The following is a 236,863-nucleotide window of genomic DNA, read 5'->3' on the forward strand; positions in this document are numbered from 1 at the left end:
TTCCTTTCTTTCTTTCTTTCTTCCTTTCTTTCTTCCTTTCTCTCTCCCTCTCCGTCCCTCCCTCCCTCCCTCCCTCCCTCCCTCCCTCTCTCTCTCTCTCTCTCTCTCTCTCTCTCTCTCTCTCTCTCTCTCTCTTTCTTTCTTTCTTTACCAGGGATTGAAACTGGGGCATTTAACCACTGAGCAACATCCTCAACCCTTCTTATTTTTTATTTTGAAACAGATTCTCACTAAGTTGCTTTGGGTCTTGCTAATTTGCTGAGGCTGGCTTTGAACTTCTCATCCTCCGGCATCAGCCTCCCGAGTCGCTGGGATTACAGGCGAATGCCACCGTGTCTGGCTTCTGAAGACTTGCTTCATGGGGTCTTTCCCATAGATGCTCATCTCTTGGAGCTGATGGGAAACCTTCTGATTAACAGGTTTCATTTTAGAAGGAAAAACAACAGAGAGCTGTGGCTGTTCCCCTTACCCCCACCATCTTGAAAGTCATCCCTCTGTGGTACAAAGGGAGCAGAAAGGGCTGAGGCTATCCTGGGCCTCAGAGGTCTCTCCACAGAGGAACCAGGGAGCAGGAAACCCAGGTGTGGTTAGAAACTCTACTTCTGTGGCCACACAGGACCTTGTCATCCCTAAGAATTGTTGGCCTATGACCCGAATGAACATAGAGTCCGGTTCTTCCCGTCTTCCCTCTTGTCCATCCTCTCCTTGGGCTTCCCTCCTTCTCCATCCAACATAGAACCCATGACTCATCACTTCAATCGCCCTGTTGTCCAATGGCTTAGTATTTCTCGTGTTCCTGACCCTGTTAACCCCCAACTCTGACTTTTTCAGGCCTGGACTAAGCACCCCAATCCCCCAGAGCCATCTATGTAACCCCACAGCCCTGGTGCTGCCTCAAACGCACCAGCCCTTGGGGCTGCCTGGAATTCTCCCTCTCCATTGGCAGTTCCTTCTTTTATTCTTCTTAGTGGCCTTTCCAGTCCTTCCCTGTTTCCCACAAAGCCCCCTGGTTATCACCTTTCCACCCACTCCCAAGAGATAGCTTTCCTTCCTACTTATGAGCTAAAAACCAGATGCTATAGGCAGGAGTTTCCTCCGCTTCCTGTCTTCCACCTATGAATGACTCTGCATCCCGCCTCTGCCCCCACACCCAGCTTATCTCCAGGAAGAAAAGACCCTCTTCCTGCTCCAGAGTAACGCCACCCCCTGAACCTCTTTGGGCCCCGTCCCAGTCATTCTTTTATTCCCCACTTGGTTCTGCTCATTCTGGCTCTAGAGAGCCTCTGTCTTCCCAGCCCCAAATGCACTGATCTTGCCAATGACCCCAAGTAACCTTCTGTGTTGCTGTTGTTTTTTGTTTTGTTTTGTCTTCCTGGTGCTGGAGATCAAACCCAGGGCCTCACACATACTAGACAAACACATATCCACTGAACTACACCTGAGCCCTAACTTTCTGATTTCCAAGAAATTCTATACTTTCTAGACCCTTTCTGACTTGACACCTCTGAGACATGTGTTGCTGTTGACTCCTCTCTCCTCCAATCTCTTCTCCCTTTGCTTTGGTGACAACACTCTTACTTGGGTTTTTATTACTTTTCTGGTTCCTCTTAAAAACCTCTATCTGGCCACCCTGGAAATGGTATTGGAGTTCCCCGGGGGTTACAAGGGCCTATACTTGCCCCTATGGCTCCTGGGTTTACCTCTTGGGAGCCTTTAATGATCTACCAACTTGCCAGTCTTTCTCTGATAGAGGTGGTGTGACAAGTCTACCTGGGCCCTGCTGCAGATGGCTTTATCTCTATCCTGTGTTCTCTACACACCCAGTACTTCCTGAGTGCTTGGTGATCAGTGATTAATAGCACAGCCTGTGGCACTGGATTCCTAACCTTTGTTAGACGTACAAGAGGATCGACTATCTTTTTTTTTTTAAATTTATTTTTATTGTACACAAATGGGGTACACACTATTTCTCTGTTTGTACATGAAGTAAAAGCATACCATTTGTGTAGTCATACTTTTACATAGGATAATAGTGTTTGATTCATTCTGTTATTTTTTCCTCCCCCCCCACCCCTCTTTTCCCTCTATACAGTTCCTCTTTCCTCCATTCTTGCCTCCTTCCCACCCCCCACTATGTGTCATCATCCACTGATCAGGGAGATCATTTGCCCTTTGGATTTTTGAGATTGGCTTATCTCACTTAGCACGATATTCTCCAGTTTCATCCATTTGCCTGCAAATGCCATAATTTTATTATTCTTTATGGCTGAGTAATATTCCACTGTGTGTGTGTGTGTGTGTGTGTGTGTGTGTGTGTGTGTATGCCACAGTTTCTTTATCCATTCATCAACTGAAGGCATCTAGGTTGGTTCCACAATCTGACTATCGTGAATTGAGCAGCTATGAACATTGATGTGGCTGTATCTCTGTAGTATGCTGATTTTAAGTCCTTTGGGTATAGGCCAAGGAGTGGGATAGCTGGGTCAAATGGTGGTTCCATTCCAAGTTTTCTAAGGAATCTCCACACTGCTTTCCAGAGTGGGCTGCACTAATTTGAATCCCCACCAGCAATGTATGAGTGTACCTTTTTCCCCATATCCTCGCCAACACCTTTTGTTGCTTGTGTTCTTGATAATCGCCATTCTAATTGGGGTGAGATGGAATCTTAGGGTGGTTTTGATTTGCACTTCTCTTATTACTAGAGATGTTGAACATTTTTTCATATATCTGTTGATTGTAGATCTTCTGTGAAGTGTCTGTTCTTTTTTTTTTTTTTGTATTTCTTAACCATTTCTCCCTCTGAAAGTGCAATGCAGTATCAAAAATGGAATTAAAGATGATAGAGTACTTTTTGTTTTGAGATTCAGGAGACAAATATACCTTGAAATGTCATAATTGGAAATAATTCAAGTATACCAAAACCCACAAAGGTTTAATGGATAGCTGAAGCTGGACTGAGAAAGCTGGGTGAGGCTGGGAGAAGCCGGAGTCATAACTTGGGTGTGGATATCTATGATTTAAGATCCTAGGTCTAGGGATATAGCTTAGTGGTAGAGTGCTTGCCTAGCATGTATGCAGCCCTGGGTTTAATCCCTAGCATGAGAAGGAGGAGAAGGAGGAGGAGGAGGAAGAGGAGGAAGAGGAGGAGGAAGAGCAGGAGGAGGAGAAGGAAAAATCCTATTGTCACTAGAAAATATCAGTTCAATTTGTACATGCTATGCACATAGAGCAGCTATTTGGGGGACAGAGTAAGGAAACTTGCTTGATATCAGAATTTAACATCATTACCCTTGACCTGTGTTAGAGGTCACTACAATGAGTCACAGACACCAAGCCCTAAAATCACTCTTTTCCTTTGTATGTTCAAAGTACCTGCACATATGCTTCTTGATTTATGATGGAGTTATAATAACCCCATCATTATTGGAAAACATGTAAGTCAAAAATGCATTTAATACACCTAGCCTACTGATCATCATAGCTTAGCTCTATATTGTAGAGTACTGGCCAATTCCTGTCAAGGTCATGTGGCTCATGGGAGCTGCGGCTCACTGCCAAGGCCCAGCATCGAGAGAGCATCCTACTACACATTTCTTCTCTGAGAAAAGATAAAAATTCAAAGGGTAGCTTCTACTGAATGTTGGTCGTGCCATCATAAAGTAAAAAAATAATCACTAGGTACAGTGGCACATGCCTGTAATCCCAGTGGCCCGGGAGGCTGAAGCAGGAGGATTGCAAGTTCAAAGCTAGTCTCAGCAATTTAGCGAGGCCCTAAGCCACTCAGCAAAGCCCTGTCTCAAAAAATAAAAAGGGCTAGAGATATGGCTCAGTAGTGTGTGTCCCTGGGTTCAATACCTGGAACCAAATAAATAAATAGAAATCATACATCGAACCATCGTAAGTTGGAGGCCATCTGTATAGTCATATATGTTCTTCAGTTAATTTGATTTTCATGCCAGCCCAAGGAGACAGAATTTATTGTTCCTATTTTATAGATAAGCAATCTGAGACTCAACAAGATTTAATTATATGCCTTGGTCAAATCAAGGTCAAGCTGATGGTAAGTTAAGAGCAATGGAACTTCAACTCCAAGGTTGTTCTATATTATATACAGACAAAATACAGATTAGTGATCTTTTGCTTTTTGAAGTTATTCATCCTATTTCTGGCAGCAAGAAGGCATTTTGGCAGGCACTGTTAGGAAGGACCTGGTCCTTAGGGCCAGGAATGCTGGTTCTTCCTTTAACTAGCCCTGCTATTTGGACATATCACCAATTCTCTGTGAGCTTCAGTTTCTGCATCTGTAAAATGGAGAAAATAGCAATCATACCTACCACATAGGGTTACTGTAAGGTTTCAGTGAATTAATATGTACACAGGAGTTGGCACAGGATCTAAAGCAGCGTAACCTCTTAATAAATAGGAAGTCTTAATATTTTGTTACTGTATGTTCATTTATTTTTTTTTAAAGCATCCAAATTCCTCACTTTTCAAAAGGGAGGGCTCCTTCTTGGTGTTCATGCTGTATTTTTTTAACCCTTTGTTTGAGGTCATGTCAACTATGTGTTATTAATCTAAAATCTGTGTAAGGCTGGATATGGGCAAGGAGGGAGGTGGGCACTCTGAGGGACACATTGTCAGCTTCCAAGGGCCCTTGAAGGGGTCAAGTTACCACCTTTTGAGTTGCTGGTTTGGAGATGTGGCCCAAAAGAGCTTCAAGCTGTAGCTCCATTGATAACTGCCCTTGCTGTACATTTCCAGGTATCCACAACTGGAGTCCTCTCTTATCAGGACAAGAATTCATTTTCTTTTGGGAAGGCCAAGGGAGGCAAGTGATGATCTCAGTCAGTGATGTCTGTAACCTGGAGACTCAACCCTGACAAGGTGGATTGACCTGGTATGCAGGCATCCCTATCACATACAGAGTTCACAAGATATTGTAGCAAAAAGGGTTGTATGGAGGCCACTCCAAGAGCTGGTAATCTGTGTGGGAAGGGGCTGACCTCAAGTCCAGGATAGTGAGGTGTCTAGGACACTGGAACAGGGAAAGGAATGTGGCCTGGTGCGTGGGCAGGGCTTGATGGTTTGGAATGAGGCATTAAAGGGATAGGGCATCCTCCCCGGGTTATGACTGGGCCTAGAGATGAGAATGAGCAAGGGTGTGTTTTCCTTAACAATATTTACACATTATCTCACTAGTCAGAGAACAAGGCTGACTTCCTTAAGTTCCAGGCTTTGACCTTGCCCTTCCCTCTCCCAGGATTTGAAGCTTTTGGCTTTTGCTTCCAGATACAGTGCTGTTCTAAATTTGGTTCTTGGCAAGACCCATTTAGGGAACCATTCTAAGTTTCCCAGTAGGTGACCTCTAGCTGTATTAGCAAGTTCCCCAACCATATTACTAATTTTGAGGATAAAAAGAAGCTTGGCTTTATTTTTGGTAGTTGAATTTAGATTTCATGACTATGATAGACTTGAAATATGCACCTGAATGTGGTCCTTGGAGCAACCTCATCAGAATCACTGAGGGGAGGTGATGGAAAAATGAATGCATATTTTCCCCAGGTCCACCCAGACACAGTGAATTAAAGATTCTGGGGCAGGATTTAGGGATCTGCATGTTAAATTCCTCTCAGATGCTGATACTAATGTTTGGGATCCACTGTCAAAGGATGAAATGTGGATAAGGAAGGAGAACTCTCCAAGTATGCCAGTGTGGTATGCCAACCCTTCCTGCTACTTCAGGATCTCAAGTGATAAACACAAAATGGGCTGGATCGCCAGCCCAAAAAGTTCATTCTTCTTCTTTCTTTTTTGGGGGGGTGGAGTGGGGGAGATCCTGGGGGTTGAACCCAAGGGTGTTTTACCACTGAACTACATCCCCAGTTCCTTTTACTTTTTATTTTGGGACAGGGTCTCAGTAAGGATCTTGCTAAATTGCTGAGGCAGGTCTTAAACTTGCAATCCTCCTGCTTCAGCCTCCCAGATCGTTGAGATTACAAGTATGTGACATAGGAAGCTCATTCCAAGTGAGAATTTATCTCCAGAATTTACTTTTCCTCTCCTGGCCTCAGACATTGCCTCTCTAAAATGAGTAGTTTATACCAGATGAGTTCTAAGCTCTTAAACCCAGCCACAAATCAGGTATAGAGGTGCACATCAGTAATCCCAGCAACTCTGGAGACGAGGCAGGATAGCAAGTTCAAGGCCAGTCTTGATATCTTAGTGAGACCCTGTCTCAAAATTTTAAAAAGGGGATGGGTATGTAGTTCAGTGGTTAAAATGCCCATGGGTTCAATCCCCAGTTCAAAAACTAACCAACCAAACAACTAACAACAGATTCCGTTTGGAATTAGATGTTGTGGACAGGTAGGGAGGCTGGGAATTTGCCTTTTAAAGCCAATTTCTGGACGGGGACAGATGTGCCCGGCGAACTTCGAAAACCCAAATTCGAATGAATTTGCTTAGCTAGACATAGTTGATTCTCGGAGCCTCAGTTTCCCTCCGTCAGAGGCATTTGTTGCTAGGCAGCCGAAAGACGAAATTTAGAAGTGCAAAGAACTGGGGAAAGAGCAGGAGAGAGAGGCTCACTCGGGACTCTTTCAGGTAACATCCCACACCCGGGGACCTCTGGCCGCCACCCCTTCCTCGGGTCCAGAGGGCAGCGGCCCCTTTAACAGCCCGGACGAATCGCCCGCCCATTTCCGTGGCCGCTCCTCGGCGCGCGGTAGGGGATGGATTCGTCGGGCCTAGCGCGCGGCTTGCTCCGCCCGCGCCGCCCTCTGGTTGGCGGCAGAGGCGGCGGGCGCGGGGCGGGTCCGCCGGCGGGGCGGGGCGGCCGGTGCCCGGGGGCGGGCGGGCTGCAGGACGGCGGCTGGAGAGCCGGAGAGCGAGCCGGAGCCCGAGCCGCGGCGGCCGCGGAGCACGGGCGCCGGCGCAGTACCATGAGGCAGCCAGCGGATCCGGGGTGAGCGCGCCCGGGCCCGGGTGGGGCGGCGGAGGGAGCGCCCCGAGGAGAAGGCCTGGGCTGGTGCCGGCCTGACCCGCAGGTCCGAGGTGCCGGCCGGGTCTGGCGGCCGTTGGCGCGGCGGGGCACGAGGTCTGCGGTCCCGCCCCGCTGTCACGGCCCGGGTATGGACCCGGACGCCGGCCAGGAGAACCTTCCTCCTTCGGGGCCGTGCCGAGCAGTTTGGGCTTGACCCTGGGCGGAGGTGCCGGCCGGCTGTCCCCAGCCTGTCGTCCCGGGGCGCCGGGCCGAAGCCGGCAGGAAAGCAGTATCCACACCACATTGAAGGAGAAGGCTTGCACTTTTATGAATGGGGCCCCGGGTTCTTGCCGCCCCCCTCGCCCACGTCACGAAATGCTTGTTAGTCGAGGGACCTCAGTTACTTTTACGTGAATCTGTTAGAGGTTGTCTGCGTCTCGCTCGTTTTTCCTCCAACTCCGGGAAAACGCCAGTGGTGGTTGCTGTGGGTGACCGTGGGGTGGTTTGTGTGCTGTAGAAGGGGGCGGCGGCGCGCCGAAGCCCGAGGGATCGGAAGGTTAACAAGTGACATTGGGCTGAGGCCTAATGCCAGCTGCCCTGCCGGGAGCGCGGGGTTGACGGTGGCGGCCGCTGCCTGCTGGCTGCTGAGCCCAGACTCCAAACGCTGGGACCGGGAGTGGGAATGGAACAGTCCGCTCCATTGCACCACACGCTGCCCAGAGCGCTCACCGCGCTGGAGTTGGTGCAAGGGAGTTTTTCCCCATTGAAAACGGTATTTAGAAAACTTAGCCTCTCACCGAGTTGATGGTTACTTAAATCCTCGGTTGTTATGGTTACAGGGCATCAAATATAAGGGCAAAGTCTGTTTCCACTCTCCCTCTTTCTCCAAAGCTATGGAGTACTCTGTCACTACGTTTCATACACGCTGCACAGAGAGGATGCACCCTTTTTAGAGTTGAAGGAAAAGCGTGGGCTCCCTGAGGGCACCGGTTGTACCGTTTGGAGTCCCAGCGTATTGACACTGTCAGTGCCCTGCACATGAGTTGAAAGGAATGAGCCTTTTACATGTTTTTGATGATTTTTCACGCAAGGAGCATTCATTTCGGGATCCAGGTGGATTAAGGTGGAGAGATACAGTGAACGAGTTTTATATGGACAACATTAAGGAAAAATGGAGGGACAACTAATTTGCGAGTTTGGGAATTTGGTGACACAGAAAACTTATCCCATGTTGGTAGAGTGAAACTGCCATTTCTATTAGGTCTCACCCAACTGGTGAAAGGATTTTACTTCTCTTTTAGATTTTTCCAGAAACTGGTAGTATGGAAAACAAGCCTCTCAAGGTGATGAAGCTGGAATCAGGTTTTTGTGAGTGAGCCCCTCTGGGAGTGTCAGTGAAGACATGGAGAGGGAATGTGGAGGGCTCCGAGGACTAACTTGTTTGTGCATTTATCTCCAGGAAAAGGTGCGGGGCCTGAGAGGAAGGAGATTAACAAACTGATTCAGATCAGAACATGAGTAATCAAGTCCACTGACAAGGAATCCACTGATTGGACAGATGAGGAGGAATGAACAGTTGAGGAGCCAGGTGTTGAAAGTTTGAGGAACAAGTAGAATGTCACTGTTTAAGATCAGAAATACAGCATATGCCAAGCATATTGTTTATTATTAGAGATTATGAGTGCTTCTGAAGAAGAAGCAGAAGAGATGAGGCTTTTAGATAGAATAAATGTGTAGGATGTTTTAGAGTTTAAAAAAAAGTTGCCTAGGGGCTGAGTTTGTGACTCAGTGGTAGAGCACTTGTCTGGCACATGTGAGACACTGGGTTGGATCCTCAGCACCACATAAAAATAAATAGTTATAAAAATATATTTAAAAATATGAAAAAATGTTGCCTACAGTTGAAATATCCAACTAATTTTTATTGAGTCTGTGGTGTATAAGAAACTGCTAGGCATTACAAATATGAAGGAGGAAAAAAGGGGGAAGAATTTGTTTTTACATGCTGTATGATTGGTCTTCCCTTCAAATCAAAAGCTGTTTTCTGAGGATTTTCTGAAGCCCTTGAGGATAGAGAAGGAGAAATGCACAGAATATTATTTAATGTAAAAACAAAACAAAGTAATAAGGCAATTCTTCTCAATGTAGATTACTTTGGTATTAAACAGAATCTTCAAAGACCAGTTTTGTGTGTCAGGCTAGGTATAAAACTATTTGTCTTCATGTCTGCTGACTGGTGTCTTCATGCTAAGCACCTGTTGTTTTTAATCCCTTTTGCCTATCATTTCACTTATTCGGAAGTTGCAAAGTGCATTTAAAGAAACCGGCCCTTTCTTCCATGTAGTTCTAGTTAATTTCTTTGCCTCAGTCTTCCTCGGGGTCTTCTGTCTTCTGTTCATCTTCGTTATCTCTTGAGTGTCCCCTTTGGCAGTTATTGTGGTTACAGGGAATGTTCTTTGATTCTGACCCAAAGCTGAGGTGACTAGCACTAAAAAGAAGGCATTGTCAGGTTTTAGCTCTGCCAGGTACCATGTCCTGCCATTTGTCTGTATCCGCTCCATCCTGCACCAGCCTCTGAGGGTGGCAGTGATGGCCTCTCTTTAGAGAAGAGGAAACTGAGGCTCAAAGTGATTCAGTAACTTTCAAGGGTGATAGACTGACTGATGCAGAGCAGGAATTTCTGTCTAGGACTTTCTGATTCCTATGGTGCTTTTCCATTGACCATGTTTCTTTTCCTGAGAGAGGAATAGAGTTCATGAGGAGTAATCTAGCATAGAGTCTGCTTGAGCAGTCATATGAACTGTCAGGTTCAGAGACGTTCGGAGGACTGCCAGTTAATGTGTTTCTGTGCTGTGGTGGAGACAAGATAGTAGCTTGTGTCCTGTTTCTCTGCCAGGTGCAGTTTTGGGTATTCTATGCCATTAAGAAATACAGGTTTACTACTGTGAAAAGGTGGCTAAGCTTACAGGGTCTGAATCCCAGTTCTTCTACTTACCCTTCTGTGACCTTGGTAAGTCGCTTTCTCTGTATCTCAGTTTATTTATCTGTAAAGTGGGACAATATTCACATTTTAACAATGATAGTACAGTGCAATTTGTACTCTTTTTTAACATTTCTAAAAAACCCCTAAAACATATAACCATCTTAGAGTTGTAGTGGGCAGTGTCTTCATTTTTTGGTGTGAAAACTAATGGTGTATCTTACAGTCAGTGGTTTTAGATTAGATGGACTAGGGAGTACTTTATTTATAGGTAGTTGTGAGGTTTGAATGAGGTCACTCATGTCCTTGGCATACAGTGAGTACCCAGTAGCAGTTGATGCTGTCAGATGACAGAATGAATGGTTAACTGATAGGTGGCTCTTGGGTGAAGCTGCAGAGACTCCCAAAAGCTTTGCCACTCAGAGCGCAGGCAGTACCCCATGATCTGGGGCTGCAGGAACAGTTTCCAGATTGCCTGGAGCTCTGCCCTTTGGCTGACTTGTCCCTTGACTTGGCATTAACTTCAGGAGCTAACAAGCCATGGACAGACAACTCCCTTTGTCCTGCCTATTCATTAAGGTCTTTGTCAACTTTAAATCCCAAGTTAAAAATAAAAACTGGTATAAAAGGATGGGGAACCTAAACTAATTTGAGTATTCTTATGTGTGAGTTTTAAAGTTGCTCAAGGTTATATACAAGATTCAGTGTTGCTCCTTCTCAAACTCTTTTATAGTGCTTAATTACAAAGCATGAAGTGTTCATGAGACACTTAATGAGAAGGAAGCTAGGAGATCTGACAGTGCAGAAGTCCTTGCCTGGCATTGATGGAGGTAAACAGTGTGCTGGATGTGGGGCCAAGAGGCCTGGTGATTGTCCTGGTGATTTCATCTGTTATCCCAGGTTCCTGGCCACATCACTTTACCACTCTTGGCTTTATAGGATCTCTCTTCCCAAATGAGGATTCATTCTTAGGTACCCGCTTCTAACACAATCTCATAGATTATATGAGTATATGAATTATAGGCTCTGAGATATTAAATGACTGAAAGGAAATTTAGGACTTTCGAAGTCTCGGTTGGATGCTTGTGATAGTGCTTTGCAAAGCAGAAGACAGCAAGCAGATAAGAGCAGTTTGGTTAGCTGAACTTCAGGGAGAATTGCTGTGTGCCTGCAACTATTCTTTTAAACCTCACAACACCTTAAGTAATAGATACTGTTGTGAATTCTAAAATGGGGAAACTGAGGTTTAGAGAGGTTAAATAACATGGCCAAGATCACTGAAAGTTCAAGGGCTTATAGCTGGGATTAGAATGCAGGCTTCTGTTGGCTCCCATTTGATTTCTGTGGTTGCTTCAAGTGGGTCCTGCCTCATTTTGGAGTCCTCTCAAGCCATGCACCCTGGGAGCTTTCCCAGGTTAAAAATAAGATTCCCCTGCTTTGAAATCACAGATTCCTGCCTATTATTTCATACTAACAACTATTTAAATTCTGAGTTCTCCTTCAGGATGTCTGTGAAAACTGGGGGAACTTTGTTAAACCTAAAGAATAACTCCTGTGGGAATTTCAGGGGACTTAAGTCCTTGAAGGGAGAGGTTTTTCTTTGGTGAACAAAAGCCATTCCACGGTCACTGTGAGCATAAATGGGACTATTGAGGGAAAATCTTACCTTTCTGTATGGAAGCTCACAGGATGGGAAACCTGGGTGGGCTTTGAAATGGCTAGGTAACCTTTGCCTGTTGGATTTGCCTGGAATATTGGCTCTAAGGTTTTCCCCTAAGAAGATTATAGGAGCTAAGACATTGAGGGCCTCCCCAGCTTATTCTAACAGCTGAGACTGGCACAGGGGTAAGAGGCACTGTCTTCAGTCATAAGCTTATTTAAGATTTGAGATCAAAACCCACCCTTTGAATTGAGCCTGAAAATACCTTTCAGAATCACAGTTTGCATTTTGTAAGTTTCCTTTCTCTTTTGCTATTTAAAGCCGACATAAGCTGGCTTGTTCTCTTATCCAATTTTCAGTCCTTTCCTAAACCTAATGCTGTCTTTTAAGCAGTATTCCTGAAGATGGTGTATTTATCTTTTGGGGCTAGTAGAGAACTTAAAATTTTTTCTTCTAAAAGGACTTACTGAACAATGGTTGTCAGTCACTCACCAAGCATTTGAGTGTCTCCTGGGGCCAACAAGCACTGTGCTTGGCTTTGGGAATCTGACAGATAGCAAAACAGATGTGGCCCCTGCCTGCACTTGGCACCTTATCTAGTCTAGACAATAAACAAGTCAACAGAGCTCTGTGTGCACCATATATATGACATTGTAGGGAGTGTAAAATCTTCCTCTGAAGAAGAAGAACAGGGCACTGAGAAAAGGGAAAGGGAAGGCGCCCGCAGCTAGAAGTGTTGGGAAGTCTTGCAGTAGAGGGAGCAACTGCAGGGATGGGGCAGAGAGGGGAGAATGGGAGAGGGCAGTGCAGCGGGGGGTGGGGCAGGGGCCCAGGAGCTGGTCACCACTGGAGGGTCCTTGGGAAGTTTCTTAACCTCTTGTGTCTCAATTTGCTACTCCCAAGTGACTGTGAAAGAACCCTAAGAGTAGTACCTGATATGACAGATAGGGCTATGAGTGAGGATCTGACTCTCAGGACAGTGGGGAACTTGACCTGGAGTGAGTGAGCATCTCATCAGAGTGTGGAGTAACCACAGGGCTGACGGGAGCAGGAGGGAGCAGGAGGACAGCGTGCAGGTCTCTCGCAGGCCCTCTAGGCAGCCTGGTATTGGGCTTTCTGCGGTGCACCTGCTCCTGGGGAGAGCTTGCACCTCCTGTAGGAGCCTCTGCAGCCAGTGTGGCGTTCAGGTTGGAGTCAGGTGGACTAGAAGCTATTGTCTTCTGCTCCTGCCTACAGTTGTCGGCTTTAGTGTTTGGAAGGTGGATTTTTAGCCTTTTTTTCTGTTAAGAGGAATCTGTTAAGAGGAGTCAGAGGCCAGTGGCCTTATTATTAGGTGATCAGATGGGACAACTCTTGACTTGTGTACAATACCTGCCTGAGATCCATCTCTCACAAGATTTGATGTGGTGTTTCCACATTCAGAGGAATAGCTACTCTGGGATTATGTATGGGAGATTATAAAGCAGGCCGGTCTTTGGTTCTTTGCTCTGACTTGAGATATTCAGTAGAAGAGTATTCAAATTTATAATTATCTTGCAAAGTATTTATTAAACCTGGTCAAATTTGTATATAGTTGAATTAGTTTTAAGTATTTTATTCTTGAAAATAAAAAAAAATGAAAGTAAAAATACTATAATGGATCCCATGCATCTATCACTCACTTTTAATAATTATCAACACTTTCCTACTCCTGCAGATAGCTTCACACTGAAGCATTTTGGTGGATTTTTTGTCATAGTATAGAGATGTCTTTGGACTGAAAAACCATATGGTAAAAATGATCATGGAGGAAAAAAAAGTCCTGCATCCTGTATAATTATAAGACTGTGTTAGGTAGTTGATATTCAGAATCTGAAATGAGCATTTCTTGGAAGTGTCTTATAGACTTACTTTTGTAAAGTAGGCATAAAAAATTAAGAGCACTCTCAAGATGATCAGTCAGTGTGTTTACTACATATTAACTGTAGTGGACAGTGTGTAAGGTACATTTACAAAAATAAGAGAGTCTGTGTCTATAGTGGCTTATAAAATTATAGCCCCCTTCTTACCAAAGTCACAGGTTATTTTCAGATGGATTTTACAAAGCCCAAACTATGAAATTATTTTAGTGGTATGTATTAAAGTAAAATATATAACATTCACTTATAAAAGCAAAGAAGACACAAGTAAATAATGTTGAGGGTCTCTGTATTTTAAATTTTTGTTTTCATTTTTTTAAAGGAGAAATTCAAACCAAACATGCAAAGAATCCAGTAGCAGTGCCCCTGTGGGCCTTTGCCCAACAGACCTTTCTATAACGTTGGTGTTCTAGATTGGTGCTCTCTAACATGGTACCACTTGCCACATGCCACTGTTGAACATTTGAAAGATAGTAGTTCTACTAAGAAATCAAAGCTTTAGCTTTATCTAATTTTAATTTAAATAGCTCCATATTGCCAGTGCAGCCCCAGTGTTTAAAATCACCAGTCTTGATGCTAGGATAGAATCCAGCACAAACTAATTTGGGCAACAAATGAAAAAGTACAGTAGTTCCCAAGCTCAGAACATCTTAGAGAAAAGGAGTTTGATTTTGTGGTAGACAGAAAAACTGCCTGGTGGGGAGCTGCAGGTCTCAATGACTCAGAGAGGTTAGATTTGGTGCTGTGGTGGCTGGGTACAGTATCTATGAACTGAGGAGCAAATGGTAAGTACTTGCTGCCTGTTCATTGCTCAGTGTCTCTAAGAGGTAGAAAGGAGTGAGTGAAGTGGCTCAGCTGAAGCTTCAGGAGTAGGACTACCCCCTTGGAAGTTAGGTCCCCTGCCAAGAGGATTTAGAGGCTGCTCTAGGGCAGCACCCAGGGGCTTGGAGGTGACAGGTGCAGAGGGCACAGGCTTTCGTGGTCACCTCTTTATCCCCAGCGCATAGTAGATGCTTGATAAATAGGTGTTTAGAATGGATGACAGTTAAAAGAAGTAGGAAGAAAGACTTTAGATTTATCTAGAAATTTTGGATAACAGGTGCTATGAGAAGTGTCCTAGTGAGTTACAGACTTTGCACAGCTGTGCTTTCTCCTAGGGGTGGTTAACATTTCTCCTCACTGCAGACACAAGCTGGACGTCCCTCCCCCTTGCTCTTACTCATTCCTTTGCCAAATGCTGTAGATCTTTACATTGTAAACATCTCTTGATTGGTTCTCTTCTCTCTGGCTTCCCTGCCATCACTCTAGTTCAGACAACAAACAATCTTTTTGCTTGGCAAACTGCAGCAGCCCCTCACTGACCTGCCTGTATCTCTTCCTCCTTTTTAATCTACTCACCATGTTCAGGCAGAGTGGTCTGTAAAAAATTCCCAACATAATCTTGTTACATCCTCATTCAAACCCCGCAAAGTCTTCTTGTTGCTCCTGGGTTAAGATCCACATTCTGAACGGGTGGATCCAGCCCTCCTGCCTTCTTCAACCTGGCTCTCTCTCTCTCCTGGCTTATTACACTCCAGGCACACTGGCCACCTTTGCCCCCATCCCCAGCTGGGAGGGAGCTAGACCTTTCAGGAACTGAACCCTGTGCTTGAAATGGCGCCATCCCCTAACTCACCCTCCTTTTCTCTTCTTACCCTTTGCAGCAACTGATAGTTTGTTATGTGTATCGTTTAGTAGACTCCTGCTTTTCTCCTTCCTCCAGGAGGACTGGCCCATTTTACTCATCATTATGTATCTAGGACCTAGCAGTATCTCCCGTCGCCTGTGCTTTCAAAACATTTGTTGGTGAATGAATGAGTGTGTGCAAGTGTGCTAGAAAACAAGGAGAAACTTAACTTAGGAATTTTTTTTTAAACTTGGGTTTATTGGAGAGGTCGAGTACTTTTTAGAGTAGAATAACCCAGGAGGGGAAGTGGGAAGTAGGAAGAGTCCACAGAGATCCATCATTGAGCTATCCAGTGATTTGGAGGAAGCACCTTATGAAAACGGGTCCGAGGAAACATTTTCTACACCTTTCTCCTAGACATTTAAAAGACATTTGCTTGCCTTGGTGAAAGGATGAAATATGAGGGTGGCCTTCTTATCTGGATGGACTTTCTGTACCCAGCCTTAGGAGCCATCTTTCTCTCAAGCATGGGCTCTAATTTGAGACCTCAAGGTCAAGATTGCAGTCTGTATGGTCAGGGTCAGGATGTAGTTGTCTTCCTAGCAGACGGGGTCTGTACTGCTCATATTTGTACCTCTTTCCTGCCTCTTATCCATCTCCCTTGCTCCCAGCAGCAAACCAGAGTGCTTCACCTGTGGGTGTTTGACAAGCATTTGATTGTAGCCCCGGGTATACTAAAAAATTATACCAGATAGACTCTAAAAAGGGCTGCAGGGGCCAGGGCCTGTAGCTCAGTGCTAGAATGCTTGCCTAGCATGGGTGAGGCGCTGGGCTCAATCCTCAGCACCACATCAAAATAAATAAATAAAGGTATTGTGTCCATCTACAACTAAAACAATAAAAAGGCAGGACGGTGCTCCAGGCAGTAGTAGTGGTGAATTCTTGTTGTACCTCCGGGGACAAGAGGCCTTCTGTTATTGGGACACAGTCCCTGCTGGAGAGAAGGGGCAGCCATGTTTAGCACTGGCACTACAGATAGGGGGACTTGCTGTCTTCCTCAGGCCCACTTCCAAATTAGCTGGGAGCCTTCCAGTACCCACAGATCCACTGCCATGCGGTAGTGAGACAGGAGAAATGATCTTCTCTGGAACTTTGAAGTTATGAATAGGAAATTGAAGGACTCTGGCAAAGATGGTGGATAAATTTCTCTGACAGCTTTTGCGATTGTGACTCTGAAAGAGAAAGTTAGGATGAGATGTCACTAGCTGGTTTCCTAGATAGTGTCCTTTTTAAAGGGAGCGGTTGGTTCCCCAGACCAGAGCCTCTGATAATCAGACAAGATCTGGGTAAGGTATTTTCTGGGAGTCTTGCAAGTCTGGTTATGAGGACTTCAAGCTTTATATTAAGGAGACAGAATTGAAAAGTGTACAGGAAAATTCAGATAACAAGGAGATAGGTATGGCTTAGCAACTGGCTTGGCATCAAAGGGGTGACCAGGAAGGAACTCTCTAGTGGAAACTGGCACTGAAGGTGGTTAAGAACACCCCTGAGTGGGGGGGCTCTGATATCTATAAACTTATGCCTGAGAGTGAGCAGCTCAGTCCACCTAGTGCTGGGGACCTTGGAGTATACCGAGGAAGGTATGATGAGGGTCGGGGGTAGTTAGCAGTGCAGGTAGAGCCAAGAAGTATGGGTACCATGGCCCCCAAAGAAAACCCTCTGAGGGATCACTCTGTACCCTCATCATGGAACCTAATGGAAAACATTGCCATTATGATGGAAAGGAAGGTAAAGGAAAGCAGGTGTTGGCCTTGTAGGACTCAGTCTGCCAGGCCAAGGCAAGTGTTCTTTTCCATAGGTAGATTTTAAAACGGACCCTCTGGCAGGTGAAGTCTACCATGAAGATTTTTGTATTTTAGGTGAATTCTATTACAGATGACCATGTGATGACTTCTAACCCTATCTTGCTGCTAATTTGGCCTCTGAGAGGTAGAGGGAAGTGTGTGTGTGTGGGGGGGGGGGGGGGGGGGTTTGGACTTGATGCCAAATAGGGAAAAGCCATTTGACAAAATAGATGAGGTTAAAGCCATCAGAGGGCCAAGGGAGCCTGTGACTGCAACACATACAGACTTGGCTCTGCCACTGAAGTCATTGGGCTGAACATTTCCTACCCTGTACTTGTTTCCTTTGATTAAAATGATGGAACTCCTACTTTTCTAAATTGGAACAGGAGCCATCTTGATGTCCTCAGATGCTTTTTAGAGATGACCTCTTGAATATTACTGGTCCACAATAGTGACTATAGACAGCTTTTTCTTTGGTGCTGGGGATGGAACCCAGGGACTCACACATGCTAATTGTGTGCTCTGTCGCTGAGCTACACCCGACCCCACCAATGACTAAACTGTTGTGTGTCTCCTTGACATCCCTACAGATTTCAGAGCAGAAACTCCAGTACTTGCTTTATGAAGCCTGGAGGGAGCTGTCCCCAGGGAAAGTTGAGCTGCTGCTCTGGCTAAGTTCAGAGGTGAGATTGAAGTGGAAAATAAGTCAGAGAAGTAGAAAGCCCGTGGGAAAGGAGTTGCTTTTGTTTTAATTTCCCAGGGCAAGCTAAAGCCTGTGGGGACAGGATGAGTGGTATTCGATCCTGAAGGCTTAGGTTAATGGTAAAGCAGGAACATTAATTTTCTTTTTTTAGGCTAAACCTTCCAACAGAAATGACTATTGATCATGCTCTGAGCCAGAGACTAAACCCAGTTGGTTGACTTAGCTTTTGTCTAAAGACTTGACTGTGATTGAGAGGCGTGTTCATGGGAGGCTTAATAGCCCGAAATGCATTTTATTTCAGATCTGATTTGTAGTCCCAAAGTCTAAGGGAAGGTGGGGTGGGGAAGCAGCACATCTTGAGCTTCCAAGTTAGGTGATAGAATTGTTTTGGCAGCAAGCATATCAAGTCCAGGACCCAGAATGTCCTGTGGTGGGTGGTCAAGGGGCCCTTCTAAAGTATTGTATGAATTTATAGTGCCAGAATGTTAGTCTCAAAAAATAAAATTTGAAAACATATTTAATGTGTTTTTTTTTTTTTTTTTAAACCACAGTTTTGAAGTAGTCTTCCAGAAATTGCAGCTATGACTGTTTCTAAAACCTCACTCTGCTGTGGCCTGATAAGCAGTTTAGCTGCCTTGTGGTATCTCCAGAGTTGACCCCTTAGCTTTAGTTCCGTCTCCCAGGATGCCCACCCTACTCTTCTGGGCTCTCTCCCCCAGTGCTGCAGTGGGGCTCTGGCCTGGCACCCCGTACTGCTGAGTGAGCACACAGCTGGCCGCCCTGTTGATTGGTTAATGTTGAGCGAGATGGTGCTTTATGGCAAGCTAAGGGAAAAGAGGGTAGTTTTTGGCCATGTTTTTTTTTTTCTTGGGATATCGTTTATACAAATGCTTGAGTTGGTATTTTGAGAATGGAAAGTTTTAGTTTCCTAATCTTACAAAAATAAGCAGTAAGTCAGGGGCAGCTTCATGGGTCAACTCTTTAGTTTTTCTTCCTGCCTGTTAGTATAGGGTACATGTCAGCATCACAGGCATGTGTGACACAAGTGCTGAAGGAGGGAAGGGCCCTGCCAGAGTAGTGGGAAGTCCAGAAGTGGCTTCAGAACCCTCATCTAACCACTGGAGTGGGTTCAAGCCAAATTCTTTGAAGCCTGATGAAGAACTGATAAGGTAGAGCAGCTCCTCATAGTTAATGTCGGTTGGTTATCCAGCAGTCCCTTGAGAATTCAGCAAACTACGCTGCTCAGAAGAGTGTGCTTGGGGACTGTGACTGGGCAAGTTCAGATGCTTGCTGTGGGAGTCAGCCTTCTGTGAATCTTTAAAATGAGGTCCATATGCACCTTGCTGTTCTTTTTAGGGAAGGTCTTTGAAGAATCTTAAGTATTTTAACCCCTTGAAAAGAATTAAACATAATTTTAAATTATAAAATAGTTAATTAAATTCTTTTCTTCCAAATTAATAGCTTATAAGTCAGTGTGCCAGTTTTCTCTCCCTCTCTTCCTCTCTTTTTTAACTTAAGTTCTTAAGTATGTTTTGGAATTTTGTTTTCAATTTTTTGGTTAGTTCTTGAATATCTACAAAGTAACCAACTATTTTTCCCCTGTGGTCTAGGTTCCAGGGATAAAATAACTGGTAAAATTTTGAGAGGCCCTAGAAGATAGCATCTTCTTGGGGCGGAACTTTTGTTCTCCCTGTCTCTTTTGTCCTTCCCAAACTCCCCAGGACCACACACCAGCCATCCAGAGTGATAAAATCAAAATTGTAACCCTCTTACTCTAAACTTTAATCTGGAGTTTTATCCTTGGGGAGGGAAAAGGGAAGTCTGTCTCTTGGAAAATGGATTGAGAAATCTCATGGATGTTGTGTGTGCATTTGTGTTGAGGTCTTTGATGTTCGTCAGGCTTTCAAGTAGCCCTCAGCCAAGACAGGTTAAGGAAACCCTCTGTCTCACACCTCCTGTCCAGGCAGCTCTGTAGCCAGCTTTTGAGAATGGAGGGACCACTTCCCAGGAGGCAGTGAATCTGGAGCATAGGTAAGGTCAGTGAGCACAATACAGGTTCCTCATGGTGTGGCTTCCCCACTGCTCTTCCAGGTTGTCTTTGTACCCTGAGACTCTGTTCCCTCCCTGCAAGCCATCTCCCTCTCAGATCCTTGAAACCTTTGTAGAGGGAACACTGGATGAACTTGTTCTCCTAACCAGGCACCCAGGGCCGTAGGATGTTTTCTCCCTCCTGGTTTCCTGCCCCTGGACTTCTCACAAGGCCCTTCTTCATTTTTCTTGAATTTATCTCTTATTCCTCCTCCACCTTCTTGCTGTTTCTCCTTCTCCCCCTTCTTCCTCCTTCCGCCTGTCCCTTCCTGGAATACCTTGGGGCTTCAGCCTGCCCCTCTGAGCCGAAGTCTGGCCATTTGCTGTGGCAGCCTGTGACCAGTCGGGAGCACACAGCTGCCATCATTGCTGGTCACTCACTCCTTCCTTTCCTCATTAACCTGGTGTGTGTCCTGTGATGGGGAGCTCTGCTCATGGGAGTATGGTTCTTGTTTATATTCCTTTTTCCAATTTTGCCACAGGTAGGAGAGAGAGAAGTTGTTGCTTTCAGAAAGAGCTCCCTCAACCCCGACAGGGGCAGCTCAATATGTAAGACAAGGCTGGTAGTTAATGACATTGCAGGATTTTTTTTTTTTTTTTTTTTTTTTTGGATGCTGGGGATCAACCTAGGGGCTTTTGCTTGTTAGGCAAATGCTCTACCTCTGAACTATGCCCCCTAGCCACAGAAATTTAAATTATAGTCAAGGTATTTACCTTCTGCCTTTGGCCCTTCAGGCTTCTTCCCATCTCTTCCTTCTCCCCCAGTGCTGCAGGAAGTCAGGGAGCTGGCTTCCTAGGGGTTTTGGAGGAGGGGCTCTTTATCTAATCGCTTCTGAGGATTTCCTAGGCTGTTGCCAGCACTCACCTTCACACAAAGGTGGGCATGTGATCCTGGACACTCTGCTGAAGAAACTGGATCTCTTCACTGATGGAGCCATCCCATGAGCTGGTAATGCAAGCTGTTGGTAATTACACAAAACCTACTGTGAAATTCATCTAAGATTAATGAAGTGTCAGCACTGTGGACTTTAAATACAGAGGGAGTCAGGGCTTGGCCTCCAGTCCCGGGAGGAGACAATTTCTTGCTGCAGTCTGTAAGCCTTGCTTTGCGTCCTGTCGTCCTGTGGCTGCCTTTCCTCTCTGGTCCAGTTGGTTCACATTCCTGTGATACAGACCCACTTTAATAAGAAGTTACCAAAATGTGCAGCATATTACAAAGTCAGATGCTCAGGATTATTCATCCCATGAATACAAAAGAGTGAAAGCTCCAGTATTTTTGTGGTACTGAGGATTGTACCCAGGGCACTCTACCAAACAGAACCAATCCTAGCTCTTTTTATTGTATTTTGACACAGGGCCTCACCACATTGCCCAGGTTGTGGCCCCCAACTTTCAATCCTCTTGCATCAGCCTCCTGATTACTGGTGATTAGAGGTATGCACCACTGCACCCAGCCAGTGATTTTTTTGTTTGTTTGTTTGTATTGTCTTATTTTTTTGAGATAGGTTTTCCTCACGTTGTCCAGGCTGGCTTCAAATACCTGGGCTCCAGCAGCTCTCCTGCCTCAGCCTTCTGAGTAGCTTCATTTGTGTTCCACAACATCTAGCTGGTTCATTGTATTGAAAAGAAAACAATAAAACTTGGAAGAAAACTTAGTGATGAAAACCAACTACATGACTAATAATATATCTGCTTGTCTTGTCTTCGATTTTCTTTAAAGGGGAATTGTTCAGTACTTCAATTATATGTATATCAGCATTTGAAGATATCTAGATCTCTGTTCACATGTGCCATGATAATGGTTGAGGTATTTTGAGGCTAAAATCTTAAGTGCCTTGGTGACCTGGACTTTATAGGCGTACCATTCCTTGATTTAATAGGAAGGATCTCTGCTCTGTATGAGCTTTTATGTGACTTGAAAAGGAACTAACTATTCCATTTAAATAGATTTCAATTAGGATAATGGGCTTGAGACAGTTCACAATGGTACATTTTCTCGACTCTTAAGATAGAATTGTCAAATTATAGCAAATAGAGTTAGAAATTATTTTGCAATTTTCTCAGCAGATTGTAATTTCTCCTTCTGTACATCTAGTCATTCTGGAAATAATAGTGTAAAGGTACCTTTTTCTAAAACTGAATATTTTCCAAATAGAAGGATAACTTTTGGTTTGGAGGAAATGGAGGAAAAAGATTGTCACCCAGGAGAATAAGCAAAAAGCACTCATTTTCAGCCTCTCGTTTATTGTACTTTGGTCACATTTTTGAAGAGAGGCCCAGAATTGCCACATGTGTGGAAAAAAAATATTGGTAACTGGGTAGACTTGGAATGAAAGTGAGATTTTCAGAGTAAGAAGGTCACTTTCTTCTGTGACTTATAGAAATGGAGGCGTGATCACAGCAGGCCAGCAGCCAGGGTTGGTGGCAGTGAAGAGTTCCGGTAGTCTGTATATTTCAGTTTTTCTTTTTTTGTTGTTTTATTTTTTAGTACCAGAGATTGAACCCAGGGATGCTTAACCACTGATCTACATCCCCAGCCCTTTTTTATTTTTATTTTTAAATTTTGAGACAAGGTCTCACTAAGTTGCTTTGGGTCTTGATAATTTGCTGAGGCTGGCTTTGAATTTGCGATCCTCTTGCCTCAGCTTCCCAAATCGCTGGTATTACAGGCATGAGCCACTGTGCCTGGCTAGATATTTAAATGTTCATGTTTGAAAAATCACAGAGAACAAGGATTTGTTAAAACAAAAATAAAAAGTGAAAATTTTAAACTGGGAATGTTCATGTATATTCTTATAGGATGTTAAATTTTTTAAAAATATCTGGAACCTGATTGTTAATGGACCCAGGGAACAATGATTGAAAGGTTACATTTTGAAGTTGAAACACTAGTTGAAAAAAAAAAAAAAAAAAAAAAAAACTTGCCTACGAGGAAAGTTTCTGTGGCGATGTGGCGATGTGTCCTGCATTTTGAGTGATATACTAAAACAGTGAAGACTGCATTAATTTTGATCTCTCTTGGGAAGCTGGATAAAATGATGTATCTCTGAGAAGAAAAAGTTGCAGTGGAAAATGTCACCATTCAAGAATGCAAAACAAATTCAAAAATCAACATTGTAAGTGAAGACTTACAGACTTGCTATCTTGGTTTCTGGGGCTGGGACCATGAGGTCCAGCAGACAATGGTGAGCACCCACAAAAGGACTGTGGGAGCTGCTACTTTATAAGAGTTTTTCCTGGGAAATAGATTTTGACTCCAATTAGTTTCCAACTTGTTAGAACCCTTGCTCATCACAGGCAGCTGTGAAACACTTGGGTTTCTTGAAATAATTCAATGGATAAAGTTCTGCCACCCTTTAAAAGAATGTTTTAGCTTCTTTTGGGACACTGACCCCATGAGGGCTGATGAGACTGTTGGAAAGGGAGTTTCCTGATAGTAAAGACGTGTTTTGATTGGAGAATCAAAGCATTCCCTTGAGAATGTAACTTGTGACTTCTTGGGCAGTCAGATGGAGCAGGGATGGAACCTGTCAGCCAGGCCTCATTTTGAGAGAGCTGTTCAGTGACAGGAGTGTTTTCTGAAGGTGCAGCTCCCCACCCACCTGGGGAGCTGGGGCTATTTCCTGTAAGGGTCTTTTCGAAGAAGGTGTTTTTGTTTAAGGGTAGTTTTAATATGTGTGTTTGGAAAAGCAATACTAACTCTGCTTTTATTTCCCTGGTTATTCTTATGCTTTTTCCCCTGTAGAGTAGAAAGACTAATTACAGCCTTTGACCTTGTGGGTATTTAAAGTCTGAAATTAATTTGTTAGATGAATTGCTTTTTATGTGAGTTATGAAGGAGGCATTGCATTAGTTATGAAGGAGGCTTGTTTGTTATGCATAACACGAGTTCCAGAATCTTCTGTTTGAGAATAAAATACATGTTTTCAGGAAGGTGTCTTGTGAAAACTGCACATACTAGATTTACGTCTTTTTTTTTCTGGTCCTTTGCTACACTCCCCTTGGGCCTCTCAGGGGCAGGGAGGGTTGATTCCGGTGCACAGGCAGGTCATGGAGCCACAGGTCTAGAGTCCAAACTCTCTGGGGAGTAGCAGCTCTTTGAACCCCTGGTAGGTGGTAGCCTGCTGAGAAGGCTTTATTTATCTGATAAGTTACTACTGCTTGGTAAGTTCCTCTCTTTTTTCAGAAGGATCCCTTTTCTTTGATACAGTAGCTGGATTGGAATTTCAGTTTCCTGAAAGAAATGTATTTTCCTAGGACAAACATTATACACTGGTTCTGTGCCTCATCTGCAGTCCCCAACTAGGTATTCTTGTGTTTCTGGAGACTACCAAGTAGATCTGGGGTTTAAGTTATACCTCACTTTCTCTTGGCCCCTGTGTCATGTCAGACACAGGGCCTGGGGACAGGGTGAGGGATTGCAGCTGTTGGCCTGAAGCTACTTTCCTTCTGAATGTCGTTTTAAAGCACCAAATCCCCAAAATTTTAACCAGTCTCTTATGAAGCAGTGAATTCTGCCAGTGGTGCTGACTCTGTTGGAAAAGCATTTTTCATACATGTGACCTGTTAATCAGCCCCACAGTTATTCCCATTATCCCATAGGCCCAGGGCACATTAATAACCAGTATTTGTAGGGCTCCATGTCACTGCAGCATATCAAGCATTTGCTTATATTTTAACACTGCAAAATTGACAGGTCTTTGGATATCTTCCTGTAATCCCCCAGCACCTATTGTTATTGTCACCTTTCTTGCCCCTTTGAAGACCAGGAAACTGACATTAAACCTGTCAAGGAAGGAAGGGGACTGTGCCTCCAAAGAGGAGCCCGCACTGGAGGCTTTTGTAGAACTCCTTTCATGCCCACACAGATGCCCTGTGGTAGACGTTACTTTTCTAGTTTTGCAGATGAGAAACTGAAACTCAGAAAGATTAGGTAACTTGCCTGAGGTCACACAGCTGGTGATGGCACAGGATATATCTGAGTTGGAAATGTGTACTCTTTCCCCAGTACTAGGCCACCTGTCTGACCTGCCTAAGGCCACATGGTCCTTGCTTCCTTCTTCCCTTTGTGATTCCTGCCTTTACCCTCCTGCCACCTCAATCACCTTGCCCTGTGTCTGAGCTAGGGCAGGCTGGGCTGTGGGTGGGCAGTGACAGGTTGAGAAGCACTATTATTACAGGTACCTTTAACAGTGCAAAATCAGTGTGCCACTAGTTGGTGCCCCCTCCACCCCCATTTATCAAGATTTCATTTACATGGTCCCCTATTTCTGTGTAGTGCTTGCACCTGCCATCTGTAAGGATGGTAGAAAGTTTCCTGTTACCATACACACAATCCCTGATTACAGTATAACTAAACTTTGTAAAACCTGGTGGGGGTGACCATATGTCTAACTAGGGGAAACTCTTTAGAAGTTGAAGCAGAATTGAATTGGCAAAAACAGCTTTTCAAAAATTAGGATTATCTTGAAACTAAGAACAAATATTTGCAGGTGATAACAAAAAAACTTTTCAAAATAAACATCCCAACATTTGCCCTCCAAAGCAGAGGAAATAGCCAGAGTGAGCATGCACCCCCGCACCTCCCACCAGATCGCATGCAATAACCCCTCAGTCATTCTTCATTGCTCTTGGGACAAAGACCAGATCCTCATCGTTGCCTTCAAGGACTGGCAAGACCTGGTCCTGCCCCTCTCCAGACACAGGTCCTTGCTGATGTGGTTCCCTCTTGTGGAATGCGCACACTACCACCATTGGTGAGCCAATTCCGACTCCTTAAGATTTCAGCCCATTTCCACGTGAGGCTGAGGGAGCCTTCCAGGACAGATACACAAACTGAGTGGAACTGATGTGGTTTCTTGGAGCTTGTCTTGTTTCTTTCTGACTCTGACATTAATTATTTGATCCTCTCCCTCCACCTCTCTCTAAGTCCCCCCGAGGGCAGGTGGGGCAGGTGAGGCAGGATATATATGACAAGTGCTGAATGTTAAAGCCTTGCTTCCACTCTCAGAGCTTCAGCTCCATGTGTCCAACTGAAAGGTTTGGCTGACATTAAAATGTTTGTACAAACAGACCTGTAGCAGTGAATACATTGTGAAATTAAGAGAGCCTTAGATCTATAATCAACTCCAAATGCTTGTTTTATGTACATAATAAATTGAGGGGAAAAGAAGAGTTTGTTTTTAACTAGTTATTTTTGAAATTAATTCCTGTATGGTGGGAGTGCCTGGAGCCATTTAGATTAACATTTCATGAAGTACTTTACATAGGGAAAAATCTGTGGTGGCAGCTGCCTTAGAGAACCAGGGCAAGAGGGAAGACTGACTCATGAATAGTCACTAATCATGGTGGTCTGAAGGAACACTCGCTACCTGGGGAACCTGGTGGGGAGCCTCATCTGAGGTTGCCTCTCACAGTGTCCCAGTAAAGCCCCAGGCTAATGTTACCAACTCCCCTAAGGATGGAAATGTGTTCCCATAATCCAAAAAAGGGTGTGTGGGAGATTTATGATGTAATATATGCAGCGAATTAGAGGGGCAGGATAGAGTAGGTAGTAGGGAGGGCAGTTTGTTTTTGCTGTAAACTCTGGTTTCTATGAAAGTCTTTGAAATGTGGTGCATATCTTCACTAGGCTGCTGTTTGCCCCAGACAGGTTTTGAGGGGCCATGACAATAGAGTCTACAGTGTGAATCACTGCAACTTTTGTTTTTGGCATCTTTGATGCTTTCTTGAGTTTTCTTTAGACTCAAGTTCTCCCGAATTTTGATGCTCGCACTGGGTACATAGGGTAGCCTTCATCTGAAGTGATGTGCCCCCTAACTGTTGAGTGGATGGAACTCTTTCTTGGAGCACAGAATACCTGTAGAAAGTTTCTGTTGGTTCCAGACTGATTCGTCAATGGAAGTAGCTGAATGAGACAGTGTAGCACAGTGGCTAAGAACATAGCCTCGGAGCGTGAGCCCTAGCCCTGTGTCGTAGCTTCGATACCTTGGTAAGTTGCCTGCACCACTTTAGGTCTTTCCTCATCTGTAAAATGTGAAGTTGATGGTAGTTCCACAACTCACAGAGTTGTGGGGCTTCTGTGAGATGGTGTTGGGATAGCACTCAGGGGCTGGCCCTTTAGTTCAGTCAGAACTGTGCTGGACTTGGACATGTGAAGTGGCCTGTGGCCCTCTTCTCTGTACACTGATCCAAGCTGCCTCGGTTGGCAAGGTCATGTGCTGCTCAAGACATAACTGGTGTCCTTCACAGCAATTAAAATGGCAGTCATGAAGTTTTTGGGAAAATAAAATAAAAACCTGTACTTTCTGAAGAAAAAAGCCATCCTACATCTTTATTTAAATAGAGTAACTGCCAAATCGATAGGGTCTTTTGAGAACAAATGGCGTTATTTTTTGGTGGTACATTTTACTCCATCTTAAAGATCTGAGGGGAGAGGGCAGTAGTGGCTAGTTGTCACCTTCCTGTTCTGTCGTTGCCATTGCATCTGAAGCAATGTAGGTTAGATTGTAGGAACCAGGCGTAACTGGTGCTGTGCCTACACTCCACAGTTTGTAAAATGCTGTCCCATTTATTCTTTCTCCCAAGGGTCGGAGGGGAGGGGTTTTGCCATCGTGGCTGTCATTTGACAGATCAGAAAATTCAGACCCAGAGAGGCTGTTCTGGGGGCAGCTCTTTTCAGTTAGCCTCCACTGTTGGCTCTACCAATGGAGGATGATCTGAGTGTTGAGGTGTCTGAATTGTATTTAATGGGCTTCTAATTGCACATGGTTGGCCAGGAAGCTCCCCGCCTGTTTGGTGTTTTGCTTTGGCAGACAGCACTCACTGAGGACCCTCATAAACTATAAGAAAATGGCCCAGCGACACTCAGCACTAATCATCTGGAAAGGGCAGGATACTGCTGTTAGGCAGTTATTGGACCTGTGAACAGAAAAACATCAAGATCACAATTTTACAGCGTTCATTTCTTTGAAATGTCATCTAGAGCCCCAATCCAGCCATTGGGTTTATAGCACCTCCAGAATTAGATCCGACAGTTTGGTTCCATGCTGTGTACTCATATTTCTAGTTATGAAATGCTTGTGCTTATTTTCTCTGATCTGCCAAGGAGCAGCTTTTTCTTGTTCTTTTATGCATCAAGGTTTCTTTTGCATTCCACTTGCATTTCTTCTTTACTCCTTATTTCTGCCTTCCTCCTTGCAGTTGGCCTTTGAGACGGCAGTGAAACAGACCTACAGGGACTGGCCCTGGCTCGGATCACCTCTGTACCTGGGGTGTGGTTTGGGGGCTGGCACTAGGCCCCAGGAGATGAGGCCATAACTCAAAAGACAAACTGTATAGACAAGTACAACCAAAATGAGGAGCAAGACACGCACGGTCTGTGCCCTATGCCAGTGGTAGAAACTGCCCACTTCTGATTCCTCATTTAAAATACCTGAAGTGGTTGAATGATTGACCTTGAGGGAGGTGTGCCTTCCAGGGCAATATCCTGTCATGAAGTAGTCACCTCTGAAGTGGTGTCTTTGAGGGTGAGTGCAGACTGGATTAACCAGGAATAGTTGGTACTGAACCTCCTACTGAATTCCTGGATTCCATCATTTCTTCCTGTGTATGCATATTTGTGTTTTAAGTAGATATAATGTGTACCTGATACTCTGTGTAGTTTTTTTAAATATATTTTTTTAGTTGTAGATGAACATAATGCCTTTTATTTTTTATTTTTTTATGTGGTGCTGAGTATCGAACCCAGGGCCTCATGTGTGCTAGGTGAACACTCTACCAGTAAGCCACAACCCCAGCCGTCTGTGTAGTTTTTGACTGGTGAGTCTCAATTCCAGGGCAGTCACTGGGGCATGGGTGTGTGTTTTTGGGAGAGTGTGGTGGTTCACACACCACAGGTTTTGATTACTTGAGATTTTTTTTTCAAATCATGTGACTTTTAGTTCCCATTCCTCAATTATGACAAGCCCTGAACTGGGGAGAGATGGTTGGATCACCTGTGTACTAAAATGTTTCCTAGGATTTTTTGGTATACCTCTTCTTTGCCCAATCCCAAAATGCATCTGAACTTTGAGAACCACAATTAAGATAGTAACAATTGAGCTGGGCATGGTGACACATGCCTGTAATCCCAGCAACTCCGGAGATTGAGGCAGGAGGAAGTTCAAAGCCTCAGCAACTTAGTGACACCCTAAGCAACTTAGAAACTTAGAGAGACCCTGTCTCAAAATAAAAAGGGTTGTGGATGTGGCTCAATGGTTAAACACCCCTGGGTTCAAAACCCCCAAAAAAAAAAAAAAAAAAAGAAGAAGAAGAAGAACAAAGAAAAGGGAAAGAAAGTAACGATTAAGAATGATCAATCAGGGCTGGGGATATAGCTCAGTTGGTAGAGTGCTTGCCTCGTAGGCACAAGGCCCTGGGTTCAAACCCCAGCACAAAAAAAAAAAAAAAAAGAAAAAAGATCAATCAAGCTGGATGCGTTGGCACACACCTGTAATCCTGGTGGATTGGAGACTGAGGTAGGAGGATTGCAAATTCAAAGCCAGCCTCAGCAACTTAGCAAGGCCCCAGGTAATTTAGCAAGAGTTTGTCTCAAAATAAAAATACTGGAAGTGGGGATGTGGCTTAGAGGTTAAGTGCCCCTGGGCTCAGTCCCCAGTACCTGCAGTCTGCTACATGGAGCTGACCTAAGCATCTGCAAAGGAACCCATGTGGGCCAAGGGACCATTTTTAGCCTTTTCAGAAGGCTTATACCTTTACTTAAGATTAAGGACACAGAAGTTACCCAAACCATCAACTTTCCTTGCTTCCTTTTGGAATTGCAACTATGATTTCATGCTGATTCCAAGTAATGATTGGCTGCAGATGACATAATCAGAATTTCTGAGACAGGATTGGTCTAACTCTAGACATTGTTACTGGAGCTGGCATCAGGTCTCACTCCACCCACTGAATGTGGTCACTACCTTTAGAATGAAATTGACCTTGAATGTGAGTGCCCTTGACTATCAAAATTAAGTAACTGGTTGTTTCTTGCTTGCTTAGCTGTGCTTATCACACCTGTGCACTGATTTGATTTCATAATGTTATGAACCCTTTATAAATATGGATTGTTGTTTAAAATTTGAACCAGTATTGAAATAGAAAAATAATAGTGGATTAATTAATTTCTGTTAAATATTGTCAGAGTCTTACAAAATATGTGGTCAACAAGGGGAGGGGACAGAAAAAGAAGTTGGCGTGATCACAGTGCCCTCCTTTACAGAATGATCCTTTTAAACAACTTTGCACTAAAAGCAAAGATAACTGTTACACAGAGAAACACCAACTATTTCTGTTCGGTCTTTTTAGCCTCCCTGTGGTCCTATTGATTGTGCAGAGTTGTGTTCTGTGTAAACACATCATCCCAAGTTCTGCTTTTTTATTGTGTATTACAACATATGGACTTTTCCATGTTTCTACATTGTCCTTTTGTTTGTCATTCTTAATGATCACAGCTGCCTGAGCTAAACCTAAAGTCAGACAGGGCAGCCTAGTTCTGGTGGTTAGGGAAGACTGGAGACAATCTGTCTGTTTTATCCTTGATTACATGCCGTGAGTCCACAGGACAAGCTGGCATGGATAAAAATGATGTGCTTGGGCCTGCTGCGGATGCCAATAATAATAATTGCTTACATCTGTTAAGTGTTGTTTCCTAATTCTCCTGGCGGCCCCTATAAAGTAGGCACTATTATCTCCATTTTATGTAGGAGGAAAAAGGCTTTGGGCAAAAACTTGTCCAAGGTTACATGCTAATAAATGAGCTGGGAGCTGAAACTGGCTTGTTTAATTTCAGAGTTTAAGTTGTTGTTGTTTTTTTTTTCCCCAGTACTGGTGATTGGACCAGGACCTTGTAATGCTAGGCAAGCATGCTACCACTGAGCTATATCTCCTGTAGCCCCTCCTTTTTTTTAATTTTTATTTTTTATTTTGAGACAGGGTCTTGCTAAGTTGCTGAGGCTGACCTCCAGCCTGTGATCCTCTTGCCTCAGCCTCCTGAATAACTGGGTATTTATAGGCATGTGTTACCACAGCCAGCTAGAACCTGAATTCTTAACTAGGTATTCTGTGCAGTGGTGTTGCACTTCACATCAGAAATCTAAGCACCTTTTACCTTAATCTTCACAACAAATACATCTGTTAGTATGTCTTAAAGTTATAGAAGCTTAATACTTAAAACAAGGTAGAGTAAATGCTGCAGTAAGCAGGAGCCCCAGAGAATATCCCCCCTGCAGGGGGTTAGTTGGTCTTGCCAGGGGCAGAGAACTGTGAATGGCTGGCCTACATTCAATCTTTCCTTCCCTTCCATCCTCTAGCCTGCCTCCATGTTTCTCATACTTAAGTGTACACAACAGTGACTTCACAGGGTCGCCTGAAGCACCTATATGGTACCTCGTGGGAGACTTAAGAGATTCTTAGGGGGCTGGGGTTCTGGCTCAGTGGTAGAGACTTTCCTAGCATGCGTGAGGCCCTGGGTTCCATCCCCAGTACCACATAAAAATAAAATAAAGGTATTGTGTCCACCTACAACTAAAAAAATATTTAAAAAAGAGGATCTCAGGGATAATTTTGGCTATAGGTAGCTTGCTTTTTCCCTTACCTTGCAACCTAAGCCCCGCTGCGGAGGGACCACCTGGTTCCATACATGCTAACTAGAAGCTATCCGTGTGCTCTGTTCACTGTAGACAAATCTGATGTTTTCCCGTGTGCTCTCTGATGCCTGATCATCAGCCTGATGATGGTGATGCTAGAAGTCATTGATGGTTCCTTGTGACTGTGTTTGGATCTTCAGCTATTCCCAGGACAATTCTTGTGCACAGGGACTTTGTGACCACAGTTCTGCATGGTGTGGGCCTCTGTGTCTGGGGGCAGCATAGGCAGTTCTTCTGTACTTTTCCAGAGTCTGTTGAATGAGCATATTTCACATATGACTCAAAGCAGACTCATGTCCTTGGGCTGTGTTGGAAACAGAGTTCAGACTTCAAGAAGGATCTGGCTTACCCACTGGATCTTCAGCTTCCTACCCAGAATTCTTTTTCTGGCATCTGAACTAAAGACATTTGGAGAATAAGGAAGAGTGTACTAGAGATGACCATTTGAGTCAGAGGTCTTTGTGACTGGAAGAGCAGCGGTTCTCTGATTGATGAGTGTGAATTAATGGGAGGTGAGGTTTGGATGGGCAGGAAGGAAGGGCAGATGGGTACATTGAGTTTAGAATCAGGCCTGATTGGAGCTGGGTAGGTCTGTGTGTGGTTGGGGGGTGGAGAGAAATGAATGGAGCAATTCCTAAGAGGATGACCACAGTGATAGGTATGTATAGTTGGAATGGGAGACGGATGGCAACTCCTACTATCTTTCCAGTGAGTTAGAGTCAAGGACTTATGTTTACATGGAGGAAGGAGGGAGAAAAATCGGAGGCCTGGATGAGAGACACAGCCCAGAATCACACCAGTGAGGAATCTAGGAAATCAATGAGACAATTAAGGAATTTCCTGGAAACAGCAAGGGTAGGGTTGAACTACATGAACCAGGACTGGAATAGTCTGCATACTGTCAGGGGTGAGACCTTGCCATACCTTCTTAGCTGGCTGGAGATCATGGCCTTGGGGGTGACTCAGGCCCAGGACGGAGACTAGGGATATTTTGAGGGGCAGCAGACAGCACTGCTGATGACTTACAGTGATACTCAGGGGTGGCTTGGTCTGAAAGTAGCTCTTTAAAATGAGGCCAGCCTTTATCTTACCTTGCTCTCCTCCTCATTTTTAAAAAGAGGCTGGCAGAAGAGGAGGCAGTTTGCTTTTTGTGAGAGGGCATTAGGGGCTTACCTGGGTACTGTGGGAGAAGTGAGGATAGTGGAAACAGGGAGGTGGGGTAGTTTGAATCCAGGAGAGGATGAAGTTTGGTGTTTGTGCTCGGATTGATGCTTGTGCAGAGTAGGAATGGCTGGGGTGCTGGGGAATAGAGCCTGGTGAGAGTTCTGCCTGTGTCATAGCCATAGCAGGGGTAGCTGGTGCGGGAGGGATGCAGATGCTTGAGGAGGCCAGATTGATGCCTGTTCTTGTGCCTCTGCACATGCAAGTGCTGATTATCTGCATCTCTTTCCTGGTAGACTTAGCAACTCTACCTATGACCAGAGAATGGAAGGGATGTTTCTGTAGCTGGACCAAACAAGTCAAGCCTCGAAGGTCTAGAAGTATTTGTTAATGTGAGGTGAGCTGTTTGAATATTATTCGAAAAATATTTTGGCTTAATTGCCTTAGGAACATTAGTCAGCTGAACTGCACCCTGGTTTCCTTTGCTTGACTTTAACAGTTGCCAAAATTTTCTCTTGGGAAAAATGGAAAAGCAGAACTCATAAGTGTTCTATTCTGATAGAATTTAGAGCCTTCTGGAAAATTCTCTGAAGACAATGGAGGCGGATTCCCTGAGTGTAGAGCTCAGGGAAGTGGTACACCCCTGGCTGTCATTTCAGGGGCTTTGTCCTCCTTGGCACTCCCGCCTCTGCTGCCCATGGCCTTACTGGTATGTCTTTTCAGTGACTGACGCTATCACTAACTGCACAGTTGTCAGAATCTCACACAGGGCAGAGCTGTGGCTTCATCACTAGGCTGCCCGCAGCCCCATCCAGGATTGAGGATGAGGAATGCCCCTGATGGGGCCCACAGGCAAGCAGTTCTTCTCAGAGGAACCAACAGGAGGCCACTGGCCAGGGCAGGGCTGTGCCTCTGCCAGGAACACAGTAGCTCCTGACCTCACCTCTCCCATGCGGCCTGTGTTTCTCGCCTCCTTCCTTTCTCATGCTTCATCCTCCACTTGGAATGCGCTCTCTGCCCTGCCTCTGCTGGCCAGCTTGTAAGGTCCACGAGGGCGAAGCCTAGCCGTATCTCCCTGCTCCGCCCATCGCTTTCTTTTTCTCTCCACCACTTTCCCTACACACACACACATCCTCAAACCCAGTTTTTTTAAAAAATTATCTTCTTGGGTCTCAGATTCCGATCTATAAATGGAATTCTGATGTAAGATTATACTTAGCAGATTTTACTGCCTTATATCAAAGTTAAGTCTGATGATACTTATAAAAGCTAGTGTTTCAGTCTGAAAAATAAGCTGTTTCTTTGCCTTTTTGTTCTCAAAGAGTTATCTCATTTTATGAAGAATTAATCTGAAATACTTCTCTCATATGGAGAAACTGAATGAACAATAGATAATAATGGAATTCAGATACATAAACTAGGCTTTCTCGCTTACTAATGATTTAGGAGGAGAAAATCCAAATACTTAACTGTTTGTTGTAACTAGAAAATACAGAGAAATAATCATACCAGTTTTTCCATGCCCAGAAATAATCATTCCAGTTTTTGACCCATGCCCAGAAAACAGAGCAATACATGTTTTACATTTATTTTAATGTTGTTTAAAAAGATTTCAAAGACAGCTTTTATGCTAGTGGGATGACAGGCTTCCTCAGGAAGCTCTAAAACCCAGAAGCTATAAAGAAAGAAAGAGTGAGGGTTTTAGTACCTCATAATATAAAACTGAATATTAAAAACAAACATAAAATTGAAAGACAGGTCAGAGATGGGGGAAATACAATACAGTAGACAAAGTGTTAGCCATTCCTGATACATAAGGTGGGTAATGAAAGCCCTTGGGCAGGAAATATGAAGGGCCAGGAACGGAAGAGACAGGTGGGTGGGTTGTGATACGGAGTGACTATAAATCAGCAAGTGAGATACCTTTTCCTCAGCTGCTGGGTCAGTAGACATTTAAAATGAGTTCAACCTTGAGGACTCGAGGTGGACATTCTGTATGGTGTCAGTAGGAGTGCAGTTGTTAAATTGAACCAATTGGCAAGACTGGTTCAAAATTTTAAGTGCGTGTCCCCTTTGACCCAGCAGCTCTGCCTCTGTTCAGCTTCTAAAAAGGCCTGCTGCCCATAGACTCACTCATAAGCACAAAACCCATAGAGAGGCTTTTCTGGGCAATATTGTTTCTAATGGTGGAAATTAGAAAAAACCCGAAGTTCTATCAGTAAAGGAATGTTAAGTTGTCTATGTAGTAAAATGTACATCTGTATTATGTAGAGAAAGTGTATATGCATGTGTCCATCAGTCTGTCTAGACCATAAGAAGTCCAAGAAGCAGTAAGTGAAAACAAAGAGCAAAGTAGTTGTGTGTGCTCTCATTCAAGAGTAGAAGCAGGGACAATGCTGAGCATGTCTATTTTTAAATGCAAATAAAATGTCTGGAAGGATATTGTTTAAATTGTAGATTTCCCAGAGAGGAGGAGAATTTCACTTTTCCCCTACCTCTATTTTGAAGTTTTTCAAATGAGTTTCAAATTGTTATCATTACTATTTTGTAATTGAAATTTTCAAAATGCCGTTCAATCTGCTGTTTTATTTCTAGAAGCATTTTCTGAAGAAATCATCAGGGGCAGGCAAAGGTTGTGTATAGCCTCATGCACAGCATTGTAGCATTATTTGTAATAAAAATATTCAAAGTATCCTGTGTTGAAATGACTACATTATGGAATATTCCTGCTATACAGCTATTAAAATAACATGAAAGAATCTTTATGGACTTGAGGAAATGCTTACAAGAGCAGTTAACGTTTAGGGACTATTTGCTCTTATTTCAGGTGCCAGCACTTTGAACAAGAATATTTGGCAGAAGACTTGAATGTAGGAGTTCTTCAAATTAAGAATTGTGTAGAGAGCACAATTCTACTTGTATTGATGCTTTTGAACTCCTGTTTCCTCAGGGATGTGGTACTTTTCCTCTTGGTGGTTAGAAGACCCAGCAGTGCAGGAAGGGGGTGATACTAGTTTACTATTAGTGGTATAAGCCTTGTGTGGTGTGTGGTGGTCATGTCCCTTCTGGGTGGGAGACCTTGACTGTGGTCTCCAAACCTAATAACTAACAGGAAAGCAGTTGTGTGTTCCTAACAAGTAAGGTCTAAGTGCCTTGGAGGATTGTCTGTGCTCAAAGTAGCATCTTATCTTTTCCTTTTTCTTTTCTTTAAATGAAACTAAGGTTAGAACGAGTTCATTATCTACAATGTCAATATTGATTTTGTTTGTAAGGTGGAATATTAACAGATTAGAATGACTGCTGGTGATTCTTAGCTGCTTCATTGACTTTAAATGAGTTAAGGGATAGCTATAAAGATGTGCTTGAGATTTTTAGGTTAAATCAGATCTTCCTACCATGGTTGGTTTTGACCAGATTCAGTTTCCTGTGCAGCATCAAGGCAGAAAAATACAGTCTTACGGTCTCCCTTCTCCCCTTTTTATAAAAGCAACTCCTACAAAAAAATGCACAGGTTAAGAGGTGTGAAGATATCCCCTGCAGTAGAAGGCAACTTGCCTTTTTCTCTCTACCAAGAGAAGTTTTCAAATGAAGACTATTGACTGACACAGGCCAAGCTGTGATACTTACTGTGATGGTACTTAGACATCAAGTGTCTAAATGCAAGCTTGCTCAGAGGAAGCACATATCTAACAAGCTGAATTTTTGTTTTAAGTTTTTTTGTGTGTGAGTGGTTGTCGATGACCCTTTATTTTATTCATTTATATGTGGTGCTGAGAATTGAACCCAGTGCCTCACACATGCCAGGCAACCACTCTACCACTAAGCTGCAACCCCAGCCCAAACAAGCTGAATTTTATAAAACAGATGGTTTTAATAGTGACCTTGAAGGAGTAGGGATGCTCCTGAGAGATGAGATGTATTCCAAAGTAGGCTTGTCTCTAACATGTGTTAGGGTCCTCTCCATATCTGGAAGCTAGTTCCATTTTCAATCAGTATGGCTTTCTTCCTTTCCTGCCTTAATCTAGCATATGAATTAGAAAGAAACAGTAGTTATAATAGCCCCACTAGTATTTGTCTAGCCTAGTGTGGGGGACCCGAGCATGTGTGTTGGTGATAACAGAGTGGCCTGGAAGTAACCATCTTTTTACGGCCCTGGTGGTAGGACTCTAGGATTGTACTGTTTCAAATATAGCTGGAGGTAGGAAGAGCAGTTATTGTTAGAAAATTAGACCAAAAATAAAAAGATAAAACAAAAACCAGATTCAGAGAGCTTATTATTTCTGAATTGATGAATGCCAACATGTAGTCTTGGAATTAATTGTTGACTTGTTTTCCTGGCTTAATTAATGATGATAATCTTTTTTAGCCAGACATAGTAGCACATGCCTGTAATCCCAAGGATTTGGGAGTCTGAGGTAGGAGGGTTGTAAATGCAAGGCCAGCCTGGGCTACTAGCAAAATCCTGTCTCAAAAATAAAAGTCTGGGGTTATAGCTTAGAGGTAGAGCATGCATGAGGTGTAAGCCCTGTGTGGTGGTGGTCAGGATCCTACTGGGTGAGAGGCCTTGACTGTGGGTCTCCAAACCTAATAACTAATGGGAAAGGAGTTGTGAGTTTCTAATAAGCAAGATCTAAGTGCCTTGGAGGATTGCCTATGTAAAAAGTCGAGTTTTTTTTTTTTTTCTCTAAATGAAATTAAGGTTAGAGTTAGTTCATTATCTACAATATCAATATTTGTCTAGCCTGTGTGAGGCCCTGGGTTCAATTTCCAGTAATACCATCCCCCCCCCCAAAAAATTTAAAAATTAAAAAAAAAATTACTAGGGTAAAAATTTTTTTAAGCAGTATTAGAGATTGAACCTAAGGGTGCCTCTACCACTGAGTTGCACCCCCAGTCCTTTTTGTTTATTTTGAGACGGCCTCAATAAGTTGCTGAGGTTGGCCTAGAACTTGCCTTCCTCCTGCCTCAGCCTCTCAGGTCCCTGGGATTATACCCACATGCCACCACACCCAGCTGATACTGACCCTTTTAGAACAGCAAAAACCCTTTTTGGGTGACTAGAAATTAAATCAGTTTTATGGGTACTCTGGTTAGGCAGAAGCCATTGGTTTGTTTCTTATTTGTTTACTGGGGAGAATAGAATCCTATGTAAATTCTGCAGCAAAAAACCCTTATTTTGCTTTCTCAGTGTTAGAGAACTTCTTTATAGGGATAGTAACTTTTAGTGGAGAATTTAGGTGAATACTTTAGGAAAGACCATCAATAGAATGATTGGAGACATTCTGCTTTCTAGAAACAGACTGGCTAAGGCTAAGGTTCAGAGTACATTTGATTCTTAAATTTTTTTTTTTTTTTTTGCAGTACTGGGGATCGAACTCAGGGCCTTGTGCTTGGGAGGCGAGCACTCTACCAGCTGAGCTATCTCCCCAGTCCTTTAAATAGTTTTTTTTTAAATTTGCTCTTTGCTTTCACCTAAAGGATGGGAGCATAAATACATTTGTATCTGTTATCTTAGAACAACCACACCGAAGTGTAACTGAAGAACAATGTGAGGGTTTTTATTTTTTATTTTATTTTATTTTTTGTACTGGGGTTTGGACTGAGGGGTACATTACTACTGGAGCACATCCTCAGCCCTTTCTTTTTTTAGATAGGATCTCCTTTGAGCTTGCGATTCCCCTGCCTAGCCTCCTGAGTTGGTGGGAATTTAAATGGAATTGTTAGTTGGCATAATAAGTAGTTCAAAGTATTAAGTTATTTCAGTGTGAAGTTTAAAAGATGAGATTTTAAAAATTATACACATTACAATTTAAAATACACATTTTACCATCGTGACCATTTGTAAGTGTACAGTTTAGTAGTGTTAAGTATATTCACATTTTGTGCAATCTCCAGAATTTCTTCATTTTATAAAACTGAAACTCTGTATCCATAAAAACAACTCCCCATTTCCTTTTCTCCCAGCCTCTGGTAATGACCACCATTCTGCTTTCTGTTTCTGTGACTTTGACTATTATAGATGCCTCATCTAAGCAGAATCATACAGTATTTATCTTTTTATTACTAGCTTATTTCACTTCACATAAGTGTCCTCAAGGTTCATCCATGTTGGAACACATGATAGGATTTCCTTCCTTTTTAAGGTTGAATAATATTCCATTGTGTGTATATGCCACCTTTTGTTCATGCATTCATCTGTCCCTAGAGACTTTTGTTGCTTCCACCTCTTGGCTATTGTGAAAGATGCTGCTCTGAACATGGGTGTGCAGAAAATCTCTTTAAGATTCTGCCTTCAGTTCCTTGAGGTATATACCCAGAGGTGGGATTGCAGGATCATGAGGCAATTCTACTTTAGCTTTTTAAGTAACTTCATACTAGGTTTTCCATAGTAGTTAGACCAGATCTCACCAACAGTACACAAGGATTCTATTTCTTTACATCCTTGCCAACACTTCTATTCTTTTTTAATTATAGCCATCCTCATGGGTGTAAGGTGGTAATCTCATTGTGGTTTTAATTAGCATTTCCTGAATTAGTGATGTTGAGCATCTTTCCACATATTCATTGGCTATTTGCATCTCTTCCTCAGAGAAATGTCTATTAAAATTCTTTGCCCATTTTAAAAATCAGGTTATTTGTTGTTGTTGTTGAATTGGAAAAGTTCTATATATATTCTGGATATTAACCCCTTATCAGATACATAATTTTGGGGTGTTCTCTTCTATCCTGTAAGCTACCTTTTTACACTGTTGTGTCCCTAGACATATGTGCTTTAAATTTTTAAAAATTCATTTTTATTGTAAACAAATGGGATATATCTTGTTTCTCTGTTTGTACATGAAGTAGAGGCACACTGTTTTTGTAATCATACATTTACCTAGGGTAATGGTTTTGATTCATTCTGTTATTTTTTCATGCTTCAAATTTTGATGTAGACCATTTTATCTATTTTTACTTTTGCTATCTGTTCGTTTGGTGTCATATCCAAAAAATCATTGCCAAATCCAGTATCATAAAGCTTTTTTCCCCTAAGTTTTATAGTCTCAAGTCTATGTTTAGGTCTTTGATTCATTTTGAGTTATTTTTGTTATGTAATTCAACTTCATTCTTTTACTTGAGGAGTGAACTTTGATCCTGGAAAATAAACCAAATGTTTTTTCTGCTTGTTTTCTGTCTCCTTTGGACCTTTTTCTACCTCTTACTCGCCCGTATTTACTTTAGAGAGTAGTACAAGGCTTTCCTTCCTATTACAAAGGGAATGAGGCCCAAGATCCCTATTAATGGGGAAAGCTGACAGTATTTTCAAGTAGTTGGGACAGTGGCAAAGTTCACAGCAACACTAAATCTCCTCTTTAATAATGTAGTCTTATCACCTAATGGAGAAAGATTAACACCTAACTCAGACTATCTTGCGTACCTCCCTGTATACTGTTCCTGTTGCTCCTGGAACAAATTATCACCCATTTAGTGACTTAAAAACAGCACAAATTCATTCTCATAACCCCAGAGGTTAGAAGTCTTGAAATGAAGATGTTGCCAGGCCTCCATTTATTCCACTGGGGTGGGGAATCTGTCTGTGCAAGAAATAGATTGTTCAACTTCTAGAGGCCACCAGCATTCCTCGGCTCTGCCTTCTCCTCACATCACTCTGACCCCTGCTTGTTTCACATCTTCTTTTCTGGCTTTTCTGCCTCCCCTTCCCGTTTTTTTTTTTTTTTTTTTTTCCTCTCCTCGTGGTGCTGGGGATTGAACCCAGGGCCTTGTGCTTGCAAGGCAAGCACTCTACCAACTGAGCTCTCTCCCCAGCCCTCCCCTTCCCTTTTTTAAGGACCCTTGTGATTACGTTGAACCCACTCGGATAGTTCAGGGGGATTCTTCCCATCTCTAGATACTTATTCACATTCACAAAATCCCTTTTGCCATGTGAGGTAATATATTCACAGGGTTGAGGGATTAGGTTGCAACTATATTTGAGGTGTGTGTGGCGGGGGGCGGTATTATTCTACCTGCCTGTCTTTGCACATCTCATTGGTTAGAGACTCAGGCAATCTGGATTCTTAAACCCAGGGGTGCTTAACCACTGAGCCACATGCCTAACCCTTTTTTATGTTTTTTTGTAGAGACAAGGTCTCACTGAGTTGCTTAGCGCCTCACTTTTTGCTAAGGCTGGCTTTGAACTCTCTATCCTCTTGCCTCAGCCTCCTGAGCTGCTGAAATTACAGGCGGGCGCCACTGTGCCCAGCCAGTCTGGCTTTTTCCTCGTGTTTTCCACTCCCCTCCAGTCTTCCTCTGGACCATTGTGCTTCTTTTCCATCTGTTCCTTTCTTTCTAGTCCCACATCCAGCCCTTTAGGTTAGGTATTTCTGACCTCATTTTGGTCTGCTGTTGAGTGTATCTGCTTACCTGTAATTCTCTGTGCAGATATTTTGAGCTCATCTTGAAGCACACTTGCTAGTTGGTCTGTCTGATAATTCGGTTATCTGAAGTCTTTTGTCCCCCACCATCTTTATTTCTGCTGGTCCTCAGGCTTGTTTCCTTGTCAGCCTGGTACCTTTGGTTCTGTTATTTGCATATGAGCCAGTATTTGTAGGAATAACCTCTGAGGCCCTAGGCAAGACTACCTTTCTGGGAAGATGACTTCTAGTTCCTTCTGCCAGACCCTGTCCTGGTCCAAGACCACCTCAAAGGAGGTTCATTTCCAAGGACCAATGGCGGTAAGGGGGACCCAATCTACATGAGGATTGGTTTCTTTGGGTTCACCAGTTATAAGCTGATATAGCCCTTTGAGGTTTCTGCTCTGTTTGGGAGTCTCCAGTTAGTGCTCCACCTCAGCCAGCCCTGGACTTTGGAGGTTATTAAAGTAAAAGTACCATATTGCCAGGATTGACCAGCTGATGCTTTGAAGGCAAAATCTTATCTCTCTTGTTCTTATTTTCCTTAGTTTCTACCTGGTTATTCCTTGCTCAGTTGCCAAAGCTTCAGAGCTTTTCAGAGGATTTAAAAACATTTGTTGTATCATTGTTGTTTCAGTACAATGGTGGGCCTGATAATGGAGCCCGACTCCCAGCCATCAGAGCCTGGCCTGTTTTTCCATGTTGACTTTGCCGCCTGCATCCCTTCTGGGCCTAGGCAAGATTAATCTTTAGCAACCACTATGATCACATCAGACTTTTGCTTACACACATCTCTGGCAGGAAATCGTCCCTAGGGGAGCATAGTGACAACATGTGCTATAGATTGTTCCCTCACCAGACTCAGAGGTCAGTGTTAAACTCCAAGGTGTTTTCTGGTGGCTTTGGAAAAAGACATGTTGGGAAGGAAATTGCCTCCTGTTCCTGAGGGTTGAAAAGGTTATCTCTTTTTTGAGTTCAGACATAATCGAGTTTGGTAGCAGAGGGCAGAGTCTCATCATTTTTTATGGTGCTAGATTGTCAGATGGATAATGAGGCCCTTCATTTTTCAGTGCAGCTGGTCACATGCTACTGGTTGAGAACCGAGTCTTTAGCTCGTGGGGGAGCCATCCATGACTGATCTTGGAGAGCGGGTACCACGACCAGGACAAGCAGGAATAAGGAGTGTGTGTGACATGCTTGAGGAAGCAGCTTGCTATGTGGGCAGGACATCCAGGAAGCCCCGTGTGCAGTGTCTTCCCACTGTAGTCAGTGCCATGCCCTTGGAGAAACCACATTATCTTCTGGGGCATTGGCCACGGACTCTTTCCTCTTGGCCTTGTTGTCCTGTGGGACTGACTGCGAGGAGGGCTGACTCTATTGGCCCTGGCAGCCAGCCGTTGGGAGCATAGAGGGGAGGAGACCATCTGAGGGGTTGAGTTCTAGTCACTCAGTGATCCAGTGATTTTGGTCCTAGAATCAGCCTCATTTTGCAGATGAGTAAACAGAGGTCCAGAGATTTTCATGTATTTAGATTTAGTAGTGATGCTCTGGCCTCATGTGGCTGATTTTAGTAAAAAACTAGGAAAGTGGAGTCAGACTTTGGTCAGTGTGAACCTCTGAAGCTGCAGCTCAAAGCCAGGAGAGATAGTAGGGACCATGGTGAGCTAAACTGCCTGCCCTCATCTGGCCTCCTGGGGCCCAACTCAGACCCTGTTGCCAGGCACAGACCTTGAGACTGGTTAGAGATCTGGCAGGTCAGGACACCCACCCCTGACTATGTGGGGGAGGGGGTTAGGTAAGTAGGCCCCTGGTGACCCCTGCACAAAAAATTACAGCCTTCTGTGCCAGCCTTTCCCCTGGGGCCTTGCCTGGCTGCTGAGACCACAGGCTCCTGGATGTATTGCTATTTTCACCCTGTGACCTTGGGCTGGGCCTAACTTTGGCCTTGATTCCCAGGTCACCCACCCTCAAATTGCAGATGGGCCTCTTTGCTCTTGCCATGCTTCCCAGTGACCAGCTCACACCCTTCAGCCTCAAAATCATGTGCTTTGCACTTGACAGAGTAGCCTTCACTTGGCAGCCGATGTCTGCCTGAAGCAGCCTCAGAATGGAGCCTTCCACGTCGTCCTTTATGTTATTAAAGCAATTTACTGGGAATTATCAAGTGCCAAACTTTCTTTTTGTATTACCTCTATAATTTTCTCTTAAAATTACCCTTGTAAAATTAGGTGACAGTTAGATGAAAACTGTGTTGCTCCTGGTATTGTTCTTCTTTGCAAGCCTTCGAAGAAGGATCGTCCTGGACCTGAGGCTGTTTTCCTAGCTGCCCCCAGTTCCTCCATTTAAATGGCTTCATCTTGTTGAAGGCGATTGCTCTATTTTCCTGAATTCGACAAGCAGAGGACAGCCAGAGGGTCAGGAGTGAACTTGTGTAAAAGTTGACTGGAAAGTTCTTGTGAAGTAATTTCTCTCAAGTATTTGATACTAAAAAGGTATAGTTCCAGGGCTGGGCATATAGCTCAATTGGTAGAGTGCTTGAAGCACAAGGTCCTGGGTTCAATCCCCAACACTGCAAAAGAAAAAAAAGGTTAAAAAAGGTATAGTTTCAGATGTGTCCATGTTGTGACTGCTCTAGCCCTGTGTTCTTGTCCTTGCCAGAGAGTTTCCACACTCCAGTGATCCAGGGTCATTGTTTCCCACCTCTGCGGCAGATTTCTTGTCCGTGTATTGTATTGGGTTGTATGCTGTCAGCATAAACATCTTCATTTCCAAATGAAGCCTCTCTCATACCCGTGGTCCCCTCCTGACCTCCAGCATCCACCCTCTGTCCTGAACAGACCCTGCTGGCTGACCACACCTATATTCATCATCTTCATGCCCTTGTCCCTTCCTTCAACTTAATTATGCCCATTCTGCCATCACTCATCAGTTTAGAAGTCTGAGGGAGTGTCTTACCTCCCTTACACATTGTCTTGCCCTCCTCAGAACTCCTGAAGTCTGCCCTGGGTCTTAGCTCTTTTTGATAGTGTCTCTGCCCAGGTTGTGGTGTTAATTTTCATCTTGAGAGGCTTGATAAGATGTGTGGTGCTCAGTTAATGGACCATGTGTTACTTAGCTTTCTGTTGCTGTGACAAAATACCTGAGAAAATCAAATTAGAGGAGAAAAGATTTATTTTGGCCCCCGGTTTCAGAGGTCTCAATCCATGGTCCCTAGGCTCTTCTGTCTGTGAGCCTGTGGTAAGGCAGAACATTATGGTGGGGAGCACGTGGTGTAGTAAATCTGTCACTTCATGGCAGCCAAGAAGCAAAGAGAATACTTGCTTTTATAGCAGAGCCCCTCCCCTCAACCCCATTAAGCTTTGAGTCCATAAGTGGATTAATCCATTCATGAAGTTAAATCTCTTGTGATCCAATCATTTCCCAAAAGCCCTGCCTCTGCTGTGCTGGGGACTAAGCCTTCAACACATGAGCTTTTGTGGGATATTTAAGGTCCAAACTGTATAGGCTGTAAGTGAGTAAGGAGAGATATAATGAACCAGATGTCCTGAGGTGGTTTAGTGTCTTTTTTGCTGCCCAACTCTCCAAGGGTCTCTCTGCAACTAACTGCTTAGCTCCAAAAGGGCAGAGAGCCTGGCGAATGTGTCTCTTGCTGCAGTCCTTAATAAAGTTCTGGATTGGTGATAGGCTCTAGCATCAATATGTCATTTTCTTGCCATTTGAATGACAGATTCAGTTTAAAATAGATGTTTGCTTTATCCTGAAGCCTCAGAACATGGTCATGTCTTCATAGTGGCCAAAGTTACCCTGGTTGAGTGGTGCCTGTCATTTGGAGGATAAAGGAGCCAATCATGGTGATTAGTTTACAGATTTCCACTTGGATACTTTGCCACTTATCTGCAATGGCAAGATTGACAGTGTTGGTATACACAAGCCAAATAATTGTTAGCATTACTGTGAAAATTGTAGGGGAAGCAATACCCATTCTGGGCTAGCACTTTACAGCCAGAAGGCCACTGGTGAAGTGTTTGTTCCAAGCTCATTAAAATCACCAGGATGCTGCCTTTGATCCTCTTGGTCTTCTGAATACTGGTAACGTCTATTATTCCGGTATTTCAAGCCTTGTAGTAGAGAATTGCTGATAGAAATGAGCCAGCTAAAAGGGAGGAAACAGTTATTCAGATGTTGTGAAGTAAGACAGACTATATGGCATTTATAACTGTGGTGTGGTTTGCTTATAAAAGAGAATGCCTAACTAGAATTAATCTAGTGAAAATTAAACCATTTACCTGCTGAAATGAAAAAACAGTAGACATCTGCCAAATAAAAGAATGATCATCATTTAAACTGAGCTTCATCTGGGCTCCTGTCTACAAATGGCAGTGTCTCCGTGGAGAGAGCACTCTGACTTCTGTTTTTCTCACTGTTTTCACAGAGCCTGAGTCCTAGTGAAGCCGGCAATGACAAGTCTGAATGGTCGCCATGCCGAGAAAACCATTGACATGCCAAAACCATCAGCCCCCAAAGTGCACGTGCAGAGGTCCGTGTCCCGAGACACCATCGCCATTCACTTCTCGGCATCCGGGGAGGAGGAGGAGGAAGAGGAGGAGGAGTTCCGGGAGTACCTCGAAGAGGGGCTGGATGACCAAAGCATTGTAACCGGGCTTGAAGCCAAGGAGGACCTCTATCTTGAACCCTTAGGTGGTCATGACCCCGTGGGCCTTGCCACCTCACCCGTCCTGGCAGATGCACTGTCTGGGTCCCAGGCCCCTGCCATTTTGCCTGTCTCGGAGAACACTGTAAAGCTGTTGGAGTCCCCTGCTCCGACAGTGCAAGTATTAAGTACAGTGCCATTGGCTCTCTCCCCAGGGTCATCTTCTTCAGGGCCCTTAGCTAGCTCTCCCAGTGTGTCGTCCCTTTCTGAGCAGAAAACCAGTTCTTCCTCCCCTTTGTCCTCTCCTTCCAAGTCTCCTGTCCTCTCATCCAGTGCCTCATCCTCCACCCTCTCCAGCACAAAACCCTTCATGAGCCTGGTGAAGTCCCTGTCGACCGAGGTAGAGCCAAAAGAATCCCCACACCCCCCAAGGCACAGGCACTTGATGAAGACATTAGTCAAGTCTCTGTCCACGGACACATCCAGGCAGGAGTCAGATACCGTGTCCTATAAGCCCCCTGACTCCAAGCTGAACTTACACCTGTTTAAGCAGTTCACACAGCCGCGAAACACAGGTGGAGATTCCAAAACTGCACCTTCTTCCCCGCTGACTTCTCCTTCTGATACTCGCTCCTTTTTTAAAGTGCCCGAAATGGAGGCGAAAATCGAAGACACTAAACGACGCCTTTCAGAAGTCATATACGAGCCTTTTCAGCTCCTTAGTAAAATCATAGGGGAAGAAAGTGGCAGCCATAGGCCCAAAGCCTTATCTTCAAGTGCTTCAGAACTCTCCAATCTGTCCAGCTTGAATGGGCACTTGGAAAGCAATAACAACTACAGCATCAAGGAGGAGGAGTGCGACTCTGAGGGGGACGGTTACAGCAGTGACTCCAACGTCCCCAGGAGCGACCCCCCAAAGGCCTCTGAAGAGCCTGCTAGAGAGGCAGAGCTGCGAGTTTCCCAGGCGAGCAGTCTGAAGGATTTGGGCCTGAAGACAAGCTCGCTAGTTCTTGAGAAATGTTCCTTGTCTGCTTTAGTGAGCAAAGAAGACGAAGAGTTCTGTGAACTGTATACCGAGGACTTCGACTTGGAAACAGAGGGCGAGGGGAGGGCCGATAAGCCCCCAGATGTTACTCTCAAGCCAGAGGTGCTCGCAGATGGTGGGGTAGCTCCAGACAGCGAAGACGAGGCGGACTTGGCCACGCAGCATCCGGAGTTGCCCGTGAAGACGCTGGCCTTCTTTATAATGTGTGTCTATGCGTACCTCATCCTCCCCCTCCCCTACTACATGAGCGGCCTCTTTCTGGGAATTGGCCTTGGATTCATGACTGCAGTTTGCATGATCTGGTTTTTTACACCACCAAGTGCTCATAAATGTCACAAGTCACATAAACATCTGCAACACTGGCACACAAGCTCTCTGGACATCAAAGAACCTGAAATATTGAAGGTAAGCCTCTTGTGAGCCGCCAGCAGGTACGCGCCTGCTCTCACTCTCAGCTTTCCTTCATAGCAAACCGCTCTGTTCTGGCTCATTGTTAAAGATTTTTGCCCAAGCAGTGTTTCAAGACTTGGAGGGACTTTCCATTCTCCAGACAGCCAGGATGCTCATTCTGGCTCAAGTTTTGTTGATTTACCAGGTAGTTTTTCAAAGATCTCCATGACTCTAGAAAGTAGTACTTACACCCAGTTCCTATGTTAGTCTGTCTCTCAGCTTGCCAGGGATTTGCTACTTATGGAGGATTTTGATATTGCTGGGTCTATTAGGGTTAAATATTCTTGAGACCCTGGACTCCTAGAATTGTAAGAAAAGGCAAAGAGGGAGAGAAGGCAAATTGATACCCCCCGGTGACCCTTGCTGGCTATCCTCTCTCTTGTGCCCAGCGGGGCATGGGCTGGAGAAAGATGTCACTTCTCCCTGTGCATGTCAGGTGCCAGGCTCTGGGCCTCCTGTGGATGCCTGAGTCGATTCATCAGGGTGCAAGACGAATCTATTAGAACTTCTGTTTATATTTACAAATTTGAAGTTTTTCTCGTTACTATATGTGTTTCATTAATATACCCAGTACAAAAGCAGTTGTAGCTTATATGGTTTATAAAACATATGTGTTCCCCCCATATATATATTTATATATGTTTTTACAGATAGGATGTAGAATTAAAAAAAATGTTTAGAAACCATTATTCTATAAAGTTGTCTAATTCTTTTGCTTCCAGTTTCACACATGAGGAGAGAATCTCTGAGAGGTGGTTATTTGTCCAAGTATTTTTGCTATTTAATTAAATATCAGAGGTAGAATTTGGAGCCTGGTGTGCCCTGTTACTTTTCCCATGACACTTCTACAGAAAGTTCGTGCCTGGACCTGCCCCAAGAAGCCTTTGCATTATGGAAGAACAAAAAGAGCTCAGTTTTCTTGGAGCATTTTTGGACCTTATTGATTTTAAACCTTTAGTATTTCAAGTTCCAAGCTTGTTTGCTTTTCTATTAAACTAATAGGTTTTTTCCTCCTCTCTATGTAAATAAGAATGCTCTAACAATGGCAGTGTGACCTCTCTCCATTGTAAAACAAAACTTAAAAACAAACAACAACAACAAGATAAAAAAACACAAGGAAAAGAACTCTTTCAGGGTCTAAACTGCTATTTGATTTTTATATTTAAAAATCTTTTTTCCTTGCTCAGAGGAAATACATGATCATTGTTTAAAACACACAGGGAATTAAAAAAAATTCTTTATCACACCCGTGAAAGGAATTATAACTAATGATTTGATAGATAGTCTTAGTTGCTGTCTTTCTTAAGTTCTCATGTGTGCAGGTTTATACTTGTTCGCTTTAATGGGATGGAGTATTAGACAGCTGACCTTTTTTCTTTCTTCCACATGGCATTATGTTATGAGACGATTTCTTTTTTAAGAGAAGTGGTGTTGAATCAAGGATGTGACACCCTTAAGCTTAGCATTAATATATGATGCGGAAGCAGAGCGAAGTGACTCATTATGCATGGTGGATCAGCTTTTTGGATAGGGTGGTGCTGTGACTACCTGATTTACATGCCCACTAAGTAAGTTAGTGCTAACTTTTGCCAAGAAAAATGGTGCTTCTATTAATTCCAGTGCCTAATGATCGCCTGGCATTCTTTTTAAACTGGTTTGAGCACTTACTTGTCTTGGGAAGATTTTAATTTTAATCCAGTCTTTAGAGTTGATCCAATCACTGCTTTTTGTCAGTGGTTTATCAATAACCAAAGGATGCCAGTGGAGTGAGATTTTAATGGTGTAACAGTTTGGGTGCTTTTGATCGTTGGAATGGTAAAGGCAACACTATAAGCTGAACACCTGCAGTGGGCTAGGCTTAGGTCACTCATTATCTCACTCAGTCCTCATCACAATCCTATTCAGATACAGTGTGTGCTCATGAAGAAATGGTTAAGTTACTTGTTCACGGTCACATAGTTAGTGATTGGTAGAACCATGTAGGACTAAAACCTTTTCTTTTAAGGAAGGTAGCTTAGTCTATATTCTGTTGTTAATCACACAATACCACAGACTGGATAAGTTGAGCAGAGGTTTATTTCGGCTCATGGATCTTCCCTAAAGTTGAGGGGCCACATCTGATGATGATGTTCTTACCAGCCCCAGGCAGCACAGGGCATTATCTGGCAGGAAACAGGGGTGTGTGTGTGTGTGTGTGTGTGTGTGTGTGTGTGTGTGTGTGTCCATCCGTCCGTCCTCTGGTCTCTCTCCCTTTTAAAGTCACCAGTAGTCATTTGGGGGACCCCCGACTCCATAACCTTTTTTCTAATCCTAATTATCTGCCAAAGGCCTCACCTCAAAATACTATAATCAGATTAAGTTTTTATCATCTTAATATCTAATATCTCACAACTGGGATTAAACTCCAATGTGAGTTTTGGAAGGGACAAACCAGCCATATTCAAACCATAACAGAAGGTGTTTTGCTGTGTCCGGGATAAACTTATCTGACTCTTCCTTGAACAGAACAAGTACTCTAATGCTTTCATGGACTGACACCTGTAATCCAAACAAATTGTCTTAGGCTGTCTTACGAGTATTCTTGCTGATTGGTGTTTAAACAGGTCTGATCGTTTGGTAATTCTTTTTCATTCTTAGTGTCAACTTGTTTAGAATGGATTCATTGCTAATGAGGCAGTTTAGCCTGAGTGTTTTGTTTGATGTGCAGGGTGATTTTTAGAAACCTAGCTAAATCCATTCTCTACTTAGAAGAGGGCAGTACTCTAGGTTAGAAGGGTATGATGTATCTTGCCAACTGAGTATTTCAAATGCAGATGATCTTTGGGCTAATTAATTTTATTGAGTAGAAGAGCATGCTCTTGAGAATCATTTTTAAAATATGTCACTTTAGCCAGGTATGGTGTTGCAGGCCTGTAATCCTGGCGATGGGAGGCTGAGGCAGGAGAATCACAAGTTCAAAGCCAGCCTCAGCAACTTAGTGAGAACCTAAGCAAGTTAGTGAGACTCTGTCTCAAAATACAAAAATAAAAAGGACTGGGGATGTGGCTCAGTGGTTAGGTTCCCCTGGGTTCAATACCTGGAACCAAAAATAAATAAATAAATGAAAAAAAAATAAGGCGATCTTAAAACATTTAGCAGTGTTAACATTAAATTTAGGACTCAAATCTTGTGATAAGAAAAGTATATTGAAATCTAACTTTGATCATCTATTTTCTTCTGTTATATTTTCTCCCTGGGCCTATGTGAATTGGGATGATACTAGTTATTGTAAAACACTACAAATTTATTTTGTGTCTTCTTTATAAGTGTTCCAAATAGGTTGTGGCCTCCTGAGTGTGTTGAGTCAGGGGCCTAGGCTCTTGCCATCTTGTGTCTCAGCAAGCATTTTTCTTTAAAGGACCAGATGGTAAATATTTTAGGTTTGTGGGCACAAGAGTCTCATTGCAGCCACTCAGCTCTGTACTGAGCAGAAAAGCAGCCATAGATAATAGGTAAATGAATGGATGGACCCATTTTCCAGTAAAACATGACAGAAGTAGGCCCATGATGCTGTTGCCAATTAGTTCCTGTCCTAGGTATTAAGAGTTCTTTGCATTCAGTTCTTTGGCAGACAAGAAAGCGAAGACAAGGCAGATCTACTTAAATACCTAAATACCACTTTCTCATTCCACTGGAATGAGCCAGTTGCAAAATGTCAGGCACCCTGGGAGATCTAGCAGCTAGTAGCCTCTTCCCAGCAGCAGTCCCACGCTGTGAGAGGGTTCCCAGAATTCATATTATTAACAGAGCTGTGGTTCCATGTTTCTTATCTTCTGCCGATACCACCAGTTCTGTGAGCACACAGGCCACATCCATCTGTTCATCGCCAAGTCCTCAGCACCTGCTGTGTGTTGGGCATGTGGTAAAATCATTGCTGGATGAGTGGATGGATCCATGAATAGATGAAAATTTAGTCAGTGACTTAAGTATTGACCTTGTCATCTCCTGATGGAGTTGCTTTTTGAAAGGAATCCTGATGCCTGCTAAAATAACAACAACAAAAAAACTAGTCTTGGTAGATAGGAATGATTTGTTGTTTTTGTTGTTGGAGGGGGGTTACTGGGGATTGAACCCAGGGGTTCTTTATCACTGAGCTACATTCCCCAGCCCTTTTATTTTTTTAAGTTTGAGACAGGGTCTTGCTAAGTTTCCCGGACTGACTTGAATTTGCAATCCTCCTGCCTCAGCCTCCCAAATAACTGGGATCACTGGCACACACCATGCCCGTGTCAGAGAGATCTTTTTAAGAAGATGAAGGAAAACATTACTAAAACATACAGCTTAGGTTTTTTCTTTTTCCCATTGAAATAGAGAATCCTGTCCATCTTTGACAGGTTTTGAAACTTGATGCTTGTTGCTTAGAAACCATCTGCAATTAAGTCGGCTATCTCTTGCCAGTCAGTGCTCACTCATTCAGTGCTGCCCTCCTGGATTTCGGTAGTGCTAGGGATTGAACCCAGGGCCTGCCACATGCCAGGCAAGCACTCCACCACTGAGCTACATCTCCAGCCCTGCCCTCCTGCATTTTATTTTATTTTTTAAAAATATTTTTTAGTTGTAGTTGGACGCAATGCTTTTATTTTACTTATTTTACGTGGTGCTGAGGATCAAACCCAGTGCCTCACGTATGCTAAGTGGTGAATTAGCACTGAGCCACAACCCCAGCCCCCCTGCATTTTGAAGAGAGTAGAATGGTGGGGTGCTCAGGGGAGGGTTAGGGAGCTGGGCATGGTGGTGAGTTCTGGGTTTTCACTCTGCCCCAGGTTTGTGGCTGTGAAGTGATGCAGGAGAGTTCTCAGTTTCTTTATAAAACAGGCCTTTTGCTGTGATTGGCAGTGGTTTGTCCCTGCCAAAACTCATTTCCAGGGTAACAGTATTGAGAGGTGGTGGTCCTTTAAGAGGTAATTAGGTCAGGAGGGCTCCACCCTTGCGGAAGGATTAATGGAGCTCTGTAAAAGTGGATTAGTTATCACAAGAGTGGATTGTTACAAAGCCAGCTAGGTACCTTCCCTTTTTCTCTCTCACACACACACGCTGCTCTTCCTCATGCCCCCGCTTGCCCCTTCCTCTTTCCCCACCCACGGAGCAGCGCCTGCCCCTACAAGAAGTTGAGCAGATGCTGCAGCATGCTCTTGGGCCTCCAGAAGGCTGACCTGTCAACCTCTTACCTTTATCAACCTTACCTTTAAAATCCCCAGACTTCGAATATTTCATTATAGCAATGGAAAACAGAATTAAGACATCTTTAAACCTGTTTCTGGAATGAGTCAAAAGAGCTACTTTTTGAATAGGGTTTTTTTTGTTGTTGGTTGTTTTTTGTTTTTTGGTAGTGCTGGGGATTGTACCCAGGTCCTCATGCACACTAGCCAAGCACCGGTTTGGGTTGTTTTTGTGCATTGGATCCTATTGAGGTTTGTAGAGAAAATGATATTGCAGTTTTTGAAGGCCTGTATGAAAACCTCCAAAGAAACAAAACAAACCTCCCTGCTACTAGAGACTCTTAACACTTGCCTTGTCTAAACTCCCTAATAGAGAGGCACGCCCCTGATGGTGATCCTGCATACTTCATTCCCTCAGTAGGCGCCATCTGTGAGCCATGAGCCAGTTGAGCAGGGAGCCAGGTTGCTCAAGGACTATTTTGGGAGACCATGTGTTTTTAAACCTCTGTTCTCATTGACGGGTCCAGGAAGTGCTTGCCGCCTGGACAGGACTAAGAGCCTAGATCCTTTATTGGCCCCCAAAACAATGCCGGATACAGTTTTTCTTCTCTGTGACAACATGAGGGACAGGGAAGAGAAAAGTAAAAAATTTTTTTTACCTTATCAGGATAGTTTTCATACTCCGTTTACACTACTGATTTGTTTTTAAACATGGTGCTGTAGCAGTGATGTGTATGTGGGATGATAAACCAAAAGAGATGAATTTGCAGCCAAGAAGTGGCTATTCTCAAAGGCTGGTATGTGGCTTTTGAGGCCACATTGTACTCTACCATCTCCCACACAAGCACAGCTGATCAGAATATACTGCTCTGGAATATACGCAAGAAGGGCCTCCATGTGGCTAAAGAGCTGTCACAATGTCCGTAGAAGAACCTCAGAACCATCTCCAATGCCTAAGTGGCTGAGGCTGCCTAGAACTTGCAACACTCCTGCCTCAGCCTCTGAGTTGCTGGGATTACAGGGCCCATTTGTTTTTTTTTTTTAATTTTTTTTCTCTTTCCACTGTTAGGATTTGTTTATATATTTTTTTACATTTTTTATTTGTTCCTTTTAGATATACATGACAGTAGAGTATATTTTGGCATGTCATACATACATGCAGTATAACTTCCCATTCTCGTGGTTGTACATGACGTGGAGTTTCACTGGTGGTGTATTCATATGTGAACACAGGAAAGTTAGGTCCAATTCGTTCTACTGTCTTTCCTATTCCCATCTCTCCTCCCTTCCCTTCATTCCCCTTTGTCTAATCCACTGAACTTCTATTCTTCCCTCCTGATCCCCTTATTGTGCGTTAGCATTTGCATATCAGAGCGAACATTCAGCCTTTGGTTTTTTGGGTCTGGCTTAGTTCACTTAGCATGGTAGTATTCAGATCCATCTATTTACTGGCAAAAGTCATAAAGTCATTCTTTTTTATGACTGAGTAATATTCCATTGTGTATATATACCATGTTTTCTTTATTATTCATCTGTTGAAGGGTGCCTAGGTTGGTTCCATAGCATAGCTATTGTGATTTGAGCTGCTATAAACATTGATGTGGCTGCATCACTGTAGTATGCTGATCTTAAGTCTGTTGGATATGAGAGTAGGATAACTGGGTCAAATGGTGGTCCCATTCCAAGTTTTGTGAGGAATATCCATACCACTTTCCAGAGTTGTTGCCCCAATTTGCATTCCCACCAGCAGTGTATGAGTGTACCTTTTCCCATACACCCTTATCAAGTTTAATCGTTACTTGCTTCACAGCAAAGAAAACAATCAAAGTGTGAAGAGAGAGCCTACAGAATGGGAGAAAATTTTTGCGACCCACACTTCAGCTAGAGCATTAATCTCCAGGATATATAAAGAACTCAAAAAACTTAACACCAAAAAAATAATAATAATCCATTCAATAAATGGGCAGAGGAATTGAATAGGCACTTTATAGAAGAAGAAATACAGTCAGTCAACAAATATACAAAAAAATGTTCAATTTCTCTTTAGAGAAAAGCAAATTAAAAACCACACTGAGATTCCATCTCACTCCAGTCAGAATGGCAATTATCAAGAATACAAGTAATGAGGAATGTTGACCTGCATCTTCTTCATGTGCAGGAGGTCATGGTCGATGTAAAGAAGGAGAGATGAATGTGGTGGCGCACACCCATAATCCCAGCAACTTGGGCAAGTTCCAGGGCAGCTTCAGGAACTTAATGAGGCCCTAAGCAAGCTAGTAAGACCCTGTCTCAAAATAAAAAATAATAAAAGGGCTGGGGATGTGGCCAGTGCCATAAACAAACAAGCAAGAAAGCAAGCAAGCAAGCGAGTGAGCAAGCCAGCCTGGGAAAAAGTTGCCTTGGGCATCCAGCTCAAGCGAGGAGTGAATGCCAGGAAGCAGGGCAACGACTGGAGCCTCGGGAGAAGCCCATGGGACTTAGAACCTGGTGGCTGGGCCAGTTAGATTAAGGCAGAGTCTCCTGTGCCACAGAGCCCAAGGGTGTCACTGTAGTGACAGCCCTGGCATGGTAAATCTCTGGAGTTCTTCGGGGTGACTTAACTAGATGTCCTGAGCTGGAGACCCTGGGAAGGAATGGGTTGGGCCTGGGAGAAGGAGGCAGTAGATCAGCATGTTGTGCTTCGGATGTTTGCCACATATTCTTCATCAGATTGGATGGCTCTTCTTCCCCAAGAATGTACTTGTCACTTGGCCAGGAGTATATTTCATTCAGTGCCATTCTGTACACCAACTTTTCTATGTTTGTAATGAAAAACTTCCTGAAGATTTCGTAAAGTTCTTGGAGTTACATTTGAGTGTGTGACTCAGATGCAGTTTTGAATTATATTCTTGAGCAGGTTCTTTATGTTAGACTTATAAACCCAGCAGAATTCAGCAGTAGGCTGTTGGTTTCCAGAATGACGATCTGTCTCTGTTTAAAAATATGGCCTAGAATGTTCACTAGAATTATATTTATACCATTACAGAAACTAGTAGAAATGAATTTTCTTTAGATCATAGCACAGTTAGATATTTATTACAAAAAGCACAGGTTTTTCACAATAATTAGGTTCACTGAATGCAGGCTTTGGTTTTGATTTGTAAAAGCAATTTTATAGGGAGGACATTACTGATATTGAGAAGAAATTCTAGTTTGTAAACTATCTCAATTTCATAAAGTTCTTTTTTTAAAATAAACTAGAGTGAACAAATTGTTAGGAGAAAATGGCCTCATATATACAGTCAAGGTAGGCCTGGTTGCTTTCTGTTGGTATCTTATAACCCTCAATGCAATAAGTAAAAGAAATATAAAAGTATTCCTTCTGTGTACTAACTGAAAATGTTCTGCCTCTGGAATGAGTCTCTTGAGTTTTTTTTTTTTTTTTTAACCTTTATTTCCTTTATTTTATTTATCTGTTTATATGAGGTGCTGAGGATGGAACCCAGTGCCTCACACATGCCGGCAAGCGCTCTACCCCTGAGCCCTAGCTCTCACTTGATTTTTAATGTATGATTTTTATAAACATAGCTATTTCCTAGTGCACCTTCTTGCTAGAAGATCTGTCAGGTAAGATGGTTTCAGTGCAGGTAGACCTCGTGGTGTTTGGTGTTTTCATGCTGTTTTTGTCCCCCCTCTTCCCGCCTTCCCCTCTTTCTATGCTGGGAATCAGACCCAGGAATTTCATAGGAACAATGTATGGTTTAGGATAACAGATGATCCCAGGACTTTTTTTTGGCGGGGGGAGTGGGTACTGGTGATTTTTAAAAATTTTTGTTTTGCTTAGGGCCTCCCCAAGTTGCTGAGGCTGACCTTGAACTTGTGATTCTCCTGCCTCAGCCTCCTGAGTTGCTGGGATTATAGGTGTGCACCACTGGACCTGACTTCTTTTCCAGCTTTTTATTGTAGAATATTTCAAATAAAAGCAAAAGTTAGAAAACTGATACAATGCTTTCTTCCTGTACCCAACATTTAGTTCAATAATCAGCATTTTTCTAATTTCCATCCAACTCATAAACTTATGACATGTATGAGAACAGTTCATGGCATCTTGAAAATGTATCCTGAATTCTGGCTAGGTATTCCAGGACCATCTTTAGGTTTGTTCCAGTTGTCATGTATGGAGTGAGGAAAGAGGTTGTGAGCATTGTGGGTTTAAGATTTCTCAAATCATGCTTTTGTGGAAGAAAAAGGTATTAACTATATAAAAATGCTAGCTATCTTTTCAACCCCAAGTTTATATTTAATATGTAAAGAAAGAACAAAATACCTTGAGGACTATTCTTTTTTTTAAATAAGTTTTTAAAAAATTTTTTTCTGTATTTGTAGATGGACAGAATGCCTTTATTTATTTTTATGTGGTGCTAAGGATCGAACCCAGTACCTCACACGTACTAGGCAAGTATACTGCCACTGAGCTACAGCCACAGCCCTATGAAAGACTATCCTTATCAAATAGTAATTAACCTTTAGAAAAAGGTTTGCTTTTGGCCTGGCGCTGTGTTAACATGTCTCTCATCCCAGTGACTTGGAGGCTGAGGCAGGAGGATTGCAAGTTCAAAGCCAGTCTGGGAAACCTCAAAAAAAAGCCTGAGAATGTAACTCAGTGGTAGAGTACCTCTGGGTTTAATTCCCAATACTGTCAATAAAAGAAAAAGCTTTCCCTGGGCTGGGGATATAGCTCAGTTGGAGCTCAGTTGGTAGAGTGCTTGCCTCGAAAGCTCAAGGCTCTGGGTTCGATCCCCAGCATCACCAAAAAAAAAAAAAAAAAAAAAAAAAAGGTTTCTCAAAGATGAATATGCAAACAAGATAGCCCCAGGGAGCATGTGTTTTTGTGTAGGTGCCCACACCACTGTTTTTACTCATTGTTTTATTCCAATGCTTCTTTCTTTCAGTGGTATCCAAATGGGTTGCTACAAGACTCTACCAGTAAGAAAATATTAAAAGTTTTTATCTCTTTTTTTGTTCTTTCTGGTTAAGAAATAAAATAAACCTAGTGATAATTAACATATAGACTTTTGTCCAAAAACCTTGGAAATTATTAATAAGACTATTTGAACTAATGGATTTACATCTATTATCATTAACAGTGAGCCTTACCTTCAGCATATATATTAGACCTTAAGGTGTCAGCTAAAACTGGGCGTGGTGGTGCACACCTGTAATCCCAGCAGCTCAAGAGGCTGAGGCAGGAGGATTGCGAGTTCAAAGCCAGCCTCAGCAACTTAGTGAGGTCCTAAGCAACTCAGTGAGACCCTGTCTCTAAATAAAATACAAAAAACAACAACACAAAAAAAGGACTGGGGATGTGACTCAGTGGATAAGTGCTCCTGGTTCAATCCCCAGTACAAAAAAAAAAAAAAAAAAAGTCAGTTAAAGACAGTATCATAATGGAAAAACTAAAACTTAGCAAAAAGTCTAATTACTTCATCTTTTGCTGTGTATTTCTGTTTACATTTTATAAAACTGTATTAGGGACTACAGTTGTGGCTCAGTTGTAGAGTGCTCGCTCAGCATGTGTGAGGCACTGCGTTCTATCCTCAGCACCACATAAAAATAAATGAATAAATAAAACAACAGTATGAAAATACAATAACATTAAAAATTTTTTAAAAAGCTGTATTAGAACGTATATATGATTTTTAAGTAAAAGTCTGTATTGTTGGTATAGATTAACAAATTTGTTTAATTGTGAGGTGTGTAATCTGCAAAGTTTGGAGGCTAGTACTTTATTAGCTTACTGATCTATTATAATTTTAATACTTACTAATATGGTTTATCATGTGTTAACATAAATAAGACTTTAGTTATTACAGTGGTTCATCTGAGATTATGTTCTTTGTCCAACTAATTAAGTGCTTTTTGTTTCCTATTTTATTACTGTCTGCCAAGGCATTAGAATTAAAAACCCACCTGACTTTGGGAGGTGCCCCCTGGAGGCTGGGAAGGCTGGAATAAAGGCCATTTTCCCAGAGCCTCTGGCTTTAGCCCTGACTCTTATGATTCTAGTGATATATCTGTGAAGGTGACCTTGAAACAGGCAGTTGGGAGATGTGGGTGGTATTGATGCTGGCACTTTCTTCCCTTAAATATTTTTTTGTTTTTAATGTTCTCCATAGTGTCTTTGAGTAGCATTTGTTTTGAATGTTGGCTATCTGCTCAAAGCTTTCATTCCTTGTATGAATTCTGTATGTCTGTAGATTTCTTATCTTTCATAGGTGAAATTGAATTTGTACCTAATGCTTATTAGATTGTTTCTTCACTATTCTACATGGTTTGTGATGATGTTTTTATTATTGTTGTTTGTTTTTGGTACCAAGTTGCTTCATCACTGAATCATATCCCCAGCCCTTTTTATTTTTATTTTGAGACAGGGTCTCTCTAAGTTGCTTGGGACCTTAGAGTTTCTGAGGCTGGCCTCAAACTTGCAGTCCTTCTGCCTCAGCCTCTCAGATCACTGGGATTACAGGTGTGCACACCTGGCTGACTGTGATGCTGTTTTTAACTGATGATTCTAGTGCTCAACTGTTCGTAGATTGAAAAGCCTGGTAAAGATGAACTCCTGCTTTTGTTTTAGTTTGGGGGACAAAAGAATAATAATCACCTTTTCGTGTGCTTCAGAGGTGGTTCTTAGTAGCAGTGGTCTCAATTTAGGATTTGCTTCTTCCCTGATAGACTCAAAGAAAAAATGAGCAGGGATCTGGATGATGGGCAGGCGCCCAGGCAGCACAGCCAAGCACAGCCACAGGGTGAAAACGAGTAGTGCAACGGTGTCAGCTCAGGCTCCCCGCACTCTGGAGGCAGAGGAATTCCCATTGCTTCCTTGGGCCAGAGGGCTGGCACTTTTCTCTGTCAGCTCAGCATCAAGCTGCGTAAGATCTTTGGCTTTGAACTCCTCGTTGGCACCATAAACTGAAAGTGAGCACAACAGTAGTTCTTCCAGACTTTATTATTTTGCAAAAGGTTAATTGTAGCTTTTAATCTCTCCAAGTATTAAAAGGGCCCCTTTATAGATTGTGGTTTGTATTTTCAGCCAAACGTGACATCAAAATCCAGTAGAGAATTGAAGAGAAACCCCTGACCTTTTACAGACACCATCACAGGACCAGTCTGTGGGCCAGACAGCTGCAGCCTGCTGACTGGGTCATTGTCCCCAGTGGCAGGCCCTGTCTCCATTTTAATCGTCCCAGCTTCAGAAAGAAATGAGTCTTGTCTGCGATGTGTTTAGTGTGGGTCGAGGGCATTTCACTTTTGATTTGTTTTTTTCCAGTTGAGCTCTTGAAACAGAATGGGGTGCTAACAGTCTGTCCTCTCTTCATGCCCATTCCCATGCTTCATACCAAACTAAAGGTGCAGAAACCTCACTTGGTAAGAATTTTAAAACAGGTGAGCAGTGGACAGTGGGCACTGTATGGGAAGCAGAACAAAGGCCGTGGAGTTGCTGTGCTGCCTTCAAGACTGGATATTTGATTACTCATAAAAAATCTAGAAATTCCACGTGTAGCTTAATCCTGGGAGTTATTCAAGTCCCAGAAAAAACTTGACTGGTTGATGGTATGAAAAGATGATTAGGTTTGACTGGAAATCGCCTTCTGCAAGAGCAGCCTGGTTCAGGTGACTAGGGGCACCTCAGGCAGAATTCAGGAGGGCTGGCAGCAAGTCATACTTGGTCAGCCTCTTGTCCTGAGCCTCTAACGACCAGTCTGCACTCTGCCTGTCTGATGTGGTTCAGGTGAAGTAGCCCCGGTGATTGTCTCAGGGTTTCCTGTCAGCCTTTGTAATGTTCCGGGGAGAGCCTTGGGTAGGAGGCAGGACACCTGGGCTCTGTCCACAACTCCTCTCTCTCCAGATAAGGAGCTCATTTAAATGCTGTTCTCAAAAGCCTGAACACTTCACTCAAGACTCTTTGTTTCTTTCTTTTCTTGCTCTGTACAATTTTGTGCAGTTTTACCTTGGTTTTTCTCTTTAAGAACAGAGACAAGTCTTCTTGCAAGTAACTGCTGGCCTTGTTCCTTCGTATGTCTCCAGTTCCACAGCCACACTCCACGTACGGGCTGCGGGGGCTGCGGGGGCTGCGGGGGCATGCCAGCCTGCCCTGCCTACCTGTGATTGCCGTGGATTCCTGTACTCTCCACACCCACTCTCCTAATCCGGCTTCATTCAGTAAACATTTGTTACTGTGGGGATTGATAGACTGATCCCCGTTCTGTGGAGTTGGTAACTCAGTTCAGTAAATCAGCCAGTTAACAGGTACAGTGACAGGAGCAGAGTGACAGAGAAGGGAGCTTTCTGGGAGTAGGGGTAATGCTACTCGGTACTGAGGGGTAATGAGGCACTAGCCATTCTGCGGGCCAGGCTGGGGCTGGGGGTTATGCGTGGAGCCCGAGACTCCAGTTAGGGAGATTTGGTTCAAGTCGCAGATGTGCAGTCTCTGGACCTTGGAAGGCACATCCCTTCTCCTCTTACCACTTTGCTCACTTGTGAAGTTATAGGGAATTGGCAGAAGAAAATAATGCACCCGAGATACCTAGAGACATAGTATATGCTTAAAGGCCAGCTACTATTGTGAACATTAATATTAGCACTTTAAAAAGCATAGGCTTAAAATGTGTTCATATTTGGTATGTAAATTATTCCTCAAAAAGTACTGTCAACGTGGAGAAAAATCATTGTGGCTTAGGCATACATAGGATAAGGTTGGGTGAGGAAAGCATGCTGGACCCTTTCACAGGGGAGAAAACTGGGGTCCAAGGGCCAAGCATCACCCAGCACAACCTGTTGGCAACTGGTGAAGGCAGGATTGGGACCCAAGCCTATCCGACCCTTCACAGCTGCCAAGGTGTGTGGTTGATGTCAGCACCTGTGTTTCGACCAGTAGTCTTTCGTGTAATCAAGTAAGAGCAGGATAGGATCTCACCTAGGCTAACAAATGATTAATCACGGTAGACGTGCAATTGAGATCTTGATTCATGGATGGTTTTTTTTTTTTTTTTTTTTTTTTTTTTTGGTGACAACTGTGGAATTTAGTGTCTAATAGATCTTTATCACAGAAAAAACAAAACCAAAAAAAAAAAAAAAAACACTGTTGTTCAGGTTCAGGAAAGAGGAACCCACAGCAACTGGGGGTCTGAGAAGATAGGGTAGGAAGAAGGAGGGCCAGTCAGACTCCTCCTAGAAGAAGGGCATTTGGAGCCCCCAGGGACTCTCCCAAGGGCAGGATTCTCGTAGGCTCCCTTTGGCTTCTTACCTCTGTTACCCTAGTGCTCCAGGTAGGGCTTTGTGCTTTGAACTGTGTACGCAGGGCCCCAAACACTTCTCTCCTTCACATTCCTCTGAGTCAGGTTGTTCTAGAATTCCTGGAATTGGGTGAGGGGTAGAAGGTGACCTGTATCTGTCAGAGTTGTCAGCAAAGAAAGGTAACAGCTTACTCATCTCGGAGTGCCCTGTGAGAGGACACATGCTGGCAGGGCCAGCTCTCCAGGCTGTTGGGTGGGGTGCCCAGCCTTGTGGCTAAAAGCAGATCCCTGAAGCACTGTGGAAAAGCTTACCCTTATTTATCAGATACTTGGATTTTTTTTTTTTTTTTTTTTTTTTTTTAATACTAGGATTTTCTTAAGTATAGTAATTGACCTGAAGCTTCTTAGACAGGGCAGAATAATGGCTCATCACCTGAGTGTGTCTGTCCTGGTGCCGCTTACGTCCCAATGCATGCACCTGTGTGTCTTGCCTTCCAAATCTGAAAATCAAAGGAGTAAGCTGAAAACTTGACCTCGGTTTGTCCATAAATTGAGCATCTTTTCATGTTACTCAAGAACTGAGAGTTTAAAAGCTTAAGTTTTTTTTAACCTAGATTTTTAAAAAAATTCTTCTTCCTGTGTTTTTAATATGGCAAGTAGTTTTCTGTTTACATTTTTAAAAGGGTTTTGAATCTCTACAACAGAACATTTCATCTGGAAATGAGATTATATTCTGTAATTTAATTATGCAAAACACCTAGTAAAACACAGCATGAAACTGCCATTAGTGAGTTAGATGCTTCTTGTAAGACCACGTGCGTTGGAAGCATTAGAAAGAAGCTGGAGGTTTTCGCCTGTTGTGGTTGTTCCAGTTGTCTGAGGACCTGTGTTGTCTCACACAGAAGCCTCCTGCCACATGTGGCCACGGTGCTCTTTAAGAGTAGTTAGCTGGAACCAAGGTGCGCTCAAGGTGAAGGAATGTACACTGGATTTTGAAGGCTTAGTGTAAAACAAAGAATGTAAAATATCACCCATTTTTGATACTGATTACATAGTGAAATAATATTTTGGATATATTGGGTTGAATAAAATACATAGTTAAAATAACTTTGACCTGCTTATTTTTTCATTTTTAATGAGGCTACTAGGCAATTTATAATTATACATTTTCATGCCTCACGTTAATGACTCACATTATATTCTCATTGACTTGTACCTCCCTGGGCAATTCTGCATTTTCTGACTTAGCTAGGAAAGACAAAACGAAAACAATTAGAGAGAAGCAACCTTTTATTCCTAAGTTGTTCTTGTTCATAAATCAGGTGATTAACCTGTCCAATCTCAGGAGTTTCCCAAGGCCGAAATCTCCACAGCTTACATTACTCCGAATCAGTCTTTATTTGAGAATAACATCATAGTATAATGACTATGTTTTTCTTCTTCAACCTTTCTAGTCTGGTGAATGGTAGCTAGAATGCTAGGAATTTTGCCCCACATCCCAGTACTTTGTTCATTCTGTTGGCTCTTTTCCTTGTCTCTGTGATATTATATTGCTGGAAATTAATGAAAAATATTTTATCTGGAGATACTGTTGCAGTAATGCTTGTCCTATATCAAATTATGATGATCGTAATTCAAAATAGTCATTAAATAAATGCTGAGCACCTCAGCAAAAGTGTTACGGTGGAACACAGAGCTATCACACGCGCTTTGTACCTCAGGTAGCCTCTACTGTAGCCAGGACATATACACTCAGCACAGAGTGACTGAAGAACAATCCCAGGAGGGACTCTGTGGCCAAATGGCTAGCAAGTTGCTGTTTAGTGCAGTCGTCATTCCCTGACCCCAAGAGGTTCTCAGGCATCAGCCCCTCCTTCCTTTGCTCCATGGATTCTTCTCGGGTTTAGTAGCTCTGCAAATAGATATGGTCTGGCCTTGAGTAGGGACCTGGAACAGCCCAGAAAAATCACATCTGCTTCGAGCTCTTTATTACATTACCTTTACAACTTTAGCCCTGGGAAACCTGTTTTATGTAAGACAGTATTTTCTGCAATCAAATTGGATAAAAAGAAAACAAGGTTCTGTGTAGAGGTGTTTAGTGAACATGTTTGTGTTTAAAAAGATGAATAATACATTTGGAGAAAATGCCACCCAATAACAGAATGAATATTTTTCAAGTGTGCACAGACCTGTTACCAAGATAGACCATCTCTGGGCCATAAAATAAACCTTAACAAAATTATAAAAATTGAAAGTATACAGAGAATGTTCTCTCATCATATGGTAATTAGACTAGAAATCAATAACTGAAAGGTAACTGGAAATTTCTCAAATATTTGGAAATTAAACAACTTATTTCTAAATAGCTTGTGGGTCCAAAGATAAAGTCTGAAGGAAATTAGAAAATATTTTCAGTTGAATGAAATTTCAGCTAACACATTGCTTAGGAGGAGATTAATAACATTAAAAGTTTATATTAGAAAGGAAGAAGCATTTAACAGAAGCACAAATTTATGGTTTAAAACCTTCCTACAAAGAAAATCCGAGGCCAAGATGACTTTATTGGCATATTCTACCAAACCCTTAAGAAAGAAGTAATATTAATTCTACCCAAACTCTTTCAGAAAATAGAGAAGAGAGAACACTTCCTAGTTCATTTAATGAGGCTTACTACTGTGGGTCCTAAAATGGACATCACCACAGGCAGACATTGAAAGGGTTAGAGGGAAATACTGCCAGCAACAGACTATCAGCGGAATACATAGCCTGAAGAGCCCAGTAGGAATTAAATAAATTGGATTAAAACCCTTTAACAAAGAAAACTCAGACCCAGATGGCTTCATTGGCAAATTCTAACAAATCTTTAAAGAAGAAATAATATTTTAATTCTTCACACACTCTTCCAGAAAATACCAAAAGAGATTGCATGAAAACAATAAGACCATTTGCCTTTGTGAACTTAGAGGACAAATGAACAAAATAGCAGCAAATCAGATTTAGCTGTGTATAAAAAAGATAAGGGGCTGGCGGTTTGCTCAGTGTGGGGCACTTGTCTAGCATGGGCAAGGCCCTGGGTAAAGCCTCAGTACTATTTAAAAAATCATCACCATCATCATCATAATGTACTGCTAAACTGACTTCTCAGAAAAAAGAAAAAGAATAAAATAAAAAGCCTTGGGACTGGGGATATAGCTCAGTTGGTAGAGTGCTTGCCTCACATGCACAAGGCCCTGAGTCCAAGCCTCAGCACCACACACACACACACACACACACAAAGCCTTAAGTTTGTACTGTTCCCTGGTTTTTATCATGTAAAAATTTCCACCATGGTCACGCACAAGCTACCAACATGAAGTCACTGAGCGTAAAGTTGGGAAGTGAATAGAGTCAGCTCTCATGAACTGGTATGATTTACCTTCCTCATGTCATGATGAATGCATCATTGGTCTTGAAAATATAAGACTGAGACAGCATTTAAAAGTCTGTGGATGGGGCTGGGGATGTAGCTCAGTGGTAGAGTGCTTGCCTAGCCTGCACGAGGCCCTGAGTTCCATCCCCAGCAACACACAAAAAAAGTCAGTGAATATAATTCAGCATAATAACAGGCTAAAGAAAAAGTAAAAAAAAAACTACGAACAAAAGAATGTGTTGTAAGAATGTTCTGCACTTAGCAGGATATACCACCCAAACTGATGCCGATGGTCCAGTCCACTCCAGGTGCTGCCGATTTGCATTGCTTGTCTTCTTCTTTTGCTTCATTGCTCTAATCGCTGCTGTTTCTTTTCATACACCTAATTACACTCCCTTTCCATGGCCACTGCTTGCTTATTCAGTACTTATGAATAGATAGATGCTGCTACTGGCCGTTACTGGGAGGAGGGAGAAATCCTCCCAGCTCATCCAAAAGAGAGAAAAAAAAATTCCTTTGAGGTGTATAAATCTACGTATTGATTCCTAAGTTTCAACCCCCCCCCCCCAAACACACCATGATAGAGAGGTATGTTTGTCCATTTTTATTTCCATTCACACTGATGGTATTCTTTTTATGACAACTTTTTTATAGTTGTTCTAGTGGATTATAGGACGGTGGAATAAAGACCCAGTTTTCTGGGACACCCTTGGGTCAAGAATCCTGGCCTTTTTTTTTTTTTTTTTTTTTTTTTGTAGTTGTAGATGGACAGAATGCCTTTATTTTATTTTATTTTGTTATTTTATTTTATGTTATATTTTATTTTATTTTTAATGTGGTGCTAAGGATCGAACCCATTGCCTCACACATGCTAGACAAGTGCACTGCCACTGAGCTACAGCCCCAGCCCCCTAGCCTTTTTAAATTTACAACTAGGAATTGAACCCAGGGCCTTGTGCATGTTAGGCAAGCACTGTACCAGTGAACTGCATCCATAGCCCTTCTTAAAAAATCTTTGTATCAACTCCTTTGTATCAACTTGGCACATTGTTTCAGCAGATGCTTTGGTAGATGAACACATAAAACAATTTTGAGGATTCCTCAGTCTCACAGGCTTTCAGGTTAGCACTTTGGTATGAGATTCAGATGCTTCCCATGGAAATGTCTATTTCTTCAAAGAATGACAGACCCAATTCCAGGGTAGTGATCTTTCCCTTTCTGCTCATTGCAAAGACATTTATAAAATGAGGGGAGTGAGAAGATAGAAATTAAAATTTCCTAGGGAACTTTTAAAGAGATCTGGGACACCTGTGTCATCTGAAACAGTACTTTGGGTTAGACTGAGTATTTAATGATAAATATTGATTATAGCTATGAAATAATTTTTAGTACTCTTTATGGTGTGTTAGACTTTTATGTTTTGTTTGTGCACTTCAATATGTTTGCTTTTTAAAAAAAATCAATAAGTACATATATGTCATAGGCCCTAGCTTGTAATGGTAACAACTCAGGAGGCTGAGGCTGGAGGATTACAAGTGTGAGGCCAGACTGGGCAATTTAGTGAGATCCTGTCTCAAAAACTAAAAAGAGCTGGGGATGTAACTTGGAGGTGGCATACCCTGGGGTTCAATCACCAGTTAAAAAAAAAAAAAAAAAGTTTGGCTGGGTGAGAGGGTGAAATTATCAATCTCAAAGGAAGTCTGGCAGAGATACTTGTTCAGTTACATGAACAAAACTTTTGAGTTTCCAGATTTGCTTGTCAAACTTAAAAAAAAAAAAAAAAAAAAAAAGGAACCTTTTATTTAGGATAATGGGCATTACTATTCTTCCCCCAGATCTAGATTTTGTGTGTGTGTTTATTTATTTAAAAAAACTTTTTTTCATACATGTATATAGGATAATAATATCTATCTCACTTTACCATCCTTCCCATCCCCACCACCCCACCCCTCCTCTCACTCCCCTTTGCATAATCCAAATTTCCTTCATTTTCTTCATCCCCCCCCACCCCCCCCACACCCCCCACTGTGGATCAGCATCTGCTTATCAGAGAAAACATTTGGCCTTTGATTTTGGGAGATTGGCTTATTTCACTTAGCATGATTATTCTTTAGTTTCATCCATTTACCTGCAAATGCCATAATTTCATTCTTCTTTAAGGCTGAATAATATTCCATCATGTATGTGTACCACATTTTCTTTATCCATTCATATGTTGAAGGGCATCTAGGTTGGTTCCATACAGATCTAGGTTTTTGATTATCAAAACCATACCAAATTACTCCTCATCACTAATTAGCCTTCCAACCTAGCAGTGTCTTAGCAATGTCTAGTCTAAATTGACACCTGCATCCAAAGTCAAGCTTGGTTTCAGTGTGCTGAGTACCACAGTGTTCATGATGTTCACATGGAATTGGATGTGTGTTTGCTGTGCTTTACTAATGCAAGTTTTTCTCCACCAGGGATGGATGAATGAGATTTACAACTATGATCCAGAAACTTACCATGCAACTCTGACACATTCTGTCTTTGTTCGACTTGAGGGTGGAACCTTAAGACTTTCAAAGCCCAATAAAAATATATCCAGGAGGGCGAGCTACAATGAAACAAAACCTGAGGTCACCTACATCAGCCAGAAGATCTATGACCTCTCTGACAGCAAGGTAAGCCCGAATGATTTGGGAAGCAGAGTATAACTGAGTGAAAAGCATTTGGAGTCTTGATAGCTTCACTACATCCTTCTCCCTAAAAAGGTTTTGTTTTTTGTTATTTAAGGACTGGTATACTTTAGGACAGTACCTCTCAAATTTTAATGCCTATACAAATTACCCAGGCACCTTTGAAAATGTAGATTCTGGTTCAGCAACTTTGGGTGGGGCCTGAGAGCCTGTATTTTTATAAGCTCTCAGGTGATAATCGTGCTGCAGGTTCATGGCTCACACCTTGAGAAGCAAGGACATCCTGCACTCAGAATTCTGACTTGAAAAGCTGATTCTTAGCTGGGCATCATGGTGCACACTTGTAATCCCATCTGTTCAGGAGGCTGAGGCAGGAAGTTTGCAAGTTCAAGGCCAGCCTAGGCAATTTAGCAAGACCCTTCTCAAAATAAAATGCGAAGGGCTGGGGATGTAAGCTCAGTAGTAGAGTGCTTGCTGGCTGGCTTGCGAGACCCTGGGTTTGATCCCCAGAGCTTAAAAAAAAAAATTCAGTCAAATGAAAACCTATGTGTAGTAGTATGAGGGTACTAACAATGAGTGAAAGTTCTGTAGAATGTGAACATTGTGCATCGTGAATAGGCAAAATAACTATTTTGATAAAGTATATTCTATTGTGAGAAATGTAAATTGTTACTCCAGAAAGCCATTGTTTCTATTCTTACAACTCATCTGAATGATCTTTAAGTTTCCCCAAAATGACAAAAATACTAAATGTAGTTTTTTTTTTTGTGGTGCTGGGGATCAAACCCAGTGCCTTGTGCTTGCAAGGCAAGCACTCTACCGACTGAGCTATCTCCCCAGCCCTGAATGTAGTTTTTATAAAAGTTTATTCTTGAATTGATACACAGCATTGACTTGAGCTTTCCATATAGATTGATTTATTTTTTTCCCAACTTAGATTTCACACAAGGTTATTAATTTGATTGATAGCCAAACTTGGTAGATAATTATCAGCTTAACATTACTTACTTCTACTCCCTGAAAATTAAAGGTATTTGTAAATCTTGAGGAGTAAAAAGTAATTTCTAAAAATTTATTCCAGTCCCTATAGTCATGTTGTAGACAGGTAGTGAAAATTATTTCATATTCTTCATTTTAGTAAAAAATTATACAAGGCTTGCATTTATGCTATGTATGATATTAATACATGATGTAGCCACTCTTTAGCTTATAAATCATCATTTCCCTTTCTCTCTAGATTTATCTTGTACCTAAAAGTTTGGCTCGCAAACGAATCTGGAATAAAAAGTACCCCATTTGTATCGAGCTTGGTCGGCAAGATGACTTTATGTCTAAGACTCAGACTGATAAGGAAACTTCGGAAGAGAAGCCACCAGCTGAGAGAGAAGACCCTAAGGGAAGCGAGGACACTAAAAAGCCACCCCACCCTCAAGAGGGTACAAGATCTGGCCAGCGAGATCAGATACTGTATCTGTTTGGGAGAACTGGCCGAGAAAAAGAGGAGTGGTTTAGGAGATTTATTCTGGCATCTAAGCTGAAGTCGGACCTCAAAAAGCCACCCGGTGTCTCTGGAAATAAACAAGGTAATGCATTTGTGCAAAGTGCACTTGCAATTTTAAAGGGCCTGTAGGGAGGTTGGGAAAGATACCCAGGCAGACAGGAAGAAAGCCTACCCTGAATTGATTAGTCTCTGCTATCTGAAAGGTGTTCTCAAGACTCATGTGCCTTTTTGACTGATCACTACAATCCTTTGTGCTCAGTTGTTTCACCAGTGATAGGTTCATTTGCAAATGTATGTGGTTAGCCTTTGGTAGGTTCCGGGGGCATTTTATTTCTTATGTACATATTGTGATGTTCTGAGAGAATCAGCAATAGGAAACACAAGTTATAAGAAAGCAGGTGAGGATTGGGGGTGTAACTTAGTGAAAGAGTGTGCACTTAGCTTGCACAAAGCCCTGGTTTTGATTCTATACATACACACATAACACACACAACAAACAAAACAAACCAGGTAAGCCTGGCTCTGGTGCTCCTAAACCCTCAACCTGTGCTCCAAGCCTGTGATCACCATAGAAATGCAGGCTCCGTGGTACCTGCTGACCATTCAGGTGGGATCCTGGTCATTCAAACAAGTAACTATGTGGTACTACTCTGTTCAGCTCTGGCTGGGCTTGGTACTGCAGGAGACAAAACTGTCAGTTCAGGTGCTTGCTCATTAGACTAAACTGGTTCACATGAATCAGATGTTTGCAAATTACTGTGAACATGGTGCAGTCAGTAATTGTGGGATGTCAGAGGACAAATTCAGTATGGGCATTATTAGGGAAAGCTTTCTAGGTTGGAGTAAGACTAGAGTGGAGCCACTCTGGAACTTTCCCTGACAAGGATTTGTGTCCATTGGGGAATCTGTGGCTCACATAGGTCTCAAATATGGCTTCAGGTTGCTTTGTTTCTTTCTGGGAGCCAATCTGGGTCCTTACCCAACACATGTGCTTCAACACTAGCTTCTACCCAGACCCAGAGGAGCTAAGATCCCAGAAGTCCCTTGGAAACACCTTAAGCACTAAAAATCAAGGTGAATAGGGAGATAACTGGATATATTCATTTTCTAGGTCTGCCAGAACAAAGTACCACAAACTGGGTGGCTTAAAACTATAACATTTACTTTTTCATAGTACTAGAAGCTAGAAGTTCAAAAATGAGGTGTTACCAGCGCTGTGCTCCCTCGGAGACTACACAGAATCCTTTCTTGCTTCTTTCGAGCTTTGGTGGTGGCTGTCCATCCCTGGCTTGCAGTTACATCCTTCCAAACCCCTCCTCTATCATCACATGGTGTTTCTATGTGTCTCTTCTCCTTTTAATAAGGACACCAGTCATATTGGATAAAAAGTCCTTCTCCCTCCAGTATGACTTCATTATAACAAATTCTGTCTACAGTGATCCTGTTTCCAAATAAGGTCATATTCTGAGGCACTGGGGGTTAGAATATCAACATATATTTCAGGGAACACAGTTCAACCAATAACACTGAATAAAAGAAGACTGACATGGGTGAGAGCCCTCAGCACCAGCCCTGCTCAGCTCTCCTGATGAGTCTGACTGAGTAGCCACCAGCCCATGTTGCTTTTGAGCCCTTGAAATGTAACCAGTCCAAAATGAGATTCTCTAAGTGTAAGATGTGCACTGGATTTCAGTGTTTTAGTCCAAAGCATAATGTGAAATACCTCATTAAAGTATTTTTATATTGGGACTTGTTGAAATGATAGAATTATAGAAATATTGGATCAAATAAAATATATTCAAATTAATTTCATTTGCTTATTTTTACCTTTTTAATGTGTCTATCAGAAGGTTTAAAATTGTGTATGTGGTTCACATGTGTGGCTCACGTTGTATTTCTACTGGGAGTGTCGTAGTCCACTGGCCTAAGCACTGAAGCTGAGAATCAAGCAGCTCCCTGGGGTGTGTGAAACCACCCAGAAACACTGCCCTAGGTACTCAGGGGCCTCCCAGAGCAGCCTCCAAAGCAGCATGTTATTTATAGATTTAGCTAAAGCATTTGATTATTTCCAATAAGTTTGTATTTTTGGAAATCTGCTGTAAGCTCCCAGACTTCCACTCAGCACAACGAATCTAATGGTAAGAGGCAGGGATGTGGGCAAGCCCTTAGCACTCTCACTCAGACTAAAGCCAGCAAGACTGCATTTTCACACCACTAAAAATGCATTGTTAGTCTGGGTTGCCTGTAAAAGCTATGAATTGAGATATTTATGATAAATTTAAGCCACCCAAAATGTGATGCAACTAGTAGCAAAGGTAAATTGGTGAGGCCTGTGCTGTTCTTCAAAGCCAGTGGTGCCAGTCTGAACCAGTGTCTATGCACGAATGACTCGAATTGCCCTGAACTGTGGATGAACAATTAATTAAATTTCTGCCTACTCTCCTTTGCCCCTGATAGCATCCTCAGGTCCGCATTGATACACCCCAAGTCAGGGAGATAAGATAATCTCATTGTGAGATTATCTTAGAGAATAATATAAACAGTTTTATATCATTAGAGCAAAAGGCGTTTTTCAGGGTCGGAAGTCACCTTGCATACCTATTTTAAGCAGTCACTTGATGGCATTTTGGCTGCTTTTCTACTTAACCCAGGAGAGTTTGTGCTCGGGGGTCTGGTTTACTTGGTTGTTCCTTTCTTCAATTGTATTCACAGCTGTCACTTCTTCACTCTAGGGCTTTTGCCCTCCCACAGCAGACACAGCAGTCCCTCGGGGCACCTGACCCACAGTCGCAGCAGCAGCAAAGGCAGTGTGGAGGAGATCATGTCCCAGCCAAAGCAGAAGGAGCTGGTGGGCAGTGTGCGGCAGAAGATGCTTCTAGACTACAGTGTGTACATGGGCAGATGTGTGCCGCAGGAAAGCCGAAGCCCCCACAGGAGCCCTGTGCAGAGTGCAGAGAGCAGCCCCACAGCTGGGAAAAAGGTAAAGATCCATGGGCTGGCGCCTTTCTGCTCTTCTCCCTAAACTCATTTCCTCATGCATAAGGATTGAGCACCTGCTTTGTGCTAGGCCCTGGGAACAGAGTGATGAGCGGGACAGAGAAGGGCCTGCCCGCAGGGAACTTGTGCTCTACTCAGGGAGACAGCTAGAAATGAGCTTCAGGTGGTGACAAGAATTGAAGTCAGATAAGGGGGATAAAAAATGGACTGAACTCAGGACCTCTGAGGAAGTGACCTTTGGGCAGAGGCCTGAGGGGCATGAGGCAATAAGGTAACAGCAAAACGTGGGAAATGCGTTCCAGAGGGCACAAGGCCTCTGGAAGCAAGTACAAAGGCCCCACAGCAGACATGTGTTGGGAACAGCAGTGAGGCCAGGGTAGCTGAATAGAAGCAAGGGCAAGAGAGGGAGGCAGGTTGGAGGGCCAGCAGGGCCTCCTCAGATCTGTTCCAAGGGAAATGGAAGGCCCTAGAGTGTTTGGGTAGGGAGTGACAGTGATCTGATTAATTCTGAAAAGAAAAATGGCTTTCATGGAGAATTGTCTGTTAGAGAGGACTGGGTGGAACTGGTGCAGGGGAGGGTGGGCCGAGATGCAGGTGGTAACAACACATGGGTGGGGGATGGTAGGCTGAGGATGCCTGTTGAGGGAGGAGCTCGCTAAATTTGCAGATGGATGTAAAGAGGAGGAGAGGAGGCAGAGGTGACTCCTAGCTTTTGAGCCTGAGCAACTGGGTGATTAGTAGGGAAGGTCAGAGAGGTGATAATAGAGGTCTAGTTCCTCAGTAACCATTGTAGTCTCAAATTCTCAGCTGGGCATGGTGGTGCACACTTATAATCCCAGCAACTCTGGAGCCTGAGGCAGGAGGATCACAAATTTGAGACCAGCTTGGGGAGACCCTGTCTCAAAAACAAAAACAAACTGGGAATCAAATTCTTAAGACTTCTAACTATGTCCAGTGCTTTTGAAGGTTTACCATGAGCATGATTTCCAACTTGTAACAAACTGGACATTAATCATCTAAGGTAAGATCAATAATATAGGCCTTCACATGCCAGACTCGGTTAGGTACTTTAATGGAATTACCCTGATCCTGTGAGCACACTAGATGGAGTTCTTTCCATTTTGTAGATGAAGAAATGAAGCTCAAGAGAATTTAGGTGGCTTAGACTTGCAGCTGCTAAGTGATCAAGCATGCATAACCTGACCTGGGACCCTGAGGCCCTCAACTTGTTGTGACTGTCACATTAGTGAGTCACTCTAAAATCCAACTGGACTTGAGGCCTCCTGCCTCCACTGTGTCCCACTGCTTTGGGGTACAGTCTCCACCTATGGAACACACAGCCTCTTTCTTCTGTTCAGTCCTTGAATTTCTGTCCTTAACATGGAACATGTTGTGACTTCCTCTTGTGCCTTAGCAGGCCTTGTATGTGGAGGAGGCCATGACCTGACCCATGTGAACTTATCAGTGCAAAAAGACCATGGGCCTCCGCTGGCCCTCAACCCTGCCTCTGCCTTCTGCCCTTTGCCCTAAGTTGCCAGCGATAGTGAAAGCAGAACCTCCCTCTAGGCTAGAGTGGGGTGATCTAACTCTCCTAGAGGTGTCCTGTTTGCCACTGGCAGGTTCTCTCTCTCCCAGATTCTCTTTCTCCCTGGGCCATCAGCTATGTGGACTCTTTAGACCTAGGAAAATCGGGAGAACTGTACACTGACAAGAGAAGATTATTGAATAAAATGTTTGCTTTTCTCAAATTAAAAAGCAAAACAAACCCTGTTCTAGAGCATTGTTTCCTCTGGGTGTGCTGTGTGTAGTGTTGTGTGACGTGGTCCCTGCCCAGCCCTCTGCCCAGTGTTGCTGGGGTGGGGTGGGGTCTCTACCCCAAACCTCCTTTCAGCCATTTGGCACTCAGCCCTTAAATACACAGTTTTTTTTTTTTTATTTTTTGTTTTTTGTTTTTTCCCTTTTCTAAGTCAGATGGAAATCTTTTAAAACCACATTGCATTTCCTGACCCCCTTAGGCAGAGCAGGCAGGGATGATTTCTTTTTTCTTGATAATTTCAAGACTTAGTACAACAAAGGGAAATTTGAAACTGTCTTTCTCGTGCAGGGACTACTGAGGTCAGAAGGCTCTTTGCCCCCTAGACTGAGCCACCCCACACTGCAAACTCTGCAGTCTTTTCTTGCATTTCAGTTGACTGGTGTTACCATATGTCTGTCCTAGTTGGTTTTTCCTTGAGTCCTTGTCCCCATCCTCCACCCTAGCTAATTTTTTGGTGGTGGGAGTGGTACTGGAGATTGAACCCAGCAGTGCTCTACCACTGAGCAGCGACATCCCTAATCCACCTCCCTTTTTAAAACAGGGTCTCAACTGAGTTGCCCAGGCTGACCTTGACCTTGGGATTCTCTTGCCTCAGCCTCCTGAGTCTCTGGGATCGTAGCATGTGCCACCACTGTGCCCAGCTCAGCCTAGTTAATTTAATGACTGATGTCTGCCAGGGGCTGAAACTAGAGTCAGAGTGGTGCAGGCAGGAATCATTGTCTCTGGGGAAGGTTGTGTGAGCTTTAATGTGAGGCCCCCCACATCCACTTGGCCTGCCAGAAGCATGTGAGGATAGTGTCCATGCTCTCGGTGGTCTGGTAATGCAGATGCCCTTGATTCAGGTAAAGGTGTTAGTTCTGCTGTCTATTGCTCTGTAACAAATAACCTCAAAAGTGATGGCTCCAAGCTGTGACATTTATTTTCCTCACAAATTTGCGATTTGGACATGGCTTAGCATATGAGGGCTCCATCTGCTTCATGCAGAGTCACCTAGGGAAGCTGCACTAGGGGCTGGAGGATCCACTTCCAGATGGCTCACTCCCATGGAGGGCAAGTAGACGCTAGTAACTGACTAGAACCAGCTGGGGCTGAAAGTTGGGGACCTCATTTCCTATCCATGTTGCCAGGCTTCCTCTAGCATGGAGACTGGGTTCCCAAGGCAAACATGCTTCAAGAAAGAATCAGGCAGAATCTTAAGTGCCTTTTATGACCTGTCTTGGAAAGCAAGGGCCATGTTGATCCTGCTCTGTTAATCAAGGAAAGGGGCATGAGTTCCTCCTGTTCCCAAGGGAGAAACAGAACCTGGAAGAGCATGGGGACTAGGAAATATCATTGCATCATTTTTGGTAAATAAGACCACAATCCTACTTTTAAAAAATATATTTTCAGTTGTAGATGAACATGATACCTTTATTTTATTTTATTTATTTATTTCCATGTGGTGCTGAGGATGGAACCCAGTGCCTCCACGTGCTAGGCGAGCGCTCTACCCCTGAGCCACAACCCCAGCCCCACAGTACTACTTGTATAACCTTTCATGCTTTTATTTACAAGTCAGTTGGAGATGCTGATTTTTTTTTTTTTTTTTTTTTTTCCTCTTTTGGTGCTAGGGATCCAATCCAGGCCCTTGCACAATTGGGCAGATGCTCTATCTTCCAGCCATATCCCCAGCCCTGGGAATGGGGGTGTATTAATGTTGTGATTTGAGCAAATAAAGGCCTTTTCCCCTATCCTTATTGATTTTTATATTTCTGTTTTTGTTCATGTGAAACATTAACATAATTTAAAAAACAGAGCTTGTACAAAGATGTTTTCAGAAAAGATTCTTTCCTGCCCTGTTCCTTCTGTCCCTCCATGCCACTCCCACTCACCCTGGAGGGAACCGGTCTCCTTAGTCTCCGGTGTATCCATTCTGTATTTCTTATTTCCTCTTCTGCCTTACTCAGGGGGTAGCATAAGTATGTGGTATTCTTTTGAACATTTCCTTTTCTGGAAATCACTCTCTCGGTTCATAAAATTTCCCCTCCCTCTTTAGAAACAGCCACAGAGGACTTCTTATCTTGTGTGGATGTATTCAGCCTCTCTCCCATATGGGCTTAGAGGTTATTTCCAATACTTTGCGATTACAAACGGTGCTGCACTGAATGTGGTGAATTTTTGCTTTTGCTGTTGTGGGTGTGTTTTCAGCATGAATTTTCAGCAGTGGGACTGCGAGGTCAGAAGATGAATGTACATTACAGTTTGGCTGGATATTGCCGACTTCCTCTCCTTAGGGTTGCACTGATGTCCATTCCCACCAGTGCCCAGCTTCTCCTAGTCTGACCAAGCATGGACCTTCCAGATGTCGTTAGTGCTCATTCCTCCTGCCAAAGACAGGTTATTTCTTAGGGGTTGTGTTGCTTCTGGTATCATGAGTCCACGCCTAGGGACTCAAAAGAGGTCAGAGGCACAAAGGAAACTTTGACATTTCCCCAAGTTGCCCCATCACGTCTTCAGTGCTGGCCACCACCGGGTTACTTGCTCAAGATCGCATGTCCCCTCTTTCACAGAGAAGGCTTGGGACACAGCTCCAGAATTTGCCCCACCCTCTCCACCCCTTCCTCTCCCCATCCTACTCTCCTGTTGCCTCTCATGGGTCACAGTCAAAGAATCTCTCCCTGAGGGCTTCCGGTTTTGATGGCCATGTCCACATACTTGGCCCCCTTTCTGTCATATTGCCCAGTGCTAAACAAGTTAAACCACTGGTCAGGAGATGAATGAGGTATTGTTAGTTCACTGGTACTCAGGATCCAAACCAATGTTAAAAACACCCAGAGATATAACTAGGAACTATGGGCTAGGTTTATATTAATCAATATTAAAACTTTATTGGCAGCTATTCTTACTCATAACAATTTAAAAAAAAAAAAAGTTCAGGGAGTTTTGCATGTTGAAGCAACGTTAGAGTTGTTAAGCCCAAAATTTGAATTATATAGTATCACTATTTGGTTGGGGAGGGGATTGAAGTAATAATTCAGAAAACAAAGAAACTAAAAACATGAGCCAGGCATGGTGGCGCACACCCGTAATCCCAGCAATTTGGGAGGCCGAGTCAGGAGGATCACAAATTCAGAGCCAGCCTCAGCAACTTAGTGAGGCTCTAAGCAACTCAGTGAGATCATCTCTAATAAAATATTAAAAAGGACTGGGGATGTAGTTCAGTGGTTAAGTGCACCTGGGTTCAATCCCTAGTACCAAAAAAAAAAAAAAAGTGTAAAAGTCAAATAGTGGGGGAGTATTTCCACTAGTGTGTGTGTGTCAGAAATTGACACCACACAGGCCAACTGCACTTGCTCAGGGGACCAAGGGTGTTGATTCTGTGTACCCTGGGGTGGCCTGCCTGGAAGAGAGGATAGTGGAGGGGCAGGAATTGCCCTCCTCCAGGTGGGAAATGCCAGTGTGGATCGCCAAAGTCATTTCCATTCTTTTTCGGTGGAAGGTTTTAGGAAATGTTAGAGGTGGTATAAGTTGCCCCCGCATAGAGTCGTGTCCTCGTTACTCTAGGTTGCACTCATTAGCCAGTGTCAACCAGCTGGATCACAAGCTGTTACCACGCACGTGGCATTATCAGATGAAAATTCTACAAGCAAATAAGAATCAGGTTAAAACTAGGAAATCTATTGTGGACAAAGCTTTTTCAAAGCTTCTCTTTTTCCTCTTTTCAGATCTTAAAAGTGGAAATGGGGGGCAGGGGCCGTAGCTCATGGAGTGCTTGGCTCACACTCAAGAGGCACTGGGTTTGATCCTCAGCACCACATAAAAATAAATAAAAAGGCATAAAAAATTTTTAAAGGGAGATATGTTTTAAAAAAGTGGAAATGGGAAATGCTTATCTGATAATAAGTAAAAAATATGAAGTCAGCCAGATGTGATGGCACACGGTTGTAATCCCCAGAGGCTCAGGAGGCTGAGGCAGGAGGATCACAAGTTCAAAGCCAGCCTCAGCAACATAGGCCCTTGTCTCAAAGAACAAAAAAGGACTGGTATCAAAAAATAAAACAAAACAAAAAGAAGTATTACATCCAGTTTTAAAATAAAATTTATAAAGGAGACAGGAGTGCCAAGACAAATTGACAGGGCAAAGAATGGTCTCGGTCCCTCTCTCTCTCTCTCTCTCTCTCTCTCTCTCTCTCTCTCTCTCTCTCTCTCACTGGGGATTGAACCTGGTGTGCTTTACCTACTGAGTCACATTCCTAGCCCTTTTAATTTTTAATTTTGAGATAGGGTCTTCCTAAGTTGCTTAGTGCCTTGCTAAGTTGCTGAGGCTAACCTCAAACTTGTACTTGTGGTCCTACTACCTCAGCCTCCTGAGTTGCTCACCTCACATTGCCTCAAAAATTGACTCACAATGGACCATAAACCTCAATGTAAGAGCTAAAACTACATGCCTGTAGTAAAGAGGTAAATCTGCTGGGCACAGTGGTGCATGCACACTTGTAATCCTAGCAACTCAGGAGACAGGCAGGAGAATCACAAGTTTGAGGCCAGCCTGGTAATTTAGCAAAACACTGTCTCAGAATAAAATGAAAAGGGCTAGGCATGTAGCTCAAGGACAGAGTATCCCTGGTTCAACCCCAGTAGTTTGGGGGTAAGGGTGGAGAATAAGTCTTTGTGACTCTTAAGTTAGGTAAAACCTTCTTAGCAAAGACACCAAAAGCAGAAACAGCCAAAGAAAAAATAAGTAAATTGAACTTCATCAAAATCAAAACCTTAAGAGTGAAAAGAAGAACATGGGATAGGAAAAAAAATTTGTGAATTGCTTTCCTGATGAAGGTCTGAGACCCAAAATATACACAGGGGTTTTACTGCTTAATAATAAAGAGGTAAATAACTCAACTAAGAAATAGAAAAAGGATCTGAATAGACATTTCTTCAAAAAAGATGTGAGAATGACCTAAGCACACAAGACAGTACTCAGCAAGATTAGTCATCATAACCATGGAAGATGCCACTGGACACCCACTAGCATGGGCATAATGAGAAAGGCAGATAGTAAGTGTTGGTGAGGGTGTGGAGAAGTTGGAGCCACTTCTGCTGCAGTGGGACTGGACTGTAAGATGGTGACACTGTGAACAATAACAGTTGGGTAGTTTCCAAAAAGTTAAACATGGAGTTGATCATATGATCCGTCAGTTCTACTCTTAGATATAAATCTAAGAGAAAACACAAGTTCACATAAAAACTTGTACACAAATGTTCATAGCAGTTTATTCACAGTAACTGAAAGTCAGAAACAACCCAAATATCTGTCAACTGACAAATGAATAAAGTGTGGTATATGGATACAATAAAATATTGTGCTATATTAAAAAGAAATGATGTACTGCCACAGCGTGGATAAATCCTGGAAACATTATGCTAATTGAAAGAAGTTGGTCATAAAAGGACATGTATGATTACATTTATGAGCTAAGTCTAGATTAGTTGAATCATAAAGACGATGTTGTTCTGTAGGCTGGTGACAATGGGGTGGGGTATGGGAGTAAAGTGCCTGCTAATAGACGCGGGGTTCTTTGGAAGATAATGAAAATGTTCTGAAAAACTTGTGATTCTCCTGCCTCTCAGCCTTTCAAGCTGCTGGGATTACAGGCACATGCTACCACGGGCCCAGCAGCACTCTGTTCTTAAGGTGCATCCATGCTGTTGCATGAGATAGGACATTGTTCCTCTTTAAAAAACTGAATAATATTCTGTTGTATGTATGTACCACACTTTGTTTATCCCTTCCTATGTCACTATGTTATGTAGAGTGTGTCTACATGATTATTTTGAATAATGGGACCATGAAGGTGGTGCCCACATATCTCCTTGAGACCCTGCTTCCAGTTCTTTGGGATTTATACCAGAATGGCATTGCTGCATCATGTGGTCATTGTGTGTTTAAATGTTTAAGGATTTCCCATACTGTTTTCTACAGCAGCTGTTGAATTATATGCTTTAAATGGATGAATTATATAGTCTGTGAATTATATCTCAATATAGCTATAAAATAAAAATACAGTACTATATAGCTAGACCCAATTTTGTTTTGAAAAAGAGTTCTGTATTTTAAAAAGTATTTATACACATTTTAAAAAGATTGAAAGAAAATATAGCAAAGATGTTTTAAATAATTATATCTGGGCAGTGAGATTACAAGAATTTTCTCTAATGAATGTGCATTCTTTTTATAATCGGGGAAAGAAGCAAACACATGTGGGAGAAGGGTCCTCTCCTGGACCAAACTGCCACTTGTGACACCTCGTGACAGCTTTGCGGCTGCAGCTGTGTGTGGCCAAACGTAGGAGCAGAGGCACTAAGTAAAAAAGCCGGGCTGCCCAGCCATTTGTAATAGGAAATGTTACACCACGAAACTGAGCAAATCTGTGTTAGTTTGGTTTCTGAAATTAGTTTTTAATAAAATATATCCTCAGAGCTGCTCAGACAGTCTTGATAGCTTTGCTTCAGCCTTGGACCATTGAACTCCAACCCCCGCCCCCTTTCTTTCTTTCTTTCTTTCTTTCTTTTTTTTTTTTTTTTTTTTTTTTTTTTGCAGCCATCTTTGGGAAGCTACCACTTCTAAAGCATGTATGTAGTTGAAATGGAAATGGCGAAATGAATATGCTCCTCACATCTCTCCCTGCAGCCAAACAGCAGTATTAGGAAGCGTGTGCACATTTGTTCTCTAAGCTCTTAAATTTTTATGACAGCATTGGAAATGAGTTCTCCCAGTAGCCTGTTGAGTCCAGATTTTGTTCATAAAGCTTCTTTGATGCATTGTCAGTGTTGTGCTGCTCTCAGGTTTTCCTTTGTTACTGGTGCAACTGTGGAGAGGAGCCTGCATTAGAAGCAAGAGCTGTTGAAGAGGAAAATCAACCCACTTGTCAGTTATTTCAGAAATTTTACCACATCATGTGCCATTGGTTTGGACACACATTGTGAAAGAGCCTTTTTTTTTTTTCATGATTTTATGTAAAATCTGTTTCCTGTGAAAATGAAGATTGTAAAGAAAAGCTGATAAAGGGTAGACTGTCTCTTTTAAGGGAAAAAGTAATCCACTTTTTTTTTTTTTTTTTTTTTAATGGTGCTGGGGATTTGAACCCGGGGCCTTGTGCTCGTGAGGCAAGCACTCTACCAACTGAGCTATATCCCCAGCCCCTTCCACTTTCTTATATAATTTATAAATCTAGGTAAGAGGTGCAGGGCCTTCTGTGGTTAGTAGCTTGGTCCCACCTGAAGAGCTTGAGTGGGCATTGTCCTCAGGTGAGTGCTTTGCTCACAAGTCTGTGTGGATGATCTGATGGGACTTGAAGATGGCAGCCTTCAAAAAGCTGCACCCAAAAGCCATGGACTGTGATGTTTAGATAGAAAGAAAATATTCAAAAAACACGTAGAGTTTGTGGCATGACTGAGTGGTCACTGATGCAAACTTCTGCCCTTCTGTCTAGGACTTGGTGGTAGCAAACGTCTTGTTTAATGTCCAAAGACGTGACAGTACTAGAAAATCACTGATAGAATGCTTTACAGACATTAAAGAGTGAGGTAGATTCATTTCTTAAATGGAAGGACCAACATATTCATTTAATATTTTGATGTAGGGAATGGTATGGGGGTTTGAACTCAGGAACACTCAACTACTGAGCCACATCCCCAGCCCTATTTTGTATTTTTTATTCAGAGACAGGTTCTCACTGAGTTGCTTAGCGCCTCGCTTTTGCTGAGGCTGGCTTTGAACTTGAGATCCTCCTGCCTCAGCGTCCTGAGCTGCTGGGATTACAAGAAGGTGCCACCACGCCCCGCAGGGTTTAATATTTTAAAAGTGAGAGTTAACAACATTAACAAGGGACTTAGAAAAACACTCAAATTTGAAGTCTCTTAGAATATATCAGTAACAGGTGATTGAATATGTGAGCAACACCCTGCCACCACCAAAGAGAGAGATGGCTTAGCAGTGACAAGAGTCATGGACAGATGGGTACTGAACTGTCCACATGGCCTATGCCCAGGCTCTGTGTCTGGCCTACCGGGGCCAGCCCCTCAACTCCAGGCAGGCTTCAGAGCTGTCAGGTAACGTAGACCCTGGTGGTTCTCACAGGTAGTCAGAGCTGCTGGTATTGGACCCATGAGCACCGCAGAGCACCGTAGCCTGTGTACACAGCTGTGATAGGGGCCCAGAATGGTAGTGCTGGTGCAGATGCACAAGTAGGAGGCACAAGTGTGTGGCAGGACAGATGCATTCATGTAAACCACAGGAGGAGAGCAAAGCGTGAGCATTTCACAGATTTCTACCTTTCAAGGTCTTTTGATCTTTACTTTCCAAAGCTGGTGTCTCTATCTGTAGTCTAATTAGAGACCTCAGCCCAAGGAAAAGTGTCACACCAGAGGACCACTTACCTCTTCTACTCCACTCCCCACAGCCCCATCGCTCACACACTGCTCTCCTCCCTTGAATAGATGCAAGGTTCCCATCTTCTGGGGGTGAATGTGAATGAGGCAGTTGGAGGAGTCTGTCATAGGGCCAGTGTATGGCCAGCAGTGTGGAAGCTGCCGGGTACTGAGTTCTGAACTCACCACTGCAGACAACCACTTAAACCTCACATGGTTGTGCATGCTCTCCCCACCAACACACATACACACCCTTCCTCCGTCTCCTCCTCCTCCTCCCTCCTCCTCTTCCTCCTCCTCCTCCTCTCCTCCTCCTCCTCCCCTCCTCCTCCTCCTCCTCCTCCTCCTCCCCCTCCTCCCCCCTCCTCCTTCTCCTCTTCTTTTTTCCTCTATCTTCTTTCTTCTTTTTTTTGTTTTTGTTTTTGGTATTGGGGACTGAATCCAGGGCCTCACCCATGCTGGGCAAATACTCTACCACTGAGCTCTAAGCCCAATCCTTCTCCCCCCCCCCCCCTTTTTTTTTTTAAACTATGAGAAAGCAATTCCAATTTAATGGAAGAGATGCCAAGAGATTCAAGATTAATGTTATCCACTATTAGCGTGTAAAACTGAGGGAAAGATCAGTGAATCGTGCTCATAGAATTCTGCCCCCATGGGTGATGGAAGGGTCAATCCAAAGCCACTGATGGAAAGATGAAGAAAGATGGACCCTCAGAGCATGAGTTTCTGGCTAGAATTTGTTCCTTGCTCACTGTGTCAATTTCTTCTCCCAGTCCCTTCAGGCTGATTCTCTAGGTTAACGTGGTGATGATGTTTGCTGTAGTAGAGAAAGGAAGTGACGGGCTGAACCCAGGGCAGTGTTGAAAATCTTCCCGAATCACACTGGGCCCAGGCTTCTCCAGGGAAGATGGACAGAGGGAAAGGAGGTGTTGGCACCAAGGGAGGGCTTAGCATAGGGCTCTGGAAAGTTCCTTCTCCTCCCCTTTATCCCCATGCCAGGCCAGAGTCCATAGTCTAATGGCTAACCTAGGAAATTGGAGACAGATTTGTTCACACTGGCCACAGCAAATGTTTCAGACAGATTGTAGAGTGGAAGTGAGGATGGGGGGTTTCACTGGGCTAAGGTTGGGGAAAATAGCTGCCCTGTAGGTACCTGTCTAACCCAGCCTGTGGTCCTTAACCCCACCTCTTCATTCAGGAGAGAGGGCTTCTAAAACTCCTGATGCCACTAACTCAGTGCCTCTGAAGCACCTCCCCCAAATATCTTGACCTTGTAAGGATTAGGCTGAACCTAAGAGTCATGGCCCCTGGGGAACTGAAGACTGCCTGGAGGAGGACCAGCTAGACAAGTACGCATCCAAGCCTCGGCTGAAAAAAATGACACTGGATCAGATATGTCGGTGACACTGTGGGAGGCGGGGCAATGTAGCTAAGCTATTTGTATAGATTGGTAGCTGGTTCTTAGGAGACTGTTGAAAAAGAAAACAGAGGTTTCCATTGTGCTGGCGGCTTTCGTTTCTCCCTTTTCTGTTCACCAGTTAATGTGAGACTTGTAATTTATGGGGAAGAAGTATGTCTCATGCAGTCCCCTGATTCTAAGGGAGGGAATTTCAGAGACTTTATGAAAATAAGCACCTGTCTTATTCTCCAGTTGCCTTCCAGCTAATTTTGGTCCCTTTACTTTTGCCAGTTGCCAGAGGCTCCACCCTCTGAGGAGGAAGAACAGGAAGCCTGGGTGAATGCTTTGCTTGGAAGAATATTTTGGGACTTCTTGGGAGAGAAATACTGGTCGGATCTAGTGTCTAAGAAAATTCAGATGAAACTCAGCAAAATAAAGGTACTTGTTTTCACATAAGAGACTTCTATTTTCCCACTTCTTAATTTGTGGACATTTTGTACTACGTGTCCTAAGTGAAAAATAACTTAGTTTTAAGCATCTAACACATCAGCCAGTAAGTTGTTCTCAAACAACACATCAGACCTGGATCACAGTCTGACCTTGATCTTATAACTAAGTGTATCTGGGGACTCATTGAACTATCCTGTTTACTTTATTTCTTGTGTTGCCACATAATTATCCACTCTAGGTGCTAGTCCAGAATTTGTTAGGGAAAATGTGAGTTCCTGAAACTGATTGTCTCGTATAATTCTCTCATGTTTGAGTAAGAAACAAATTTAAATTGTGTCAGAGCCTGGTCCCAACCTCGCAGTGGTCCAGGCTGCACAGTACACTCAGAGGAAATCCCAAACTATTTGAAGACCCCTTCCTAAGCCACGCTGCTTCCGACAGCTGGGAAAGTTAGGAGCCATGCCTTGGAATGTTTCTGCAGTGGACCTTACTTCTTGGCCAGATGGTATTTTATTTTGGGCTCTCGGCTGAAAAAACATTCCTGGTGCTAAGCCAGCCTCTTGGAAGTGAGTTTAAACTGTAAAAGTATTCTTCATGCCGGTCATTAAAGGACACATTTGCCAACCAAGAGACCTTCTGGAGGTTCTTTACAAGTATATCTTTGACCTGATGAAGACCCAGCCAAGAAGAGTAACACAGTCTGAGCTTGTATTAGTGGCTCTAAATTTTTGGAGGGTCTGAATTCTTTTAAGTCATAGATATCGTTGAGAAGCAGAAACCTATAGAAATTGCACACTGGCACAGAATTTTGCCCATGATTTCAGAAAGTTTAGGGATTTCAGGTTAAGAAGCTATGAACTAAGATAGATTAAAAGGAAAATGTGGGCATGGGGACCTTCTGTTTGGTATCAGGCATTCCCCCAGGTGAAGAGCAGAGCCTTCTCTAGCTTGGTTAAGTTCTGGTAAGCTCTGCCTGCCAATCTGTAAGCAAGCCAGCATATTCCTTTTCCTGACCCCAGTAGAGGAGGAGCAGATTTCCAGAAAGAATTTGGGGTAGGGCTTTGGGCGGGCTCTTTGACAAGCGTCTGCCAGTGTGTAAGCAGCTGCGACCCTCTGTGATGGAATATGAGACATCAACAGCCAACCTAGAGCCCACTCAGCCTCTTCACCACCTTGGAAGGACGGAGGCTGTAGTCCCAGGACAAGGCACACGGTCAGAGCTGCCCCTGCAATTTTCCTATCTGTCTACTTTTCTGAGGGGAGGCTTTTGCTTCCTGGCAATGTGAAAAAGCAAATAGGGTTTCCTTGAGCTCCAGACAGAGGCTGCTCTCCTTGTGCACAGTTCAGACCAATTGAGAGACTTGTTCCACTATTCTCCCTGGAGCCTAAAGTTCATGGGGCCACCACCCTCGTGGTGGGGTGCGATGGTTCCCTCACACCAGAGTAAGTTAGGGAAAGTTTTCTGTTTTCATTTTCTCTTTTGTTGGTCAGATAGGCTTTTGCAGTTCACAACCAACTTCCTTTTGCATCTTGAGGTCAGAAATACTAAAGGAGTACTAAAAGGTTAGAAAGGAGAAGGGTGATCTAATCCAGTAGTGTGAGAATTCAGAGTGGGGGCTGCATCCCCACCATTGCCAGCCACACGCTCACCCCCAACCTAAGCTGTTGCATAGTGAAGTGCCCTGATGACCAAAGGAAACGCAGGCATAGGAATGATCAGAAAGGGAGAAGAAAAGTACCAGATTCTCTGTAATTGCCAAAAGAACTCATTACCACCAGATAGCCAAGTACCTCTGGAGGGCGCTAACCCTTCAACCTAGTAGTGAGTGGGTTCTGTTTAACAGCCAGTCAAGAGCCAGAAGGGGACCAGAAGAGTGCCTGGAGGAGCCTGAGCTCCCTGTGATATATATCTCTCACCTCCTGGTGTCACTTGATGGCCTGACATTTAGAGAACTCTGCTGGCCTTATCCTAGAGTCTTAGATTGTCACCCTTGCACATGACAATAAGTCATGCTGTAACACAGCAGCCCTGTGTGTGCACTGGTACCCCAGGATGGGTTTCAGATAAGCTGGGTTTCTGTCCTAATAGCAAATGCACTCTTGGCCTTGGCTGCTGCTTGAATACAGCCTTGGGGCCCTCAGGGGTTCTGGGCCTCTCCTGCCTATTTGAGCAGGTACTCTGTCATCGCTCACAGTTTCTGACTAATCATCCACCAAGCTGAGCATTGCCTATCATGACTGCCCTATTACCAGTGAGTTTACTCAGGAGGGTCAGGAATGTGCCTGTGGGTTCCTGCCTTACTCAGGCCTATTGGATATGAAGGAAAAGGTTCTGGTTGAACTTGCAGTTCACAACCAACTCGCTTTTGCGTTTTGAGGTCAGAAGTACTAAAAAGTTAGAAAGGAGAAGGGTGATCTAGATTCAGCTGTGTGAGAATTCAGAGTGACCTTCTCTTGCCTTGTCCTGCAGCATAGGCAGGAGGCTGTTCTAGGGCAGAGAGCTGGATAGGAGGGGTGTGAGGAGGAGTGGTTATAAATATTTTAGATCTTGAGGTTGGGTAAACAGGTGAATAAGTAGGAAGAAAGGCCCCGATGGTCAGCAGTCCCCATTGTGCTTACTAATAGCTAAAGCTTCATCCACCCCTGCCACCTCCTCAGTGCCTCAGGCCCCTCCTTTGTCTCAGAACTTGTCCTAGGATACAGGATGATATAGTGGAGGGAGGTGTGGCACAGAAAAGGAAGGACAGTTACATTCCTCTGTGGTTCATTGTCAGACTTACATTCCCATAGCAACAGTGATGGAGGTGGCCTGTTCCTTGGCTAGCCCCTGGAAGACTCTCTAACCCAGCAGGCTCCTGAAGTGCTGGGACTTGGGATGACGATATACACAAAACCACTGTGAGGTGTGTGAGATTTTGGGTATGCCTTTCACCAAGTAAATTCCTATAGGTTGATAGAGATTCAACCCCACTTGCAGCACCTGTGCTTGTAGAAAGGTTTCCAAATGCAGTAACCACCAGTTCAAAAATGCACGCTTGAGTTCTGCCTCTCCTCACATATTGCTCATTGAGACATCAGAGTCTCTCTAACGTAACCCCTCCATCCCTGGGAAAGATCAGAGGTGCAGTTCTCCTCATGGATCCTACAAGTTTATGCTTTTCTACATAGAACCAGCTGAAGAGGCTCAGCCAGGTTAGGTATTAAGTCCATGCCTGACTAGATGCAACCTCATTTCATGGGAAACATTGTTTGTATTTAATTTTTTAAAAATCTTAATTTTATTTTAAATCTTACAAAATTATTCCAATGTTCAACTGGTAAAATGCTCATAACTTTGAAAATTCTGGGAGGAAATGAAAAGGAAAAGAACTTTCCAGATTTAAAAATGTATTATAGCTGAGTGCAGTGGTGTACACCTGTAATCATGACGACTCAGGGGACTGAGGCAGGAAGATGGAAAGTTTGAGGCCAGCCTTGGCAATTTAGTGAGCTCCCATCTCAAAATTAAAAATTAAAAAATAAAAGGGCTGGGGCATGACTCAGTGTCAGAATGTGTTCCTAGTTTCATTCCCTGGTACCAAAAGAAAAAGAAAAAAAAATTAGTGTATTATAAAGCTAAAATAATAAGAACATTTTGATAGTGGTAGAAAACAAAAAGCTCAATACAGAACTCCAATGTTTTGAGTATCTAGTATTTGAAGGTGGTAGTTGAGATTGCTGACTAGCCATTTAGGGAAAAAATTAAATTCAATCCCTAATTTATATCTTACACAAAAATAATGAATAGCGTGAAGATTAAAAAAAAGTACATACATAGCCAGGTATGGTAGCACACACCTATAATCCCAGCTACTCAGGAGACCAAGACTGGAGGATCATAAGTTTGAGGCCAGCCTGGGCAACTAAGTGAGATCCTGTCTGAACATTAACAAAATAAAAAGACTGGGAAGTAGCACAGTAGTAGTAGTTCAGTTCCCAGTACCACGAAACAAAAACAAAATACAAAAATCCAGGTGGAGGAAATACAGATGAATTAATTGTATAATCTTGAGATTGTGTTGGAATTTCTGAGCATGATAAAAACACTTTTATGTTATTTCCTCTAGAATAAATTTCTGCTGATAGATTATGAGGTATGTTTTAGTCAGGGCCCAACAGAAACCAGATGGCATACTCAGTCAGATTAGTGACCCAGAGGGGTCAGACAGACACTGCTCCTTCTGGTCTCTTGGATTGTTACAGGGCCTCCTCCCGCCCAAAGATGCCCTCAGGCCAGTTGATGGGACCTGAGCTTTTGTGTGGACTGCAGCCCTTGCCAGCGGGTTAGACAGTGGACTAAGTTTCAGACCCACTCATCTTTCATGGTCTTCCTGGGCCGGGAGAGGTGGGGAGCTGTTATTCTTCCTGAAGGGCAAGGCAGGGAGCAGAAATCAATTACCAGAAATCGGGCAGGGTAGCTGGTGGAGAGGGCTGCCTCTGCAGTGTCCTTCAGCAGAGAGGACAAGTGTTTGACAGCACTCCTCCCTCTACATCTCCATCCCATGACCAGGTCCAGTAAGAAGACCAGAGATACAGTTCACACAGACTAGCCTCAGCCTAGGGGTGAGTCTGGCTATGGGGGCAAATAGAAAATATCCAGCACAGGGCCAGAGAGATGTGATTTTCTACAAGGGTTTTAATACACATGGTAAGTTTTCCCATCAGAAGTGTAGTGCTTTCCTACCTGCACTGAGCCCTGTCAGCTAAGAGAGCTCCACAGCCCATGCTTCACCAACTCTGGGTCTTATGATCTCACCAGCATGGCTGACTGTCTCCACAGACTGTCTTCCCTGACTCTGACTAAGAGAGCCACCCTTGACCAAGCTCCCTGCTCCCATATCTACTTGCTTTATGAGATTATGTTATTTGTCTACTTATTCATCTGTTTCTACCTCCCCAGTATGAACCTCCCCAGAGCAAGGAACCGGCCTCCTTGTTCATGGTTCTGTCTGTGGCACAATGCCTGGTACATGGTGTGTGCACAATTAAATTTGGTTAAATAAGTGACATATCTCCCAAACCTTGACTACCATGCCCTCTGAGAGTCTGTTGAACTCTGACTGACTTTAGCATTTTTACAGATTACTAATGTGTCTCATTTATTGTTTACTTCTTTTCTCTAGCTCCCCTACTTTATGAACGAGCTAACTCTGACAGAACTTGACATGGGGGTGGCTGTGCCAAAAATCCTTCAGGCCTTCAAGCCTTATGTTGATCACCAAGGTAACTCTGACTTTAGACTGGAATTGATCATTATATGAGTGTCCAGATGTTTCCATTGCTGCCGATTCGATACCAAGACTTTGTGTTTAGAGGAAGTTGGAATCTTTGAACCATCCTATTTCATGTTGAATGTCTTTGGTTCTTAACAATCACAGCCTTACACTGATGGGGAATACTTCCAGCTCCCCACCCTGCCAGTCTCTTGGATTGTTACAACCTCCAGCCCAAAGATGCCCTCATGCCAGTTGAAGGGGCCTGAGCTCCTGTGTGGGCTGCAGCCCTTGCCATGGTGTGAGGCAGTGGGCTGACTTCTCTCACAGGCTTCTGGGTATCTTCCCCAGCCCTGGCCCCCTACCAGGAGCTTCCTCTCTTCACATTACCTCCTCCTCCCCGCAACCCCCACCTTCTAGGTTGTAAATGTTTTGACCTTCAGGTTTTATCTCTTTATGTCCTTATACTCCCAGTAGGTACTAAGTAAGTGAAAGACAAAGACATATATTCAAATATGATACTGTGAGAGGAAGGCTTGCTGCTGGACAGAAGCTCATGGAATTGATTTTTAAGTGGTACTGGGGATTAAAGCAAGGTGCTCTGCCACTGAGCTACACCCCAGCCCTTTTTATTTTTATTTTTTGAAATAAGTTCTCACTAAGTTACCCAGGCTGGCCTCAAACTTGTAGTCCTGCTGCCTCAAACTCTCAAGTCAGAATTGATTTTTTTTTTTTTAAACATGCTGCGGATTCAGCATTCATGCTACTTTTGTAGATGGAGGAAAAAGAATTTGATTTGAATACAGAGAGTTTAGATATATTTGTGAGGAGGATGATTTATATGTTGAGCCTGGCATGGTGGTGCACATCTGTAATCCCAGCTGCTCAAGACTCTGAGACATGAGTATTACAAGTTCAGGACCGGTCTTGGCAACTTCATAAAATCTTGTCTCAAGAAAAAAAAAGTGGGAAGGGATGTAGCTCAGTGGTAGAGCACCCCTATATTCAATCCCCAGTACTATAATAACAACAACAAAAAGAATATTTGTGTCATGTGGTTTTAAAAGGATCTGGAAACTTGGAATGGAACCACTGTTTGATCAATTATCCCACTCCTCAGTATATACCCAAAGGACTTAAAATCATCCTATAACAGTAAAACAGCCATATCAATGTTTATAGCAGCTCAATTCACAGTAGCTAAGCTATGGAACAAACCTAGGTGCCCTTCAACAGATGAATAGATAAAGAAAATGTGATATATATACATACACACGCACACACACACAATGGAATATTACTCAGTCATATAAAAGAATGACTTTATGACTTTTGCCAGTAAAGAGATGGATCTGAAGACTATCATGCTAAGTGAACTAAGCCAATCCCCAAAAAAATCAAAGGCCGAATGTTCTTTCTGATATGTGGATGCTAACACACAATAAGGGGGTCAGGAGGGAAGATTAGAAGTTCAGTGGATTAGACAAAGGGGAATGAAGGGAAGGGAGGAGAGATGGGAATAGGAAAGACAGTAGAACGAATTGGACCTAACTTTCCTGTGTTCACATATGAATACACCACCAGTGAAACTCCACATCATGTATAAGCACGAGAATGGCATCCTAATTAGAATAAGTTATACTCCACATATGTATAATACATTAAAATACATTCTACTCCCCAGCACCCCCCCAAAAAAGAACAAAATAAAATACATTCTACTGTAATGTATATATAAAAAGAAAAACAAAAAAAAAAAAGAGATTAAAAGATAAATAACTGAAAGGATAATTTTAGTATGCAGGAGTTAAATAAGAAAGAGGAGTTAGCCAGATAGGCATTAGCATTCAGAGAAAAGTCTTACCAGTCTTACCAGTTTATTTACTGTAGCATCCCTTGCCAGTGAGCCTCTTTCCACTTAAACCATAATTATATTATTCTTAAAATGGTTCAGGAACAAGTTTAGGAAAAAAATAATTACAACTTTTCCAGAGAGTGATATTTGTTTTCAAGTAAATGTTTTGTAGAATTTGTAAGCTATAGAAGCTACTCGTCTCTGTATGGCAGTGTCAGATGGTAAGTCATATGTAAGGAAATCATTTTTCTGCTCTTGTGTATATTTGATGTAAATACGAAAAGATATCTCTGTCACTATCATTAGCAGCCCTGCATATCTCTCTAGCAATATTTCAATTGAAAGGGAGCCCATATTTTCATGTTTTTAGCATCACATTGATTCAGAGAAAGACCAAAGCATTTGCAAATCCAGAAGTCCACCTGTGTGTTGAGATTGCCTGTAACCCCTCTATTCTGCCTATACCTTGATGAACCAGTGTGCTCCTGGGTTTAGTAACTTCTGGTTCACTGAAAGTAAAACTAGAAGAGACATGGATTCTTTGCAAATGGTCTGACCAAAGTTCTTTAACCCCGTGTACAATTTTAAAAGGGGTGTTGTTGCTGTGTTGGTTCCGTAGCTGGGATCTTCACCCCTTCAGTGTGTAAGAGCTGCCTTCCTTCCTCTGATTCAGGTGGCCTCTCTGTTGCCCTTTGCTCTTTGCCTCTTCAGGAATTGACTGTAACGAACTGGGAAATGATTAGCTGACACAACCTCCTGAGAGTCACACTTTAATAAAGTAAATAATACATGTGCTCTATTTCCTGATGCCTTAGCAATCTCTTATCTCTGTACTGTCCTTTGCTGAATTAATAGAAATTTCCAAGGAGAGGGGTGCAGGGCCACAGGGGGCTTTGCAGCATCTAAAAAATGTCCCTGTGGCTTTGAACTCTGCAGCCTCACGGGGCAGCTGTGGTCAGGCTTTGAGGATAATTCCAGACCTAATCTTGAGCTTCTTTCCTGTTCCTTGGGAGCAGGAGCCAGGGTGAGACATTTCACTGTGCAGATCAAAGCATTGCTGGTTCTTAATCCATTTGAAGCTTATTTAACTCCTTTCAGGGCAAGTTTTAGAGCTCTGCCTGCTTGTATAACAAGAGAGAAAATGTGACCAAAGAAAGAAACAAAAAAGACAAGAAGCTCACAGGGTTAAATATGATCAAATTAGGTTTTTCCGAATTTGCAAAGGATGCATATATGATGATAAAACATTAACGAGCACGAAAGAAATAGTCACACATCACTTAGTGATGGGGATACATTCAAGAACATTAGCTGATTTCCTGGTTATGCAGATATTATAGAGTGCTTACACAAGCTAAGACACTGTGACATCTTTAGATGACGATCTTATGGGACTCATCAGTGACCAGAGGTCTTTATGCGACATATCACTGTGTTGGATTCCATTGCTCTAGGAGGGACCTTCCCTTTAGGGAGATTGAAATCTGGGATGATTTGCTAGAATTGGCCCTGAAGAGCAGAGCTCAACCTTCCAGGGAAATGTAACCCAGGCAATGGAGGCTTCAGTAGCTCCAAGGAGAGGCGTCTCCGATGGGAGCTGACCCTGCCCTTTTGCAAAATATTTCCTAACTCATGCTTGCCTGTTGGCAGCACACGACTTGGAAGGGATATTTAGGCCAGAGCTGGTAGGATTTTTCTGTCCTAGGGATGCTCTTCTTGGGCAACACAGAGTGTGGTTCCCAGGACTAACTCTGGGGCGAGACTGCTCGGCTCACAGCACCACATTCTTAGGCAGGTTTCTGAACCTCTGCTTCCTCAGGCTCAAAGGGAGACCCTCACAGCACCTACCTCACGGCTTGTCATGAGAGTTACGTGAGTTAACATGTGAAAGGCACTTTCATTAGCACCTGATGCAAGGCAGGTGCTTTATAAACATTAGCTATCATTAGTTTACTGTTTTTATTGCTTGCTGTTGGCGAGTTTAGGATGTGGGTTACTGTGGTGTCCAGGTGACCACCCTACAGCTCCAAGCCATCAGGTCCTGCTAGATCAGCAAAAAGAAAAATGCCATTCTCAGCTTTTGTGGCCCTGCTGCTAAAAGGAGCAGTCTGTACTTCCTCTGAATGACATGCTGCCCATTTGAGTTCAGTGTAGTAGTGAATAAGGTAAATGACCCTCTTTCCCGGGGTATCCTTTCTTCCCACCAATGGCAGGTGACTAGAAGATGAGCAAGATCTGCCCTTGGAAACTGGCTGTGCCCTCCTACCTCACCTCTGCTCCACATGCACCCTGAAACTAGCCCCTCCTTTTGTGGGGTGCTCGTGGGCCTCCCTTCTCCCCTTCAGCCACACAGCAAGGCCCAGGCTGTTATCCCTCCTTCCTGGATTGGCCTCTCCTGTTCCTCTCATCTCCACCCGGCTGCTGTGTCTGAGGCCTGCCCTCGGGGTCCCACTAGACCATCTCTCAGCCAAGCTCTTTCCAGTCATGCTATTAACTGTTAGGGTGATGGTTGCTCATTCATCCAGCAGATAGTCTTGTGGGGAAATAAAATATCCAGAAAAGGTAAAAAGGAAAATCCCATCATTCAGAGAGATAGCCAGGGTTACTTTTTGTGTGTATTTTTAATATATTCTCTCCTAATCATTTTTCTTATCCATAAAAATTAATGTAAAATGTGTAGCTCTTTTTTAAAGAACCCTTGAAGAACGAGGCAGATGAATGATGTGGGCTCAAAAGGTCAACCAGAGTCGCCCTGGCCAGCCCTGCCATGTTTGTACAGCCAAAACCCAGAGGAGGTGGCCCACTAGGGGCCTTCAGCAACCTCACTCTGAATGCTTCACACTTCCAGGCCCTGGCCAGATGCTCTCGGGAGCCAGGCCTGTGTGTTTGGGCCCTGCTCCTACACCATCACCTCCAGTGGCAAGACAGCACAGAAGCTACCAATAGCCCCTCACCTCAGATTCTTTACCCCTGACATGCTGGAGTCTGCCTCATTTGGCCGCAGTAGAGATGAAATGGTACATATAAAGGGGCTCAGAGAGTGTGCATGGCCCCTAGTGAGCTGCTGGGGGCAGCTGCTGCTGCCACTGCCAAGCTTTATTATTAGTAAAGTTCCTGAAGGGGTGTGGTAGGGACCCTTTTCTGTCAACCAGGGTTTCATCTTTTGTGCCTGGGACCAGGGGTAGCAGAGCAGCATCCACAGGTGTGTCAACAAGTCAGAACGAACCATGGATGTGGACTGCAACCCCTCAGAGATGGATTTGAATATGCTTTACGTATTTAAGGTTGCAGAGTGTCACTGGGTGTTCTCCATAAACAGTGCTGGGCTAGGAGTATACCTCAATGGTAGAGCACTCACCTAGTATGAACAGGGCCCTGAGTTCAATGCCTAGTGCTGCAAAACTGAAACAAACACAGTGATGGGCTGTCCTTGTCTGTCTCGAGAGATGCCCCAGTCGCGACTATGACTGCAGGTACCCACCTATTCTGGACCTTGCAGTCCTATTCTGGACCTTACCTTGTCATGCTCAGATCCTTCACCCAGTCCCAGTTAGTACGGCAGAAAATGTGCCAGAGTCATCCTGCTACACTGGCTTCAAGAGCAGGTGTTAGGGGAACAGCTGCAATGATCGCAGGGCCAGACTAGAGCTCTTGCTGGCAGGAGTGGCACGTGCCCTGACCAGATCATGTTGGGGAAAGAAAAAAAATGATTGTATGGAAATTGGGAAGAAATACTTGCTGGGGAAGTTAGATGGAGTGGGGAAGAGGGGACTGTGATTTGTGGCTTTGTCAGGCTTGAAGAAGTGGAGCTCCTTGTCAGAGAACAGTGGCAGCAGAGAAAGATAAAAATGCTGTTGTCATAAAAAACAACCAGATTTAAGGGATTTAAGGGATTGCTGAGTTTTCTGAGCAGGAACAGAACAATCAGTGGTACGTTCTAAGAGCCAAGAAACTCCGGCATCTGATCATGATAACATATTATTGGATGATCCATTTTACGGAGTTTGTTTTTTAAATGCTAAATGTTGACTTTTCATGAGGGAAGTGGAGGAAAAACGAACATGAGGGCCAGCTAAGGTGAGCCAGGCTCCAGGGTCCTTTACTGTCTTCAAGCAGCAGATGTCCTGTTAAGCCTGTCCCAGAGAGACAAGTTGAGGCCTTCAGTAGCAATAACAAAGAGCTGCTGTGTGAAACTACCACATGTACATGGCCATGGTAGGAGAGTTACTGAAACCATGGGATTTGTTCACTGGAAACCCCAGGAGAAAGCAGAAGAACGTCTGTGCTGGTTGTGGCTCCCCTTGTCTCTGGGGACATGCAAACAGGCATGTTTATTGTCTCTTGGGAACTGTGGTCTGAGCTGCACCAGGTGGCCAATGCCATCTTTTTTCTTCCTTAAGCATGTATTTCCTAGGGGCAGGGTCCACCCTAGTGTTTTTTTTTTTTAACTCTGAAGTCCTGTAGTAAAAACTCCGTAAGCACTTCAGGTGGAATGAGCTATTGTTTCTGCTGCAGTCCCTCTGAGAAGTGGTCCTGGTGGTGGCGATTGCTCCTGCTCCCTGGAATCTAGAGAGTGGAAAACAACCCAGCAGGTCCTCGCACAAAGACTGACTGAAGCTTGTCCTGCTCACTGTCAGCTGTGTTTCATATGTTGCCAAATGAAGTGCCAGCTTTATAGGGGCTCACTGATAATCAGGCCTCACCATCCCCCAGGGCCTCTCAACTTGAGCACCCCTTCACAGTCAGGCCTTTAGCCCCCTTTCCTGAGACTCTCTCAGGGCCAACTCTTAATCCTGCTTAAAGCATCAAAATTTGTCCTGCTCCTCAACTTGGGTTTTTGTCCTTGAGCACTGCCCAGAGCAGGTGATTAAGGAAGCAGCATTTTAGATGGAATGCCTCCCTGCAGAGTCCTAACATCTGTCAAGAGCACAAATGACAGACCTGTAACCACATTCATCCAGAGTAGCTGCATCAAGTTAAATGTCTCATGGAACAGTGTGTGTCTCCATCTTCACATTGTGGCTACATTTACACATTCCCCAAGGGGACACAGCCTTCCTGGTAACCTCATTTCTTCTTTCAGTCTTGCAAGGCTTGGGCTTTTGGCCATTTGGTCTGGACTCAGTTGCGAAAGTCGAGCATGCTTCCAGGTCTTCTGGGCACTTGTAGCCTGCTCAGTCATTGTCACAGAAGGAAGTTTTTCTTTGCCACTAATGCTAAAATAGTTTCCCTATCCTCATCTCAGTGCAGGCACATTATATTAATTTGTTGACATATTTATTTTCCATTCATATCTACTTTTAAAAATTCTCAATCCATTCTTGACTATTTTCACTGGATGCCAGGACCGAAATCTTCCTGGGACATATCCAGCACTATAAAAACCAGATCCCTCCCTTTCAGAGGACTGGTCAGATGTCCAGGCCGTGTCTTGTGATATCAGGTCTCTGGCCACCCAGTTCAGCCTCTTTCTTGGTAGCAGCAGTAGGCAAGACCAGAGCAAGCAGTAAGAGTAGGCTGGCCATGGCAGAGAAAGGGAAGCCAGGATGTGCCAGGAGCTGGCTGTCCACGGCCCTCCCCCAAAGAGGCAATGTGATCTCCCTCTGTGGTTGAAGAGACTGATGCATAGAGGTCACCATACCCAAGCCCTAGTCCATGTAGCTGGGCTCCATGATGTTCCTTTGGCCTTCCTGCCTCAGCCCCTGGCAGTGGGGCTAGACCATACCCCAGGGGACCCAGCCCATGACCCAGTGACTGAGACCTGAGGCTATTTACTGAGCCTGTGTCCATATTCCTCATTCAAAACACAGACAAACAAAACCTTCCATTTTGGAAGAAGTGGAATTCTGGTGCCTTTAATGTGACAATTTTCAAAGGCAGTTCATGCTGTTAATATTTATGGAAGCCTGAGGATTTCTAAAAGTGCTTATGTTTGAATACAATAGTTTGAATCTGTTAATTTTCAAGTTTAAAAGAGCCAGAGATATACAACACTGAAAATCTTCCTTTTTGATGTTCTTCTTTATTCTGTTTAAATTAATACTAGCCTTTTTTGCCCTACTCCCTTTTCTATTGGAAGTAATTAATGAGTGAGTGTCTTTATTGAAGCAGAAGTGCCCTTTATTTCCAGTAACTGTATTTTGAAGAGTTATCTCGTTAATGATCTTTAGCTGCTTGGTGAGAAAGCAGTTTTGTGAGTGTTGCAATAGTCAGTTGATCTGCATGTCACTTAATTAAACCAGGTCATTCATGGAAAATAATCACCTTCAATTATGATAAAGAGAATTTGTTGAACACAAAATGGAAATTATTCTGCCTTTAGTGAGGAATTACACCATTAGTGCTTCTCGGGTTAAGCAGTGCTTTTGTCTGAGAGGTAGCCATGTAGGGGAGGGGTCATTTACTGTAATTGCTTGAAAAGGCTGCTGTGTGTGAACAGTGGTTTTAGATTAGTTTCCTGCTTCCTTTTAGATGTTGTCATTTGTCTTTTGGGAATCTATAAAAGTTTATTAACATTTAAACACCCACTTGAAAAATTACATTTTGACTGGAAGTTCACAAGGTGTGCTACAGAGCACTGATTCTGAAAAATCACAGCATGCCCTGCCTTACCTGCCAGCCTTTCAGCACTAGTCAGTGGCCATCCCAGTGGAATTCCACAAAGCTAAATGCCTCTTAGATTTGAGTTTGTGGTGATAGTATCTTTCTAAGGAACAGAACTTTAAACTCAGAAACAAAGTGGTTACCCAACTTTACCTAAGTAGTCCTGAGAACTGGAAGGTAATCCTTTTGTTTCCATTATGAGGCAATTTCCAGAAGAAAGGGGGTCAAAAAGTTTTTGTCCCCACACTTCATAACAAACTAAATCTGACATGTTTTTCTGCACACCACTCCAACACTAGGTAATTTTAGGAAAGGTGGTAGTTCCAGGTCTTTTGGAGACAACCCAGCTCACATGGAAGTCTCTGCCCTTCCCTTCTGCCTTATAACCAGCAGCCCATCAGCAACCCGTCTGGCTCTGCCTGCATCAAGCCATTTCCTCCTGGGTGCGTATTTTCTTACTAACTGTGAGGAGAAGAAGCCAGAGGATGGGGCCCTTCCAGTGCTGATGTGCACGCTGAGTTCACTTGACCATCATGTTGGCTGCAGTGTTGGCTACTTGCCAAGTGCGCAGGCCATTTCCTCCTTTTCTCCTGAGCATTGATCGTAGAGTGCCTCAGCCCTCTTCTTGCTAGTGTGATGCTGACTTGGATACTTGAAAATATAAGTTTTTATACTGTCATTTATAGTCACGTTTTCGAGGGGAGGGAATAAAACCTCCTGTTTTTCCTCTATTTCTCCAGGACTCTGGATCGACTTGGAAATGTCCTACAATGGGTCCTTTCTGATGACTCTCGAGACCAAAATGAATTTGACCAAACTAGGTAAAGAGCCTCTTGTTGAAGCCCTGAAGGTTGGAGAAATTGGCAAAGAAGGGTAAGGGGCTATATATGAATTTACTAACCCAACCCTGGGGGACCAGCCTCTCCCTGCAGCCTCTGAGAAGCAGGTCTGAGGTGTGGGAGACCCCGGATGGCGAGCAAGCTTCAGCGTAAGTGGGCTACAGAGCAGGTTGGGGACAGTTTCTGAGCTTCATTCCCAGGGACTGTGAGTCCTCACCCCCTGCTCAGCCATGATAGTGTCTACTGCCTCAGCACTGCAGGGGTCATAGTCACGGGGCTGGGTAACAGTCTCAATTACCCAGAAAGCACCACTGACTCAGACAAGCAGGGTAGACTCTGAGTGATAAAGTGCTCTGCAAATGGAATCATCACTTCCAAAGCTCGCTCAGTTCTCAGTCGTAGACAACACTGTGTGGAGTAGGCCAAGGTCTCTTGGGAAGATATTGCTTTAATCACCAAGTCAGAATTATTTATAGTGAGACAGTTGTTTTTTTTAACCAAGAGGGTGCTCTGCAAGTGTTCTGAGAAATATTTTCCTAAAATAATACAGTATGGATTTGCTTAGTAAATTCTTTCATTTGTAAATAGTGTATCTGCTGTCCAGAGGTATCTGATTTAGAAATATTCCAAAGTTGTGAGATAATTAAGGGAACCTGTTTTTTTTTTGTTGTTGTTGTTTTGTTTTGTTTTGTTTTGTTTTCATCTTTGCTTTAATTCCCATAGGGAATAAGCTAGAACTTTTACTTTCCCACATACCTTAAAAGTGGCTGCTCTGACTATGCATTTAAGTGATATTATTGTTTTTGTCAAATTAAAAATGCATTTCTCACTCTGTAGTTCCTTTAAATAAAATAAACAGTACAATGACAGGGAAATAACATAAGGAGCCATCTTCACAGGATCTAAATTTAAGACCTAGCCTATAGGATTTTGCTTAGCTACGGTACTGACTTACTGTTCTCATTCATGCTTCTCATGTGGTAATAGCAGACTGGGTGAGTTGGGTTATACCTTCAAGAATATTCTTTTGCTTCGATTAGCCTGATTTATCCAAGTTTTACGTAATAAAATATTCCTGTTTTAATAATTGGAGAATTTCACCTGCTAAATGCAATCTAACCTATATCTACTATTTTCCTTTCATTTTCTGCTATTTGTTAAAATGTATTTGGATTCGGCAATCTGTGGATTTGTATTTTCTGGTGAGTGGTACTTATCAACTCTCCCTGTGGCATTCTTACCCTGTAAGTGCTGAGTCTTGTTTGGTCCCATGTGAAGCCATGAAGAGGCCTGTCTTTTCATTGTGTTCCTAGACATGAAGGCACAGTCCAGCGTCCTGTAAGGACTGGGGTTGGGAATAAGGGCAAGGCTTTCCTGACCCGTGAAATCTCACAGACTTTCCCAGTTAGAATTGCTGGCGTCCTGAGCTAGCCCTCACAACTTCTTGTCCATTGCCCCAAGCCTGCCCCATGCACAGCTGAGCACCGTCAGTCCAGCCTCATGACAGCAGAGTTGCAGAAGCAGTCTGGAAAATGAGGTCTCCAGGGCTGGAGGGCTCATTGGTAGAGCATTTGCCTAGCAAGCACGAGGCCCTGGATTCCATCCCCAGCACCACCACCCCACCAAAAAAAAAAAAAAATCAGGGAAAGAAAAGAGGTCTACTAAATGGTAGCAATCACACAAGTTTCAGTCAGAAGTATTTGTTCAAGGAGCCCTTTCAGAAAACAGCTCTGTGCCAGCACAGAGGTTCAGGTTCCTCCTGGAAAGGGGTTCTTGGGCATCAGGTTGCCTCAGGGACCTGGCCACTTAGGCATTCCACGTTCACTGCCATTTATGTGGTCTCTTGGCACAGTTTCAGGCTCACAAACTCTGAGAAGAGGGTGCACATATTCCTCAGCAAGCTATGGTCTCCAGACTGAGTGAGAAAAACCCTCTGCTTTAGGAATGTGGTGGTATCAAATTTAATTTTTAATTTATTTCTAAAGTACCATTTTTTCCTAGAAGAGTCTGGTATAAAATGTTTTGTTTCTTCCTGTGAGGATGTTAAATTATATATTGATGTGTAATTGCTTTCCATTTATTCTTAAAAGCAAAACTGGGTGTGGTGGCAGCTTCAGCAACTTAGAAGCCCTGTATCAAAATAAAAAATAAAAAGGACTGGGATTGTAGCTCAGTGGTAAAGTGCCCCCTAGGCTTAATCCCCTCAAAAAAAGCAAAGTATAGAGTCTGAAAGCACTTCATGTGGGAAGAAAAAGGCCTAGAAAAATGGACCCTTAATCCTTTTTTGCATAAACCCCTTGGGGATCCTGAGCACTCTGGAATCTTCTTTCAGAAGATACCTCCATGGGCATCATTTGACTCACAGTTTCTGGGAGCATGGGAAGCTTCTAAAAGCCCATCTGTGGTTAAGAAACTAATCCCAGAAGTGATTCTAGAATCTACTTCTTCACTTCCTCAGTCGTGAGCAGATGGAATCACGTTGCGGCTAAGTGGCAGAGGAGAGACAGAAGTCAGCATACACAGTAGCATACATAGGCATGTGATCTTTGCCACTGACACCCTCCTTAATACTAAACCTCCAAAGAGCAGACTATGGGATGGGCCAGGAGTGGCCCTTTCCCCCTGACCTCCCTTCAGTCTGTGATCACCTGTTCAGGGCCTCACTCCACACAAGGGTTTGTTCCCAGGTGTCTGGCTCTGGCAGGGCTGAAGCTTTATCTTACTGCTTTTTTCAGTTCCCATTCAAATGTGCAAATGATTATACTTTGGGGAGATTCTGAGGAGATGCTATTCCACCTAGAAGAAGCCCCCTTCCTGGCAGGAAGTCTCTTACCTGTGGTACCTGAGGGCAAGATGGAGAAATTGAAATCTGTGTTGTTTTTTTCTAGTGAGTCCCTTCCCTTTGAAATGTATGCCTACTGTGTATTCATAGACATTTTTCTTCTAGGTTCTTCTTTCCCACATAGCCTTTTTGTCACATATTGTAGTTAACATCAGTAAGTATTGAAAATGGAATTCAAGAGCTGGGAGTATAGTTCAGAGTTAGAGCATTTGCCTAGCACACCAAGACCCTGGGTTTGCTCCCCAGCACTACAAAAAAAAACAAATAAAAAAAGGAATTGAGATAGTGAGCTGAGCAGACTAAACCTTAGGAAAGGACTTGAAGAGGACCCGAAAGAGTCAGAGGAAAGCATTCTGCATGTCAGGTGGCATCAGAGTGGACTCTTCTATGAGGTTTTGGCCTGTTCCTGCCCCACTACTACAGCCTGGGCCAGTGTGCAAGTTCTCACATGGCAACCCCCTCTGGCCTCCATGTTGGGTCACTAGTCTATTGTACCATCCCTCCACTCCCAGGCCCCTGACCTTCTAGGAGCCAAGAACTCAGTTTCTACTGTAACTTGGTCTTGTTGATGAGTATGTACACACATGTATCTGCAGCAGATGTGTAGGACTGATTTCCCTTAAGTTAAAGAAAATACATTTTTATGAGTGTGATCTCCTCATAGGGTTGCAGAATCTAATTATGCACTCTTTGCTTAGAGTTTCTTAAGCTTCTTTTTAGAATTGCCTCAGGAATCTGACATTCTTTTAACCATCCTGAGGGACAGCAAGTCATCCTGCTTTGTAGTTGAGACATAACTAGACATTGTCAGAAGTGATGGTGATTATGAGACCAAGAAAACATTTTGTTCAAGACAGAGCATCAGTGATTTAAAAAAAAAAAAAAATCACTTTTTTTTTTTCTGCAAACACATTCCAAAAAGATGTGCAGCAGAGGCCGCATGACTGGAACAAGCCAGTTTAGGTGGCTCTCTGGGAGGGTAGCACACTCATATGGAATTCTTACTCACCTTCCAGCACATCTTCCACGAGGATGTGCAGTGTGTCTTTCTCTGAAGTTCTTGCTTGGCATCCTGAGGTCAAGATCATAAAATGCATGTTCAGTTATAAACAAATATCAGTCAAACATTGAGCCACACACGTAATTGGAAGTATTGGTGTTGCATAATACAGCTCCCAGTGCAGACCTTAGAGGTACCACTTGGTCAAAATCAGATTTCATGTCATCTGATCTGCTTTAACTGATATAGCATTATCTAACTTATTCACTTCCAGACCACAAAATTTGTCCTGATCCTTGTGCTGCAGAGGATTAATTAGGGAATCTGAGAGCTCACTGCAGTGCTTAGTCTTTGGCATCTTCTGCTCAGGGTCTGGAGCTGCCAAATGACACATACTGATGGGGACATAAGGGAGTGGCTCAGCAGAGCCCCCTGTGATCTTAGGTCCTGCAGGCAGCCCTTTGTGCTGTTGGATGGGGAGCAGACCCTGTGCTGTTGAGACAGCTTGCATGCCAGGCAGAGCAAGGCCTGAGAACTGTCTTCTGCTGGAGAGGTAGGGTGGCTGTGTGCTGTTTGGCAATGTGCATCTCTGACTGTCCTCATCTCAAGATGCAGGTCAGACTTTCTTTCGAATCATATTTTATGTTATACATTTGATACCAGGAGGGATGCTAACCCCACAGAATGGTCTGAAATGACTCTGTGAACAAAAAATGCACAGAAACATTTCCTGAACCAGCCAGGCTTGTGATAGGAGGAAGGAGAAAGAGGTGATCAGGTGCTGCTGGGGGATGGGATGAGGGACCTCGATTCTGCAGGGAACTCCCCTTTCCTGTGGAAGCCCAGTCTGCTGACTGTCGCGCTGGTTCTAACGTTTCAGAACTGGGGTTGGGCAAGATCCTCATGTCCTTCCAGGGAGGACATTCTTGGGATCCTCTTACAGCCAGGCTCCTATTTCAGATGTGGAGACTCAGTCCTACCCTCCCGTGCTTGGTGCTGGGGTGCTACTGGGTCTTCATGGCCACAACAGCATGTACTCTGCCCACGGTCCCCTTTGGTCAGGAGATAATTGCCCCAGTGGACTTCTGGTGGCCCAAGGACAGTGTCAGAGGAGAACCACAGGGCTGTAGCCCTTGTCAACAATTTAAGGCCCAACCTCAGCTTAGTGACCATTAGGTTGTTTAATTCTGTTCAGAAACTACTCTCTCCCTCATCCATTTTATCCTGATTTAGTCCCTGAGGCTTAGAGACAAGTCCCTGCCAGTACCATTGGAGGCAAAGCCACAGTCAGGAAGGGAGTTGCCTTGGTGGGGCTGAAGATCAGCTAGGAGGCTTCCCAGTAGCCCTCAGCAGGGACCCTAGGTCCCTCGCCTCTGCTGGTGATCTAGCAGGCCCACGCCTCCAGAAACGGAGTTCCAACCCGAGAAATTAATGAGGGTTGTTGCTCTCTGGTGAGGCTTTGTTACTTTAGTAAAAAGAAAGATCTTTAAACTTGTACTTCTCCATGAAAGTCCTTGGGTTCTCATGTCGCTTGCTTCCTCAAGTCCCTTGAGACTTTTTCTGTCGCAAGAGATGGGGCAGGTGTGGGGTGAGATAGATATGCAGTTTCACTAGGAAGGAGTCTTGGATCAAAACTAATTTGGGAGGTAAGGAAATCAGGAAGCACCACAGTTATTGACTCAGCCAGAGGCAAGGGACTTGCCTGCATGTCCTCATCATCATTGAGAGGTGGTCATGTCACCAGCATTAGCTGTCACCTCACCCCTGCAACCATCCATACTTTCCTTCATCCACCCACTTGCCTCCCGCTTCACTACTGACAAAATCACTGCATTTTACATGGACCACATCACGATCCACCTCCTGTCCTGACGCATGCTCAAAAGCAAACTTTTCTGGGCCCAAGTCCTCTACAGTTCTGTTGGGGGACTTGGTGCTGGAGTCTCCTGAGTCACAAACCAATCCTAGCACCTTTGGATTGGGCCCTTTCTTGGTGGGTTGGAGACAATGACAGTGTGTAGTAGAGGTGCCATCTTGACCCCCTTGTGGTTGAGCCTGTGTGTGTGTGTGTGTGTGTGTGTCCGTCCGTCCACACATGCGCAGACATGCATACATATGCTCTAAAAGCAGAACTCAGGCAGTGGGCCACAGCAGTGCTGACTTTCCCCCTGTTCAGTTGCAGGCCCAGGGCTTACTGTCTAGCCGACAGCGATGAGGAATCCTCCAGTGCTGGCTCCTCTGATGAAGATGATGCACCGGATCCCAGTGGGGGAGACAAACAGCTCCTCCCAGGGGCCGAGGGGTGAGTGGATAAGGACTTCTGGAGATTCCAGGGGTCAGGGTGGCATGTTGAGAGTGAGCCTTTTTTCCCCTTCTTTCCTCCATAATCTTTTCCTCCACAGTGAGGGTTTTTTTGCATTAATAACCAGCATCAGTGGCTTGTTTAAATTCCAAGACACAACAAGAAAAGACTTGTATAGCTTTGCTTTCTTAAGGGTCCTGATGCCATGGCTCTCTCCAGCTGGCTGAGGGAATAAATAGAGATGTTGAACTGCATGCTCGCCGCACAGAGCCTGCCCTGATCTTCAGAGGGGCTTGCACTGCACGCCACCTCCCCCTGGTGCCCAGTGGAGAGAAGAGCCTCCCTCTCCTGCAGCTGTACCCACTTGCTGTGCTGGAGCTTCCAAGTCCTACAAAGTTGAACCATTCAGATGATTTCCTGGGTGAATTTTTTAAATGTGAATGATCATCTGGATTATGAACTTCATTTAGGGACTGTCTTTGCCTGTTACTTGGACAGTGGAAACATCAGAGTGCTTAAACAGCCTCTCCATAAGGATCTTTGAATTATTTAAAGGGAGCTGAAGAAACTTAAGATTACTGAGAAGCCAGGTGATTAGAAACTTGTGTGAAAATATCAATTTAGCTGGGCATGGTGGTGCACATCTGTAATCCCAAGCTACTTGGGAGGCTGAGGCAACAGGATGGCAAGTTCAAGGCCCACCTGGACAATTTAAAGAGACCCTGTCTCAAAATAAAATTTTAAAAAGGGCTGGGGATGTAGCTCACTGGTACAGTGCTTGACTTGCATGCATGAGGCCTTGGGTTCAATCCCCAGTACTGAAAGAAAAGAAGAAGAAGAAGAAAATCTCTACCTATTTACTTTTAAAATCCTATAGAAGATGAGGAGAGAACGTGGACCTTTGAGAAGTTGTTGCTAAAAAAGTTTGTGTGCATTGTTTTAAATCTTAACTGCTTGACCTTCTTAAGAATGATTGTTTGGGACTGGGGGTGTAATTCAGTGATAGAGTGCTTGGCCAGCTGCACAGGCCCTAGATTTGATGTCCAACACTGCAGAAAAGAAAGGAAAGAAAGAAAGAAAAATAGTTTTCCCTATATACATAGTATTCCTGATGCTCTGGAGTATGGAGGATTTTGAAAAGCAAATATCCTCTCGTCTCAGGGCATCTTAGGTAGATATGGCCTGACACAGAAGCTTATTTTCTTGATCTCCTAGCTTGTCGACTTGATGTAGCATTTTTTAAGAAGTTCCAAGCCCTTTGACAAGTACTTGCCACTTAAAGTTGATATGATACCACCTAAAGGCAGGCAGTGAGTCACTGTTTTGTATCCTGTTGGTGCAGCCATTTGCTGTTTGGAGATGGCAGGATTTAACTAAGAGGATGTGAACTTGTATTCAGTATTTAAGTGGCATAAGAGGGGGTGGCTTTTCCATATGAGGACTTTGTCCAGCTCTCTGTTGTCAAGTCAGGGGCTCCTAATTCTCATCTGAGGGAGATTTGGGGTCATTTGCCAATATCTGTAGACATTTTTGATTGTCTACAAATCAAAAATGTGAGTATGCTGTTGCCTTTGAAAACAGGTAAGGCCAGAGAGGCTACTAAAAATCCTACAGTACAAAGGACAGGCCCCCTCCAACCAGAATTACCTAGTCAAAAATGTCAGGAGTGCCATGGTTGTGAAGCTGCTATGAAGGCGAACACAGAGCCACAGGGTTTTTTGTTTGTAAAAGAGCAAAGTTTACACTAAGACCCTTTTTTTCCCTTGTCTGAAGGTACGTTGGAGGTCATCGAACAAGTAAGATTATGAGATTTGTCGATAAAATTACCAAGTCAAAATATTTCCAAAAAGCAACAGAGACAGAGTTCATTAAAAAGAAGATTGAAGAAGTCTCCAATACCCCCTTGCTGCTAACTGTTGAAGTACAAGAATGTCGAGGAACCCTGGCGGTCAACATTCCACCACCCCCAACCGACCGAATATGGTGCGTAGAGGGCCCTCAAGGACAGCAAGCGATTCCCTTTGATGCATGACTGTAAACATCCCACCCAGTCTGCTTAACTCTGGGATTAGGGCAAGTACCATGGACGGGAGCATTTCCACGCCATTTTCATGGAACCTCAATATTAGTTGTAAATTTGATTGTACTTTCTTCTCATTGATTAATTCACATTTAAGGATCCATCTTCACATGTCGGGAAAAATTAAGGTGAATGCATGAAGTTTATGGGATGAGCTATTCCAGTTCTCAGAACTCTCTCACCCTAACCTGACTCTTCCACCAGTAATAACAGCTGCCATTTGTAGCCAGCCCTGATTCTCTGCCTGGTCAGTTGTAACTGTACCACCTGGTTAATTCTCACAGCATCCTGCTGAGGTAGGTGCCCATTATCCCCACTTGGCAGATGGGGATTATGCATCCAAGTAAAGTCTGGGCAGTTAAGGAGACCCCTCAGTTAGATCTTGACGTTGAGGAGGCTAGAGCATGTGCACTTGGTGCTTGTGGAAGGAGTTGGTTCTCTTCTCAAGCTGCAAGTGAGAATTACATGGTAACTTGCAAAAAATACAGATATGCCTGGCCCATACCCAAACAGCTGGGGTGGGGGAGCTGCAGTGATTAACTCAGGGTTGAGAATCATTTAAATAAATTATTCATGAGTCCAGCATCTCTCTATGAACCTAAGTTTAAAATTAGCAACCCAAATTCTATAAAATAGGTATAGTATATACAGCAACTGCATAAGGGAGTTCATTGTATCATAAACTATACTCATTGTAAAACTGTATAACTCTGTGATCCATCACGGAAGGAAACCAACATGCTGTGCATATCCGCTTGTGTCCAGGAGGCTCTGTAGAAATTATCAGAGGAGGAATGATGATACTAGTGTTTCCCAGGACAACATAACACTTTTTAGATTTTATTTTCTAAAAATCATATGGATTGGAAAATGAGTATGATAAAAAGACAAAAAAAAAAAAAGCCCATAATCTTATCATTTGGAAATGACCTGTCATACCTTACCGTACTGTCTTCTTAAAATACTTGTTGATAAAATTTTTTTTCTCCTTAGTACCCGCTTTTTAGGTTTAGCAAATGCCACTCCTCAGTAGGAGACAAAATTAAAGACCCCTAGGATAGTGCTCCAGTGCCAAACCCTGTGCTGTGGAACCGCAGAGATAAGTGAAGATACGGAGGGCACTTAGAAATGTTTATTGCAATTTGACATTGTATTTCTAAAACATTGGCTCATGACAGATTCACGTCTTTAGGTAGAATGATAGCACCCTGTGTCTTGTCTACTTTGCTAACTGTTCTGAGTGCCAGTCTGCTTCCCAGGAGGCCTTAAAGCGCACAGTGTGGAGTATGGGGAGAAGAAGGAGGTTATAGAATGTTCTCTGTCTACACATGCTTAGGATGATGTGAAGAAATTGACCCCACTTCTTTCAATGGTCCTTTCTTGGGGATGACATTAAAAGAAAGGCTATGTCTTTCAAGTTCCAGTTTATACCTTTGTGTTTTGGCTTTTGTACTATACATAATTTTATCAAAATTCATCAAATTTCCATTTGGGGGAAAACAAAAACCACAAATGAATTCCCAGATCATGGACATACTGTGCTTCCTGGCTTTCCCATTGTGTCAGAACTGGTCTAAACCCATCAGAGCCCCAACCCTGTCCAGAGAGAACACAGGGAATTCACAATCCACTCTTGCTGTGCTGAATTGGCTTTAGAGGGGATTCTCCGAATAAGAGAGCATTTTAATTCCTAAAAATGCCCCATGTGAATGAGGAGTGCTTGCCATCAGTGCTCATCTGCTTCTTTTCTTTGCTTCTAAATGTGGCTATTGTTTGTTTTCTTCAAAAAGGTATGGTTTCCGGAAGCCGCCATATGTGGAGCTGAAAGCTCGGCCAAAACTTGGAGAGAGAGAAGTGACTTTAGTTCACGTGACAGACTGGATAGAGAAGAAACTAGAGCAAGAGTTTCAGGTAAACACATAGTGTTATCTGTGTTTCCCTCCAAGTATGAAAGCTCTGGGTAGAACAGAGGTCCTGAACTCATTTCATATGGATCACAGATCCTCTTTTTGGGAATTCTGTGAAAACCATGGACCTGCTGGGCATGGTGACACATGCCTGTAATCCCAGCAGCTCCGGAGGCTGAGGCAGGAGGATTGCAAGTGTAAGGCCAGCCTCAGCAACTTAGCAAGGCCCTAAGCAATTTAGCAAGACCCTGTCTCAAGAAAAAAAGGACTGGAGATAGGCTCAGTGGTTAAGAGCCCCCCGGGCTCAATCCCTAGTACCAAAAAGAGAAAAGAAGAAAAGGGGAAAAAAAAAAAAAAAAATGGACCTTCATCTCAGGAGAGAACACATATGATCAAACATGGGCATAAATGTGGTGCTTTGTTTATAAGATAATTTTATGTGTGAATTTTGGCAGTGCACTCAATCCTCAGTAATACTCAATTCTCAATAATACTTAGAAGCACAGTAGTTCTTCAGGTATTTGTGGACTAGCAAACAAGTTGTTTACTTGTGATGAATTTCACCTTTTGAAAAAGACCTACTTTACTCATGATGGTATATTTTAAGTTACTGTTTTTCAAAAAAATCATTTTATTATTTAAAAGTAACTGATAACCATTTCAAAAGTGCAATTTCAAAAGCCCTGAGACATATCCACAGAACATTACTAAGTAGTCTTCAGAGGACACCCAGATGTGGGTCAGAGAGCCACATGATGATGCCTTGTACCAGTAAGCCTGCTGGGACTCTCTGGACTTTGTCTTTCCCGTGTAAAGTCTGGAACTGACCAGCTGACAACACCTGGCTGCATTCTGGGAAGTTCCCTGAAGCAAGCTCCCTGCTTGCTCAGTTTTTTCAGTTCAACAAACATTTGTGGAAACCCTTCCATGTATCAGGGACCAAGTACCCTGAGAGCCCAAGAGGAATCAGGCCCCCCTCCAATTATCTTCTACAGCCTTGGAGTTTGCCCAGCCAGAGTTCATTCTCCATGCCTGCTTTCTGCATTCTGCCGTCAGATGTAATGCAATGTGAGTGAGGCCTTGGAATGAACCATTCTCACCACATTTTGATCAGATATTTGTATTTTATTTTGATTTTGTGGTGTTGCAGATCAAACCCAGGGTCTCATGCATCCTAAGCAAGTGCTGTACGACTGAACCATACCTTAACCAGATATTTGAAGCACAGTTGTCTTTCAAGTTTTTGTGAATTAGCAAACAATTTGTTTATTTTTTGATGAATTTCACCTTCTGCAGACCTACATTCTTTTCATGATGGGATATTTTAAGTTACTGTTTTTTCAAAAACCATGTTATTATATAAAAGCTAGAGATTAAATATAACTGGTAAGCCATTTCTGAAAAGGCTTACTATTATCACCAAGTGGGAAAGTACTTTGAACCTAGTTTGGGGAACGAATCTCAGGCCATCAAGTTTTTTCCTTTCTTTTGTATCCCTAGATCCTACATGAGAATTTAGGTGGGTCATTCCTTTTAGGGTATTGGACTTCAAGGAGCAAAAGAAGGGCAGAGAGGACAGAGATGGGATGGCTGATGTATTTGAGACAAGTCGGGAAAATGGAAGGAGAGCTTTTATTCCCTAATAGCACTTCACTTGTTTTTTTGTGTGTGTGCTTTTGTAGGAGTATTATTGAGGAGCAAGTGCACTGACAAAATTCATGTATAAAATTATTTTATAAACAAGCAAAGAACTATTACCATCAATCACTGATTATTTGAGCAGTAACTGTAGTAGGATTTCTTTTATACATAGCTTTGTGTGTAAAAAAAAGCTAAGCTCATGTTTTGTTGCTGATATTTAGAATAAAAAGTAAATTCACTTGGAGTGTGTGTTCTGAACATAATTTGTAAATATTGTCAGCAGTTAATCTAGTTCTCCTAAATTAATGTTGTTGAATGTGTTATTTTATCTGATGCTTCTGCTTCAGAACTGACATTGGGTTCTTCTGTTCATGCACTGGTATAATTCCTCAGCTTTTTCTAAATTAAAGTATGGTGGAGGAATTTGTTGGGAATGTGTGGGTAAAGTTTTCTCATATATACATATATTTTTAATTTGTCTAAAATTATCATCAGAACAAAGGAGGGGGCCAGCTTAACAAAGCATTATTCCACATGGCTGTTCTTTAATATCTCCCTACAGAAAGTTTTTGTCATGCCAAACATGGATGATGTTTATATTCCTATAATGCATTCAGCCATGGACCCTCGCTCTACTTCCTGCCTCCTGAAAGATCCATCTGTGGAGGCTGCCGACCAGCTGTGACGGGTGAAGATGAGATGTTCCCAGTATTATGAGACCTAACTCGAGGTGTGGGGTTCTTGGCTGCCATCTGTGCTGTGGTCCTGGCCTTTACTTGTGCCACAGCTATTGTCTCTTCAAGGACTGCTTATGCCCTCTGCCTGCTGGTGCCCATTCCACTGTGAGGTGTCATTCCCTGCATCCAGTGACAGGTGTCTGGATTGCCTGCTGCAAAGCTTTGATTTGGCAAAGGAGAGAAGAAACATCATGGTGGGTCCAGAAGTTGAGTGACTCACACCGTGGCTTTTAAAAAAAAATGTCTACCAGTTTTTGTGGCAGCAAACAAGCACATTCAGAGCAAAGCTGTTCAACTGGAAGGCTTCCCCTTGCCTCCTCGACTCCTCCAAAGCTTTTCCTCAGGCAGCTGGTGCACAATGGAACACTTTTTCACTCTACACTTTGTACAAAATCGCAGCCCTCCACTGAGAATGTCAACATGGTATTGTGTGGAGTGGAATTTTGTGAGCCATTTCATTGGTGGTAGAGACAGGCATAGCAACTTACTTTTTTTTTCCTTCATGTGCATTTTGGAAGCAAGTAGCCATAGAACACACACGCTAACACACTTTTGGCTGGGGTGGACAGTGGGATTTATGTGAACATTAGGCAAAGCCAAGAGATCAAACCATCCCAAGCCTTTACCAATGAGGTACAATCACCTTGCTTCTAATCCTGATTGTTTTCTTGAGAGATGAGCTTATGTGACAATGTCAAAGAGTGCACACAATGACTTGTTTCTCCCTAGTGTAGATAGGGTGGGGCCAGAAGGCCAGAGCCATGCTCTTTCCATCTGGCATTTCCTGTGTGCTCCAGGAAGCTTCATATAGGAATCTGAATGCTTTGCTAATCCAACTGGTTTGGGAGTTTTGTGGGCAGTTTCCTTCCTCATGGCCAGAGAACTGCTCTATAAATTTCAAGAGGCAAGACCAAACATTTGCTCAACATTAAACACTACATATCTCAAAACAGACGTGACCTTTCTTTAATGTTGCCAACTTAATTTTGTGCATTTGTGTCATAATGTTTAGTTTACAAGTTTGGGGGCTCTTTAATTGTATAATTTGCTTTGAAAAGTACTTAATTTTTTATTGTTTAAAGCTGCATCCAATGTCAAAATTACCTTGGGTAACTTTTAATAACTTACATCTGTGGACAAAGCTAATAGTGATTTTTTTAAACAGCACCTTGCCTGAATATGACTTTAAAGAAATTAATATATTGAAAAAATATATTTGAACCCTTGATTATTGCACCATTAAAACATTTGACTTAAATTATTTGACCATTCCAGTCAGTGTACTGTTCTAATTTCTCATTGTGTAGGCTGATTTGCCTGTCAGAGTCCGCATGTCTTTTTCACTGGTCTATATTTTTGTGCAATAACTGAAGGCAAAGGACTAGATGCACTACTGTGTAAAGAGATTATAGGACTGTACCCTATTGCACTTAAAAATAGTATGTGGGGACTTACAATAGCTTGCATTGTTTCACAAAATAAATATCTCATGTCAAATACTAGATAAGCATCTAAGTTATTTCTACTAAATCCTGTTTAGATAAGGACAGAATAAACAATGAATGCAGGGCACTTGGGCCCTCATCTGGCAATAGCAGCTTTCATTTACTGGATGGTCACTGTGCCAATCCCTTTTAAATCAGAAAACAAAGTTAAAAGATAGATCTGACTGGCTTTTATTTATAATTGAGGCAGCCTCCATTCTACAATTTTGAGCTCTCTCCTGAAGCAAACAGAACAGTGGGTTTTTAAAGATGGGAACTAGGAAACGTAACAGCTGGTTACCTTTTGAAAGGTTAAAGCAGAGGGGATTTTTGGTGACAACTCAGGTATACTGGAATTTTTCCGGAAAAACTGGTCCAGATCTGCTTCCCTAAAGCATCAGCACAATTACATGGCATTGTATGGTGTTGGGATCTTGTGTGGCTCAATCCAACAATGGCCTCCTATAACAAAGCAAGAGCCCTTGTCACATCCTTGAGGTAGGTGCCATTCCTCCTCAGTCCACATTTGGAGAACCCAGTATCTCTGCCCTTCAGCACTGATGCATTCACAGTAAGCAAGACCTCCCCAAAAGCAGAACGGTGACTGAGAGGTCGTGTAGTCTTTTAGGTACCTGTTGTGCACAGTTGTAAATAATGCATCTTTCAGTCACCCTCTAAGGTGTTCAGGTTACCTGGGGCAATTACCTTACCCAAAATTTTAGGCCCACTGTTGTCGCACAGCCATCTTATCCAGCCGCTTCGCTTACCTACATGGGTTTTATGTCACGACCACACCTTCGCCAGAAACTAAACCTCAATTCAGGTCCAGGCCAAAGCCAGTTCCCATCAAATCCAGTTGCTCAAGGCCTCTGTCAGTTTCCTCTTGCCATTCCACACTGTGCAACTAAACTTGCTAATCTCACCCCACATTGAAAGCCTGGGATTTAGTGGAGCAGCAACTATGCTCAATTTGGGAAAGAGGAAAATACGGGCGTGCACGTATGCAACTGACGCAGAGGATCCTATGGTCATCTCTGTCATCTCCCAGGACATTTCGCCTTTGGGTGTAAGGATTGAATCCTCCCTTTAAACTGCCCACTTCCAGCAGCCTGATGCCGATTCTGGCTGTGGCCATGTAGCTCGCGGTTAAAAGGGCCGCCAGCGGGAGGCAGGCGGCCCCAGTTATGCGCGAGCACGTGCTCTGGCGCTGCAGCCTGACCCCCGGCGCCACGCGCAGGCACATCAGGGGCTCAAAGGCAGCGCGTCGCAGAGGAGAGACACTCACACACACACCAGCGCTGGGGTCAAACCATTTTATTGAGGGGATTGGAGATTAAGTAGTACTGAAGCGCTGAAATGAAGGATAAAATCCGACGTCCTCCACAGGGTCCGATCTGCAAGAGCAACGGCAGTGGGTTAGAGGCTGTGAACCCGCCGGTCCTTTCTCTCCCGCCGCCGGGCGACAGCCGGCTCAGACTACAGTTCGCATCACCCGCGTCAGCAGTCTAACACGTGCTTTGATTGGAATGTCATCACGGCTGGCTGACAGCCTCCCACCCAAGTCCCAGGCCTGCCCACCACACTCCACAAAATCACAGAACACCTCACCTTGCTGTAGCCCGAAAGACTGAGAAGTCCGTGTGGCTTTTACTTAAAGGAGCGTACAGGAAGTGGTTGGGCGGGCTCTACCGCTATTAGCCAATAGAAAAACCACACCTCTGACCACGTGCATGTAAAGCTGTCTGATGATTGGCCATGTTCGCTGGGTCCTCCAGAGTATAGAGTGGTCACACACACCATAGAGCTCGGCGTCTAAGCGAATCAAAGCTTAAGCGTTGCACAATCTTAGAATTCTAATTTTTTTTCCACGTCACGATCGCCAGTTGCAATTAGCGTTGCCTTTACAGTACGCAAAAGAAACCTTTACAAACAGGAGACTAAGTTGTTTGAGACATTCTGTTCCAGAGCTGAACTAGGAGTGGGGGATGTAAATGTGAACAAAACTCCCTGGTACCGGGTGCGGTGGCGCTCGTCTGCCATCCCAGCCACTCCGGGGGCTGAGGCAGGAGGCTCGGAAATTCGAGGTCAGCCTAGAAAATTTGGCAAGACCCTGTTTCAAAATAAAAAAAAATAAAAATAAAAGGTACGTTTTCCTTGGAAATGGTTTTTCCTTTTAATAAGGAAAAATTACCGTGCCTTTTTTTTTTTTTTTTTTTTTTTTGTCTTATAATAAAGCGTTCCAGCCCGTGAGTCTGTTGAATGGGGGCGTTATTTTCATTGTTTTCTACGTAATCTTTAAATTTAAAATACTCCTCTTTGATCCAAAGCAGTAGCTATTTTGACAAGTGTTAAGCACCCTCTAGATGGTTGTAAGCTCGGGAGCACGGCTAGTGCCAAATAAAATCAGACTGAAAGCGGCTGAAGCAAGCTTTATTGAAATTTGGCTCTTGGGACCCCCAGCTACCCCAGATCAGGGTAGGGAGCCACAGAAAATCGCAGATGGCCCTGGCTGCCAGGGTCTTTATAGGCCGGAATGGGCGGGGTCATAAAGATCAACTCTGATATGAATACCAGGGGCAAGGATTCGGGGGAGTCCTCTTGGAGCTTGGCTGCTATTTTAGTCAACTTTTGCATCACTGTGACCAAAATACCTGACTACAGCTTAGAAGAGGAAAAGTTTATTTGGGGCTCACCGTTTCAGAGGTCTCAATCTATAAATGGCTAACTCATTCTCTGCGCCCAAAGTGAGGCAGCACATCGCGGAGGAAGGGCCCAGGGGAGGAAGGCTGCTCAGCTCCTGGGGGTCAGGAAGCAGAAGGAGAAAGGGAGGAGGAAAAGGGGCCCCAGAGAAGAGTCACCCTTCTGGGGCACACCCCCGTGACTCACTGTCCAGCCTCACCCAACTGGCCTATAGTTACCATCCAATCGATCCATTCAAGCTAGATTAGATTACAGTTCTCATAGTGTGATCGTTTTACCTCTGAATATTACTGCATTAACAGGAGCTTTGGGGGGGTGGGGGGGGGGGGGACTCATATCCAAACCAAAGCTGCCATATGAGATATTTTGCTGCCCAGCAACATGGTGTATTTTGCACTTGAAGAGAATGTGTATTCTTTTGTTGTTGGCTATAATGTTTGTGAGTGTCAAGCAGATGAAGGTAGCTGATGCTTTGTTCACATCTTCAGTAGCTCTGCTTCTCGGTGGAGCAGTTTTGCCCCCTGTGGGACATTTGGGAATGTCTGGAGACACTTCTGCTTTTCACAACTGGGAGGGGTGCCCCTGACCCCCATTGGGGAGTGTTGTGGATGGAACTGTGTCCTCCCAAAAAAAGGGCTGAAGCCCTAACTTCCCATCACCTGTCAATGTGACCTTATTTTAAAACAGGGTCTTTACAGATGGGTTCATTAGAATGACCCCTAGTCCAATATGACTGACATCCTCATAAGAAGAGGAAAATTTAGCCAAGTGTGGTGGTGCACACTTGGAATCCCAGCAGCTGGAGAGGCTGAACCAGGAGGATCAAAAGTTCAAAGCCAGTCTTAGCAACTTAGCAAGACCCTGAGCAACTCAGCAAGACCCTGTCTCTAAATATAGTTTTAAAAAGGGCTGGGGATGTGGCTCAGTGCTTACACATCCCTGGGTTCAATCCCTGGTACCAAAAAAAAAAAAAGAAAGAAAGAAAAATCTGGGCGTGGAGACGCACAAGTAGACAGCCATTTGAGGACAGAGGTGGAGATGTGAGTAAAGCTGCCACAAGCTGAGAAACGCCTAGGACCGGGAGAGGTAAGGGAGAATTCTCCCCTAAAGGTTTGGCAGGGAGTATGGCCTGACCAGAGCTTTTATTTCCAACTTTTGGCCTCCAGAGCTGTGAAAGGATAAATTTTTGTCGTTTCAAGCTTTCAATGTGCAACACTTTGTCATGACAGCCCTAGGAAAGTGAACGCAGGTGGAGAGCAGGATGCCGCTGAACACTACCCAGTGCTCAGGGTAGTCCCCACGACACAGAGTTATCTGGTCAAAAAAAAAAAAAAATGGCCATAAAGGTCAGGGGTACAAGGTTGAAAAAATGATGTCTTATAAGTTTAGTTTCTGCCTACTTGTTCTATAAGCAAATTGATGAAGAGTATTAAAATCTAATATAAATTGTGGGTTTGTTTTTTCTCGCCTATCAGTTGTGTTAGTTTTCTCTTCATGTATTTTCAAGCTTTGTTTTTAGGCATTTACACATTTAGGATTGTTACGTTTTGTTCATAAATAGATCCTTTTAGCACTGTGAGATGTCTTTACATCTTTGGTAATATTCCTTGAACTAAAGTCAGTTTGTCTGATATCAGTATAACCATCCCAGCTTTCTTACAAGTTTTGTAAGGTAATTTGCAACTTACTCATATTTTTTTTTATTTAAAGTAACAGAAAACACAACTCAAGTTGGTTTAAGCCATAAAATAACTTAGCAGCTCACACGACGTAAAAACTCAGTAGAGCCAGGCCCTAGGCAAGACGTGGCCCATAGCCCCACTTTGCCACTCTGCCCTCTGTGCCATGGGCTCTGTGGGCTTCTTCCTTAGCAGGCCGGGCAGCTCCTGGGCTCCCTGCTCCCTCATACGCGTGCCCACTGGATACTTCTAACTTCATGGGCTCACCCAGGAACCAGTCATTGTGGGAGTGAATAGAAAATGCTAATTGGTGGACCTATTCTGAACCCTTCCTGGAGCTGGAAGTTAGTCACATGCAAACAATGGCTGTGTCCAAATGACAATCAGGGAATCTTAGGGAGGGAAATAAAGGAAATGGGTGCAAGAAAACACCTTGTATATCCACCAGATCGCATTTTATCGTGGGGGGGACAAGTACTGGAGAGTCAACTCAGGGGCACTCGACCACTGAGCCACATCCCCAGCCCTATTTTATATTTTATTTAGAGACAGGGTCTCACTTTTGCTGAGGCTGGCTTTGAACTCCTGCTTCAGCCTCCTGAGCCATTGGGAACACAATGCTTATTTTTAAAGGTACAGTCTACTTTTCAAAGTCAAGAACAAAGACCAGAAAGGTACTTTTCTCCCGTCCCCACCTCACTCCATGAACAGTTCAATGTCTGCACACACATTCCAGATGAACAGAAATTTAAAATAATTTTTTTTGTTGTTGTTGTTGTTTTGGTATTGGGATTGAACCCAGGGACTTTCTACCATTGAGCTACATCCCAGGCCTTTTTTATTTTGAGACAGTGTCTCGTTAAGTTACTGAGGCTGGCCAAGAATTTGTAATCTTCAGCCTCCTCAGTTACTGGGATTACAGATGTGTGCCACCACACCCAGTTTATGAGCAATAATTTAAACAAGTTGAAGATTATAGATTTTGCTTACTCTTAGATATGGGAAGCCCACGGCAGGGAGGAACTCGGCTCTTTCCGGAACTGAAAGAAGGTGATTGGCTGGAGCATGAAGAAAAGGAGGTACATGAAATGAATATGGTCGGGGCTCTTCACACAGGGTCACAGTAAAGGCCCTGGTTTTCTAAGAGCAAAGAAAAGCACTGATGAGTTTTAAGCAGGAAAGTGATGTAGTCTGATCAAGTTCAAGGTCCTTCATGTGACATGCCACACTCCAGAGTCATCTCCCCATGGAGAACTTCATTATAGAATATCTACACTGTATAAGGCATTTTACATAGTTTACTTCAAATTCTCAGAACAGGGCTGGGGAGATAGCTCAGCTGGTAGAGAGCTTGCCTTGCAAGCACAAAGCCCTGAGTTCGATCCCCAGTACCACAAAAAAAAAAAAAATTCTCAGAACAATCAGAGAACCAAGTCTTGGATTAAGCAATGTGTTTACATTTGCAAAATTAATAAATGGCCAAATGGGGTTTGAACTCACAGCAGTTTGATTTTAAGGTTAGGTTCTCGGTCCCTCCTGAAGGCTGCCTGCGATTTAAGTCAAAACTATTCCACGTTATTTGAGAAGTTTGACTACATCTAACATTCACACACACTTCACCCTTGAGGGAAGGTAACTTAATCCCTTACCCCATGAACCACTCAAGGAACCAAGCAAGGGACCAGGAGGAGAGGCACGAGGGACTCCTAACCTGAAATAGTAGATTGCACCAAAAATTATATAGAAAAATCCAAAGTCTGACACTTGAAGAGGAGAATCAAGAAGAACATTGAACTTAGAGGGACCCAAAACATGTGGAGCAGGAGTCCTGGGCTGCAGGAGCAGCACAAGCAAAAGAGGATGAAAGAGGGAGAAGGTGGAGACCTTGTCAGGAGCGTCTGTCCCACCAGCATGGTGGCCGGCGTGTGCAACCTGGTCTGGGTACATATGGGTGGGGGAAGGTGTTGTATGGAAGTTCGAAGGGCCAGGAGTGGAAGAGATGTACCCCATCCTGTGGGGTTCCCCTCTACTTCCCTCCTCTCTGCCTCAACGTAACTGTCTATCCAGCTCCCTCCTGCCTCACACAAACACAGCGTCTCATCATTTGGTCATTCACTGCACATTTTTAAAGTCCCTTTTCTGGGTGTGATCCTGTCTGAGCCCTGAAATCAGGAATACAAATAAAACAGTCCCATCTTCAAGTAGTCCACAGTACAGCTGAGGGGAGAACACCTGCAACTATGAACTTTGTATCTCTTTCTTTCCCTTCTGAGGTATGGGTGAGCATCAGGAAGAGGAAAGGAAAAAAGTAAGACCCTTTACTGAGGATCCATCATAGGTGAGGTGTGGTCATATAAAGTGTCTTTTTAGTCCTCTTGAAAATCCTGAACCAGAATTTTAATTGCGGTCTACTGGTTAAGTGATGAACACTCAGCTCAAACTAGCTAGGGGAGGTAAGGGAGGGTTTAGTTGACCAGGAAAGGAGAGCTGGGCAGGCTGGTCTGGATTCAGCCTAGAACCAAAAGCCCAAAAGTATCCAGGGCCCTCTGATGGCATCTGTGCTTTTCTTTGTCAACTTCTTCTTTTGAATTTCTTTCTTCTACAAGGCAGAGGCAGCTCTTGGGCCTCATACCTCCAGGCTTTATCACCAGAAAGGAAATGAGTCTTTTCATCGCTGTGGTTGGAGACAGATTGGGTACAAACCTACCCATACACCAAATAAAGGTGGGCCCCATGTTCTACCAAGAACTTCTTTTCTGCTCCATGTGGTGGCTAATGAAATCTGGGGGCTTAACTGGGCTGGAGCATCCACGATGGCTCGCCCCTGTGGCTGGTAGCTAGGAGCTCAGCTGGAGCTGTTGACTGGACCAGCTCCATTCTCTTCCTGTGTGGTTGGACTCCTCCCATCAAGGTAGCTAGGCTCCAAGAGGGAACACCTCAATAATAAGTACGCTAAGAGGAAGGAAATGGAAATGCTAAGCCTCTTAAGACCTGAGCTGTGAAGTCCTAGAATGTCACTTCTGGTCAAAGCCAGTCATAAGACAGTCCAGATTCAAGAGGAGGAGAAATAGGTGCTACCTTGTGATGAGAAGAACAGTATGTGCATATAGGAGGGGAAGAAAGTTCAGAGCCATCTTTGGAAACCAGCAACTCCCAAAATTGATATGGTTGGCCCAGCCGGGGAAGGTGTTCATACCATTCAACATATCTGCCTCTCTTGCAAGGCTGGCCTCCATTTCTAGTCAAATGCTTTCCATTCGGCCTTGCACCCAGCCTGTCTCTGACTTTTTAAAACTGTTTCCTGATGGTCTTTTGTGTGTGTGTGTGTGGTGCTGGGGAATTGAACCTAGGCCCTTAGTGCAAGTGAGGCAAGTGCTCTACCAACTGAGCTATGTCCCCAACCCTCCCAATGGTGTCAAAAATGCCCATTCCACTTTAGTTCTGTCTCACGCTGCTGCTTACTAATGAAAACTCAGTCTGACTTTGGGGTCTCTGCCCCTGGCCCATCCTGCCTGCCCTCTCAGCTTCACCTCCCACTGCTCCTCTGTGGAGAAGCCACTGGTGAGTCGTTTGAGTTTACAAGAAGCCCCAGTGCTTCCCTTCCCCCAGGCCTTTGTGCAGATCCTCCTTGTCCCTTTAGAATGTTCTTTCCCCTATCTGGCAAAAGGTGTATCCCTTCTTCCATGAAGAAGACACTACTGCCTCAATGAAGCCCTCCGTGCTCTACCCATCCCACCTTCGTCCTTCTACCAGGCCCGTCGCTAGACCACATAGTTCTGTTTCTCTGAGTTTATTCCCACCTTCTTGCACTTTCACAGTCACCTTTGTACCTTGGTCATTTCTGTGCATAGTGTCCCGTCACCTTTACCAACTTGCAGACTCCCTGACATTCTCTTATGACATCAATTCTTGGTACTAAGAAGCCCTCAAAGATATTGGTTGAAAGAATGAATGCATGAACAAAAGAATGAGTGGTAATCAACTGTGTAGGGGGCAAAGATGACTTCAGCTGCAAGAAGAAGCTGACTGAATTATGGCAAAAATCTCCTTTTGCCCCCCACCCCCAATACCAGGGATTGAACTGAAGAGTGCTTAAAGACTGAGCCACGTTCCCAGCCCTTAAAAAAAAAAAATTATCTAGATACAGTGTCTCTGTAAGTTGCTCAGGGCCTTACCAAGTTGCTGAGGCTGGCTTTGAACTTGCGATCCCTTTGCCTCGGCCTCCTGAGCCACTGGGATTACAGATGTGTGCCACCACACCTAATGCTGCTTTAAAATTTATCTATAGGGCTGGAGTTGTGGCTCAGTGGTGGAACGTTTGCCTAGCATGTGGGAAGCACTGGGTTCAATTCTCAGCACCACATATAAAATTAAATAAAGGTCCATCAACAAGTTAAAAAAAAAAAAATTTAAAAATTATCTATAAAATATGGTGGATGAATTCTTCTGGAAAGAAAGGAGAAAGAGAACATGTAAGACATACTTATTACAACTCAAAAACCACTCAGTCTGAAAGGAAGAAAAAGAGCAGGGAGACAGAAGGAAAGCCAGGAATTAAAATATCTAAGATGTAAAAGTGCAAGAAGAAAGAATTGTTAACATACCTGAATTGAAGAAAGGCCTGGGGATAAAAGGATTTATAAGAGGAAGAATGTTTATGAGTTACTTGAGGGAAGTTTCCAGAGAGTTCTATGGAAATAGGCCAGACAGGGCTGGGGATATAGTTCAGTGGGTAGAGTGCTTCCAAGCACAAGGCCCTGGGTTCGATCCTCAGCACTGAAAAAAAAAAAAAAAAAAAAAAAAAAAAAATAGGCCAGACCCCAGGGGCTTAGGAGGGACTGGCAGTGAGGAACTGGAGGTACTTTGAGAGGATGGCCATTTTCATACTGGTGTTGTGTTGCCCCTCTGAGATTATTAATATAAACTAGTGACACTTTGAACACTTTGCCACATAACATTTAGACTTTGCGTAAATGGGTGTGAAACACAACCGCTCAGAAGCTAGTGAACGAATAACTTGTCAGGATAAGCCTGAATTAGCCCCTAGAGGAAGCAGGGGGAAGTTCACTATTCTCAGGCAGATGGCAATGTCCCTTACCACCACATGTTCAAACTTTTGGTTATTATTAGTACAGTCTGCTCTTCCTATCCATGAGTTCCATACCCATGGATTCAACCAAGTGTGGATAGAAAATATTTGGGAAAGATCTGCAGTTGTACTGAACATGGACAGATTTTTTTTTTTTTTTTTGTCATTAATCCCCAAACAATACAGTATAACAACTATTGACATAGCATTTATATTTTATTATGTATTACTAGTGATCTAGAGATTGTTAAAAGTATACAGGAGGGTGGGGGTAGGATATATGCAAATGCTATGCCATTTCATATAAGGAACTTAAGCATCCTGGAATTTTTGTATTTGCAGGGGCAGGGGTGTCCTGAAACCAATCCCTCACAGATATGGGGGGATGACTATGTTCCACAAAAATGCCAGCCTGGACTACTGTCTAAGTACATTTACGAGTCCTAAAATCATACCTTGTCATAATGCTGTTGAGAGAGGCAAAAATAACAGTCAGTTAATGGTGGAACATGTTAGAGTGTCTAGGGTTAACTCAGAAGACTCCAAATAGGTCTCTGGCTTTTTTTTTTTTTTTTTTTTTTTTTTTTTTTTTAGTGGTGCTGGGGATTGAAACTCAGGGCCTTTGGCTTGCAAGACAAGACAAGTACTGTACCAAATGAGCTATATCCCCAGCCCAGGATCTCTGGTTTCTAATCCAGATTGTGTCTGTTTATAGTTGTGTGTTATCCACCAAGCTGTTCACATTTCTCAATTTTAGTGTATCTGCAAAAGGGGGCTAATGACATGTAACCACAGAAGAGTTGTGCAAGATGACCCTGTACAGCAGGTATTTGCACATTTCCAGTCAACAGCAACGGTCAATAGTCACCTTGATAATAAATGATCACTTTGCAATGTAAGAAAATGTGTACCATAGTGGATATGGGTCTGTAAAGAGAAGTTCTGAGAATGAGTATTACAATATTTTCAAATTCAGTCATCCTTGAACAGGAAGAGCCAAAATTCTATTTCCCTAAGAACCAAACTACTTCCAGTGACTGTAGCTTTTAAAACTTCCCTTAAATATTGGAATTGAGTCTGGCATGGTGGTGCATGCCTATAATCCCAGCAACTCAGGAAGCTGAGGTAGGAGGATCACAAGTTCAAAGCCAGCCTCAGCAACTTAGTGAGGCCCTAAGCAATTCAGCAAGTACCCTGTTTCTAAATAAAATATTAAAAAGGGCTGGGGATGTGGCTCAGTGGTTAAGTGCCCTTGGGTTCAATCCCTGGTACCAGAAAAAACATAACAAAAGAAAACTGAAACAAAGAAAACCACAATAGAACAGAAAGGAGACAAAAATTTAGCTTGCACTACAGACTGCCTCCTGTGTCATTGTTTTATTTATCCCATTATTCCTGTAAATTCAAATCTGTTTGGAAACAGCAGCAGCAGGGAGTTCACTAAAAAACAAACTCTGCCTATGAAGATGTTATTCCCTGGAGACTTACTCAAGCTTTGATATATAATCTCCATTTCTGGATTTGGGAACTTTTTCTTCCAAGTCCCCTTCTTCAAAAGTAGCTCCTGTCTTACTAAATAGCTATCTGGCTGTCAACTTGACAATTGTAAAAGGAAATTTTTAAACACAAATGAAAAAGGCACAAACTTTCAAGTCGAGTTCATAACTTCTTCCACTAGAGAGCAACATTTGATAAACAAGGAAGATGAATGGTCTCAGGAATTAACATGAACTGGAGTCCCTCAGAAACTGGGAAATACCTGCAGAAACTGGGAAATACACAGATTTTTGGGCTCTGCTCCCTGGATATTCTGAATCAGTAAAGAAAAGGACCATGAAAATGTGTTAGAAATCTGTTTTTTTAAAAGCTCTCCAACTTTGGGAACCACTGCTTTAAGGAGAAGTGAAATAAGATCTTGCTAACTCCCTTTCTCCCGCTTCCCTGACATTTAGATCCTGCTACAGTCCTTGTTGAAGCTAATGCATATATATATATATATATTTTTTTTTTTTTTTACCATGGTGGCAAAGGAGGGTTTATTTTACACTAAGACCATGACCTTGGCCCTAATTAGTGGATACTATTTAAATCCAGAAAGTTCATTCTGTCCATTTTCAGTGTTTCTGTTTCTGGAGTGGGGCCTGAATCCAGGGATACTCTACCACTGAGCTACATCCCCAGCCCTTTTTAAAATTTTGATAAGTTGCTGAGACCAGCCTCAAACTTGCAATCCTCCTCCCTCAACTTCCAAGTAGCTGGGATTACTGATGTGTGCCACCATATCTGGCTCCATTTTTGGGTCTTTAATAGGGCAGGTCCACTTCATAGGCACCCTACAAAATATTTTCATTTCTGTATTTATCAGTCATGCCAGCTTTTGTCTTATCAGAAGTACAAAGTTGTCCAAAGCAGTACTTGTCTGAAGAGCAAGATTATGGGCAACACCACCATAAATAAAACCAGTGCTTATCAGTCTGAACTGCCAATCAAGGGAAGAAGTTCATGAAGCATGTGGACTGGTTAAGCCTAAGAACCATCTCTTAGGCTTAGAGATGGTTCATAAGAAATTTCTTAGGTGGTGCATAAGAAATTCTGAGAACATGTTACAGTGCAATTAAGGCCTAGGGATTTGGTCCAAGTAAATACAGGACAAATATTCCTACCTGGCCCAGGTTCCTTGCATGATTTTTGTTTGTTTCCAGGATCTTTAAAATTGATTTATGAGTCAGATTGAGGTCAGCATACCCCTTTGTGTTTCATCTGCTGCATTTACAGGGTCACAGTGACATTTTGAATTGTCAAAGGTCTGCTAGGTTTCTAGCACAGCAAGTTCTCCTACCAGACTTTCTCTACTGTTTGAGAAAATACACCAAAGAAGGGATGTGAAAGCCAAGTTTTTCAGTCAATCTGCTTTTTTAACTCAAGCACATGGTCTTATAGGTCTTATTATCACTTTACATCTGTCCAGGTAATCATGTAAGAGTTCCTCCATTTAAAGACTGTAGGCTCCTCCCTGGCTACCTGGCTACCATGCTCAGGAGTGCTGAGGCTGTTTCACCAACTTCTCTCTGCCTATCTCTAACCTCTCTGCATTTAGTCATGTCAGTAACACTTCTCAAATGTTTCTCTTGCTTTTACAGTTGCTAAATTTGTCTCTTAAACTAGTGTATTGGATTCTCCACCCTGGGTAGGATTAGTATATTAGCTGTGATCCAAGTTAGGGGTTGGGAATGGGGAACTCCACAGGATTTGGGCCTCCTGTGATCATTTCTCTGTCTGTTATAGTTGGGTAGGTTTACCCACAGTGCACACAGACCAGCCACTTGGTCAGTCCTCAGCTACTTCTTTACCATTTTTTTCTAGCATTGCTTACTTCCACCCTCCTCCCCCCAAATCTGAAAAAAAAAGATCTTAAGTCTGTCATCTGAGTAAGTCAGGAAAAATAAGAAAAGTTAGTACTCCTTTTTGCTTTCCTTCTAGGATAATCTGAAGATTCTTTTCCTTGTATTTCAAATCTTATTACAAGCAATATGTCCTTCTTCCTATCCCAGCTCAGTGGAAGGCAGCTTGGGACCTAGTGACCAAGCAGCTGCTGGGCTCTTTAATTCTGATTAATAGTCCACAACCCTCAACTAGACCTGTAGGAGTCCTCAACCCACCCACTCCCTGCAATGAGTTGTGACACATGTCATCTCAAGCTTCACGAGGTCAAGCTTTACAAGGTCACGTCTACAAACGTCCCATAAACAAACACACAAGACTCAAGTATCCCAAATAGTTTTCGTCCTATAATTTTTAGTGAATGACCTAGCCATGGGTCATTCCAAAGGGAAATAATGGCTGCTGGATGCAATTTGAGGGGAATTCTTGAGAGCAAAGAACGGAAGAAAGAAAGAAGGCCCCAATAAGTGGGCCTTTTTCAGCTGGATGAGGCAAAGCTGTTGCGGACCCTCTGCAGTAAACTCTGCGACTATAGGGTAGGACAGAAGCGTGTGTCTGCTGGATTACCCTGCCAGCTATTCTCGCCCATGAAGATGAAGAGTGGGCTTCTGGGTACACCGAGCCGCCGCTGTCCGGGCCTTTCCCCTGAAGTCTGACGCCGCGGTCCCCAGGCAGGGTTAGTAGGGTCGCCCGGAGGACTGGGCGCTGCCAGTTTCCCCCGCCATCAGACAAGCTTCTCGCCTCGACAGCCCGACCCTCCTAACGCCGGACACCAAGACCCGGTCCTTCCCTTCAGCAGCAGTGGCCCAGCGACCCGAGACAGCCAGCAGCTAGCTCCGCCCGCAGCCCCGCCCTCCCGTTTAGCCCCGCCTTAGGCCACGCCCCCAGGCTACATTCGGCCCGCCCCTGCTCAGGGCCCGCCCAGGGTCCGCCCCGGGGCCCCGCCCCGACCGGAAGAAGTGGCGGCACCCGGCGCTTATAGGGCCCGGAATGGGGTGCCGCCGCCGCCTAGTCAGCTCTGCGTCCGCTGTGGCTCGGCCGCTGCCGCGCTGTCGCGGCGCCCCCGCCCAGTCCTCCGTCCGCACCGCCCCTGGAGCCGGCCGGCCGGGCCGGGAGCCAGGGCCCAGTCCCCGCCATGCCGGCCTGGCGGCTGTTGCTGCTGCTGCTGGCGCTGCTATTGCCCGGCCCCAGGGTGAGTGACCAGGGAGCGCGGCGGTGGGGACAGCCCGCGGCGAGCCGGGCTGTGACCGGGGGAGGGTCGCGCGGTCGCCGGGGCTGGAATCCGAGCCGTGGAGCGGCGGTGGCCCGAGGCCGTGCGTCCAGCAGAGTCGTGGCCCGGGCGTGGGAGGCGGCGCCGGGCCGCGAGCGCCTTCCCGGCCGGAGTCGTGGTCAGCCGTGGCCACGCCGAGGAGTCCGCCACCCCACCGGCCTCTGGGGCCAGCGCGGCTGTCACCAGCAGCGGCTCCCGGGGCCGGGGGGCCGGGGCGAACTTGGGGCTATCTCCAGCAGGCCGCCCACCTGCCGGACCCTCCCCACAGGTGGGCGCCAGCTCTGCCTGGCGGTGGCCTAGGACGGAGAGGGCCCTGTAATCGAGGGGAAGGGGATGACTTGAGTTTCGAATCCTTGTTTGAACTTTTAAAAATGCGACTTTGGGAAGCGAATGCAGCAGCGAGTAGGGAAGCATTTTCACCCAAGGGCCGGATTCTGCTTACCTGCCCTGCAGGTTTCTCGGTATTCGGAGGTAGGAGGCTTCCTATTGTGCGCCAAGGCTTCGTTAAGCAAGTCAAGCTGTGGGAACTGGACTCTTTTAAGACCCCCGTGGGCCAGAGGTGAAGCCACTTCAAAACTATGTGCCAAAAACTGTCTCCTCACGTGAGAGCACTGTGGGTTCAACAGAAACGTCTTCCCATTTTTTTTTTTTTTTTTCCTGGAGAAGAATGACAGGGCCTGGTTTCTGTTTATTTAACTATTTACGACCTTCACCCAGGCTGTGGACATGGGCACCGTGACTGAGGAGGACATTGTGGGCAGACTTGGTTTTATATCTTCTGGTTGGAAGAAATGAGTGCCTTTTAAAAAACGTATTGTTCAGGATGTGGGTATGGCACATTTGTACAGGTTCTGTTTAATGACCTCTTTGAAGGTACCGTGTTCCTTTTAATATGGCATATCATGTACCAGGTGTCCAGGTGGAGAATTGACATGTGCCACCCTGCGGGCCAGCCAGTGTGAACTCTTTGAACTTTTATGCATTTTAGGTAAATAATTGTCTGTGTTCTTGGAGTAACAAGAATTTGGGAACTGCCCAAGTAATAAGGTCACCATTTTCAAATTCAGGTTTCTTTAAAAGGAAAATTGGCTTACATTTTCTTCTTGATAAAACTTTGATAAGTTAAAGGGTTTGATAAGTTAAAGGGGTTTTTTTATCATTAAAAAATCCACTTTCACAACTCAGAGCTAAGGTCAAGGTTTAAACTTGAACACTGTACCTTGGATTAGCAGATTATTGTTCACAAGTAAGAGTATAAACAGTGTGACGAAACATTTAACATGGAAATCGATTATTTCATATTGTCAGGACCTAGGTGTATGTAGTTTCTTGTCCCACATCTTCACATTTGTTATTTTTTTTCTAGATTGTAGTGTTTTAGTTTTTGAGTGACTTAGATTAAGGAGCCGAAAGTAACTATTTAGCTTTGGCTGGAACTATAGTTTTAGTTCATGTAAATATTTCCAAGTTGTATTTAGAAATCCATACTTCTCAGGGTAAAATATTTCAAGCCCTTATCAAAAAGTTTTGTTTCACTATAACTGCTTTTTAGGTGAAAGGTCAGGATTTCACTCCCAGAATTTTATTGCAGTAAAAGTTTTGACCCCCCCCCCCCAAACATAGTGTTAAAATTCTAAGTGGAGTTTATAACAATTTCTACTTAAACTAGGTAGCAGTCATGTTGTATAAGACACAGTGACTGTAAAAACAAACCTGAGTTCTGACTGGTCACTTGCTAGCCGTGCCCTCAGGTAAGTTGTTTTACTTTTTAGGAACTTGGTTTCCTGATACATGAAACAGTTGTAGTTAATGTGTGAAAGAAGGCACCTTGTACCTAATAGATAATAAATGTTCATTCTCTTTCCTTCTCCATCAGAGTGCCTTTTATACTCAGTCATCACTTTTTGTTTGGTATTGGGGATTGAAAGCTGGAGCGATTTACCACTGAGCTATAGCCCCAGCCCTTTTCATTTTTTATTTTGAGACAGGATCTCATTAAATTGCTTAGGGCTTCACTTAATCCCTGAGGCTGGCCTCTGAGCTTCCAGTTCTCCTGCCTCAGTCTCCCAAGTCTCTGGGATTGCATTGTGTGCGCCACCGTGCCCTGCTGAAGTCATCACTTTTTGAATGTTACGCTGTGCTTCTGCAGGATATTTTTAAATGATATATCTTTTTGATTGATGATGTGACTGATATATTGGAGGCAATACTGTGATTTTTCCTTCAGTGTATCTCTAATTGAGCCAGGCATTAATTCATTGTTGGTTGTGACTCAAGGCTTTCAGATCCAAAATTGCAATAACTTCGGTATTATTAAGCACTTGAGGCTGTCTTTTTTTTTCCCACTTCATTCCTAGACCTGGTGTTGGTAGTGTGACATCATCACTGTCATAGTCCTCATTTTATAGTGTTTTGGTGCCATTTTATTAATTGCTAAAAAGATTGGTAGCATGTGAAGCCAAATACTTTTTTTTAGCTAAAATATATCAAATTTATTTAGCCAGTACTTTGGTTAGAGACAGGGGTAAAAGAGTCTCTGAGAACTGAGGACCATGTGTGTACAGAAACACAGTGTACATCTGAGAGATGAGTCTTAACTAGAAATGTCCTTGCTTATCATTTATCTGCATGAATTATCCTAATAGGCAATCCTGAGCTGTTCATACCTTGGCCATGAGTAGAATGTTCCATTAGTGCCATTAGTTTCTGTTATTAGGACTGTTGATCGTGAAGTTAAACTGTAGTCATGCTGCACATTGATTCTCCCCACCACTCATCTTTCTGCCGTAGTATAGCTTTTCAGAGCATAGCTCTGAGAGTTCCTCTTAAGAAAGTTCAATGATATACCATATTCCTGAATATAAATCCAGTGAGCTTCATGAAGCTTTCTTCATGTTGCCTGGATAGAATAGTATCACCTGCATGGGCTAGGGGATGTGGTTATTTGTTTGCCTTGGGTTTTTTATTCCATTTCTCCATGAAGAATCATTGGATAATTACGTCGTTTTCATTGGAACCCTCTTTGGTTTCAGGATCCGAGGTAATCTGTACATCCAATATTTTGATTGTTTTGTATTGATCAAACATTCTTCTTAAAGAAATAATAGAGGGGCCTGGGTTTGTGGCTCAGTGGTAGAGTGCTTGCCTAGCATGTGTGAGGCACTGGGTTCTCAGCACCATATATAAATGAATGAATAAAATAAAGGTCCATCAACAACTAAAAAATTATTTTAAAAAATTGAAAGAAATGATATAGGGTTTTAGCCTAATGTGTCCTTTTAATTGATTTCGACTTTTATTATTTTCAAATAACTTGGGGGCCTGTAACCTAGCAATATGATTACAGTATGATGCTGGCTTAAAAAAATAGGGATGATGAATCATAGTCTGTGAATAATAAACATGCTGGTTGGATATATTTCCCAGAAGCTGAAGATTGTTTCCTATCTTTATCTTTATCCACATTCTATGTTTGGTGTCAGACTTCCCTACCTCAGAGCAACACAATGCAGAGATATTCAGATGAGTACAGCAGACCAGGTATAGATTGGGAAAAGCAGAACTTAAATAGTAATCAGGACTGGGATGTGGCACAGTGGCAGAGCGCTTGCCCAGCACGAGCGAGGCCCTGACTTCAGTCCCCAGCACCACATAATAATAGTAATAATCATAAGGTCATTGATTACATTCTTTTTTTTAATTTAAAAATTTAAAAAGTTTTAAAAATTTAAAAGTTAGTTTTAGGCTCTGTGTCACTTCTTATTATCTATGATCTTTGTTCACATACAAATAAAAATATGTGTTCCTCCCCCAACCCCCAGAATGTTTCTTATAACTCTGGAATTATGCCATACATTTGTTGCTTTGGTAGCACCTTAGTAAACCATCATCAATGTAAAAGCATTTGAGCTTCTGTGCCCAGCCCAGCTTGGGGAATGGGGTCCTAACTGATTGGGATTGATTTGGGAATAAACCATGCTTTGCCGAGCATTTGCCCTGCTGTGTCATAAGGATTGTTACCAGTTTTCCATAGTTATAAGGAAAGGTGTACTTCCTTTTTAACTTTCAAAAAATTTTCTATGTTTGATGCTTTCTTTATGATAACGTGGAAAGATTTCTTAAAAGATCTCTTAAAGTAATCATATTCATTATTGAAAAGTTAGGATAGATAAGCCTAAATTAAACAAAACAAAAAACTCTCCTCTAGTCCTACTACCCAAACATTGCCTCTGTTAATATTTTCAACAACTTTATGGAGACATAATTGAACCATCATCACAATCCACTCATTTAAAATGTTTAAATCAGTGGTTTTTTAATATATTCACAGAATTATACAACCATCACCACATGTGCCAGTACTTAATTCCTTTTTCTTGCTGTATAATCTTCCATTATATGGATATGCCACATTTTGTTAGTCCATTATTAGTTGGTGAACATTGGGTTATTTCTACTTTTTAGCTCTTATAAATAATGCTACTAAGCACATATGTGTACAAGTTTGTTGTTTTATACTGGGGATTAAACCCAGGGTGCTTTACCACTGAGATAAGTTGCTTAGAGCCTCATTAAATTTTTGAGGCTCACCTTGAACTTGGGATCCTCCTGCCTCAGCCTCCTCAGTCACTGGGATTTTAAGTGTGTGCCACTGCACCTGGCTATGTACAAGTTTTTGAATTCACATACAGTTTTACTTTTCTTGGAGTGAAATTTCTGGGTCAGTACCGAGGATGGAATTGCTGGGTCATCTGGTAAGTCTGTGTTTAATGTTTCAAGGAACTGCCAGACTGTTTTCAAAAAGCAGCTGTGCTGTTTTATAGAGTTCCAGTGTCTCGTGTCCTCACCAACACTTATATTGTCTTTTTTTATTGTAGCCATCCTAGTTGGTATAAAATGGTAACTTATTATTTTTTTCCTTCAGTACCAGTACTGGGAATTGAACCCAGGAGCATTCTACCACTGAGCTACATTCCCAGCCCTTTTCTTTTTTTGTCATGTGACACAGTCTTGCTAAGTTGCCCAGGCTGGCCTCAAACTTGAATTCCTCCTACTCCAGCCTCCAGAGTAGCTAGTATAATAGGCCTGTGCCACTGCACCCAGCTCATTATGGTTTTGATTTGCACTTACCTGATAGCTAACTTACTAACATCTTAATGTGTTTGCTTCCAGAGAGTTTTTTCTGTGCACATGTCTACAGAGATAATTTTGTCTTCCCCAAACCCAAACTGAAATAGATCTTTCTTTGTCCATAACTAACTCTGCAACATCATTCTTACTAACTGCATAGAATTTCTCTGAATGGATGGACCATAATTTGACTATTCAACCATTTAGATATTGAGACTCTTTCAGTTTTAGAACTATAAACAATGTGACAAACCTCCTTGTTGCTCAACTCTTGAATGTATATTAACTACTTAATTATTTGCTTGGAATGAATTCCTTGAGGTGAAATTTGCTGTTTGTACTGTTTTACAGTCCCCTGGAAACACCCAAGGAATGTTGGATGTTTTAAAAAGCAAAAAACTTATCTCAAATTGGTTTTATAGCTATTTTATTTATTTTTATTATTATTTTTGTGGTACTCAGAATTAAACCCAGTTTCACTTTATCACTAAGCTATATTCCTAACCCTATTTATTAATTTTAATTTTGAGACAGTAATCTCTGGGACTCCCAGCATGTGCCATCACATCCAGTATGATAGCCATTTGAAAAGTAAGCTCTTAGCCAGGTTGAGTGGCTCATGCCTGTAATCAAAGTGGCTTGGGAGGTTGGGGCAGAAGGATGGTGAATTCAAAGCCAGCCTCAGCAATTTAGCAAGGCCTAAGCAATCAGTGAGACTTTGTCTCTAAATAAAATACAAAAAAGAGCTGGGGATGTTGTTTAGTGGTTAAATGCCTCGGGGCTCAATCCCCAGTACAAAAAAATAAAAATAAAAATAATAAATAAAGGTAAGCTTTTTTCTTTTAGCACTATAGATTTTAAGTTGAATAAAAATGGAATTTTTAGATTTTGTTTGTAGATTTTATATGCATGTATGCATGGTACTGGGGATCAAGCATGCTAGACAAGCACTCTACCCCTGAGCTACATCACCTACTGTTTAATTATTTATTCATTCATTCATTTATTCATCTTTCTGCCTTAGCTTCCCCAGTAGCTGGGATCACATTCGGGGCCACTGTGCCTGGCTAGATTTTGTTTATGTTTTAAAGGTGAAGGTGACCATGGCAATCTCTGGATAACGTCCTACGTACCTAAGAGCTGTTGAGAAAATTTTTTATTCTGGTGTGTTAAATAGCTTGTCTACAGCATCCTTTGGTCTGCAGTGGTTTCAGAATCTGAAACTAATCACTTTCTAGCAGATGTGGCCCCCCCATAAGCACCCTGAAGTATTTTGGAGTAATTCTGTTACTCTGGTTTTGAGGGCAGCCTATCTCCTACAGATAAAATTCTTTGTATGCTGTGTTATGAAGCCATTGAAAGTTTTGCCTTGAGACTGTTTACAATCAAGAGTTGATGTATTGATTGTTCCTTTGGAGGCTGCTCTTCTTAAAGCATGTGGCTTGTCCATACAGCTGTTTTTCCTAGGAAGATTAAAGTGCCATTTGATGACAGTCATCCCTTTTGTTGTTTCTTGTTTGTTTTGCTTTTCCCACAAACATACCTGAATTTATTCATCCAAACCAATGTGTCACTTTCAAAATAATCACTCCTTTGGGGTCAGCTTACATTTTATACAAATCATCTTTTTAAAAATGTGGAATTGATCATTTAAAAAAATATTTTCAGTTATAGATGGACACAATACCTTTATTTATTTATTTTTATGTGGTGCTGAGGATTGAACCCAGTGCCTCACACATGCTAGGCAAGCACTCCACCACTGAGCCACAACCCCAGCCCTGAATTGTATCATTTAATAATTTATCTAACCCACTTAATAATTCAACTTTAAAACAGAAAGTAACCTTAAAAAATCATATATTTATTCTTAGGCCCATTATTCTTACACAACTTAAAACATTTCCCAATTCCTTCCAGTCTTTGCTTAATACAATTTTTACATGAATCACACTGCAATTTTTTTATTTGTTTGATCACACAATGTATTGAGGACACTTGGATTTGATTTTTACTTGTTTGTTCAAATGAAATTCATCCTCAACTGAGCAGGGGATTCAAAAGTATATCCTTTGCAGGGAGTTTCTAAAAAAATTCCGGAAATAGTAGCATATGTGAGTAAATTGATAGCCTCTCTGGTGCACTGAAGTCAGAATAGAGTAGACTGCTCAATGGGGGTCTCAGCTGTCTGGTCCAGTGCGTCTCAAGGTGCACACAAGGCCTATGACACATACCCCTTAATGACAGTGAGGGCTATGCTGTTTTCTTTTAGCACTGTGGATTTTAAGTTGAGTGAAAATGGAATTTTTAGATATTTTAAAATATATTTTACATATGCGCATGTGTGCGTGCATATTAGAGCCTTGGAGAGTGGAGTTTGGGGCACATACCACCTCCTCTCAGCCATGACCCTCCCTCCCAAGTTGAAACTCTATCTAGAGCAAACATATGAGGAAGCCAAGGCCAGAGAGGGCTGGTGACCTGCCCAGGGTCATACGTGAATGACAGAACCAAACTTTGAACCGAATTCCCCTGCCTCCCCCGAGAGAGCAGCCCCTTCAGAGCTCAGGTTCTGGTGCATTTGTTAGGACAGATGGGTCCAGCTCCCCTGTTGCAGCCTGAGGAGCAGGCGCCGCGGGTTGCCCTGAGCTTGGGGGCTAGAGAAGGAGGCTGGCCCCCAAGGAGGCTACTTGTAGACTTCTGGAAAGCACTCAGAGCTTATTCCTGCCGCAAGTCACAGCTTCCTACTGCTTGTTGCAGTGATGCAAAGATGCAGCTTTGAAAAGAAATGCTGCTTTACCTGAGAAGCTCCACGAGGGAGACGGACCATCTTCACTGTTCCAGAGCCAGCTCTGGAGAGACTGGAGATTAAGAGGCCACTAAACCCAGTTCACAGCTTAAGCTTTTATTTATTTATTTATTTTTTCCATTTGGGGGGGTCTAATAATATCCAAGCAGGTGTGTGTTTTTCAGTAACATCGCACCCACTATTATGTCTGAAATAGCAAAACTGAAAGTTCATGTCTTAGAAGCCTTTAACCAAAGTTGTTCTTTTCTAGTTCAGTCACAGCCTTCACCAAGAAATCCTGAAAAGATGGAATTTCTGATCATTAGGCTGGTTCTGGGCATTCTCCTTTGCAGAAGCCCCCACATGCTAAGCAGTTCTGACACCAGAAGCAGACCTGGGGTGACAAGAGAGAGAATCATGATGACCATGGCCATGTGATCGCTGGACCCCAGAGGAGGGACTCAGCTTCCTGAGGCAGGGAGGAGGGGACCAGAAGTGTGCCCTGGAGGGGGGAGTGTGTGTGTGTGTGTGTGTGTGTGTGTGTGTGTGTGTGTGTGAGAGAGAGACTGATCTTGCTGATCTGTGCTAGAGAGAAGAGGGACCTGCCTTGCTTCTCTGTTTATCCCCTGTCGCATTTAGCCTGGCGTGTTGGCCAGCCCCTCTGTGGGGGAACTCAGCAAATATTGAATTCCTCTTTGGGACTCATTATGACCAATAAAATAAGGGACTATTTTATCATCAAACGAGTGGGTTGTGGATTTTTCAGCATAGGGGTAGATGCTGTTTTAATTGTTTGTAGTCATATTTGGTTTTTTGTTTTTTCCCAGAACTAGGGATTGCATTCAGGGGCACTGTACCACTGAGCTGTACCCCCACCTTTTATTTTTTATTTTGAGACTTGTTAAGTTGCCCAGCCTAGCCTCAAACTTGCAATTCTCAGCCTCCTCGGGTTGCTGGGATACAGGTGTGTGCTACCCCTCCCAGCTGTATTCTGTGTTCTTTAATGGGGTCTCATAAGTAGTGTATGTTTCTACAGCATTAGTGAGGCTTCCAGGAGTCTTGCTTGGGTGGACACAACCCAAGTGATACCCTCTTGATTCATACCAGTAATGAGATCAATTTTTTCATTTCCAAACCCATTAGATAAATGGTTTGTTATTATTCCATGCCTGTACCATTTTTCATTTGGCAAGATGTTTCACTGTTAAAAAATGAACCTTGATCCAGGGTCATCCTCTTATGTGTTAAACATGGTTTCCTTAGTTAATAGACTAATTTATAATTATAATTCAAAACCATCTCATTTTCCAGTGGATTATTTTCCCCCTTCTAATTCAGATGGGTTAATAATCATTTATGCAGGCCTTGGGAATGTTTGTCATGGAAACCAAATTTTTTCATACGTTTTCTGAACAAACTGTGCTGTCAGCTCACCAGAACCTGACATTGTCATTGGTCTCTGGTTGAGTCAGAGGCGTTTGTTGACTATAGTCAATCAGATCTCTTTCCTCTTAAAGTCAATGACCCGTGACTCCTGGGGGCCTACAGATGTGAGAGAAACATCTGCATAGAAGGCCACAGCTGCACTTAGGCCATGTTACTTGAAGCAGTGCTTCCCAGCCCTGACTCAAATTAGTCACCTGGGAAGCTTTTAAAAACCCTATGCCCAGATCATCCTAAGTGAAGGAAATCAGAATCAAAGGAAGTGGATCCTGGCTTAGTTTTAAACCCCAAGTGACTCAAAGGTGCAACCAGGTTGAAGCCTTCAAGTAAACCCTGTGCCTTAATCCTGGGCAAAGCAGTGCGTCTATGTGTGCTTAATAATATCAGAGCACTGGACAAAGCAGAGGCAGCGTTGGCTCATTTTATAGGGAGGCTAGGATTGGAAGATTTTGCTAGTTGGTGGTGAATAAGAAATAGAGAAAGGGCTGGGGAGATAGCTCAGTTGGTAGAGTGCTTGCATTGCAAGCACAAGTTCCTGAGTTCAATCCCCAGCACTGCAAAAAAAAAAAAGAAAGAAATAGAGAATCTAGTATTATGTTTTTTCTTTTGTACTGTATTATTCAACTTCTAAAGAGCAGGTAGTGCTTTTTAGAAGCATTTTTTCTTTAATTGGTGCTGGCCTTATATTAAAATATACTTAGTTATTGAATTATGCAAGGTTTAGAGGTTTATTAAAAGTTACCCAAAACACTTATGCTTATTTATTATTTCTGCCTTTTCCATATATGAAGAGACTGAGAATCAAAACAGGTTCTGTCACAGTACCCTGACAGGTAAAGTCATCCTTGTGGTTTTAAAAGAGCCTCTGTAGCAAGAGTGAAATAGCTTAGGGAGTGGACAAAAGGAATTCATGGAAGGAGTAAGTTAGACAGTTAAAGCACAAGTAGGAAGCATCTGAACAAAAAAGAACTTTCCTAGAAATTAGTATGCCAAAGACACGGCTGCACTCCCATGTTTACTGCAGCACTATTCACAATAGCCAAGATATGGAATCAAACCTAGGTGTCCAACTACACATGTACTGATAAAGTAAATGTGGTATATATACACAATGGAATATTATTCAGTCAAGAAGAAGAAAGAAACTCTGTCATTTGCAACAACAACAAGGATGGAACTGGAGGGTGTTTGTGTTAAATGAAATAAGCCAGGCACAGAAAGACAGATATCCCATGTTCTCATTCACGTGTGAAATCTAAAGAAATTGATCTAATAGAAATAGAGAGTAAAATCGTGGTTATCAGAACCTGGGAAGGGCTGGGGGATGAGGGGAATAGTGGTAGGTGATTAGGTACAAAAATATAGTTAGACTGGAGAAAAGAGCTCTGTAGCTTATGGTAGGGTGACTGTGTTCTTAACACAAAGAAATAATATTTAAGATGATGGATATGCTAGTTACCTTGCTCTGATCATTTTATGTTGTATATATGTATCAAAATAACACATCGTATGTACATAAATGCATGCAATTATTAATGCTTCAGATAGAAGTCCCAGCCAGCAGTTCCAGTTCTTCACTCCCTCAGTAGATAGGGTGGCATCATTGACCGTTTTAGCTGTTTTAGAATGTAGGCAGTCATTTGTTTCCATAAACGTTTTGACCCACACAATGACAATGTATTCTTCCAGTGATGGGGATCAGAGGGGAGGGTTCTCTACTAGCTAGCTGTGAGACTTTGGGCAAATGAACTACCCCTGCCTCCTGTGTGAAGCAAGGCAATGGAACCAGAAAAAAATCTCTTTGGTGGGCTTATTTCCAAATGTCTTCTTAAATTGGAAACACCACTTTCGTTAAAGTGAACAGTTGCCAGCCACCTTCTCTTTGGCCCAGTGTTGTGTTCTCACCTAGGGAAATGGAAGATGGGAGGACTGCTTTGTTTTGACCTCTGCTTCCACACTCCTGAATGTGGTGAACTTCTCTTTAATCTATCTGTTTGTCCATTTATTTACTCACTGATTTTTTTTGTCTTTGTTGTCCCTGGTTGGGCACAAACTCACTGATTTTTAAAAGTCCATTGTTTAGTCAGCTTTGCACTACTTTGACCAGAAGACCTGACAAAAACAACATGGACAGCCGGACATGGTGGGGCATGCCTGTAGTCCCAGCTGAGGCTGAGGCAGGAGGATGGTAAGTTCAAAGCCAGCCCCAGCAACTTAGCAAAGCTCTAAGCAATTTAGTGAGACCCTGGGTCAAAATAAAAAGTAAAAAGTGCTGGGGATGTGGTGCAGTGGTTAAGCACCCCTGGGTTCAATCCCTGGTACCAGAGAGAGAGAGAGAGAGAGAGAGAGAGAGAGAGAGAGAGAGAGAGAGAGAGAGAGAGAAAGAGAGGAAGAAAAAATTTTTTGGCTCATAGTTTCAGAGGTTGATGGCTCTGGGCCCAAGATGAGGCAGAACATCATGGCGGAAGGGTGTGGTGGACGAAAGCAGCTCAGGACAGGACAGCCAGGAAACAGAGCACTTCACTTACCAAGTGCAAAATATAAACCCCGAAGACATACCCCCAGTGACCTAACTTCTAGCCACACCCTACCTGCCTGCGGTTACCGCACAGTTTATCTATATCAGTGGTTTAATTCATCAATTAGGTTATACCTCGCCTAATCTTATCATTTCACCTCTGAAAATAATTGCATTTTCTCACACATGAGCTTTTGGAGAACGCCTCCTATCTAAACCATAATGCATATCATGGGCCAATCACTGGTACATTAATGAACTAAAACATTGTCGCCCAGCCCTCATGGACCTTATATCTACTTGGTAGAGACAGGCCAGAAATAATAACATGGTGAATATATAAATCACAAAGAATGTAAGAAAATTCTGTGGCAGGAGCAGGCAGAAAACATAAAGCAGAGCAAGAGAGATGGGGCCTGGCAAGTTGCCACAATTGTCCTGTTCCATCAGATGCAGCCCCTGCCCTGCAGGCCTCAGCAGAGGTGTGGGCCTGCACGCTGACCACGGTGCTGCTGCAGATAAAGCCCCCTGCGCGCCAGGGAGCGCCATGGCTCTTAGCGTCAGGGTCAGCGTGCAGGTCTGTACTCTAGTTTCTTTCTCCTCTGATCTTCTAGAGGACTGGTGTTGACAATTCACAGGTATGTCCAGAAATCCTGAGCAAATTTGAGGCATCGAGTGTGACCATTGTCCGATTTTATAACTTGAGAAGAAAAAGTTTAAAATTCTGTCAGGGAAACCTCAGAATGCTCCTAAACTCAGGGAACAGAGCCAGCAATTCTTTGATTTTTATGATGGCTCCTCTCCCAAATACAAGTGTGTGTGTGGGGTGTGCGTGTGTGTGTGCGTATTTTACAGCAAATAAAATTAAATTTTTTCCATTATAGAAGTATTTGTATCACCTCCAGATAAACTGAAATACTGTATGAAAATTGTTAGACCAGATTTAGGGAATCTCTGATCACAAATGTACTACTTGCTCTGAACAATCCAGTGATTTTATCCTATCATTCTGTTAGGGTTCATTTTCCATTTGCCCTGGTCTGGTTTTGAAAAGAAGAAAACAGTTCCTTTACACATAGAGATTAAGAAGAAGTTTATCTGTAGTTTTGGTACTCAACTGACTGGGAACCAAGCCACAGTTGCTTCTGAAACAAACCCTAAGTCATCTTGATCTGATGTTTCAGTACTTGGAAGTCTTGGGGTTTTTGGTGCCTGGTAAAGTTTCAGTCACTTATCTGATCTGTGGCTTGGAGAAGAATAGAGGTCTTCCTTTTTGTGTATGTGATGGTGGATTTAGAGTCTGTAGCATGTATGTGTAGCTAGGAGTCAGCCTTCTGGTTCTACGTACATTAGCTGATTTCTGTGTTATTTGTTTTACCCACCCTGAACCTTACAGTGAATCAGATTATTACTAGTATCTAGTGTTGCAATATTTTGAGATAAGTGGAGACACCAGGATGTTGCAAAATCAGGATTGGGAATGACTATGTTCAGAGGTATCAAGACTTCTAAACTATCTTGGTGGGTTTTGGGCATGTTTTGATTGGTTTGGGCTAGAAGAATCTACAGCAAAGCCTGAAGAGAGATGAAGGCCAGGTAGGTCAGAATTGTGCTTCAGGACTAAAAGGTTTCATCCAACTCTGTCTTCTTCCTTCATAGAACCAGAAATGGTTACCTGGAGAAATCTAATGACTAGCCCAGAGCCCAAACCAGAACACACACCTGTGTACCCCACTTCACCTTCTTTCAGCTTCATCCCCCCAAAAAAATCTATTAAGCATGTGCCAAGTTCTTGGGGGGTAATTGGAGGAACTTTGTTTTTTTAAACTTGGAGTTTTAAGGAGATAATCAACAGATTTTGGAGTCATGTGGACACAGGCTAGGCTGAAAAGTAAGATGACTTGGCCAAGCATGGTAGTGTGGCTCAGAAGCTTAGGGATTGCCCCAGGCAGGGCTTAGGGATGCTGCCAAGTCAGCTGGCAGGAAACATGAAGAACTTAAAGTCTTTTTCCTTTCCTTCCACAATTCTTCTCCTAAGTGGTCAGCTCCCTGAAGGCAAGGGTTTGTGTAGGCCTTGGTGTTCAGTGCCTTGTACATAACAGGACCCTTCTTTATATATGTAGGATAGAATAGAGAGTCTGGGGTGAGGTTGAAATAAGTGAACTAGCAAGTAAGAGTTAGGAACCAAAGAGTCAGCCAACAGGAAGACAGGCGAAGCAGGGAGTGCCTGGGCGAGATTGATGAGTTCTTCAAGTCCTTACCTACCTGCTTGAGTAATGTGAGACCATGATTCAGTGACAACCTCATCCTATGAGGTTAGCATCCCCAAGATTTCTACCTACTGAAATAACCAAGTGTACTGTGGAGATTGAGAAGAGGAAAGAGCTGAGCATGGTGGTGCATGCCTGTAATACCATCAACTCAGAGGCTGAGGCAACAGGATAGATCGCGAGTTCAAAGCCAGCCTCAGCAACTCAGCGAGGCCCTAAACAACTTAGCGAGAGCCTGTCTCCAAATAAAAAATAAAAAGGGCTGGGGATGTGGCTCAGTAGTTAAGCACTCCTGGGTTTCCCATACAAAAACAAAAAGAAGAGAGGAGAGGTAGGTTTAACACTTTGGCCTTCAGAAGGTGCTTTCTGATCCTATATCAGATGATTGGCCAGACCTTCAGACCAGACGCTTGTGTCAGGGTTGTCCTGAAGGCTGCATTTAAAACATTTCCATCAAGTTTTAGTGTGTTACCCTAATATTCAGCTATAAGTCAGTTAAGCAGTATTAGTCTAAAATTAATATTAAATTAAAAGTATGGAAGACTCAGCTAGAATGTGCACATAGATTGTGTGTGGTTGATGTAAGGCTTCACCTTAGTGGAGTTCAGGTTTTCCCTACAGATCCACACACCTTCCTGCTCTCTCTCTGGGCCACATAGGCAACAAATCAGTCATGTAAAGGAAATTCTGGCTTGGGTGGCCCGCTGTGTGTTAGTGTACCCCTGCTCCCCTAGCCCCACCTTATCTGTTACCCCTTCTGCTTTCTTTCTCCAGCCACACTGGTCCCTCTTGTCCTGAAAAACAGTAAATTATCTTCAATTTCAGGGTCTTTGCACAAGCTGTTCCCTCTGCTTAGGGAATTCTTCCTTTCCTCTCCCTTTTCCTGTAGATTTTAACTCACACATTACTCCTTCAAGAAAACCTTTGGCACTGTAGCCCCCCGACCTCTGCCCACAAACACATCACAAAACCAGATGGTCCTCTGTTATACACTCACGGTTCCCTCTGTCTCTTTCCAAGCACTTAGAGCAATTGGTTATTCGCATGATTACTTGACTTCTGTGGTTCCTTGTTAGATAATAAACTCCGTGAGGGCAGGAATCAGATCTCATTTGCTTTGATAGATTGTGGTGTCTCACACAGTAATAATTATGATTGATAATAATAACTCTGATGTGGCACCTACCGTATTTCTAAGCACTGTTCTAAGGATATATGAACTCATTTAAATCTCCTAGCAACCCTTATAAGTAGATTTTATTATTATTATCCCCACTGTATGGATGAGAAAACCAGGGCATAAATGAGTCAGTCAGTAACTGTCCAAGGTGATCTGGCTCCAGAATATGTCTTTTAAAAACCATATCATATTGTCCAGGCACTATATTGAACTTAACAAATACTAGTCAAATTGTTCAGTATCATCAGAAAATGATATGCCACATAAAAGTTTTCAAATGATTAACATACAATTCCAGAAATTAAAATGTAGTGCTGTTTGGAGAAAATCTTTTCAGTAATTAGTCTTCCTTCTTAAACACCCAAAGCAAACTCTTTCAACCTTTCCTTGATCATTCTCTCTTGTCTCTGTCAGCACTATCTATATACTGTTACCCATGAGGGTAAGGGATGAGAAGCAATCGAGTTTTGAGACAGAGTGGATGATCAGCTTTTTGAGTTTTGTTTATTTTCTGGTGATATCTTTGGCTACCACCAATTCTTTTATTAAGTGATCTTCCTTACTATTTATATAACTTTTGCTTTTGAAATTCTTAATGTTTATTTTGCTTCCTTAGCATTTAGGGAGATGTTGCTGTTCCTCAGTTTTCAAAAGAAAAAATGAATTTGGAAGCTTAGCCACCTTGTCCCATGGTCCACATGCCCATGAATCTACTTTCTGGACTCAGAGAAGTTGGCAGTAAGATTGGATGACCTCCAGAATAGACAGAACCTGACCAGGATGGTGACATTAAGGATAGAGATTCCTGGGAAATTTGAGCCTATTGATAGGAGTATGTCCTATAAAACATGTCCCCTCCCCATTCCTGGCCTGAGAGCCATTTTTCCTTTTTTCAGAAAGAAGTTTTGTGCTTTGACGTATAGAAAGCCCTCTTCCTTAAACCCAGAGGTTTGCTATCTCCTTGTTGGTAATTCTCTCCTGCTTCTGTTTCCTGCCAACCACTTGATAAGCTGGAGAAAGAAGCAGTGTTCCCTCTTGGCAGTTCTTGCTTTGTGCCTGCTTCTCAGAGTCCTCCATTTGCAAGCCACAGCTCTGGGTTTGGTTGTACCAACACAGTCTTCCAAGCAGTTTCTTATGCTTTCCTGTCTCTGTCCAAATATGTGAGAATTATAGAAAGACTGCCTCTTCGATGAGTCTAGAAAACAGGAATATGTGCTGAAATTACAGAAATCTGATGACTTAAGTTTTTTTTTTCGCATGGAAAAGTCACTAAGTAACCTCCTTTTTTGTGTGCATCTTATTCCTTCTAAGTGAAGCAGTCATAGCTTACGTTGTGTGGGCCTTACCTTTCAAAGGGATTCCCCCGTGCTAATCAGTGGTGCATTTCCTTAGCACTGATGTTGTCACAGAGGTGTTAACACCTGTCAGTGGCTGCATCATCATCTTCATCACAGAGCATCTTTTTAGATCATTAGAACTGGGCCGACAAATGGTATGCCTTTACGCCACGTACAAACAGAGAAACAACATGTATCCCATTTGTTTACAATAAAAAAATAAATAAAAAAAAAAAAGAACTGGGCCGGTCAGGATATCTATTTTACAACATGGTGACTATAGTTAATAACAATCTATTACATACTTGAAAATTGCCGAGAGTAGATTTTAAATGTTCTCACCACGCATACACACAAAAATAAATATGTGAGGTAATTCACTCATTTGATTTAGCCATCTTGTAATATATATATATATATATATATATATATATATACACACACACACACACACACACATTGAAACATCATGTTGGGCTGAGGATGTAGTTCTGCCTACATCCTTGTACTTAGCATGTATGAGCCCCTGAGTTCAATCCCCAGTACCAAAAAAAAAAAAAAAAAAAAAGGCCTGCATTGTTGGGTGTAGCGGCACACATCTGTAATCCTGGTTACTTGGGAGACTGAGACAGGAGGATCAGGATCACAAGTTTAGGCAGCCTCAGCAACTTAGTGAGATCCTGTCTCAAAATAAGATTTAAAAAGTAAGGATTGGAGATATACTCAGAGGTAGAAGGCTCCTGGGTTTAATCCACAGTACTGCAAAACAAGAAAACATCATGTTGTACACGATAAGCATATATAACTTTTATGCCAAAAAATAAAATTCTAAAAATTTTAAAGAAGTGGGCCAGATGGGTATGTATTGTAGGAATTTTTTAATGGTGGTTAAGACTTGTGACCTCTGACTTTTTGTGGTGTTATTCCCACCCACTTAGATCTATAGTGGGATCTGAGGAATTTTCATCTAGATAATTTTTTATGACCACCCCCAGTATAATTTGCAGTGTTGTTTGGTATATTGGATGTCTTTAGAGAATCTACAGATTATGTTTTGGTCTCATCTAAAAGATCCAACCCTCATATCAGAGCAGAGTGCTGATCTTCATCTACTCTAGTAGGATTCAAAGGGGAGCTTCAGGCTTGAAATAATTTACACTTATAACTTACAGAGAACCATGATTTAAAGTAGTGAAATTACAGTGTGGTGCAGTGGGCAAAAGACCAGATGGGGAGGCAGAGACCTTGAGCCAGCCCTGTGCCTACGTTAACTGTCTGTGGTGCCTTGGGCAAGTCACTTCGCCTCTCGGGCCTTGATTTCCCCTCTTGTGAAATGAGAGGTTTGGTAAGGCAATCTCTTCAACCCTTTTCATCTTTGAAATTACATACTCCAGAAGTGGTAAACAGGTTGCTGTTTGATCTGTGTTGTGTGGAACCACATGGACTTACGTCGATCCAGATAAATTGGAGAGAAGAAGGGAGTATGGTGGACTTGGTTGGTAGAGAGTGGGTAATCCTAAGTACTTCAAACAGTGGAGGTTTTGGCTGGGGAGGTCAGTCTGGCCAGGTATCTTTACTAGAGGAGTATTTCCTGATATTTAACATATGAAGTTTGGCAACATTTGGCAAGTGTAGGTGGCAATTATGCCATAAATACAGTTGTTTGTATGTAATTTTATCCACTTTCTACTTGACCCACTCCCTTTCCACTCCCCAAAGAAATCTGTAGCCAAAATATAAAGAGCAAAATTGACAGTTTCAGATTGATTGCTGTTATCAGGACTGAACATTCTGATATCTAATTGAGATTTTCCCTTGGGTTTCCATATGAGGACAACAACTTCTCCTTCTGCTTCGTAAGTATGATATTATCTACTTCATGTAATTTTTAAACACATATTAATTATACAGATTAATGGGGTTCACTGTAACATTTCTATGCCTTTATATATTGTGCATTGATTATATCACATGAGGACTTCTCAAAAACAATTTTAACTACACATGAGAATCCATCCTAAAATGGATCAATTGTGGTTTTTTATAAGTTGGTGATGGCTTTATGAATTTATTAGTTAAACTTGTTAGGATGCTTTTCCATCAAAGTAAGTGACCTAATAGGTTTCTCAAATGTAACTAGATCTAAGTTGCAGATATTTCCCTTTAGTGAAGACAACAAAAAATAGTGACAATACGTGTATTCTAAGCTCAGCCACTAAATGGTTACATCACCTTGGGTTTTAGTTTTCATATCTATAAACGCAGGAATTGGACCAGCATCCCAAGGATCCTTGGGAACCTTAAAGATCTGAAACCACCATAAGAACAGGGTTTTTCGTGACCCTGGTGTGGTTTCCTGGAGCACCTTTCTTGCCCAGATGTCTTTTATCCTCCCATGGTGGCAGGGGGACCATGAAGACAAAACTGCAATTCACTGAACTTAGACATTTAGCCTAGGGCCTTAGAACCAGTCTGGGGGGAAATACATTCACTTGTTGTGAAATTATCATACCTTTGTGCTCAGAAATAAAGTAGGCTTATGAAGTACCTTTTATCAGTTCCATTAAAGAGGAGTGGCTGAACTGAAGAATTCTAACTGTCTTGGGTAGTGGTTAATTACATCACACCCCAGAATTGCCACAAATACTAGTTTAACTCTCTCTGCTGCTTAGTTTAGAAACCACATGGCACTGTTCATTAGGCCTTGCCCTTTACTGCATCCCAGATAGACACTTGACTCCCATCCAAAGCAAATGTCATGGTTACCTTTATTGACGTAGTATCAGGAAACAACAGCCGATAGACTGGTTAGAAGGAACTGCATGGTTGATGGATTATTGCTGACCTGAACACAGGTAAACAAAGTATAACAGAATTTGGAATGATTTAGGAGTGGTCTGAAATCCTTAAAACAGACAAAGTAGAAGAGTCTCTTACTATCACCAATGCTTTTTTTTTTTCTGTTCTGAGTCTTTATATCATTTCAGTAGACAGGAGACTGAAATCAGTGAGATTTCTATGTCACTGTGTGCAGGTGGCTTTATAGAAGTCTCCATATGTAGAGATGAGTATTTTACTTTTGAGTCAGATGTATAAATGAGATGGGGTTTGGGGACCAGGGTTGGATTAGAATTTTAAAAAATTTATATCTGTCTAATCAGGCCTTTACTTAAAATACCTTAAAACCAAGCTCTATGGCACGCGCCTGTAGTTTCAGCACTTGGGAAGCTGAGGCAGGAGAATCACTTGTGCCCTAGAGTTAAAGACCAGTCTGGGCAACATAGTGAGCCACTTCACCAAGTAGGGGAAAAAAAAAAAGATACCTTCAAAGGTAGGCCTTTTGCTGAGAGTTCACACCTGTGGGCCTTTTGGCCTACTTTACCATTGAGAGAGCTGCATGTAATGAGTCTATGCACTCATTGGTGGTGATTTCATCTGGTGCTTTTAATGGTTTTTTTGGCCCTCACCGGACACAGTCTACTACCATGTGATCAGATGGCATTAGAATGACAGTACTCTGCTGGATACTGTGTAGAGCAACCAGAATCACTGATAGTCTGGATTTGAGTTTATAGTCTGGAGTAGACAATATTGTTGCAAATAGAATGGTAGACACAGATATTCCTTTTTTTAAATGTCACATAATGCCTGCCAAGAGTCTTTGTTATAGAATACTGTTTTGAGGTACTTCCTACTGGATTGACACTACTGCACAAGTTTTGTATGATATTAATTTTTTTGAAGAAGGCTTGCAGAACTGATATCCTGTTATGGCACATCAGAAAGTATCTTTCTTAAAATCAGCTGATCCATTCTGTGGCTTTCAACCAGTTAGAGCTAGCTAAACAATCTAGTCTATTTGCTGCTACATGTTTCCAACTTCTGCTTTGTTCTCCATCAGAACCGTCCACCCTCACTGCATCTACAGGTGGGCACTCGCAGTCGTGTCTTCACTCGTAGGTCCTTTGGTTTAGGCATGGCCCCCTTTGGAGAATACCTTTCCCACCTTCGAGCTTTATTTTTTTTAAATATTTTTTTAGTTGTCAATGGATTTTTATTTTATTTATTTATATGTGGTGCTGAGAATTGAACCCAGTACCTCACACTGCTCTTCCATGACCCACAACCCCAGCCCAAGCTTTATTGATAGAGTTAATAATTACAACCTCTGATTCTTTAGCACATTCTGATTCATTTGAAATTTATTATTCTGCATTTGGCAACATGCAGCTTTAATTGTTCTCAAGATTTCATGTGTCCTAACTGTGTGGCAAAATGAAAATACCTTGGAAGTCTTTATTTTGTAATCCTTCCCCCACTTGCCTGTTTCAAGACTAACCAGTAATGCTGTGATGTGTATTGACTAGCCACCCCAAGTGAACCCTTAAGTCAATTTGCCTTTGCTTTACCTCTGAGACCAGCCATCCAGTAGATTTGAGCCCTGGCAAGGAGCCCCTTCACTGCAGAAGGTAGCCTGGTTGTTGATGGCAGGGTGTAGATTCCAGGAATCTAGGTACACATAATAATATATACTAATATTCTGTTGAAAACACATGTCAATATCCTTGCTAGCATTATACAACTATTGGTATTTTTAATTAGAAGGAATGATTTTCCTAACTTTAAATAAACAAAATTAAAGTTAGGATTATGCAATATAACAGGAATATTCATTAACAACAGCACAAACACAATACACAGGGGAAAATCAGCCTCTGAACAAATCCTAGCAGTTGATACAATACTCCTAAAAGGAAAAAAAAAATTGTTATTAACCAGATTATTATATTCTTTTTGTGGGGGTACCGGGGATTGAACTCAGGGGCACTTGGTCACTGAGCCACATCTCAGACCTATTTCGTGTTTTATAGAGACAGGGTCTCACTCAGTTGCTTAACGCCTCACTTTTGTTGAGGCTGGCTTTGAACTCTTGATCCTCCTGCCTCAGCCTCCTGAGCCGCTGGTATTACAGGTGTGTGCCACCAAGCCCAGCATTATATTCTAATTTCATAAATACTGTAGTATATGGGGATGGAAGTGGGAAGGGAAGAAGATTCACAGAAAAAAAATAATTTATTTTAACCCTACTCATCCTATTAAATCAGCACCATGATAGTACCATATGAATTTAACTCTTAGAGATGGACATTTAGACTTGACGTTTGGTATTGTTGCCTGAGGACAGTGGTGGGGCTTCTGCAGGTATGTGTGTGTCTTTTTTGAGGGTGTTTTGTAAGTGGAACAGAGATTTCAGTTCTGTTATTATGCTCCAGTTTTGTAAATGGGACAGTGATTACAATCCTCATCAAGAATAGATTGCTTTGTAAAACTCCAGGTATGAGGCACATGTGTGCATGGAACTGCATCTTCCCACTGACCTTGAGACCATCGTATTAATCTTATTTCTGAACTTTGTTATTAGGTAGTCACCTAACCTAGAAGCTTGTTTTTGAAATGTGTCTGCAATTTTTGAATTTTATTTCTTCAGAAAATGCAGCATTTCTGAAACCCTGATGAGAAACTCTGAGCATCCTGTGTTCTGAATCTTGGAGGAGCTTGCTGAGCGCCTCCTGCTGTGCTCATTGCTGAGGGCCAGGAGTGGCAACTTTAGTAATAGATATGACCTCCAAAGCCAAGCCAGTGGGTTCTTTGCTGGCTGTTCTCTAGCCACTGGTGAGCCACTTTCTTCTGACTGGTCTCAGATATTGCTTAGAAATTGGTAGGTTTTTGTTAGAGGCTATTTCATTTGTTTTTGTGCTGTTTAAACACTTACCTGCCCCTTGGGTTCATAATTCTCTTCACTGAAATTTTTTTTCTAAATGAAGTTATTTCAGAGGGCTTTTTTTTTTTTTTTTTTTTTTTGGTTCTGGGGATTGAATTTAGGGGCACTCTACCACTAAATCACATCCCCAACCCTTTTTATTTCTTATTTTGATATAGCGTCTCACTAAGTTGCTGAGGCTAGCCTTGAATTTGCAATCCTCCTGCCCAGCCTCCTGAGTAGTTGGGATTACAGGCATGCACCACTGTACCTGGCTTAGAGGGCATTTTAGAAAGTATTCTTTCTTAATTGAAGCATAAAATAATTAATGCAAAAGGAACTAAAAATGAACTGAGTTCAGAATATGAGAAAAATTAAATTTTTGGTGACTTACCTTTTACTTATCTCTGCATTGGCAGTAGAGAGTTACTTCCGCATCTGTGGTACAGAGGAGGTTGTGCCTCATGAAGCTGCTGGACTTTGGGGAAGGCTTGCTTTATAATCAGAATGTTGGGCCTTGCTTTTGTTTATGTGGGGTGGCGGGGGGCTTGTTGAAATTCTTGCTATGCAGGGCTGTAGTAAGGACCCGCCTGTCATTCAGTCCCATTAAATGAAATCTGCTTGTTTTACTAATAGCTATTTCCCCAGCATTCTCTGCCTCCAGTAGCCAGACTTCACAGTCCTCAGGCTCAGCTCTTCCAGAATGATCTCCAGTCACCTTGTATGAGAAGGACTATATAAACAGAGGCTGATGTCTGGGGACCAATTAACTAATGGATATTTAGTTTTAGGGTAGATTAGATTACCTGCCACTACCATTCTCATACTATTGATTACTTCCTGAAAGTCATTACCAAAGCCAGGTATATATATTCTACTACTTTTAAACACAAGTCATATTCCAGATAGTCAGTGCAAAACAGATCTGTAGAATTGGCCTTTTCTTTCTATTTTCAGGCTCTCTGGAAACTAGCGTGTATAGCCGTAGGGCCTGATGCTAGAGAAAAGGGAGCACTGAAGACTGAACCGGCTGGGCAAAGGTAATGGACAAGTTCATTATCATGAAGCAGTGTTTTTCAATGTTCAGGTACAAGTAGTTCTCACTTGTGTTCAGTATGGCAAAAGGCACCTAGGAGCAATTTAATTCTTTAGGTATAGCAACTATATTTGAAGGCAGACATTTCCATTCTTCAGAAAATGCTGTGGGGGGAAGAGCCAGAAAATGTGTAATTTTTTCTTGCCTTTGGAGAGTATGACACTCTTGAGAGAGGATCCCCAGGCATCCTGCTTTGAAATGTTGAGAACTTTAAAAGAGAAGAACCTGCCAGTTGTGAGATCACTGTGGATGTTGTGATTTACTCTCTGAGCTCTAGGTTGCTAAGTTCGACTTTTCTCAAAGCCTTGCGTTTTTTGAGACTTTTAGAAGGCCACATTAGTTGTGTGATTAGTGTTATATTTTGTTTCACCAGTCAACTATAGACAGTTGTTCTTCCTGTGGTTTTTATTATGCTCAGACAAGGCAGATGGTTTTTGTCTCCACCCTGATAGCAAAAGAGCATTGATATGTTTTAGAGAATATCAGCCCTTTTAAACATTAATTATGTGAAAAGATATATTTGGGAACATTTAGTTCATTATTGTTACACTGCAAGTTTAAATAGTAGCAACAAATTCTTATTCTTAGATGTACACAATCTGATTAGGAGACTTCTGTGTTTCCAAGTTTTTGTCCCTTTCTGGTTGGTATTGATGGTCAAAGGTGATCGAGTTGCCTAATGTCCTGAGATGGAGAGCACTTATCTGGAACTCAGGTGCTTGCTGCAGCTCCTCAAGTTCCAGCTTTTCTCTCATCTCCTAACTTAGCCATCTCCTTTTTGCTTCTTGAAAGGTTCATTGTAAATGGCCTCATATTATTGAAAAGTCAGAAAATAGAGAAGAAAAAACACTATTGCTGTAATTTTGCAATATTTTTTCTTTTTTTTTTTTTTTTTTTTTTTTTTTTTTTTCTCCTGTTTGTGTTTTTAAAAACAGGAGTGTTGGGGGCATGGACTGTTTCAGTTGCAGGTGACGGAAACCTGATTCCAACAAGCTTAAGCAAAGAGGGAAATTTACTCTTAAGGACTGTGATGTCTGAGTCCCAGGGAAGAATGGTGGAAGTCAGGTGTTCTGTCTCAGTCTGTGAACCGTGTTTCTCCTTAGGCTTCCTTTTGTTTCTGTTCCCCTCATCCAGCTTTTACCACATGGCAGGGAACCTGTTCTCCCAAGTTTTCTTTCTTTCTACTTCAGCCACCCAGAGAATCCAACTCAATTCTTTTTTTTTTTTTTTCCAACTCATTTCTTATGTGGATTCCAAGACTTGTTATACAAATGGTTATTCCTGTGGTCACTAGTTGACCAGTAGGTGGAAGTGTCCACATTTAACCCACAGTTGTGCCTACATCTACCTTTTCATTTATTCAGTCTTGGAATTGCTCCCAATAAGCTGATCTGGACACCCCACAGTAAGCTGCAAACTCTTCTCTTCTCTGAGAGATAGCCCTGTCTAATTTAGCAACAGCCCCCAGTGGCTTGTCACAGGGCCTGGTGCTCTGGACCATGCAGCTTTCTCATGTCAGGTCCAGATGTGGCTTATCACCTTCTGAGCTAAAGTAATTTTAACCATTCCTAACACAGTGTCCTTTGGATCCTCAGATAGAGCAGACATCACCTTTGAGATTCCTGTTTTCCTATCCATTCTAGCTCTGAGACTAGTTTCCTGGTTCCACAGGTAGAATTAAAAGCAGACTCTTCTTCCTCAGGCTCTAGACCTTGCACAGAGAATGGATGCAGCAAGCAGCAGTAAAGTTCGCTATTGTTCCTCCTCCTCCAGGGAGTGGGCCTGGCTCTGGACTGAGCAAAGGACTGAACCTTCCCCATCCAGGCACTCCCAAGAGATAGATGGAAGTAAGCAAGGTTCGTGCAGCAGCCCTAACACCCTACCTCCCCTTCATTAGTGGGTGCCTGCCCCAGGGAAAAAGACTTCAAGGACTGGAGTGTTTGACCCACCAACAGCCTGATCTGGAGAGTGCCATCAGGGCCTAAACTTTTAAGGGATTAACTAGACGTCGTCTGGGTTCTTAATGAGGGTGACCAGGCATTCTGGGGTCAGGCTCTCATGCACAAGTAACTCACCAGAACTTTTGTGTTTAATGCTAAAAGTCAGCCATACTCCTATCTTTTAAAAATAGCATTTATGGGACTGTGGCTGTAGCTCAGTGGTAGAGTGCTTGCCTTGCATGTGCGAGGCACTTGATTTGATCCTCAGCACCACGTAAAAATAAATAAATAAATAAAGATATTGTGTCCATCTGCAACTAAAGTATTTTTTAAAAATAGTATCTATGACAAAATTCAAGTGGTTGCAGTATAAACAAATTGCTTTGTCCTGTTTTTAATTCAAGACCCCCCCCCATACAGGAACCAGCTAATTTGTGGAATAGTATAGTCACAAAGGAAGGAAAAATCTCATTACAAGGGTTGCATTGCTGAGTGGGTCCCTATCTAATAGGGACTTTCCTAGGAAACCTTGCTAGCTGTTGGGTACCCAAGCACGCGCACACAACTGCTCCTGTGGACATCATGGATGAGGGGCCAGTTCCTAGCAAAGCCAGGGGACAGGCAGACAAAAATCTGTCTAGTATAATTATAACCACTGTGTACATCACACTTTGGATTCTGTATTTTTCACTGGATAATATATAAGCATTTTTCTGTATTATAGATTTTTCAAAGTCCTGTGTTAATGCTTATGTAACATTTTATTCAGTGTATGTATCTGAATTTATTTTAGTCTTTTAGATATTAGAAATTTTGTTCTTTCTGGGATTTTGTTGTTGTTGTCTATAAATAGGATGTAATATGTATCATCGTACCCAGAGCTTTTCCATATCTGAAATTATTTGTTTCTAGAAATAGAATTACAGGATTCAGAAATATGAATACTTTTGTTTTCTAGAAAGATTATATACTGAGCTGAAGAGATAGCTCCTCTTGGAGAGCACTCACCTAGCATGCACAAGAACCACGGTTTGAATCCCCGGACCCTCAGGTGGGGCGGGAACAAAAAAAAAAAGATTATATACTAATTTGTAATTTTCCTTATGACCAGCAGTGGATCAGAAAGATAATTCCATAGACTTTGGATATTTTCTTTAAGATGTTTTTGTATTTTTCATTGAGCAGAAAAGGTATATTCTAGTTGTATTTTGATTGTTAGGAACAGTTTGAAGTCACACTTTTATTCACAAGTATATGTGTGTGTGTGTGTTTGTGTGTGTGTGTGTGTGTGTATTTATTTTTTTATCATGGAGTCTTATGAGATGCCCAGGTTTTAGAGTGTAAAATAGGCAGATAGACCCGAGAGAAGGAAGTCAGAAGGCTGAGCTTACCGTCCCTCTCCATGTCAGTGGGTGCTGCCAGCAGATGGTTTCAGAATTCTTATCCTTGTCATGTTAGGTCATAAACCTTTTTCTCTGCAGGTAGGATTGACAGTGAGAAAGAATAAGTGACCTGGTCCCAGTCCTGACTTCACCTCTTGTGCAGACATGTGCACTTGATGGGAGCACAGGCCCTTCCCACCTCAGTTTTTTCCATCTTTGAGATGGAGGATTTTATGAAGGATAACTTGAGGTGGGGGTCTGTGATTGTACATGCCCAAGGGGAAGAAGCATATTGACGTGGAGCATCTTTACATCCCATTGCAGATTTTTGGAAACACCAGCACTGTGACACTGCCTGAAACCTTGTTGTTCGTGTCAACGCTGGATGGGAGTTTGCATGCTGTCAGCAAGAGGACAGGCTCCATCAAATGGACTTTAAAAGAAGGTAATTTGGACTTCTGCTTTGCTGCTTCCAAGTAAACATATTCCAAATAAAGAGAAAACGGTTATATGTTATTTAATAAAATAAGAAAAGAGAATGGGATAAAGAGAGGGAATGAGTTCTGCTCAAACCGTGTCTGTAACCTGAATTGTGATTATCCACTAAGTGAATCAGTTGAAGAAGCGGTTCTTATCTTTTTGCTTCTTTGCTTCTGTACAGACTTTTAAAAGCTCTGGGTTTTTCTATTAATAACTCTGGCTAGTTGGTCTTTATGCTGCATTAGATATGTCAGGTTCTGATGATTAGAATCTTGTAATCATAATTACAAAAAGATGTCTCCTCAGCTCCTCAAATTACTCATTTGTTTTTTTTTTTTTTTTTTTTTTTTTTACTCATTTGTTTTTATAGTCAGGCTGTAAGATTTGACATTCATCCAAGCTAACCACTTTATTGGATTGTTGTGGTGAGGGGAACAAAAGACTGGGCTTGTTTTTTTGTTTAACCTCTTACATGTCTATCTTATGATCTTATCTTCCTGATGCTAGTTAGCAGAGTGGAGCCCTATAGCTGGGAAATTAATTGTATTTGATTTCCAAGGTAATCTTCCCAGATAAAAACCATGCAAATCTCAGAATTTGGAACTTTCAGTGTCATTTCTGCTTGTCTAATAATAATTCTCATTTGGCCATAGTTTGTCTCACCAGCATGTTTTTTTGGCACTACTTTGTGCTCATTATTTTCATGAGCACATCCAGTAGTTTTTCTTTGTTGAAGAAAGCTTCTGAAATAGTAGTCTAGATGAAAAAATATTGGCATGTGTCAAAAGGTCACATCATCTTGTCAGTTCAGTAGCAAACGTGTGTCCATCCTGGGTATCACAGGCATCCTGCCTCACCTGGTTGGGCTCTGATTGTATCAGCAAGAACTTTAAGCCACTAAAAGAACCGGCTGTCTCAGGAGTGATGAGCACAAGAAGACTATAATGATGACTTTCCATTTCGGGTTTCAAGAATGTCATCTGTACTGTATGTCCTTCGTAGTTAAGACTTGTAATGTATTAAAATGAAAGCAGAAATCTTTAAATTTCAGAATTTCCTATTTTGTACAGAGGTGAAAATCAGCAAGTCACAAAGGGATTAGGAGAAACATATTGGCTGTTGCATGTTAGGACCCCTGTCTCAGTTTCAGTGTTTGCAGGCAGGGCTCCTTTCCCCAGGCTGCTTCCTTCTGCTCTGCTCTACTCCGCACATGTAGTTTTAAGTTGATCTTCTCCAAGTCTTTATGTAGCTTCAGCTGTGTCAAGCAAAACTGTGTTGTCTGTTACTTAGTCACACATTCAAATTAATCTATTCTCTCCTATAACTTAGAGCTGAAAGAACTTGCCTTTTTTTTTTTTTTTTTTTTTTTTTTACTCCATTTAACATGTATTTAGAGAACCTAAACTGGGAGAGATACTATATGGACACAAAGATGAAAAACAGAAACTTTGTCCTCAAAGCACGCAGTGGTCTGATGGGGAGAAAAGACAAGTTCAAAGGACTTCCACTCAGAGCCGGGTTCTTAAGTGTGCAAGAGAGGTACTGGTAATGTGCTGTGAGCCCGCACCATCTGCCATAGGAGAGGCAGTGTGAAACTGTGGTATTGGAGGTGAGCCGTGGAGGCTAAGATGAGTGTCAGCCAGGATAGAGGCGTTGGAAAGAGCACAGGAGGCTGCAGGTTTGGGGTGCAGGGACAGGCCCCATGCAGCAGGACCTTAGGGACACATTAAAGGTGGAAGGCAGGAGGGTCACAGGGTGTCTCAAGCCTAGTGATTCAACAGGAAGCTGAGAACCATTAACGCACTTCAGCAGATGACTCAGCTGATGCTCTCCTTTCAGATGAATCCAGCAGCAGTGCGTAAGAGGGTGGCTAGAGACAGGAAGGTGACCTGAAAAGGGGCAGGGGGAAGAGATGGGTTGGGAAGGGCGAGAGGTAGAATTCAACAACTGATTAGGTGGGGGAGCAGAGAGGAGCTAAAGGCCACAGAGGAATCCTGTTAAGGTCTAATAGTTTCAAGTCGTATTCATTACGTTTAGGACTCATTGCTTTGCTAAGAATAAGCTGGCTTTTTAAAGTTAAGTTCAATTGACCTTGATACCAGGAGCCTCAATTTTTATTTCTCTACAAAGATTAAGGATGGTAATGCATTGATAATCTGAGTTGGCAATTTAATTTTAATTTGGGAGTTATAAGTAAAAGTTTTAAAACTAGCATTTCTAAATCATTAATATGTACATGGATTATGAAGGTGTCCAGATGCTACTATAGTTCCTAAGGATGCAGTAAGGAAACAAAACAGGCAAAAAATAAAATAAAATAACAATAACAAAAGAAAACTCTCCTTTGCTCAAAGTTTTTATTCTAGCAGGGAAACAGATAGGAAAGAAACTCATCGTGAAAAGAACTGTGGAGAAAGACAAAGCAGAGAAGCAAAATGGGTAGTGCCTGGTTGGGCGGGTGCAAGGACAGCAGTTTCAAACAGGGACGACCCCACTGGGAAGGTGTCTTTTAAGCAAGTCCTCAAGGAGGCTAGGGCATCATTCAGGGGGAAGGCATAGCAGCTAGGGGCAGAAGTGTCCTCGGCTGAGGAGCACTGAAAGTCAGTGTGGCTGCAGTGGAGTAGGAGATGGGCCAGGCTGAGAGGTTATGGGGCCAGTCAGGAAAGGAGCGGCCCAGTTCTCCCTTCATATAATTTTTTTAAAGGGACCCCCCTTGATTATCCTGAAACAAATTTTATAGACAGGGACCTACCTATACACAGTTTCACAAAGGAATGTATTACCCAATTGGTAATCCAAAACTGAAATATTAGAAAAGTAATTTTTAATCACATATGCAGAATTCAGCATATAAATACTCAGGCCTACACCACTGGTCCGCCTGTTAGAGAATGCTGTATCTGTTAATGCAGGTGGATCTAAAGCAGCAAGGCTGACCCATACCTGTGGAGACTGGCTCTCCCAGGTGGAAACTTCTTGGTAATGTTTCATACAAGGAAATATAGTCTTACTGGCATATAATAGTTACCATTCGAGAAAATTTCATATATGAAATCATGCCAAAATTACTTTTGTGCTTATATGTAAAGCAGATTGCAGGCTTAAGTAATTAGTAAAGGTTTTTGGCCCATGTGAGTGTCTGGCAGAACACGAGAACAGTGTGCAGATTCAGCTCAGTCTTGGATTATGCAGGACTACCTAGCCTCCCTGGTCCCCACACTTAGGGCCTGTGTCATGTGGCCATCAGGAAAGGCCCTTAAAGATTTCCTAAGCATTCCCAATTGGACTGTGCCCTTTCCATGAAGACCACTAGTATAGAGCCTGTTCAACATATTTTTTTTTTCAGTCATTGGAGGAATATGAGCAGAGGGGTGACATGTCTTGTTGTTACAGACCAAACGTCCATATGTTCATGTCCCCACAAAATTCACATATTGAATCTTTTTTTTTTTTTTTTTTTTGGTACTAAGGATTGAACCTAGGGATGCTTAACTACCGAGACACATTCCCAGCCCTTTTAAAAATATTTTATTTAGAGACTGGGTCTCTCTAAGTTGCCGAGGCTGGCTTCAGTCCTCCTGCCTCAGCCTCCTGAGCCATTGTCACATACGAATCTTTAACCCTCAGTGTAACAGTATTTGGAGGTGTGGACTTTGGGCGATTATTGTGAGGGTGAGGCCCTATGATAGGATTGTCTTTATGACAAGAGGAGGTGAGATCAGAGGATGGCCGCTCTGCCATATGAGGAGACAGTGAGAAGACAGCTGTCTGCAAGCCAGGAGGAGAGCCCTCACCAGAACCCAATCATGCTGGCACTCTGACCTCAGACTTCCCAACCTCCACAGCTGGGAGGAATACATTTTGTTTAAGGTCCTCAGTGTCTGGTATTTTGTTAGGCAACTGGAGCAGACTGAAACTGAAGTACCTCACTTTATGGGATCAGCAGGAGCCTTAAGACTGAAGAGAGGGCCAGAAAGAAGTGGGGAGACCAGTCAGGAGTCTACTGTGCCGACCAGGCAAGGGAGGATACTGCTGTGGGCCTGAGTCTCAGCAGTGGGAGCGGGAGAAACTCGCTGATGCAAACAGATGTCTTTAACTCATCAACTGGGGTTCTTCAGAATACAAATCTGTGACTCCATTTAGTGGTTTCCTCACGGTTAACTTTTTTTAGGAACCCACAAACTATGAGTTTGTTGAGCCTACCCTCTGCCCCTTTCCACAGTGGTTTTGGCAGGTGCTTTTGTTCTTCAACCCAACATGTGTTGTTGCTCTTCCCAGAAATGGAGGTTTCTTGTTCCATAGTGGCAATTATACCTAGTAGGAAAATTAATCTTATTTGGTCTCTGGAACTAATGGGAATTGTGACTTTTTACTTTAGGAGTGATCTTAGCCCGATTTTGTGTGATTTTGTAACTGTAGCAATATTCCACCTGTCTCTGAAATTTCTCCAATGAACAAGGTTGAGTATGTTTCATTTCTGCGATTTTAGACCAAACAAACTGAGAATGGTGTTGTCATGTTTTGTTTCAGATTAGCTTTTACAAAGCTTGCTTTGACCTGATTGAGTTGAAGGGACTCTCGTATTTCCAGGGCTAGTTTAAAGCATCTTATAGTCACCATAAAATACTAGTTGATGCTGGTTTTTGACACTCAAATCTCCATCAGATTACTGGTTATTTTTTAGTAACCCTACTCTTTTTCTCTTCTAGCTCCTTTCCAATAATGATAGGCACTAAGGACTGGGTCTGATTTAGAACCATTCTTTGCTAATCATAAAAATATGCTAAATGTGCAATCTAGCTCCTTTCCCAACCAGACTCCTGAGGTGTCCCTGGAGTGGTTAATACTAGAGGTTTCTCAGGAGGGTGAGAACAAAATTAGTTATTTGAAATTTTAAGATAATCTTATTCCCATGTGTTACCCTTTCTAAATGTGTACCTCTTGTTTTGGTTCTTCCCTGTGCTGACAGAGTCAAGCCTACCAGTCTGGAAAATACTGACACTCTGCTTCTTGCCCCTCAGTGTCCAGGTGATCACCACGTGGACCTGTGACTTAGCAGGCAGCTTCAGAATCTGATTCCTTTCAGTCCTAGATGAACTTGGCAGCTTCCTGACCACTATCACTGTGCTCCATATCCTTCTGTCTGCCTTAATGCCCTCCACAAAGACCAATTGGACCATGCTGCACTTGTCTCTGAAATACTTGGTGTTGTCTATAGGGGCGCTGCTGCCAGTACAGTCTGCCCACCTGTGCATGAGGAGAGGCATATAAAAAGGGGGAGTGCGCATCATCTATCATGGGCTGGACACTTCTACCCTTGTCCTTTACTACAGCTAGTTTGAGAAACACTGGCTCCTGGGGGTCAAGATTGAGCTCTGTGTACACAAAACCTTCACAGTCCTCTTACCCACTTCTCAGCCTCAGTTCCCTGGCTGTCCACCCTCCTGGCACATGGCTCCTTATCAGGCCTCAGAGCCCTCAGGCCTTCATTTACAGTATTAAATAGACTCCCTTTCCTGGCTGCTCACCTGGCTTCCCAAGGCACATTGTTGCAGACTGTCATGGCACTTCCAACTGTGCTATGAGCTGCCTGCATCTGTCTTCCTACTGGATTTCTACATCCTTTGACTGGGCCTCCAGGCAGCTGGGGTACTCAGTAAATGTCTGAGGCAGCTAACACCCATTCTGCTCTCAGGACCCTTCTGACTGGTATTTCTGTGAATCCTGAGAAGCAGATGGGATTTGCCTTGCCTCCTGGGATGCATCTCTGTCATTTGTACCATCATGGTGGTGGTTTCCAGTTCCAGCTTCTGGTCCTGAGTGTCATCCTGCATTTCATGGCTTTTGCCATTGTTTGCCTTGTCTACCCCTAGCCAGTGTGCACGTTACTCTGGAAGAGTCAGATTTGTCTTCAGCAGGGTGGTGGAAACATGAGAAGGAGAGATTGTGCAAATTGATGACGTTTCATTAATACTTTTAGCCTGTTTTCTCTTAAGGAATTCTCAAGGCTTAGGATATGCATCATCTACCTTTCCACCTCACTGCTCAAGCATAAGAAAAGTGTTTATTTCCTTCCATTATTGTGGAGGATTGAAAGTAAGTCTTATGAGTGGGAATGTGACAGAGGCCTGTTTTTGCTTTTGAGTATTTTGAAAGGGTGTTAGGTTCTGTCTTTTTCCTTTGAGTTTTACTTTTTAACATGGAAGATGTTTAATATTCCAGCATAGAGCTATTATATAATACACCCCTTGTGCCCACCGGTCAGTTCCAGTAAATGCCAACTTACTTTGGCTTTGTTCGTCTGCGTTCCCACTGGCTTCCCTTCCTCATGCTTGGGATGTGCTTCTAAGTGCCACTTTTCCTATTTCATAGGGGTTCTCTTAGCAGCAATCCCCACATGCAGTAGCTAAGATATCAGCTCTAATGAGTATTCTTAGTGTTAGTTGGCATGTGTTGGAATACAGTTGTGATTGTAGAAGTATATGGATAAAGCTCCTGTTTGACTGTGACTTAATTACCTATCCCTTTATGTACCTTTGAGTGTTCATGTGGTTGATGGTACCCCATTACTTGAAAATGAATTCTCGAAGTCATGTGTGACACCCTGAGAGGAACTTGGGCATGTTTGCTTTTGGTCTTCAATTCCTTCAGGACTGATTTTTAACATTTCATGTGCGTTTTTCCACCTGAGTTACTGCTGTCAAGGTGAACATAGTAGAATTTTGTTGCTGTTGATATGGCTAGTTTTCCTGATTACTTTGTTATTTCCATGTGGTCACTTTTGTCATACACAACATTGTGTGATTTGCAGGGATGATTCCTGAAGAAAACTTGTTATGTGCTTTCTCAGTTCTGATGAGATTTACGATTTGAGGAGCTTTTGATTAGACATCTGTTTTAAAGTGCTTTCCTCATAAAATCTGGACTTAGAAGAACTTTTGAGACTTTTTAACTTACTATTGGGACCTTACAACCTTAATGGAAGTTTAAGTTTTAGATTAGCCAAGTACCTTTCCTCTAGAGGGAAGGAATAAACTGCCACTAGGGAGAAATGTTCCCTAATTGGGTCACTTAAATGCATGAAACATATTTGGGAGAGTTAAGTTTTGAGTTAAGAGAAGGTGAATGACTATGTTTCTGCCAGTATTTTTTTAAATAAGGAAATGGCAGTTTACCACATTCAGACTGTACCTCTCTAGTTTCACTGTTACCTTCTGCTAGGATTAAAATCTGTCATCTTTTCTCATTCCTTTCTTTCACTAATTACTGCCTGTCAGGACTGTTTGGCTGGTCTCTCCTCTGTCCCACCCTGGCTCAAGCCCGCCATACCTGGGCTGTCCTGTTGCCTTCCTCCCACCTATGTGATTCCTCTTTCCCCTTTCCTTCATCTCTGCCCTGATGGCCACCTGTCTTACCTGCATTTGGTAGACTATCACATTCTCCTTTTTTCAGAAACCTCCAGTTGGCTTCTGCTGCCCACATACCCCATTGCAGTCTTTAAGACTTAATTTTATTATGCCTCAGCAGGAACTTGTCACACTGGTCTGGCCTCGTTCCCACAACAGGGTAACAGTCCTCACTCAAGTTGTCTTGTTGTCCCTGTGCCGTGAACCTGCTACCTTCGTGAAAGTCTTCTGACTGTACCTAGGAGGGCCTGTGGCACACACCACGTGTTTTACGGGTCTTTGTATCACTTCATGTATAATCACTTTATAAGCCAGTTGTACACTTCTTTTCATTATCCTGTGCAGTATGTTACAGAGAACCAAGCTGATAATAGATTCCTGACATTTGTTTTTGAGATGTATGTGATAAATCTCAACAGATAATTACTAGTATTTGGGTTGTTGACCTTCTCCTAAGAGAGAATGAGAGAGGGAATGCAAAGCTGTTGGAACTTTGTCTGTAGGTCCTTAAATCTCTTTTGAAAGCTCCAGCCCAGTACATTTCAAGTTATTGCTAGAGGTACACTAAGAAGGGGCCAGTTTGGAGTATTTCTGACTGTGCTGTGACATCTTGGTTGCATTGGAGAAGTCTTCAGTCAAGGAAGCTGGTTTTAAATGCCTGCATTTGGGACCAAATAGGGGGTCAGCAGGAAGGCCAGGGGCATTAGGGCAGTACAACCAGTGCTTATCTAGATGCTGCTGGAGAAGCGATATGTTCCAGAAATATCGGTGCTCATCTGGGGAAAAGAATAGAACGATCTTGCAAAGTTCCTTGAGCTATCGTCAAGTGAGCAGCCTGTTCTCATGGCTTCTGTAATCAAAGAGCTCTTATTTCTTCCTACGTGGAAGAAATCTGCCTGAATCACTCCAAGAGAGGCCATTCATCCTGAACTCCAGTTTAAATAATTCGTTAGATCTTGATTGACTTCATCAAAGACATTTTCTGTTTAGCTGACTCGCCACTGCACATTCCCCCTGTGTCAGTACCAGTTCTGGCTAGGCTGGTCCGAGACACCAGCCATGGTGCTGACAGGGTCTTCTCCCGGTGTGCCCTGGGAAGCTAGAGGACAGGCTTCCCCAGGCCCCTGCAGGTGGGAGCTGGAAGGACGGGTCTTTCTTTCCAGGAGCCTGTTAGAAAGTGTTTTTTGAAATATCATCTTTTGTTAGCTTCTGCCTTTTTTTTTTTTTTTTTAACTTTTTATTTAGAAAAGAGAACAGGGTCATGAACCCTGCAGCTCCTGCTGCAGAAATGGTCATCACATGGCAGTGCCCTCTACTCCCCTCCATTTTTTCGAAGCAGCTGCCCAGACTGTTTGTGGATTTTATAATGCAGGCTTGTTCGTGAAAATACCTTTTACCTTAGGAAAAATTTTAGTGACTGTATGCCACATGAGATGTTGACTGCCTTAACTTACTGATTTCCTTCCATTCTACATTTGCAGTACCTACTTTGCATGAGGGCACAAAGGCTCGGGCAGCCCCCACCCAAGAGCTCTTCTCTGATCATTCACTAAGCTGTATAGTGAGCTTTCTGTACTTTCCTGTGTATATATCACATTAAACAAAATAGATGGGCCCTGCCTCCAGATTGATTAGAATTCAGTCAGCCCTCAGATATTTAAGAACCAGAGAAGCCACAGGCAATGAAGTACCTGTCCCTTGAGAAACCTGCATCACAAGTACATTCCAAGTGCAGTGCATGGTGCATTTCTGATTTCCTGGAGGCGGGGGTGATTGAACAGATTTAAATAGATGGAGATGGAACAGATTAGAGTGAGTGCAGCGACCAACATGATGGAAGCATAGAGTGAGTTTGGGGAAAGGGCATCTCTGAAAGATAATTATGCAGAAGAATTGGGCCCACGTTTTGGGGAACCTTGAATACTAAGGACCCCAGTTGCCAGACCATGTTGCTAGGAGAGGCTCTAAGGTACCACTGTACTTGTTTTAATGTTTTGAGAGAAACACAGTAATACTTGACAAGTGTCAATGTCACACTTGAGGGAATTTGTAATTTTAACATTAGATTGTGTTGCATTCCTTTCAGTGATATTGTATCATTGGGAAGGTGAGTTTTTGACATTTTCTGTGACAAAATTCAAATACCACATGAAAATGCATGTGGAATGTTAACAAGGGTGGCAGTGTCCAGTCCCTTACAAGATTTAGAAGTTGTGCAGCACAGGTACCAGTAGGTACACATATCCCATTGGTAAGTGATTGGGGTTAAGAATGAAATAAAATTTTTTCTTTCAATTTTTGTGTTTTAACTTTTTTCCCCCATAAGACTTTTCAGTTGCTAGACCCTAAGTACTTACTAAGTTATTTGGACCTAACTATTGAATAAATGGAACTGTTGGGCACTGGGAAAAAAATGTAGAGAGACACGAAAGGTGCTGTAAACCAGAGAGTTTGGGAACCTCTGACTTGAGCCACCAAGATAGAAGGCATTCAGTAGGCGAGAGGAGTCATTGTAGGATTCTACCTCAGGGAGAGGCATGCGCAGATTTGCCTTTGTCAAGCCCTCTTAGCAGCAGGGGGAGTGTGGATTTGAAAGGCAGATGCTCAGACAAGGAGAGATGTGAATGGTACAACCATTTGGACAACTGTTTGGCAGTTTCTTATCAAGTCAAATGCAAACAATATGACTCAGCCATTCTGCTCCTTAGATATTTTCCCAGGAGAAATGGAAACAGGCTGAAATAAATACTTGCACACAAATGTTAATAGTAGTTTGATTCACAATAGCAAAACCAACAACAGAGTAGACAACCCAAGTGACCATCAACAGGTAAATAGATACACAAATTGTAGCATATTCTTTGAGTAAAATACTACTCAGCAATAAAAAAGAGCGAACTGTGATATATACAACAGGGATGAATTCCAAAAACATCTTGCTGAGAGAAAGAAGCCAGACACAATCCCAACTATATGATCTCCATTTGTGAATTATAACAAACAAAAAGAACCTATCAGTGGTTGTCTGGGTGAGGATGGAGTACTGAAACCAAAGGGGTATAAGAAAATGTTTGGAGTGATGGAAGCACTCTGTATCTTGACAATGATGGTAGTTACAGGGGTGAATATGCTTTCAAGATTATTCAACCTGTGTGCTTAAAAAGGATGCATTTGGGAGAGGAAGGGGAGCTTGCACAGAGAAGAGGAAGAACCAGAGGATTTATAGGCAGAGGGGTAGTTAGCCAGCAGAAGGGAGGAGCTGGAGATTCCAGAAACAGGGTACTGCCTGCGGCTGCAGATGAAAATGTGAAGTATCTGGGCATGAAGGTTAAAGCGTTGTCCCTTTACAAAGACTTGAAGGGAAGGGTGAAATGGGCAGACTCAGAAGGTAAAAGGTAGGAAGTCTCACTGAGCTCATGCAGTCCCCCTGTGGCACAGAAAGAAATGGGCCTTGAGGCATGGAGGCAAGGTTTGAAATAGCAGCCAAGAGGGATGGGAACAGAGGCCAACCAGAAAGTAGATTGATAAATCTATTGGCCTGCAACCCAACTGGCCATATATGCATTAGGTATCTCCACAAATGATTGCAATATTTTCTTCAACAGTGCTCAGAGCCTGGATGGAGGAAAGGGAATTGTGAGATAGATCCTGAGTTGAGGGTTGATTGTATATCTGCTGGATGATTGGAAGGGATCAATGATGGGATGCAGGCTAAACAGGAAACAAAAGGGAAACTAACAGTTTCTCCAGTCAACAGTACATGAAATACCTTCTGTGTGCCAGGCACTATTTCAGATGCTAAGAATATAGCAGACAACAGAAGATAAACCAACTCTGTAGGAGCTTGCAGTGGTGGAGTTGAACATTAAACAGGTCAGTAACAAAATGTAAAGATCTTCAGCGGTGGTGAGTGTCATGGAGAAAAATTTAGCAGAGAAGAGGAATAGGAGATCCCAGGGGAATAAGAGGTGGAAGACTTCTCTGAGGTAGTGACATTTGGTCAAACACCTAGGCAGACAGGAACAGCAAATGCAAAGGCCCTGAGGCAGGGGCATGCTTAGCAGAATTTAAGGAATGCAAAGAGGCCTACGTGCCTGGAATAGAGTGAGGAGGAAATAGGAGGTCCTTAGAAGGTGAGAGGAGGGATTGTGTGGGATTTATGGGCTCACGTATGCCTTTGCTGACTGAGATCAGGAGCTAACAAAAGATTTTGAATGACCAGAAAGCATAATCTGATTTGTTTTTTAAAGGATCACTCTTCTCTGTGTCAAGACAATGACTGAAAATTTCAACAAGTATTTAATCCTCATTTAATCCACAGAGATGCCACATGAAGTCAGTGTTATCTATTTTTTTCCCCTTTACGATGAGGAAATTGAGGTTAAGAGAAATTAAACAACTTTGCCAAAGTGTCTCAGATGGTTAGTGGCAGAGCCATGCCTACATTTGTCTGATTCCTAGAGATAGATTAGGAGAAAAGGGAGGACTTGGGACACAAGGGACACTGGAAGTAGGAAGCAGAATGGCAGTCCTTGTAGAAATAGACCACAGATTTTGACAACCAGTGGCATGCGTTAGGGAGAAATAGGTGTCAGCAGTGTATTTGAGTCTTGACTGTCTTCTAGGTTCTGGTAACTAAATAGGGTAATCAAGAGCAGAAGCCATTCTGGAGGGGGTAACCCGGATGGTGGAGGTTGAGGTGCTGGTAGGAAATTGTGAAATGTCCAGTTAATTGATCTAGCAGGAAGAGCTCATGGTGGTTCTCTAACCCTAACTTCTCAGGGTGGTTAGGGTTAGAGAAGTGGATATATTTCCTGAGAGAGAAAAGAGAGTCAGGGGGAGATCATGGAAATGCCCTTCCAGATTTGAAGCAGGGAGCAGGAACAAAAACTCACTTCTTAAACTAGCAAGGGCGATTAGATTAGCAGGATATAGTAGCAGCTAGAACCTTGGTTTCTGTGAGTGGAAAGGCTGTGGCATTTCAGGCCCCAGCTGGACACTAGGGACATGGAGTCGAGTCCAGTGGCTGTTCCTCCCAGGGCAGCAGTGAGCCGGTTGCTCTCCTCCTGAATTGATCCTGGGAGACCAAACTTTAATTGCAACTATTTTCCCCCATCTTTACCCAGTAACCTCATCTTACTTTGAATAACGCTGGTTTTCACACTTATGAAGGAAACCCCTCCCCGCTTCTTTTTCCTGAAAGTAAAACAACGTGGTGAGGTTGGCTTTTATCCTTATCAGGCTCAGTATAGATAAGTGGCTTATTTTGCAGTAGTGTTTGTTTACAGCCTTACAGTTTGCTCAGTGTGTCTTTTCCCATGGTTAAAAACTTCTTAAAGCAAGAATCTTGCCTGATACCAGTTCTCATTATTAGATCAAAACCACCATATTTTCCTGCTGATCTTTGATTGTACACTTTCAGATGATGCATTTTGTTTTAATTTTGCTGACTTCCCAAAGTATCTTTAACCTTTTTTAGATGGAAAAATTCCCAGCATATGAACAGAGAATAGTAAAAATGACTAGTCTGTGTTCTCATTTTCCATTTTAACAGTAACCACCAGTCCCCCACTTTGTATCTGTTCCCACACACATTTATTTTCTGTAATATTTTCAGGAAAATTTTGGATCCAAATGATTCTTTAAGAAGACAATTTTCTATCAACGAGGTCCTTGTTATACCTCTACAGCCACACTGCAGCTTGCTTGCCCCTGTCAGAGCCATCTTAGTTGTTGGGTTTTTATCTGATTCACACATTTACAAAAGCCTATCTAGGTACCCATTTTCACTGAGTAGATGGGGAATGCTAAGTGACCTTAAGATCCTCCTTCTGGAATTTATCTCCTCCTGAGACCAGGAAACAAGCCTGGGTCTCACATGCCAATGTGGTTGTCCTGGGAATCCTTCCTTGTTTCCACTGGTGTCCTATATCTTATGGTACAGGGCACATCTTGGGGCCTGAGGTCTCAGGGTCAGGTGACCCATGGATAGGCTAGAGAAAACCTGGAAAATCTGCATCTAAAGACAAGTTCATAAGACTGAGCAAACATTGTACACAAAGATCAGCTTATGAGCAAGTACCAGTCATGTTGCTCTCAAAGTTTTGTCTCTGGTGAATTGCTAGATGTTGACAGTGCCCTTTTTATTTGTGTTTATCTGTGATAGTGTTAAGTGACTGAAATGAACAAAAAAGATGCCTTTTTTACTGCCAGCTTTCTTTGGAATATGACAGTCATGCTTTTCCTGGCTCCCAAGACTTCAGGGCCATGTTGGAGAACCAGAGTCCTAATTGCACCTTGACTAGTTTATGTCAGTTGTGTGAGTGACGTTCGCCTTTATTTCCTGTCTCTTGCATCAGTCTGTTTGTGAGAGTGTACCAAGAGGTGATTAATGGGAAAGACAAACATATGCTTACTGACTGAAAGTTCATCCTGTTTCCTAAAGTGTTTTTGGTTTAGTGAATTGTTTGTTTGCTGCCCACAGACCACATCTGGTGTGTGTACTTCTGTCGTAGTAAGCACCGTATGTCTCTGTGTAGGAGCTGGTCTTTCAAAGCAAAGTCAACATGTGATAAAGCTTGATAAAGCTTCCTTCATCAAGAATCCCAATTGGCAAGGGGGATTAGACAGCTCTCTGACACCATAAAGCAGAGCCTCCTGGGTCTGGGATTCTGCATACAAAATCCTATTAGAATGTTCTCTGAAGTTGTGTACAGCACGGCTGTAGCCATGGGTTTTGAATGTTGGCAATAACTCCTCTGGTCTCTTGCCTGAGGATTTCAGATGTGTTCCAGCACAGTGCTACTGCTCATGCCCTTTCACCTCCGCCACCATCTACCCCAGCCAACCAGGAACCGCCTCTTAATGTGTGCCCAAGAGAATCTAGGGAGACATTCCCATTTTTAACTGTTGTAAATATGAAATTGATTTAGAGAGAGAGGAAAGAAAAAGTTTTCCCAACTTAAAAATTAATACCTGCTTTTGTAGAAAATTTGAGAAATATAGAAAAGGTTGGGGGTGGCTTATACTTTTACAGAGATAACTTCCAATTAGTATTTTGGTCTTTCCATCCAGTTTTTTCTGTGGGCATTAAAAGTTTTCCCCATACTTACATTACTACTCTACATGCAGTATCACAATTGCATAAAGATTTGAACAAGTTTTAAAACTTTTATTAGCCACTTTAGAAGCCTTAATTTCCTACAAATAGGACATTCCAAAATTTAAATATATTATTGAATAGTGAGGTCATTTGTAATATTATTGTGAGCACCTTTGTTCAAAAACACTATCTTTTATGTTTTTTAAATTGGGCTTTAAGGAACTGCAGTTAGTTAATGGACCAAAAGGAATCAATACTTGAAGGCTCTAGGATCCATAGGCTGCTCCAGAGAATTGTGTACATTTACCATCCGGTCAAAATCAGTCCTTTAGCCACAGTTCGGCATTTCCTAGTGGAAATTTCTAGTACTATTCCAGGTTTCTGACAAGGTAATAATTTGGATTTTAGAAGTTCTCACCTAGTGGTGCTGTCACTCTGCCTGCTGAGGATAATAACTAGTTCTTTCTTCTGTGTCTGCCCGCCAAGTTATATGCAGGTTTCTTGACAACAGTTCCATTTTGGTCTCAGTTCTCAGTCCAGTCTCAGTGACCATCATAAGAACTTACATTTGTGTCTTTGCGTGTATGATTTCTAAAGTACCCTCACGTACATGTAGGTCAACGTATATGTAGGTCATGTAGGTCAGCCTCCGCTGTCAGTGCAACTGGTCACTTGGTCCTGGGAAACCTCTGGGATTCTTGACATTTTCCAGTCTGTCTGATGATGCCTTTGTTGTTCTTTTGCACAGACCCAGTCCTGCAGGTTCCGACACATGTTGAAGAGTAAGTTTTCTGATTTGCTCAATACTTCCCTTTCATTCATTGTCTTATTCATTCAATCAGCATTTATGGGGCTAATTACTGGGAGCATATACATGCACAAGTTTAAGGTATAAACAAGAATTAGCAAGGTATACAGAATGCTATAGATGCTATGATGGGGAGAGGGTGCTGTGATCCTTGGGGAGACGAGGGTAATGATATTAAAAGGGTTTATTTGAGATGAAACTTGAGTTCTGAACTTAAACTTCCAAAGTCTGTATCTCCTGCCGGGTGTGGTGGTACACTCCTGTAATTCCAACTACTCAGAAAGCTGAGGCAGGAGGGCTGCAAGTTCGAAGCCAGCCTGGACAATTTTGCAAAATAAAATAAAATATAAAAAGGGCTGGGGGTATAGTTCAGTGGTAGAATACCACTGGGGTCAATCCCCAGTCCTGCAATAAAAAGGAATGTTTGGATCTCTCCTTCTTCAAAGTCATACAGGGGAAAGGACTATGACCTACTGCCAGAGTATATGTTACAGGGAAATCCAGTTATCCCCTGTAAGAGCCTCAGATGATAGTGTGTCCTAAGTGCACAGAGACTCAGCCAAGGGTTCCTGGGTGACTCTCATAGCTCAGTCTCTAGCAAATTAACTGTACAGAGGACCACCTCCTATTGGCTTAGTGGGAAGCTGCTGACAGACCTCAGTCCATCTCCCTAGCAAGCTCTCTGACGTCAGGCTTTCCAAGTCTGCCTTTATTGCCTCCATTTGAAAAATAAACATTTGTTCAAAACTAAAGTTAGATCTATGCTACTTGTTTATATACCATGACATACTATTAAATATTAATTGTTGACATTCTGTGCACAACTGAGGAGATGGAAAGTAAGCATGCTGGGTCCTTTCACTCCCTCATTCAGAGTGCTTTGACCAAATGAATACTTACTCTTCTATGGTTTCTTAGGATTTTTCCTTTGTAAGTTGTTTCTCTCCACTCATACCATAGTGGTATTTTATTTTTTTGTGGCTGACATGAGAGAGCAATAAGTGGAATTGTCTTCTACTCACACACCTCACATGGCACTACTGCTGCACTGGTGACTTCACATGGCTTTGATACCTGTCTTGTGCCCTGGGCTACACATTTTCACTAATACTTTTTATTTAATCTCTAGGCCTGCCTTCCTCCCAGATCCCAATGATGGCAGCCTGTATACACTTGGGGGCAAGAATAATGAAGGCCTAACGGTGAGGATATTTAGTTTCTTTGTGTACGCTGGGGGGTTCTTAACTACGTTCTTAACTGTGTCTGTATACCAAGGCCTGGGAGTTTTAAACAGACTCCTGGGGATTTGGATTCAGGCAGTCTGGAGTGGGGCCTGGGCATCAGTATATTTTCACAGCTTCCTAAACGAGTTTTTAAACATGCATCCAGAGTTCAGAAACAGACCCAGACCAGCAGATACTGGTTGCCCTACCCACACACCGGAAGAATAGAGGGCTCCCTGCAGTGACAAGATTGGCTACAACCAGAGACCTTCAGCTTGGGAGCTTGTAGTTTGAAACACTGTCTGAACCCCATCCCATCCTTCAGGGAGGCTTGTAGTATTCACCCCATCTCCATTTGAGAATCTAGATCGCCATTTGTCACCCTTTGCTGTATATCGTAGTAACCTGGGGAAGCTCTGGAAGATGGCTGAGCTAGGTCTCAGTCCCAGAAATTCCCAGTTTCACTGATCTAAGTCATCAGGATTTTTTTTTTTTTAAACTTCCCAATAACAGAATTTAGAAACAGACCCACGTACATGGTCACCTGTTTTAAGACAAAGGTGGCACCACAGTATGGTGGAGAAGGATAAGTAAATGGTCTAAGTCAACTGGTACATCCATAAAGAAAAAAATAGCTTGACTCCTACCCCCGACTGTCCATATGAAAATCAGTTCCAGACAGATTGCACATCTAAATGCAAAATGCAAAAATAAAGCTTTAAGGAAAGAGTAGTGGAACATCTTCATGACCTTAGAGTAGACAGTGTTTTGAATAAGATATAAAAAAAATTAACCACAAATTTAGGCAAAAAAAAAAAAAAAAATGATACATTGATTAAGAACTTTTTATCCTGAAGAGAGGAAACAACAAAGTATTTACATTCCACTTAACTGGTGAAGGATTCATACTCACAATATCTAAGGAGCTCCTATGGATGAAAAAGACAGATGATCCAACAGAAAAATATAAGAGGACATTTAAATGATGAATAAATATATGAAAGGGCACTAAATTTTATTAGTCTTTAGAGAAATTCAAATTAAAGTCACAGTACTGAGTTACTACTCAGTATGCATACAACTGCTCTCCAGCATGATTAAATGGAACATTTGAAAAAAAGGGGGTGGGGGGAATGTGTTGGTGGAATGTAGAGCAACCAGAACTGCTGGTGGAGATACAAGAGGGCACAACTGGTTTGGAAAACTAGCAGCATAGAGTCCCTACAACCCTCTAACCTTCCCCGAATATAAACTCAACAGAAATGCATGTATATATACCACAAAAAGACATGCACCCAAATGTAATGCAACACTATTTATAATAAACAAAAAGGAGAAACTAGCCAAATAACATCAACAGTTGAATGGACAAATAAATCATGGGAACCCGGAGGTGGTAGCACATACCTGTAATCCCTGGGACCCAGGAGGCTGCTGCAGAAAGAGTTTGTTCAAGGCCAGCCTCAGCACCTTAACAAGATCCTGTCTCACCACACAATCAATCAATCAATCAATCAATCAATAAAAAGGGGTAAAGTGCCCCTGGGTTTGATCCCCAGTATCACAGGGAGGGGTTAAAACAGAGTTAAAGGGAGAATGTTTGCACAGTTGTTACACCAGGAATCTTGGATAGTCAAAAGTACAAAATAAATGTTCAATAAATAAGTACAGGGAACTCTGTAACAGAACTAACAGTCTGTGACTCTTCGCAATATGGATCTATCTCACAAACGTAATGTGGAACAAAAACATCACCAAAAAGCTACACATCAAATGATTTATTTATATAAAGTTCAAAACCAGGAAAACCTACTCGGTTGTTTTGAAGTGAGGACAATAGTTACCCTAAGAGTTAATGGCTAAGAAAGGGCACAAGAGGGATCTTCAGGAGTGCTAGAAATGTTGTTTAAGGTGCTGGTGACATGAGAACATTTACTTTGTAAAAATTACTGAGTGTGTGATTGTATTTTTCTGTTTGTATATCATATGCTTCATAGAAAGTTTAAGAGATTTTAAGTTTGTGAGATTCTAGCATACAGCCAAGGCTGAGAACCACTGGTCTAAACTGTAAGTGGATTATGGACACTAATTGGGGTGTTTAAAATTAGTTTTTGAGCCAGGCATGTTGGCACACATCTGTAATTCCAGTGATTCAGAGGTTGAGACAGGAGTATTGCAAATTTGAGGATGCTCTCAGAACTTAGTGAGACCTGACCTGTCTCAAAATGTAAAAAAATAAAATAAAAAGATCTTGGGATGTACCTTAGTGGTAAAAGTGCCTCTGGGTCCTGTCCCTAGTACCACCAAAAAAATATAAAATCTAAAAAGTTTTTGAATACCTGGAACTGAAGCAGATGAGCAAGGGGCAAGCCAGTAGAAAGCTGTGCATAACTGACTTTCCACATTTTTCTCCATATTATTATAGCCTCCATTTCTTTGTGTGTGTGTGTGTGTGTGTGTGTGTGTGTGTGTGTGTGTGTGTGGTACCGGGGATTGAACCAAGGGGTGCTTAACTACTGAGCCACATTCCCAGCCCTTTTTCATATCTAGAGACAGGGCCTCACTAAGTTGCTGAGACTGGCTTTGAATTTGAGATCCTCCTGCCTCAGCCTCCCAAGCCACTGGGATTACATGTGTGTGCTACTGTGCCCCATAGCATTTCTTAAGCAACTTGTTTGTCAGAAGATGTTGAACCTCTCAGCAGCCCATAGGGATTATCCCCCATTTTAGAGATGTGGAACCTGAGTCCTGAGAAGTTAAGAAATATGTCCGAAACTTTGAGGACTGGGGTTGGGATGTAAAGAGGTCTGATTGAAGAAGATGCCCTTAACACCACCTGGTGCACCTTCCTGTGTGCTGTGGCTTAGCAACTCCAGAGACCGTAGGTTTCCCAGGTTGAGACTTGAAGCAGGAGGACTGTGGCAGCTCAGGGCCCAGGACTCCAAACTGGAGCACTGGCAAGCCACTTTCCAATTATCAGAAACATCTGGCAAACACAGGCATTACTACCGCATAGTGGTATTTTGCCTTTTCTGAGGCTTAGTTTGAATGTTGGAATATAGGAAAATCCAAATTACTGATTAGATTTGCAGTTCTGTTTATTAATGCTACAGAGAAATCTTCTCTTTCTTGGAGAAAAAGGTGGCAGCACTGTAGCCTGGCATTTCTATAACAGCGGGTGTCTGTAGAACAGTTTCAGAAACACAGAGTGTTCCAAAAATAAAGCACACTGAAACGAGCATGGACCAGAAGGACTTGTCAGATGTCAGCTGTAGATGCAGAAGAGTCCGTTTTATGATGAAACACGTTGAAACATTTGTATTCCTTTTAGTTTCTTTTCCTGGCACCTACCATAACTTCCTTTTTTAACCAAGAAGCTCATTTTTCTTGTTTTTCAATAGAGAATGATTTATTGAAGGAAACACCAAAATTTCTTTTTCCACCTCCAGCTTTTCTGTTGCCCACGTAATGATGCCTTTCTCATTCTCTCCAAGCTCGAAGCTTGGTTGCAAGGTTGTTTCTCTTCAGCATTAATATCATGACTTTCTCCCACCTCTAAAAGCCATCATCCTTCTACCTAGTCTAGCCAGCTCTGGGTCACTGTTCCAAGATGGAATCCTTTCTATCACTCTTAGAGCAGTTAGTGTAACTCTCCATATTTATGTTGTCTTGTCAGAAAAGGCTTATGTCACACCCAGTAAGTGCCCTGGACAGAAGATCTGGCATCCTGTGTCAAGTAAAGGAGTTAGTGTTTACAGAGCTCAGAAGCCCAAGCCCTTTCAGAAGTGGGTGGAAACACAGGGTACCCCCCTCTTCTTGGGTTCCTGTTAGGAAAACTCCCACCTGCTAAATGCTCTTTTCTTTAGCAGAACTGGGTAACAGAAACAGACTGCCCAGTAAAGTTGTAATAATTGCACAAGACTTGGTTAACTTATTTTTTCCTTTTTAATATTTTTTTTTAAAGAAACTTCCCTTTACCATCCCAGAGTTGGTACAGGCATCCCCATGCCGAAGTTCAGATGGAATCCTCTACATGGGTAAGAATTCCTGTTCTCAACAGTGAAACTTGGATCTCTTTGACAGTGAGTCCTGGAATCTGGATAAATGGCAATTGAGAGAGAGGGCTGCTGTCACCCCCTTGCCAGTCCTTCTGGGAGAGGCCTTTCTTGCTTTGGTTGTACTATAAGTGCCAGGATCAGCTGAGCAGTTAAGAAAGGGTTCCCTCACCTGGGAGAAAAATTGACACCATAAATATGGTTACTCATTTAACAAGCTTTTAGTTGCTGGTCTGGCCTACTCCTGTGATTTCAAGATTGCAACACACCCAGCTGCAATTGTGTGAAATTTAAAGTGAATACAATAGTCTGAGCCAAGGAAGGAAAGCGAGACCCTGCCTATTAATTATAGGGCTTTGTTAGTATTTCCTGCTATCAGAATATTTGGTAGAAACAGCACTTAACAGCTTGCCTAGATAAGCTGCCTTTATACCTCTGGGGTCACAGCTTTTAAAGCATCAGCTCACCTGCTTTTCTGTACCATTTTGCTGCCAAAATGTCAATACAAATGCATTTGTAACACAAAGGAGAGCTGTATTTATCTTGAAATCATAGTAGTAATAATAGCCTGTGTTTATATAGCAGCTTTCTTTTTGAGGAACTGAAAGTGCTTATTGCCTGTTCCTGCCTCAGGAGCTTTATGTGATTTTCTGGGTCTCAAATGCAGGCCAGCTTTTAGGTTTTTGCTAGGGAAACTGGGGCTCTTGCTTCCTTCCACCGCTTTGAAATGAGGAATCCCCAGCCTATAGATTCAGAGGAAATGACTAACCAGGATTTTCTTCTGGACATACCAGGCCCATCCAACCATTTTCTGACCATCTATGTCACTGTTTCCCATCTGGTCTTCTAGCTTTTCCCAGCAATTTGTCATTTGTGGTCTACTTAGGACATTGTGTTTACATCATCTTTATGTGGTATCATCTTAAGTGAGTTTATTAAGCATATTTAAGAGCACGGTAGTTCCCCAATCTGCCCATTAAAATAGTAGCTGGGTTATGCAGACTGCAGTGATCCTTAAAGTAACCAGATATATGGCATGCCATATGGAAAGGATTCATGGTCACAGCTGCTTGGTGACATTCTCATTCTACCTTCAGACTTTTTCATATTAACATCTTAACTGAGAATAGAGAGTTTACACTCCATGGTCAAGTTGTATATATACATGTGGAATCAGCATGTATGCTACATGTTAGAACTAAGTGTAGCTGTAGCAAATTCAGTGCCCTATAACCTTCCTAGGATCTCATGTTCTGCTTCCAAAAGTCCTTGGATGTAGAATACTTTTCTAATATGTTAGGAAGATTCGAGTGCCCAGAGGTCATAGCTTCTATAAATATGTTGACCTTTAGACCCGAGGATGCCCTGGTGTGAATACATACGCTGTGGGTTTCCCTAACAAACATATGCTGTTTGGCTGTGTTGTTCACCTGTTCATGTCTTTTAATTAGCTGACCAAGGTGAGGGATATGAACTGTGGCCTGGGAATAACTTACTGACCAGGGGTGGAGCCTGAGATAACTTTGTCCTCATTAGCGTCAGTTTACAACCAGCACCACTGACCAGTCACAGGTACTAGCTAATTATAGTTAGAAAGAGTAACTATAGATCCTCTTCACATGTGGGCTAATTAGTAGGGATGTTGAGAAATAGAAATTACGGTTATCAGGGAGATGAACCCCTGAGTACATCTCTTTAGTATTTAGCTCCTAGTCCATGGGAAAAAGATTGCTTTTACAGGCCAGAGTTTTCATATTTAAGGCCACTAATCAAAGCAATAAAATCTAACTTGAAAGTTAGAACTTTTTTTGTTTGTTTTAGTTGTAGGTGGACATAATACCTTTATTTTATTTTTATGTGGTGCTGAGGATTGAACCCAGTGCCTCACTAATGCTAGGCAAGTGCTCTACCACTGAGCCACAGCCCAGAATTTTTTTTTTTTTTTTTTTTTTTTTTTTTTGTGGTGCTGGGGATTGAACCCAGGGCCTTATGCATGCCAGGTAAGCACTCTACCAACTGGGCTATATCCCCGGCCCCAGAATTTTTTTTTACTATAACTTGGTTATTGGGTTTGGAGAAATTTTTATACCTATGATCAGGTTGTTAAATTATTGTAAGACCCAGTGGCCCAAGAAGTTATCTCCACATTCTCATTTACTTTGTCACCTTCAGAACATCATAGAAATGTCTTCAACATTGTAAGAATTTAGTCCTGTTTCTCAGAATAGAGTAGAATATCTAGAACAACTACTTTGACAGTGATAATTTTTTTTCTGTGGAGAATAAGTGAAATGACAGAGTGTCCTGTGACCTTTCAGGTAAAAAGCAAGACATTTGGTATGTCATTGACCTCTTGACTGGTGAGAAGCAGCAGACTTTGTCATCAGCCTTTGCTGATAGTCTCTGCCCATCAACCTCTCTTCTGTATCTTGGACGGACAGGTAAGAAAGAAACCTCCATCTTGTACAACCTGCCTGTTTCTAGAAAGAATCTAATAAAACTCTGCTACCTGCCCTTGCTCCTGCCCTTGTTCTCCAGAAGGTGAGCAGGACTGCCTTTTCCAAACAGCCTAAGCATCCCTTTCTAAGACCCTGCAATGGCCCCGTTGCCTAAAAGATGCAGTCTAAGTTGCAGCAGGACCCACAGAGCCCCTCTGGTACAGCTGCCACTTCCCAGCCCTCCCTGCTGCATTTCCCTCATTATAACATTTTCCATTTGGGGTGAACTACCTGCAGTTCTCAGAATAGCAGTGCTGTTCCTAAGGACTCAGAATGGGGTTTCCCATTTGCCAGAACATGCCTAGTTTTGCCTATGTGGTAGACAAGGAAGATGTCTCTTCTTCCACAATTACTCAAAAGTTCCCTTCTCTGTGGAGTCTCTTCCCCTGCCTCAAAGCTCCCACCCAGCCTAGAGACACTCACCTCAGCTCTCACATTCTGGGGACACATGTAGCCATTGACAGGCCTGTCATAGCAGGCATCACACCCCCGTCATTGTCCCTTTACAGTCATGAATAGCACCCACTTCGCACCATTTTGTTTCCTTTTATTTCAGCCACCTTCTTAATGCTTGTCACTATATATTTATGAATTTTATGTGCTTGTTTTCTGCTTCTCTCACTAGAATATCAGTTCTCCTAGGTAAGACTTTATTTTGGCTCTATCTCCACACTGGATGTATTACCTGATGCACAGAAGGTGCTCAGATATTGAAACAAGTGAATGGGTGAGCCCTGTCTTACTCATTTTCATATGTGCCATACCTCACATATGTCAGGGTCTCCAGGAAAATTTTGCACGAAAGTTAAAAGAAGAATCAAGAAAACATCTAGAAGGAAAAAAATATACCAAAGACCTACAATCTCATAAGATGCACAATTATTGTATGTCAATAATATTTTTTAAAAAATAGATAAAGCAGGTCCTTACATAAAAAAAAAAAAAATTTAAACCTGGGATGAATTCACTTATAGTTGAGCTCTAAACTTAGGTCTAAACATTCAGGCAGCCTAAGCTTTGAAGAAAGAGACAGAACCTTCCTTTAGATGCTACAGAAAACAGTGTATTGATCAGTGAAACTGATCTTGGGCCCTGTAGTATCTGACAGGCCTCACCTGTTACTGGGAGGAAGGTCTTGGGCTGTTGTCTTGCACACCCCACCAATAAAAATCAGGTGTTCTAACTTTGAACTGTTGTGACTGCTTGGGACTTTTTGGCTTACCTTTTCCATCAGGTATAATCTTACAGTGATCCCAGCTTTACCCAGGTATAAAAATCATGTGGTTCCTAGTAGAACTGGGGCATTTAAGGGATTTGTGCCTCTGGCATTAGGTGGCATGCACATGCATTGCTGTGTAAAGCTATTGTTTCCATTATCTGTTGCTTCATAGCAAACCACCTATCTCAGTGCCATTTTATTCCTGACCCTCTAGGTAAGAGACACAGGAGGGGCTGGGTAAAGATAAGTCATCTCTATTCTACATGCCCAGCTCACTCATTTCTGGTCCACCTTCATGTGACTTTTCTCCACACAAATAGCCTGGACTTCTTGACATGCAGCTCAATTCCCAGTTGATAAACATGGGTGTTGGAATGCCTTATGAGGTCTAAGCTCAGAAATCCCCAAACCTTACTTCCACTGCATTCCATTGGTGAAAGGAAGTCATAAGGCCAGCCCAGAGCCAAGATGGAGAAATAGATTCAGCCTCTTAGTGGAAAGAGTGACTTGCATACTTCTGGGAAGAATTGTTGGTGGTGATCTTCAGACATTGCACTGCAGTCCTCCCTCAGACTACAGTAGTTTACATCCTTTCTACTTACAGAATCTACTCACCCTTCCCAAGATTCCCAAAATCCAGTCACAGCATTACTTTCAAGATCCAGCATTCTTGGGTTCTACGTCAAGCTAGGAGGCTTCTCTGATTAGGTGAAGAAAAGAGAATCGTTCTCTTTCTCTCCCACCTACCCCTTCCCCCAACCCAACATATGATGGTGAGATAGGATACCTGTTGTCATTATTCCTGTTCAAAAATGGAAGGAAAGCTATGCACATAGCAGATACTGGTTCTCAGTAATTCTGAAATCCAACCAGGTGCATATGTTCAGGTTCCCCTACTCTGGGGAGCAGGGAACTATTTTTCCTTGACTAGGGCCTAGTTCTGCCCTCCAGGATGGTGTATTAATATATTGTTCTCAGTTGCTCTTGGTTGTGTCCTTTAAGATATCCCTCTTTCCAAAAGAAATGGATATTTTTGTAACTTTCTCCATCTGTTCTTTGTTCATTGAAAGTAGGGGGTCCAGAGATTTTCTTCCATTTTAATTATCTCTGATTATTATAGTCCATGATGATACTATTCCTTTAAAAACTTTGTAGGTTTCTCATGTGTCAAGTTATAGTCTCTACCATTAGATAAAAGCTGTGCTGTGAATCTCTACTTTGAAATGTGAGAGTGCTATGGAACAACACTCTTATGGTTCCTAGACCCCTTTTTACTTAACAGAGGGTCTGTGAGATATTACTTTCTGAAGTTTCAAGAAGGGTCTTAATAGACTCACCCTGGGTTTGATTTTGACCCTGACCTGAGGCCCCCTTTTTTTTTTTTTTTTTATTGCTAGTGCTCTGGATTTGATCTTTGTCTTCAGGCCATTTTTTTTACATTGAGAGTCTTTTCTAACTGGAGGATCAGTCCTGGACCCTCTGTTTTCTCTGTATTCTACTTGAAAGCTGAATGATTTCTTTAGCTCATCGTCTTGCAGTATAGCACACATGTCTAAGAGAAACATTTCAGCATTTTTTGCCTTTTGCCTAGAAATCTCAGCCAGATCCCTGAGTTCATTCCAAGTTACTGTAAACAGTAGTCTTAGTAATTGTGTCACATCTCCAGAAGTTCATGAGCTGGGTCTCCCCTTTTCAGGTTCTAGAAGTGGTTTCTTCACTGCTTTTTCAAGTCTCCACTCTCAGTCCTCTTGTTAGCCTCCGGTCTCCACCTGGTCCCAAGTCAATGCTGCATGCTTTAGGTTTTTGTTACGGCATCATCCCACTTCTAGGTACTGCTTTCTAATGTCGTCTGAATGTTACTGTGTAATAAATCACCCCAAAGGTTGGTGGATAAACACACCTGTTATGGCTTATGATTCTGTGAGCTGTGAGTTACAGGGCACAGCAAGGGTGACTTATCTCTCCTGCACTTGCTGTTGGTTCACTTGTGTTTCTGGGACTGTAGTTCTCATTCACGTGGCTTTTCTTCCACATGGGTAGCCTGGACTTTTTAACATGTAATTTAGGGAGGATTTGTTTGTTGTAACTAGATACAGTCAACACTTCAGTAGGTGCCAGATCCCTTTGTGGTGATGGACTGGTCTGTGTTCTTCAGAATACACCATCACCATGTATGACACCAAAACCCGCGAGCTCCGCTGGAACGCCACCTACTTTGACTATGCAGCCTCACTGCCCGAGGACGACATGGACTACAGTAAGTGCTCCTGGTGGGCTGCATGAGGTTGAGCTGGCACATTCCCTCTATGGGAAATGACCTCACCAGAAAGTGGGTTTTCGTTAAGACACCCTTCATCACCGGGTTCTGGGTTTGCTGTGGGCTCCTAGTAAATACTTCCTACAGTCAGTGTGGCCGGGGCCTGGGTGAGAAGTCTGAGGGGAGCCAAAGAAAAATGGTAGTGAGTTTAGACAGAAAGGAAGGAAGGCATACCTTGTTGAGTCCCTGTGTGCCACAGAAGAAATTTACAAACCCCTGGACAGAATAATTAAAAATCAGCACATAAGCCAGGCACATCCCTGTAATCCCAGCTCTTTAAAGGTTAAGGCAGGAGCATTAACCTTTGAGGCCAAGTTTGAGGCCAGCCTTAGCAGTTTAGTGAGACCATGTCTCAAATTAAAAAATAAAAAGGTCTGGGATTATAGCTCAGTGGTAAAGCACCCCCCAGTTTCCATACCCACTACAGGGGACTGGGGACTTAGTATGTGACATTAACAGCCTCATCAAGAAGGCTCCTCTAAGTGTGGTTCATCCCCTAGTTATTTCTGTAGTCAATACTCCTCCAACTCAGATGATAACTGAAAACCAATCTGATCATCTTAACCTTAGTATCCAAAATTCTGTCTCTGCCTTTTCTGGTTTAGGACCTAAAATATTTTCGTCTCTCTCTGAGTGCTCCGTTGTGAGTTAGGTGCTCCTAGTCTGATTTTCAGCTTGATCCATGGGTTTTAAATAATGCTATAAAAGGCCAGATTAACAGGGTAGCTCCAATGTCTCCTTTCTGCTCAGTATTTACTCTCACTTATTAAATAGAATGGCAAAGAACATCCCTGAAGAAAATGCCTTTGGGAGAATGGTCCTATCTTATGTTTATACTCCAGGCAGCCCTCAGTGTCTTGATATCAGGGATCCTGAACTAGTTCATTGGAAACCATGAAATTGTTCTGAGAATATCAGAATATTTCAGAAGTCTCATTTCCTCTGAGTGACTGTAGCTTGCCAGGAGAGTAGAGGATGTGGTTGTGGGATAGAGTGAGACTGAGTTTACTTTTGTTGTTTGATCTTTACAGAGATGTCCCACTTTGTGTCCAATGGTGATGGACTGGTGGTGACTGTGGATAGTGAATCTGGGGACGTCCTGTGGATTCAAAACTATGCCTCCCCAGTGGTGGCCTTCTACATCTGGCAGCGGGAGGGTCTGAGGAAGGTGATGCACATCAATGTCGCTGTGGAGACTCTGCGCTACCTGACCTTCATGTCTGGGGAGGTGGGTCGCATCACCAAGTGGAAGTACCCGTTCCCCAAAGAGACGGAGGCCAAGAGCAAACTGACGTGAGTCAGGGAACTCAGGGCTGGGGGTGGCAGCTGTGACACTGGCGTTTAGTGTACCCTACATTGGAGGAGGCAGGGCGATGTCTCTGAGGCCCTGAGGAGCATCATGAGCCAAGACTGTCTCAGTCAGAAACCCCAGAATATAAAAACCAGGGGTAACCCCTGGATGCATCGGAGTCCTTGAATATTAAGTCAGAATTTTGGGTGAGGATGGGAAGGAAACTTCTGTTATAACTGTAGTGAAATTCAAGTATGTCTCTTATGGAAATAGAAGAAATTATGTATTTATTTATTTTTAGTACCAGGTATTGAACCCAGAAGCACTTGACCACTGAGCCACATCCCCAGCCCTTTTTATTTTTTATTTTGAGACAGGGCCTCACTAAGTTGCTGAGGCTGGCTTTGAACTTACAGTCCTCCTGCTGAAACCACCTGAGTTGCTAGTATCATAGGTGTGTACCACTGCGCTTGGCTAGAAATTTATTTTTTAACTTTATGTTTTTCTAAATTTTTATTATGTTATATTCATTTTAAAAAGCAGAAGGAAAAAAAGTGGAATGGTATGTCAAAGACTCAGTAGGCTGTATTCTCCATCCCCACCAGCTAATAAACTGTCACTAGGTCACTTAACTGTGCCTGGTCTCAGTTTCCTGCTTTACAGAGTTGTGGGAAATATCAAAGAAAACGTGTTATCTAAACTGTAAGATGGTGCTCACATGGAAGGTATTTGTTGAAAGAGGTGTGGGTGATTTAGTAGATACTGACTCCACAAGAGCTTTGACATTAGTAGCCAGAAGCATCTGGAGTTGCAACTCCCACTGTTGTCACACTGTTACTGCCATTGACCATGGGCCCCACCCCCTCCACCATGCCCCAGACAGGCAGACTGCCCACCTGGGGGACTGGAAGTCTCACCTGGTTTGGAATTGTTTGTACATCCCTCTGCTCTGTGCATCTGGAGGAGAGCAGTCTACTGTTCCTCCAGGCCTCAGCCGAGCCTCTAGAATCCTTGGAAAGCCCAAGACAGCATAGTGATAGCACTGGGGGTAGTGGTATGAAAATGTGCTGATCAGGATCATCCAAGGGTCTTACACAGTGGGTGCCAAACTGAAGGTCATCAGATATAGTCCTTTACACTGAGCAATGTGTAGGCCAGCCCTGGCATTTTGCAGATGAGGAAACTGAGGCTTACCATTCAGCAGCTTATCTGTATTTTGGAAGGTGGCAAGCAAAGCTGGAATCTGAAGTTCTGCGGTCCTGTTCCTTGGCAGCACCCGTGCCTCACACGCCTACTTTTTCCTCCATGCCCAGGGCTAATGAGGCTATTCCTGTGGGTGGTATTTAGGGTTTACAGTGCTTTCCCAAAAGCCCCCTTTTGTGGGATCCATACACAAGATGGTTGGAACACCTGTGTCTTTTTTCTCCCAGGCCCACCCTGTATGTTGGGAAGTACTCCACCAGCCTCTATGCCTCTCCCTCGATGGTGCACGAGGGGGTTGCCGTTGTGGTGAGTCTGCTGCGTGGCTTGCAGATGCAGCCTTCTGGTCCTTGTTAGCAAAGAACAACTTTGAGTTATGTAAGAACATCCTGCTGGTTATGAATGTGAGACAGCTGAAAGTCTCAAGAGCAGCTTCTGCTCATACCACATTCTACTTTGAAAGCAAGATATGTAACAGAAGCAGCCTCCTAAAGCCAGGAAGCCTAGTTATTTCATGTCACTCTCATGTTCAAATCTAAGCTCCCCAGGTGGTGTCCAGGCCCTCCTCAAGCCAGACCCACCAAGTATTTGCACAGCCTGTTTCTGTGGGAGTTGTGTAGTGTAGCCAAGTGCAACTTCTCCTGGATTCCCATAAGTTCCCTGTCCATCTTTCTTCTGAGACTTTATTGGAACTGACATCACATTTCAAATGCCCTTCCTTCTACCTTTTCCCTACTCAAATCTCTTCCATTCTTCATGACCTCCCCAAGCCTCCGTGGACCTCACCAGCCTCATGTGAGCAGTCTTTTCTCTGAATGTCTGAGGCATTATGTTCCCAGCGGCTCATCCTGACCTTCCAGTGTCTGACCTCCTTGGTTGTCTCTTGTCTTCCTAGTGAATTGGTCACTGCTCACGTGAGCAGGAACAGTGCCAGAGCCAGAGCCAGACTGGGCACCTAACTGGAGTTGATTCCCCCCATGAGTTGCATCCCTTGAGACTAGTAGATAACCACTCACTCTCCACTTAGATCTTCTCATCATTGCTTCTTGGAGCCCTGTAACACGCTGCCTGGCTCACAGAACCCAGGTGTGAGAACTGAAAAGGTGTCGGTGCAGCAGTCCTGTTCTGAGAGAGAAACTTCCCTCGCCTGGTCCTAGGGCCCTGTGTCTTACTCTGAGTGCCCTGCACTAGAGCCCCACACTGGAACTACTCATCAGGAGGCATGGCCGTTCCATCAAGGCTCAGGATAGTGGCTGGGGAGGTGGGTGTGCTGCAGGACCTGGGGAACCCGCTCCTGCAAGGGCTCCTGGGCTCACCATGCCGTGTCTCCACAGCCCCGTGGCAGCACTCTTCCTTTGCTGGAAGGCCCCCAGACTGATGGTGTCACCATTGGGGACAAAGGGGAATGTGTGATCACACCCAGCACGGACCTCAAGTTTGACCCTGGACTGAAAGGGAAGAACAAGCTCAACTACTTGAGGAATTACTGGCTCCTAATAGGTAAGAGCTGGTCTGCAGGGGCAGCCTTAGCTGATGGCGTACTGCCTCCTGGTGGGCAAAAGCTGGCCTTGCTGGTTTCTAATGCTCCTGGCTGAAGGCGCTGCGCTGTTATTTCAAGGTGGTCATTTAGACTTTGGAACATTTTTACTCTAAAGGAGATTAAACAGTGTAGCCAGGTTACCAAGTCAGTTCTCAGAAATTGTTTATCTAATGTTCCAGAATTCAGGTTCAAAGTGACATAAACTTTTTGTGATTATCTGAAAAAAAGTATCTATTTCTTATTCCTCGTGGTGACCTTGTATAATGAAGATGCCTGCTTATTTCTGTTTTATAACTTAGAAAATTGAGACTGTTTCTGTGGGAAGGTGGCTTGGAGTTCATGTAGGTAGGGAGCCAGGAGAGATGAGGGTTAAGACCTGGGGGATTGAAAGCCAAGCAAGGGCAGAGGCTGCCCCAAGCCCCCACTCAGTTCCTTTATTTTCTCATTGCTGCTGTCATCAGTGTCCTGAGGTTGAACTGGGGGCCCTGCCAGAGCTTATATGGTTAGAGGAGGAGTGGACAGAGGCTCTGTGTTCCCAGAGAGTATCCCAAGCTGTTAGAGCAAGCTGGAGTTTTCTTGAATCCCATCTGTTCTTCTCGTTCCTCCTCCCTCTTCTCTCTCTCTCTCTCTCTCTCTCTCTCTCTCTCTCTCTCTCTCTCTCACACACACACACACACACACACACACACACACACACACACTCACACTCACGCTCACACTCCAAATGCACTGCCTCCCAGATGAAGGTAGGGATGCATCCCAGTGGGGCAGCCCAGAATGTTGTAGGGTTGCCAGAATATCTTGAAGTTGACAAGGTTTCTTCTCCCTATTCTCTTCCTCTTGGGACCTGCAAATAGAGGCCAGGGCTGGGGCTCTGGCACAGGGATGAGGATAATCGGGAGACCGTGGACTAGGAAGCAGCATGACCTACCAGGCAGTGGGTCTCGATGGAGCCGTGAACCTAGGACCTGTGGTGGGGAAACCAGGTGTGCGCAAACCTTCAGGTGCCCTTTGCAGGTTGCCCAGGTTTTGTTTTGTGTTCCTTCTGATTCCTTATATCCATTTTTATCTTACTGATTTTATCAAATAATAGGCAAAGGAGACAATGAAAGAATTCTACTTTTTTTCTTTTTTTAACCCAAGTAATTTGGGAGGCATGCCCAAGTGGGCCCATGGTGAAAAAAAATAGCTAATTGAGCAGAGGCCATTAAACTTAGAAGGTTGTTCAGTTTTATATACCAATTAAGGGTACATAAACTGCCTGCCAGTGATTAAGAGTGACACTGAGGAAATGTGCGTGAGGATACCAAAAAAACATGGGGGAATGGTCTTTATGGCTAGGTTGTAAAATTAGATCCCTATAAAATAGATTCTCCAAGAACAAAAACTAGGAAACCTAACAAATTATAAAGAAGTAGTTAAATTAGGATCTCACAATTCTGAGATACCCTCTGAAAAACTCCACAGCTAGTCATTTTTAAATAAGGCAGAGGGAGTACTTGGCAGTCTTCTTGCAGAGTAGGGCCATAGGATGTCTCTCTTTATGTCCACTTATGTCCTTCAATTTGTTTTTTGTGAAAGACACACAAGTTCACCTTCATTTTAAAGATAGAATGGCCCCATAAGCTCCAGAGGTGTAGCCTATGGTTGCCCTAAACAGTGGACCCTTGTGGTCCCAGTGTCACCCAAAGCTTTGTCAAAGAGGCACATACTACCCCCGGAGGGCCTGATGCAGAAGGTCCAGGGTAGTGACTGGCCATGTGCTTATTCTCTGGAGTCTGGAACTAATTGATGCTGATAGATAAATAAAAATCACAAAGACTATCAAGAACTGCAGGAGGGATGGGGAGTCTGAGACTTCATAGACTTCTGTGGCACCCTCTTGGTGGGTGCCCTGTAGACAGGTGGGACTCTGAACACTAAGAGTGGGCATTGGGGAAAGGGGCAGGTAAGAGGCTGCAGCGCAGAGTGGCATGTGGAACCTGCTTCTCTTAGCTGTAGTTCACTGTCATTGACCTCAGTTACCCACAGTTATCCATGTTTAGATTCCTGAGCTTCCCAGCAAGTCCCATTCCGGGGTCTGAAGTGGGTAGTCAAACTGTGGAAAACCCTGCCCCTGAGCAAAAGCACGTCTCAGTGCTCCTTGGTAGACAAGGAAAAACTTGTAATTGAAGCAAAAGTGGGTTTCCCTTAAAGATGATGTTAGGTTGTGGGTAGAGAACTGACCTAAAGAGATTGAGGTTGGACGAAGGACTGAGAGGGATTTTCCAGTTCAAGAAACACAACTAGATCCTGCTGGTTTTCATCTCACACTCATGTCACAGCTTCTGATAGGTTTGGGAGAATAATGGAGAGGTCATAAGGTGAGAGAGACCTGATCCAAGTGAGAGAACCGAAACGAGCCTGACAGCTGACAGCAGCCTGCCGAGGAGGCAGCCTGGCCGTGTTAGGCTGCATATGGAGTCCTTTAATTTGAGATAAGCAGATTATCAAACCACGTGAAATCCCAGGTCCTTATTTTAGTAACCTCTCTCTTTTCTTATGGTAATTTGCATCAGGTAGATGCTCAATAAATGTGTGTTGAATGCCCAGGTAGACATGAAATAGTGGTGAGGAGAACAGGGTGTGGGCATTGAGAGAACCCGACACCCCACATTCTTCTGGCTGATGTTCCCTCTCGCTGTCTTATGAGTGTCTCACCACTTCCTCAGGCAGAACTCCCACGTAGGTAAGAGTGGGGCTAGAACTCCACCTGATCAGCTGCCCGCTCGGGAGAGCGCTGGGTAGTGATGGTACTGGGTAGCGCATAGAAAGGAGAGCTCCTTGGACCTGGAACAGGGCTTCCTAACGCTTCACCTGTGACCCGGGCCTCACTTTGAGACACAGCACAAGCATCTCAAACCCTCTCATCTTTATTCTCATTGTGAGACTCACAGTACTATATTCTGCCAAGTAAAGACATTTCTGTTTCAATGAACTCTTTCCTGGAGCTGCCTCTCATTGTAGCTGTGAGGGTTTGCTTGTGGCGCACTCAGCAGGTGGTGACTGTTGCCTGAGTTTGTATTGTCATCACTGCTTGGGAAACTGTTCTCAATCAAGGTTTGTTTCCTCTTGTAGGACACCATGAAACCCCGTTGTCTGCATCTACCAAGATGCTGGAGAGATTTCCCAACAATCTGCCCAAACATCGGGAAAATGTGATTCCTGCTGATTCGGAGAAAAAGAGCTTTGAGGATGTGAGTGAGGAGTGAACTGGTCACTGCTGGCCCTCCCTACCTGGTGTTGGGGGACAAGGCAGTAGACTTTGCCCTCTCCTTGAGCTCACAGTCTATCTGGAGGGAAGTGGAACACACCAGAATCCATAGCAAAGGAGATAACTGTTCAAAGCTGCAGGGGAGGAGCAGGAAGTAATTCGTGAAGGAAAGTAAAGAAAGGCAGCAGGAGGGAGCTGGACTGGATGGATGGGTTGGGTTTGGCCTGATGAGCGGGAGCAGGAAGGCCTTAGAAGGAAGGGAAGAGCAGAGGTGAGAGCCGGGGTGGGAAAGAGTCTGGAATGCCAGGGCTTTCACTGGAAGGAGGCAGGCCCGACTGGATCCAAGTCTGCCAGGGAAGGAGCGGCAGGAAGTGAGCACTCAGGGGCAAACGGGAAGCACGCACGTCCCAAGGCTCAGACGAGTCTGATGGAGGGTTAGGGGAGACTTGAAGTTTTGTGACGCCAAGGGCAGACTACTGAAAGTGGCCTGGTTTGGTTTTAAAGTGGCAGAGGCTTGGTCTGGTGAGGCTCAGGGCACCTGGAGAATAGAACCTCGGGCACAGGGAGGTTATCCAGGTAGTAGCTGCCCTGAGGTGCTGACGTGGGCTGTGGAGACAGGGTATGTTAGTCAGGGTCTCAGCTGAGACAGATGGCCTGCACAAACTAGGGTAATTTGAGAATTTAGTGTGGGACTGTTGACACAGGTGTGGGCAGTACCAGGGGGTCTCGTGGCATACCTCTGCCGAAGCCGAAGGGGGGAGAGTGGAGAGGGCCCCAGACCAGGAGCTGATTGCCGCAGTGGAGGGATGCTCAACCCAACAGAACTCAGCCTCGTTCGCGATCCTCTGTCTTATCTGCTGGTGCTCCCCATTGGCTTCACTCAGTCAGAAACCAGAGGTGTGGAAGACCATGGCTCTGGCCTGAGCAGGGCAGCCTTCTGAGGCAGAGCAGGTACTCTGTAGCAGAGACCCCACACAGCCGGCAAAGGGGGATAGTGGGTATCTGCAATCCTCAGTGAGCCATTTGGACCTCGAAGCTGCAACCCTACCATGGGGGCGGGAAGTGATGGAGAAGGGGCCTGGACTAGGGGAGGGTCGGGAATGAGAGCAGCTGCTGATGTGGAGAGTGTGGCCACAACAAACTCCCTTGAGAGACTTAGGTTTTATCAAGAGGCAAAGGGCCATCGTGGTCTTTTAAGAGTTCAGGGCACAGTGTCTTTATCCATCACCTCTGGAGGTACCCAGGATGGAGAAATAATACTGATTCTTAAGGCAGCAATTTGAATGCATTGCCCTGAGTTTATTAAAATCATGCATATTCATTATTGAATACTTAAAAATAAAACCGTAAAGAAGAAAATAAGACAATATCCTTACTCCAACACCCAGAGATAGCCAAGGTCCAGACTTATATATTTAACCATTTGATCTTTAGCAACAGTTCTTTTAAAATCCATCAAAGTACTCTGGCTCAGACAGTAATGAGGCTGACTTTTTAAACAAACATTCTCAAGCAGGTGTAGCCAAATGAGTATGGTTGCCGGTCACATGCTCTGCAAACATTCCTCAGCTGCCCACCACACACCAGGCAGACCACACCTCCCATATACAGAGGAGACACGGGGTGGAGGTGTGAGCAGAATGGGATGTGCCTGGAGGACTGAGGGAGCAGCTGCAGGGGAGAGAACGGTGTGGGAAGCTCCTGGCCAGTGGGCGGAGGGGTGCCCGGGAATCCGTGCACTGGGCTGGGAGGCCGTGTGCTTACCTAGTTGGGCAAACAGAAGAAGTACCTGGAGCACTGGGTGTGGGAGCGGACCAGTGCCTGTCTCAGGATTCTGACGGGTTTGGAGCTTTATCAGATTTGAGCCTTCTAAGCAAAAAAAAATTTTAACAAAGACTTCTGATGCTTTTTAAAACCTTTGGAAAAATGGGACTTCTTGAATAAATCAATTTAGTTTTGAAGTTACAGCAAAAGTTTATAAGCAATGTAAGAAAGGAACTCCATCCTCAACACTGCAGAAGAGGAAGGAAGGGAGGGAGGGAGGGAGGGAGGAAAAAAGAAAAGAAAGAGAAAGCAAGAGGCAAGCAGGCAGCCTCGTTACTCTGTAGGCACCTGCGTGCAGCTTTCCTTTTCAATGTGAAATAGTATCATCATACTGACTGCCAGCTTTTCACCAGGCATTGTTAGATAATTTCAGTTTTCCCAGACATCAATTTAGGGTCAGAGGAGGAAGTTTTTGCCCTCATTGAGCATTTTCAAAAGAATACTAGATCAGATATGGTGGGACACATGTAATCCCAACAACTTGGGAGGCTAAGGCAGGAAGATCACATTTGAGTCTAGTCTGAGCAACTTAGTACACCCTATCTCAAAAAAAAAAGAAAAAAAATTAAAAAGAGGCTGGGGGTGTAGTTCAGTGGTAGAGTACTCGCCTAGCATGTATAAGGCTCTAGGGTTCCATGCCTAGTACCACTTACACGAAGAAAGAAGAGAGGGAGGGAGGGAGAGAGAGAAAAGGAAGGAAGGCACTAAATCAGGGTCTAAAGGCATTTGTAAAAGTATTGCTTTGAGCTTGGAATGGAACCACCACTTGACCCAGCTATCCCACTCCTTGGCCTATACCCAAAGGACTTAAAATCAGCACACTACAGAGATACAACCACATCAATGTTCATAGCTGCTCAATTCACAATAGCCAGACTGTGGAACCAACCTAGATGTCCTTCAGTTGATGAATGGATAAAGAAACTGTGGCATATATGTACAATGGAATATTACTCCACCATAAAGAATGATAAAATTATGGCATTTGCAGGCAAATGGGTGAAATTGGAGAATATCTTGCTAAGTGAGATAAGCCAATCTCAAAAAACCAAAGGACGAATGATCTCGCTGATAAGCGGATAATGACACATAATGGGGGGTGGGAGGGGTTAGTGTTAGGGTTAGGTTTAGGGTTAGGTGGCAAGAATGGAGGAAGGAAGAAGGACTGTATAGAGGGAAAAGAGAGGTGGGAGGGGTGGCGGGAAGGAAAAAAATAACAGAATGAATCAAACAACATTACCCTATGTAAATTTATGATTACACAAATGGTATGCCTTGACTCCACGTACAAACAGAGAAACAGCATGTATCCCATTTGTTTACAATAAAAAAAAAAAAGTATTGCTTTGAAATCTGTTTCTGAGCAATGGTAACATCACTGTAGAAATACATTGTCTTTCAGAGGCATGGCCTGGGAAGAGGCAACAATTAATCTGACTGTGTGACCTTTGATATGCTCAGAAAAATATCAAGTGCATTAGAGAAGAGTCCTATGTTACAAATAGGGATTCTCTTGATCTTTCACCTCACCTGTGGCTAGAAATTCTGCCATGACATAGTGATTCTCTCCTATGCAAGGTAATCAACCTGGTTGATCAGACTTCAGAAAATGCGCCAACCACCATGTCTCAGGATGTGGAAGAGAAGTTGGCTCGTGCCCCTGCCAAGCCCGAGGCCCCTGTGGACTCCATGCTCAAGGACATGGCCACCATCATCCTGAGCACCTTCCTGCTGGTTGGCTGGGTAGCCTTCATCATCACCTACCCCCTGGTAAAGCTCACCCTTCCTTTCCCCTGCTCCTGCCTCACTGCCCTCCCATGCATTCCTGAACTTCTCCACCCATCTCCTCAATCAGACAAAAATGGTCAACATGTTTCTTTTCAAATTTACAAGTCAGTATTTGAACCAGGTGTGGTGGTACACATCTATAATCAGCTATTCAGGAGGCCGAGGCAGTAGGATCACAAGTTCAAGACCAGCCTAGGCAACTTGGTGAGACACTGACTCAAAATAAAAAGGCCTAGGGGTGTAGCTCCGTGGTAGAACACCCCTGGGTTCAATCCCCAGTACCACAAAAGAAAAAAGAAAGAAAGAAAGAAAAGAAAAAGTCAACATTTGCCTTTCTTAAAAAATTTTGTAATTAGAGATGCTAGTGTCTCAGAAAAAGACAATTTTGTACCTAAATCTTTGTGTTTTTCAAGAAATAGACTGTACAAGCTGATTTATAAACCTGCCCTCAGATCATTTGAGTTGTTAATTATACAGAGATAATAGATGAGAACAGGGATAATAGATGAAACCTTTTTCTCCCTTGGGGAAAGTGCCTGTTAGATCAGCTAGAGCAAAAACGATGGTGTGGTGATTCCTTTGACTTCCCAGTTGGAAATAATTGAGCAAAAATTCTGTCACTGAGCAGGCAGTGGGTGGGATGAGATCTTGGTCCCTCCAGCAAGTTGATGGAGCATCAAGTGTTGCCTCCTCAGAACAGCAGCGCGCAGGCAGGTCATGTCCACAGGGCACTGGGACAACAAAGCCTCCACACACTTTGCTTTCTGTGGACAGTCTGTTCACCTGATAGTTTAATCATTTTTTTTCTATCTCACTCAGCTCTTTGAAGTCATTGTTATTTCTCCTCTGTCTGCAAAAGAGGAAACTAGGCCCTGGGAAGCTAAGCCTTCTCTCAGGGTCTTAGCAAGTGAATGGGGTTTCCAGGACTTCAACCCCAGGTTAAGAGAAAGGGGAACTAGAAAACTTCCCAGTGGGTTGTGGCTGCACCCTGGTGCCTGTAGTCATCCTCCTGCGCCTGGGTAGGAATAATCATAGATACTGCCTTTTCTCATGACACTAGAATGAACTTCTCAGGATATTTGAGAGGAGCGAGGGTCCAGGGAAGCAGCATGAGAGATGAAGCCCTATGCTGCCTCATCATGGACATGTGGCTGGAGCAGGTGACAGCAAGGTTCCAAACCCCAGCTTCCTAACTGCCTTCTGGTCTGTCAGTCACTCGGGTGCTGACCTCCATCAAGTGCACAGCTATGGGGAGCTGGCCTTGCCCCACCAGCCACATTCCCTTCCACCTCAGAACCTCCTCTCCATTCAGTATTCCCTTTGTAACAGCTCCCAGACTTCCATAAAAGCCCTAGAATTTGAGGATTAAATAGAACCCCCTTCCTGTGGGTCAGTCCTCTACCAGGGCAGAACTTCCTCTGTTGCTTCTGCCTGGTGGCCATTCAGCCTCCACCAGCCCCTCCAACATTGGGTCATGGCCAGACTGGGAAGGATCTAACTGGAGAACGACCTCCAGTCTTTGGACAGAGTGTACCTCTCTGTACTTTCTCCTTGGTCTCATACCTGGGGTCGCATGAAGTATACCTGTCCCCCTGCCTTGGGGAGCCAATTCTTTCCTGAGACTTGTTTCCCTGCAGCAATACCAACACCTGCTTGGTTGTGTTTCTGTTTGCAGAGCATGCATCAGCAGCAGCAGCTCCAGCACCAGCAGTTCCAAAAGGAACTAGAGAAAATCCAGCTCTTGCAGCAGCAGCAGCTGCCCTTCCACCCGCCTGGAGAATTGACTCAGGATGCCGAGCTCCTGGACACATCAGGCCCCTACTCAGAAAGCTCAGGCACCAGCAGCCCCAGCCCATCTCCCAGAGCTTCCAACCACTCGCTGCACTCTGGCAGTTCTGCCTCCAAGGCTGGTGCCAGCCCCTTCCTGGAGCAGGATGAGGAAGGTAAAGCCAGTTGCCATTTTGGTGCTGCTTTATCTTTCCGTCGAATTCCACCTGAGAACGGTAGAGCACACCATGTCCTTCTGTAGAGTCTCCACGAGATGATAAAGAGCCATTCCTAGAAAGAAGGTTCACAATAATGTAAAGGTGGAAACAGTACAGGGGAGGAGGCAGCAGCTCTGGGCATAAAATGGGCAGTGAGCTCTTTTGGCCGTTGTATACAAGGAGTCTAGGAGTGTGGAGCCTCTTAAATCCCAACTTCTAGTTAGAGGTCAGGAAGCTGGCAGCCATTTTTAGCTTTGAAATTCTTTAAGTGATAACTGTTTAAAACAATCTCTTCTTTCTCTCCTTTTGTGCCAGATGAGGAAACCAGCATGGTGATGGTTGGGAAAATTTCATTCTGTCCCAAGGATGTCCTGGGCCATGGAGCTGAGGGCACCATTGTGTACCGGTGAGTAGAGTAGCCAGTCCTGTGCCCTCCCTACCAGGTGTGTGAGTGCCTGTCAATTGCAGGCTGAAAGTCAAGTTCCAGGAGCACCATAGTGTCAAAGTGGTAACCATGGCATCCAAGAAGCTTGTGCACTAAAAGAGAAGTAATGTTGGACTGGGTTGCGGCTCAGTGGTAGAGTGATTGCCTAGCCTGTGTGAGGCACTGGGTTCAGTTCTCAGCACTGCATATAAATAAATAAATTAAATAAAGGTCTATCAACAACAAAAATATATATATAAATAATTTTTAACAAAAGAGAATTGATGTCCATGGGGCTGCTAGTGGTCAGTCTGTGAGACTGATAAGGTGGCTTCTGTGTCTCAGGAGGGCACTGTGGGTCCGTAGGTCTCATCTCATTTCCATAGCCCAATTTGCACCTACACAACTGCTGCTTCTTTTCCCATAGGGGCATGTTTGACAACCGTGATGTGGCCGTGAAGAGGATTCTCCCTGAGTGTTTCAGCTTTGCAGACCGTGAGGTCCAGCTGTTACGAGAATCAGACGAGCACCCAAATGTGATCCGTTACTTCTGCACAGAGAGGGACCGGCAGTTCCAATATATTGCCATTGAGCTGTGTGCAGCCACCCTGCAGGAGGTGGGTATGATTGGCCTTCATGTGCCAAGGGCAACTGTCCGCTTTGCCATGGCCCCGGTAGCCTCCCTTCCCCTGCCAACTGGGATGTTGTTTTAAGGATTGCCGATTTATTATTTATTTTGTTTTATGGACTTGATTGAAATTGCAGTACAGAAGACTATCGTGCTAAGTGAAATAAGCCAATCCCCAAAATCCAAAGGCCAAATGTTCTCTCTGATAGGCAGGTGCTAACTCACATTAAGAGGCCTGGGGGGAAGAATAGAGATTCGTGGATTAGACATGGGGAAATAAAGGGAAGGAAGTGGGGATAGGACTAGGAAAGACAGTAGAATAATAGCTTTCCTATGTTCTTATATGAATACACAACCAATGTAACTCCACATCATGTACAACCACAAAAATGGGAAGTTAATACTCCACGTATGGATGATATGTTAAAATATGTTCTACTGTCACATATAACTAAAAAGAACAAATTTAAACATTTTTTTAAAAAGGAATTGCAGTACAATGCAATGTATTCCTTCTGATTGAACAGATTAAACTGTCATATGTATATATATATATACATTTAACATATACATGTCATATGTATATATATATATATATATACACACATATATATATATATCCATTTAACCACAAACACCAAATGTAAAATATTTTTATCACTCCACTTTTATATATTTGTTTGTTTCGTGGTACTGGGGATTGAACCCAAGGATGCTTTACCACTGAGCTACATCCCCCATCCTCTTTATTTTTTATTTTGAGATAGGATCTTGCTAAGTTGCTTAGGGCCTCACTAAATTGTGGAGGCTCACCCCAAACATGAATCCTCTTGCCTTAGCCTCTCAAGTCACTGTGATTATAGGCATGTGCCACCATATCCAGCTCACCCCAATTTTAATGGGGTGTTGTTCTGAGCATACCTCGACAGTCTTGGGTTGCAGTTGACATGTGTCTCCCCTTTTGCCCCCTTTTGCCTCCAAGGAACCAGTTCTTTTTTTTTTTTTTTTTTCTCAGTGGGAGGTTACCAGGGATTAAACTCAGGAGCACTCAGCCACTGAGCTACATCCCTAGCCCTATTTTGTCACTGAGTTGCTTAGGGCCTTGCTTTTGCTGAGGCTGGCTTTGAACTCTCAATCCTCCTGTCTCAGCCTCCTGAGCCACTGGGATTTCAGATGTGTATCACTGTGCCCAGCAGAGGGTCTTGCCTTCTTATCTTTCTTATTGTAAATTAGTAAATTGGAGCTTTACTTATTTGTTTAAGTCAGTCTATGACTAGGAGGTCTTTCAGAAAATATGGATTTTGATAGAGTCTGTTGGTAATAAAATGGCATCAGGAATGAGTTCAGGATCCAAGAAGTCCTGAGGGCTGCGTGCTTTGATCCTGTCATTTGTCTCTTGCAGTATGTGGAGCAGAAGGACTTTTCCCACCTTGGCCTAGAGCCCATCACCTTGCTGCAACAGACCACCTCAGGCCTGGCACACCTCCACTCGCTCAACATTGGTGAGAGGCTCCCCAAGGCGCCAGGTCGGGGTGTCTGCCTGGCACTGGTAGAAATTGCCTCTGGTTAGCTCTTTACAACTTCACAGTTGTACAGGGGTGGAGGGGGAGCTTAGGTGGTCCCTTGACAAGTCGTATGAGAATCTAACAAGGAATCTTATGTAGTTGAGAACCTTTAGAGAGGATAGCAGGTATATTGGGGTCTGAGGAAAACCTACTCCCCCTTGTAAGAGGCTGGGTTTGCTCCTGGTAAGCATTGGGTGAATCTGGAATTCTCTCTTAGTTCACAGAGATCTGAAGCCTCACAACATTCTCCTCTCCATGCCCAATGCACACGGCAGGATCAAGGCCATGATCTCTGACTTTGGCCTCTGTAAGAAGCTGGCAGTGGGCCGGCACAGCTTCAGTCGCCGTTCTGGGGTCCCTGGCACCGAAGGCTGGATCGCCCCAGAGATGCTGAGCGAAGACTGCAAGGAGAACCCCGTGAGTGATGGACATGGTCTCTGAAGACCACAGACCCAGTCATTATGCCTCAGTGGTCAGAACCTTCAAATTCAAGGTTTGGGGGCTGAGGCACATGTTCCTGGGGAAGGTCATTGCTCTGACAAAGAGCTCTTATGCAAACATTTCCGTATTGTCTCACACCCAGACACGTGAGCGGGGCAAGCGGGGGCAGTTGTCTGTTTTTTAAATCCTATTCTCCAATCACTTTTAAACCCCATTTTTATTTGGGAGAACTGGAAAATCAGCACTTATATAAGATAAGAAAACCTCCAGTTTTCATTATTTTTTGTTTGTTTTTGTTTTCCCAGCTTTTTATTTTAAGGAGTTTTAGACATGCAGAGAATTAAATGTTATTGTGACCCATGTACCCCTGCCTGTCGATGATTTGTTGTATTTGCTTTATCCGTCTCTGCTGAATTGTTTAAGTAGCAGCTTTCCAGGCCTTTACCTCTACATACAGCATCAGTGTCTCCTAGGAACAAGTACCTTCTTCTTGGTCACCATCATGCCATTATCACACCTGAACATTCAGTACTGTTCTCGTCCTATCACCTAATACTCACATTTCCAGTCAGAGCTAGATTTTGTTTACCAGGACCCCATTGATTGTCTTGCATTGCATTTGATTTTATCTCCCTAAATTCCCAACAGTCTCCCACCTATTTTGTTCCTTGCTGCTGACATTTGGAGAGTATAGGATTGCCCTGTTCAGAGTTTGTTTACCTATTTCCTCGTAACAGTGTTTAACATTTCTCTCTAATCTTTGTATTTCCTGTGAACTAGATGTTAGGTCTGGAGGCCTGATTAGATTCAAGTGAAATGTTTTGGGCAAAAAAAAAAATCACAGGTCACTACATCAGGAAGCATGTGATAACAGGTTGTACTCGTACTATTGTACCCCTATTAGTAATGCTAACTTGGGTCACCTGTGTCTGCTGATCGTCTATTGTAAAGGTCCATTTCCCCCTTTGTTGTTAGCAAGTGATGTACAGGGTGATCCTTAGGCACAGTGTGTGGCTGTCATTTACCTAGTGCCTTTCATCTGTTGACCATGCTTCCTGAAGTACTCATTGCAATGAAAATTCTTCTACATTTCTTATCCGGTATTTTAATGTAAAGAATAGCTCTGTTTTTACTCCCTTTCTATTTCTTTCTTTATTTAAAAAAATTTTTTTAGTTGTTGATTGACCTTTTATTCATTTATTTTTATGCGGTGCTGAGAATCAAACCCAGTGCCTCACACATGTTAGGCAAGCTCTCTACCACTGTACCACAACTCCAGCCCACTCTATTTCTTTCTTGATCACTGTGGACTCAAGATTCAAGTAATAGTCAACTGTAGTCATTCTTTTTCCTTTTCTTTTTCTTTTTCTTTTTCTTTTTCTTTTCCTTTTGATACTTAAAATGTTTCAAATTTGGCCAACAAGAGCCCTTTAGGCTGGCTTTGGTATCTGTTTGCTAAGAGTGTGCTCATGTTTAAACATCTTTCTCTCTAACACAAGTCACCAAAAACTCACCCTTCCCTGATCCAGACCTGGGTGAGATCAGCCATCCCAAACAGATTTGACGGGGTAGAAGCCCTCTTATCCAGTTCCCTGGGGATAGGAGCTGGTTAGTTATCCACAAAAGTCAGAAACAATGATGAATTAGAAAATACACACATATCTTAAACACATTTATTTTATTTTATTTTTTTGGTACTGGTGATTGAATTGTACAATTGGCACTGTACCACTGATCTATATTCCCTGGCCCCTTTTTATTTTATTTTGAGACATGTCCTCTTTAAGTGTGGAGTCTGGCCTCTAACTTGTGGTCCTCTGGCCTCAGCCACCCAAGTCACTGATTATAGATGTGCACCACCATGCCTAGCTTTTTAACACATTTCCACTTACAGCAAGTAGTGTAGTTCTTTAAGTAATAGGAAGTTTCTGCCATAGGTCAAGATTTTGTTTTATTTTTTTCCAAATTTGGATCTGACTGAAGTTGTTTGTTTCTCTTAAAGAACACTCACATGCCACTTCTGACCAGGCTCAGAACATTGCAGACATGTGGTGAGGGTTCGAGAGCCGAATCCTAGTTCCCAGCTCTTCATGTCCCAGTCCTGTACTGTTGGATCCCAGCTAACTTCACAGCAGCTTGGTAGCCACTCCCTTTTATTGAGTCTTCCCAAAGATTCAGTGGGCCTCCGACTTCGTGGGACTCATATTTTTTCAGCTTATAGAATATTTAAAGGACAAATGGCAACTGGGGATGAACTTAACTGGGACCCAGGCAGGCAGGAAAGGTACCCCTGTCCTCAGCATGGCCTGTGCTGGGGACAAGAGGCAGCACTGGCTGCAGAAAGCATGGGAAGCGGTGACAGGAAAAAGATCCAACCGTGGTGGCTGTGTTCTAGGATTAGAATTAGAAGACCTGTCCTGGTTTGTCAGTGTCTAGCAGAGACCCCGAGCTTGTCCTCAAACATTTCTGTCTATGTCCTCATCTGGGAATGGGGCCATTTGCTCCGCTCACCCCACAAGGCTGTGGTGAGGCTGAATGAATGTGCTACATTGTTAAGGGCCTGTTTTTTCCAGCATGGAAGTCTGAGTTTCTGGCTTCTTTTGCAAGTTGTCCTGTGGAGACTATAAGAGGTGGAGCCTAGCAGTGGGAACTCTAGCCATGCTCTAGGGGCCCCTGGTGGTAGACATCTGTGTCTCCTTAAAGAGAGGCTCACCTAGACAGTGAGCGGTTTCCAGGATAAGTGAGAGGTGATTTCAGAGGATGTAAAAAACGACTTCATTGGAAACTTATCAGGTGGTTTCTTTCTGGGGCTGTTTTTGAATTCAAAACTGATTCTTTCACTTACTAACAAATGAGATACCTACTGTGTGCGGGCACCTTCTAGGTCCCGGGGCATAGCAGGGAAATAAGTGAACATGGAGGATTCTCCAGTCTATTGGTTAAAAAATGTGTAATAGCCAGGGGAGCCGCCTGGGGCAAGCACTGTTGTTCTAAGTGCTGTTACAGATTCATGAATCTGATCTTCACGACAACCCCTTGAGGAACACGCCATCACTGTCCTGGTGAGGAAGCCAAGGCAGAGTGATCAAGGCTGAGGCAGACAGCATCCCTCCCAATTCCACATCTTCCCCTGTGACCATGACACCAGGACTGTTCTGGCGATTAAGCTCCTTCAGCTGATTGTCCCAAGAGACCCTCAGGGGCTAACGTGGCAGCAGTGCTCTTCCCCTGAGCTATGGGGGAGGTGAGAATTCTCCCGACGTCTCATGTCCTGCGTTTCTTTTCAGACCTACACAGTGGACATCTTCTCTGCAGGCTGCGTCTTCTACTACGTCATCTCTGAGGGCAGCCACCCCTTTGGCAAGTCCCTGCAGCGGCAGGCCAACATCCTCCTGGGCGCCTACAGCCTTGAGTGCTTCCACCCAGAGAAGCATGGTGAGTGGATGGGGACTGGTCTGGCTCTGCCTCTGCACCCCAGAGGCCCTGTCCCCCTGCTGTTCACCCCTGGGCTTCAGGGAATGCCATGGCTGGAGTTTTCCTTGGAGCACCAGGAAGTTCTGAGTTTCCTGCAAAACCTGTGCCCTGGGCAGTGCCCCCTCTGGAGCCCTGTTTTTTCCAGCTCGTGATGTAAGGCTTGAATAATCTAAGGTTTCTTCCTGTACTGGCATTCAGGAGGACAAATTGTCCGTGCTTCATAAATGATTCTGTGAGAGCCCATGGTCAGTGGACACATTCTGTGCTGGGTTCTAATGGCCCATGATAGCACAGTGCTATCTCATGAATAAACTAAAATTAAGTTATTGTTTTGCTTAGGGTTTAATTTTTCTTATTCATTGTAACAAAAGATTATTATAAAGGCCAGTATTTCCATTATACAGTGTTTGGTGACTGCTCTTAACTTCTTGGTATATAGCACTTATCTAGACATGTGTACACACTTTTGTAGAATGGTCTTAAATCACACTACTCCCCAACACTCATTTTCCAACTTCACCTTGAATGTCTATGTCCACATCTCGTCATACCATCATTTTAATAGCCCATCATCCAGTCCCTGGAGGCAGGTGGCTCCCAAGTCTTCAGTATTAGGTGTTTTCAATCACTCCTTTTCACAGAACGCACAACGAGGACTCCCCTTGTTAGCTGAAGTTTGGTGTGGGTTAATTATCTTATAATTCATTTAAGTGGAATTGTGCATCCAAAGGTACGCAGATTTTGAAGATTTTTGGTATTTCATTGTGCCTTTGGGTTGGAAATAATGGGTCGCTGATTTTTCTCCTTTGCAGAAGATGTCATTGCCCGTGAGTTGATAGAGAAAATGATCGCCATGGATCCCCAGCAGCGGCCCTCAGCGAAGCATGTGTTGAAACACCCATTCTTCTGGAGTCTGGAAAAGCAGTTGCAGTTCTTTCAGGTACATGTGTCTGTTTCTCCATCCCAAGCCTTCATTCCTGTCTCTCTGATTTTGAAAATATAGAAAAGGACAAAGACTAAAACAAAAGACCAATAATCCTATAACCAAGATAGAACCATGGCTGACAAGTTAATGTTTTTATGTCACATTGGTGAAAGTTTAATTGGGTTACACCATGCATACAGTTATGTATCCTGCTTCTTCTTTTTTTTTTTTTTTTTCTGTACTAGACATAGTATTTTAAGTTTTTTTCATGTTGAAGTTCTAAAATTTTAACAACTATTTTATATATGGATGTGCCAAAATTTTAAAATTCTGTGTTATAGAATTTACAAATATACAAAAAAGTAGATCAGAGTTCTACAAAGAACTTCCCTTTACCAATCTCCCAGGTTCAACAAGTATTAACTTCCACCCTCTCCCCATCTCTGATTATTTTGGAGCAAATCTCAGGCGTTATATAACTTTGTTCAAAGTCATAAATCCCTATACTGGATTTTTTTCTGTCATCTTTCCACTAATCCTTGCTTGGCTCTCATTTTGCTTAGGGCAGATTCTGTGAAGTTAAATTACAGAATCAGTGACTGTGAGCTCCTTTGGTGGTTGGACAGTCTTCCTGACATTGCAGGTAGCTTTGTGGAGATCGTGCTTCTCATTCTTAGTGGTGTGCATTCAGCATGACTTGCCCCGGTGCCTCCTGCCAGCACAGCACGGCTCTGAAGAGCAGCCTCATTGGGTAGAGCTGTTGCTCCTGGGTCTTGGCAAAGCAGAGCTTTGGAAGCACCATGATTCAGAAGTGCCCATCACACTGTCCTAGAACCCCGCTGGGGCCTTGGCTGTGGGGAGTCCCCGGAACATAAGCTGAGGTCAGAAGTGACTGCTCCCTTCTCTGCTTTCTCCCACCTCCTAGGGAGGACGATGCCCGGCCCACAGCAGGCGCTGGTGACCATTTGGTTGGATCGGGAGGGGCGGGCTCAGTGCCATCTTCCAGGGCAGCAGCATGTAGCATCAGGGTCAATTACTGTTCCAAATTCTCAAGTCCAGGTCACTTTTATGGCAAAATTTAGAACAAATAAAACTTGGGGCCTGGGGCTGTGGCTCAGTGGCAGAGCACTTGCATAGCATGTGCGAGGCACTGGATTCCATCCTCAGCACCACATAAAATAAATAAAAAATAGAGGTACCGTGTCCATCTACAACTAAAAAAAAAAAAAACTTGCACAAAGGGACCTCCACCTCACCATGGCTTAGGATCAGTGTCTCTAAGTCGTGTCTTGCCAGAACAGCCAGCTTCTATCCATGTCAGCTCAGAAACACATCCCTACTGTGCCCCTATGACAATCTGATCTCTCCACGGCTTTTCTCTAGGATTGCAAATTAGGAGTTCAGTCAGGGTGACTTCAATTTGTCCGCTCTTCCAGGCCGCTCAGTGTTAGCATGCGTGGGGCTCATCACTGCCTGTCCCCTCCAGTATCGACCTGTCTTACAGGTGGGGGCTTGGAGAGGCTGGGCCTCGGGCTGACCCTCTTTCTCCTTTTTTTTTTTTTGCCAGAAGCAAACACAGCACAGGGCTTGAACCTAAGGAGGCCTCCAGATCCCATACTCTCACCACCAAGCTTTTCCCTCAGAAACAAGGCTTGGTTTCTTGTCTTTTCTGATGCTCACAGGAGGAGTGGCGATACTCCTAGTTGGTTAGGATTTGAGCATGTTTTATGGGATAGATGAAGCACAGGATGCAAATGGATTTCAGAGTTTTTTTTTTTCCCTTTTTGTTTTGGCAAATGCAGATTACACAGACAGCTCTGTGTACACATGGTTGTGGGGCAGGGGGGAGTTCCAGAGATGTGTTCACGGTCTGTCGTGGAGATGGTCTCTGTGGGCCTGCCCTCGGGAGAAACACACAGCTACTCATGGAGGAGGAGCATGGCTAGGGAGGCAGAGGGCTGTGTGCTTGCTGGGAGGCCTTCTGGGCCCAAAGAGGAATACCAGCTCTCTAAGACCCACACGCGGCAGGCGTTCTGTGCTGTAGCGCGTAAGTGCTACAGTGCTCCACACCTCCGACGCTGACCAGCATCTGTTGCCTTGTTTCCCTGGCAGGACGTGAGCGACCGAGTAGAAAAGGAGTCCCTGGATGGCCCGATAGTGAGGCAGTTAGAAAGAGGCGGGAGAGCCGTGGTGAAGACGGACTGGCGGGAGAACATCACCGTCCCCCTCCAGACAGGTGACCTTACTAAAGCCCATGAAGGCATGTTTCAAAAGCAGCAGCCGTTTCTAAGACGTGAGCATGGACCCGGCAGCCGCAGGTTGCTCAGGCTCCAAATCCCACTCCTCGGCTCTGAGACTTTCTCAGGTGTGGTCTGGGGTGTGCTTGTACTGACGTGTTTGACGTTTGATCTTAGAGTGACAGGTTAATGATAATAAGTGGGGGTCAATTCGGACCTGGTTGCAACCTTGAGATGACTTTATGTCAACCCCACCCTCAAAGTGGGGGCATCTGCTCCTGTGACCATAAGTGAAGTGATGTCACATTTCAGTCCAGTGGCTTAATCCCCAGGGCTCCAGGAATTGTTTTCTTCTAAAAATTTGTTTGTTACTTTCTTAGCCATTTCATCCCTTACTGTTTTTCTAGATCTACGTAAATTCAGAACCTACAAAGGTGGCTCCGTCCGAGATCTCCTTCGAGCCATGAGAAATAAGGTGAAGAGCTTGTGGGTGCTGGGAGGGGTGGTGGCCACACACAGGTACCCACCTCTTTGGATCTGTCCCTACCAGTCCTTTCCTCACGTTGGGTTCCAGCTCTCAGAGGCTGGACTTGACAGGTTAGAGGCTGTTTCTTCCCTCACGGTTTTTTTTTTTTTCTCCAGGGACATTGAGGAACAGGGTTAGCTCTGTGGAGCAGCCTCTCTGAGCTATGTCCTTCAGGGTCTCTCTGCTGACTTCCATGGTGCCCCTGACTGACAGCCACCGTACGAACACTGTAACGGAGGCCTTCAGGGCACCTTCTTACACAGGCCGGGTCTCCAGGATTCAGGGAGGGGGCCCTCCTTGTCTTCTGGGAGTGCCTAGGGGTGCTTTTGGCCTATGCTGTCACCAAGTAGCCTTCAAACAGGGCCCAACCCCAGGCACAGAAGTCCCCATGCCATATGGGACAGATACTTCAATTCCAGGTGACTTTATTGCACTTGCAGCTGCAGGACTTTCTCTTGGTCCTGGTTGTCCTGGGAGCCTGTGCACCCTACTGCACCTGCCACTTCAGTGGGAAGCTCCACCTATTGTCCCCAGGCTGGGCCTTGCTTGCTTTGAAGCCTCTTCCTGAAGAAGGGAAGGAGGCAGGCGAGTTGGAATGGTCTGGGCCATGGAAACCCCTTTTCCTTTCCTTGGCAGAGGAGCAGCCAGCGCTCTGTCTTCTAGCTGCCGACCCTCTGTTTCTGATTCCCTTTGCAGAAGCACCACTACCGGGAGCTCCCAGTGGAGGTGCGGGAGACGCTGGGCTCCCTCCCCGACGACTTTGTGCGCTACTTCACCTCGCGCTTCCCCCACCTCCTCTCACACACCTACCGGGCCATGGAGCTGTGCAGCCACGAGAGACTCTTCCAGCCCTACTACTTCCACGAGCCCCTGGAGCCCCAGCCCCCACTGACTCCAGATGCCCTCTGACCAGGGCAGGCCCTCCATTGTGGTGGGCCAGCTGTGACTGCAGACCTGGTCTCCGCAGTCCAGAGCTTGATGCCTCCCAGCTTAGCAGGGAGACCAGGCTTCCCAAACCAAGTGCCTTGAGCTGCCATTCTGCAGCCAGCAAGGATGATGCTGACCCCAGGAAGTGGGAGGAGTGACCCTCAGGACTTATAGGGAGTTGGGAGGATGCTGGCCCTGAGAGCTTTATAGGCCAAGGGTGTCTGCAGAGGAGGCGAGAAAGGGGCACTGCTGGCGCTCTGCTGGTTGAACTCACTTCAGCTTGTTTCCTTTTAAAAGTCCCGTTTGATGCCAGCTGAGGCCTTTCAGGAAGGGAGCAGAGAAGTTCTGTGTTGCCTGCAGACTGGGACCAGCTAGGCTGGGATGCAGGAAGTGCAGCCTCTGCTGGAATGGGCTGGAGAGTGAGGGGCGCTGAGGAGGAGGCCATTCGGAGGTGTTGTCCTGGGGAGAAGGAACCTCATCACAGATGCACCCAGAGGCGCCCTGGCTACTGGTAACAGTGCTGCCCAGGCAGCAAATCCATGAGCACGAGGTGTGAGGTTAGGGACTGCTCAGCAATGCACACGGGCAGCTGAGGGGTGTCTACAGGCTCTGGGAAACGAAGAGGACACTCTGTTCTGGAGGCTGCACTGGCCACTGCACCAGTGGCCTGAGCGGAGGCCCTGTGGTGGATTGTGTCCTAGGCCATGTGGGGCCAGAGGGGAAGAGTTCCCTGGCCATCAAGGAGGGCAGCTCACACGAGACTGGGACAGGGACAGGCCCTCAGTAGCAGAGGGGAGCAGCCGAAGGGGAAACCTCTTGGCTACCCAGAGAAGGCTCTGAGCCAGCTTGCGAGCAATGAGGCCCCTCTTTCCCTGAGGCCAGCGGATCAGGATGCATGTGATGAGTCAGGGCCTGTGGGCTGGGAGCCAAGGCCAAGGTCACCGCGGGCTTTGTGGGCCAGCTTTCATATTTCTCCTGGCAAATCTTTTTTTTGGCGGGGTGTATTAGGGGTAGAACTCAAGGGCACTTGGCCACTGAGCCACATCCCCAGCCCTATTTTGTATTTTATTGAGAGACAGGGTTCCAATGAGTTGCTTAGCGCCTCACTTTTAATGAGGCTGGCTTTGAATTCACGATCCTCCTGCCTCAGCCTCTGAAGCTGCTGGGATTACAGGCGTGGGCCACTGCACCTGGCTTTCCTGGCAAATCTTAATCTATTTTGATCATTCTGTAGAATGCTATATTAGCATAAGTAAGTTAAACTTAACTTGAGGCTTACTCATGAGGAAGAAATGCAAGATATCTTCTATTGTGTGTGGTACCAAAAATCATCCTCTTGAGAGTGTTCCCATGTAGAACATTATTCTCTAATGCTGAAGAGAAAAACAGTCTAGTAACACTATGTAAATGTATTAATGTCAAAGTAATGTTCCCTAAATTATGTCAGTACCTTTTTTTCCCTTAAAACCAATCAATATACATTTCTAACTTTAGTTTCAGTCAGAACCTTTGTCTTTTCCCTCCCAAGAGCTTAGAGGTTATGGTGCAGTCATGGTCTGTGGGGGGAAATGTTCTGTGGGAACTTCTACAGCTTCCTACAGCTGAGTCTCCAGCTGATCATGTCAGAGCAGCATCGTCACCTTTACACAGAGACAGGGGTCTCTGTGCAGCTTCCTGTGAGAGCTTTCCTGCTTGTGCTCATATCAGGGTCACTTACCCAAAGTTTATTCTGCCTCTCTAGAATTCAGTTCCCTTCTTGCTAATGACTGAAGTGGCCTTTTTCTTAATGTAACCCTACATTTTTTAATCTCATGAAGAACCCGCTTAGACCTTGCAGCCTGGGCCCTTTGGTCGGCTCCCTGAATATTTCCTGCCACGTGGTCTGTCCTCCAGGAGCGCAGCCAGATGTGTTTTCTCCAGCTCTGTACCGGGTCTGCCTTCACAGCTCTCTGTATACTTGTACAGGTCACTTTGCTGGTGGGCCCAGGAGGTAACAGCCTGAGAAAGTATCAGGAGGTAGAGCAGGTGCCATGTGTGATTCAACAGGACTCCTTGCTTCTGGGACTGCTGCGCACCTCCTTCTGGCAGCTTCTTGCGGCCCAGCGTGGTCATCTCCTGCCTTTGGCCCAGCTTGCCTGGAGACAGCTTTTCAGCTGCCTTCTCCACTTACCAGATAGATGAGCTTCTGCCACCCAAACTCCTCAGACCCTTTACCCAGCACATTTTATTTTAGCACTTACTACATGTGCTGGGCAGGACACAGGTGCCAGAGAAATAGATGGGCCAGACAGGCAAGGCCCCTGCCTTCACAGAGCTGCCTGTGAGAGTCACCAACAAGGACGTCAGTGCTGTGAAGAAACCCCAGCAGCGCGGGAGGTGTGAGTGCGGGGTTTGCCTTTAAATTGCCCTTGTCTCAGAGTCCATGGGCTCTGACCAGGTCACCATCTGTCTGTTCTCTTTCCTCACCTCGAGGGACCCAGGCACTTGCTTTGAAAATACCTGGGCATCATCTGGTGAATCCATTTTGCGTCTAGAACGCCAGTTTCCTGTTTTGCTCGGCAAGGAGGATGCTCTTCTGAGGCAGAATGGCTCCGCAGCACGGTGCACCCAGTCCAGGTTACAAGGCTTCCATTCCTGGAAGACTGTTCAGCCTTCTAGAAGTCTGCTGTCTTTACCTCTGACACTTGGGTCCCATCTGTTAGGAACCAAGGACTCTCTTTCACTGAAATCTGTCTTGACTGTGTGTGAAGCCTCTCTCGCCATGTGCCACATTCCTCTTGTTGCTTCTTAAGTCTTTAACCTCGGTTTTTGAAGCACACCACATAGCAGTCATTCGGCACCAAAGCATTTGCACTTTGGGGAACGCTGTTGCCACTCGATCCGTCACCAGAGCATCTGTGTGAAGCCTGCGCCCAGGTGTCCTGCCCTCGCTGCAGCAGCGTCGCAGGCTCTTCATGGAAACAGCACTGGTCAGTTTCAGACCCATATTGGGTTGGAAGTCTGCAGGACAGGGGGTCCAGGGAAGTGCTTTCTTTCCACCAACCCTGGAAGATGGGGTCTTGTCAGGGTTGGCCTGACCGTGTGGAGAGGTCTGTGAATGTGATTCAATTGTCATTGGCAGTTTTTTCTTGCCCCAGTGGAAGAGCAACTGGCTGTCAAGGTGAACTTCCCTCAGAAGCTGACCCCTGGGTTGCTCTCCCCTCCTGGCTGCTTTCTTTTCAGCAGCTGGGCTTCGGCCAGGTGTGGTTTTGCCCACTGTTCCATTCTCCATCTCTTCATTGAAACTTTGTCTGCCCCTTGTTCATTGTCTTCGGTTGGTCATTGGTCGGAAGGTGCCAGAAAAACCAGAAGAGCCAGCACAGCAGCCGTGGGAAGAGCGTCTTTAAATTCCATGTGCCCTTCTCTTTGATCTTTGAGTTTCTGAGACCACGCTTCTGCTCATCCCTTCCCAGCCGGGAGCAGTGGTGTCAGCGGGTGTTCTGGCAGAAGGCCGTGGGGCCTCTGTGCAGGAAGCCCACATTCCCCCGAGTCGAGCTGTCACCTTGTAGGCCAGGGTATCTGCTCTCTTCTTATTCTTTGTTTTCTGTATGAAATAGTGATTTCCCATGAGTTACTCTGGTTCCGATTTTTGTTTAGACACCAGAGTCCTTTCCGTATTCATTGGAAAGCCACAAAAGACAACTTGGGCTGGGGAGGTGGCTCAGCGGTGGTACACTTGCCTGCGTGCAGATGGCCCCCGAGTTCCATCCCCAGCACCACAAAAATTAAGGACGAATCTGCCATGAGCCTGTCCTTGGAGCAGCCTTAACCAATGCTGCCAAAGTCCCCACCTCGGGCCTCTCCTGCTCTCCGTGTTTGGTGGGTACAGTATTCCTTCCCAGTGTCCCTAAAGCTGTGACGGGGGAGTCCCCACTCACCTAAGCATTACTGGTCAACTACGCAGCATTCTCACATGCAAACGTGGTGTAGTGTTCTTTTGCAATGACCTATTTATTGAACCTATTTATATTTATTTAATTTTTACTCTGAAGTATATCCAGTCACGGTTGCACTTGCTTAGAGCACATCATCTGTTTTGGACAGCACCCCTGACCATTTTAAAACTGGAAAAGGAAGAGTTATACAGTATCCTTCCACGGATGAATGCCTTACAGTAGTCTTGTCTTTAAAGGTGAATAATTTGGTCGGGGTAAAATGTTAATTTTTAGGTGATTTTTTTTTTTTTAAATCCTGTGCCGCCATGTCTTCTCTGTGGATAGTTTAATGTTTAATTGGTATGTGTTAATTGTGTGGTACAATCCTTTTTGTGGAATCTAAAATTTTTTTTAGTTTTATATTTTATAAAATGCCAGATTGTACAACTTTTATGTGTATTTTTAAAGCTTGATGATATGAGGGTCATTATCTGAGTTAACGGCCTATTTTTGTACCTCCTGTATAGTTTTATAATCTGCTGATTGATGATGGCATCTTATGTCAAGCCAACCACAAATAAAGGTAGTTTTAGATTTGGGAGTTGGTTTATTTTCTTAGGGGCTTGAGCCTTGCTCACAAGCTGGGGACTCATCCCACTGTCTTCTGAGGGGCAGGCTCCACAAGGCCTGAGCAGCTGGCCTAGCTGGCAGGACAGTGTCCTGTTATTCAGCAGGACCCAGGGCCTGGAACACTCTCCTTGGGGGCAGTTTATGGGACAAGCTTACCTGAAACATTGCCTGAAGTTCCCAAAAGGACTATTTGGGCTGAGTTTTTAGGAATGTGGCCAATTGAACTGTGAACTGACATGTCACTCAGTGAGAATTAGGCTCCAGAGCAGAGTCTGCAGTGTGTATACAGCCAGTAGGTTTCTGGATCAAGAAGCGCAGGAGGGGAGAAGAACCATTATTGCGGTAACTCGGCCAACCAACACTGGGAAAGCCTCAGTGGGCGCACAGCACCAGCCCTCGGGACGTCCACGCACACGCAGGGAATGAGCCCAGTGAGGTCTGCCGGTGCTCAGAACCCTCCCGGCGTGCTCTCTCCTCCCCAGCCCCATCCTGTCTGGAGACGTCAGGTGAGGCTCCCTGTGCTCTCCCACTCACAAAGAGGAGGCACGGCAGGGCCTGCGTGGTCGCAGGCCCCCTCCCGTCTCATGCCTGAGGGACTCTGGGAACGGCACTGAGACCTGCAGACACACCTCTCTTGAGCACTGGGTCGAAGACACAGCCACATCCCAGGAGAAAGAGAGCTGCCCTTGGATTCCTCTCAGGGCTGCTCAGCAGAGCTGGGACCCTGCCTAGAAATGGCCCTGGCCTGGGAGGGGATAACTGGGAGCTCCCTTTGCTGCCTCTGAGAACAGAGATCAGAGTCCTCAGGGGAGGCCAGTTTCTGAGGAGACTTCTCCCCGCCTGCCCCATGCTGCCACAGCCAGGGTTGGCTGCCCGAAGACAGGCCCTGTGAGGTCAGGCACTTCATATGAGTCAGTGTCAGGCTATGAAGAAGTTTCCTATTTTCTGTATTTTTGTTAGATTTCATTAAATACAAATAGACATACAAAGATCGTACTGTACACGTCTCCTGTCAGTCAACGTATCCACTTACACGGTCTTTTGATATGTGGATCATCTGGGTCATTTGTGCCCATATTTACTATAACTTCAAGAGACTGTCAGTCGACTGTAGAGCAGGCCTCCGGGGCATCCTGTGCCTTCCTTGCTTGTTGGCCTTATTCTCTGTCCCTGCAGCCCAGTATTTCCCTCATGATTGAAAACACTTAACAGCTCACTTTGCCAAGGTCCAAGCCCAGATCACGCGCCCGCCTCTGGCCAGTTGCTGAGGGCAGAGTAGCAGGGCCGGTGAGAACTTGGCAGCTGCGAGAAGCCACACTGATGGACCATGGGGGTGCAGCGGGCAGGATGTCAGGACAGGGCTGGGCCTCTGAGGGAGTCCAGCAAACGGTGACTCTGCCTCAGGGTTCCAGAGTACAAGAAGCCGAGCCGCAACACAAAGCTCTATGAGCCACCCACCTTTACATTAAGAGGGGGCGGGGGGTGGCCTGTGGGGGAGCCCTTCACTGACCAACAAGGCCAGGCCCTGGCCTGGGTACAGGCGTGGTGCACATATTCCTGCTTGATGCTCCACGTGCCAAGCTCCGTGCTGGGCATTGTATTATCAAATGATGGGCTTGGGTGGAGGGTAGGGCAGTGAGGGGCTTGGAAACCACAGACATTTGAAGAAACAGGAGTTTGACCCAGAGAGACATCAGGGCCAATGTCCTTGGCCTCTGTCACATGAGGAACCATTTTGTGTCTTGCTCCAAAGAGTCGAAGCTAGATTAGCGGGGAGCAGGTCCAGGAGCAGGGATGGCCCACGGCCAAGGACGCTTTGTGAGAGCAAGTTCAAGGGCTTCGGAGGACCCTGCAGCCGGGAGGGGCCTCCTCTCCATGAGGCTGGGAAACTCTTCCTTGGGTGTGAAAGGCCGGACTCTGATCGCTTGACAAGTGTCTGTTGACTGAAGCCAACCACTCCATGGAAAATTCTAGAAAAGGACTGCCTGACCAGGTGCCTGCAGGTGGCCAGGAGGGCAAAGGGAGGCACCAGGAAGGCTGCCCAGCCAGTTTGGTGGGCTGGGCGGCAGCATCCAGGATTCTGCCAGGGGCCTATGGGGTCCCAGACAGCACCAGCGGGGGCTGCTGCAAGGTGGGAGAACCAGGACCCTCCCACGTCCAGCTCCGGTTTCTGGTGGGGTGCTTTGGTGGTTGTTGTTATTAATGTCCGTTTGGTTTGGTTCTGTGTGCTGTTGTTTGGTTTTTGGCTTTGGTTTGGTTTGTTTGTCTCAGGACTTGAAAAAGAAAACCAAAGGGACATCCATCCCATTGCTGGACCCAGATTCCAGAGACTGGCTCTTGCTGAGCCATAACCAGCAACCACAGCCTTGGAAAACCACTGCCCCCTTCAAGGGAGTTTTTCTTCAAATGCTTAGAACTCTAGGCCAGTTCCTTGGCGAGCCTCCCTCCTATACCCCCATCTGCAGGGGAGCAAGGGAAGGGGGTCTGCACGAAAATCCCAGTGGATGGAAATAGAGCAGGATCATTGGAATGCTCAGAAGTGACCCCAGTGGGAGCCTTCAGCCTCAGAGCTGCCCCAAGGTGACTGCCCATGGCCAGCTGAGGTGCCCCCATAGACTGGGGCTTTCCCGGGACACCTCTCCTGCCACGTGTCAGCCACATAGCAGTTTGGGAGTGTGCATTTCTGGGTAAAAGCAGAGGGTAGAAGTTGGGGGCTGGCAAGAGCCTGTGACAGCACACGCAAACCCACAGCTGGAACAGCCACCAAGGTCTCCTCCCACTCCCCATCTTACTGAGCAGAGGGTGGAGTGGGAGCCCAAGGGCAGCTCCTGCCCCACGCCAGGGACTCATGGGCAGAGGGAGCAGCCAAGCCCTCCGCGAGGTCCATCTCCATGCCCCTCTGAGGGGCTTCACAGAGGAGCTGACACCTGAGGATGTGACATAGGACTCAGGAAACACAGCTACAGTGTTTTAGGGGAGCCTGTCACATCCATGTGCTCTGAAGACAAATTAGAAACTTCAGAAGTGAAAAGCGCAAACTGTCAACAGGGAGGGGTGGGCGTAGCCGGGGAGCAGGCTAGGGGACCAGAAGGTGGAGCAGAAGCTCCCCACTCCCCCAGAAACCGAAGGCGAAGGAGGAGAGACGAAGGCGAAGGAGACACGCCGGCAGCAGTTGGAAGGGCACAGAGAAGAAGACACGAGAAACAGCAGAAAGGAAGCTAGCAGGCCGTCTAAGGCAAATCGAAGAGCAGACAGGAAAGCCCAAAAAGAGATGAAAAATATGAACGATTCGCACCCAGAAAAGAAGTCGAGGAAAGAGACCAACAGGAGGAAGAGGAGAGAACGTCCCTACCAAGGCGATTTCATCCTCGTCTTAGGGCAAAGGACATCCAGTTGGGTTTTGGTTTTGTTTTCCTAAAGAAGCATTCTCAGAACGTCCTCAAAAGAGAAAAGAAAAAAAACTTCTTCCAGACTACAGCATACAAAGAACAGAAAGCAGAAGGAAACGTGGAGACAGACTGACAACCCCTCAGAGAAGCCAAGTCTTCCTCTCAAGACCGTGGGTAGAGGGCTGGGGAGATAGCTCAGTTGGTAGAGTGCTTGCCTCGCAAGCACACAGTGATCCTGCCAGGCCAGGGCCCCATGCAGACCAGACGACGCGAAGGGCTTCAACTCGATGACCCAGGGTAGTCAGGAAGGGCCCTGGAAGAGCCATGCAGGAGCGTCGGAGCAAGAGAAGGGGATGTGACCGGAGAAACAGGGAGAGAGGACAGGATGCTGGAGGCAGAGGTTGGGGCGAAGCTGGAAGCTGGAAAACTGAGTCCTTCCTAGATCCTCCAAGGGGATGTAGCACTGCCAGCACCTTGAATCGGGTCTTCTGACCCAGAACTGCAGAACAACAAACTTGTGTTGAAATCACTAAATCGTGGTGCTTTGTTGCAGCAGCCGATGTGCAGAAATTCTAACATCCATCTGAACCAGAGCTCCCAAAGGAAAGGCAGAAAAAGGTATGATTTCTCAGAACTGAAAGATACTATTCTTCAGGTTAAAAGGGCTGGCAGTACAAAGGAAGACCAATGTTTAATCCAAAATGATAAAACTCACCTCCAGGATGAGGAAGCAATTCTAAAACCAACAGAGGTTGGGGACTGGAGGCAGATCTTCCACAAAGACAAAACTGGCGTCAGCAAGAAGGCATCTAACTGCAGTGGGAAGAATTTTGAGCCTGCAATTCTAACTAGCTTCACTATCATTTACAGCTAAGGACAAAATTAAGACATCTTCAAATATAAAAGAACTCAAAAAGTTTACCACCCACAGACCCTCAACAAAGGAATTAATCTGCTTCCCTTTTCCAAACCCGAGTCTAAAATTCCCCAAATAAATAGAAGGAGGGTACTGTGAGGAGGAGTGGAGGGAAGTTAGATGCATGCTAAAATCATCCACCTGCTCAGTGGGAGAATATAGATAACAATTCTAGACAAGAAAAAAGAATGAGCTTAAGTAGACAGGTTAATTATGGAGTTACTGCTGGAAGGATGGAACTTCCAAACATGGGGTCTGAATGGCAAAAGCAACAATAAAATTCAACACAACAACTGTTAGTCAGTTTTGCATTACTGTAACAAAATGCCTGAGATCATCAACTTAATAAGAAAAAAGGTCTATTTTGGCTCATGGTTTCAGAGGTTTCAGTCCATGGTCACTTGCTCCTGTTGTTTGGAGCCTGTGGCAGCACAGTACATCATGGTGGGAGCATACGGTGGAAAAGACTGGTTCATATTATGGACACAAAGAGAGAGGAAGAGGAGCAGCCAGGGTCCTAACATCCCCTTCAAGGGCCCCCAAATGACCTAACTTCTTTCCAGTAGGGCCCACCTCCTTAAGGTTCCACCACTTTCCAAAAGCACCATGAGCTAAGGACCTTTGGACATGAACCTTTGACACACGGTTATCCAAACCACAGACTATGAAAGTGGAAAACAGAGGCTGGTCGCAGTATAATCCCAGCAGCTGGGGAGGCTGAGGCAGGAGAAGCAATTCAAGTTAGTAAGGCCCTAAGCAACTTAGTGAGATCCTGTCTCTAAATTAAATACAGAAAGGGCTGGGGATGTGGCCCAGTGGTAAGTGCCCCTGGGTTCAATCCCCAGTACAAAAACAAAAGAACAAAAGAAAGGGGAAAATCCTGGTAAGCAAACAAACAAAAGCACAAAATTAGAATATAGGAGAAGTTCACACCACAGAAGTAAATGGCAGACATTCCTCCATTAAGATGCATAAACTGCCCAGACTGGTGAGGCAGGAGGATCAGAAGGTACAAGGTCAAGCTGGGCAACTTAGTGAGATCCTGTCTCAAAAATAAAAAAATAAAAAGGGCCGGGGATATAGCTCAGTGTCCAGCATGAGGCCCTGGGTTCTACTCCTAGTATGGGGGAGAAAGTGCAGAAATTCCCAGGCTGTATTTGCTTATATGTTTGTGTTTTTTTATTTAATTTTTAAAATTTCCAAATGAGTATTATTTACATATGATTCAAAAGTCCAAAACTATAAAAAGATAAAATGCTTTCCTTTCCCATTCCCGGTCCATATATGTCCAGTTCTAGGGCTGGGGAGATAGCTTGGTTGGTAGAGTGCTTGCCTTGCAAGTACAAGGTCCTGAGTTCAATCCCCAGCACTGAAAAAAAAAAAAAAAAAAAAAATGTCATATATGTCCAGTTCTACCCCCAACAGATAATCTCCTTTAGATTCTTTGGTACCCTCATAGAAAGGTTTTAAGCACACAAAAAAATAAAAAATAAAAAAAATATTTATGCTTTTCCCTGCCAGTGCCAAGCTGCCCAAACTGCATCCATTACATACTCTAAAGGCTATATTTGCAGAAATAATATGAAAGGAGAACTGTTTAAAAAACATAAATACCTGGTTTTATTTTTTCACAAAAACCTCACATCTGGGGTTTTGCCTTTGCTTTCTGCAATAAGCTGATCAGCTGCCTTTGGCATCTTCCTAAGGAAGCATGCAGCCATCAGAGAGAGGGAGGGAAAGACTAAGGAGAATCTTGGCTTGATTGTTTCCCTTGCAACAAAGGAAAGGGCAGCTGGTGGCTACTTGGACACCCACACTTTTCAGAGAGCAGCATCTCCCTCTCTAGAGACCCTCCTCACCTCTCCCTCCACCAGCTCTTTGGCTAGTAGATGTGTGTAGATAAAGTCGTTCATCTACGTGAATCACCCTTAAAACTCAGGATCCCAGCTCTTTGCAACCCTGTTCATGATTGTGAAGGCATGTGGTCTGTCACCATCTCGCGCCTGGGAGAATGTAGTCACGCATTTTGGACAGAGCAGCCGGGTGCTTGCTCACTGTGGCCACAAGATGGCGCCCCCGTGCTGCCCCATTCCTTTGGGGCACCAAGTGTTCAGCACGTAAGACTAGAGGAGACGAGGGGCTTGGTTTCATAAATTGTATTTCTTCATTAGCTGGTAGTTTTCTTAGTTAATGTATGTTCACAATTTTTTTCTCATATAAGGATTTAACACAACAGAATATGTACTATGGGAATGATCTTGGAGTCTGGCGTTCTGTGGATCCATGCAGTAGTCCATCCATGTCCAGAGGTAGGGACAGAGGTAGGAACAAGTCCAAGTACCAACTGTAACCATAGCCTTAAACTTCACTGAGAACTTACTGTGAACCAGGCTCTAAGTCAATGTTTTACAAATTATCCTTGTAACTCCACTCTGCTGGGCTGACCCTGCAGCCTGTTATTTAATCTCTTAGCTACTGAGCCTCAGCCCACCATGAAACACTAGCCTTCCTCTCCCTGTTCAGCATTTCCTCCATACCTGTTTCCACTTGGGGTTGTGATTAGGGGGACTTTATTGAAATCAAGAACACCTTCTCATTCTGTGAACAGCATGCTCTCCAGACGGACTGAAGGGGAGCATTACGTCACCTGGGAACTTGTTAGAAAAGCTAGAAATGTTAGAAATGTTCTCAGGACTTGCCCCAGATTCATTGAATCAGAAACTCAATATGGCCTTGTAGTCTGGGTTTTAGCAAACCCTCCAGTGAATGCTCAAGTTTGAGACCCCTTGCTATAAAGCATATGTCTCAAAAAAGCAAGCCATTTGCTTAGGATCAATAAACATTTACTTAGCATGACCTTGGCAAAGTGGAATGTCCCAGAAATTCAGCAGAGAAGGAAAGGAAATTAAGAGATCTGGTATGCAATCGGTCCAGAAACAATGAAACGGGAGGACAGTGGGCCAGATGATGCTGGAGGAAGCGTGGAAGGAGGCCTTAACTCTGGCCAACTGTCAGAACACCACGACTCTGTGCGCAGCTTCCAGAGTGGACACACAGGTTACCACCTGACAGTTCCAGGTGGGCCCAGCCCCTGCAGTACAAGAAAGGGAGCCCTGCCTGAAGAGAGTCAGCCCTGGGGACTTCATGGCCGGGCTCCAGTCCAGCTTCAGCATCCATGTGGAGTGCCATGTTTTGAATTCAAAAGAAGAACCCCTCCCTTCTGAAGAGGGGCCTCCTTAGTCTTTCCCTTCCTCTCTCTGAGTACTGGATGATTGTGAGTAACTTGGCAGTCTTCTCATGAAGGGCCCTCTGCTCTCTGCCCACAGCAGACCCCTGTTGACCCCATGCATTTGACCCCAAAGCATGTGACCATGCCTCAGTGTCTTTCAGCTCTTCCACCCTGTGCGCTGGTTCTCAACGCTGTGCATGTTTGGATTACCTGGAGAGCTTAGAACACACACACACATCCTTCCACATACATACACGTGTATACTCACAATGTGCAATTATTATGATTTTCAATAGTTGAGACATACTAAAATAATTTATCAGAAATTCAAACTTAACAGGGTCCCCTGGATTTTAGATGAGTCTGAAATGGTGTTGGTGACAGGGTCTAGACCCTGGGGACAAGGGACAACTCAGTGAGAACCACTTCCCAAGCCCCCTTCTTCATCATCCCCCTCCTCCCAAAGTGTGCTTAGGTCCCTGCCATAGTTCGGATCTTGAATATCACCCAAAGGCTTGGACTCCAGCCCATGGTGCTATCGGGAGGTGGTGGGACCTTTAAGAGGTGGGGCCTAGTGGGAGGGCTTTAGGTCATTGGAAATGTACCCTTAAAGGGGACGGTGAGACCCCATCCAGGCCCTTCTTTCTTTCACTTCCCAGCCACAGCCAAGAGAAAGTGGTTTTGCTCTGCCATGCCGAGTGGCCTTACCACAGTCCCAAAATAACAGGGTCAACAAGGCATGGACTGCAACCTCCAACACTGTGATCCAAAGTGAACCTTTTCTTTTTATAAGTTGATTATCTCAGGCATTTGTTACAGGAAGAGAAAGCTAACAGTCCTCAGGGACGTACTCAGCCAGCAGGGAGCTCTCGCTGACCTCCTTCCTGCCCCAGCCCCGGGTATCATGAGCCTGCCGTGACTACCAAGCATAGGTCCTGGTGCCAGCAAGGGAATGATGCCTGAGGAAGTGTGGGAGGGGTCTTAACCCTGGCTACACTTGGGGGCTTTGCCTCAGGCACTGTATCCAGTCTCCACCATTACCCGTGTGCGCCCCTGTCTACCCTGCTGGCTTGTACCCAAATGCAGAGGGAAGCACCTCTGCTAAGCTGGAGAAAGTCCGGTTTACGCAGGAACAGCTGGCGAGCACAGCTGCCTGCCGTGAACTGCTCACGCCCTGTTTCCTCAGTACTATGCAGTCTGGCTTTTGACAACTATTCTGAACGACGTCCTAGAGCTTGACCAAAGCATGTGGAGATGTTCTCAAGCATCGGTGCCATTTCCCCCCACCCTCTTGTCATAAAGACCTGGCACCAAATTAAGCTGCCAGTGCCCAGGCTAGTTCAGGCAATGTGCAACTCTATTCTGAGCAATCTTGCGTTGCCTGACGATGTCACTCTGAGTTTATTTCCACCAGCCTGTTCTCTGGCCATGATTCGTGGACTCTCACCCTGGATTTGGTTGCATGAGGCAGAAACCAGCTAAAACTGGTTCATGTACAAGGAGGAACAAGGCTGATTCTATAGGCCCACTGGAATAGACCTCTGGAACACACCCTCCCTTCTCTCTGCACTCATCCTTCTTCTCACCTCCTAGACACCCAAATCCCCTGTGAATGAGGAACATGGCACCAGGCAGCATCTCTGCAACCAGGTAGGAATGACTTTTTTTAAGTCCCAAGAGAAGATCCAAAGATAGGGTACCATGTTACCCATCTTGGCCCAATCATGAGACCAGGAAGGTAGGAAGTATTAGTCAGGGTTCTCTAGAGGAACAGAATCAACAGGAAGTATGGTTATAAAGAGGGAATTTATTAGATTGGCTTACACGACCAGAAGCTGGATAGTCCATGGCCGTCTGCAGCTGGAGAGCTGGAAGAACCAGCAGCTGTGCAGTCCAAGAGGCAGAAGCCCCAGAACAAGGAGGATCAACAGTGCTACCCTAGTCTGAGACCAAGGCTTCTGGAAACTACTGGAGAATCTCTGGCAGAGTCCGCTTTGCAAGAGTGAAGAAGCAAGAATCCAATATCCTCAGATGATAGAAGCAGCAGTCAGGAACCTATTCAAGAAGAGTCCAGCTTGCATCTGCATCTGCTTCCTCGTTCTTCCAGCTTTTATTCCATTCAAGCCACCATCCCATTGGGCGGTGCTGGGTCTCAGCGTCATCACCATCGCACATTCCAACCATTCCTAGACACGCCCTTGCTGACACCCAAAGGCTCACTCATTGGCATCTCTTAATCCAATCAAGTTGACAATTCAAGTCAACCATTACTAGAGTCAAGTAGGAAGACAGAAGCATCCCAGAAAATCTGACCGAAGTATAGAAAAGAAGGATTCCCTCCAAACAAGGACAAGTCCAGACACAACTTCTGGAGAAATGATCACAAATGGGACATTGCTCTGGTTTGGACAAATGTCCTCCAAATAGCATATGGAAAGCCTTGATCCCCAGGGTGGCATTATTAGAAGGAGCTGTGGACCTTGGGCCTGGTGGGAGATCCTTAGGTCTCTGGGAAAGTGCCCTTGAAAGAGATTGCGGGACCTTGATATCTTGGTCGCTTCTTCTCTTTCTGTTTCTCAGCTCAAGGTTTGTTTTTCTTGTTCTGTTTTGTTTTGTTTTTGCTTTTTCATGCTGGGGACAGAACCCAGGGCCCTGTGCATGCTAGGCAAGCACTGTACCATGACTACACCCCCAGTCTCTGCTCAAGAGGGCCACTCCTGCCAACACAGGCGCCTGCCTTTGCTGTCCACTTTGATCCTCTGACACTGAAGTAAGTAAATCTTTTCTCTTTATCAATTTGATTACTTCCGGTCTTTCTTTATAGAACCATGAAGCTGACTGATGCAGGATCTACCTTAATTTGTGTCTGCAACAGATGCCACCAAACAGTTGCATGGGTCCCTCAAAACCCTGGGGCTAGATGCTCCTTCACACCTGCATCATTCTGCATTTGAATTTTTTTTTTTTTGCCAGAGTATGACAAAAGATGGGTCTTTCTCTCTCTCTCTCTCTCTCTCTCTCTCTCTCTCTCTCTCTCTCTCTCTCTCACACACACACACACACACACACACACACACACACACACACACACACACACACAAATTGTAGTGAAGAAACTGAGCCCAAAAGCACCAAGACAAATTGCTCCAGAGCCAGCAGGACCTCAGCATTCAAGGCTTTGACCCTTCCTTGGTCCCTGTCATGAACTGATTTGCTACTTGGCTGAGCTGGAGGTTGAACTGGGCTGTGCTGTGCTGTGAGGCTGATCTGAGGAAGCAAGGGCCTCTGCTAGTGGGTTCGCCAAGCTGGCCACTCAGCACCCAACTTTCATACTTTCTGCTTATTTGTCCAAAATCATTCAGCTAGAATAATTTTTTAAAAACTACTAGGCAAGGACAGGGGTTGGAGCTCAGTGGTAGAGCGTTTGCCTAGCACATGTGAAGTGCTGGTTCAATCCTCAGCACCAGCTAAAAAAATAAATAAAATGAAGTCATTGTGTCCATCTCCTACTAAAAAAAAATTTTTTTTTTTTTTCAAAAACGGCCAGGCAAGGGGGCAGTTAGAAAGAAATCTGAAAAGGTGACCACTGTCAGTCATTAATAGAAGGTTTTTGTGGAGTGGCAGGACACCGCCAGGGTCACATGTGATAACTGCTTGGTGACAATAGCCAGAGGAATGCAGGGGACAGAGGTGGCTCCTTGTGGAACTGCCTCACCCTGGGAAGGCCCCATTGAGTGCAGACACCCCAGTCCAAAGGGACAGTCCCCTTCCTCCCCAGAGGAAAACAAGATGGTGCCCCCCCCCCCCCAACAAGTTAGACATGGAGGGACCACACGATTCAGCAAGTCCATCTGGGTTCAGTCCAAAATAATTGAAAGCAGCGTCTTGAGCAGGTGCATCTGCACAGCATATTCATAGCGCGTGATTCACAGCCCACAGAAGGTGGGAGTAACCCAGGTGTCCAGGGACAGGTGGGCAGATAAACGTCGAGGCCAGCGCGCACTCAATGCAATCCTTAGTCCTGAAGAGAGAAGGAAATTGTGACGCGTGCCACCACATGGATGCACCTTGAGATCCTGCTGAGGAAAGAAGCTGTGGCAGGGCACCGCTCCAGGGGGCTCCCAGGTGGGCAAACCCAGAGGCTGCAGGTTCCAAGGGGTCGCCGGTGGCTTTTGGACGGTGGCGCGGGCTGAAGAGCCATGAGTGCACCGCGTGCTGCAGAACCGAATGTCAAAAGTGGTTAAAAGTTTTGTTTGTATATTTTACCACAATGGAAAAAAAAAAAAAAAAAAGAAAAAGAAAAGAAAGAAACCGTAGCGAATCCAAACTCAGCCTAGTTTGGGGCGGGGGCCGGGCCCAGGAAGCACGTGACCCCGAGGGCGCAGAGGAAAACACCTGAGTCGTTGCTGCGGGGTGGCCATCGGCGACTCGTGCACTCTCCTCGCTGCGCTTTCCTGGCCCAGGCGGGTAGGTCACAGGGTAAGTCACAAGGTCAAGGCCAGAGTCCCAGTCCCTTCCTTCTCTGGGCCTCAGTTTCCGTAGTAAGCAGAGCGGATGGGAACCCAGAGTCCCTCGGCTGGAGAGCTGCAGCAAAGCCCCTGGCGGGCCTGGCCTCTGCGGCCCCACCTCCTCCTCCTCCCCTCCCTCTTCTGCTCTGGCATCTGGGTGACCGATTTAGAAATGCAGGACTGCCTTGCAACTCACCGGTCCCTTGGAATCAGAACTGATTGATGTGCAGGGAAGGGACAGTCCCCTTCCTCCCAGCAGACATTGTGGGTTTGTGATGAGTCTCCTCCAGGGAAACCCTGCCTGGCTGTGGGAGAGGCCAGCCTCACTGATTTCCACTAATTTGCAATCCCACCAACAGTGCAGAGGGTAAAAGTGTTCCTGCGACCCCGCATCCTTCCAGCATATATTTCTTCCTTGTGTGTGTGTTGCTGGGGATTGAACTCAGGGGTACTCGACCACTGAGCCACACCCCCAGCCCTATTTTATATTTTATTTAGAGACAGGGTCTCACTGAGTTGCTGAGGCTGGCTTTGAATTCGTGATCCTCCTGCCTCAGCCTCCCAAGCTGCTGGGATGACAGATGTGCATCACTGGGGGACTCTATTTGTATTCTTGATGGCTGCCATTCTAACTGGAGTGAGAGGAAATGTAAATGTACTTTTAATTTGCATCTCCCTAATTGCTAAAGATGTTGAACAATTTCCATGTATTTGTTGGCCATTTGTATTTATTTTGAGAAGTGTCTGTTTAGTTCATTTTCATTTTCACATTTATTGATTAGGTTATTTGGAGTATTTTTGTTTGTGTTTTGCGTTTTTTGGTAGTAGGATTTTTGAAGGTTTTTTTTTTTTTTTTTTTTTTTTTTGTACTGGGGATTTAATCCAGGGGTACTTAACCACTGAGCCACATCCCCAACTCTTTTTTATTTTTTATTTTGAGACAGGTCCTCAGTAAGTTGCTTAGGGCCTCGCTCAGTTGCAGAGGCTGGCCTTGAACTTGCAATCCTCCCACCTCTGCCTCTGTGGGATTATAGGCATCCAAATCTCTGGGATTATAGGCATGTAACACCATGCCCAGTTTTTTTTAGTTCTTTATGTATTCTGGACTTTAGTCCTCTGTTAGTATTTTTTGTTCTTTCACATAAATTTAATGATATGCTTTCAATTTCCATGAGCAAGTCTATTGGGATTAACTGGAACTGCACTGAATCTGTTGATCAGTTGGGGGTGAATCAACATCTTTATACTATTGAATCTCCTATCTATAAACATGGATTATCTCTTCCTTTATTGTCTTTAATCTCCTTCAATAGTTTTACAATTTTCTTACTACAAGTCTTATGGGTCTTGGATGTTAGATTTATTCTTATTCCTTTTTTTAGCTATTATAAATGACATGTTTTTTAAATTACATTTTTATATGTTACAGATAAACATAAAAGCAATGTATTTTTGGATATTGATCATATAGCTAGCTAAAATCTTATACCTTGATGAAATCATTTGTCTGATGATTCCTTTGGATTTTTTCACCTAGGTGGTCATAATAGGCAAACACTGATGGTTTTACTCTTTTTCTAATTCTTAGACCTTTAACTAACAAATTAATTAAATGATTTGTTCTTAGGACCTTTGGTGCCATATTAAATAGAGATCATGATTTCGAAGGGAATTCTTTTATTTACTCATTAAAAACAATATGTAAGTTTTTTGTAAGTTTTCCTTTAATTTTCTAAGAGCTTTTACCAAGAAGTGATGTTGGATGTCATCAGTGTGTTTGTGTGTCTGTGTTTTTGTGTGTGTGTTGTTTTTTGGTTTTGGATCTGTTAAGATGGTCATATGAGCTAGGTGTGTGGCACATACCTGTCATCCCAGCAGCTCGAGAGGCTGAGGCAAGAGGATCACAGGTTCAAAGCCAGCCTCAGCAACGTAGCAAGGCCCTAAGCAACTCAGTGAGATTTAAAAAAAAAAAAAAAAAAAAAAGATGGTAAAATGATTTTTATTTTGAGACAGGATCTCCCTAAGTTGTTCAGTTTGGCTCAAACTTCCCATCCTCCTGCCTCAGCCTCCCAAACAGCTGGGATTATGGGTCTGTGCCACTGTGCCCAACTTCTGGCAGTTTCTTTGGGGGAAGATTTAACATCACTGAATGAATATCTTTAAGAGTTACAGAACCATTCAGACTTTTTATTTCTACCTAAATTACATCTGGCAAGTTATATATATATTTTTCTGAGATTTGGTCTACTTGGTTTCATTTTTCATGGCATGCAGGATTTATAAGTCTTTTTTATTTTTAATTGTGGTAAAGTCCACATAAAATGTACCATTTATCCATTTTAAAATGTACAAGTCGGTAGTGTTACGTATGTTCACGTTATTTTGCAACCAATCTTCAGAACCATCTTACAAAACTAAAATGACCCATTAAACAACTCTGATTTCCCTTCTCTCCAGCCTCGGGCATCCACCCCTCTACTTTCTGTTCATGTGAATTTGTATCATTTTCTTTTCAATCTGGTGCTATGTTCCCACTCTGGTTCCTAGCAATGTTTACTGGTGCCGCCTCCTCCTTCTTCTTTTTGTTTATTATAAATATATTGTACCAGAGACTTGCCCAGAAATTTCCTCTGGCCTCCTGTCTTTGGTTTCCTTCCTGAGGGTCTCTGAGAACGCAGCCCCTGACCATCCTCCTGCTCTGGCTCTGGCTCATCAGCCACCGCAGCTGGCGCTCACTCACAGGAACTTCACTCTTTCCTGCGTGTGCAACCCTGGACAAGTCCCTTCATTGTCTGTGCCTCAGTTTCCCTATCTGTAAGGCAAGGACAGTAACAGTGCTCTATCTTCCAAAGTTAGGGGATTAATGAATTAATATTTGTGGGGTGCTTCTGACAGTGACCAACCTATCGCGGGTACAGCCGTAACTATAATGCGGAATGTCGCCACTGTATAATGAGGGTGATGGTACAATGGAGGCCACAGTCTCCACCAAACAGCACCTCCAGCCCCACCCTGCTGACCACGCCCCTGGGGCCACCTCCTCAGACTGCCTGTGGGTAGGAGGAGATCTCCTTGCTCTCAGGACTCTGCCAACCCCAAGTGGAACTGGCTGGGATTCCGGCCTCGACTTCTGCCCCTTCCTCCCTGCCTCATTCCGAAGCCCAGGATCCTTTTCCAGAGACTTCCCTGGATCCAGGCTGAGAAGGACAACACCCAATGATTGCAGAGCAGTAACTGCCTTTGGTCTCAGTGGTGAGGGAAGGGCGGATGATCCAGTGCCCTTCAGCCCAGGAACGGAGCTGGGCCTGACTCCCTACAACTCTGGGGCCTGCATTTCTAAAGGCCCCAGCTGAATTCCCTGAAAAATCAGGGGATCTGGGACAGAACTGGGAGAGCAAAGGCAGGATATGTGGAGAGCAAGATCCGCCAGGGAAGGTCCTGATCCGTCAGAGTCCAGCCCTCACCTGCGTCCTACTTCTGGACTCCTGAGTGAGCAGGAAGCGTCCCTAGAGATGGACTGCAATCCCTCAACCCCAGCCGCTCGGACCAAGGCCCTGCTTGGAAGGAGGAGGGGAACACCAGCAGGCTGGGCCCAGACACTGAGGCTGGGGTTTGGGGTCAGGCTGAGGCCAGACAGATCCCTTCTCTGCTGGGCCTGGGCCTCTGGGGACTGTTGTGGGCTGTGATTCCTGCGGTTCTGGGCCTCATATGGACCCTTAATTAGCTGAGTTTGGGGCAGGTTTAGGGTGGAAGCTGAGCGGGAGGTTCTGGTTTATGCAGACATGTGCTGGGTATTCACAGGAGAACCCCAAATTCCTGCCTGAGTTTCCTTAAAAGCCCAGGTCTCTCTGGCCTTTGCTGTGGTGACTGGGTATCCCGATTGAACATTTTCTTCCCAGAGGTCACTTCAACAAAGTGCCCTGTGGGATTTGGGGTTTCCCAGATCTGTGCCTTGTAGGCCTCATTTGGCATGCGTGCACACAGTACACAAGGATTCTGCTAGGACACGCGCGCGCGTGCGCGCACACACACACATGCTCCCTTCACTCACCCCACCTTTGCACGGGGCATCGGAAGACGAGGTTCCACCCCTGCTTATCGGCTGTGTCCCAGCTTCCTCTGCCTTGACCCTTGGAGGACTGGAGGCCTGGAGTCCTGGCTGCCCGGGAGTTGGCCTGCACACTTGGCTTCCGGCTCGGATAATGAGAGGAAATGTGGTCATCAGCTCACAGAAGGCTAGGGGTTTGGAGCTGTGGCTCCATTCACTGCTCCCTGACCTGAACAGTCTGTCTCCCTTTAGGCACCCTCGGCTGTTCCCTGGGACCCCGTGGACTCTGCTGGAGATGTCGTCTCTCAGTCGCTGGGGCCTACACGCGGCCCTTCTCGCCCTGCTCTGCTGCTCCGGTGAGCCGGGTTCTCCACACGTGGCTGCCCGGGTGGGGTGTTGCCCTGCTCCCGGGATGCAGGCAGGGGAGAGGAGGGTCCTGGCCCTGCACTTTTTGAGTCTTTGAACGTGGGGTTCACTCCACCATGGGCACAGGTTTCTGTGCCAGCTTGACTTTGGGTCCCTATGGCCCTGGGCAGTGGCTGGAGTCCTGGCCTTTCGGACACCAGGTGGAATGGACCCACAGCTTTGGGGCGTGTGGTAGGGCAGGTCATGGTGGTGGCGGGTCGGGGGCTCAGGAGGCAAATGGATGCTGGGGGGCCTAGGGCACGGTAGGGGGCAGCAGAGGACATCACCTCTGGCGTGGTCAAAGTGAAAATGAAACCCTTTCCCGTGGGCGGAGGGGACCAGGAAGGGAGGTGGCACCATGTGCTGAGCACCCCGTGTCCTGGATGGTCGACCAAGTGCTTTCAAGCACTCTCGGGCTGGGGTCACTAGCCTACTTGGTGGAGGAAGAGACCGAGGCTCAGGGAGGGGAAGCCCCAGCCAGCACGGGCCAACTCCGGATTCACCCCCAGTGCAGTCCACCTCCAAAGCCCCTCTCTTTGCCATTTCATCGCATGCCACTAACTGCAGGTTGAGACGGGAGCAGGGGACACAGGCTGGCCCAGCTGGTCAGAATCCAAATGTCACCGTCTTAGTGAGGACTCCGCTCACCGCGGGGTTTAAAATGGTACCCCCCCCCCCCCCCCCCCCCCCCCGACTCCTTTTCCTGGCACCACCACCACCTGGCAGGCTGGGTGCCCTGCTGAGTCCTTGTCTGTTTGTTCTCTCTCTCTCTCTCTCTCTCTCTCTCTCTGTCTCTCTCTCTCTCTCTCTCTCTCCGACATGTGCTCTGCCAGGGCAGTGCTTGGTCTGCTTTGCTGCTTTGGTCTCTGCTATGTCCCCTGAGCCTAGCACCATGCCTGGCACATAGCAGGTGTTTGAAAAGAGTTTATGGAAGAAAGGAAAAGAGGGAGGGAAGGGCTCGACACAGGTCTCGGCTCAGAGCACAGCTCAGAGCCCACCTCCATCCTCAGGTCATCAGGGAGGAGGGGCTCTCAGCTGGCTCTTGAAGGAGACGGAAGAGGATCTTGAGGAAGGCTAATGTGCAGCTGAGGGGCAAGGAGGGGTTGGAGGAAGGAGCACCCAGAGGCAGGGAGAGGCTGGGGGACCTCTGGGATCGCGTCAAGAAGCCATAGGCCTGAGGACAGTGGGAGAAGAGCAGAGGGACCATCCAGGCCCTTATTCTTGGACTCCTGGTCCTCAGTCCTGAGTACCAGTGGTAGGTGCTCTGCTGGCAGGGCAGCAGGGACATTCACTGCACAATGCCTCTCTCTTCCAGAGTCTGGTGAGGTGGCCTTCGAGGTATACACATGGCCAGAGAGGCTGGTGGTGGAGAGCAGAGGGTCTGGGATGGTCAACTGCAGCACCAACTGTGCTCAGCCTGAATCAGGTGGCCTGGAGACCAACCTGGAGAAGACTCTGCTGGAGGATCAGCCTCAGTGGAAGTCCTACTTGATCTCTAACGTCTCCCAGGACATGGTCCTCATTTGTTACTTCAACTGTGCCGGGAAGCAGCAGACAAAGAGTCTCAACATCAGCGTGTACCGTGAGTGGCTGTGTGCGGGCCCTCCTCTCCCCAGGTGCTGCTCCTGGGCCTTCTATCACCGCCTCCACCTCCCTGGGTCCCTGGGGTGACAAAGATCAGGGAAGAACAAGGCCCACACACTTGGTGGGATTCCTTGAGCCCAACTGGTATTCCTGCAGCAGGCCACCCGGTTCTGAGGCTTGCTCTAAGGAGGACAGCTGACCTAGGCTTAGGAACATCCCGAAGTAATTTCTCAATGGGGTGTTCCTCAGCTCCCCCCAGCTCAGCACCAGAGCAACCTGCGTCCATGACAGTGGTGGAGGAACATCAGGAGAGCTGCATGCTCTCCTGTGGGCCCCTTGCCTCATGAGGAAGAGGTTGAGGGCCACTTGGTGTCCTTATCTTACCCTGAGAGCCCATGGCAAATGTGTGACTATCATGCACAGACACCTGCCCTGGAGCCATGTAATCCTTCCAGGTAGGCCAGGACTCAGCATCTTGGCTCTGGGGGTATCACTGAGGTCCCCCCACCCCGTCACCAGCATCAGAGGATCTAGATGAATAGAGAAATGTCCTAAAACCAACAGGTGACCCTGAATGGAGGTGGGAGTGAGTAGACACCACCAGAGGCCCTGTTCAGCAGTCATGAACCTGACCCTGGAGCAGTGAGGCTGGTCTGACTCCATCCTCACCCTCTAAGGAACCGCTCCATTCAATATCTCAAGTGCCCAATTCCAATGAGTTCTTCGCTTCTCCATCCATCTGTTTAATTTTTGAAATTTGTTTTAATATCTGGATAAGAAGGAGACAGATGCAAACTTTTTTTTTTTTAAATCTTTCCAGCTAGCTGTACAAATTCTGGACCTTCTCTTTGTAGAAAAGCTCACCTCCATCTTGTCTATTCTCCTAATCACATCCACAGATCTACCACCCACCTCCTTCAGCCTTAATTTTTCTTTCCTCCTCTCATCACACTGGAGCAACCCAGACCCCAACCCACTTCCTCCCCTATAATTCCTGGAACACCAAAGTGACCTTGGCCAGGTAGGGCCTTGGCCAGGTAGGGCCTGTGGAGACACACCCCCATGCTGACCAGTCCTTCCTCCTTCATCCCCACAGAGCTTCCAAAGCAGGTCACACTGAAGCTGCAGCCGATGTGGGTGACCCTGGGCAAACCTTTCACTATCGAGTGCAGGGTGCCCACTGTGGAGCCCATTGAGAGCCTCACCCTCACCCTGCTCCGCGGCAAGGAGACCCTGCACAGCCAGACCTTTACTGGGGGAGCACCTGCCCCCCAAGAGGCCAGAGTCGCCCTCAACAGCACAGCAAACAAAGAGGATGGCCTCCTGAACTTCTCCTGTCAGGCTGAGCTGGACCTGCGGGCTCGTGGTGGGAGTGTCTTTCGCAGCATCTCGGAAAACCAGGTCCTCGAGGTCTATGGTGAGGAGACCCCAAGGGCAGAGGTGAAGGGAGACAGCATTCCCTCTCAGCCTTGAGCCCCACTCTCGGGCAGGTTGGGGTGCATATGTAATCCTGAGAGCTCCCCTTTATTTTCCCCCGTTTCCTGATTCTCTCAAGTCCCCAGCCAGAACCCTGTGTGTTCCAGCGGTCAGGAGAGCTCAACTCGGTGCTTGGCTGTTCATGAGCTGTGTGGCTTTGACCAAGGCAACGTGCTCTCTCTGCCCTTGGCTGCTTTCTGCAATGGGCAGGCTGGTCTGCCTAACCCATAAGGTCCCTGAAGCACAGCTGTTCCATGACTCTCAGTGGCCAAAGCATTCTCTGCCAACAGGAAGCCTGTTTGCACAGAACGCACTGGCCTCTGCATGGGGAGGCTTACTCTGGACCAGCCCAGCTCCAGGCCATGGTGCTCAGCTATTTGCTGGTCTCAGGAGCTGCTAGCAGGGGGGACATCTGCCCTCACAGTCGCACTGGTGCCTGAGGCCTGGGTCACCTTTATCCTAGATCCCACTCTGGAGGCAGACACCATGTGACCTTTTTTTTGGCAACCAGGGTGACTGCTGGGTGAATGACTGGGTGGGCATGATGGGTGGCACCTGTGGACTTCTAAGACCACCGCCTCCTCCTTCCCCAGAACCCACACTGAACAACCAGACGATCATCATTTTCCCAGTCGTGTCAGTACTGCTGTTCTTGTTCGTGACGTCCGTCCTGCTCTGCTTTATCTTCGGCCAGCACTGGCGCCAGAGGCGGACAGGCACCTATGGGGTGCGTGCTGCCTGGAAGAGGCTACCCCAGGTCTTCCGGGCACAGCCTGCGTGAGCTGTGTGGCCATGGCCATGGTGGCTGCTGGAACTCAACGTGACTCCTCAGGGTTGTGCTCCATCCAGCCCTGGTTGAAGGACTATGACAACAGCCCAGGACCCTGGGGACATTTCTTTTCTAGCCTGAATACAAACGCCTGGACTTAACCCTGTGTCCTCCATGTCTGCTCCTGGGATAACAGTCAACAGTTGAGAAGGAGAAGGCACCAGGCATGGACTTCTGGCCCCACAGGTCCCTCAGCCTCCTTCCTGTCTTCTCCTTCATAGGGTCTTCCAGGCCTCTGCTAGCCCAGGCTCAGGGCACCTCTGGCTGACCGGCCATTATCCAACACCACCCTTATCTGGCCCCCAGTCGTGAATTCCTACTGGAAGAGGAGGTCACTGCTCTCACCTGGCCCTAGGGGACCTCGGGCTGTTCCTAGTGGGAGCAGGACTCAACGCTGACTCTCTTTCCTACTGTATGAGGAGGGGGCCCAAGGGAACTGGCTCAGCTCCACGTCCTACCCAGCTAGCCTCTCCTCCACCACTCTGGGCCCTTCTCTCCCCCAAGGGGGTCTTCAAGATCTGGGAAAACAGGAGCATTGGTCTTCTCTCCTGCCCCATTATTAGGCCAAAAGGCAGCCCCACCATCTTTGTCATCCCAGAAGGAGGAATGAGGGACAAAGGTGGGCCTGGGGCTCTGGCACTGCATTCGCCTCTAGTCCAGGGAGGAGATAGTGAGGCAGAGCTGGGTTTCGTGGCCTTCAAGCCCTGGAAGGAGCAAGAAGGAACGCTTACAGGCCCGTTAAAAACCACAGTGGAGAGGAGCTGATCCACCAGAGAGGAGAGGGCCTGGCTGAGGTCGAGCCAGTAAGAAAGGCTGTCAGCAAGGGTGCAGAGTCGACAGACAGCAGAGGGGCAGGCGGAAACTTCCAGACTGTTTTCTGTCTTGCGCTGAAGCAGGCGTGGTCCCCACAGGCATCCATCCTCATGGCATACTCTCAACATCGTAGTAGTCTAGGGAGATAGCACCCCATCTTGGCCTCCCTCCTGCCCCAGTGGACCCCAAGGAGGAATACAGAAGGGGGCAGCCCAGTACCCACGTCAGTGAGAGCAGATGCCCCCACACAGGGCACATGGCCCTCCTGGCCTCCCAATCCACTCCTGGGCTTGGGCCCACTGCACACCTACCCAGCCCCCTACCTGAAGCAGGAGGTACATCTGCACCCACAGTCCCTGTGGCACTGGGGGGTGGGGGTGGGGGCACAGTTCTCCTGAGATGGGGAGAGAAAAGAAGACCCTTCAGAGGCCCAGGCGTGGCCGCCAGTGCTTCCTGCACAATCCCCTGGCCTGCTCTACCAGCCTGGCCCCAGAGCAGGAAACTGGCAGAGCCCAGACCCCGGCATCACTTACATCCCCCTTTTCTGGGAGGGAGGAGGCCAGTGCTGAATCCTGGGTGCATCCTGCAAGAGGGGCTGGTGTGGGGGAGGGGGAAGGAAAGGGGCTGGCCAGAGTGGTAGGGGGCCCAGGGAGGGCACTGGACAGGGCAGGTAGTGGTGGTGGAACACCAGAGGCCCTTCCTCCTGGGTGTCCAGCTCCTCCTGCAGTTCTTCCTGTTGATCCTGTAGGTAGACCTGGGATTGTGCAAAGGGGGAGGGGAGATGGTGACACAGGATCAGACTCCCCTACCCCCACTCCTCTGTTCCTCTATTTTCTCCTGAGCTGCGCTTTCATCATGGCTACTGATCATTTAGCATATCAAACAAGGCACTTTGGAGACATTTATTCCTTATTTTGCAGGTAAGAATACTGAGGCTCCAAGAGGTTGGACTTCTTTTCTAAGGTCCCCCAGCTAATATCTGGCAGAGCAGGGGCTGGAAGAATCCAGGTGACTCCAGAGCTGGGGTCTGGAGTCCACTGAGCTGCCCTGGACCTCACCCCCAGTTCTCGAACAGCCTCGTGCCCCTCAATGAGTTGGGGATTTATCCTGAGGGTCCACCTGCCCATCCCTGGAGGGTGGATTTACCCCTCGCCCTTTCCACCAAGGTCAAAATCCTACTGGGCTCTCAAAAGCTGGTTCTAGGACCTCCTGCACCTCTTCCAAAGAGGGAGGGTCTTTCCCCTATCCTTCACCAGGTGTGACGCATGCCAAGTCCATTTCACACGCCAGCCACACCAACCCACAGCCCTGGGTTTATTCCTTCACTTGTTCAACAAATACCAGTTGAGTCTAGGCAACAGAGTCCAGGTGCCTCTGTAAGGGGGCGGGGCTTGCGCTGCCGGGAAATTTCCTTTAAAACTAGCTCTGTGTGGTCTTGGTTTGGGGACCCTCGGGGCATGGAGGCTGACACCCGGTCTGGCACCTAAATGCATGCCAAAGGGACTCGAGTGTGCGCTGGCTCCCCTTGCCTCTTTGCCCAGGCCTTTTTCTCCAGCAGAAACCCCGGTTGGATCACCCAGGGCCAGCAGTGGGCGACCCGGTGCCCCCACCCCCACGCACCTGCGGGCTGGGCCAGTCGCGCGCGGGGCTCAGCGCCCCCGCCCCCGCGGCCAGGCGGCTCAGCAGCAGCTGGTGCATCTGCGCGTTCTGCAGCAGCATCAGCTCCAGCAGGTCTAGGGGCCAGGAGTTCAGCCGGCCCAAGCCGGCCCCTTGCCGCCTCCCCGCCCCAACCCCGACCCCAGGGCCTTCATTCCGAAGCCCAGCCCCCAGCGGAAGCAGAGGTTGTGCAGCGCGAACCCCGAGAAAAGGGACGTGCAAAGCAGAGGCGGGCATGGCAGGGCGACCCCGGAGTCTCACCTTCCTTCACGCGGCCGGGCTGCGGGGGCGGGGGTGGGACGGCCCACGGGAGGGGTTGCAGGATGGTCGCCCAGGGCTGGGGGCGTTGGCGGGAGACTCAGCCCGGCCAGGTGGAGAAGGGATGGGGCAGGAGCCCCAACACCTTCCTCCCGTGTTGCCTCCCCCTCCCTGTCCAGTCTTTCCCTCGTTTGGGGTCTCTCTCCTCACCCCACCTCACAGCCCCTGCAGAATCCAGCCCCTGCTCCCCAGCTCCACCGTCCCGGGTAAAGGCAGGCTCCGCTCCCGACTCAACCCTCACCGTGGGGACTGCGCTCTGTGATACAGCGCTACCCCAGCTCCCGCCGGGTCCCGAAGCCATGGCCAGAGTCCGTAGGCCAGGGTTACTTTGGCAACGCCAGAGACGCCAAGAGAGGATGCCTGCCACTCACTCGCGGGCCCGCCCAGGCTCCTGGTGTCCTGGGAGACTTGCCCCTTGCCCTCCTCTGCGCCTCCCGGATGTGGAGTCCTACCAGAGTCTGTCTGGCCACCAGGAGGCCCGTCTCTCTCTTTAGCGGTTCAGCCCTAACCCCGCTAGGCCAGGGCACCCAGGACTTCGTGTCTTACACCTTCCTTTATCTCGGGGCCTTGCCTGCCCCCAGTGCTAGACCTGGGCGCCCTGTTTGTTGAATGAATGAATGAGTAGCTGGGCAGGCTTGGTTTGCTGGTCCCAGAGCCCCAGCTCAGCTGAGGAGTTCAGCAGGAATAGAGACTGTTATAGAAGCAGGCTTGCGGATGAGGGTCTGCTGAGTGACACAGCCCAGGATCCGCCCCCTGCCACCCTGTCAATCAGGAGAGGGGCCTCCTGGAGACAGAGTGGTTTCTGGAGAAGACCAGGAGGAAACCCTGCTCGAAATCACAGAAGAGGCTGGGGCTGGGGCGAAAAACTGGTGGCCAACTGCTTATCTCGCCTTTGTTTTCTCCCTGATTTCTGGCCAGTGTGAGTTGCTATCCCTCAGAGGTGGATAAAGGGGGCAGTTCAGCACCAGTGTCCCCAGTCATGTCCATGTACTGGAAAAGTTACCAAAGCTTACATTGTTCTGACAGGAAGTTAGCAAGGTCTTCATGGCTTCAGAACAGGTGAGGCGGGAGATCTATTTCGGCAGCTGTGACCATCCTAAGATAGGCCCTGAGCAGCAGTCAAGGAAAATCCGGACAGGAAGCTGGGATTAGCACCCTATGAGATGCCCTTCCCCCACCCTCCCCTTCTCTTCTGCTCCCCTTCCTGGCAGCCCTGGACTCAAGAACCAGAAAGGCCATTTCCACCTTCCCCCTTTGTTTCTTAGTCCTGTCTCCAAGGGAGGGGGCTGGTGGGCAACGCATTATCTGTCCCCGTTGGTCTTACCACTGCAGCAGCCATCAACAAGTCGTGGTCACTTGCTCCATCTCTACCCTCACTCCAGGAAGAAAGACAAAGTCGATCTCTGTGCCCACCCACAAACCTTAAAACTGGAGATGGCATCCTGGTACCCTCCTTGGTTCCAGTACTGTGGGGAAGTAAAATAGACCCTTGAAAAGAAAGCAGAACTATAAGACCATGCAAAGTCCCTGCTAGGTGACATACAGAAGAGATAATGAAAGAGAGATTCTATCACCAGGGGATGGAGATCTGAGCAAGGTGTCCCTCAGATGGGATCAAGCGGCTTGGGAGAGAGAAGACATTTCAAACTGGAGACAGCCAGGAAAAAGCCTTGGCTGCGACCTTTATCCTCCAAAAGGAGCCTGGAGCCTGCTGGAGGTGGCTGTGGAAAGCAGGTGGGAAGAGGGATCATTCCAGTTCCGCAGACGTAAAACTGCTGGTTAACTGTACATGGATCTTGTATTTTGGAAAACAAGGCTGAAGTGAAAAGTGTCTGGCTTGTGGGGTGCAAGTTCCTTGTCATAGGAAAACCAAAGTGTTTGCCACTGGAAAAAAGGAATATTCACACACATCTGCCAAGCTCCTTTGCTTGAGGAGACCTAACATTAGTCCCCCAGAGCAGGGGAGGTGACTCACCAGCTACTTCCTTGACTACTATTATTTTCTTTCAGGCGCTGGCCACTCCACCTATTTCCTTTTCATTTTTCTTTTTTTTTTTTTTTTTTTCCATCAGTGAAAACTCTTGTTTGCATCTTTGGATTTGTGTGTGTGTGTGTGTGTGTACCAAAATTTAGTGTCCCAAAACAATTTGTTCTGCCTGTCGCCTTGGACAATCTATTTCTGGGAATAAGCTAAATATGGAAAAAATTTATACTCAAATGTGTTCATCACAGTGTTATTTTTAAGAGTTAAAAATTGAACATTACTCAAAGTCCAATAATAGGGGAATGGTTGAATAAAATGAAGGCAATATGCACAAAGGAATATTGTACAGTCATTAAAAAGTATGGACCTGGAAAAAAACAAGCTTCCTCCTCTCCTCTTAAGATAGAAATGGAGAGGAAAAGTCCCATCTGAATGGAAATTTCAATGCTTATTTTGAGTATAGGTGAGGGAACACAAGAGAGCACCAGGCAAGCAAGGGACTGTTTTCTCATACCCAACACCTAGAGACATGAATTGGAAGGAGCTAGAACATGAGGATTGAAGGAAAGAAACTATATATTACTCTGTAAAACTATGTGACTGTCATATAATATGTTGCAAAGAGTCTTGGAAATACAAGAGTGAAGGAATTCCATTTTTCTGCTTAGAAACTCTAAATACACTATTTCTGCAAATTATGGTTGTCCTTATGAGGTATGTGTTATGGTTAGGATATGAGGTGTTCCACAAAAGCTCATGTGTGAGATAACACAAGAATGTTCAGAGGTGAAATGCTTTGATTATGAGAGATGAAACCTGATCCAAGGATCAATCCACTGATATGGATTGGGTGGTAGCTGCAGGCAGGTAGGGTGGCTGAAGAGGTAGGTCATTGTGGACACAACTTTGGGTTTTATATTTTACCCCTGGTGAGTGCCACTCTCTTTCTGCTTCCTGGTGGCCATGTCCTGCATGTCCTGATCCACTTTCCTCTACCATGTCCTTCTGCCTTGATGTTTTTCTTTATCTCAGACCCAGAGCTATGGAATTGGCCACCTATGGACTAAGACCTCTAAAACCATGAGCCAAAATAAACTTTTCCTCCTTTAATTTTTCTTGTCAGGTCTTTTGGTCACAGCATTTGGTCATAAGTTGACCAAAATAGAAAATGGTACCAAGGAATGGGGTCATTGCTATGACTAACATGTGCTTCCGAAGCCTTTGGAGCTGGTTTTCGGGGGGAGGAACTTTGAAAAGTTTAGAGATGCAAACATAGAATGTTGTAAGTGTAACCTAATGGAGGATTCTGGTGGAAGCGCAGAAGACCCTAATGTCAATAGGACGGTGAACAGTAAAGACTGGGCTCCTGAGTGCTGCAGGACTGCAGCTCCTCTGGTCCTCCAGCCCTTGGCATGTCTGTTCAGGATGGGGTGACCTCACTAGCCACCCCTGGGACCAGGCCATCTAATGTGAAGAGACTACGTGAGTTGAAGGCTCCTTGAATATTGCCCGAGGACAATCTCCTCAAGTTTGCCAAGAAGTAAAAGATGTTATTACTGAAAGACAAATCAAGGTGTACAGAATTGGAGGAAGAAATTGAAGAACTCATATCACAACTTGCTGATGGAAGGAGTGATGATAATATTTTTAAAGTCTGCTCTATAGTCTTCCTGAAACTGGCCTTCGGTGCTGATGTTCTGAACTTCTACACTATTTTCCTGTCAGGTCCCTATTTACCTGGGTCTGTCATCATTCAGTTTCTGAGCTAGCCATCTCAGTTTGGTAGAGTACATTCTTCTGTAGTTTCCTAAGAATGAATGCTGAGGTTGGATTCATTCATTCAGAATGAATTTTCGTGATATCTTATATTTTAAAATATAAACTTTCATGTTTGATGGATAGCTCTAACTTGATAAGGAACTCTAATTTTTTCTACATCTATTTTATTTTTGCTTTCTTTTTTTGACGATATTGAAAAATTGTTATTTATTTGACGGGTAACTTCTGAATTAATATAAAGAAATGATGATAACTTGTGTATACACTAATTCAAAACATTTTTCACTAAGCACCAAGTAGAACAGTTTCCTATCTTTTTACCAAAAACACCTTTATCATTGAAAGACTG

General features: G+C 44.3%; 4 protein-coding genes and 1 long non-coding RNA gene across 11 annotated transcripts; 3 read left to right on the top strand and 2 right to left on the bottom strand.

The window, feature by feature from the left end:
- The first annotated feature begins 6,825 nt into the window (after positions 1 to 6,825).
- On the top strand, positions 6,826 to 112,658 carry TEX2 (testis expressed 2). Of its 2 annotated transcripts, none has more exons than XM_079131565.1 (12): positions 6,826 to 6,964; positions 45,498 to 47,166; positions 67,553 to 67,753; positions 69,006 to 69,351; positions 72,002 to 72,249; positions 84,176 to 84,322; positions 89,497 to 89,596; positions 98,785 to 98,917; positions 104,902 to 105,027; positions 106,801 to 107,010; positions 108,898 to 109,018; positions 111,218 to 112,658. In XM_079131565.1, the coding sequence occupies exons 2-12, from the start codon at positions 45,523 to 45,525 to the stop codon at positions 111,338 to 111,340; spliced, it is 3,399 nt and encodes a 1,132-aa protein (XP_078987691.1). In that variant the 5' UTR covers positions 6,826 to 6,964; positions 45,498 to 45,522; the 3' UTR covers positions 111,341 to 112,658. The 2 variants fall into 2 exon arrangements, with proteins under 2 accessions (XP_078987691.1, XP_078987692.1); XM_079131566.1 differs by having other exon boundaries at positions 104,908 to 105,027.
- Positions 111,657 to 114,899, bottom strand: LOC306656450. Its single transcript, XR_013762515.1, has 2 exons — positions 114,485 to 114,899; positions 111,657 to 114,270 (listed from the first exon to the last, which is right to left on the bottom strand). It is a non-coding gene; the product is annotated as an uncharacterized lncRNA (long non-coding RNA).
- An 11,851-nt stretch (positions 114,900 to 126,750) lies between these two features.
- Positions 126,751 to 209,544, top strand: ERN1 (endoplasmic reticulum to nucleus signaling 1). 2 transcript variants are annotated; one of them, XM_079131567.1, is made up of 22 exons: positions 126,751 to 126,977; positions 154,225 to 154,345; positions 169,637 to 169,670; positions 170,826 to 170,898; positions 174,884 to 174,956; positions 177,293 to 177,415; positions 180,847 to 180,948; positions 182,040 to 182,301; positions 183,730 to 183,808; positions 184,834 to 184,999; positions 188,157 to 188,275; positions 191,695 to 191,886; positions 193,580 to 193,847; positions 194,205 to 194,295; positions 194,741 to 194,930; positions 196,344 to 196,443; positions 196,724 to 196,923; positions 200,235 to 200,382; positions 201,234 to 201,361; positions 203,459 to 203,582; positions 203,991 to 204,058; positions 204,806 to 209,544. In XM_079131567.1, the coding sequence occupies exons 1-22, from the start codon at positions 126,921 to 126,923 to the stop codon at positions 205,016 to 205,018; spliced, it is 2,931 nt and encodes a 976-aa protein (XP_078987693.1). In that variant the 5' UTR covers positions 126,751 to 126,920; the 3' UTR covers positions 205,019 to 209,544. The 2 variants fall into 2 exon arrangements, with proteins under 2 accessions (XP_078987693.1, XP_078987694.1); XM_079131568.1 differs by lacking the exon at positions 203,459 to 203,582 and having other exon boundaries at positions 204,806 to 204,943.
- Positions 209,545 to 221,471: 11,927 nt separating this feature from the next.
- Positions 221,472 to 230,065, top strand: ICAM2 (intercellular adhesion molecule 2). Of its 3 annotated transcripts, none has more exons than XM_079132346.1 (5): positions 221,472 to 221,593; positions 225,923 to 226,026; positions 227,391 to 227,657; positions 228,756 to 229,076; positions 229,729 to 230,065. In XM_079132346.1, exons 2-5 carry the CDS (start codon positions 225,966 to 225,968, stop codon positions 229,914 to 229,916), a joined length of 837 nt encoding a protein of 278 aa, XP_078988472.1. In that variant the 5' UTR covers positions 221,472 to 221,593; positions 225,923 to 225,965; the 3' UTR covers positions 229,917 to 230,065. The 3 variants fall into 3 exon arrangements, with proteins under 3 accessions (XP_078988472.1, XP_078988473.1, XP_078988471.1); XM_079132347.1 differs by having other exon boundaries at positions 221,500 to 221,581; XM_079132345.1 differs by lacking the exon at positions 221,472 to 221,593 and having other exon boundaries at positions 225,816 to 226,026; positions 229,647 to 229,818.
- Positions 230,066 to 230,208: 143 nt separating this feature from the next.
- Positions 230,209 to 233,083, bottom strand: PRR29 (proline rich 29; the record flags this gene model as incomplete). Of its 3 annotated transcripts, XM_079132350.1 has the most annotated exons (6): positions 230,209 to 230,914; positions 231,101 to 231,171; positions 231,311 to 231,531; positions 232,398 to 232,510; positions 232,695 to 232,770; positions 232,987 to 233,052. In XM_079132350.1, the coding sequence occupies 6 exons, from the start codon at positions 233,050 to 233,052 to the stop codon at positions 230,886 to 230,888; spliced, it is 576 nt and encodes a 191-aa protein (XP_078988476.1). In that variant the 3' UTR covers positions 230,209 to 230,885. The 3 variants fall into 3 exon arrangements, with proteins under 3 accessions (XP_078988476.1, XP_078988475.1, XP_078988474.1); XM_079132349.1 differs by having other exon boundaries at positions 230,209 to 231,171; positions 232,993 to 233,083; XM_079132348.1 differs by having other exon boundaries at positions 230,209 to 231,171.
- Between the last annotated feature and the right edge of the window lie 3,780 nt (positions 233,084 to 236,863).

The sequence above is a fragment of the Sciurus vulgaris genome (assembly GCF_902686455.1).
Source record: "Sciurus vulgaris genome assembly, chromosome: 3".
In the NCBI taxonomy this organism is placed as follows: domain Eukaryota; kingdom Metazoa; phylum Chordata; class Mammalia; order Rodentia; family Sciuridae; genus Sciurus; species Sciurus vulgaris.

Excerpts from the sequence above, each read along its gene's own strand:
- TEX2 (XM_079131565.1), top strand. The coding sequence starts at position 45,523 with ATGACAAGTCTGAATGGTCGCCATGCCGAGAAAACCATTGACATGCCA. Across the intron at positions 47,167-67,552 it reads AAGAACCTGAAATATTGAAG|GGATGGATGAATGAGATTTA; the intron begins GTAAGCCTCTTG and ends TTTCTCCACCAG. Across the intron at positions 98,918-104,901 it reads GGAGAAATTGGCAAAGAAGG|TTGCAGGCCCAGGGCTTACT; the intron begins GTAAGGGGCTAT and ends CCCCCTGTTCAG.
- ERN1 (XM_079131567.1), top strand. The coding sequence starts at position 126,921 with ATGCCGGCCTGGCGGCTGTTGCTGCTGCTGCTGGCGCTGCTATTGCCC. Across the intron at positions 196,924-200,234 it reads AAGACTGCAAGGAGAACCCC|ACCTACACAGTGGACATCTT; the intron begins GTGAGTGATGGA and ends GTTTCTTTTCAG. Across the intron at positions 200,383-201,233 it reads CTTCCACCCAGAGAAGCATG|AAGATGTCATTGCCCGTGAG; the intron begins GTGAGTGGATGG and ends TCTCCTTTGCAG.
- ICAM2 (XM_079132346.1), top strand. The coding sequence starts at position 225,966 with ATGTCGTCTCTCAGTCGCTGGGGCCTACACGCGGCCCTTCTCGCCCTG. Across the intron at positions 227,658-228,755 it reads TCTCAACATCAGCGTGTACC|AGCTTCCAAAGCAGGTCACA; the intron begins GTGAGTGGCTGT and ends TCATCCCCACAG. Across the intron at positions 229,077-229,728 it reads CCAGGTCCTCGAGGTCTATG|AACCCACACTGAACAACCAG; the intron begins GTGAGGAGACCC and ends CTCCTTCCCCAG.